At 38.2% G+C, this 288358-nt stretch overlaps 2 protein-coding genes and 1 long non-coding RNA gene across 3 annotated transcripts; 2 read left to right on the top strand and 1 right to left on the bottom strand.

Moving 5' to 3' along the window:
* The first annotated feature begins 6431 nt into the window (after positions 1–6431).
* LOC121902444 lies at positions 6432–10568 on the top strand. The gene is made up of 3 exons (XR_006097548.1): positions 6432–6730; positions 9316–9501; positions 10212–10568. It is a non-coding gene; the product is annotated as an uncharacterized LOC121902444 (long non-coding RNA).
* Positions 10569–43541: 32973 nt separating this feature from the next.
* On the bottom strand, positions 43542–220985 carry fstl5 (follistatin-like 5). The gene is made up of 16 exons (XM_042419078.1): positions 220640–220985; positions 196661–196802; positions 189117–189147; positions 163455–163703; positions 132787–132983; positions 126950–127070; positions 106928–107094; positions 99286–99406; positions 85064–85225; positions 81080–81214; positions 66076–66102; positions 65734–65852; positions 60153–60302; positions 55217–55324; positions 52191–52315; positions 43542–45933 (listed from the first exon to the last, which is right to left on the bottom strand). Exons 1-16 carry the CDS (start codon positions 220660–220662, stop codon positions 45231–45233), a joined length of 2580 nt encoding a protein of 859 aa, XP_042275012.1. The 5' UTR covers positions 220663–220985; the 3' UTR covers positions 43542–45230.
* Positions 220986–253617: 32632 nt separating this feature from the next.
* Positions 253618–269094, top strand: qdpra (quinoid dihydropteridine reductase a). The gene is made up of 7 exons (XM_042418852.1): positions 253618–253812; positions 253938–254030; positions 255842–255938; positions 256457–256597; positions 261182–261290; positions 263640–263723; positions 267939–269094. Exons 1-7 carry the CDS (start codon positions 253729–253731, stop codon positions 268039–268041), a joined length of 711 nt encoding a protein of 236 aa, XP_042274786.1. The 5' UTR covers positions 253618–253728; the 3' UTR covers positions 268042–269094.
* The last annotated feature ends 19264 nt before the right edge of the window (positions 269095–288358 follow it).

A 288358-nucleotide genomic window follows, 5' to 3' on the forward strand; every position in this document is an offset into this window, starting at 1 on the left:
TACTGGTTTATAAATAGTAACATTTTCTCATTTCCTCCTTGTATGGCTTTAAACTTAAACTTAAATTCTTCCTAACATGTAATCACAATTCTTTGTTAGACACATTTTTATTCCTGTTAAATGATGTCAGTAAAATCAACTCAACAGATAAAAATGATATCAAGAGACAAGGAAGAATGTAGAAATGATGTCAATGTTATCTTAGGAATATCCATGCCAGAGGCTTACAACAGTATAAACTGCAGATGCAAGCACCAAACTTCTTTGCTTGTGACCTCTTCATACAAAGCCATGTCTACTTGTGACCCCCCCATAACAGGCCGCATAGCTATGAGTTGTGACTATTCCTGTCCCAGAGAGATTTTCAGAGGCCTGGGCAAGTAAAATGCTTTAGTATTTCTCAAAATTTGATTTGAGAAATTAATAAAATAAATATGCTGTAATTTTGTGCAGCAGAATTTTGTTTTTTTTTTTATTAATTATTCATCTGTTACCATCTGGTGACCCCTGGGTTTTGGGAACCACTGATCCAAGAGGTAATGCTTGGATAAATCATTAAATATTTTCTGTGGATCTTTAACTTGCTCAAATATTTTTACTTGCTGTATGGAGGGTTTTTTTCAGAAGAGCATCCACTAAATGTAATGAGCAATTTTAGACCATTTCCTTTCTAGTTTTTGCTCTCTGCCAACAAGCTTGATTGTCTCTGTGGAGTAGTCATCATGTGAAGGAGCTGTATCCCAGAGTGAGAGTATTCAGCACAAAGTGTTGTATTAGAAATTACTACAATTAATCCAGCTCCCTGAGGGCAGATGACTTGCAAGGAAATGAAGACACTCTAGAATAGAAATCCCATCCGTCACTGTGGTGAGACTTAATGGTGACATTTGGGTGGTCCCATTATTTTGACCTTACCTTGTATGTAATTTATCATAAAAAGAGCCTGCTGATCAGATAAGCTGTCTGTTTCAGCTTTGAAACATACATATCAAAGTGCTTTTCTGAAATCACTGAAGCGAAAAATTACAGCCCCAGTTACCTGACAGAGTCCTATCAAGTTTGTGATTAGGTGTCCAACCTGAATGTGAACCAATATCCAGGCGCGATTGTTCTCTCGGCCACCAGGCAGACCTTGGTTGATGATGTGCCTCCTTGAAATACAGATGACTCATGTGTGTCACTAATCATCTGCAACATTTCCATTGAGCTCAGATTTGATTGAAGGGGCAGGGAAGCTGAAAACAAACCTGAATATTTAGAGGATAGTCTTTCATCCCCATGTGGAAATAATTTCTATTGATGTTTGAATATGTAATGTGTTGACTTTCAAAGATCTTGACATTAGAGAGATTTTTGTCTGTGTATGTGCTTTTCAAATCATTTTTCTCTCAGGTTAACATCTTTATCCATTACCCCGATGCTGCTATTATGTTGACACCCTGATAGAAAATTGACCAGAGAAGCAGAAAAAGAAAGACTACTTCTCTGACTTGCTCCTGCTAAAACGAATAGTCTTACATCTGAGTACGCTGTTCTGCTTGACTGGATTTGTCTGCCAGCTCGCTTTTGTCAGAGCCCGACAGAAACTAAGAGACAGAAAGAAAGAGAAATATGGAAGGGGAGACTGGGAAGCTTAGCACTGCCAGATGCTCACTTGCCACCTTGAACAGACAAAAGACAGAGCCAGAGGGTTCAGGTCAGCAAGATCATTCTTTCCTTTCTCTTCACCTCATCTTTATTCACTATACTGTTCACCTGCATGGCAGATGCTGTATATCGTCACGAGCTTCAAAGCTGGTGGAAAGTGAACTTACTGTGGCTTACAGATCCCCAGGCTCCCTGGAGATCAGCTAAATGAATAAAATCCAAAAAATCCCATTTGCCGAGGAGAACCAATACCAAGAATATACCCGGGCAACCAGTCTTTTACTGAAAGGAGGTGTCACAGTTTGTGGATGGTGGCTTTATTTTGTAATTAAGCACTGATTACCACATAGCCAGGCTTTTAACAAAACAGGCTTTCATTTATTTGTTTGAGGGAGTATACATATTAATTTAGCTGAAAGCTGTACCATCAACAGCGCATTGTGTGAAGTGTTAAAAGACTGCATTATTAGTTTTCCTTTTGCTTTCTAATGGCTTTCACTGAAAACAAAATGGGAAAACAAAATATTAAACTTGCTCCAAATAGTTAATTTAAAAAGCCACAGGAGTAGAAGAACATGCTCCAACTGCAGCATGAGCAACCATTCATCATTATCTGACCAACAAAGCAGTGGAAATCTGAATTTCTGTGGGCCAACAGCACAGCAGTAAAGAGACGTGGAGAGAAGCAGAAAAGGAAGAGAGATGAGTTCAGAGGACAGGAAATGTAATTAGAGCAGAAAAGAGGAGGAAAAGGAAATGGGATAGTGAGGGGAAACCAGACATGGAATTGGGAGGGAAAACAAGAAGAGGGGAGATGACTGGGGGTAAGAAGCGGAGTCGTGAACAAAGGAGAGAGTAGCAAAGACTCGGGAAGATGGAAGGAGGCAGATGGGGGGGAAATGAAGATGAGATGGGAGGAAAGGACAGTAGTATTAAAATGGAGGAAAGGAGGACCCTACAGGGGAGACTGAGAAATTTGGATGCCTGCCCTGCTATTGTAATGTTGCCAAATCCCCTCTTGGACCTGGGAGTTGCTCGAGCAGCTGAGCCAACTGTGGGAGGTTCTGAGATGCTGAGATCCATCTCAACTAAATATCTACAGCAATGATGAAAAGGCAGGTTATCATTTTCATCTGGATATTATTAGATTATTCTACATGATGCATTTTACACAACTCGTTGCTTGACTTTGTAGTCAGATTTCGTTGCACAGGCATGAAATTGAAATAATCTGTCAGAAAACCTCCAGTTCTATCGCCAATCTGTCAGTGAAATTGTCAAATCGACATTTCTTAATGACTACTGCATCATTGTCAACAGAGAAATGCACTATAAAAGCTTAAACTGACAACGTATGATGAATGGTTGGACTGCTGTGTGCTGGCTGAGTTTTCCTTTGAGGAAAGTGGTGTCACCCAACCAAATGCCCAGCTGGCACTACTCTTTATGATTCTTAGGGTGCCTTAAGGCATGGTCACACCAGAAAGAGGCAGAGTGAAATTCCTTTTTAAGTCGTACCAATTATGGGCAGTACCAGAAGACAGCTAGCTCACTAGCTACATGTATAGCTAGTCATAATGCTAGCCCACCAACTAAACACAAAGTGAATTGAAGACCATGCTTACAATATCTACTTGATTATAATCATGACTGAAAGCACACCAAACCACAAAGGTTTTGCACTGCATTTTTTATTTTATGAGAGTGCCTTAGCTAAAATGTGATATCACAAATGCGATAAATGCCCCTTCAAAAATCAAGATCTGTTAAAGTTGCCCAGAGAAGTACTTGACCAATAGTAGTGCTATGGAGGTAGATGTAAAAAAGTTGTAAAATATTCAAAAAAATGTTCTACGTAGAAAGAAATGCATTCAACATATTTAGGCCTCAAGGATACAGACAAGGCATTTAGCTGAGAAAACACTGAAGGTAAACATGAAACTGTATTTGTTTATTGGTGAACTTCATAGTGTAACGTTAGAGCATTTTACAATCGCCACAAGTTTGTGTGTTCACTAAAGTTGAGCTTCAATGAAATGATACATGCATATTATTATTATTAATATTATTATTATTATTATTTAACTTAAGTCAGATAGAATTGGTGTAAACTGTCCTAATGGTGCAAATGAGCACAAAGCAAATTTTGATTCCATCTTGTTTTATTTGGGCAAATTTGACCAGGGAATTGTTTTTTGCAGTCTGTATTTATTGGCTTCAAACAGCCCGTTGATGTTTTGGTAGATGTAGCTCTTGCTGATTTTCTCCTTTTGTAACGTAATGTATTGCAAATAGATTATCAGCACATTTTAGGGTGTTGCTAAAACATAAGCAAAAACAATGCAGTGACTGCAAAGCAAGTGGAGCCATAAAGAGGAATTCTGTCCCAAGCCTGCTCCTCAAAATGGATTATTTTCTGGGTCTTTCTCTAAGCTTTGCATTTTTTGTTATGAAATACTGTATAGTTTCACCTTTTCAGACCTATAAAATGTATTCTAAACAGCTTGAGAGGGGAAATCACTTTTCACAGACATGCACCCTCTGACAGGCAGTCAAAGGTAGATTTACTCTCCATTAAGGGGTCACAAGTAAAAACCTTCCACAGCAAAAACAACAAATAAAAAGTGAATATACTGTATGTCGTCAAAACAAAGCAACAATTGACAAATGTTGAAACCATTTAAAGTATACACAGCTATGGTTTTGTCATTTATTTCATGTTTTACGATATATTTGCATTAAACTGTGGATTAAAATTGTGGTTGATGGACCCAAATGTTTATATCTTACCCTGATTAACACCTTTTATCAGGTTTTCCAATGGAAACTTTTTGTGCATCACATGGTTTTAAACAGTAACCATTTAAAGGAGCTTTTACTAAATATGTTTGGCTCTCTCATTGATTCTGGTTTGGATTCTTGATTTTGGTTCTGTATGTTTTTAGCAACAAACACACAGAACCAAACATGGTACACAGACAAGAAAAAAAGAAATATATTTGTGAGAAATTAGTCTTTTTCACAGAGGAAAGAACTTTTTTTTAAATAAAAGAACAAGGTCATAGACACTGATGTTTCATGAATATCACAGTATCTTTACACATTAATTTAAAGTCCCTCAGACAAATGAATTTTTTAATTGAATATTCTTGCAGAATAGATGGACTCAGCGGAGCTTTATCATTCACCGTCTCCTCCACTCTGTGTAATGAGTTTTGGTGATAGAGTGGATTCCAGATCGGCCAATTGAAAAACAGATGTGCAGCCATCAGATTCACACTCTGCAGCTATCCCATCTGTCCAAAAAAGGTGATCATATCTCTAACATGGATGTATTATAACCTAAAATAAGCACACACTGGCTTTAGAGCAGCTGTTTAATGTCACAACACAACTAAGAATACATTCTCATTACCTGCTAAAACAAGAAAGTTAAAGGAACTCGGAAGAGGAAAGAAATTGTCTGTAGGGAAAAAAGGAAATGAAGCTCATTTTGTGTTTGATTGTTCTTTTCTATGATGAGTAATGTACTTTAAAGAAAAATGGCTTCATTTCTGCAGATTTATTTCGGTTAGATGATTATGATAATCCTCCAGAGTTACCTCAACAAAATGTCTTCCACAATTTCTGCAAATTTAACTAAATTGTTTTGTATACTGGAAAATATGTAAATGTGATTTGTTACAGCTCATTTATGTTTGCAATACAACATCATTACATGCATCTTTTGAGCTTTGTAGGACACAATGCTTTATTTTCTTTAATTCCACTGTGTAAAACAACCCTTCTTTAATTCAGTGAGGAGTGAGGAGGTGAATGAATCCCAGAGACATGGAGTGAATGACTCACCCAAGACCTACACCAACTGACCTCTATACGCAAGTGGGGACACTGACCAAAATCAAACACTGTGACAAAATGAAGGTTAAACAGACCTCTTGAGAGACCCTTTCTGACCAAATAACTAAAATTCTTTCCTGAACTAAAAGCATTGCCAGCAATGTCCTTTGGGGTCATTTAAACCAGAGAAAGAACCAGACCACTCCACCCAAACATAGACAGAAACCTTCTTTTTTGGTTTCCTTATCTCCACAGACCACTGTCATGAACTCTAGCTCGCATTCCTGAGTAATACCTTACTGCTCCTCTTGTATTTTAGCCAAATCTGAATTTCATGTGAATTAAATTCTCATCATTATGTAAATCATACCATGCTGTTTATTATAAAATTAAAATAAGAATGATATGACTTTGATAACTGTGCAGTAATCTATTGATGAGATATTAAAATTTGATTTTATTAAATTTATCAACATGTGACAACATTGCCCCATGTTGACTGGTATATCTGAATCTGCTAACACTGAAATGCGCATGATTTCTACTTGCATTTAATACGTGTGCATGTAATAAGTGTTGGTCAAATTATATTTGGATAGAGAAATTCGACAAGAAGTCATATTGAATGAATAAAGTTACTGAAGTGATTGTAATGTTAAAGATACAATGTTTCAAGAATTTCAGGTTGAATGTCTTCTTTTACTATGAAATAATAGTCATGTTGAATTCATATTTAAAATTATGTTTCTGAAAGATTAATCTATTCACATAATTGTTGCTTTAACATCGCTATTTTACTTTTGAAGTTAGATCCGATCCACATGAAGTCTTACCTGAGCCTGAAAAAACAGTGAGTGTAGTCAGATTGAACTTTATTTGGCATTAAACTAAGATTACAAGAAGCACTGAAAGCATGAATCCAAAACTGGCTCACTCTGAAGAAGACAGTGACGCCCAGCCGGACCTCTGCTTGTCTGCCAAAACTAGACAGACACACGGACTGAAATAACTCACTGTCAGGCTCACCAGCTCGGCAACAGACTTTTTTCATAGCATCGCCTGGGAGCTCAGCCGACAACAAAGACTTTTCAAGGCTTGTTCTGAAACAAGACTCATCCACAGCACGGCCCAAGCTGGGCTGCACCAAGTAAACCTTGCTGCACAACTACAACTAACTCCAGCTTAACCCAACGCATCCCCGGACCTGCTGAGATGACATCAACTACAATGAAACTCTTCAACAGTAAGGCATAACATGGCTTTGTGATCGAGGGTTGATGTTGAATAATGTAAAATTAAGAAGATAATTTCTTTAGAGAAGTCGAGTTAGCTTTCCTTAGCATTCCCCGTTGCTATACGTTAGCCTCAAGTCACACACTTCCAGCAACTATTTCTAAATGATGGTGTTATTTCTATTATCATTTAAAGGCTTTATTACTCTTTTGCCTTATTATCTTATGCTTTATCATGCATCATTAAGATGTTTAGCTATTAATAAATGTCTTAATTTATCTTAAGAAGTCTTTGTGGTTTCCCTTGAGCACAGCAGACAGAGGTCACTGTTTAAAATAACTTATGGGTTTATGAGACTGATTAATTGATCAAATAGAGAATTGAATTCAAGGTTTAATGTTTCCTCTAGACATTAAAGATTTCCCTTCAAGGAGGTGGTGCCCAAATGAGGATTTTATATTAATTGAAGCAGATTAAACTCCTCTCAATATGGGCTTTAATTGATAATGAAAGAGTAGAGCTATCATTTAGGAAAAGCTGATTTGAATGCAGCTTGGTGAAAACAGAAATGTACTTTCCTCTCAAACCAAACTTTTGTGAGGAAAAGGTGCTGTTGGTGCCAATTACAATATATCACAGTTGGTAGTCCTTCACAACTAAAACAACATGACACTGAAAATCAATCACACAGCTTTTTAGCACTTAAGTTTCAAGCAAAATAACAAAGGTAAATTGTCCTCTGGTTTAAATTGTCATTTATTCAGCCAAGAAGTTGCATGAGACCCACTGTTCTGACTGTGTCTTCCTCGTGGAACTGTAATAGTGCTACAGTTGATTAGGACCAACACTTTATGCAATTAAACCTTGACAGCACAGACTGTTAGGTACGCCTACAGTACTTTGTTTTTTTCTGGAGGTTCAACAAGACTATGATTAACTGAAACTTTCTTGATCTTAAGTAATATTGTGTTTGTGAGGAATGATATAAATTGCTTATATAGCTGGTAAACAATTTCAATTACCCAATCTCCTTGCAACAACTTTACCTATTCTGCCACTGTGTCAACAAATGTTTGTGCTGAAGATTGTGTTTAATGTTATCATCACCAGACTAATATGCAGTTATTTTCTGGCCTCATGAAACTACCTTCAATCTTGTGAGCTCAATTTTCACACAACATTTTAAACACAACATGGGAGCTGGAAGCTGGACCAATTATTCAAAAAGTCCTCAAACTTAGATGACAGAATAGGTAGTGTCTTCAAAAAAGGCCCATATGATCCAAAAAACTACTCATATGAGCAGTTTTTGATAAGCTGCCTCTGGGGTTAAGGTCAAGTTAAGTTTAGGAAAGTTTAGGTTTGGTTGAGGACAATGTCACTGATAGTTAAAGGACGATCCCATGAACGTGGGTATTGTGGCTCTATGGTTCATACTAACTTTGCACTCACCGGCTCTGTTATAGACATTCAGGGAAATGAGGCCTTGCACAAAACAATGTATATCAACTACATAGTCACAGACCCAGAACCATGTAAAAGACCCAACCCTCCACCCCAGTCCTGTCAAATTACATGTATATACTTGTAATCTGCAACAGTAAATACCTTTTGGAAGAAATGTAATTCTGGCTGGATTACGTTTTTTATCAACAGTTACAAAATTTTCAGCATGTCACATTTTTCATTTGTTGTCACTATAATATCCACTCATGGCAACTAAAGCGTTTTTATGGTTATGTTTAGGCAACTCAAAGCACTTGGTTAAGGTTAGAGATTGCCTTGGATAATTAACTACATTGGCTCTCAATGTAATTACACACAACAATGTTCAGGAAGATACACATGGACATAACAAGGACAACAAAGCCAAACAAAGATAATGAAACATAAACACATCACTATTATGTACAAGCGAGTAGGTGGAAAAAAATAGATATATACATGTAGAAACAAGAAATGGAAAACAACATACAATGTCTACATACAAGTAAAAGAGTTTCTGTAGATTGTAAACAAGGATACAAGTAGTGTAAAGGAGTGTAAGAGTGTGAGGAATGCTGAATGAATATTGAATGGATAGTGACATAGATTACTTAAGTGGTTATGACAGTTGGAGATGTTTACTGTTGTGATATTTTCAGTAGCCTAAACCTAACCACACTCAGGAGGCAGGATGCAGGATACAGTCCCCAGTCTCCAGTGTCAGAGTCCTGTGCTTTGCACGCCCACCATCTACCCAGACCTCATTCCAAAATGTCACCAGTGAACATAAACCAGTCAGCTGTTACTGTACATTTCCTCCAAAACATTTTTGGCACAACTATCAAGTAGTATAAAAGTGAATATTTTAGGAGACACTAGTATTAATGTTTGAATAGATGAGCAATGCTTTTGTTTTTTTTTCCAGTGAACACTGTCTCCAATTACTTTACTGCAGGAAAAGCTTGAAATTATTAATGACTAAGCCTCAAAGTTCCTGTTCACTACTTCAGTTTTAATCAATGCAGATGTGAAATAAAAAAAAAATCTGTAATTCCATGGCCTTTCTGGAAATCAGTTTGGTGTATAATTTAGATTTTTTTTTTTTTACAGTTTCCAATTAATCCAGCATGGATTTCCAGTTTGAAAATTGGATACAAAGACTAGTGACATCAAGTAGTGCATGCATCCAGTCAAGTTTAGGAAGGACTCATGGTGATGTCTCAGCAAAGGAAAAGCACCAAGCACTTACCTTTTGAGCATTGCAAGCTCAGGCTTGTTATTTTCATAAGAACAACGGTAAGTCATTGTCTAATTAATACAGAATCTCTGTGGAATGGAGGGCTTTGTTTGTGCATACCTCCACATCTGCGTACAGTGCAGTGTATCAGTTTGTGTTAGAATGAATTTGTGCAGTTATCTGTTAATGAATGAATCAGCTGTCTTTTGGCTTCCGCTCCACTCCATTTTATCTGCAGTCACATCCAGTTGCGGTAATGCACTGAGACATGATCAGGCGCCGCACTCAGAAATTAGAGTTAAAGAAAAAGATGAAAATAGATTTCATGCCCGAGTAGTCAAGTGAATTCAGGATTATAATTTACAAGGCTCCTCTTTAATTCATAAACCTCAAATTCAATTAATTTTGCAAATACCATTCAGTAAATGCAATGTAATATTCTCCCAACTCATTAATACGACTGCAACTGTTCTTGTCAGGCTAGAGGGTGTACTATTTTCTATGGTGATACATACTTGATTACCAGGCCACCTTTGTTCCTTGACAGAACTTTAAAAAAGGGACCCAGCAGCTGGAAGCCAGTAGATCTGTCATGGTTGCAACCTTTTTGTAACTCATTTTGTATTCTTAAATCATGCATAGTTCTCTCATGCCTTATTCATCTCTCTGGCATTCTTACTAGCCATTCTCACATATGAATAGGTACTGTATGAAGAGGAGGTATTGATGTCCAACTGAGTAAATGATTCAGTTTCCCTTTCCTTTATAGATGAGCGGAGTGAATTGCGAGGAAGGTGTGATACACATTCATTGTAATAGTCGACAGAATCATTTCCAGTGTTTTCAAAGGCTAAACACAAAGGGAAATAATACCTGAAATTGTTGGTATTATTTATCCTTCTAAAGCATGGTTTTAAGTGCCAAGAACAAATGGAAAAGTGTCTGAAAGGATGTACACTGACCTTCCTGTTTTATGGTCCTGTGTTAATTTTTCATGGTGTGAAATGGCTCTCGAAGACAAAACAACATTTTTGTATTTACTATGCATGAGTAATTAGGCATTTTCTAGATGGCTCAGTGCGTGACTCAGCATTACTTTGTATGGCTGGCACGTCTTACAAAACAATAAAAGAACAAAGAGGATAACCGAAATGTCTCTTTTTATGCTTTTGCAAAAATGATGTGCCATTTTCAGAGCAGTGTCATTTAGTGCAGCTTACACACATTTATTTTCTTTTTTTAAAAAACAAAACATTTTAACACATGTTATTTTTTTTGCAAGTGAGGAGGTTTGTGGTGTCACATTTGATTTCCACCAATACTGAAGTAGGAAATGATGCTCTTTCTTTGGGTCTTCAGCTACAGAATCACAAGCTGAGGAGATTAAAAAGTAATTAATGTGATGGTATGTGATTTCCAAATCTACAAGCCAGTTTTAATTATGCTTCTATTGTGGATCTAACTCTGCTGTGTTGCACAGTGGTCAAGGACCACACGTCCAGGGACTGTTATTCTGCACTTTATTGAAGGCACCAACAATGGCATCAGCGTAACTTTCCTGGAATTATGTTAAGAGTGAAAAAGCATTCACAAGGTATCTCGTGCAGAAATTCTCTCTCTGCCTCTGCAAGAGCAAAGCCACAATGTCAAAAACGCTAATATGCAATCAAGAGTACATACAAGCATTGCAAGCTGCATGGAAGCCCTATTGAACTTTATGTATGCATAAACATAAAATTAAAAAAAAAATCTCTCTAATTTGGAAAAACATTGATACATTCATGTTACATTTGTTTAAAGTAACTGATATAAGAAGTAAAAACACAAAAAGTAAAAAAAGCTTAGAATTTGCATACGCTCCCAGGGAGAAGTCCATAACAAAAAGAGAAAGTAAAGCTAAGTGTAATTGAAACATATTCAGTCATAAAATAAGACACTCACTAAACTTCAAAACGAAACACATTCTCCTGTATATGAAAGTATACAAATTCAATATTAAAACATATTTACTCCCATAATAACAAAAAAAGGAGAATTAGGAACTCTCTTCTTAAGCCACATATAATTTTACAGGGAGTTAAAATATCCTGTATATAATTTCGCACAATAACACACACACTACAATACTTCCAAAAGCTGCAGTCTGTAGCAGGATTCTAAAAATATGCAATGCAATTTGGTATGGCATTCATTATATTGTTCCTTTTTTCTCATTTGCTGCTTCTTTATCAGTCCAGAGGTTTAAGTCTCAGACAAATGTAGTCATACAATGCATGTCTGTTATACTATGTGACTAGTATAGATATGCATTATTTGAATGCAAATTCCCTGACACAGTGAATGAAATTGGCTGAGGAAATAGAAAGAGCCAACGTAGCAGCAGAATTCCATGCCTCAGTACACTGTAAGGTGTCAAGAGACTGAGTTGGCAAAGCCCTGCTTTACATTCAAGGCTGAGTGGGGCCATTTCAACCAATGGTTATACACTTCATATTAGTTCAATGAAGTGAACAAGTCGAGATAAATGCCAAAAAAAAGAGGAAACTGCTAAGACAAGTTTTTTAAGTCACTACAAGCTGGCAGGAGTTTTGCAGCACTGTGGTATTGATTGAGTTGGTGTCTACACTTCAGCAGCCTCACTCAACTAAGATTATATGAACGATGATGGTGTGTTGTCCATTCCAAGGAAATTCTTCAGGATCTCTTATGAATGTTCCACTAGGCTCATGGCGAAAAGAAAAATTAAACAAGCAACTTCTTTGGTGACCAGTAGTTGCCTACCATTCTCTTGTCAGACTGGAAGAAGGTGGCTTATGTTGCTCTTAAAAGGATTAAGTGCTCCTGTTAAATGCCACAAGGAATAAAAACAAAACCAAACTTAATCCTACCCCTAACCTTCCTCACACCTCAATGGTCCAAACTTGTATGAAAACGTTATTCTTAGTTATTGAAAGGGTCCTCTAGTGTGTTATTGCAGTTGGACCACGATTTCAACTTGTGGAAAAGTGATGTTTCTACACATATGGTAAACTTATTGAATAACTATATTTTGGCCAAGCAATCTGTGCAACACATTTTATATAACAAACAAGGAGCCAACCATGACTGCAATATATTTGGGCATTCGCCATCTCTTTCCCCTCTAAATTCCTGTCATCTCTCTATTGTCACTGTCCAATAAAGGCATCAACACCAAAATAACACCAAATAATAATAATAATTAGGGAAAAAATCTCAAAAAAAACAACTGGGCAGGGGTAGATCAACATTTTCAAAGCCTACCAATGACACACTTAAAGCAGTGTAAAGATGATTAACCACGGTGTCAACAAGCCTGAGCCATTAAAAGAAAGCCTCAAAAATAGATGTCCACATCAAAATGCACTTAATACAATTAAAAGGGGTTAATTTTCACCGCAGTATACAGAATAAATAGAATATGGCACAAATGTACAAGAATAACCTCAAAAATGTACAAAGCTTTGAAATACTGCACTGGAAAGAACACAAGAATGACAAATAGATCAATAATCCAGTGAACATAAGAATAGCAGCTAAAATGGAAAATACTCACAAAACCTTGAATAATAGTTTGTTACACAAAACGTATGTTAGGGCCAAATTCCTACCAAATAATAACATGGGATACAGGTAAATCTATAATCTAATCTCAATAAGTTAGAAAGTTTAAGTTTACATAAATGGAGTTACAAAACTTGTTTTCTTTACCTTCTTTATCCCTGCCTTTATTCATGTTTCTCTTTCAGACTTCAACCTTGAGCACAATAATTGAAATGAAAACACACAAGCAAATATGAATTCAAACCTTTTCTATTTGCTGTCGCACACCAATAAAACAGCGCTGAAAAAACACAATAAGGCTTCTGTAAGGCAACAGCGGTAGCACAATCACAGAATGATGTAGCCATTATAAAAAGTCACATATTGTGTTTTATACTTGCTGTATTTTGGCTATCTGCTGTGAATGATGCAGAAAATATGCTTGAAGAAGGAGTTTTACAACACACAGCCAATTGCCTGTGCCACGTACCTAAAGTGAAGACAGAGCTGAGGACATGTTCAGGCCAACAGCAATACTGTCATGTTGGAGGTATTTATTAGATCACTCCAAAACCCACCCAGCATCCAGCTAAACAATTTGTTCCGGCTTATAGACTGTAATTTCTGCCATGTTGCTGTCATGGATAGTTGAAGATTGTGCAAGCACCTTTAGTGGAATGAAATCTGCAGCTGTAGATGCACTTCTAGGATGTTTTTATTCCTTCAAGTTAGATGTTTCAAGAAATGGAGCTTGAAATATAAGTTTAATTCGGACAGATCTCTTTATATGCCCTCATTAATCCATGTCTCTGCCCTACAGTGACCAATTAAGGCTTCTAGTGCTGAAGTATAAGGGTGATATGCGACTGTTGAATTTTTATCTCTCTTAAAGAAGAACATATGGAGGAAAAACGAATGGGTGTAATGCAGGATTTGCCTTTCTTGTATATAGTGATTAACTGTATAATGGGGAGTTTTGCTTGCTTTTGGTCTCCCTCTCATTATCTCTGTAAATGGGCTCTCTGTGTGATAATTAAATGCAGTTCTGCAGCGGAAAAATGCAAATGAATAGGATGAACAGAGCAACAAGTCTTGGTGGTTCCCCACAGACATGCCAAGCCAGGAAGTGATTCAGAGGCAACAAAGGAAACAGCCCCCATTGTGATACCAGGAGAAGAGCATTTAATATTTTGTGTCTGCTCTGTTGTTGAAGAACATAATGAACTACTTCACTTTGTTTTGTACAGTACATGGTGTCAATATCCCTGCACTTGTTAAGAACAAAATTAAGCAATGTTTTTCTACTGATTGGCTGAGTCTGAGTGTAACAATTAAAATGTGTGATTCCAAGAATGCTATACGTTGTACAGAGAGTGTTTGATATGTATAAATGTAACTCAGTGTTTGGGCCTAAGAGTTTTTAATCAGACCCATTTCTAGTGAAATGCTCATGCTGGGCATAGTAATGTAGGTAACTACTGCACCAATTTATGTTTCATATTTCCATAATAGCCAAGGTCAAAGTAATAAAATAAAAATACAGATGCCACAATGTGCATACAAATAATGGCAACCCATCATAGCAAATGCTTTCTGCGTTACACAAGCCCCCTGGAGGATTGCAACAAATTCATCTAGACAGCACAGCATATGAAGTATAAGACGGGCAGATTTTGACAGGTGATGTTTATCAAGTGAACATGTCAGTTAAAAAATAAAGCAAAGAAAATCTGATGTAGCTTATTTTGCTCTCAACTTCAATAACATGAACCTGATAATAATCTTGCTTTTAATCTGACAAGCATACATCAGTCATTTCTAGTTGACATTGTGGGTGCATGTAATGTGCTATTGTGTGTAGCTTTGTACTGTTTGTTATCGTACTGTTATATGTGTTAATTGTGACCTGCTGAAGGGACTGCAGATGAAAATTAGGTATAAGCTAACTCTGCTACAGTACATCAAATGGTAACATCTATGTTTAACATTGTACATGGCCTCAATAAATAAATAAAAAGAGACAATATTCCATCCAAAGTCGTGTTATTTGTACACAGCTTGAAGAAATCAGGCTGGATATTCAGTCTCCTTTTAGCAATGTTTTGGACTCCATCAACTCCTGAGAGAAACATCTGACTCTTTAACTGCTTAATGCTCCATCATGTTTACCAGCTAGTTGCTAACTCCTGTTGCAAACTGCTGTTTGCTTTTGGACAGGTAGTGCATAGTGGGTTTATCAGAGCTTTTTGCTGTATACAGCTGCCTGCATGTGGCTGAAAACAAGACAGATGAAAGCGGTGAGAATGAAATGAACTGTAAAATTGTAGGCTGAAAAACCAAAACAATGAGATAAAGAAACAGACTCTAAAACTGGAGGGATGGGAGGTGGGGTGAGGGGAAGTGGTAGTGCACCTCCCGCTCACATGAATATCTTCACCCTCCCCCCGGCCCTGACCAACTTCATGCCCCAGGCAAGATTTTCGCTGGTGGCCAATTGCAACACCGGTGTTCATACACTCACACAGAAACTGCATTGCTTTATGTCTTTGAGATTTTCTTTATTTTAGAAACAAAAACAAACCCCACAAACTAAAAACAGTATTAAAGAACCTGATGCTGCATCTCTGGGCTTGTCTGAGGTGGAGGGGATGGCAGCGCTTGATGCTGCATCGCTGGAAGGTGTCTGCAGGTGGTCCAGGATTTGCAGGGGTGGGATTAAAATATTTCAAAAGTGCATCCGAAGAGAGAGGATGAGTATATGTGACCACCGGGTGTTACATAAATTAATAAAAAAGCTGCTGATGGTGAAACCCAGGCGATAATAGTAACTAAGCCCCATTATAGCCCATAATATTCTAAACACAAACAGCAAGAGTAGACTGGGGGCAACTGTAACATCCCAAATTGCACCAGTCAGAACGAGACAGAGCCATGAAACTCATTATGCACATGGTCTGTGATGATCCCTCTCTGCCTGCCAAAGGACAAACTGATGAAGGGAAACCCTGTTTTTTTGTCTGTGTGATGCTGTTTCTGTTGCTTATTCATTAGAAATTGTTTTTATATTCATATAATTATGATTATTTATACTGTTTTAGTTAAACTGGAATGAATTGTTCAATGGATATTAAATTGTTTTAACTATATCTATAGTCTTGGGAGTTTATTGTGGTCCTTCGCATCTGTATGAAGCTATTATGTGTGTTGTTAAAATGGCCGGCCTCCATATGCTGTTACAATCGCCCCTGCATGTGGGGGCAGATGTAACATTTGACTCCTGATGTTTCAATCAATATTACGACTCTAACATTCCTTGTAAAAGCATTTGATGACTTTTAACAAGTAGAACACAGATACAAATTATCTATGTAAAAATGACATCCAAATAGTTCAAGAGGTTTTTCAGTAATGATATCAAAATCAAAAATAGCTCCAATTAAACCCGGTCTCCCCTACACCTAAAACTCACGCATAAGACATGTATTCAATGAGCACTTCTCCCACATGATGCACGCTGTTTGCTATACAAATAAGACTAATCAATAATGAAAATGCAAAGGCTTACAACAATTATTAATTTCAAAATGGGATGGAAAAAGAAAAACATTTTAATTGACCATCACATGCAGGGCTAATGTTTTGCTAACAAGACTAAAATGTCAATAAAAATGTATGCCTGGTTTCTGGATGCTGCAGTCAACCCAGTAAATAGGGTCTATTTAATAGGCTATGCTATATAGTTATGTTGTTGTGGGCTTTTCTGTAATATTTTGAAATAATTGTATTAAAATAGTATTAGCACCCCTGTGAATAGATTGCATCATTAGCATTCGTCTATTCTGCCTATGCCACAGGCCGGTTCTGAGCCTGTTGCTAGATTTAATGACTTTTCAGACTCTTTTAGGAACTTTTTTTTTTCAATAAAGCACCTAGCGACAAATCTAGCGACTTTTTGGACAAACCTTAGCTACTTTCCATAGAAGAGAATCACCGGTAATGCCCCATAAACTAGAGGCACATTCAGTTCACACAGCAACTGACATTGACGTGAATGAACAGCACATGTGCAAACAATGTTGCCAAGGACCAATCACTAATCTGTATAGTTTCCTCCTCCTTTGTTGTAATTTAAACAATTTAATTTGATCATTTTGACAGTTATCTCTGTCTTATCACTCATTATCACCCAAGGGTTTAGTTCATTCTCGTTTCTGAACTCTCTGAATTCAGATCAGGAGGCTGTGCACTGTGTGAGAGAAAAAAACAAGAAAGATATACTGTTGAGTCTAACTTTCTCTCTGAGTGATCGTTTTACATGTAAATATAGCCGAAATCACAGAGCAGCCGTTGTCTTTAAATTGTGTGTATGGTGATTTTGTTGGATTACGTTGCAGTTATAAAATCAGAATTTTAGCAGTGCAGAGCAGCAGCTTGGAAATAGCTTGGAGGTGACTGCTGGTTAACATATAGTCTTAATGGGCTGCATTTCAGTCACTATTTCATACTTGTCCCCAACAGAAACAGAAAAATATGTAAATGAGAACAGCTTTTTTGGGAATTCGGCTGTATTAAAATACAGTATATGGGAGCACAGAGAATAGAAGAGAAGCAATCAGATGTAAAGGACTGACACCATCTGACACTAGGCAGAATACAAATATGGCATGATAACATCACAAATATGCTTATTAGCGCTTGACTTCATCTAGCGACATTTAGCGACTTTTCAAGCAGGCTCAAGCTGATGAGCTTGGAGAAAATGAAGGGAAACAAAACAATAAACACCCTCAGTTCTGTTTGTCCTATGCATGGACTCACGCATTCACAGTAAAGGCTCACACTAATTACCTACAGTATAACACACGCTGCATGCACACCTTTCTTTACATTTCATCCACAAAACTATGCAAATTGGTCCTCATTATTTCAGCACAGCTGTATAAAATTGCAAGGACCTTTAGAGCTGGATACCAGATTATTTCCTCAAGTCCACTGCAGGCATAAAAGAAATGTTGGCAATAATAAATGATGAACGTGCAGCCTTCTGAAAGGTTCTTCTCTCTTCAATATTTCCCAAGAAAAACTAAAATCCCAAGTGAGGGCAGTGCGGTGGGTCGCAGGTAGGCAGTCTGTTGAGAAATGCAGCAAGTATTGGCTGGCTCTATATTATTTTGGGAAATATAAGCTTGCTTGCTCCATTGCATTTAAATTGCCTCCAACTCACCTGCGAATAGCATTCTCCAGGAGGGAATAACTGTTTATACTCGTGCCATATGTGTTGTTTTCTTTCCCTAGCTGTAACAAAAACAAATTTATATTGAGCACCATATAGTAGCCGTATTCTCTTTCCAGTGGAAGAACTATTACTTTGGTCAGGGGACGTATGACAAAGAAGATTAAAACCTTGTCACAGTGTCAAACATCAGTGAAACATCTGAAGATGAAAATATAAATCAAACGTCCCTACGGATTTGAATACCAAACACTCTGATCTCGCTACATGTGCCAGTTCTAGCAATTCACCTAAGGAGTGAAAAAAAAGACAATGTCGTGTCAGTGAGAGCAAAATATCTAAAGCCATCACGATGTGTGTGTCATAGACAGGAAAAGAAAACTCAGGACAAAACATGCCTCCCATATTGTATGTGTGATATTAGACACACTCATTTGACAAGACTATTCTGGTGTACACAAGATAAGTGTGAACTGTCTGTCTTATTTCTCTTCTCTTGTCCAGTCAGACTGAAACAAATGAAATACAATATGTATCCATAAATAAAGGAAGATAGGAAGGAACGAATATCTTGACAGCTACATAGGTTGAAAGCAGTGTTGGTCTGACACATCACTAATATGGATTGCAGTAAATTAAATAAATAGTTGTCTTTATTTACCTCAGTGGCAGAGATTTGGAACAGCCTTATATTAGAGACAGGTTTTTATTATTCCTCATTTTGCTTGTCCTCCATGTTAACCTGTTGTTTTCATAAATTCAGTATAATGTACATTTCTATAGCACACAGTCTTCAGTTTCTCCTCTGTAACAGCGATACTGTTTTCATTCTCTAATTAATTCCTACATGTATCTCTCCACTTTGCCTTTTTTCTCCATCAATCTTGACCGAGCTGGTGAAAATGAACACTTCCTGTAGATTTATCACAGTTAAGGTCTTAAAGCCTTCCCTTCATTGGCAGACCTTTATATGAGAAATTACTGTGCTTAAATCAATTTGATTTTCCCACTAACAGAGTCCTAATCATGTCAACACGTTATAGTTTTAAAAAATAGTGAAAATGGTGCCTTGAAGTGTTTTGGTCACACAAGTCAAACAAAAGCTATTATTTTTTTAAAGATCCCCCCTAGTCATGTTTTAAGACATAGAAAATACTCTCCTTGAAATAATAAATCATGTCTGAAAAGTTGAATTACCTTGTTAAAATGGCTTAGATATAATTCTACACCTTTGCCTTCATTTAGTATGTGTAGATCTATGAATATGAGCCCTACCTGCAAGACTCTACACCCAGGTCTGGAGCCGGTGCGCCTGAATCCCCATGCCCTACAAAATGCCCTCAACATTTATTAGGTCCTCCATGGGGCTATGCAGTAAGTAAAATAAAAATGCACATCTAGAGGGGTGCCAGATACGTAGGACAAAGGACTAGGCAAAGCTTTTAAAAAAGGAAGTCACACACAAATCTATAATGCAGATTGTTCAGTGTACAAAAATGTATTTATTAAAACTATAAATGTTCACAATAAATGCATACAATGTAAATAGGGCCAAAATACAGGTATTAAAAACACAATAAACAAATGTTTTTGTGGGCTATTTGTATTATAAAATTGAGGACATCACTGTAAAACCCAAACATTATGTTTTATGAATACACCGGGGAGCACTAAGCATAAAAACGAAAAATCTGGGGCAAAACCTCCCCCAAAACTATTCACTTATTTTCCATACTATTTACACAACTGTATGTGAAAACATCCATTTCCAGGCGCAGCAGGTATCTGGCCTACCACAGCTTTGAGAGCTGTTCATGGGGATACTTGGACCACAGTAACAGGTGAGTGATTCCATCCTGTGTTGTGGTTTGGGTCTGCCAGGAGTTCCCTGATGCACAGGGACAGTATGTTGGCTTCAGACCTCCTCTGGCCAACTGAAGCAGGACACAAAGCCAGCAACTGCCTCATCCTTCTCAGGCCTCTCGAACTGGACACGCAGGGGTTCTGGGATGGTCAGCTGGTCCAGCTCAGCGGTGAATTGCCCGGGGTCATTGAGCACCTCATTGAAGAGGATCTGGAGCAGGTTGTCCATGTAGCCTATTATGTAGGAGCTGAAATTTATTATTTTGTTACTCGGCCAGTTCAGCCAGAACCAATATTGAATCAGTTTTTGAGACCGTCCTTGATATACTGCAGTTTCAAAGTGGAAATGCTCAGCCATGGTGTTGACTGCTTAATTCACTCCTGATATATCTTGCAGCAAATGAAAAACACCACATGGCATGTTAACAAGGTTAAAAACTTGATTTTCATTGGAGGGGGTCTTACTTGGCATTTTGCCACTATAAGATAATTGACAGTAATGATAGATAAACATGTGAGAACAAGAGCGACGACGTGCAACAAGGGTTGCAACGAATAAGACCAGGAACGTTGCGATCAAATGGTATACGCCTCAGAGCACTAGATCATGGGGATGCACTGATATTTTTCAAAATTTAATTTAATATTGAACATCAATACTCATTCTTGATCTTGGAAAAGGTAGAAAAATTGTACAATACACTGATTCGACTTTTTCTCTCTCAATACCAAATTCCAGTATGATATTGACAAAGAAACTGTATTTTATGTGGGTTGGTGATGTCTGCTTGATACCTGATCAGCTTAATAAGGTCAGTATCTGCCAGTGCAGTTTTCATGACATGTTCTGAGGGGGAACTCCACCAATTTTACACATCATTCTGTTTGCAGGTGTTGAGGAGTAGTGCATGTGAAAAAAGTTGTATAAAGCCTTTCATAGCTTAAGAGGGAGCCATGCAGAGTCTGATAAATTACCTCTAGTGATGTCATTTGCTGCATCAATGGTTGGCGCTGAAGACTATAAGTTTGAAAATGAAAAAAAAAAACTGGGGGTGTGGAGTTAGAAAGAACTGAGGTCATCACATCTCAGTAGCCCCAGTATGAAGACAATGTATCTGGTTCTGCTACATGCATAGTTTGTCTTTTTTTTCCTCTTTTTTTGTCTTTACTGTCCATTCTGAGTAACATCATGTTGGGAGTGTGATGCCAAATTGGTGGAGTACTCTGAAAGTGTGGAACATTGGTCACATGATGACAGGTGATTGTATTAAAGGATGTATTGGGAGGGAGGGGGTCATAACTGCCATCTCTGTTCACCAATGGTCACTGGCATCGATTGTGACAATGAGCTTTGACCCCTTCCTAGTCCATGCTGTGACTGGTTGTGATCTGGTGTTCACACACAGCTGGTGAGTTCATTCAGTCTCTCATCCAGGGTTCTTGTCATTTCACCGATGTAGTGTTCCTTATACCTGTCACATGATATCACACGCTGCTCCTGTTTTTAGTTTGTGGAGAACTTAAGGTATTAAATTGTTTTGATTTAATAGCCTATTAATGGACTGCTGAATATTGTTTACTTTATATAGTAATATTTATAATGTGGTGTCAACTGTTGCCTAGCAATGGCTGCTGTAAGCAGGAGATAACAGACAAGTGCTGGGAGGACTGACAAGTGAAGGATTTTTGAATAAAGTAATGAAGCGAAGACTGTCAGAAGAGACCGTCTGTTTCTGAACAGTGGAGATACTCTCATTATTTTGAATTACCCTCACAGAAAGATGAGAATATTAGTGAGATACAAACTCAGGTCCAGGTCAGACAGAACTGTCCACTGCTGTCAACTTGACAAGCAATCTGCTGACTAAATAAGCCAACGAGACACTTTTTCAGTGTCCATCCATGTACTTTACATTTCGGGACTGATTTGTATGGATTTACAAACAAAACCTAAAATAATTTTTTAATGTGATCACTTTTACCAGGTAGTAATTAGTAAAACAATCTCTCATTGTTTTTTTTCTGAGTAACTCTCATCCCGGATTTTAAGACCAGTTAATCATTATCATAATAGGGGGGAAAAAATTCTTATCACAAGCTTTTAATAGCTGTTCTGGAGCTTTTCATCATATCACATCATTTTTATTAGCAGAGAGAGTGGAGAATGAACTTTGAACTTCAGCATTTAAGCCAAAAGGGACAATCCAAACACTTGTATGAACAAGCCTCACAGAAAAAGTAGGAGATATTTTGGATAAAAATACAAAAATTGTCTTGCGTGAAGCCTTGTGATCAGTTTAACCAGGAAATTGAGTAGCATTGTGTGAGTCCTCATTGGCTAAAAAGAGAATGGTGGGTTGATGTTCTCATAGTGCTTAGAAAGCTATGGTCTAAGGCCTTCATCTTTTTTATTTTCACAAAGGCCTGATAGTAAAAAAGAGTCGGAGGCTTTCAGGATATTAACCTCCACAACATTTATTCTTTTCAGTAAACTGAAAAGGAGAGCCTTCAACTGAAAAGTGGAGATGATGAAAAGAGGGAGCCATAAAGTCTGGGCAAAGCGGAAATATTCTCTTTGCAAAAAGAGAGTTTATAAAATATGGTCTTGATTATCAGAAACACCAACTGTACTATTCACATGGGAAAGGGGCTCCTAATATAACTGAACATAGTTTCATCCATGGATCACAAGTAAAAATGGGTTGAAAATACAGAATATGTTTGAAATGCTGCATGTAGCTCAGACTTAATTTAGTTTCAACATCCTGGTCTGCTAAATGTGGCTGTATAAGGACATGGCTGAAATGGAGTTGAAAGGGATGCAACTAACAATTATTTTCATTATTGATTTATCTGCTGTCTATTTTCTCGATCAATCAGTTGGTCTAGTTGGTGGTATAGTTGTCTCTTATTTTGTTCTGCCATTCTGCCCCAGAGCCTGCAAATGCCCCGTCAGATTGTTGTGTGCATCAGCAACCACCAGGTGGCATGAAGCTGCGCTGTCATCCTGTTAAAATAGTGTGTCGATAGATTCTCTCTCTCTCTCGTCTCTCTTTTTTTTTGTTATCACACTCAGTGGTTGTGTGTTTACTTTGAATTTGTTTAAAATGGTTTCTGAAGCATTTTGGGATTACTGTCTTACAAGTCATATTTTGGCAACTCTACAAGTATTTGCTACCAAAAAAAGAAAAAAAAAGAATTAGCTGTGAGAGTCTGAATCTGAACCGAAAGGTCTAAAAAAATAACGTGATTCTCTTCTCTCACTTAATCTCATTGTACAAAACATCGCAAAGAAGAGAGCAAGATAAACACTAATCGGACTTAACGTGCCTGAATATTCACATCATTTCTCAGATTCTTTCACCTATGCAGCCTTTGTTCTCTCTCTTGTCAATGTTTGCACATGTTTAATAATTATTACAATATGATTAAAGGGAACATATCATATTTCCAGGTCTATTTTTTCATTCTGGGGCTCTGCTGGAATATCTTTTCACAGTTTTCAAACTCCTTATTTAATTTATACCTTCATGCAGCCCCTCAGTTCAACCTCCTTCTGAAACAGGCCATTTTAGCTCCTGTGTCTTTAAGGCCTCCCTCCCGATGAGCCCACTCTGTTCTGATTAGTTAGCTTCCAGAAGCTGTGTTTTGGCTAACTTTTGGTGGTTCTTGAGGCTACGTAAACAAACAATAGTAGTTGGATTCTACTTCTTTTTCTTGTTCTTTACTCGAAATGTCAACTTAACAAATACATCCGTACATGTTCAAGCCTGAATCCAATACTAAATATGTGAGTGGACAACATGAACAACCCATGGAACAACCTTAACAACAAAGTCTATGGAACAGACGGCCGTTTGTGGCCATTTGTGAACAATCTGATGTCATCCTGAGGAGGAAGGTAGAGGTAACTTTGCAAATGAAGCATTTAGAGCAGGCTGAAGCCCTTTCAACATGCAGGGAGCATTTTTACATATGCTCACTAAGGTTGGTTACTGTTCACATTTGAACCGATATTGGCACTTGTACCTGGAATTTGGTACTAGTGCCAAACGGTACCTTTTTTTCGTACTTTACCTTGTCTGTAATAACAAAAATGTAATATAAGTTGTAAAAAATGAGTCCAAACTTCTTACTTTCAACACTAACACTTATTTATTTAGAACAATTTGTTTTGTAAGGTAAAATAAACAATAATAATAATAAAGAAAGTAAAATAAGTTGTTCAGGCTACCTGTCGGAGATGTACTGTTTGCTGAAAATGGTGAAAAGAACCTGTTGTCTTCACTGAACATCTCACAGTGGCTGTTTCTGCTTATACTGTTTTGTTGCAGTATCTGCTGAACAAATAGCTCCAAATATCTCCAGATCTTGTTGTGTTGACTTGTTTTTATTACTTTTATTACTTGTTTTTAATAGCACCACTAATGAAGCTCTGCTAGCTCAGTGATAAATACATTTAATTTCCTATAAGTTCTTAAGTTCACAATAAAAGCCTTCTGTTAGTTTGTCATAGGGAAGCTTTTAACATGAAGCAGAAGCAGTAGGAAATGTTTTCATCAGTAGTAACTTAACATGGCTCAGGTACGGCTGAAAGCGATCAGGAAACAGTAAAATAAGGCTGATACCTGAAAATACAAACAGGAACACAGGAGAGAAATTTCAGGCGCACCGGTGTCAGTAAACTAGGAAGGATTCTTGGAAAGGCTCAAAAGGAATCTTATCAATATTTATTTGAATTCACAACACAACCCACCCACTAAGGTACCGAGATTTGGCACCAATTGATCTAACGTGAATAGGTACTTGGTAGTACTGATGTAATTCAGTTGGTACCGTTAAAAGTATCAAATTTGGTACCCAACCCTAACATTCACCTCAAGTTGTGGAACTTTGACCATGTTTAACATAGACATCCAACATCATAACAGAATAAAAATAAAAGGAAATCACAAAAAGCATGATATGTCCCCTTTAAGTGTCTCCCCTTGTAACACTTACTTTTCTGCATTCATGCAGCATGGTACAAAGTGCCTCATGGTGCCAAGATGGCAGAATAAAATGAAAGATGATTGTATTTCAGTAGAATGTGTTATGTGATAGGCAGTTATTTATCATTTATCATCTGAATGACACACATTAAAAGGTCAGTCCCGTAAACGTGTGTATGTGTGTGTGTGTGTGAGATGTAGTAATTGAATCATCCTGATTTTTTTTCTTTTGACAAACAGCAGCCCATGCAGCTGCAGGCAGAATCCCAGAGGGTAAACAGAGGCAAGCTTTGTATGTACAAGCTCAAGACACCAAATTATGACATGTTGTTTTAGTTACAGCATGATAGTGTCAGGCTAGCATTTTCTTATATGATTAATATTGATGTGACATTCATAATCTGGATGTTATTTCATCAGATGTCACTCACAGGTAAGACTGTGCAGTGGAGGCACATGCCCCTCGGGGCTACAGGTCAGATCTCTGAATCACTCTGAAGGTAGTTGGTGAGTATAATGTATTATTCAGTTATTATGTTTTTTTTAAAGACACAGCACAGCTCTCTCTAATATGTATGAGGTATGAGGAATAAATCCACTGTTTATGCATGAAGTGCACCTTGAACCAGGAAAGTAGAATTCACAAGGGTAACAAGCTTGATTTCCCCCTCCACTCAAAATGTTTTTGCTTATTGTTGCTTCACTTGGATGTTTGACACTGTTTCACTGTGCAGAATGATGTATGTGCAGAATTTGATAGTAGAAAGTTTCACATTCATCTGCTGAAAGTGGAAAGTTTCTCTGTGCTGAGTTTCAGGTATCTTTGTACGAGCATGATTTTGCAACATCACAACTAGTTCGGAGCCAATCATGGTCCGGTATGAAAAGCTGAAGTCATGATGTCACATCCAGGCTAGCCTCTGTTCCACCTGCTTCTGTAACACAATACAATCTCTCATTCAGTGTTTCTTTCACTGATCTTTCTGAAAAAATGAAGCTATTCTGGAGTTTACTTTCCATATTCTAAGACAACTCGGCTCCACTACAGCTACTTGCTATCAGAAGTTGAAACATTTGTGATTTTAACGAAGTTAAATGATTACTTTTTGAGCACTGACAAAACTACAGTCCCCATGAGAAAACTACAAGCATGAGTACATCCGTTATCATAATTTGGTTTTGTCCATATCCATAAAACTCCCCAACACTTTCTTCTGAAGTCATTTTTCTGTCTTCTGTCTTTCTAGTTGTGAACTCTGCTGCGTTAAGACTTGTATAGGGTTGGCTCCTCTCTGTCCTGCTGTTATTACAGAGATGTCTGAACTAACCACAGACACTCAACTCACTCATGGACATTCCTCCTCTGTTGAGCCTTGATGTCTGGGGCTTATGGGAAATGGGCTTTTTCAAAAAACTAACGTGAACATTTTAAGCAAAGAAAAGCTCTGTTCCAAGGCTGGAGTTTTTGTTATGCGTTACACATGTCAAAGAGATTTTGAAGTGTGTTTTCTAACTAACCCATAAGTTTCAGTTTCACTTTGGCTCTCTATGCAACTTACTACAGCTGCAGTGATTAACGGATTAATCGATTACTTGAATGAAAGAAAATCAGTAACTAGTTAGATAATGGATTAATTCTCATTTTTCAAGCAAAAATGCCAGCCTTGCTCTGTTTCCAGCTTTTGAAATATGACAATTTGTGTTTTTTCTTTGTCATATATGAAAGTAAATTGAATATCTTACTGTTAGTCAGACACAACAAGCAGAGTGAAAGCATTACCGTGCGCTTTGAGAAATTTTGAAGGCCATTTTTTTTATTATTTTGTAAGATTTCATTGATATATGATTCATTGATTAATTGCAATAATTGGCAGATTAATTGATAATTAAAATAGAGCTGCAACAATTAGTTGATTATTCAATTAGCTGATCAACAGAAAATTAATTGCCAACTATTTTGATAATCAATTAATTTTTAAGAAAAAATGCCTGAATTCTCCTCCTTCAGCTTCTAAAATGTGAATATTTCCTGGTTTCTTCTTCCTCTGTGATTGTAAGCTGAATATCTTTGGGTTGTTGACTGTTGGTCAAGACAAAACAAGACATTTTAGATTGCATTTTGGGTTTTGGCAAACTGTGATCAACATTTTTTGACATTTTAAACCCCTAATTGATTCATCGAGAAAAAAAATCAACAGATTAATCAATGATGAAAATAGTCGTTAGCTGCATAAGTGTAATGTGGAAGCTTGAAGCCTCCAGTGCATATATGCTTATCTGTGAAGTGGGAGACATCTTGAGTTCAGAAGTTTTAAACTTTTTAAATGAAAAATATTTCATTTCAAAGAAAAAAATCTATATTCATAGATTCTGGCTTTTTCAAAGAGGCCGAAGCAGTAGATATTATTTTAAATATTTTAATGAGGTGATTGAACTTTTTCTTGTGGAAAAACCATATAAGACACAAATTATTATTCAAAGCAGAGTATTTTTATATATCGTGTCCAGAGGGTGTCTTTAACATTACAGTAATTTACAAAGTTTGATGATTTATTGAACCTGTACGTGTTAGAACATACTGTATAATTAAAAAAACACACTTGGATGCCAGTGAGAGAATATGCATTCTTGTCTTCATTACATTGCTTCACTTCATTGCTGTGAAATATCCCTTCTGCTGCGGCTCAGTTTTTGCCCAGTAGCAGTACTATATTCCTCCTGGCATCTTGCCCAGAATAAGAGGTTGTTTACATGCAATCATGCCATTTCATAATGAAGCCTCACTGCATTTGATCCGGCTGAAGCTCTTGATGCTGTTGATGACTGGTTTTATGAGAAAATATCAATGAGAAGTGACCTCACCTGTCTCAACAGATTTGACTAGCTTACCTTGTCCATCAGCGAATAGACATAACAACATTTCTTTGCAAACTTTTCCAATACAAATAAAAGGAGTGGATGGACTTTGTATTCATAAGTCTTAGTATTGACCATTGGCTGTATATATATATATATATATATATAAGGACATCATGACAGCTCCCCAAAAGTGAAGCCCAAATATCTTGATGAACCCCTGGTGGCTGGCTGCAGTATTGGTCATAAGTCCCGCCCCCTCCATGTTAGCGGATGGAACATGAGCCAAACCAAAAAATTAAAATACACATTAAATACATTTTTCCCAGAGATGGCTTCTGTCAGTTCTTATCACACTGATGTTTGTCCAAGTGTTCTTATTTTTCTGATAAGTTTGTTTTTAATTCATTATTTGACGTTATAAGAAGGGGGTGTGACATCATGATTGACAGCTGGGACAGCCGCTCTCAAACCTCTGTCAGGCTGAGGGGGTATGTCCTGCGAGCTGTCCTCCGCCACATAACTCTACTGCTCATACTCTCCCAGAAAAGAGATATTTTGGCTTTACTTTTGCATAGCGGCAGGAAGTGGAGACACGTCATCCATATTTATAGACAGTCAATGGTATTGACCTTGATTATCCTCTAGTTTTTTCTAATTTCTTCTGGCTGAGATTGCCTTATGTCTGATTATAGGTGATTGCCTCATTAAAATCTTGAATGTTTTGATCCGTGGGCCACATGAAGACAGTTTTTATATCAAGATCACAACAAAATTATATTGTTTTGGGATAGAACAAAGATATATATAAACACCACAATAAATCATAAAGCATGCCTGTCACCAGTTCTCCAATTTCATCTCAGAACATGCTAAACATAGCAGCATAATTAACATGAACTCCCACTATCATGTAATAAACCCATGGCTGTTCATTAATTAGATACAACAGAATAAACTCATAACTGTATATATTAACACCTGGATCTTAATAGAATGTTTAAATAAAGTGTTCCAGGTATACAGACAACACAAAGTAAGAGGATCAATAACTCAAAGGTGGTAAAATACCACAAAGTATCAGTCATGTCCTGTACTTAAAGCCTCTGTGTGTAGGATTATAAGATGTAATTTCTTTTAGTGTTATTTGGCGGTAGTATCAATAATGAAACTGTGACTGACATCACATCAAACAAAAACATATTTTCTTACTTACCACCAAGCTATTCAGATAGTGTTGTTCATATTTGCCTCCTACATTTGAGGGGAATATATTGTAGTTTTTTGTATAGTTTAAAATACATTATCTGACAGCTAGTAACTCTTTTTACATACAACATACACTTACTGAGCACTTTATTAGGAACACCTGTGCAATCGAATGCAATCCAATACAACAGCTCTGCCATAAAACTGATAACTGAATAACTGATTTTCAATTGAATGAATAGAAAAGGGGTCACTATTTTTAGTCTCTTACTCCAGTTCACTGTGTGCCAAACCACTTTGTGTCTTTAGTCCACTGAAATGCAATATGAAACATAATTAGCATTTAAGGGTATATAATCTTGATTTCATTTGAAAAACTTAACTGCATTAATTTGAAAGCATCTTACAGTATTCTGCTCACCAACCTCACTGGTTAAATGTTTTTTGCAAAAACAGAAGTTGGTGTGTTCACTCTGGATAAGGGGAGGCTGATTGCTCTGCTGTGTTGTTATTAACGTTATGTTTACAGCAGTGGAGAGCAGCCTCCCTGCTGCACTGATAGCTCCAGGGAAAGCCATCATTGTCCAAGACGCTGAATGGGTGCAGGGTTTTTGTGGTGAAACAGACTGAGCACCAAGTTATTTTCTTCACCTCAAAGTTGATTTAAGTTGTGCTGCGGTGTGTGTCGGTCAGCCTGATGTGCCCAAATGCTTGCCCTCTTTAAATTAACTACCAGATAACTCTAGTGTGTATGTGGTGTAGAGGTGTCGACTGTCTGGGTGCTGCGTTGGGTTCGGCCTTTCTCTTTCTATCAATGTAACATTATTAACTAATGTTTAAAATAGATTTTTGACATTGTGAATCAATTCAGAATCATAGAAGATAAGAATTGCAATGTTAAGGTGAATTTTTTCATCCACCCCTAATATTGTGCCATACAAATAAACTTCAGCTTCAACTTTTTCCAACCAACACTTACCATTATCTGCATCAGCTGAATGCTCTTTGAGTGGTTGTTTGGTCCTGAAGCATTTTACCAAAGACCTATGGAGCCCTTGAAGTTCAAAAAAGGCCTTTTTTTACAAGAACTTGTTCACACAAGAAAAAAAAAAAAAAAAAAAAAAAAAAAATTATATTGGGAGCTTGGACTCAGTCAGTGCTTTTGGTATGATTACGGATAGACTACCAAGCTAACATAGCATCCTTAAAAGGGACTGGTACACTAATACAGGTTGCTATGTCTTTATCATTATGGGAAACATAAGCTACCAAGTAAGTCTTGTTTTCTTAGTATCACATCTCTTTAGCTTCATTCCTTCAACTGGAACAGAAGGAAATAATTCTGACAAATGTCCAGGCCACTTAAAGAACGGTGAATGTACAGACAGATGGATACAGTAAATAGTAACAAAGCCGAGTTCCAGTGAGTCTCCTCATTCAGTTCTGCAGTCTCACTCTTCAGTTGAGAGCTATACATGTCGGAAGAGTCCCTCTCGGGCTAAAACCACAGGACTTTTTCTTCTCTGTGCACTCAGACTTCCTCTCTTAACAGCTGGCTCTTTGGCTAAGAGCTGTCAAGCTGGAGAGAGCTGTGTGATGTTTCCTCCTGGCAGTGATAGAGCTGCTCTCTAGTATGGTTTCCCCTGGTGCAGGATGCGTCACGCTGTGTTTGGCAACCCAGGAGACGGGCATCACATCTGGTCCTCTGCTCGGCAGCGGCAGGCAGTGAGAAGTAAATTCTCCTAATGACGACTGGCTGGCCAACTGCCCGATCTGCCAGAGCCTGGATGTAAAGCTGGCCTCCTGCTCTAGTGGAGAGAGAAACCTTCCATGTTTTGTGAAACGGTGAACACATTTCAGGGTTTTTATATTCGGTGCCTGAATTGAAATGAAGAAGGCAAAACAGAATGTGTTGCTGCTCGTTTCACTGCATTGTCTTACATTTCACCCTTTGTGACTCCAAGGTCACAAAACTACTGTGATCTGAAAGCTGTTGTACCAGATGGACTGCCAGCCAGATAAATCATAGATGCTAAAAATCCATATTGGATTCTCTTAATGATTGATACAAGAAATTAGGGATTTTACAAAAGTATACAGATATTCTCTTTTAAGTCAAAGTAAAACTAAAATTCATTGAAGTTGGCAAGTCTCCTAATAACGCTGTCTCTTAAATGTCAGTCAAACACCCAGAGACACAAAATAGTTGCACTATCATTATAGTTTATATTTCTTTACACAAAAAGGGAGAATTTAAATTTCAGTTTGACTTTAAAGGGGACATATGCTTTTTGTGATTTTGTTATTTTTATACTGTTGCGATTTCAGATGTTAAACATGGTCAAAGGTCCAAAACTTGAGGTGAACGTACATAGAATGGTCCCTGAAAGTCAAAATCCAGGGCTTCAGCCTCCCCTGAACACTTTGTTTGAAAAGTTACCTCTATTTCCTCCTCATAATGATGTCAAATTTGCGCATGCCCACAAACTTCTGACCGTTCTGTAGCTTTTGTTGCTAAGGTTGTTGCTAAGGTTGCTCCATGGGTTATTCGTGTTGTCCACTGTAGGAGAACAGCCTGCTTGTTTTTGAATCCAACTCGATCAAAACCTCTCTGTAATTTCAAAGAAAGAGGTGAGTGCTGACAACAAGAAGGTGAGTGTCTCACTCAGATGAACTGACCTTTCTAACTCCCCCAGTGGGGACTAAATGACCTTTGGGTCACTTTGACCGGAGAAAAGACAAGACAACCCCAACAATTAATGGACAGAGACTTCCTTTTTGGGCCTTCTTTATCTCCAGAGACTGTCGTAAATCTGAAGTGCATTCCTTAGTGACTTCTCACTGGTAAAGCTATTTTAGCCAAATCTGAATTTAATGTGAATTACGTATCTAAAAATTATTTATACCAGATAATGTTGCTCAGTGTAAGTTTCCCTTAAGAATATTCTAACTTCGGTATCTGTGTAATATTAATTGACTGACTTAATAAGATCTAGTTTTATTTCATTTCCCACCACACAACAACACTGCCATCTAATGACTGGGATGGCAAAGGTTTTTAACACTACAGAGTATGAGTGGCATTCACATGATATGTTTCAAAATCACCTAAACTGTTGCTTTAACCTTTGAGCATTTTCTACATATTATATGTATATATTTATATTTTTGATAATGTTAGAGGCATGTTTGCAGAAATGTCCTGTTGAATTCATGTTTGAATTCTTTGAGAACTTTGGCATGAAACACTTTTCAACATGCCCCAAACTCTAGAAACTGATAAAAAAAAAGGAGCCTCAGGAGATCTCCCCAGTCTGGATCCTCACCTCTGAGCTCAGAAACTTTGTTCAAGTTTATCTTAAGTTTGTTCGATGTCTTCTTTATTATTCTTCTTCACCTAAAGTATGCGTGCATTTTATTTTAATTTAACTTTTTCAGTTTTCTTTTTGTCTTTATAGCTTTTAAACATTAAGCTTTAACGTTGAAGATTACTGTTTTGTTCATCTTTGTAGGTTTTTCTCCAGCCTAACTAAAGGAGTAATGTTAGAGTAGCCAGCATTCTATCTGACTGCAACCGAGAATCACTAGAAATCACAAGAAGCCAACAAAAGAACGCAATTAATTGCTGGTCACATCGCTCCAAAGAAGATGGCGATGCCTGAGCTACCCTCCTGCCCGTCTGCTGCCCTAGCAGGACGGCCAAACTAACTACCGGCTATCAGTTCATTCTGCTTGGAGGCTGTTTTCCTTATGTTGCCTGGGAGCTAAGCTGACAGCAAAGATCTTTCACAGCAGTCTGTCCGTCATCCACAAAGACTCATTCACAGCTTGGGCCTGCTCCGTGCTGCACCGCTGCCCACGCCTGCAGAACCGCAGCTAACTACAAACTCAAGCGAGACAACATCTCTGCCGCAACAAATCTTCAACACAGTAGCCATAACAAAGCTTTGCGATCAATGCTGATGTCGAGTAACTGTTAAATTAAGAAATCAGAAATTACTATCTTAGATAAGCTAAAGCCCTAGCATCCCTCCTATTGCTTTAACTTGAAGTACACTATCGCCAATGAGTTAGGATTTGATTACCATTTAGATCTTGTTATTAAGTTTGTTTTATTATTTCCTTTATTATGTATGCTTACGTCACTTAGTTGATAAATGTATCCTTGTATTATTAAGGAGCTATCCATTTGTGACCTTTGAATGGTGTCCCAATGAGTTGAAATAATAAATAGAGTAGATAATCCTACACCACTTGCATATTTCGGATAGCATTCAAGCTCAAACATGTACGAATGTATTTGAGAAGTTTCCCTTTCGAGTATAGGATGGGGAAAAGACGTGAAATACTATCGTTTGTTGACGCAGCCTTCTGAGCAGCTGTGACGCAGCTTCCTGAGGCTTTTTAGACAGAGGCTGAACTGAGGGGCTGCATAAAGGGTCATTATAAGATAAATGAGTTTTTAAAACTGTAAATCATGCAAAGATATTCCAGTAGAATGTAAATACATAAATACATCCCCGGAATATAAATACAGACCCGGAAATGTGCATAATACATCCCCTTTAAAATGATTTAAACCTACACTGCAGAACCTTTGTCTCCCCCTTCTGGCAGTGAGAGTAATTACACAAACACTGTCTACATCATCACCACAGACCCTGACATTTTTTTACGTGAGCCAGTCCCCGCCCTGGCAACGCAACACGGTTGGGGCGCACTTAGAACAGTCCATATCGGTCAACAGTCACAAACCAATCATTGCTGGTTGATGTAAAATGCATCACTACCAGTGCACCAGCGCGGGAATGTCACCCCAGATACCAGATTTAAAACTCTGGTATACTGCAAAATACAGAGAGATTAACCCGTTGGTGATAGGCTTAATCAGCATTGTGTGAACTTTTTTGACAAGGGCTTGAATGGAACGGACATTCATTTGTATGTAAAAGTCCTGCACTGCAGCTTTAAGAAAGGCTTTTCTGGAAAAATGTCTGTTGATTCGTAAAACATGATTTTTTTTTTTCCTGCAACAGCAGAAAAAAGTTTGATAATTTGCATGAACAATATTCCCCCATGGCTGAATAAACAAAGAGTTTCACTGAGATTTTCTGAGGTTAAATGTTTCTCAAACATCAAAGATGTTGCCTAAAAACATTCAAACAAATCCTTACTAGTATACTAACACACAGACAGCTAACATATATCAACCTTATTTTCCACAAACATCTCAGCTGGATATCACTAACAGTGAGCTGCTGTAGTCAGACATCTGCAGTGATGAGATACAGAAAAAAGTACAAAAGAAGCAGTCATGTATCTACAGAGACCTTGGATGATGCTGCAGAACTTGCTTAGAGAAATGTGATGGCCATTTCATGCCTTTTAAGGATTCAAGAACCACACCCCTGTTCCAGTTTAATTGCTTGGGGAAAAAAGTTGAGGTGGAACTGCAGGGACTAACTTACAGACTGTTCTGTTCAAAGGCTCCATGTTCAAAGGAGTCTGGACTGTTGTTAGGCAGAAGGAAATTACAGTTTTAATTTTAGGTTGTCGTGGTCCTTAAATGTCTCTAAACTCTGTGGTTAAACTCCAAAGATATATAGCGAGAAAACATACAGTGTTGTATAGAGACGTGATGAAACAGTCATGAAAGTAAAATGAGCTCCAACTTTATATTACTGCCCAATTAGTTCTTCTCAGCATTTGGCTTTGGGGGTTTAGGGCGCTTTTGTGAGATTGTCATAGACGTTTTGCATGAATATATACAACTCATGAAAGAATATATTGCATTATGGCTGAGGATCGTTTGAAATTCCTCGACATCAGTGCCAACACGATTCCTGAGTTTCTGAGCAGGAACCAAAACATTTTCTTTTGCGATAACCCCTCTTGAGGATTATAAACATGCTTTTCTATGCAAGTAAATATGTTCATTCTATTTAGCAACCATCAGGCTATAACAGCATACAGTAATACTATTTACAATTATCAAAATGAAAGTTTAAGTGCGTGTGAATGTTTGATAAAAGGAAAACCTGTGGGTTTAACTTCGAGTCCTTTTTCCTGCCTTCCCTCTGCTGCCCTTTCACCGCACACTGAACAGCAAAATGACAGACAAGGAGCATGTTAAGCGGAGGTGGTGGCTCCTGTCATGGTCAACCTGGGTGCTATCAGAACAGGATCAGTCAACTGTGTCTGGATGACAGGACTCTGCCTGTGTGCTCGTCACTGCTGAGTGTCCACAGGCGTCCTTCGGTCTCGGTGTCATGACAGCCAGCTCAGCAGGACAATAGGACAACTAAAGGGGAAGAGGTGTCTGCTGTCAGCATCTTAAACCACACATCTTGGTCAGCTGCCATCACCATATGTTCAAACCTTTTCATGTGAAAATCACTTCCAAAATTGATATAAATATGAGAACAATAAAAATCTGCATCTGAAGTTCATTGTTGAGCATAGTCTGCATCATCCAGCATGTTAAAATGCTATTGGATAAGATTTACCCAAATGACCTTTAAAAAGTTCTGTTATTTGCAAAGACTGACGCCCAGATCCCTGAGCTCCCTGAAAGACTGCTAAACACTGGCTTAATGACCAAAACCCCTAAAGCTCCCATCTGATAAAGGGAGCCAAAACAGAGAGGAAGTCCAGAGAAAGAGACAGAGATAGTTTAAAAATTTTACTCTGTACTAATGAGTAACTTTATTAACTTCATTTCTCCATTAAGAAATAAAGTAATATAGAAAAATAGTGCTGAATTTATTCTTTGAGTAATCAATTACTGTAGATGATCAATTGAAAATGAACTGACAACAACTGAGGTTAAAGTGCTGATGTTCACTTTCATGGTCTGCAGTGAGATCCATAATTCTGATTATTGAAAGGTGTTGTCTTAATGGGTTTGAAGGAAGTAAATGTTTGGATTTTTTGCTTGATAAATGACGTTTAAGTTATTTTCAAAATTCCAAACACTTGCTGGTTCTAACTTCTCAAATGTGAAGATTTTCTGCTTTTTAAAGCCACACTAGCAAAGAATTAGATATACTATTTATACACAATACTCCTAACTCTCTAATAGGCCACATTAATGAAATTGCAATATTTTAATTATTTCCACATGGCAGCCGTTATTTGTTGCATGCTTTGTGAATGTTCAGCAGGAGAAGTGTCTGTTTTAGCTGAGTTTTTAACCGTGCTATCGGCATGGCTCTAAGGATGGCAATGTCTGTCAGTCGGTTCACTACTTTTGTCTAAACTGATATATCTCTAGGGCTGCAACTAACCATTATTCATTATCCATTAATCTGCTGATTATTTTCTCATGTAGTTGTTTGGTCCATAAAATGATGAAAAAATGTTAATCACTGTTTCCCAAAACCCAAGATGACGTCCTAAAATGTCTTTTTTTGTCCCAACCAACAATCCACAACCCAAATATATTCAGTTTAATATCACAGAGGACTAAAGAAACCAGAAAATATTCACATTTATGTAGCTGGAATAAAAGAAAAGAAATGTTTTAATCGATTAATTGTAGCAGCTCTATATATCTCAACAACTATTGGATGCCATGAAATTTAGTACAGACATTCATGGTTCCCTGAGTATGAATCCTAATTACTTTTTGTCTTTTTATTTGTGCAATACTTTGAAATACCTGCAAAACTAATGACAATCCCATCTCCCTCAACTGAACTTTGTGTTAAGTGTTAATTATCAATTGTTAGCATGGTAACAGGCTGAACTAAGATAGTAACCTGGTAAACAGATCTGCTAAACATCAATATATTAGCATTGCACTCTAGAGCGTGTTAGCATGCTGATGTCAGCATTTAGTACAAACTCACAGAGCAGCTAGCATGGCTGTAGAGTCTTGTTATTACTAAACAGTTAATTGTTCATCTGATTGATCAGTAATGAAAATAATCACCCTACAGAAGAGCAACATTAAGGCATCCTGTGATGTATCCAGAGTGTATCTTTGTTAGTGTCATTAAACCCTTTCTATATTTACATTTTGCTTACTGCTCCACTGTGACAAGTTCATTTTGTAGTTTAGGAGGGCTTTTTTTCCCCGAGAGAAACTCTATTTTCTAACTGCTGCCATCTCCCGCCGCACAGAAGTACACTGATTATTCTGGATGCAGACAGAGTGAGAGAGAGAGAGCAGGCAGAAGAATGCAGGATGAGGACCTACAACTGGCACAAGGTGCAGCTACACCAGTGGCCTCAATCAGTCATCAGGAGGCTCGGTATGGATGGAGTAGAGAGGTTTTACTGTTGGCGGGCCCAGCAACATGATTAAGGAGCCAGCGGCATGATTATGCCGCTCGTCTTATGAACGGAGTAATAGAGAGAGGCAGAATCTGGTGCTAAATTCTCCTGATGGAGGCGAGACACGATTGTGTGGTGGGGAGGAGTCCGTAGCCCTCCCATGTGACCGGGAGAAGCTAAAGGACTGACAATAGATAATTAAGGAACTGCCAGGGCCTTTTTTTTCTATTCACATGGCTGTTTTATTGAAGGGGATTCAGTAAGGAAGAATATTAATATAAACTACCAGTCTGTGTGACTCAGAGATGAATATAAATTGGAACTGGTGGGGGAGGAATGCATTAGGGAGAGTTTATCAGGAGCGCGGGGGGCATGGTGATCATGAGAATGGGCTGCACACTGTTGTACTGAAACTTAATCTCTTGCGAATAACCATACACATGTCATCAGCAACAAAAGTGCCTTCAATGGCTTGCATGTACTCATATTTATACTGCTGTATGTACAGAGCTCTCTCTTCCACATGATGACCATGATGTCCATATAACTATCATAGTGTTCCCCTCAAGGCCCTGCCGCCAAATATATACATACATATGACCATACCTACTTAACTAATACATGGATTTTTCTATCACATGTGTACATGCAGTTCATACTGCTTATACAGCTTTACTAGTTAAGATTGTTATAAAGCTGATAAAATGAGCTCCTCCAATGACAACCGCAAGATTCTGCTTATATGTTAATGCATCAGTAATAATAATCCACTCACATGATATAAATCTTTGTAAGGGCCTTTTTGCATTATGAGTACTTTTTGTACTTTTGCTGAAACTTGCAATAACTGATTTTTTTGGCCACATGCAGGCAGTGGAAACAAGTTGTGAACACCCACATATCATTACCTTTTAAGTTGATATGTTGTTAACAGTTGCTTATTTAAACATCCAGCAGTTACAGAGAAACATTATCATTCATTTGGAGTCGTGTTTCTGGCCACCTGGTGAACGTAAAGCTGGTGCTATACTTCCTGCATCTGCATCCCTTGGGAACTCCAGAGAGTAGTATAAACAGGACTGCTACGCGTCCGTGGTGTCCACTTGGGAGCATATTCGAGGCTTAAGTCCAATATTCACTCCCCTTTAGCTCTGTTTTTGATCTCTACCAACTCCTAAGGGAAATATCTGGTTCTTTAGCTGTTAAATGCTCCATTATGTTCACCAGCTAGTTGGTAACTGTGTCTGTTTGCCGTTTGGTGCTGAGCAGGTAGTGTACTGTGGGTTTTTGGAGCTTTTATGCTGAAAATAGCTCTTTATACACAATACTCTAAGCTCTCTAAGGAGCCACATTGATGAAATTGCAGTATTTCTATTATTTCCATATGGAAGCCATCATTTGTTGCATGCTTTGTGAATGTTCAGCAGGAGAAGTGTCTGTTTTATCTCATGCTAAAAAGCTGTTACAATCCCCTTCTGTGTCATGAAGTTTATGATCTTTATCCCCCCTCTTTATCAGCCTCTACACTTCACATTGCTATATACAACAGCTGAAATGACTGATTGATAAATCCACTGAAAGAAAAATAATTGGCAACTAAAAATGCCAAATATTGTCTTGTTCCAGGTTGCTTAATGTGACAATCTGCTGCTTTTTTGTCCTATTCAATAGTAAACTATCACCACTATTTTTGGGTTTTGGGCTGTTGGTCAGGGAGAAAAAGCTGTTTGGTGATGTCACCACTGTCTCAGGTAATTGTGATTTTCATTTAAATTTTTAAAAATGTATTTGTGATATTTTCAGAGATTTTAAAGTTTAAATAATCTAATAAAAAAACTATGAATCACATTAAAATACTCGTTAGTTGCAGCCCTTATGTACTTTATAAATAATGACATTGTTACATGTGCAGACTAGTGACAGTAGCTACTGTAGTTTTGTTCATGTATGATTTGACTGTAGATTGTTGCATCCTGAACAAATAAAATTCAAGTTCTTGAGCAGAAACATATTGTGGGGGAAAAAATAAAACAACATCTTTCCCTTCTTCATTTATTCTCAAGTGTCTTACACCAGAAACTCTAGCTATATTATACAAATTTTAATACTCTCCGCAAGTGAAAAATGATCGACTATCCTCCATACTGTATACTGCAGAGCTCATATTGAATAGAGACACTGGATGTTTTATACTGTATGTCTCAGAATAGACACTGTGTCCCTGTATTATGAATGAACAAGAACTGTCAAAGAAACTGTCAGTGTGTCTGTGAACTTGTCAGACAAAACGCTTCACATTTATTGCACATCATGTTTGAAGTGATGTTTTCATTATTAGAAAAATAATGATTACTTTCATTATTAGTTCATTTCAAGCTTCTCTGATGTGAATATTTGCTCTTTTTTGTTGCCTGTGAAAGTTAATTAAATATGTTTGTTTTTGGGACATTTGAAAATTTCGATTCATCTAAAAAACAATCTTAAAAATGTTTCAATCTCAGTGTATACTTTATACTTGAAATGAATGATATAATAAATACAGGAAACAGGCAGAGAATGTGAGAGTCTGTTCCTCTTTGTCATAGACACGGGTGAATGTGGTAGGTTTTCATTATCAGTGGAAAGGCTTATCTGATGTAGAGGTTGTTCAGATGGAAGTACCTCTCCACATGGATTTCAAAGATAAGGGTGTAGCCTTATGCACTGTGGAGGATCCTTTTATCCAAAACACCTAACAGAACCTGGAGCCATATACATTTTAAAGATGAATAAGACACTGTCTGAGAGCGTTGCCTGTCGTGATATAGTGTACAAACATGATGTTTTTATGCAGTGAAGTTTGCCTGAACAGAAGAATGACATTTCATTGATGATTAGCCAAACCTCTTTATTCTTCAAGCATGAGAATTGATAGAAATTCAGGGAGTGAACTTCAAATGAATGGAAAACAGAGCTCTAAAACATCTCTCCTGATGATTTGATTCAATATATTTTGTGTTTATAACTGACCGGAAAGAAATTGAATAATTAGTGTTGCAACCAACCCCAGACTTATCAGAGGAAATTGTCTGAGTTTTGGGGCACAACAAACACTTGTTTTTATCACTGATAAAACCATCAGTTAATCAGTTAATCAATTACTCTATAAAATTTCAGAAAGTCCTGAAAAACATCTGTAACAGAGGCCGAGGTGAAGACTTCAAACTACTTGTTTTGTCAGACCATCAGTCTTTGTGTGAGCATAACATATTTGACAAAAAAAGAAATATGCCCAGTGAAATTAAGAGGTGTTTTGTTGAATAACTCCAAATAAACCAGGGAATTTTTGTTTTTTCAACATAAAAAGTTGTATTTTGTTGTTTTGGAGCTCCATGTGAAGTTTGGTGCAAATCCACCTTTTCTTCACATTTTGGTCAATATTTATATCATTGGAAAATAGACAAACTAATTTGTTGATATAGGGACGACTGCAGTCATTTACGTTTTGCACAGTGAGAGCACATGGTGATTCGAGTAAAGCCTGTAAGCCAGCAAGCTTCTGTTCCTCTGTCACGTGATTGTATGCTCCATAAATCGGACCTTGATGGTCACCTTGGAAAGCTCAGAATCTCACGATTCAGACAAAAAGAAAAAAAAAGCTTGTCGATATCATAAACGATTCCAAAGTTATTTACTGTTTTGTAGAACATGGTCTAGCGTAGCCTTGATTCTACATTCGGTACAGAGAAATTCTGAAAATCTTCACATTTGAGACACTGGAACCAGCAAATATTTGACATTTCTTCTGGCTAATTGACTTAAATGATTAATCAATTATCAAAATTGTTGCCAATTAATTTTCTGTCAAATGACTACAGGTGATTGATTAATCAATCAGCTTTTTTTGGAAACATAAGGTTTTTACTAGGTGGGATTTATTCAGGTCAGAAAAAAACAGAAAACAGGGACCCAAACACCAGCAGGATTATTTCTGCCAGGGAGCACCATTGTACATTAAAATCACACCTCAACAGTTTAAGCTCTGTTCAAAGTCAGTGCACAAGTTATGTTCATCTACTGATCACCATAGCAACAGTACTTCTGCTTGATGCTGCTACCAGATAATAGCTATGTGCTAAACTGAGTACAAGCAAATCTTGAAAAATACATTCAGACAATGTCTGTCTTATTTTTATTTCATAAGAGGCAATGGTACAGGCATAATAGATGTAATAGTCTGATGTCTTGATATGGATAATAGTAGGAAAGCTGCTGTGCTTTGCATCCGCCCTGTCCATCATATCTGGATATAGAACAACTTGTTGAATATCATAGCTGACAGGAAACATACTTTTGAAGTACTTGTACTTAACCTGATTATTTACATTTATGCTTCTTTATACTTTTATTCCATTACATGTATTCTGCAACGATTAGTAGTAGAAAATTAAATGCAAACTATATTTGAAAATCGATCAATGGTTTTGACTATTTTTTTTTTTTTTTTTTTAAATGCCAAATTCTCTGGTTCCACCATCTTAAATGTGAATAGTCTCTGGTTTCTTTAATCCTCTATGACAGTAAACGGAGTATCTTTGGGTTGTGGACTGTTGCTCAGGACAAAACAGGACATTTTAGGTTGCATCTTACGCTTTGGAAACCGGAATCAACATGTTTCACCATTTTCTGACATTTTATAGACCAGACCACTAATCAGTAATGACTGAGAAAGTAATGGACAGGTTCATCAATAATGAAAATAATCGTTAGTTGCAGCCCTAAAGTTTAATAAAAATATGATCCATTAATCTCAACCCAACCGGTCAAAGCAGATGGCCGCCCACCAAGAGCCGGGGTCTGCTTGAGGTTTCTACCCGTTAAAGGGGAGTTTTTCCTTACCGCTGTCGCCAAGTGCTTGCTCATGGGGGAATTGTTGGGTCTCTGTAAATTAAAGAGTACGGTCTTGACCTGCTCTATGTGAAAAGTGCCTTGAGATGACTTCTGTTGTGATATGGCGCTATATAAATAAAGATTGATTGATTGATTGATTGATATTACAGATTAAACTACAACCAACCAACCAACAGCACTCTATGTAAAGCAGTTAAATTAGCTGCATCTTGTCCAACCGAATCAGTAAAATGATGATGAGTCCAATAAATTAATAATACTCTGAGAGCCCATTCTGCATTTGGAGTGCTTTACTTTTGATTCTTTAAGTACATTTTGCTGATTACACTACATACTCTTACTTATACTATTAGTATTTTTACATCATGATATTGCTTCTTCCACTATTGTGCCTTGGATATTTGTATTACGTGATTAGTCGCCTTACATTAGATTTGCAATGATTAATCAATTAATTGCCAACTATGAAATTAATTGCCAACTATTTTGATAATCAATTAATCATTTTGAGTCATTTTTAAGAAGAATTTTAAAAAAAATTTCTCTGATTCCGGCTTCTCAATATGAATATTTTCTGGTTTCTTTAGTCCTCTGTGATAATAAACTACATATCTTTGAGTTGTGACTTTTGGTTGGGACAAAATAAGACATCTGGGGACATCATCTTGAGCTTTGGGAAACAGTGCTCGACATTTTTCACCATTTTCTGAGATTTAATGGACCAAACAACTAATCTATTGATTTTGTAAGGAGTATATCTTTTAATGGTGGTGGATATTTTTTTATTTAGCCTTCATAAGTTGACTTGTGTTTCTGTATTATGTCACATTTTCCAAAAAGTCCAGAATATCATCATTATTGTACTATATTTGACAAAAAGTGAATACAACACCCCTCCTTATATAAGGTTGTTCACTGCCTGCTTTTCTTTCTGTTAAGTCTCACAGTTGCTTTTTCTTTGTTTGCTAATTATAATTTTACAGTATATTGGATGCCTTGCTGAAATATAAATGTACCCAAAGGAATAACAGAGTCTTGACCTTGTTCTCGTAGCTCCTCTTGTAGCATCATAATTGGCAACAGGCTGCTTTAGCTCCTAAAGCAAACTTGTCAGTGCCTGATCGTCTATGTACAAGCATCTACAGAGGGTTGTTCCAATGAGAAAAGGAGCAGATATTGCATGTGTTTTTCATGGTATAGATTTTATTGTTTGGTAGAATGACAAGCGTGTTTTCTCTATATAAATAACAACCACATGAAGGAACATACAAGACATGGCTATATGGACGTGAAAGCGGTGTTTGTGACCACAATGTGCTTGGTACAGGATGTTTATAATGACAGCTGTGTTTGTTTAAAAAGGAGTGTGCTGATTATTTGCTCGGAAAATGAACCTGCGTTAATCTGTACAATAATGGGAACTTAATGGACTCACAGTCAGCTGCTATGTACAGGACATTAATAGAGAGAAAATTTTGAAAACAACATGTGACAGAGGGGAGAAATTGAGGATGAAATTAAAATAAAACCAAAATATATACGAGTAAGAGTTTAACAGGAAAGACAGGATGACTTTATATAATCTGTACACATCAAAAGTCCATACTAAATTTGAGATACAGTTGCCCATTGTGAGTCACAGAGTCAAAGAGTGCTAGGGTGAAAATGCATAGAAATGTGTCCAGCTAGGAAACGGTTTCATTGACTTGCCAGCTATGTATCTACTGCAGGAGCATTTAGAGAGAGTTGTTTCTCATTTTCAAAGCTTATCCTCAAAGACCCTCTACACAAAACACCAAAACTACCCACTCTGCTAGCTCATCATTACTTCACATTAAAACATCCACTTGAAACACGCTGTCAAACAGAGCAGACAATGCATGTTTTCATAGTCATTCTATTAAAATCTAAGATTTCTTTTCTTTTTTTTGGTTCAGGGATATTGAAGTTATGATCGATTTTCTTCACACACAAGTGCTCTATTGACTCATTGCTAAGGAACATTTTGAAATAATTAAGTTTCACAATGTGTAGTGTATAAAGCTGGTACAATTTCACTAACATCGCCACTGACTTTCATTTTTCTGCTTTGGACAAAAAAGGAAAAAAAAAAAAAATCATTCACCTTCCAACGCTGATTATAATTTCGGATTAAAAGGTTACAGAGCGCACAACCATAATGAACCACTCAGTCTCTCAGTCTCCACTTCAAACAGGATGGGATCACAGCAAGGGCTCGTTTTAATTAGACTGAGTCGGCTGCGTTGGACGGACGGATAGACGAGAGCAGTAGATTTGTGAGGAACCATGCTCACCACGAATGAAGGGGTCAAAGGAAGAGGTGTAGTCTGCAGTCACACTGGGAATAATTATGTTAATTCCTCTGATGGAGGGGAATTTTCCTTGAAGGCACAGGAAAAAGTTTGGAATGGATAAACTTAAATTACAAGAGTTAATCTGGACATATGCAGTATATATATCTATTTTTGCCAATTCTCTTAAATATTAGTTTTGTTTAGAGATTAGCTACAGCATTCCCACACACTGAATACAACCAATTGTGAATAATAATGCAAAGTTGCACATATCTACGGAACTTTTGCGGATTCATTCCAATTTTCCTGAAAAATTAAACCAGCAAGCAACTTTATGTTGACTTGGAGACAAACCACTTGGTGGAAAAAATATCTTAACTTGGCTTTAAGACAATATTAATTATATCATCACTTGTATTTTTTTGTTTTTTGGATGACAGTCTCTCATCCAATGGACTTACAAATTGTCAATTTGGTTTTTGATTCTGTGGTTTTCACTATAGCGCTCCCACAAAATTAAAAAATCTGCAACAGAATTCAGTGCAACAGTACCTTTGAGGAAAAGAAAGCTCATTGGGTCTTGATTTTATGACCTAAGAATCCCCAACCCACACCAACACGTTGCCTTTGAGGACATCAGTGATCTCACAGTTGAGCTTGTTGAGCCGTCCGTCCAGGATGAAGAGGGATTCTCTGGACGGGGTCATGAGGTACTGCCCGAACAGTCCGCTGCCCACCATTACCCTGTTCCTACTGCTCCACGGCCACTCGAATGACTTGGTGGCCTCTTTCAAGCTCTTAATCATCTTGACTTTGCCAGTGCTCAGCTCCACAAACAGAACGTCAGTTTGGCGGCCAGAACTGCCAAACACGTTGTACTGGTGGACCTCAGTGAATGAGCGCTGGAAGGCCAGATCAGACAAGTGAAGGTTGGTGTGGATGTCGAAGGGCTCCTGGATCTCCCCGTGCTCCGAGATCATCTGGATTCTCATCAGACCATCGCCGTCGTCGACAGTGACCAAGTAGTGGCCATCTGGAGACACATAGGGAGTGCCGGTAACATCGCGGTTCTGACCGATCACACTATCCGTCACACTGTCCAAGATGATTTGGGGCTGGGAGGCGCCGGTGGAGTCGGGCCTGCAGTTGACAAAGTAGTAGCCGCCAAGGTGGGTGTAGGCCACAGACTTGGGGATGCAGTTATACTCCCGAAGGCTGATGTTTTTCACGTATGACAAAGTCTCCAGGTCGATCTTGTGCAGGACAGGCTCATTTCGATGAAGGATGAGGCCAAATCTGTAAGCGATATAAAGAGAAAAAACAAATAAACAAGATTAAATCAATAACACATTTTGTCTTCTAGTAAACCGCAAATTATGACATTTGTTACTCGTGCTACTGCTGCTTGGTTCAGACTGAAATATCTTGACAACAATTGTATGTGTTACAATGAAATTTTGTACAGACATGCATGTTCCCCATAGGATAAATCTTACTGACATTGATCCTCTAACTTTCCTCTACCTCCACCATGAGATTGAGGTTTTGAGTGAAATGTCTCTACAACCATTAGATAAATTGCCATAAAATTTGGTTAACATATCCATGTCCCCTTCAGGATGAATTGTAATCACTTTGGTGACCCCTTAACTTTTCTTCTAGCACTATCATTAGGTCAAAATGCCTTTTTAAGCTTCAGCTGTACTTTGTGTTACGTGCTAATTAACTAATGTTAGCATGTTGATATTAGCATGGCTGTAGACTTTTAGTCATAATTATGACCTTATCCAGAGGAACAGGGCAGGCTCAACTTAATGGCCAAAATTATAAATTGGTAACAAGTACAGTTGGTTATAAATTTTAGGACTGTCTGCAGCAGCTTCCCACTCCTTTTAGATGATTAAAACAGTAGGAAATCTTGTAAATTCCAAGTAAAAGTAATTTAATAAGGTAATTTAATCATGCATTGTGTCTGAAAGTCCATTTTCTTCCTATTTTAAGAAAGGAATCTGCCAGGGTGGTGATTCCTTTTGTCTCCTAGGTTCATAAATTTTCAAGCAGCAAGTGGTAACATCTTAAAATAAAGCAGCACAATCCACATATCAAGGCAACATGAAAGAGGAAATATAAATTGATTTGTACTGGGTAATTATGGAAATTGTTGGACTGGCATCATTTAAAACAAATGTTCAGAAAAAAAAATGTTGCTGAGAGGCCCATTTAACCACTTCAACAGCCAAGTTCTGGTCCCTGACGATATTGGCAGTCTAGCATCATCTACACTCCCCCCTCCAATAGAACTGTAGCAGTTTTATATATGGCCATTGATCGATGAAAATGATACTCATTACAAAAACCCAAAGAATCTGTTAATGGCACATTACATTTTAGCAGCTGAACAGGGTAGTAGGGGAATATGCAAGAAGCTGACAGGCCTCAATTAAATGTGAATACCAGCTGATCGATGCTGACAGGCACTTCAATCTTGCAGTCATTCATCATCTTTTATGCCATTTGAACACCAAGCTGTCTGTACCTATGAACACAAAATGGCTGTTTGAAAGCCACGGAGCACATTATCATCCCTGTAGAAGGAATCATTGATCTAGAGATCATTCTGTCCACTGTGTCCAGCCAGCAGGCTGCACCAGGTCATAAAAGAGGAGATCTGAATCTTTTTTTTTTTTTTTAGCAGGCATCATCAGAAAAAAAAGAGCGTTAATTAATAGTACATAACGTTAAACAATATTTAATATATGTGGACTTTTGGGCAGATACTGTGCAAAAGAATCCTGACTTTAGCCCCACATTGGTCCTAATTTTAGACTACCAAAATTTCTGACAAATTTGAAGTTTGTCCCATCTGTCTTGAAGTTTAAACAGCAATTCGGTGAGGGTCAGGGGACACTGACTGACTACTGCTCAGTGTAGCATGAATAGTGATATAGAGCTGGTAGTCAGAGCTAACCAGCCATGAGCAGCTGCTGTCAGACTCTCCTTGTTCGTGCTGGAAACACACAGAGTCCGGTGGACTGTCACTAGAAGCACATTCGTAGCCCTTTGTAAAAGTTTCTGTGTGGTTCCTCTGCAGCTGAGCTAGCGGCTCTACTACGAGAGGCTCTAGTGTGTGTGTGTGTGTGTCTGTGGGGCAGTGTCAGTATGTAGCCATAGCCCTGCTGTTTATCATTTTATGTTAACATTGCCGCTGTCAGCCCTGAAAATCTTGTAAAGCTCTGAATATAGCACAGTTAGTTATCAGTGGGCCCATGTGTTGTGTTTACTGCTGCAGAGATGGAATAAATCTTTGGGTTATTTGTATAACCATGGTTCTTTGAATGGTACGACGTTGCCTCTCTGCCATCTCTTATCAGGCTCGCTACGCTACCAGCAGCTCTGTGTGAGAGGCACAAACTGAGGATTCAGTTAGCCAGTGTTCTGATATTTATACTTGGCGTGGCAGCCGATGTATGAAATAGACCTCGGAGTCTTGCCTAATATGTCACAATTAGGGAGAGGCCAGAGAATATGGCTGAATTGAATTTTTAAATCCAAGCAGACAAAAATAATTTAATTTTGAGCAGAAAAAGTAGTTTTTACACACAATATGTATATTGTTGGACAAATCACCTGTATTAACATCATCATATACCAGCATAGACCTATGTGATTATGTGTGCAGTGTGAAAAAATGATATAGTGTGTAGTTACTCTTTAAACTTCCATGATCAAATTTTCCACATAGCAAAGAGCCATTATAAGCTGTGGTGAGCTTGTTTTAATATTATTGGAGTAGTATTTTACATGTTGTGGTGCAAGCTGCGTTTGCGTGATATGAGATGGATGGGAGAGATGGCAAAGATTCCCATGTTAACGACTTGCGGGTGTTCAATGTAGCTATTGTTAAATTATCTTGAAACAATTGCAACAAAAATATTTTGTTACGATATTGTCATCTATCTCAAAACGTATTTTATCTCTACTGGAAACCGAAAAAATGAAATGACCTCAGGGAGGGTACATTTGGTTTTTTGAGTCATTCAAGAAATTAATCCTATTAAGACTCAAGAATGACTAACTGAAAAAATGATGGAAAAAACCTGTCTTCAAATTGAACCATTGGGAGATTGTAGGTCTTTAACTTGAAATGTCGACCCAACTGAATGGGTTTTATGTGACTTGGAAAGCTAAATTCGTTAGATTAAATTCAAAAGAAACCCTCTTACACTAAACAGGCTGGTACTTGATCCTTCTGTGTCCCACCTGTATTAAAAAATAAGCTCCAAGGCAGGTGAGTATTTCAGAGGAAGATATATTTTTTTTAAATGTACTGTGCAATTTTCCATTTTTTATCCTCTGGGAGATAGAGCTGATAAATTATGGACCAATATTATCACTGCCTGTCAAACACTGCTGAAATTGCTTTGCTATGTGTTGTATTCAATATTGTGGCTGTTGTGACAGATCAATTGGTAGTGCACACATACTGTGATATGTTGGCATGAGCTAAAGGTCAATGGTGCATTTATTCTGCAATGAAAAGATTATTTTCAACAACAGCTAGATTTTTTTTCATGTATGATAAATTAATAATCAGGCTTTGTTTGGCCTCACTCTGGTATGAACACAGCTGGGTTGCTTCATTGGCAGACCTAGATTGCTCTCAGCCAAACTGACAGCTGCAGTTTGTCGTTTGTACCAATGATTAATGCATTAAAGATTCCCCCTGGTTCTGTGCAACAGAGTTATGTTCAACTAAAGCTACTTCACATTTTATCATCTTATCTTCATGTCAATATTTCCAGTTCAGAAATGACTGCGTCAGAACACTTAACCCCAAAGTAATGTTTGCTTTGCAGTTTGAAGATCTTGAGGGCAAAACTCATGAACAGAAAACAGAACAATGGATGCTGCACTGTAAAAGATATCTATAACACAGCAATTCTTGTTCACTCATCCTCCAGAGCAAAAACATAGAATCAACATTTTGCTCGGCTTGTTTTGCCAAAAGGCAATCTGTGCAATGATTAGAAATTTGTGAAAAATAGGTGTGGGCAGCCTGAGCTGCAGGCAGCTGTAGACGTGGGTAAACTTAGGAAATAACATCTTTTTTTGCTGACATGCAGAATTGCCCGACTACAAGTCGATGGTTTTAATGATTGACAGCCCCCAGAAGTTCCTGCTCACATTCATAGTAGCTGCCGAGGGAATCCCCTGTCATTAAACAATCCCCGGAAGTTGCTGAATATATGTCGGGTGTTCACACACTGCTTATGTTGCTAAATCGACTAATCGATGCTGCCTTCCTGCCAACAGATAAATGGCTGTGTGGGTAGTAGATCAAAAAATCTGAGTCACAGTGCAGCCATTAATTTAAAATTTCCTAATATCTGCAATAAAAACAGCTGTCCAGATGAAAGAACAACATCCATACGCATGCATATATTTAAAGCTTTTTGTGTACTTCAAATGTATACTAATACAATCTCTTGGCAAATTTACAGAAGTTTACCTTTTAATGCCATTACAAGACTGAATTATGAGTTTATAATGAAACTACATGGACAGCCAAAATCACCTAAATGTGCTGCTTTCATCTGTTTTCCCTTAAACAGTGAGTCAAATAATGATTTTAAGCCAGACTTACTCAGCCTGGACAACCTCTAAATAACTGAGTAGGACATAAGGTAGACAATATGAGAAACACTTAAATATAACGCAACAGACAATGCAAAGCACAGCCTCATCATATACAATAAAGTTAGGGTTGGGCAATATGCTGATATGTACAGTAAAATAAATATAAATTTGTCAGTGATTTTGGTTTTCTGTTTATACTGTTGTGTTGAGAATGTCTCTGGGTGTATTAGACCACCATGGACAATGCGGCAAATCAACCAGCAGGACTGATTAATGGCTGTACTGGATTCTGGTTCGGTTTTTGCGTCAATGTGACAAATTGCCCTGATTGGTCAGGTATTTTAACCAGTTGAAAAAGAGACTTACATAACAATATATACAGATATTGCAATATACAAATACTTACGGTACACTGTGACAGAGGATTTTATCCATGTTGCTCTGTAACAGCCTGCCCACAGTTTTGCAGCTGTACAGTGATGGAACATTTTAAACTCGATGGATGGATTGATAAACTCTACTAGCACTCCTCATCAACCAGCCATTATTGGCCATTTAACTAGTAGGATGTCCAATATTTAGCAATAAAAAACATGCTTTTAGCTTTTCTGGCAACATCTCCTTGTAAAGGTAATTATGTTCCACATTTTATCTACATACACAGCACTCATAATAAGAGTACTTGGCCATAGCAGTAAAACACAGTAAGCTTATTTTTAAAGGGCATCACAAATAATAAGCAACTAGCTGGTAAAGACAGCAATATTCAAACACAACACAAAAACAAACAAATGCAGCCAATATTCCCTGCAGGTCTTGCTAGATCTAATTACAGCTGTGCTAGCAACTCCCCCCCCCCCCCCCCTTCCTCCCACAACCCCACCACACACAGTGGACTGCGTGCTCTGCCTCTCCGGGAGACCGTTAACATCTTGAAATCCTCCAGACCTCCTGCTTACTCTTGGCTTCTTCGTGACATTAGTCAAGCGTTTGGGACCAGCTTTCTCATAAAGCCAGTGTGTGACTCTGCATCCAGTAAGTCTGTGCTGTTCTGTTAAAGAACTAATGTTAAAGAGGAGATGCAGAGGGAACTATCCCCTCTGGCCTCTTTCTTCATAACTTTAAACATAATTGAATGTATTACTTTATCTCAGTGAGAGCACGCTGCTGCTACATACAGCGATAGCATCAGCACTGAGGGGGCACGTGTTGTCATCTAATTGTTTTCCATCCTTGTAAAAAAGGAAATGGCAGCGGCTATAAACGTAATAGATGATTCAGTTTTTTAAAGTTCATGTAAACCGTCTTCTTTAAAAGAAGCACACACAACCTGAATGGCATTTAAAATGAGGCTGAGCAGAGTTAAGGCTGCATCCCCTGCTAAGTCCAAATGATGGTCATCAGCATGTACTTACCATTCTGGATGCTTAGCAACATAATTATACTGCCTACCCTTGTTTCAGTGGCATAACAGGTAAAAGCAATGTACTCAAACACTGAGCAAATTGCTCAACACCACCTCAGGTTTCTGACCAGCTCACAGATGGACTGAGTTCAAGCCCGCTAGATAAAAAGACATACTAATTAAAAATTGTCAGTGGTTATTAATTGGCTTTTGGGTCCATAAAATTCACATAGCTAGTGTAATAAGGGTTTATTCTTAGAACTATTTCAGGTGAGCAGCCGCATACTCATTTGCAGCACAGATGACTGGAGCACCATTCTCCCGAAACTTCCATTGACACATTAACAGAGACACACACACTTGCTCTCACACAGTGCAGACATGCTCATCCAAATCATTATTGTAGTATTGAGGTGAGATTGCTTTAAAAAGTGAATAAAATGCCAATGGGGTGAATTTAATTTGCAAATCAATTTGCATTAAGAGTGTTCTTGGATCACACTGGACGTACCTGATGTGGTTAATGATGAGGCTGGATGCAGGAATGAAGAAGTCGTCCACCCTGTCGAAGCGCCTGCCGACCGGCTGAGTGTGAACGGTGTGATGAGACACTCTACCACTGGCCTGATTGATCACCTGGTGAACACAAAGGATAAGGAGGTGGGTGTTTAACATGAGCCTGATGAATACGCGCTGTGCTGCTCATTTAAGTCTATAACTCGTGCCCATTTGGAGCTTACAACCAGTAGGAGAGTATAATTATACAATTTACTTATTTTCAGCAAGACTTTTATTCCAAAAAGCAGTGTTATTGCAGGAGAAATCACTTAATATGTTGCTATCATATGTATATTTGCTTGTTCACCTGCCACACTGCTGAGATGTTGGTGCTTCACAGTGGGAGGTGATGTGCACTGTTGTCATTGGTGTCTAAATAATGCTTGTGCATGCATAGAAGTGTGTACACGTGTTTGTGTGTAGGCAGGGTTCGCTTTGATTGTGCCATAATGCACAAAGCAAATTGCCACAGACCAATCCCTATATTATGAATTTCTGTGCAGGCAATGACAAGCAGGATGTTCAAGTAAAACCACTTGACACTCGAGCTGAATCAAGATGACTCTCAAAAGAAACAAAGGAATGTATGATCTTTTTTTTTTTAATGACCATTTCATCAAATACGTGTTGATTCTATCTGCAGCATGATTTTCAAACATGCGTCATTGTGACATACAGTGTAATTAAGTAATTGTAAGTATTTGTACAGTGTTCTGGTTCTACAGTCCAGCATGTCAAAAAGAAACAGTGACGCTGGCATTAGCATTAGCGTCTTTCACTCCATTCAGGGGCTATAGCAGATTTAAAGTTACAGTGAAGATGCTGGTATCATATGAAACTAGATGACCTAAGGCATCCATTGGTACGAACCATGTCATGCTAGCTTGTCAGGAAGGGGGCTAAATAACGCTCCAAAGACAGGTTTTCAAAGGGGTCCCTTGACCTCTCACCTCAAGATATCTGAATGAAAATGTGCTCTATGGGTACCCATGAGTTTCCCCTTTAAAGACATGCCTACTTTATGCTAATCCCATGCCATTTTTGGCAAAAACCATGCAGTTTTTTTTTTTTACATGTAATATATATGTATTATTATCACCTATTCTAAAAATGGTGTATTTTAATATTTCTGTGTTTTTCTCCTAAACAGTATTGGAACTTCATGAATTGGGTATGATTGGAAAGCTGAGACTCTTGTGGATTCAGTTGTATTCATGTGTGATGATGTTAGTCCCCATAATAGCCATTTCATTGTAATGAGACCATTTTTTGAAACTTGACCTCACTCTATAAAATGACCTTTTGTGACCACTAGGATAATCACAGCCTCATGAAACTTTACAACCACAAACTAGAGACTGAGGACATTCAGAGGATGTATGGCTTGTCTAGGTATATTGACAATAAAGGGGTTTCTGAGCAATTTCCAGAACAGAAGTGCTTGCCATCCAATTGCAGAAAAAATGCAATTCTTACAGAAATCTCCAAATGTCAAAAAATTTTGATACCAAATCACAGCATGGATTTTTCTATGGTTTTCTTCAAGGTCTTGGTGTCTTAATGTGGTATTTTTGACCATTTTGATCAATTCTTGAGTGGTCAAAGATGGTTAAATTTTGCACCAATTCTGTGTGACAAATAGTGTCAACCCAAAAATTGCTGCAACGACTTATGAGACATAATTGAGCATGGGAATGGCCATCATATACTTCCATCATAATGTTCTAAGCCCTTATGCACTGTAAACTTTAAAAATTTGAGGCACCTAAGTTAAACACAATGTTTATTACAGATTTATTGCTAGAAAAACTTGACACACAGTGCTGAGCTGCATCTAAAATTAATCCCAATTTTCAGATGATGTGTACCATTTCTATGTGGCATATACTGTTGACCTGCTATCTCCCCCTAAGGATCCCCTGTCCCCCCCAAAAGTAGATGTATGATCGGAGGGCGGGTGTGGAAGAGGTTAAAAGTGCTGACTTTTAGCTTTCAATTCAGTTTACATGTCTTGTTCAAAAATCAGGGGACATATAAAAGAGGCTGTAATTCACCTTATAAGGATGTGACCACCCTTAAATTAAGCTGCAGGAAGTCAGCACTTTTCAAATCCAATAAGCTGGAATACAGGGCCAAAAAATAGTTTGAATTGTGTTAATGTGCAAAAACTTACACACTGAATATTAATTGCCTCTCATCAGTCAAGAAAAAACAAATGAAAACTAAAATCCCACAGAGAGTGTAGTGATTAATACTGCATTTATCTTCTGTTCCTTCCCCTTCCCTATTCTAATATGACAAGTTGGAGGAATTCACATTTAATATATTTTGATTTCCTGTCAAGACTGTTGGTTATTTACAATAAACTGTAGGTGTCATCAAAAAACCCACAAACATAACAAAACAAAACAAAAAAAACTGCTGCACAAGTTCTTTAATTTGTTGGAGGTACCGTATATATATTGTATAAATGACGATTAAATCCCAAATAAGGTGTTTATTTAATCAGCACTACTGACTGATGTGAAGTTGCTCTCAATCAACTCCTCATATTTACAGTTTCAGAGCTAAAATGATTAGTTGATCAATCACTTAGTCAACAGACAGAAAATTATATATATTTTGATAATCAATTATTTGAGTTGTTTTTCAAGCTATTTGAAGACATCACCTAGGACATCTTTTTTCACATTTTACAAACAAGACATTCATTGAGACCAAAAATATTGCACTGCTTAATTGTAAATGAAAATAATCATTAGTTACAGTTGACCTAATTTCACCAGACATTAACAGGATACATGTACAACGGACACATCTACCGCCCCCCTGCTGGCATTGGAACGAATCCTAACACTGCCTTAAATGTCTGTGTTTTAATGTCTCATTCTCTGCCTTTCTACAGTTTCACAAGAATAAAAGTCTGCACAAGAAGAAATAACATTTGAATTTGTGTCAAACAGTGATTTGTGTACTTACTTGAAGAGTAGGGAAGTTCTTCTCCATGTCTCCCCAGCTCAGCAGCCACACCTGGTCGTGGGATTTGTCGTAATGGAGCTTCACAGGATAAGGGTCGGTGCTGACCGTCTGGAGGGCGACACACAACCAAACCAAACCAAACTGAGCCTTCAAAGCCAGCAGGGCCACAGAATAACAACTCAAGGCAATCTAGGCTACACTTTTGAAGAGATACTTCTTCGATGTGCGGTGGTAATGTTTTTGAAAAGTTTTCCTGCAGACTAATGCATCAGGCATTGACAGGAACAGGTCTTCCTTTAACAAGGTGGACTGGAGGTGTACTTTTTATGTATAAGGTGTGTTTGGTGTTGAGCTGCATTTCAAATCAAGTGGTGACAGACACAATTGCTTTACCACACTGAAGTAATTGCTTTCAGTCTTTATCCATTCCTTGACACATGGCGGCAATATTCCAAGTCAGAACAATAGATGAGTCGCATCTGACAGAAAAGCGCTCCTCATGCATTATGTCCACCTGAGTGTAGATAGACAGCCCGCTCAAAGGGAGATGGAAAAGCACGTGGGGGAGGAATGCATGCAGTAGTTTTACCCTCAACGACAGCAAGAAAAAGCAATCATCTTTTTTCAAGAAAATTATTGCAACCTTGTATTCTCACAATCCCCTTTGTCTGTAGCTTTTTTTCTGTAATATTTGTTTTTTCTATGTAGCCCTAACAGTATTGTTTAGCTAGGCAAAACAGATATTGTATCACTGAAAGAATAAACAGCTCCTGAGAGGGTTATTGCAAATAAAATGAGAATATCTGTTGAATCCTAACTAATCTATGAGCGTGTAGTCATCTGAGAAAACAGGTGTTCGTGTTATTCTTTTTCTCTGGACTAACAACTTCTTTCTGGCTAAGGAGGATTATCAAGATCCGTAGCCAATATGCTCTTGTAACTTCAGTGCTGACTGTGGATGTGTCAGAAATGAAGCAGGAAAAACGTTACAGCCACTTCAAACTTTTATCCGTGTGCAATTGGCAATTAATTGGTTTTAACACGCAAAATACAATCTGCTCATTAAATAGTCTTCACCATGCATTTAATTGGTGACAAGTTTCAAGAACAAAATTAGTTCATTATTATTACTTTACACATGTCAATCATATTAATAATTCGATGAGAAAATGGAAAGGATGGAAACCAAAACCAGAGCTTGTGTCTCTTACTGTTCGAGACAAGAGACAGGTTCAGGTGGTTAATTAACAACTGCTAATATAATGCAATGAAGCTTAACCTCCAGGCGACTGAATAATGAGCTTGTGACAATCTCTGGGACACCAACCTGCTCACTGGCAGGTCCCTGAGAGGCCTGTGAGTTGTAAACAGCCATCATGGTGTCAGAAACATCTGCAGGGATCTGAGCAACCCTGGATTAACCTGACACACCCGAAAACCCACTGACACCGATGATTTAACTGAACGTTGCTCACTAGAGATGTGCTGAATGTTGTCAGGCAGGAACAGTGCTACTTTTTGAGCCAGACTCGCAAAATAAAATTCCCCCAGCAAAATAAATGGTGCTGCAAGGTGGCAGAGTCTTTGAGGGATTGCTTTTTATACCATCTGTGAGGAAAATTGCAGGGATTGCTGTGTTACAGTATCTGTGAGGGGTTGCCAGGTTACACTATCCATGAAGAGGTTGGTGCCAGGGTTACTTGGTCACCACATCAATGTGAAGGTAAAGTGTAGGTCTTGACAGTTGCAGTATGTATGAAATAGATCAGGGCTTAGGTCTTTGCAGCTGAACTAAAGGTGAGAAAGCTGATCTTAAACATCAAAAAGCAGCACTTTAGATTGCCTGTGGAACAGAACTGCCAAACTTTCAGACAAATGAGAAACCTAAAACAGTTTGTCATATAGATAAATTCAACACAAGAGGAACCAGATCATACAAAGTCCTATAATGTGTAATCAAACTAGGGTTAGTGTTCAGTAGCACTGAATCCAAATCCAGCATCAAATTATTGAATCTTTAATCAGCTTTTGTGTGCTGAGAAAGCAGAAACATTTTTGAATGGCAGCCTGATTGACGTTCACAACCTGTAGAAGTGAGACTAGCAGCAACAGATGATGAAATCTGATACACTGGAACAACAGATGTAGCCTACTTACTTTTAAACCTTATTTCTCACAAGCTAGTTGATCCAAATACTGGAGGTCCTGATTCAAATTATTAAGTTGATAAGATCAAAGTATTGAGATGATTTTTATAAAAGTTGAACCAACTCTCCTAAATTGACATGACGTCTTAAGTTCTCACCAAGTCAACAAGTTGGTCTTGTTGATCTATAAAAGCATACAGTTCACTCACAATCATAAAGTGTTACTGGGTTACTTTTTTTTCTCTCCTCACAAACCATCTTTGGTAAGTACAGACATTTGCTTGCAGAAGGCACTTTAAGCAGACAAGAACAAAGCTGCATTTTAAACATTATCGAATTAACATTTAAATATATCTGATATAATCTGCCACCAGTTATGTTTTTCCTAACCAGCAAAAGACATGGTCAGCACCGGCTAAAAATGAGAAGACTTCTACCTGAATGCTACATTGCTCTTTGCTAATAAAGAGGAATAAGGAGAAATAAAAGGTTTAATAAGAGATTTGTTAGCAAAACAACTTAAAGAATAAAATAGTTTTTTTTACTATTAGTCTTTTTTTGTTTTTTCAAAAACATCTCAGTACAGCATAATTTACGGTAGGTGATAGCGCACTATTAAGATTAACAACAAGCAAGCTAGTCTGGCATAAAATAGCATTGTCAATGAAAATGAATTAACTCTGGTAGGTTAGTTAGTTCCTTTGTCAGCAACTGAAACAAATAAATATGCATTACGCGGTTAATAGTCTATGCAATCATATTGGATGTCTCTCTTCTCCTCTCCTCTCCTCTCCTCTCCTCTCCTCCTGTGTCAGCAGCTCTTCTGTTAGCAGCAGTATTCAGGCTCCAAGGGCTTTTAGGGGAGACAGGCTTTAAGATGTCACCAGAGCAGTTCCCCCTCCTCCCCCTTCACACCCTGCACTTAAATCACGCTCTGCCAGCCATCTTTAAGGTTGTACGATTCCCTCTTCCTCCTCTTTCCGTCCCGTCTCTGTCTGCAGTCTCCTCTCTGGTCCGGCAGAAGCAGGACAACGAGACTGATTTAATTTTAATTTTTATTCTCTGAGGGGTCTCCACTGTGAGAAAGAGTCTGAATTTATTGGTGAACAAAGGTCAACCTGATGAACTTTTACTTCCTGAGTGTAAAAGTGTAGATTAGATCTAGTTCAGGATGATTTTATTCTTAAAAAACTGCAGAGTTTGTTCTGAGGAGACGCAGTTTGACAGTTTGATTTATTCCCTACTGATTGTAAAATTGATCAAAGTTGCTCCGGTTGATTTCTCCGCTCACTGTGTATGTGTATGTGTGTGTGTGTATGTGTGTGTGTGTGCGCGTTTGCATGTATGTTTGTGTGCATGTGCGTGTGCATGTGTGTTCCTACTGCAGCGGCATCGTCACTGCGCTGCCTGCTGATCAATGAGACGACCCAACAGACGTCTAATGTGAATTCATGTATATCAGTGCCCTTTTTTTTTTTTTTTTTTTTGCTTGAGCACCTGTCCCCCAAAATGTCTGTGAACGGCCCTGCCTCAGTGGCAGTTTAAAACAACATGAATGGGCTGTAATCGACACATACATAAACCTTGCGTTATGATTGGCTGACAAAGGCTGTAATGAATGCGTGGATGTCTCTTACTACTCAGCTGTGTTTTACAACTGTTACCGAGCAACCAACTGACTGATTCTAAGCACCTTAGTAACTGTTGCCAATAAAGAGGAAAAATATGCAGCATCTCAACTATTTAGCCAAATTTGAATTGTTTAACATTACTAACCACAGGCAAACTAATAACTATATTAAATGTTAGCTAACACCAGTTACTCTGAACAGAAAATAGGCCTCATAAGAACAGATGTTGGTCTTTAGTGATATTGAGCTGACTGTTATGTACAACTCCTTGCAGCTCAAAACATTTAAAATTTAACTTTTATAATGTTGCATATCCTCCAGGCACATCTTTTGACCATATTTAAAGTGTGTTTTAAGTGTGTAGACACTAAAAGCTTTAAAGCAGAAAGATGATCAAGGTTGTCCATGTTACAGTAGCTGTGATTTTTACGGTAAACAGCAGTTTATAGTTTATTACTGACATAATGAAGTGTCATTCACAGTCAACACATGTGTGGCATGTAGCCTCCTGCCTACCTCTGAAGCTCACCAGTGCCAGTATTAGCACACCACAACACGGCACTCACTCTTGTGTAGTGTTCCACTAAATTATTATTCAAGTAGAATATTTTAAGTCCAGGCATACCTAATGTGCTAGCTGTTTCCAAGAAGTTTGGAAAATGTTTAGATGGGTAAAACTCAGAGAATGTATGAGTCCAGTGCTCTCAAATAACTGGGTTTCTGGATGAAGGACAATGTATTGTGACGTAATGAATCCTGAGTCAAAGGGTGTCATTTGATGAGAGAAATGTGTCCTTCATTCAGCAAAATCAATCACAGAAAGTAACAACTTATCAAAGCTTCTTGTGAAATATGTTGTTCAACTGATGTGGGAACATTTAATTATTTTTAGTATAACTGTGTGACAAAATAAGTCAAGGAGAAGGGAAAAAGAAGTCTTGACTCTAGCAACCTTGAGGTCCGTTGGCAGAGATGAAGGCAGATTTTCATTTCTGTGAGAAAGAACCTTCACTTTTACGGTTGCACAAACAGGAAATATATTACATTTGTTCCTGCTCCGTGTTAAATTGTTAACTCTTCTCATATAATACATATGTTGCAGAGTTGCTGGCAAAACATGAACATGAACCTGGTTTCCCGGTTTAGTCTGAAAATTACCTGGACAGCCTTCTGAGACTGGATGTCAACAATGAGCACTCGATTCAAGGTTGGCTGTGTCACATAAATAAACTTGTCCTTGATGTTGACCGCTGATGACCACACGCACCTCTGGACTGTTTCTCCTGCTGCAGAGGGACACACCTCCTCCTGGAAAAGACAAAGCACACATACACGCTGTCAACTAATTGTTTTTCATATAGCAGGGAAATACGTCTCATTAAAAAACAATTATCTTTGTCTAGTCGTTATTCTGTGTTGTTTACTACTTGCAGTCTTATCACCTATGCTGATGCGAGTCATGTTATCTTGCCAACTTAGATAAATTAGCTTTGCGAGGTCCTGCAAAATCTCTGTAATCGCTCCCATTTGTCCACACGTAATCCACAGAACAAAGCCTGCAGACGATCTGTGGCTGTTCAGCTTCCAGTCCTGGCAGCTCTCGCCTTCCAGGCTAACTGTGAACCTTAACCGGCCTTCTGGCTCTGGAGATTTCCTCCCCTTCGTCTCCTCCCCAGCCCTCCAAGCCTCCAGTCTCTGCCCAGTCGCCTTTTCCAGACTCTGTGGGCCGATTTAGGGAGCTGCTGGCCAGCAAGGATGAATGAAGGGCTCTGGCATGCCAGGATGAACTCCTTTTCCCATATTTACAACCACACAGGCAGTCCAGTGACAGGTGCCGTCCCACAGGCCTACTTCTCTCAGTCAGAAGGGCACGAGGTAATGCAGGAACTTCATTGAACTCTATTGGGGATGAGGTGGAGCTACAGCAACACTGACAGAAATTTATTCTCATCTCTTGTGCAGCCCCCCACTCATTCTGTCCCCTATATTTTCTCTATAGAGGAAGGTTAAGATGGTTAATTTGGGCAGACATGCAACAATAACATCACGTTAAGGTCATTTCAAGATGCAAAATGCTAAAACAATGACAGTGCTTTGGCATTTTTTGCTTAATAACAAGGTTTTCAGTTCTTTGTATCTGTAATGTATGGAAGTGTCCAGCTGAAAGCACAATCTGTCAGCGTGCTTGATCTAAAACAGGTTGGGAAAGTCAGTCATAAAAGCCAGAAATCCCTGCACTTGCTGAACTTATTGTTGAGTCATTGGTATTGAACCTTATGAAACCCCTGCAGACCCACACTGTGGTCATTTTCTGCTCTGGGACTGTAAATATCGTACTTATTGCACCTTTAAGAGGTGAGAAATCGAGCATCTGATGCCCAGCTGAGGGTGTGAATGGAGGCGGCTGTAATCCTCCCTGTGTTTATGTGTGTTGCATATGTCTGTATGTGTGTGGGTGCATAGCATGTATGCGATTTATGTAGTAACTGACAGCTTCTGAAGACTGCAGATATGTTTTTTTCCCTTTATTATGGAAATGTCTACGCTCTTCAGATACAGAACAGTATTCATTTTTCATGGATTCATTAAAATCCTTAATGCATACGACATTAAGTACCAACAATACAATACTATATATCTTCACAGAGACCAAGAAATATTAGCATGAGATATTTTTTCAAATGATCTTCATACTTGTGAATGCGGATGATGACATTTAAAGAGCTGTGTTGAAAAATATGAGGGTTCTGATATTCCCCAGTTAAGTCACTGGATGATTGGTAGGGCTAATATATTTTGGAGATAACATCAGCCGTCTTTGGGGAGGAAAACTGAAGAAAACAGTGAAGCATCAACATCCAAAGTGTCAAAATAGGAACTTTACAAGCACTTTTATTTTCCTAAGGTGCATCTCTATGGTCTCAATCCAAACTGCTTTAAACGTAGCACGTAATGTTGATTTCAGTATATTTCAACAGATAACTCGGTTGGAAATAAACTTTTTACATATAATTACATCACACTGAAGCATGGCTTCATCAGACAAGAAATAAAGCACATCCCTTGAGGCTCATTTAACAGATTTTCACCTGGATGTCACAGTATGTCCTCATGCATTCACAAATTGTGTTTCCTTCTGTACCGAGATGTTAATCATCACAGTTTAGAGTAAACAAAGTCCTCTTGGAAAACTAAAAGCTCAGAAAATGCTTTTGGTCATAGAAAATTACAAGAAAAATTGAGAGGAAGTATAAATGCGCTGTTGATTACACGCAACTCCTTTGAAGTCTATAAAACAACAAAACATACAGTGTTTGGTCTTCAAGGGGGATTTTTTTCAATCCAGTTATTGTACATAATATTGATCTGTATCCATTTTTACCCGTTTTAAAAAGGAAAAAAAAAATCTTTTGAAATGAAAATAAAAGCTAAGCCCTACACATATATACCTATATATATACTGTATATCACATTGCCAGTACATAACTATAATACCTTCCTTTGTGTTTAACTTAAAAAGAATCACTAATAACCCACGCAACAATCTTGGCAGGGACAAAAACATTCATCTGTCTGTAGAGGAAAACAAAATAAAGATACTTCTTTGACTGATTTAACTACAATGGGACATCACAGTGTTTTGCCTGATACTGAATGTATCACAGTAAAACACTCTATATAGCAGTTAAGGATAATAGATTGGCTGTGCGATTACCATAAACAAATCAATCAATGCTCCTTTGCGATGGAGAAAACGTGAGCGCCATGCTGGGAACAGGCTCATGTTTTCTACACAGCAATCCCCAAGACAGCACTGGAACTGGCATCACAGCAATTGCAGTGATTGATATCCTAATACGAACACACATCTCAGAGGATCGCTCGGCTGATTGTTGTGCATTCATGGCATTGCTTTATGTATAACAGCCATCCAATCAGTGCAGGTTCCTGGATGAAAGGCAGCTTAGAGGAAAGTGTCCATTCAAGAACACATGTAAATCCAACAGGTATCTATCAGCGAGCTGCTTTGAAAGCTTCAGCAATAAACTGTGATTCAGCGGGGAGTCTGGGTATAAAGACTCTGCAGAGAGGTGTAACCCCCTCTGACTCCATGTGGTCTTTCAATGAATTGAATCAAACTGGCTGAAGAGTGAAAGGTGGCTCCAGATTCCGCAGGGTATCATTTTCTGTGAGCTAGCAATACTGAACAAAAGAGCACGTCTCACTATCAATTACAGCTGCACTAATCAATATTTTTTTATATTTACAATGAAAAAAATGACACGGTATACTATGAATGGAGTTGCTCTTAGTGATGAGCCCACAGAGAAATATCCCTTCAGCTCTATGGAGAATTTTGACATAGAGGTATTTTAACCCACTGTTGCAGCTGTTTTAGCAAAAAGCTCTGATAAACCAGCTGTCCACTACCTGCTCAGCATCCAACTAGCCGATGAACATAGTGAAGCATTTATATGATAAGAAGACAGATATTCCGTTATGTACAGTAAAGCCTTTTCTTCAGCTGGATGCAGAATCCTTACTTGCTCAGTGGTATTTGCATAATAATCTGGACTAAATCCCCGTGCAAACTATACTGACTGCTAATGATTGATTTCAGTAGCTGACACTTCAAGTGTTACTTGTCAAGACCAGCGAATAATAATTCTCATCATGAGTTACGGTGTACATTTTGTCATTCAAAAACACACCTTCCTATTTCCCCACAGGAATTCACTGTTAAAACCTATAAAAAAAAGTTTTTTATCTTTTCTTGATTCATGGTAAAATATCAAATGTTTATGTCACATCGGTACACATTTAATAATGTATGGAAATAACACAATATAACACTGAGGGAGAAATAAAACAAGACAAGTTCAGCCAGTTCAACTCGACTAGAGCTTGCAGACACACTATACTCTATGCACCTTTTGTAATAAGGCAGTCTATTTACACTCATGCTCATCTTCACTGCTCACTGCATTATCACTCCATTACTTACAGTGTTATAGTAATAGATAGGATAAGACATTTCACCTCTCATCCAAAAGACTTCCTCAGCCTTTTGGCTTTTTTTATGAGAGTAAGAATGTCTTTAATAATCTTAAGAAAGTCCAGTTGCTGTTGACTTGGCCTTTTCTGGATATACCATGACCTGGATGACTGGAAATCTTCAGACATTACACACAGCATTTAATCACCCCCATCTCCACTACAGCATCTACTTGTAGAATCTGCTTGTAGTTTATCCTGAAGGGGAGGGATGTTTATCAACACTCTCCAATCTCTCTCTGTGTGCTTATGTGATTGCTGCACCAAGTGATAAGGTCAGAACCTAGATGCCAAACATTAACTACTCTATAATCTCTTACACTAATGATATGAAATATTAAAGACCATGAGAGTTGGCTGACTGAACTTTGAGAATGCTTTAACCTTTTGAATGAGAGTGGAGCATGTGGAGCTGGAAAGCTGTACACTCTATACTCTGGGAGTTGCTGGTTGTTGTTTTATCCCAATTTCTCACCTGGTTGTTTCAAATGTTCTTAACCTTTGAGTGAAACATTCTGTTGGCTGCTGCCACAAGACCTCTAAGAAATGTAGTCTTCTACAAGAAGCCAGGCAGACTGGGCCTGATAAAATCTTTATAAAATATGTTGAAAAGAAATAATTTAGGTTGCCACCAACTCCTGGAAAAATAATGTTTGTCTCTCTAGCTAAGCTTGTATTTGTTCACTGGCTTGTCGCTAACTTTGTCTGTCTGACATTTGGTGCTGGGAAGGTAGTGCAGGGTGGTTTATCAGAGCTGTTTTGCTGAAAACAGGTTCTTTCTGACGCTGGAGACAAGGTTGATGAGAGCAAAGTTTTGAGCTGAAAAACCCAAGCAATGAACTGAAAGCAAATTAGCTTCGAGCTAACTCTGGTGCAGTGCATCTTCAATGTTTCAAACTGCACACTGTCCCATTCAATAAATAAACATATCAATAAACTCTGTGTAGAGCTGTGGGAAACTGAGTTTGTCACGATGTGCAATCCCTTTCACATGACACATTGATTCACTATTAAATAAAATATTTATGTGGATAAGTGCAGTTATAAGTTCAAAAGTCAACTCTGACTTCCAAGGCGTACTTTGGTTAAAACATTCAATCACAAAGCTTAAAACTCTGTTAAAAGCACCAGACCAGTAATGGAAAGCTAAAGTTAAACATTACACTTAAACATCCTGTAGTCAGTTCACTTTTTTAAGATTTAAGGTTGATGTGAAATAAATTCCGGTGCAGCATTTTGTTCCCAATTACAAAGACAAATTTTTCTGAATTTGCCACAGCTCTGATTCCCCTAGAGAGCGATGGCAGCTGAGGATCAAGGTATTGTAGGATACCGAAAAATCTGATTCCTTAGAAAAACAGTGGAACTAATTAAGACTGACTGCTATAACATCAACCTATGTCATCGTTATATTATCCAGGAGACTCCCATGTTTCTATGTTAAGGAACAGTGAGGATATTATTAAAAGAAAACGTTCAAATGGGGAATTGAGCTCCTTTTCGCTTTGCAGTTCTATAGTAGATAGAAAAGGATGACCCGTGCCAACAGAAAAGCCAAAGCACTCTTTCTCACAGCTCTTACTCTCACAGGTACCTGGTGGGTTCCAGTCCAGCTTAAAATGAATCACTGTTAAAATGAGTCACTTTAAAAACAGCTGAATGTGTCTCTTGTCCAACCACTCACCTGCAGAGCCAACAGCTTCTCACTGGGCTTAATATGCCGTTGTATCTCACATGCCACTGGCTGGATGACTTTTATGCCGTCTTCATAGAACACGTAGAACATGTTTCCGATGCCAAGACCTGTAGGAGAGAAGAAAACAGCTTTGGTACATACCTGAAATAGACTAGATGAGACTCCACAGTGTGAACATTTGCAACGGAAATAAGCCTACAACATTGTTATCTACTTTCAAAGCATCAAATCATTTAATCCCTCTCATCACAGTTCAGTAACCCTATTACAAAAATTCAATTAGCTCAGTTTAATGAATGCTATAGTGGAGCAGAAGCAGCCTAGACGTACCTTCTTCTCGCCATAAAATGTTTGCCACTGTGAGGGAGAAAAAGAGGAAAGCACGGGTGAAAATAAATGCAAGAATCAATAGGGTCCCTTTGTGAGCGCTAACACCCAAACACTAACTCCTGTTGAGGCAAAGAGGAAAGCAGACTGCATGAAAGTTTTATGGAAACTGTCTCTCTGACACCTAGTGCAACAAACAATCGATAGAGCCCTCTGCTTGGAAATAATTTGATACCAAACACTGGAAAATGGAGTGCAGTCAACAAACTACTGTAAAACACTTTATGATTTTTGGACACTGCAAGTCTAGTAAGCTTATGTGGAGAGAGGTGAAAAAACCCTCAAAAAAATCTTCAGCATCAGGTGATCATCCGTCAATATGAGTGTTATGGATAAGCCGCCTTAGACACCCCAGAGTAGTCCACAGGTTTCAGGCTCAGATGATTATCATAAGTCATTAGGAGGGATTAGTGTGCTCCTTCTTCAGTGGCAAAACCAGTTTTGGCTCCCATAACAGGTAATTTCTCATTAAATTCATTTAGAGGTGACATGCAGACATACAGAATGATATGAAATGAAAGCCACATAACACCCTGAGTGCTTTAATTGGCGACCTAAAACACACACCAGCTGTTGGCTCTCGAAGCAGTCACTGGGGACTCTGAGAGAAAAGATGCCATTACTTCAAATTATTTCACTAAAGAGTGATGTACCAAGAGGAGAATCTTGGGCCATTATAAAGTTATTTTTCATGCAAATATCAGAGCAAATTCTTCTACACTCTCTTTTTAACTGTGACCTTCTCTCTCATTGTTCATCTGTCCCCTGGTCTTCCCTCTGCTTCCATTCCATCTTCCATTTTCAGGCGTTTTCAGTCTACAAACCAATCTCCAGCCCAATTCACAACCGATTCTAATCTCACCTCTATTGCAATACTCATTCCCTCAGCCTCTTGCTTGGGTGGACCGATTCAGAGAAAGAAAAGGGGGAGACAAAGCCAACTAGGCACCACAGTGCCATTAGTCAACCTTAATCTTTCAAAAGTGCTTTGTCAAGTGCTTCCAGTGCACTCTTGCATACCTTTTAGCTCATTAAAAGTTACACAAAAGGAGTGGTTTATAGATAGAGGGACAAGGAAGTAAGGAAGGACGGCAAGGACAAAACAAAAAGAAAAACAATACAATTTATTTGAGATGTGCCAAAAATGGAAAATGGAGAAAATGGAAAAGAGGAGTTGAGATGAGATCTTGTGTGCCCGGGTCTTTTCCAATAGCCCACAGTATTGATGCTATTCATCACTTGGCAGAAAGACTGTGGCTGTTCTGCGCATACAAGGGACCCATACATCAACTTCATCATCCATATAACAAAACAAGCTGGCTGCCACTGTAGGCGGTGAGTTCACTCTTTCTGGCCATAATAACTGTGTTTCCACTAGGTTCCAAACACTGGGAACACCACGCTCACCAGCCAGCCTGGACTCTGCAGTTCCTTCCCGTCAGCAAGGTTACATAAATTCAATTTGTTTACAAGAGCACGCTGCTGCGACAGTGGGCCAAACAGCCTGTGGTGTTCACCATAGTGGCATGGCAGTAGACAGCGAATGCATAATATAGGTAGAGTAATTGGATCACAGTGGATGCAAATGCAAAATGTAACTCAGGATGACTGCCTTGGGTTTGCAGGCTTTTGCTGCTTTTTTCCAGGGATTATCCTAAAAGTTTCTTGGCAACACTGACCAAAGCAGTGTGTTTAGGTTATGATTTAATTATAAGCACAGCACAAATATTTTATCTGTGACAAGTGCCCACTCACTGCTGTAGCCAGTTCTAGTGAAGAAGCAGAGCTTAAATGCTACTAAAAAGGGAGAAAAATCTTTCTTCCTCTCTGTTTTTCTTTTGCTTTTTCTTCATCTCCATTGATACAAAGCAAAGCAAATATCCTGTCAGTGCAATGACTGATAACATGCAGGGTAGGTACACCACACAGTATATCCATCACTGCAGCTATGCCAGTAGGATTTTAGATGCACCTGCCAACACCCACTTAAAGTACACCCAGGCCTGGATTAAGATGCCTCAGGACCCCCCGCTTTGGCTCTTTGACAGATCCTGTAAACCTGAAGATCAGCAGAAATATATCCATATCAATGGTGTCTATAAAAGTAACTTCAGTTCAGCTCTCAAGTGTTCACTTTTTTAATATCTTTCATTTTTTCTCCAGTTCTGCTCTCTGAAATTATCTCTGAGGATAATTTTCTGTTTATTGATTCTCCTTCAAGGAAGTATGCAACAGTTCCTTTTTTTTTCAATTTCTATTCAGAATCGGGTAATTCTTTACTGATTTTCATAAAAAACAAAATGCTTAAAAAAAAACTTTAAAAGGGTTAATAGGCAACTAATGATCCCGTGTGACAGACCTTTTTTTTGCTTCAACACTAAAAAGTGAGTTTTTGAGAGTCTAATAGGTTGCTATGAAATTAAGTCTTAAAAGGTTAGTAGAATTACAAGGTATAATTTTCTTGCATGATTTGCAAAATATAAAAATTATGGTTTATACAGTGAAGGAGAAGTCGAGAAAGGTCATTTTAAACTGTAATATTTACATCTTATTCAAAGCAGCTGCCAACTGATAGTGGCTTGGCCTTTCTAATGTTAACCTGAACACTAATGAAAACATATCAGCAATCAGTGCTTTGTGCGAGAGGTGGAGCCAAATTCGAATATGGTATTCAGAAAAGTATACCTAGTGGGTGTTTACAAATATTTATTTCATACAAATATTTTTTAAGATATTTGTTTTCGGGAAGGAAAAAAAAAACATGTAAAATAACAGGATGCAGGTTGGGACTCATAACGTAGCAAGTTTAAATTGTTGTCTGTCTCTGTGTCATGAATGCATAACTAGCTGCAGATCTGTCTGCCTGGTGGAGCTGAGCTGTGGCTCACTGGTCAGTGCAGATGTTCATGGTCTGGGAAACTGGACTTCAAGACCTAGTATGGGAGCCCATTTTGTAAAAATGTTTATTGAAGGGCACTTCAATACTTCAACACTTTAATATCCTAAAACTAATGTAGTAAAAACAAAAACCTTATTTTTTTCTTTTATTCAAATACAAATACAAATAATTTTGCTGCCTCAACAAATACAGATACTACAAATACTGGCCTCTCTGCACATCCTTACTGTGCTCACCTATTGATCAAGTTTCTGACAGTGCAAGCAGTCTTTCAGGTTTTATATTTTACCCATACATTCTTCAACCAGCAAATTCTCTGGATTTTTAACAGCTTTTTTTGGTTGCATTTAGCAACTCCGTGCTGCATCTTTTGAAGTAGCTTGAAGACTGAAGGCTAACTTCAACAGAAAGTACCTGGCAGTACTATTTACAGTCAGGTAGAGTATACAGGAATGACTGCAGTAGAATTAGAGCTGGAAGCCTTTGGAGGACTGAAGTCTGTATCGTCTCTTTAAGGGGAAAAGTATTCAAAAGACTTAATCCTTGGAGAAAAATCCTTGAGAGTTTTGAGAAAATGTTGGAGTTACTAGACAGAGCTTAAAACATCCAAGCTTGAAAAATATATAAAAATAATAAAAAAGTGTTGTTTCTCATCACAAACAAAAACTGAAATTGGAGAGAAATATCCATCTGTGCAATTGATGTGGAAACACCTACAGCTCAGTTTTTATTATTTCATCCAATAAATAATGGCTTTTAAAATGATCAGATTAATAATGGTGTCTTTTGTTTGTTTTGCTCCATAATATGTACAATTTCATGATATTACATTTTTACAAGAGTTAGGGTGCCACTTGTGGTGACTGCATCTACATCACCCTTGACCTATATGTAACCTTTAAGTTTTATTTACTTGTTTTAAAAATATTATATGAATATTTAACAAATTGCTAACCCTATGTTTGTTTTTGTGTACATGCTTTGTTCACACTGCTCGTTATATTTTGATTTGATTACTTATTTAAAAATATCAGTAGTCTTATCACCGATATTAGTTCATCGCCCTTTTAGAGAACGCGTCGACAGAAAGATTCATATGCTGCCATGTTGTAACCAGGGCTTAAAGGCGGTAAAAACTTTCCACTGGATTTACAATATTCATCTCACAAAGCCTTCAGCATGAAACTCAGTCGACAGGCGGTGGGCTGCAGACAGTGTGGATAGCGTCACTGCCTGGTTAGAGCCCCTTGTTGCTGACAGCGTGTCCAACACTGTGTGAAAGCCCGCTGTGATGGGGAGGGACACCACTGATGGAAACATGGACGCTATTTTGGCACGAGCTGATCTTCTCTATTCAGAGGATATGGAGCAGACTGCATGGCGGACAGTGTAGAATAAAACGGTTTTGTGAAGACTTTTGGTGTGGAGCGGTGGTTCTCATCCGTGTGCCGTCGAGGCCCTGGAGATTGCAGGGCTTTGTTCCAACCAATTACCTCACCAGAGGATTTCACTGATTAGATCTTCCTCTCTGCCTGAATCTGTGAAATCAGCCAGTGCTGTGTTTGATTGGAACAAAACCCAATGAACTGCTAAATGTCAGAAAATGCTTGCGAAACACTATAAAAGAGTAAAGAATAAAGACAGTGGAGTATGCAGAAGATGGCATAGGATAGAGGAGGTGGTAGAAAGCACAGAAAGAAGCATATGGAGCATAGACAGCACAGTTATTAATTATAAAACAATAGATATTGATTAAAGAGGCAATGATGAAACACCCATAATTTATCTGCAAGGGAGCTGAGAGGGTTACTAATCAGTGACACCAATCCAACAATTATTTGCCAAGTTTGGAAATTTCTACATTTCAAAGTATCATTTTGTGTCATATGTAGACTTTCTTAACTAAAAGAAAAGAAAATTCTTCCAATGGGATGAGATAACCCCATGCAGCTTTCCTTGTTTCAGGAAATATGTTGAAATGAGTCGAGTTAGTTTGACACGCGACAGAGCAATTGGATGTTGGAACCAGAAAATGATGCCTGGTGAAATAATCTCAACTCGTCTGCAGATTTGTCACTTTTTCTTCAATAAATAAGATCTTTAGTCTCCATAATAAACTGACTGAGTGGAGATGTTTTACTGTGCAACACTCAAACTCACTCTCCAGCCCACTACAGTTTCTAGACTCCCTGTTCCTGCTGAGGTACATAAAGGTCATCTATTACTTAATGGACCTTCACTATGAGTCATAAAGCATAAAGTACAGTAAGGAGAATATACTGGAGTCGTGAGTGGAGACCAGAGTAGGATGCAAAGCAGGAATGTACACAGATATTTTGATGGGCAGTTCTGTCCCTATTTCTCACTCTGATGCTGTCTCACTCAACAAGTCCTCCAAACTAAACAAAGTAAACAATAAAGTCTGTGTGTGATTTCCTTCCACTATGAGCGATAGAAGTGTTTTGTCTGGTTCTGGATCTGGTTGGGATGGCGTTGCCTGCGACTCAGCTTGTCAAGTTGTTAGTGGCTGGTTTTAGAACGCAGGGCACATCGCCTGTTTCAACAGCCAATCAGCTCGTAGTGAAGTCAGCTGGTCATGTCAGCAATCTGTTGGCTGGTCGAAATAGGAGAGTTTTGGATGGGGGAAAAGAAAGCCTCGACTCTCTTTTTTCATTTTTTTTTCATGTTGTTGCCGTTTCATCAAGGCTAGAAATGCAATGGTAGCAAGTAAAGCTCACTATTACTATCCTCATTCATATTTTAAGATGATACAAATTATATCCAGCCACAAAAAAAAACCTGATAAGCCACCAGATAGAATGGAAGTACGAAGTTGTTGCTATGGAGACGATATAACATCTTGTCTAGTGGCATTGGTGTAAACTGGCAGGTTTTGCAGACCGCCACATTGCAAGTAGTTGTGAGTTTCAACTCATCTCGTCGTGAATCTTTGGTCTGAACTGGGCTTTACATCACAATGACCAAAAACCAGATGCCAGTGAAACCACCATGTTGTGTCCTCTATGCTAATTACCCCTTTAATGAGAACCACTTACGAAAAATGCATACAGTGCAACTTTAGTCTCAGGCAAACATGCAAACTAACCATAACTGCTGAGTTAATCGCCCACATAATGATAAAGACCACCTTATATTGAGATTATCTATGCACAAAGTCAAAAAGAAAGAAAGTTAGACATGGAAAAGTGCAAAGTTCTTCATCAATTCAGTCACTGAAAGAACAAGTGTCACTTAAAACAATAATGTCATCACTCTTTGAAATGGAGTTGGCAGACTTCCTCTAACAATAATAGCTCTACGAATAATTCTATAATTATAATTTCCTTATTTAGTCCAGAAGGATACTTCAGTAAAAGAGGGCAAGGGGGCAGCAGCATGAGCCAGTATACATAGTAATACAGTGCTCTGCAGGTCTCTGATATGAGGCATGAAGTGCAGCATAATGTAGAGTCATAACAAAGTGGGGAGACTAAAGCAACAAAGCCTTGCAGATCCTCTGACACTGCAGAAATAATTGGCACATTGTGAAGGGCAGATATTTATGCCAGTTTAGCGGCAGACTGTCAGAGATGGATGGTGCTCTGCCTGCTGGTGACAGACTTTGTTAAAGAGATCTCAGAATAGTGACTGCTCAGGTTTTCCCAAACAACAAAGTGCTTGGGTAAATTTGAGAGAAAAACAATTCACTTTAGTGCTACGCCTGTGAAGAAAAGGTTCTGGCCTTCATGCTCCTTGGTGGTGAATTCATCTAAAGACGATCATTCATGCCTTGCTCATCAAATCATGTTTTTCAGTTCATCTCCTTTAATAATACCTTATTCAGCCCTTTGTCAACTGGTTTAGTTAGTTATTTGGCTCTCTCTTATTTAGGTGCTTGAATGAGAAGCCTGAGGCAGGTCATAAACACAATGATTTCACAAAATGAGATCATTACTTTCCACAAAGTCAGATTTCTAAAACATTTCCAAGTATAATCACAATATGTCATTTGAATCTCTGTGTGTTTCAGATCAATGGTGTTAGATCAAGGGTAGTCTGGCGCCACAACATGCCCAACAGCATCAGAATTTCGATGGGATCAGAGTATGGAGCTCTTGGTTGAAAGCAGCCACAATTCGGCTATGCCACTCATTTTAATGATGTGCATATCTTTTTCATGAGCCCAAAGATAATTCATTTAATACTTGTGAACATCGCTGGTTTTCTTGCCAAAGCTAGAGAACCAACAGGACTACAGCTTGAATATGTGGGGAGACAAAACAGTAGCAAATGAAAATAATGAAAAATCTTCTGACTGGAAAAAGATGTTTTTAACTCTTACTATTAAATGTTTTTTGGGTCCTGCGGCATGATGATTATATAGCAAATTACTCATGATCACTGGATTAAGTCCTAATGAGTCAATTATTTTTTTAGAGAAATGCTCATGTCATTAAAGTGTCTAAACATGGTTACACATCTGTGTGTTAGCACGTGATTGTGTTGTGCTTGTGTCCTATTAAATGTATTTTGGAAGTTACATTAATTAGAGACAGAATAATTTTGTAAAATAGCTTTAAAATGGCTAAGGAAATGTATTATTTTAGACATGATAACGTTTATATATCATGGTTTGGTGTGTTTAGTTCAGATCTACATCAAAAACATTTTTCTCTCCATATTTCTCCCTGTAGCCTCTCAGGATGTCAAACCAGATGCTGTTCTGTAAATGGGTAATAACTGGAGCAATGACTTTACAGAGGCTCTCTGGCCAGAACATGATGCCATATGGAGCTAATGTGGATTTGATGTACTCAAGTCTGTGAGTTTGAATGAGGATTCTGACATGACTGTAATGCATGTGACATAAGTGGGGGACACGGATGCTCTTAACCTGACTATTGATTGATTTTTGGCGCTCTTGGTTGGTTAAGGCCTGCATGAGAACTGACACAGGTGTAAGTAAACAGCATGTTTTTTAGTATTGGCACCAGTATCAAAAATTGCCTGAACATTTCCTGTGATACTATTCTTTATCTTGACCTGGCTGAAGATGTGGATGAAGTGAGTTTGTGCAGTGTGACCTCTGCTATCAATTAACCCACAACCAGTCTTCCTCCAGTCTGAGAGTTATTGCCAGCGAAGGGATGGAGTTCACACGGGCTCTGCACTAATAGTCACTGCTGGTGAAAAACTGAAAGTTTGTGCTTTGCTTCATGTACTAGTGTACGAGTGTTGATGAATATGAACAGCGGAGGTCAGCGAGAGGCCACCAGTCACTGAGGTTCGGAGAGAAGTGAGACAGTGAAACAAGGTAAAAGATCGTTGAGGATGAGACATTATCCTGAAAAGGTAAAGCTACGCCAGCTGCTGTCTATGGTTGGCTAACTGCTTATGTTTCTCGCTCTGTCAGTGAAGGGTATTATTAAAACATAAGTAAATTCTAATGTGATCTCAAGTGTACTGGCTGCATTTGGCATCTGCCTGTGAATGTTTTACAAATGCAGGTTACCTCTGCCTCATCATTACTAGATGTCGTTTCTGGGAAGGTAGCTTATGCAAATGGGTGTACAAGTGTTGTGGCAGGAAAATGAACAGTGAAAAGAGAAGGACAAGCAGGAATAACAATAGTCTTTGAAGCTGGAAATGTTCATACAGTTGCTTTATGAAAAAATACACTAAAGCTATCTGTGAAGATTTTCCAATGCTGTGTGATCATACAAATGTTGTTCCTGAGTGCTGATTCTAACTTAACTGCATTCGGAAGTGCTTGTAGAGCACAGGCTGGGATTAATTGATGGGTGACCTGAAGCAGAATCAGTCTTCCTCGTTCTGTTCTTTGGTCAGGTTACCTTGACCAAGAAGTACTTGCATACAAGGAAACCTTTATTTGGTATTTCATCAAGGGAAAAATTATGAATTTCTGTGTTACCTGGCAACTTTTCTTGAAAATCCCAAAAACAGATAAAATGGACTGATAATGTATTTTTCATGATTTTTTTTTTCATTATTTCTTTCTTGCTTTATTTTTTTTTTCTCATGTTTATTTGTAATTCTAAACAGTCTACTGTGTGTTGTCTGCTTTTCTCTGTCTGGCAGCATTGTTTTTGTGGTGGGATGGGGGTAAGTAAAAACATAAAATGTTTATTTCATGTTATTCTGTTTGCTTGTGTGTTTATAAAAAAGATAAATTTGGACTTGAGAAAAGTCACACTAAAATGTGTGAACTAAATTTGCTTTAATTAATGGAGCTGTCAAAAGGTTTTCATTTTTGAATAAATGCTCAAAATATTTGGCCATTTTTGCCTTTATTAGACAATCATGGTGAAATTGCAAAGAGGAAACAAGGGAAGAGAGATGGGTATGACATGCGACAAAGCTCCCCAGCTAGAACCGATGGTTTTCAGAATTCAAATGTTTGTGAGAAAAAAATAAAAATGTGCTGATAATTTCAGTGTGAGATTTACAGAATATGAATGTCTGAATGTTTTGGGTGACAGCAGTGCCACCATTACTGAAGTGTGCCAGCATCCCAACTGAGCATGTGAGCATGGAGCAGCAGGGTGTGTGTAAACTGCAGATGGGTGTTGTTAAAGTTACACATCCAACAACTTTAGCTAAATGAAGAGCACTGCATGTTCTAAACATTCATTGGAAGATCATCTGTTTTGCACTAGTTATAATGTACCAAGTGCCAATCCACTGGTGTTATTTCTATTTTTTTGTCTGTATTAACAGCGGCTTGTTAAACATATTAATATCCACTAACAAGACAACAATCGCTCAAGTAAAAGCAGCAGCAGTGTACAATCGTTGTGCCTGATAAAGTTTGCTGTGTTAACACAGAACATCACAATACCCAGGAGCAGCTTAGATTCTCCTAGTCTCTCTGCTCTGGCCTAAACACTGATGTACTGACGGCAGCTGGCAGATTTCCCAGAACATATCACCCAGCCGCCCCCTTATTGGAGAGCCCAATATAAATATCTGTCCATCTCCAGTGGCTAATCAAATGCCAAGATAATGCAAATAACAAGAGAGGGTCAAAACTCAAACCTGTACCCTTCTCACAGATTTAATGAGTTTTGTGTTTGTTTGTTTCACCTTCTTACATGAGCAGTTGCTCAGCCATAAACAAAGCTGCACTCCAACATTAGTCTGTTTTTCTCCTATACACCAATATTGAAGTGATCTGCTCTCTTGCATTTGGAAAAAAAAAAAAAAAAGAATCAATTGTATTTGTTAGATATTTTGACACTTTAACAAATCTAAAATTAATTTTAGCAAATTTTATCATACCAAGTTTCTCCTAATTATCTATAAACTGATGTAAATTTATTTCACACATTGAAAAACAATAAAGTGATTATAAATGTGTAAACATCGACAGTCGTGAGTATTTTTCTGCGCATTGACAACCCCTTTAGACTGAGTAGACACAATTTGCTCAATAGTTTATGATCTACTTTCTTTCATACCTCACACTTTCCCTGTTACCTCACACACACACACACACACACACACACACACACACACACTCAACTGTAAAGTACTTTGTGATGGACCTGTTAAAAGCACTTTAGACTACTGTAGCACTTTAGAAATAAATTTGACTTGACTTGACCTTTTGTGACTATTAAACTAATTACACTTATAAAGCTGAGCAATCTGATAATCTGTCTCTTCTTTGTCCTATGCTTCTTTTGTGTGATTTTTATGTGACGTTGACAGAGCTAGTAGGGTGCTGTGAGTGCATGAAACATGTCTGGTTTGAATTTTACTGACTTATCTACTTATGGCTAATGTAGCAAGGAGATTCTCATATTACTCCTACTTATACCTGTCTAGACCCTTCCCAGCCACTTTTACCTGGCTGGTCACGGCCACATTTTGTCACTTCTTCCTTTCTGCTTAGCTGTCACTTTCCATCTTCACGACGCCATTCAACTGGCAGATAGGGGGTTTGAATTTCTATTTGAAGTATGTGTAGTGCGCTATCCTACTTTGTGTTAAACTACCAGTTGTATATTTGAATTTATAGTACCAATGCAAATGCCAAGTACACATAACCCCAGCAGTGAGCATCCAGAGTTGTGGAAAACAGGGTAGATCCCACCTGTAGAGGTAGACGCTGTTATTTTTGTATTGATCTTTACCAAAAATGACAAGTTTCTTTACGATATAGGTGTCCAGTGAGGGGGCATTTGAGCTGTGCCATATTTGGCAGGTGTGACCATAGTAGAGGTAAGATTAAACAATTTAGTATCTACTCTATTGAGGGCCACCCCAGGAAATTTGATTTTTTTTTTAATAACTTTTCTTTTCTTTATTTTTAGGGTAGTTTGCTACTATTTTGTCTACAGCTTGTTTTGCCCTTTGTTTTTTTTTTGTTTTTTTTGCTTAATTCTATCTTCTTCTATTTTGTGTCTTATGGTTTAGCATATTTTTAACTAATTTTTGGCATCGTTTATTTCTTTTTTGTGAGACAAACCCACCGTGCCCTTTCGATCCTTTTAAATGTACTAATGCCGTCTCTGCACTCCCTCATTTAGTGTTGGTATCCGGGCTGTACTGTTGGAGTGATGGCCGTTTGGTTAGCGGTGCACCTGCGTGCAGATAAGTATTGCACGACACTTAGAGGTGTTTGCTTGCAGTGATAGTGTATGTGTGTGTGTGTGTGTGTGTGTGTGTGTGTGTGTGGTGGTGTGTATAGCAAAATAGAATTGTATAAAGGCTGGTCCTGCAACAGCCAGCCTGTCTTGTTAATTGTATCCTTTTTTTTGTAGTGTGAGGAACCAGCATGGCGTTTTAGGATCTCCGTATTGTGCTATTTTAAATCTGAATACCTGCTTTGACCATTATAAAGTGGTCCTCCAGTTTTACTGCAACAGTCTTACTCTTTTTAAATACATTTTTATACAAATGCACTTGAAGCCTTGTTTCTGTCTAATTTTCTTGACAACATTATCTGTGTGTTGACCTGTATACAGAGGCTAGTCTTGGGTGGACCCAGTTTAAGGTGTGGTTAGTAGTGCCTTACCTTCCAGTTGGGCAGGTCACACTAAGGAGTTAACAAGTTCATTCTTTATCACATTGTCCTGATATTCTATATTCATCATAATTACAGGGGGTAGGCAAAGTGAAAGTTCCTGGAAATAACTCTGAAATAACTCAATTACAAAAGGTGAATTACATTAAATTCAATGCCAATTAGCAGCATTTTTCAGCTGTGAAAGAAGTCTGAAAATCTGCTCTTTGATATGCAATTTTCAAAGCCACATGAGATAACAAACGGATCTCCAAAGAGACTAAATCACCTGTGATCAAAACTGCAGGTGCATCAATCCAAAAAACCACAAAACTATTTAATATGTCAAGGAAACCATGACAGAAAATCACAGCAACATATGCTACACAAAGCAAACTGCAATGACAAAGAATAACAGCAGGGTAGATAAATTATGTAGGGGGTTGAAAAATACAGTTTAACTCCATATCAAACATGTATGAACCATCTTTGTAGTTTTCATGAGCTATTTACATACGTTATTTGATGATTCCATTTAGTTCACGAGGGAGTTTTTTGAAGGCTTGTGACTGTTAAACCTGTAAAGCTGGAAAATCTGATCTTAGTCCTCTTTCTGTTTCTCTCTTATCCCAAACACAGATTCTGAAGGTTCAGGATAAATCTGGCAAAAAATCACTGTTACTTATATTGTCAAAAAAATCCACTGAAAAAACCAAAACCATCAGTGATTTGATTCTATATAGTATGATATTGTTTATTAGTTACTGTATAGTTTATTCTCCTTTGCCATAGAGCTCCTTGTTAAATAAACTATTAAAAAACATTAATGAGCCACACCATGGCCACTGGGTGACATGTTCATTGCCATGAACACGGCCATTATAGTGTATTTTGAGTTGATCCCACATACTACATCTAAATAAATACATGCTCGCCAATCTGAGGCTTAAAAGAGTCCCAAATAAATGCACTATTTACTCATGTTTGAGTAACATTTGCTACAAACTGCAGTGACCATCTGTAGTAGGAAATTATTTAGTTTTTATTGAGGAAGTAAGTATATATTCATGACTTGTTTTGTAAGTCTTCAGTAGTAACAAATGGACTTGGGGCTGAGAGCCACAAAATATTGAAAAACTGAAAATGATTCAGCAACTATTTTGGCAATCAAAAATTAAGATGTCACATCAGACATTCATCAAGCACTAATGTGAAACATTTTTCTGATTCCAGCTTCTTCAATGTGATGATCAGCTGCTTTTTGGACTGCTCAGACAAAACAATACAACTTTACCAACATCACCTTAGGCTTTGGGAAATTAAACTGGGCATGTTTTGTTTTTTTTTGTTTGTTTTTTTTTAGCATTTTTTTTAGCATTTTTTTCTCCATTAATCAGTTAAAAAAACATTAGCTGATTTTGTCTTTTCATGTGATTTGTCGACAGACATAGGGATGATATTTTGAAATAAAAATCTTCTATGCTAAAAATCACTAATATCAAGATGTAATTTAATTCAACACGCCTTAATTGCCATTGGAATAAAGTTTGTAAACTCTACAAAACAACTAATCTCAAGACTCCCTCCTGAATGAAGTGACTTGTCAGGATGTTTATTTTTAGGAGCAGAGGTGGTGGTTTCAGTGTTTGAGGGCTGCTAATGGTATTTGCTGATGCCCCACATTAGCCTCAGGCTCAGCCAATCCAAGGAAGAAAAAAAGTCAGCTCCCATTTGCTTACTTAACTAGTTTCTGAATACAGGGTGGCATTCTTATGCTAAAACTAGAGTGGGTCAATTATGCAGTCAGTCCGATATTCAGGCCAGACAACAGTGCAGTAAAGTCTATTTTTTTCTCTCCTTTTTCGTAATGTATAGTGCAGCCACATCTGGCTGTCTGCTGACATCCCTTTGAACTGCCGTCCTGTGGGGTTGCTCACTATAAAAAGGGTCTACAATATCCAACTCCTAGCACCATTTTGGCCCACGTTAGAGCTTCAAAAGCTTCAAAGCACACAAGTGACTTCTGACCTTGCCGAGCATGATCCTCTGATGCGTGACAGGCTGGGTGGAGGAAGTGCCGTACCGCTGGGATGACATCTAAACATGTCAGGTCTGGCAGAGGTGTGGGACCGTGCACGGGGGATGTGTGATGAGACTGCAAAGTTGCTGCATGTGCTGTTTGGGAAGCCTAATTACCCACAGGAAAGTACAACGCACTAACAACTGGTCTTGAGCCCCAAAGACAGATTCTGACATTTCTGAAAAGGTGAAGTTAATTACTATAGGAGACTATATTCCTGGGGACAAGAGGAAATTGTTTGTGTCAAAAAGTGCTTTCAAACTTGAATATGAAGGTTACTTGTGTTAAACCTGATGTTACTGACCGCTGACTATGAATTCGAAATAACAACTTAATCATTAAATATTCTTCCAAATAATTGCTGCGCTGAGCATCATGTAGAGAAGAAATTTTGGAAGCAACAATTGATTTACTTAAATTTTAGTTGATAAATTGATTGAAGACAAAATTATCAACAATTGTGATAATAGACTAATCTTAAGTCATTTGTCCAGCAAAAATGCGTGAAAGTGACAAATGTGACAAATTTCTTTGTTTTATATAATTGAAAATTAAATTTTTCTAAGTTTGGACTGTTTGCAATTTTCCACAATGTTTTGACATTTTGTAGACTAAATTATGAATCAATTATTTGAAATAATTGATTATAAAGAAAATAATCATGAGTTGCAGCCCTAGTGTGCCAGAATAAAGACGATGAAATATGAAAGGCAAAAAATGTCTTCCTGAGTGGATGGAGGGGTGCATGAACATTTGGTTCTGCTTCCAAACCAGGAAACAAGGTGAATATAGATGGTATCACCATTACTTCCCTTGCAGAGGTTCTATCATTGCATTAAAGGATATAAACTATTAAGAACTAACAGGCTAAATTATTAAGAGCTCCATTTGCATCATCGCTTGAATAAAAGCAGAAACTGACATCATGACTTATACATACAAGTTTTGCGCGCAGAGTCTTCCACAAATAGCGAAGAGATGTCCTCGTCGACACCAGCATCATTTTTGGCGATGCAGGTATAGGCGCCGGTGTCCTCAAAGTGCACATTGCTGATGTGCACCTCGCTTCCATTAGCTTTGAGGAACAACAGAGGGAACAGACACAAAGACAGTTTGCCTTCCAGAAAGAGATAAAAGATGACTTCTGTGCTACCATCCTCTGCTACCATTACTCTGTTACATAACCATTCTCTAACATGTTGGGAAGGAGGCTGAGAGGTTTGTTTCAGGGAGAAATCAAAAAGGTAGGAGTTCAAAGTAAGAATGTGGCACAGGTCTGCCACATGCTGTGTTTTTGTGAGCACTGGGACAATTTCTGGTTTAGCGTTTTTGTGTACAAAAACTCCTACTATTTATTGTGAGAACTAGAAGGAACTTGAAAATGTTTACTTCACAATATTTTATGCTATGGCTTGACAAGTAATGAGATCTACAGAAGTTAAACAAACCAAACAGCCAACAGCCAATTATCTTTAACTGGTCATACTGTAATTCAACAGGATGCAAACATATCAGAAGCAAACCGACATGAGAAAGGAAATACATGCACTGATGTTAGAAAAAAATCATTGTCATATTTGTTGTAATCCAGGTGAATCTTTTAATATTGATAAGAATTTTAGGTCATAATCCATAGCCCTATTTTTACATATAAAATGATGAAAAAAGTAAATGAACAGACGGGTGACAAATTAAAGTAAAAACCAACATAAAGTGTCTTAGTCAGGTTGTTGACGCCAGAACAGCTTGAATGTGCCTTGGCATTGATTCTACAAGACTCTGAACTCTACTGGAGGGATGAACATCATTCTTCAAAAAGATATTCCCTCATTTGGTGTTTTGATGATGGTGGTGGAGAGCCCTGTCTAACACAGTCCAAAATCTCCCATAGATGTTCAATTGAGTTGAGATGTGGTGACTGCAAAGGCCATAGCATATGATTCACATCATTTTCATGCTCATCAAACCATTCAGAGACCCCCCGTGCCCCATGGATGGGGGCATTGTCATCCTGGAAGAGATCACTCCCATCAGGATAGAAATATTTCATCACTCAGAACTACTGTAAATTGAGTTTGCAGTGACCCTTTCCTCTAAGCGTACAAGTGGACCCAAACCAGCAAAATGCCCCCCACAGCATAACAGAGCCGCCATATCCCCTCACTGTAGGGGTCAAGCATTCAGACCTGTTTTGGTTTTTCCTTTAATTTGTCACCCATCTGTATTATTATCAGCTGTAGCAGTATTAGTAAATATTTGTAAAGGTAATATAAATATAAATGTCATAAAACATAGTTAAATTAACTCTAACTGCAACAGTAGCAGCAATTGTAGTAAGAGTAGTTGTAGCTGAGAAGAGAATGAAGAATGAAGGTTATGACATTGTAAGTTCTAAAAACGCAGGTGTAGCCGTCTACTGGATTCTATGGGTAATACTCTCCTCCAATCACATGCGGACAATCGCCTTCTGAAATTTGCATGTACATAGACAGCCAATCAGAAAGCATCTACTGATTCCATGTGTCTCACACAGTATGAAACGCAGCACCTTGCTGCAGTTCCCATCCACTTCAGTGGCAGGGTCCATAGGTAGAGGGGATTTGCCTGTGCTTACAGAACTAGGGTAACAATATCGTAACCTTAGTTTTATCTCACACAGTTTCCACCCTCTACTGGACTGTATGGGTACAATAGATGAAGCCTGATGAATGTTCACCCTGCTGCAACATGTCATTGGACTGCTTCATTGAGCCTGATCAGCTATAAGTTAGTCGCCAAAGTAGGGGGCCCAACCCAGACCAGTTAACATGGACATGAGGTGGGTGAAAATATGGCCTAACCTGGCAGGGGTCATAGGTCATACACCAGAGTGGGGGGTGCTGCCTGCCTGTAGGCTAGGGAGATGCACTCACACAGCCAACAAGCTAGGAGCTTCTTGGATAGGGCTTTACCAGCTACTCTATCTCCATAGCACACGAACAGCTGTTCAGTGCACTGGAAGGGGGCATGTGTTCAACATAATTGCAGAATTGCACATTCTGGGCATAAGACGTGCCATTTTGGCTCCCTGGCATCCCCATAGGATGGAGGACAAAATGCATCTAGCTGAATAGTTCTCAACCTAAATGAACTCCTTATGTTCTTAGAAACAAAGGAGGGGTTTGGCCTGAGAGAAGCACCACTGTGGTCACCACAAAGCAGACGTCAGGGAACACCATTCACTCACTCTCTTAGCCGAGATCAGTGCAAGCAGCAAAGCTGTCTTGAATGACAACGCCTTCAGAGAGGAGCACACCAGAGGCTCAGAGGGATCACTAACTAAGGCCTCGAGCACCAAGGGCAGTTCCCATTGAGACAAGGAGGGGAAAGAGGAGGAAAGGCATAAAGCAGCCTCCTTGGCCATCGAGCATGTGCAAACCTGTCCACCCCCAAGGGCCCCCAATAATGCAGGTCCTCTTGCACTGATGCAATTGAGAATGTTCACCCAGCAGTGCTTGAGCCTCTTGGGATCCAAGTGCAGGCTGGTGAACCACTGTTACAGGTGATGCATATACAGGAACCCCATTGGAACAACTGGATGGCCTGCCGCCACGAGCCCCAATACCTGCATGACAATCAAAACTGCTTGTACTTGTAGGCTATCCCCTGGAAGGTGAAATGCAGGAACTTCCTGTATTTTGGTGCCAAGATGGGTCTGAAACCTCCTGTCTTCTTGGGAACCAGGAAGTACACGGAGTAAAACCCCCTCTGTCTGTCATGAGTGGGAAAAATCAAGACAGCCTGTTTCAGTAAGAGGTCCTGGATCTCCTGAGCCGGATGCGTTTCTTTTTCACCACATCGTGCCTAAAATAGCGCTCATGGATGAGCTCAACCTTGATCTTTTTTTGGGTAGCACAGCCTGCAGCTGAATGAGGCCACCTGCCGTCTGCTTCTCTGACAGAGGGAAGAGAGGCAGACTATTAAAACATTTTCAACAAATTGCACACACAGCGAACATGAACATGAATAGTGGTGGGAGGGGGGGCGGGGGGGCTGTTGAACATAGCCCTTGCCGATATGACTCTCCCTTCCGCTGACAGTCATTTCAGCACCACTGACTTTCCTCATGCATATACTAGCTTCTGTGGGGGGTCTGTCAGCGCTCTTCACTCCAGCATAGGCCCACCATTGTGGGGGGTCGGTGCTGCAGTGTCTCAGGCAAGGTGGTCTGGGAGGTGGCTGAAGCAGCAAGCGCTGATGGTGCTCTGCCCTGCCTGCACACTCTCCTCTTTGCTGTGGCATTGCAGCAATGCACCTCATCTCCTCTTTTGCTAGAAGAAGGTGTGAGTGGCAGATGATAGCTAAGCTGCACCTTCTCCTCTTTCAGCTTCTTGAAGCACTGAGCAAAAGATGAAATGTACCCGAAAAGCCTGTCTGGAACTATGGGAGCTCCCAGGAGTTCTTCTCTGTAGAGTGGTGGGTCCCGACCCCACATAACATGAGCCCACTGTGCCAGTAACAACACCCAGAATCAGGTTATTAATCTGGCCGTTGGTGTCATCCTGTTCTGCTGGGGGGGTGGGGGTCTTGCTACTAGTGGCTCCCTTCAGGCACTTTGACACACTGCCAAATGTCTGGGAGAAGATGTCCAGGAAAAATGTCTCTTCAGTCGTCATTGAAGAGAAGAGGATGTGAACTGCAGTGAGGAGCTGCCTTTTATACTGTGTGGGACACACAGAATCAGTAGGCCCGGCTACGTACATGCAAATTTCAGTGGGTGATTGTGTGTGTGTGATTGAAGGAGAGTATTACCCATAGAGTCCAGTAGAGGGCGGGGCCTATGTGAGATAGGACAGTTGTAAAAAATAATAATAGCAGTAGTACTATTGGAGGAAAAATGTACAAGTGTAAATGCAATGAACAGTAAACTCTGACTCTTTTTTACCTTGAAGGGTGAGCTGTTTGGACAGCTTGGTTGTGATGTCCATGCCGTTCTTCAGCCAGGCCAGCTGGGGGCTGGGGATTCCCTCAGCATGGCAGCGCAGGCTGGCAGTGACGCCTGGCTCCCTCGCTTGGCTCTCTGGGTACACTCGGATAACAGGAGGGACTGGAACATGGTGAAAAAGAGGAGGAGACTGTTGAGATGGAGAACTGAATAAAAGCAGACCACTGTTGTTTACATAAATACCACTTGATAAGATAACTTTATTGTATCTCACAAAGCAACCAAAATTCTTTTTTTTACAAGGCTACTCAACAAAAAAAATAATGCACATTTAAAAACACATTTACACACACACACACACACACACACAGAATAGGACTCAAACTACAACTGACAAGAACAGTGTTAAACAGGTAGTATTTTTGGGGGATGAGAGGGATCCTGATTGATCAGAGTGGTTTTCCTGATCACTAACCAGGTGTACAGCTCAGATAGGGGAGTTTGGGGTGAACCAATTATTTTGCCGGCCTGATTAGTTATGTGGGAGAGCTCTGTTTTGTGTTTGGTGGTGAGGGCGTTGCACGAGGATGAAATGTTGAAGGTAAATATATCTCTATATGAAGCAAGGAATATCTGTCTCACTGTCTGTCTGTCTGTCTGTATGTTGGTCATTTGCATATCTTGAAAACTGAGCGGAAATATGTACAGCTTGACTCTACCATTGCAACCCACATTGTGGTGGGATTACATCCAAAGTGATAATGACCTGAAAAAGTTTAAGAGACTTAAGCTGTACTATTGAACTGTGTACGTTGACTGTGAATGAAACATGTACGTTCAAGACTTACTGCAGGATGTCTTAGACACGTTTTGAACAGGCACTGCAGTTCATCTAACTAAAAAGCAAAAAATCTCTGTCTATCTGTCTATCTGTCTGTCTGTATGTATGTATGTATGTTTGCATATCTCGAGAACTGTTCACCCGATCAACTTCACACTCGGCAGGTGTATTCCTGGGGACCCAAGAACATGCAGTGTCAAAAGCAGTTTGGACACATGACACATTATATATTAATAATCTTTGAACAAACAAGTGAACAGTGAGCTGCTCAGCTCCGTGTCTGAGAGCAGTGGGGGCTGTTTGATTAAACACCGTCACATCATAACGGGGCGGGGTTTCTGGGCTCTGACTTGATGAGCGAGACAAAGGTACACACCCTGCTCAGTTAAACTGTCCAAGAGAGAAGAATGAGCATACATAGGAGAAAAAACCAGAGGTGGAGGCAATAAAACTAGCCAATAGGAGCGCAGAAACATTTTGATTGGCAGCAGAATCAACCAGTGGAAGGCCATAAACCGATACGGTTCAAGCTCTGTTTAGTCTCAGTGGTGAAGTTTCTGTTTGGATTTAAACTGTTTAATTCATTCATTCATTATTGTTTTAATAGATAGGTTTGTCAGTTGATACATACATATGCGGTTCTCGAGAAATAATAATCAATTGGCCCATTCTGAACAGATACATTTTGAATGGGCAGTACACTAGTAGATTCAATTAGTGTCCTGTAAACCAGGGTTAAAATGTCCTTGCTGACATTAAAAGTCCGAAGGCAGGACTGAGGCAACCTTATTGAACGAGAAGTTTTAGAGAAGAGGCCAAGTCCTGTGAACTTGTGGTCTGGCATTAGCATACACTATCAATAGGATCAAGTATATTGCAGCATTGCTTTTAGATAAGGTTAACGTGCTCTGTGAAGCTAAACAAATCAGATAGATAAATAAGGGAGAGAACCTCTGTTCGGACGTTATCGATTTGGCTTTGTAGTCATTGATTTTATGTAACCTTTTGTCAGCAAGGAGATGAGAGGATAGAAGAAGAGAAAACAAAAACGTTTTAAGAGAGAAAAGACACAGACTAAATGTCGCTCCCTTTGGCAAACTGTTCCAAAAGCTGACTTTACACATTTCTTCACATTGTGCCACTGTCATGCTGGAGTTTCACTTCTTTACCCTACCCTGAAGCAAAAACAAACAAAAACACTCCTACATACTGTACTTCCAAGAACCATAAATCAACATAAATCAATAACACACACAAATACATTAATAATATGTATTTATGCATTGGCTGAGAATATGCCACAGTTTTGCTCTACACCCAGGGGCTAATTTGTTAGTCTTGCTCCACAAAACATGGAAAATATCAAAAGAATGAATTTGAATAATCCTTAAAAGGAAAGACACCTTCTGTCAAAAGCATAACAATGATAAAACCTTTCAAAAGGATAGTAACCTCTGTGAAGAGACTGACCTACGGAGATGGTGACTGAAACTCAGCCAGTGACAATGAAGTGTTTACAGGGGTACCATAAAAAGCAGCATGATTCATTCCACAACAGCTTGTCACATATAAGGATGTCAACTTGGCAGTGTTTTAAGTGAGAAGGAGTGAGGAGGTGAGGAGAGCTGGCTCTGTGATTGGAGCAGAGCTGGATTCCCTTATGTCAGTTACAGAGAGAAGGACCTTAAATAAACTTTTGTCCATCATGGACAATGCACACCACCCTCTGCATAGAACATTCACTGGGCAGAGGAGTATGTTCAGTGACAGACTGCTGTCTCAGTCCTGCTCAACAGACAGGAAGTCTTTTGTCCCCCAGGCCATATGGCTGTTCAACTCCTCCCAGCAATGGTGGGGCGAAATTGACTATTAGGCGTGATGTTGCCTCTCCGTTGCTACCCATGCTCACCTGCTGCTAGACTGTTGGTTACTGGCTATGAGTCTTACACACAATTTCTATTTATATTTGTTCACATATTTATCTCCAATTTGTATTTTATATCAGTTACAGTAATTATTATTCTTGCACTGTTAATCACCTTGCATTTGCACATATGCTATCATAGTGATCTATCTATCTATGTATGGACATCAAAACTCTCTATCCTGCCATCTTGTTTGAGCAATCGCTCATAGCCTCTGTGGCCCAAATCAGTGTCCTCTTTACTGAAACAGACTTCAGAGACATGAGTGCAGGATGGAAGCGAGAGTCTTGGCAGAAACAGAGTAGGCAGACGTGCTGTAGAGACCATTTCCTGTGGGCACTGGGTTAGAGGAAGTCTTTACTCAGCCAGGTGAGTGGAGGATTGAAGATTGCTGCCATGGCCATCTGGTAACCACGGCACTCCCGGGCATTGGAGCTCACGTCAACCTGACTGCCAAAACGCCATCCACAGTGGGCCACCAAGGACTCTTATGGCATCCAGGTTACTTTACCAATCACAGTCACAGAGACACTCCAGTTACACCAGTGCCCCTCAACAGTAACAAGGTTGACTGAATAGAACCCATGGAGACAATTATTCTGTACAATCATCTGAGTGAAGATTATTATTCACGTCTATGTCCTCACACATGCTCATACAAGCGTACAAAATCTCTGGTCTCATTTCTTGGAAGGTGCATCTCATGTTGTTTCTCTGGTTTTATTATCCTATCCTCCTCTTTATGTTTTTTTTCATGTTTTTACAGCAAATCACTTTGTGACAGTCTTGTTTGTTGAAATTGCTCTGTGAATAAAGACCATTTAAATAGGATACGTCAATGCAAAGTGGCATTTATCCATCAATCTGCCTGAATGCACATTGAAATAAAATCAATGCTGTAAATATTTCTGTAGGAATATACTTTTAGAGCAACATGCAAATTTTATGATTTGTACATCTTGTGTTCTCACAGAAAAAGAGACTTTGTTGCCTTCATAAAATGTGACTCAGCACACTATTATTAAGAAGTTCCTACAGCGATTTTGATTCAGTTTTGTTACATGTTCTGTTTATTGTTCCATTTCACTGTGTGTGTTCATCTGCATGCTAACATCTCAGTTATGATGAGGTTTTTGGAATATCCTGGTCATGTTTTGTGCATGTAGAATAAACATTATAGCTTGGCTGGAGAAATCTTATCTCGGTTTTAAGAAATAGGATACTAGTTGGAGCACTCTGATAAAAGCCGAGATACCGTGGTATGTAAGCACCTTATCCAGATTTCTAATATGTTCTCTGCCATGCTCAAAGGTGAGTCCTCAACATATGTTACAAAGTAGCTGTAGTAGTAGCACACAGTTTTTCAAGGTCATCTTGGAGAACTTGCCACAGTTCTTCTGTGGATTTAGGCTGTTTCATTATATTCTGTCTCATCATGTTATCCCAAATCAGGGCTCTGTGGGGCCCATATAATCTGTTGAGGGACCCCTCGCACTTCATATCACTAAAGATAGATCTTTGGCTGTATTTTTGGGGTTGTTGTCATACTGTAGAATGAATTTGGGACCGATCAGATACCTCCATGATGGTATTGCATTATGGATAAGAATCTAAAAAATCTAAAGTGCCTAAAACTTTTGCACAGTATATACATCCAGCAAAGTGGTGCAAAATCCATGCAGTTAAAAACCAGACTGATCTTGAACTGTTGAGGTAACTCAGTTGAATGACAGATTTGCTGTATGTGGAAGAGACAAATCTACACTTATGTAGACTATCAGAAACCTGAATAGTAGACAGAGAGTTGAACAGAGTTTGTCACATTCCACGTATGATCAAAACCAAGAGACTAGACTGCCTGTTATGAGAAGGTAAGAAATGCCCTGTATGGAACAAATTATCCTGGCATTTCAGATATATTATTATTTTTATCATTGTATTTTTTTATGAGCAGAGGCATTACATGAAGATGACATTACATACTGTATATCAGATGAAACTCAAATGAAACTCTAATGAAGAACAGCATGTAAGTGCATAAAATAGACAATCTACATATTGAACATATTGCAAAGTAGGGATATAATATTGAATCTCAGGATGTGTGTGGCAGTGGGGCCATTGCACACATGCCATGTACCTTCGTTGCTGACTTACAACCACAACAACCTATTAATCAACAGCCGTAGTGCAATTACAGTATGAATCGACCAGCTTCCCTTGAACACTTCAGTAATAAAACTTCTCAGGCAATCTCACAAAGTTGTGTTAATTAGTGTGTTGGAATTAAAACTAAGGATGCAACCACAAGCCTCTCTATTTTAGAAAAAACAGTATTGCTGCCACAGCAGTCAGTAATCGTCAAATTCAGGTTGGTTTGTCAGGGACAGACACTTCACTTGAGCAAAAGCCTCAGTACCCACACACAGTACAGTCACTGCTCTATACTTGGTAGTCTCGGCCCAAATCTAAGAGGATGTTTTTCCAGAAACTACAAATGAAAAAAGTGGGGTCATCTTATGTTCAAGGACATATATGTCAGTTTGTATTTAAAAGTTTTACTCTGTAGTGGAGAATATAGATGAATCATGTGAGAGAAAACATTATCAGGATGTTACTCTAATAGCTGCTTCCCAAAGGTTTGGTAATGGTTTAATACACTAATCCATCAGTTTATATTGATCCTGTTTGAAACGGTAAAATAAAATTAGAAATGTACAATATGTAGTGCACAATATGTCAGGTTTAATAATAAATTTACAAATGTGTTTATTTTATTTTTATTAATTGACTTTATTTATACATTGTATGTGATTTCAATTATTCTAAATATGCTTTATCTTCCTACATTCATGTATCCAGAAACAGGTGCTACAAAGGGGATTGGAAGAGACTTCTTATGATCAGGGTGGTCTTTTTTGTGGGCCAATGCAGCGTATAGAAATATCTTTTGAGGCTAGAGAGAGAAAATGTGTAGCATGAAATACAGCTCACATCTCATCTTATACACCTGTTTGAGTAAATTGCTTGTGTGATTTGAGAAGATGGAACTGGTTGGTATTTTCTGCTAAAGATCTCGGTCTATGATCCTATCAGAGCTGGTAACACCACCACAGGAGTCACATAGGTTACAGTAAAAGTGTAGGTGCAGCGTTTAGGGGTGTAATTACAGAGCAACCCTAATCAGTGATGAGAATGGGTTTAGAGGTTGGCTCAGGCTCAGCAGAAGTTGCAGTTAAGCCCTCTGTAGGCTCCATGGATCTAATTCAACCTAACATCTGTGATGGGAGGGGCCCGCTCCCTGCCAAAACTTTAATAACCCAGCCTAGTTTCCTCAACCCTCCAAGTGCAGGTATTCACCCTAGTTCAGCACAGAATAATTATATAACTATGTTAGTAAACATAAAAACATTGATAAAATATTTTTTTATGAAAATACTGAGTGAGCAGAGGGGTACCTGCATGGATTTTTCAAAAGATGCATTATATCTGAAAGTTTGGATTTGGGGATCGTATAGCACAAAATGACAAATGTGGGTGTTGCGTAGCTTTTGGATCCAGACTTCTGAATCACCACCTAATTTTCGGAGCTACTCAACAATTCAAAGAGGTCTGTGGTTTTGCCTATTGGTGGCCGTTTCCAACAGTTAGAGAAACAAATGACAGAGTAGAGAAAAAGGGAGGGAGGGACTATATGGGGACATCATCTTCTTAGTTAGCTACCGAGCGAGGTCCATGAAAAATAGGGGTAGAAAAATGGCAAAAAGCATGAACAAGATGGATGCAGCTGTAAAGTTTGTTATAAGTCAACTTACAGAAATAAGAACTCTTAAGACTACATATTCATTTGACCACTGTCCACTGCTCCTAGCAACCTAAGGTTTTGTGTCAATGGATCAGTCATTGCTACTGATTAATTAGGGCAAAACAAAACAATATATTCCCCTTCTACCCCCTCATTCAGGCCATTTGTGACCTCTGAAACCTTGACTTTGTTGTGATTGTAAATAGATTAGCGTTCAAATGGATTTTGAAATGAAAAGATTGTATTTTTAAAGCGAAAAAATGTGAACTTACAGAATTCAGCCTTCCATAACTACTGTTTAAAAACAGAGCACATCACTTCTCACCTCAGTCTTAAGTCAGAAAAGCTAATGAAAAAACACAGTTTGTATTGTATTATATATTTTCTGTCAGGTAATCCGCTCTGAATATCTAGCATACCTACCGCTGTTGTTAAAATGTGACTGCTGTCTATCAGTTACAGGCCACCGCTGTTACTCAAGGGGATCGGAGGGTTGGGGGGGCTGTGTCAGACATTTGTTTAGTAGGAGCCATGTTTTATCAATGTTGCTGCAGTTCCCACTGGTTTCCAATAGAGCTCAATAAAGGTCATTCCTTGGTTAAAGGCCCATTATTTGAGAAAAATCTCATGTCAGTGAGTTCTTTTGACTGTGAATGTGGCAGAGAAAGTACATCCTGCCCTGCTGTGGACGTCTGTTAATGTTCACTGCAATTCTAACTGGTCACTGATAGAGGTCAATAAAGTGTCATAAATTATTTAATTTCATCCTAAAGTAGCATGAAAGGATGAAAATGTGGCAAGCCAATGGTGAAAATCTATTTAATCAGCAGACAGTTTGAAAAAAGGGGAAGGCTGGGTGGGCTTTGAATGAGTGCAAATTAAAATGTTGCATTAAAAAAATGAAAGATATACTTTATTATATTATTATATTTATTATATTATTATTATACTTTATTTACAAATTCAGCTGATATTATCAGGAGAATTGGGATAATTGTTGTTAGTTTAGGATAAGCACTGTTTGCTACTGACAGCAATTAACTACACAGTAAGTGGTTTTTACATGAATAAAATTAATGCAGTAAACAATTAAACTAAAATAAATACAATTATAAATACACATACATACTGTATAATACATTATATCTAAAATGATTGATATTGATACGATGATATACATATGTGAAACCAGGAGATTCACTGATATTTAGAACATATACGTGTAGAGCTACTTCAAAAAACACAGGTGTATTTTCAATTTCAAGCTTTCAGTTTTACTTTAAAATAATCATCAGGAGCTGGCAGAGGTGTCAGGAAACAAGAGCTAATAAATGCACCGTTTGATAGCTCAGTTGCATAAATTAGGCTGATGATGTCAACAGCTTAAACTGTAGGATTAAACCTCACCACATATCCAACCCTAATGCTCTCAACTTAGTGTAAAAAAGTTTCTTTTAAACCACGTAACAAGTTCAAATGTATAACTTACATAAACTTCCTGATGAATTGAAATTCGACATGGAGCAAGGTTGGAGAACACTCCAATGGGTCTAATAAAGCGTTCATCTACCGACAGAAAACAAAAATAATGACGGTAATAATAATAAATATCAGTCAATACTGTAAATTTCTAGTTCTTAAAGAAGCATATAAACTCTCCTTGAACAGTACTTTAACAGCTTCTGAGGAACTGAAGTTGTTTATTTGATGTTGAGAGCATTGGGGGTTGAAATGTGTCAATCTTATAAACTATTTAGACCTGTGATCTCATCAACTGAGCAACAGAGCTTGGACACCTGGTATTTATCAGCTGTCGTTTTCCTTACGCCTCTACCAGGTGTGAATGATGATTTTACAGAAAGCTTCAACCTTCAAATATGCCTATATTTTGAGCAACTCTCAATGAGAAAGAAAGTCAAAAACCTTTGGTAGGATCAACTATTTTGCTTGGTGATATCAATAAATGTTCTGTCTTCTCTCTCATTAATTCTGCACCTTTCTCCAGATCCCCAAATGCCTTATAAAAAGGCACAAAGGAACCATGAAGCTCTCCATTTCCTGACTAAAAAGAAGAAGTGTGTACTCCGCCATTTTACAATACCTAACTTACATACTCCACCAGTGTGCATTTGTAAACTCAATTCCTGCATGCAAATCACCCTTTCCTTTGCGTGAACCGTAGTGAAAATGAAAGGAGCAAGCGGGTCGGTGGGATTTTTCAACTCAAAACTGGATTCATACAAGATGTGAGAGTAGTTGCATTCTGATGTGTTTCTGAGAGTGTCAGGAGAGCCACTGCCAGGAGAATGCGACACAGCAGGGCTGACAGCTCCATCATAAAGCTCCCCAGCCAGTCGTCAATCACTCAGCGAGGCTCCCGTCGGTCATGGTGCTCTAGAAGATGAGCAAGCGTGCAGACACGCACATACACACAAGAACACAGAAACATACAAACACCATGGCAAGAGACCATTTCGCCGTCACACTACTGGGAGATTTCCAACTAAGCCTGGCAGACTTGTTACAACTCTTCAATCAAATCGAGCTTGTGGCTGTTGCTAAAAAACATTGCGGTCACAACTCTTCAGTTGTGAGAACTGACCAGGCACCTGTGAACAACACACACACTCACACTCATGATCCTGTGCCCTCTTTATCACATGTGCAAAAACCCTCACTCATACACAAATCATGACAAATATGCACACACACAAGTTTCCTCTCTCAGATATGATTTCTCTCTCACCTGAGCTACATGCCTCCTGTGGAGATGTGAGACTAATAGCACAGACAACAGTTTTGTCCAGGGCCTGAATCCAATGCATTACATGTACACAGCTTAGATGGTGAAAAAGTACTTTTCAAGGTTAAACAGAAGTAAATAAAGTAAAACTGCTGGAGCGAAAAAGATCTGGGACAGAAATTAACAAGCATAATGGATCTCCAGGGATTACCGCTATTCCTTGTTTGTATGGTCTTTCTTTTCTACCTCAAAAGAGTGTCATCTTTTGTGTGTATGGGGTTTGGCTTTTCTTCCTTTTATTGTGTGTGTGTGTGTTTTTATTTGATTTATTATTCATTAATGTAATTAAAATGAAGGAAATTTATGCCATGGAGGATCTGTTGCCTAAGAAAATAGAGAGCAATGAAAAAGAAACAGCATTGTACACAATGTTATGAAATATTCATTATTTCTACGGGAGCCACTGTGACAGAATTTAGTGTTTAAATAACTGAAGTTATGATTATATTAATACTTTTTCAAGTATCTATCAATTTTAAAGGGTGATAGGGTGGTACAAGATATCAAAATATTAGACATGGTAGGATTTCTGATTTCTGCATTTGTATTGAATTGGGGAGGTCTATATACATATATATATAACTTGGTAAACAGTTTGAATGCAGCAACAACTGTTTTGATTGATGTTCCACCAAGTGTTGAGCACTTGAAAGCCCCACTCTTGTCTTCAAATGAATGTCCAACACATATGGCCACAGGTCAGATTATGATTAATTGAGCACTGGCTGAAGCCGCTCTGTACCAGGAACACGTATGAACGACCCTATGTTTAAGATGGTTTTCATTACAGACAGACCATGTCTGCACTAAAAAGAAAACAACACAATACTCAAGTTTGGATCATGATTATTTCTTTCCTGGTTTCTTCATCGTCACCCAAGCTCCCCTAACTAAAACTAAAACTATATGACATCCCAAAGTGGCACAGTCTCTTCGACCCCAACCAGACATCCCAACTCTGCAAGTCCATTTACTCTAAACTACTATTATGTGACCTGGCAAAGCAACAGTTAGTGCATTAGTCCTCACAACATGCAGTCACATGTAAGCAATCCTCTTGATCTCTCCAGAGAAAAACTCCAACACAGCAGTATTCAGCCTTGTGAGCTGAATGTCCACCCCTGATCAAGGATTCTGGTCCCAGAACTGCTGCTGTGCATCAACGTGAGCCCAATTTAGCTCCACCTCTAGCTCGGTTCCCTTTCCCTCTACAGACATGACATTCAAGGCCACAAGAGCCAGTTTTGCTACCAGAGATCAGTACACCAAGGCCGTCACCTACACCTAACCTTGCAGGTGGTGGGTCTGTGTGGCAGTGGTCCCGCGTTACTTCTTCAGGTTGATTCCAACAAGACCCCATGGGTATATCGCCCCAAATAGCTCCTTCCAGGATCAATAATAACCTCATAATGTGATGGCCACTCTCAGGGAGGCTTAATCAAATTATTCTCAGATACAGTATAGTCAAAGAGCAGTAATGAAATGACAATGACAAAGAACTGTGCATGTATAGTGAGTCTATGATGTATGTGTTATGTATCACTAATAACTGCAAACTGTTTGAAGTTACCTTTTGAAAAACAGTGCCGCCAGGCTGAAGTAAGCACAATATTACGACTCATATTTTTCTATTTTACCCATCAGAAATACTTAGATTTTAAATTATGTTTTCAAATTGAATGCAGCTTTTCAGGGTGGAAAATTAAATTTATTTTTCCAGCAGCAGAGTTGGTTTGTGTATTTGACAATTCAACCAAGACTTTCATTAATTTACCCCAAACAACTATTTATTTTCTGCTAAAGTGGCTGGGAGAGTGGACAAACTTTGCAGCCACAGTACAAATTAGATGCAACTTTATTGATTCCTGTGGGTGAAGTAGGGTCACTGCAACAAAGCGCAGGCTATAGATGAAAAACAGAGCAGAGACAACATAGTGAAGATAAATAATCACAACAAAATGAAGATCTTGTAGATACTGACTGACTGTCAGTAAAAGCAATACATAAAATGCATGTGTAAAAACCATGGAAAGTCTGTCTGTGTGCAGAAAGAGGGGATCAAGGCCAAACTCTTCCACACACACACACGCACATACTGTCGCTGACAAAACAGAGACATCTCTGCTCTCTGACTGCTTCACAGGGAAATGAAAACGTTCCCCCAAAAGTAATTCCAGCCTAAATTTCATCTGTTCCTCTGAATAAAACTCAAAATACTGTATACATATCTCTTGTGGCTGCAGAGTGATGGACAGCGTCCTGAATCAAGTTTCTCAGAATTACCCCCTTTTTCAGCTGTTTCTTAATTGAGTTATAGAGGATCTCAGTGGCCATGACAGGGTTATAGCAGGTCCATGGAGACTTAACCCAGACTAAGAATGTGAAATTCATAGTCTGCAGTAAAAAGGTCATCTGGAAGTTTCAGTAACAATTACAACCAAGAGTCACCAGTCTCACAAGCTTCACTCTGTTTTCATAAACAGAATATGTGGTATAATAAGACCAGCAGGCTTTGGGCACAATAAGTACTATATAGCATTGCAATTAACCTCAGAGTAATCTTTTCTTAGAAACATGATAATGAAGTAACTGTCTGTCAAATGTAATGAAGATGTTGAGCTTTCTACGTTGACACATTGTGTTTTATTCACATTCAGCTCATTAGGACCAGTAAGGGAGAAAATAAGTTCATTCACACAAGCTCAACCACTACACCTTTGCCCTCTTCATACTGTCTCTGTTTTGCATTCACACGGTGGGTTCATCATGCTGAAAGTTATTCCAAACCAATTAGGAAGAAGTAAAACTCTTCAACTCAATCGGTATCGATGCAGACTTAAGGTACAGTCACAATGGCCTGATCAGTTGAATTAAAAATGGAATGCTATCAGCACCCAAAAGGGATGTGATGGCATGGGACAGACAAGGGTTATAAATTAATATTACGTAAAAACTATACTCTAAACAATGTGTGAGCATGATGCTGCAATTTGTAGTATGGTAGGATTATAAAAAATGCACATGCGGTAAGATGGGGCCAAATTAAGTTCTATCTGGCTACTTGTCAAAATTTTCTATCATGTTACTATGCAATTCATTTATGTACGGGCAGATAAAAAGAAACTGTACGACACATCATGTGCTATTTTGCGCAGTAGGTGACGACTGCTTCACACAACTTACCCATTTATTTGCGGTGCCTCAACTAATAAGGATTGTCCTCCATAACTATTCAGAGACACTGTTTTGAAGTATGACTGTGGAGGAACCCTTTTGGAAAGGCCCATTATGTCCTAGGAGTATTATATGTACTTAAACTAATAACTCAGAATATTTTCCAGTAAGTGTATTTCCACTTTTCTAGTCTGTATTGTTGATTTTCTGCATTGCATTGATTTTTTTTTTCTGTTTCATATTGTTACCAGCAACTATGATTAATTTGGAGCAAACAGAATCAAAGTGGGTACTTAGCTTGAGCCATCAGACAAAGAAAACAATGCAGAAACTCCCACTTTAGTAAACAGAAACAGCACAGCACACACTGTGACTGAAAATGATAAGTGTGTATGGGCAAAAAATATGTGTCACTAGAAACTAAATTTGAATCATTTATATTTGAATTTTAAAAAACTGAATTTGAATCACACAATTTGAAATTGAATTTATTAGTTTGGAAATGAATGCCACCTAACTTAAATTTGAATGTAATATTATGAAATTGAATTAATTTGCTCTGAAACTGTGATGTACTGTTTATTATATCTTTAAACAAACCTGTGAATTGAGGCTTTGGTCACGCTTTGACATGCTGAAAACTGATGGCGTTCAGCTGGGAGTATCATGTCCAGAGAACTGAAGGGAAGTTTTGCGCAATTTCAGAACTTAACTGATCCATAAACAATTCACTCAGGCCAAAATGTTACCATGGCAACAGATCAGGCGCAAAACTCAAGCAAAGTATTTTTTCTCCAAAACGGCAAGATATAAAACTGCAGTTCTTACATAAATTAGAGAAAACACATCAGGCTCTCGAAATTTCTAGCTCTTAGTGGTTGTTGATATCGTTGAGAGAAAATAGTCGTTACAGTATATGAAAAAGAGTTCTGCAAATCTGCACTCGATTGCTCTTCCGCACTGACCGGATTTGTGTCTCAGTGAACTGAGTTTACATTGAATGTGGAAGTAGGCCTATATAGAGAGTTGAATTTTCAGTGAGGATCAAATACAGTTACAGAGCAAATGAATTCAATTTCATAATATTACATTCGGTTTCAAGATGATTAGAGTTCAGTTCAAAACCAATAAATTCAACTTCAAATATTGCTATTCAGATTCAGTTTTTCAATGCAATTATTCAAGTTGAGCAATTCAAATTCAAATATAATTGATTCAAATTCAGTTTCTGAACATATTTCTGTCCAAAAGTGTAATGCAGGAAAAAAAAAAAAGAAAAAACAGCAAGGATCGCTTACAACCACAGATGTTACCAAAATGTTTTGGATTACCACTTGAATGATTCTCTACAATCCGAGGTGGTTTGAAAAAATCCTTTTGAAGAATGACAAGAGACTATGATGATCACTTTGCCAGCAAAACAACAGTCTTTACAAATAAATCTTTACAACAAGAGCCAAAGAGAGTCTAAATCTCCAATCTGCTAGCCATAGTGTCTGATAGATTGAGATGAGACATACACCAATACTGTACTCAAGAAAGATAGTTTTCAGGATGGGAATAGACTGTGATAGTTAAGCACCTATCACAGCGCCTGGTACTGTGCAGCAGATGAGAGTTGAGGATTAAATCGTTTAAACAAAAGTGGGTTACGCGTATGTGCCAGCCTCTTACCATTCACTTGGAGAGTGTGGGTCTGAAACAGTTTCTCGTAACCATCGGCATGACAGGTATAGTTGCCCATGTGGGTCGTGGTCACCTTGGTGATGTACAACGAGCCATCATCTCCAAAGTCCTACCAGAGGGAGAGAGGCAGAGAGAGAGAGACTTTAATAACTCAGAGAAACTACTGATGCTCTTGCAGCAGCAGTGCAGCAGTACGGATTTGAAGACATGTGGAGCTGGAAATGAACTGTTTCGATGAAAATGCAACAAGCCTGCGGTGTGCAGATGAGGAGATAAATATGTTTCATGTTTTGTAAGCAGAGGAAATGAAAAATATAACAACCATCCAAAAAGGCATATTGTGGAGCAAACGTCCGTCAATCTGAGTCAAGAGTTGAAGCCATTTGGTGCCACAGAAAACAACTCAGGAAAATAACTGTCAGAGTCAGAATTAAGAAGAATTGTTTTCTGGTTCACGTTGTTTTTCTGAACAGAGGGAAGTGATCTGATGGAAAGGGACTAAGGCTATAATTGATTAGTGTAGAAATTACACAGTGTTGTTAAATATAATGCCGTATGTGCATAGTCCATCAGAATAACTTCTGCTCATTTCAAATGTCATGCTGAGTCATTGTCCCTGTCAGGACCAAAATGCATGTTCTTATCCTTTATTTAACATGCACACCACACAAATACACAAAACATGTTGCACTTTAATTTCTGAAGCAAAACAAATGCTGTATTTAAACCAAAAGCTGTCCATGATGTGAACTTGTGTGGAACCAACTGAAACATGATTAATTCATGCTGTGTTGTGATTATTAAGCCGGTAAACACAAAAAAATAGTGCCAGACAAGGATAAGAAAGCAAACAGAAGACTAAATTATTCAAGCTGTAGCACAGATAGAAGCCCCCAAAGCTAATGAGCCCATTGATGTTGTGCTGGTGTGATGAATCCGTCTCACAAAGAGCGAATGTCTGCCACCTTGTTAAGACCATGCTGCAATAAAAAGCTATCTTGACAAGTCATTGTACTGAGTCTTCTGCATTATATAGTCTTAAAGTAATATTATGTTCTTAAAAAGTGAAGAAACTGCATGAAAAGAGGGGATATTTATAGTTTCAGATGAAATTGAACTTATTTTTCTTTTCTAGGCTTATATTTATCAAGCAGCTAAGATATATTTTTGGACTATTCATCAAATTTCTTTTGACTCAAAAATACTAAATTCAAGACTGTGGAAGGTCTCTTATGACCTCTTAATGAGTAGCCTTCGGGGTCTTAAATGGCTGCAGGGTTGAGACAGGTGAGCATGCACCATATGAGACATGTTTTGGGATTTAAATTCATGATGAATAAGTTGTTCTCTGAAGCAATATGTGTAATTCAGAATAGTGTAGTTTACAGAATAAGGCAGAATTTATTTTGTTTGCAATCATCTACACTTGTCATTTTAGTTTTCAAGTCCCCTTATTATCTGTTTTATCTTGTCTACCAGGCTGCTCCAGTTAGTTTGCTTCTCTTTTTGTTTTCATTTTAGTTAATTTTCTATTATTCTTCTATTATTTATCCTTATTTGTAGATGTATATGTCATAAATATATTAGATTGTTGTCAATTCCAAGTGTTAGATGAAAATTTCATGTCCATTGCTACAGGAGATATTGAACATTTCACTTTAAAAATGCACTACTTCACTAAATTAAAATCATATATGCTTTTGTTGAATAACATATCACTGAGAAAATCTACAAGAAAAAAAACAATGGTGTATATTCAGGTTAGATGGTTGCGGCTGATTCTTTCTCTGAGAGTACATGCGATCAATGTATATGATTCACATGAGAGTTACTCTTCAAGGTTACTCCTACACTTTGCTGTAATTAGGAGAGAGAGGCTTCATGCGTGTCTCATTCTTCACCTATAGCAAATATTTTTTTTAACCTTCACTTGGCTCTTTGGAGCATTCTTTAATGTAAGTTTGATAGATACGAGCCCTCGTATAGTTATCTTTCTCATCTCATGTTACACTTACTTATCTAATAAAATTCAAAGCAGATAAAACTATATTGTAAAATCTATGTTAAAATTATTTTCTTCATGTGAGGAAAAAAAAGACTAAAATCTAGATTGAATTATGAGATAATTTTACTTCATTAATTAAATAAAGTGATTATGCTACAAATCTTCAGGGACCGTTTAGAAACAAAAGAACTGCTTTGACTCACAATAATAGGTTTCACCACTTTTTGATGCTCAGCAGCTTGTCAGAAATGAACGTGCTCAGGCACTCAGCCTTCATTAGAGCTTTCTTCAGTGCCCACTAACTTGATGAAGGCCAAGTGCCAAAACGTGTTCAGTCCTGATTGCTGCCATGCATTAAAAAATCATTCAGATGTCATTCAGTGGTGTGAACTTTTGCTCCTAAGAATGTCTGTGAGTCTGCCCCCGTGCTCCTTGTTTCTTATAACTCAACACAGCGTTCTTTCATTAAAAAAACAACAAAAACCCTCAGCCCTAATTATTTACCAGTCCTCTTTTTTTAAGTTCATAACATGAATGGTGCCTTTTCTCATTAAATAGCTTTTGACATTTCGATCACATCTTTGCTGGCTGTTTACATCTTGGCATTCAGCTTCCCCTTAAATGTCTACAGACAAGCGAGGAGAGTCAGCCATCGTGTTTACAGGCATACAGTGTGTTTATCAGTTCGTCCCGGTGTGCTCCGATCTAACCTACGAGCTCGGTAACGGCTCGGGCTGAGTGAAGCATCAGAGCTTCACAATATGAGGGGAAATCGATGGTGCGTTTTGGCCCCTTGGGCTGAGAGCATATTGTGTCACCTTCTTAAATGAAAAATGAATGGGGGGAGAAATGAAACTCAGAGGGGTGGAACGAGCCACAGCGGAGGCTGTCGACATGATTCCTCCACCTCACCTCACCACCCTCACCTCAGCTATCAGCAGCACCCAGCACCCAGCTCTCTGCAGACAAAGCAGGCCAGGGTATGTCTAACTCAGTGGGAAGGGAGACAAGGGCAGGTGGAGGTGGATTTACAAATAGGCCATAGCCCTCAAGAAACTATAATTAATAAAGCTGTCACTGCCAGGTCACCTCTGAAAGGACACTAAAGAGCCACCTCATTGGATGGCAAACCTCAGGTAGTGATGAGGCGTTTCAGAAAATGGCCTTTGAAGAAGTTTCAAGACTAGCCTTATGAAACTTTGTAAGAGGAACACAATAGGTTGAGTGCAAATAACCCTGAGGTGTGTTTTGAAATGTGAGAAACATGTTTCCTCACTATGAAATTATATTGAGGCAAAAAACAAAAAAAAAGAACAAACAAAAAAAAATAAAAATAGGGGTAGTTTGACACTAAAAGAGGCAGTTTGCCCAAATGACAAAAACATTTTTGTCATTTACCTAAAGTGGTATCCATGCAGTTTCAGTTTTATGTGCTAATGTTGAGAGATTTCTGCTATTGAAAAGTAATGGAGTTAAATTAATTTTGTTTGTGGTGCGCTGAAAAATGTTTTAAAAAATGTTTCAACAGCATGTGTTTTTCCAGAGACAATGTCCCTCATTACTCCACAGACCTCACTGTTTCTAACTAACTAAAGAAAGTTGTTGATTGTGTGTTTCAGATTATCTAGCATAACAGGGACATCGATTATTATGTGAGCATCACACAAAATATCACTCATTTGTTGTTTTTGGGTGGAGGCGGAAGTCTCAGAGATTATATCTCAAAACCTGGATGCATAAAACCAAGACCATTTGCAGATAGGGGCTAGATACCACTGCAGGTAGGTGAGAAAATATGTTTTTGTCTGTATTTGTATTATTTGAGTCAAACAACCCTTTAAAAGTCAGATTTTACAGAGAGTTTAAAAACTGATGGGCGTGAATATTTGCTTCCAACTCTCACAATCAAATTTCAATCCTCCATTCATGCAAATCATTTTTATATCTCCATGTAAAATTTTAACTACCTATTAACAAACAAACTAAACCTGATATTTGCCTCAATCAGATTACTTCTTTTATAATGTTGAATTTATTTGATGTCTTCAACCTTTCATCTGCATTTCATGATTTGGTGTTTGATTATAATGTCATGCATCTATTTGCAAGAAGGTCACTAGCTTTGTGGGCTTTTTGTGAATGGTACAAAAACAAGAGTGAAGCAATGTCAGTTTGTTGAGACAACAAAAAAACACCCTACCTGGGACGGGATCTGTTGGGGGAAAAAACAGAAGTGAAACATTCAGAGGTTGAGTTCAATCACAGCATTGAAGTATAAGAAGCGGTTTGTAGAGCAGACAGGTGAAACCACAACTGTTATACATCATAAACTCTGTTGTTTCTATTGTTGTATGATGTTATGTGTATGTCTAATATCAGGATAGTATCAGAAGAGCATAGGAAGAAAAGTGTAGATAAGTAAATGTGTGTGGTTCTGGGCTGCCAGAACAAATGATTAATTCAACAAAGAACCCATCTTGATAGAAATTGGAGATATGAAACAGACTACTATGATTCAGTAAGATTCATGTGTTATCTGCCATATAATCCTGCTCAATTTGATTTATTCATGCTTCGGAAACAGCACAGGAAGAACACGTATCGGGTCACATGAGGTGGCACAAACTGACCAACGCCTGATGTAGATATTATAAATAATCACTTCCATTTAACGTTACATATGGAACATTTTCATTACATAAAGATAATGGGAAACCCACCAGCATACGGCACTGAGCATTTTAAGAGATAAAAAATTCTATGGACACCAATAGACAAGATAAGGAAAAAGAAGAAGGATTTAGCTCAGATTGTGAAGCTTCCTGCATTATAACTATTCATAGCGAGGCAGCAGTCTCTGTCTTCAAAACACGTTTTATATTTCTAAAAGTTACATCTGTTTTTCTTGATTGAATTCAAACATTTTTTGTGCTAAATGTGATATATTTTTAAAGTGACCTGACAAGTTGACTAGTCCAACCAAGACATATTACTCCAAAAAGTTGCTCATGAATACTTTATACATACTTATTCACAATCTAATCCCAAAAATACAGATTTACACACTCTACATGAACTACAAAATATGAAATACATTTTCCACCTTCCTAACAATTTCCAGGGTCACCATCCCCAGACAAAACATAAATTATACACACAAACACATGCACAGTACACGACTGTGTCTTTAGCTCGGCCACTCAGGGAGGATTGAAATACTGACAGCCTTAGATGATGATGCAATAGCCAGCAACTGTCAACTTCATGGAATTACAGTAAGCTGCTTTGTCAAAATTCAGAGAGGCTCAATGAACTCCAGGATACAAGCGTATGACTGGGATTAATATGTGATTCACTAAGTCTGAATGTCGACAAAAAAATTCTAAAATAACGACGTTCTAAACTGGGAAGGCCTGCGAGATTACACTGCATAAACCTCCCATGTGTACTCATAGGAATATCACTCTAATTAAGGCTGGCAGTGGATGCTCACAAATATTAACAGCAAGCAATTAGAAATTGTCTGCAAGGCAAATTAGAATGGGTCTGTGCATGCCAGGTGCAGACAAAATCCATTCTCTTCTCTGGATGGAACAACAGTGATTGACTGGAAGTCTGAGAGCCAAAAATAAATCTGGATTAAGCCTGCGTTGGTGTGCCGCTCATGTTCCATCGGTAGTTTCTCTTGGTGCTGTGTGGTTTGCACAGTTTTCTGATGAGCCACAAGAGACTTTTAGCGCTGATGCTGATTCATTTGCTGGTGGTGTTCGATGTTAGTGGAGCTGCTCTGGAGGTAATCTGTGCACTTGACAGAGGCTGAAACTCAGGCTTTCTTAGGCACCAACAAAAAAATCTAACAAAATCTGACAATTGCAGACCCCAAGGGCCAAAGTACAGCCAGAGCTCTTAGTATAAAGAGACAGATTAGTCCCTGTAGTTGTTTAATCAGTCTATTCTCCTTTCTGCTGTCTCTTAACAAGGGATAATGAAGACAGTATAATTCCAAAAGCAAAAAAGTAGAAAAAAAGACATTTTTAAAAAATTCTGATGCAAAGTTATTGCAATATCCAACAATTTTAAAGGATAATCGGTCATTTCAAGGCCTTGGTCTATCTGCTGTCATTATTCCAGTCATTGATGAACTTCAGATAAACCTTTTTTGCTAAAATATATAGATATACTGCACAGAACATAGCAGCAGAGGCTTTTATCCCATAGCTGACATTTGAATTGAAAATACACCTGTGCAAGATCTGATATTAATCACTGGGGAAATTGATGACTGTGTGTGAAGTGCAGACAAAGACCACCCCTGGTCGGGACACTGAACTCTGCTATGTGTCTCCAGGCAATATCAGGAGATGAAACAAAAACTAGTTCTATTGAATCTGCAAAAAAAAAAAGAAACAGTTCTACGAAAAAAAATAAATGAAAGATAGATCAAAGCCTGCGCTGACCTTACAAGACCTCACACCGGTCTTTTTTTTCTCTCATAAATCCTCCAAAAGATATTCAGAGCTGTTGAAAGAAACAATCTGACTTGACATTTCTTTTTTTGTTACAGCCAGAGCTTGCAAATATCCTTTTGGCCATGAATTGCTTAAAAACAGTCATAATATATTATGACTATATATAGAAAATAATTAAAGAAGGCAAATGGTGGAAAAACTTCTCTGATATGCGTGGCCTGAAAATCACCCCGTGGCTTGGCACCACTCTCTATGGAAATCACACATCACCAACAACCAGAACCAGCGCACTAGTTTAGAGCCAGTTGATGGTGCCAAGGATGACTGGCGACAGCTGGGCGCCTCTTACTCATTTTAAGGGTCATCAACATTTAATGTTACATTAGTGGCTTCACTGGGTCTCCCTTTATCTACTGCGACAGTGTTGACTTAATTATGCACAACAGTATCACACTCATCTTGGTTAGCCCTGACACATGGAGAGGGAAAGGGTAAGGCGAGGGAAGTCTGCCTTTTCTGTAACTCGTCACATAAGTATCCTTCCTCCTTTTGATGTGGATGAAAGTGACACAGAGGGCTTTCTGGGGCCGTCCATGCAGATTAACACACACACACACACACAGAAACACACATACGTACACACAGTCTTTCACCGAGTTGTAAAAGTAGGTCCTTCCTCAAGGGCTGAACCCCTTTGGTATCCCCCTTCATCTTCTTTCTTTGTCTGAAATCCCTGTCCCTCCCAGCAGTCTCTAAACACAGACACCAGGAACACAAACTGACATCCTGGATTACTGTCAGACCTACAATACAAAGCCAGCGCCAACAGCCAAATAAAATGTGCTGACAATCTGAGCTACTGCCAAAAAACTAAGTTGAAATATGATGAGAAAGAAATACGGGATGAAATTATCTGAAATTTACAGCTCTTGCAAAAAAGGCGACGGCTCTGAAACAGTCGTTAAAAATTGATGATGCTTCACAACAATAATTAGACCTGTTGACTGCATGGGTTAGAGGCATTCAACTATAAATATCTTCATCTATCCATCTATCCATCTATCGTTCTATGTGTCTACTTCTCTACCATCTAATCCTACCTAGCTATCCATGTACTGCATCTATCTCATTATCCACCTAGAAACAATACACTTACATTGATGTCCTCCAGGTTCAAGGAGTTCAGATATTGATGGTTCCTCTTCCACAATATCGGAGGCCTCCGCTCCCCTGTGATTGCACAAGTCAACACGGCACTCTGCCCAACTGTTACTGTGGTGACGCTTACTTTCTCGTCATCTGGAAGGGTGAGCAGGTACACATCTGTAGACGAGAGGAAAAAAATGACACAATGTCAGACAGGATGTCTTAAAGAGATGACTCAATTTAAGTTTTGAGAGATAAGTAAAATTCATGTGTTTAAGTGACTACACTTCCAGTTCTTCATAAAACTTTTAATTTGAGTGAGGGAAGAAATCAAGCAAATCCACCTATACTGCATGTCTGAAATTTGACTGACTTCTCTTTCTTGTAAAAGCTCATAATTCAGAAGTATAAACCCACTGAGATACTTCACACTGTATGGATTCATGTTTTGCTCACATTTTTTCTCTTAATGAAGCCTGAAAAACAAGAATACGACATACAGACAGTGTCTCAATTAGCTGTTGTTGTGCTATAGAAGCAGATGTACTTTTTTTTTTTAGTTAAAGATGTACTGAGGCAGCACAATTATTGCAATTAGCAGAGTAATGGGAAGGAATTAAATGTAATGTTCTGTAAGTACTTTATGTGATGAATCCATAATGGAAGTTCGACTTTCTCTATCGGTCTCTCTGATGACCCTTTGTCCACCAACATGTACGTCTTTTTTAGCTAATAGAACAAAACAGACACTTCTGGGAGGCACCAGTGCTGCTGGTCTGCTGACTGTTGAAATCTCATCTGAAGCACGCTGTTTTGGAACTAGAAGTTGGAATATTTTTAACATGCTCAGAGTTCTCAGTGATCTGAGAGTTTAAAACAAGCCCAGCTCTCCACGTTCTTGTAAAAGCCCAAGAGTGCATCATTTCTGATGAAAGTAACAGGGAAAAAAAAAAAAAAAAAAAAGCCTGTGCTGTCAGGAGAGGTTCCCCATGGAAACATAGCCCTTCACCTCGACCAGAGTTAGTGCTTTGCTCGATTCAGTATTCATGAAAAATCCAAAGTTTTGAAACATGTTTTTGGTGATAATGAGATGTGGCTCTACTCTGTGCTGATAATTTTACCTAATACAGAGAGCTAATATATTGCCATTGTGGTTCAGTGAAAGGTCATCATGGCTGTGGTTGGTTAATACCTTTTGTGTGTCTAGTATTTTGATGAGACAATGAGTACAATGTACACTCATCCATTCTTTCTCTTCTTATGTAACGTGGCCTGTGAGAGAATGCTTTTTAATCTTTCTCTTGGGTAATGAGCAACAGAGCAAAAGGAAACAGAGACTCAATTTGTTCTGCTCCTAAGGGCATGAAATACAAAACCTAATGAAAGAGCAGGTCCAGCAGACAGTGTTCACTTGCCACAACCCAGAGAAGAAGGATGAGAGCACCTTCAATTACAGCATGACTCCAGTGGCCCTGTATCAATGGCTTCTGAATACTTTTTTTAACCTACTCACTCATTTGCTGTGTTTGGTCCATTGTTGTGTCTTTGAACTGTGAACTTGGCTAACCCATCCCGATCCAGGCCAATCAGACTAGAGCCATGAGACAACTCATACTTCTTTTTCAGTGGGAAGCTCAGAGTTAAGACTTCTAATCTCTCATTTGGCCCCATGAAACCCTGATCAAGCCCGGGCAAATCACTGCCAGGATTACATCGAAATTAGAGGATTAATAACAGCCGTTTCTTCTCAGTGGTGTATATCTCTAAGTTTAGATGATTATACTGTTAGCTGAGAGTTCATTCAATTTTGTGGTAATTTGCGAGGCTGTAGTTTGTGCTGTTGTTGTGTAAAATCAAAATGTATCTGTTTATTTAATTTATATATTTTTTAAATTACTATTTGCAGCACAAACACTGTAGTTCAGCTATTTTTTGTTCTTTGACTTGGGGAGAATTTTGACACATAATAAGCAGCTCATTGCATTTTCTAATTTTTGCATTTCACATTTTTCTCTTCACTTTCTATTAACAGAGACATTATTATCAACTGCGATTATCAAGTTGCTCTTCCAGCAGGAAAAAAAAAAAACAACTTCTGGCAGCATGGCAACCTAAAATACAAGTGAAAATAACACTTTGTTAAGCTTCTGTGAAAAATCTGCAAACTACATTTTACTGTAGCTGTTTCTGTTACACTCTGCTTACTGTTTTGTACAAACATTACAGTATAATGTAATTCAATGCAACACCATAAATGCTGACTGAAAAAAAAGAAAACAGAGTTGATCCAACACTTCTGTGACAGATTTGACAAAAATTGAACATTATCAGCTCTATGAAGCCAACATGTATTACCAGGCTATTGCATCAGATTGCATCATATTTTACAGGTGTTCAGGTGTTCCCCCTCCACCTCCTCTGTCCCCCTCTTTCTTTCTCTCTCTCAACCCAACCGGTCATGCAGATGGCCGCCCACCAAGAGCTGGGTTCTGCTTGAGGTTTCTACCTGTTAAAGGGGAGTTTTTCCTTACCGCCAAGTGTTTGCTCATGAGGGAATTGTTGGGTCTCTGTAAATTAAAGAGTACAGTCTAGACCCGCTCTATGTGAAAAGTGCCCTGAGATGACTTTTGTTGTGGTTTGGCTCTATATAAATAAAAATTGATTGATTGATTGATTGATTACCTGTAGTTACAGTAATCCATTCATTTTGACATGCAGAACAATAATTCTAGCACTTGAGTTCTGCCCAGAATGTTTTTGCTGTGCACCACTTAGCTGTAGCATCCTCATGGGTGTATGCTCGTATTAAAATATGCACCGTTATCCCCTTATTTAAATGATATTGCTTCTCCTCTGCCCCCTCCCTTCTCTGTGATGTTAACAGGCACCAGGAATTTATCAACCCTTGTTTTTTCCTTTATTTGTTTGTGTCGCCCATGGCCTCAGCCACTATCGGAGACCCGGCTTTTAATTGACTACTGGCCACTATTAGAGGAAATACAGTATATGTATGTGAACACTGGATTTTTAGCCATTTTAAAATCTATTGACAATAACTTCTGTGTTTGGATCATACACTTGTTTATTTTGTTTTTAACTGTAGCACTTTGAGATTGGTATTTTGAAAAGTGTGTAATAGATAAAATGTTTATCATTATGCATGACCAATCATCTTTCACACACTCACACGCACACACAAACACACACACACACGTGCACACAGTACATGAGAAAGAAGGTTCAAACATTCATTAGCGAGCCAATCCCTCTTTCATTTCGAAAAAGCAAACATGAACATCATTCATTAGTCAGTCTCTTTCATTGGTCGATGATGAAATGGCTTGTGATGGCCAGCACAGAGGGATATTCCCCTTGTCATGAACATAACCCATCACTTGTATTGAGAAAATGGAAGGGCTTAAATGGTACATGAAGTGCAATAACTAACTTCATGAAGCAAATGAAATGCTTCCCCTGCGGAAACCATAATGTGACAAATAATTTGACGGGACCTGTTTGATCAGTTAAGAGCTGTTTGTATGTAATAAAGACATGACAACAGCAGTCAAAAGAGATGATATGAGAGGAATCATGGCCAGAGAGAAAAGACTGGATAGAAATTTAAAATGCTGGGGAACAAAAACTTCATGGATTTACTGAGCCTAATTAAAAGTAAATTTTATCCAGTGAGACTACAGAGAAGCAACTTTAATTCTAGTCAAAGTTCAGCAGAACTTAACTGTGTTCAAAGATTCTCTCAAACAAAATGGTTGCTTCAGAGCTTACAGATACTGGACTGCTGTCTTTAGTTATGATTTTTTATGTAAAATCACACTCGTCCTTACTGCCTCAACAAAGTGGATGTACAGCAGAGAAGAACGACCTAATGCCTTAACTTGGACATTGTAAAGTCATTCAGCTTGTCAAATGTTAAATTCTGGTGGACATTTTTTATCTAGCAGAATGAAAAAAAATGTAACTTTAAAGCTACAGAACAAACTTTCCTAAACAGAGGTGTTCTTTCCAGACAAAGCCGAACTAAACAGCATTAGACCTGTCGACTCCGTTGCCTCTTTGGTATAAGATATCACTGTGACAAGTGTGCCGTGAAGAAGGTAAACTATTTCTACTACTTTTGGTTACTTGTTCTCTCAGTAATTGCTGAGATCTTGGAAAGTGGTGACATTGCGAAAAATAGGCTCAATGTGGCAACAAACAGACTATCAGGTTGTACAAGTTGTAAACAAACCAATAGTTTTGCCAGTTCAGCTACTACTTTATTTTGGGAGAGAGACTGCTGACCCAGTTTAGCTACCAGCAAGGCTAACCATAACCCTGACCAAAGGTGAATGCGCTCATAATGTCAGTAATAATCCCTCATTTCACAGGAAAACTCTGTAAGCTTCTATGGATGTTTACAACAGACATCATGGGAAGTAATTTTACCGTTCACCTTCAGTACAGTATCATGTTTGTTGGTATTGTTGTTGGAAAGTAAAATACATTAAAACTTCCCTGATGCAGAAAGTGAAGAATTAAGGAAAGTGGATCTTCAGTCACGCATGGCTAATCCATGATTCTCCTCCTCCTCTGACACTGATTCTCACTATAGCCAGCAGATCAACACACCATGCAGCCACTTGGCACTCTTCGTGGTGTTGAGGTGGTGGTGGGTGGATACGCTGACAAAAATCTCCTTCAATAATGTCCTCCCTAACCATTCAATTACAGCCCCCTTGTATCTTAATGCTTTTGGAATTCGCTGCAAGCAACAAACTCGATTTGCTGTTGATCCCCGGAGGGATAGAAATGTGTGAAGTTATAGGGAGAATTTAAAGAAGAAAGTGGGCAGACAGGCTCCATCATAGGTTTAGCTCTTGGAAGGAGGTAAGAGTGGAAGGAAGCAAAGGCTAGTGTCCGACCTGAATGAGAAAGTCCTCAGAGAGATGGGAGTCTAGGCTGTTGGAGCAGACTCAAACATTTTCAGTCCAGCACCTCCTCTGTGAGAGATTTATTAGAGGAGGAAGTGGCCTTGGCTCCTCTTTTTGGTCTGATTTGAGGCCTGAGGGACTCAGCCTCCTGAGAAGGATCAACCTTTACCGTCCAACCTGTAATTAGTGATTAACAGTGAGGTCCGGACTTTTGATTTACTCTGCTTTGCTCCTAGAATGGGATGTTGGTCAGTGCCATGGCCAGAGGTAAATCACCTATTGCACTGGAGGCAACAAGCTTGTCAGGGAAAATAGCCTGGGCCTCCAGGAACGTTGCAAGAGGCCAGCTGCATGAAGACAAATTGCACCAAGGTTGCTTAGCCAACCCCCTTACTCCATCCTCTATCATGCTCTGTCGCTCTTTCTCAAACACATGCTAGCTGGCTCTGTCTCTCTTCACAAATTCTCTCATTTCTCTCTAACACACTCCCTTCTCTCTCCCTCTCAATGATGTTCAATATTACTAAGGCTGAATGGTTGTGTACCCCCAATTGCTTTGAGTTTGACATTTTGAAGTGCAGATAAAAGTATTCTCCCTGATGCTGAGTATTCATAGCCCATACGCAAAGACTCAAAGGGGAAAAACAGCCCAAAAACAGAATACATACTCATGTGAACATTCTCTGATCTTGGATGGTTGAGTTGATTTGTGCAAACTCTGTTCCAAAACAAGAAGAATGGGGTTTCTGTTTTGTACACCACAGATGAGTGACTTGGTGGACTTAAATCTTTGACAGAGACAGAAAATAGCTGAAACACATCTACTGCCTTTGTTTTCCCAGGGAAAATACTTATTTTGGCTTTTAATGTTGAATTGCATCCACTAGTCCCACTACTAAACAAAGCCAGTCCCTGTACAATAAGAAAACAATAACAAAACACTCATCAGGTGATTTTCTAGTGTACTCATAAAGACTTGACACACATGTTGACAGGGGAGAGATCACTATTCCAGGTTGTATTTCCTCTCAAATTTTTAACAAAGATACAACTCAGTTTAGAAGAGCAGGAAATATAACCTGGTGGTGATGTTGAGAGGAAATGCAAAAGGAACCGTGTTTAAAGTAACCATGATGATTGTTTTGTATACAGAGGAGTAGTGAAGTAGTCCACAAACTGAAGATTACAAGCTCCAAGTCGAAAGAAAAGCAGGTTTTATAGACAAAAATGACAGCTTTGCCTATAATTGATATGATCAAATGCTACAAAAAAACTACAGTATGTCGATAAAAACACACAATTTTCCTAAAATAGGCCTAAAGGATATATAGTATATAATAGGTGACACATTTATTATTTATCATTATTATATAAACCAATAAAAGGATCTTGAAATTCATTCTGAAGCAGACAGTTCAGAGACTATAAAATTGGTGTAATGTGTGCTCTCTTTCTGGTCTTCGTCAACACACATGCAGCTGAGTTCTGAAGCAATTGTAGTTGCAATATATATTCTTCTTAGGGAGACCATAAAGCATAGCATTACAATAGTCAATGCTGCAGGTAATAAAAGCGTGCGGTAGTGCCTCTGTACTGGCTTGAGAGAGAAGCGGTTGCACTCTGGAAATGTTTTTCCAATGATAAAATGCATTCTTAGTTATATTTCTAATGTGGGGTTCAAAACTGAGATCTGACTCAAAGATGACTCCTAAGTTTTTTTACCTGTTGACAGGGCTTTAATGCCAGTGCTTGTAGTTTCACATGGAGTTTCTCTCTCAGAGCTTCAGTACTGATGACCAAGACTTGGCTGGCTGAGCTGTAAAAAATTCTCTGCCATCCATAATTTGACAGCTAAAATACAGTTAAAAAGGGCATCGATTGGCCCTGGGTCGTCAGGAGACACAGCAATGTAAAGCTGTGTTGCTGTGCTGTTATTTCACGTGGATGTTTGCCGTGCAAAGACCTTGAAGGTTGAGATGTTGCTTGTTAAACTTTTGGGAGCTTGAAATATTTAGAATGTGGTCTACCTCACAGCTTTCTTTGTATACAGTACCAGTCAAAGGTTTGGACACAGCTTCCCCAGACTTTTGACTGGTACTGTATATTCACCGTCTTTGTTTTGTATACAGACCACTATAAATGCATGCTATGTTAGCCTGCTTTGGATTGTCTACTTTTTTATCTACATTAATTTTTCTTGGCATTATTAATATCTTTACAGGCCTGTTAAATGAAAGGATGGGAGCTGCACTGAAATCTTGACTGTGATGATAATAATGAATAATACACTTTTCTAAAAATAAAGTGCTTTACATGAATAAGTCTACAGCTATGCTAGCAGCTGTACATATTTGAGAGCTTTGAATAAAAAACACAGAAAAAAAAACTATATAGTAAAAAATCTGCCTTTTTTGTGAGATGTCTTCATAAGAACAGATGGTTAGTTATATTAAATCCAACCAGCACTTTTCTTATTTATTTTGTGTTTCATTGCTTGTGAAAAACAAACTAAAAACTAAGAAAACAAGACAGGAAAATAATAAACAGATGTAAATGTTGGAGGCTTGTTATGTCAACATCACAGCCTTGTAATTAAGATCTTCTGAGCATCTTTGAAGGTAATAACTTTAGTCAAAATCATCAAGAGACCATCATACTCTACATCTACAGAAGTGGATGTATCAATGTAAATAATTCCATGTTTGTTTACATGGGAAAGTCTGCAGCTCATGGTTAGGTCTAAGAACTTTGGCATCATTTTGAGGGTGGAACTACCTTTGATGTGGATTCTGAGCTTTTCCACTTGAGAAAAGTGGAAATGAGATTTATTTTATAATTCTGCAAACAGTCCCAAACCAAGAAAAATACCCTGGGCATGGCTACAGTGACCAGCCTTTGAATATCTATTCAGCATCTACAGTCTCATCCTTCTGCATATAATACACCTGAAGATATGATTGTGTTTTTACTGCTACAACTCGCTTAAAAATGCAGAAATTACAGGTATTAGGTAAAGGGCAAGAAGATAATTATTACCCCTTCCTCTCTCCTCCCACAAACATTATAAACATCAGGATGGCTGTAAAACATTAACGAATGGCCTTAGTGAATGTATTACCTCTGGTTGATCAGCCTCAAGTCTGTTTCCAGAGCAGCTGTTGGGAGAGATCCTGAGGGATGATGCAGCATTAGTATGCAGAGCCTAAGAGGAGTTCTAATTGGACTAATTTTTTCACAGCTACCTTGTGGAAAACAACTAATGAAAAATTCCCCTATCTTACTGCAATAAGTAAATTATAGTGCACTTAAGCTAAAGAATAATAGAGGCTGTGATTGCATGGATTCCTCATGTTCATCCATCATATCATGACATCATGAGCACGCTGGTCATGTGGTGAAAATGGCACAGCAACGCCTCTTTCACCTCAGGCAGCTGAAGAAGTTTGACAGGGGTTTAAGATTCTACAGGATTTTTGCAGAGGAACCACTGAAAGCATCCTCACTGGATGTATCACCGCCTGGTGTGGTAACTGCACCACACTCCACCACAAAGCACTGCAGAGGTTTTTGCGGTCAAGCCCAGGACATCAGCAGATGTGAGCTTTTCTCCATCCAGGATATATAACAGGCGGTGTGCCAGGAAGGCCTGTAGAATTATTAAAGACCCCATCACCCCAACCATGGGCTGTTTCAGCTGATACCGTCTGGCAAACAGTAAAGCAGCCTCAAGGCCCAGACCAGCAGGCTTTTTCCACCACGCCACCAGGCTTATGATCAATTTTCACTAACGCCCTGCAGCCTGCTTGATGTCACACATGCATACACACATATTTGTACATACACACAATATATACATATAGATATTTATTCATATATTATAGATAGGACACATGCACACCACACTTTAAATACATACATACACTCCTATGTTTCATACTCTTCTTGTTGTTTATACTCTTATCTATTACTATTGCTTTTACTATTTTAAATGTTTCTTTTTTTCCCCTACGGCATTGTCGAGGAGCTGAAACCTAAGATTTTTACTCTCTTATACTTGTGTAATGAGATGTAACGATGAAGAACTTGAAACTTTCACCCACATAAGCCTGCATGGCTTTATACTATATTCTGAGTAGCATCAAAAACATTATGTATGTGTCTTTGTTAGGATAGTGTTAGGGTAGTATATTTGTTGCATTCATCAATCAGCTGTACCTGTTTTAAACTCAGAGAGAGTTACAGTAAATAACTCTACCAGTTTTACACCAGCATCAGCATCACAGCATACTTGAATAGCTGCATAACTGCAAACGGTGCATGCCAACACCTTCAACTGGATGACGGGAGATGTTAAATGTTGAGAGAAGAGGATGAATGCAGCAATCTGTTTACACCGAAATGCTAAACAATCCTGGCAGCCAGAAAAGCACTGAACCTCTCTCAGGCAGAGGGCACAAAAAAACATTCTGAGAGACGTTTTCTCCTCACCGGGAATTTAAACCAGACACATCAATGGTGCATGAATGCTACTGAAGCATTCATTCATTTCATCCACAAAGACTCCACCCTCTGTAACAGCATCACTGTCCTCAGAATGAGTTGCCTTATCAGTAGCTCAGAGAGGACAGTGGCCAGACAAACTGAGATGCAGTTTCAGAGATGCAATGGACAAAGATAGCTTTAAAGTAAGTGCAGACGAAAACTACCTATTTTAATGTTTTAAAATATATATTTTCAATTATGTATATTTTCAAAATAGTTATTTAATAATTACATTTATTTTATTCCCTCTGCCCATCTTGCCTCTATATGTCCATAGTGAAACCGCAGGGCTGATACTGAAGCAAGGGTGCTTGATTGATCATTAAATATATGGTTAAAATGTTTAGAACATATAGAAAGTGATATTGGGATTTGTGTGATTTGAATTATATAGATTACACTTGACAAAGCGCAGCACAGTGAAAAAAAAATCCCCAGATTTTTTAAAAAATGCAGGGGGCCAAGTAGTGACGCATGTCTCTCAAAGTTGATGTGGATTGTTATATTTGGAAAGGCTGCCAGTGTTTTTTCATTATTTAATCTTCTGTCACCCTTTTTTAATTCCGGTGTTTATATTTGTATTATTCATCTTGTTCTTTGATATGCAACACTCAAACAAATGGTGTTGCTGCTCCTAAAAATGAGAAAAACACATCAGTTCCTATGTGAATGAAGATTTTTCCAGAGACTATGAGACACTGGTGATCAAAGCAGTTTAACATAGTATAATCCATACTTTTTATTGTTAATTTTTCTGTGCAGAATTGCAAAGTTATCCAGTTTATCCGGCATAAATGAGGGTCTTACAGTTAGCTGAACCCAGTCAACAGGAAATGCTCAGCTGTCTCATGACCTTGATAAAATGATACAGTAATAATGGAATAATCTATTTAATTCCAAACAAAAACATAAAAAGCTCTGTGTGTTTTTAGTAGGTAAGTAATGTAAGAAATATACACTGGCTCCAATATTTGTCATCAACTCATATAGGAAAGAAAAATCCCCCTCATGAGAAAAAAAAGAAACAAGAAAATCTTGAGAAAAGTGTCCCCTCTACTTCAGTTGAGGATCACTTCAATTTAAAAAAAAAAAAAAAAAAAAAAAGTAATTCAACTTCTTTTAAATCTCTCTAATACATTCTAGAGATACAACAATCACATGTTGGAAAATGAGCCATGAATTATGAAACCATTTTAACACCATGTCTCACAGCCAGTGAATGAGATGCTCAGCAGGGGTTTTGACAAGTAAAAGCCTGAGTATCCATTAATTGAAGCTACACCATGGGTACTGAATAACAGCAAACTTGTCTTAATGGAAAAGGAGCATTCCTTTGAATTAGAGAGTGTGAGTCAACTCATTTTCAAGCGTAGAAAACTTTCTGCAAAAGCAGGGATTACACCAGACTTGGAAGCACACAGGATTAGAGCTTTCTTACAGTAAAACAAAATGCTCTCAAACAGACAATGAGAAGGAAGACAAAAAAATATTGAAAAAAGAAATTAAAAAAAGCAATGAATGTAAAAAAACAAGAGGAAAATTACAACTGGACAGGCATGTTCCCCCCAAATAGGAAATACAAAAAGGGCTGATATATTACACAGGCGCACTGCTTGGTTAAACAAACGTTAAAAAGTCTTAACTATAGTGGCTACATGATAGGGATTGGTCTTGTTTTGAAATCATGTAGAAACTATGATAAATGCTCATTTTCTTTACTTTGGTATCTTAACAAAGCAACGTGCCTGGAATTTTTGGGGAATTAATTCCCTTTCTTGTGCACAGTACTTGCCTACCCCTACAACAGGAGCACCTGCTTTGTGTTGCATTGCTGTCAAATCCAAGTATCACTCCCTCCCTTGTTTTGTATGCGTCGATATATTAGATTGCTTAGATGCACAATATTGGCAAGTGAACATCTTAATCCCTAAACCTAGCCATAAGCAGCAGGTTACCATGACAATATTTCAATCACCTTAACCTAGTAATTTTGATTACCTAAACTTTGTTGGTTGACCATCCATGCCCTTTTTACTTGAAGTGCCCAGGTGCCCTTTAAAAAAACAGATAAAACCACAGTCTACTTTTTGCAATAAAGTCACAGCCTAAGTGCCCAAACGGGCCAAATGTCATTGTGGTTAGTGCCACTTTGTTGTGATCTCAGGGTAAGATTAACCCTAAATGTAACTCTATGTTTGGTAGAAATGCCTCTTTGTTATCCCAGCCCCTTAGAGAGTCTACGTACTCAACTGGGAGCAGTAGTTGTGAAAACTTCATATAGGACATTTTGGAATGCACAGATAAACAATCTATTTTGTCAAAGTTACCAGAGCTCAGCCATATATTTGTCACCACAGGTAAATATGTGAATTAAATATTAAACATGATTGAGAGTCAATATTTTTAATGTATTTTATATAATATAATACTAAATGTTCAGTAGGTTTGTCCCTGATCCAAACATATAGTACATACGGATGTTGTCCATCTTTAACTCATACAACTGTGATGACCACATCAGCATTACAATATGATGGATCACATTACAGTCTCTCTTAGTTTACCACTAGTCCCTTGGGAATCTAACGGGAACTCCAAGTCTTCCAGCTTCAGCAGAAATCAAAGAGCTGTACTGTATCTCCTGGCTGTGTGTTCTGTCAGGAGGTGTCAGGGTTCAGATCGATATCTTGGCAACCAAGAAACAACAAGCAGGGGTGAGATATGTCCTACAGTGTAGCACAAATAGCATTACCAGTCTACTTGATAGATAGGTACAATTAAGGTCATTACTGTGAATCAGCTGCATAATGTGTACTGTAAAGATAAACTTTACATCTAAAACACTGTACAGTTGACAGTAGACTTGGGATACAAGTTTAGACGAAAAATGTAGTTATACTACACAAAGTAGGAATAATGCTGTTTCTTCTATTGAGGAATAAGGTATAAGGCCTTTTGCATGTTTTAAAAAGCAAGGTGCAGTGCAAAGCTGTGCATGGACCTAAGAGGAGGGTTTTTTTGGGAGGCAGGGATGAGATCCAAGCCAACACATTAACCAAAGGGATCATTCAGACAGAGGATTCCTTCCAAGCACTTGCACATTCATTTCCATTCTTGTCTGTGAAACAGCATGTCTTGACACTTGGAGAATGCATTTAGTCGGTGTATCCAAACTAATAATCTCAAAGAGTCACTCAGTGAGTGCGCATGCATCAGTGTTCAGTTGTGTCAGCGGGATCTCTGTTGTTGCTATTTTTGGATTTTACTCTTTTTGTGTGACTTTGAGGTTTATATCCTGCTGTTAGTTTCTTTTAAGTATAGTTTCAAGCACTTCAATTATTTCAATGGTCGGAGGATCCAAACTCCTGATTTTTACTTGGACTACCACAGCACCCTAGTCCTGGTCTGTGGTAGTCCCCTGATACCAATTTAAGCGAGATGAAAAGTTAATGGACTCCCTAGCAGTGGCAGCAGCTAATGTGGCTGATCTGGAGACCACCATTCCCTGGACAGGTCTTGCCACCGATGCCAATATGCCTGTCCCCCAGTTCAGTTTGACCACAGACACTGCATCTGATCCTTGACTAATTTCTGGGGTAAAATCGTCCTCCACTCCCCACAATCCAGAGCCTCGGTCTGTTGTTGTCAAAAGGAGTAAGAAGAAGACCAAACACCTGTCATTTGTCTCTGATCCAACACCAACTGCTTCTGTAGGTGATCCGTATATCTCAGCTGCCTTCCCCAGTCCAAAAACACAGACTGGCTTAGCCTTGGGGCCAGTCCAAGGGTCCCTGTCAGAGCAGCTCCTCACCAATGGGAATCTGGGAGTATTGCTGGCAAGCAAAACCTTGGGCGCAGCTGAGAGCATATCCTACACAAGCCAGCAGCCCATCACATTGAGCTAGTGAATAAATTCAACATCCTGGACTTTCCACATTTGGTCACAGTGCCCATGGAGCCTGGCTCTGCAGCAAGGCACCGGTCGGAGCCCCCCATGGCCTCTCTGCCACCCGCTGGGTTCATCACAGGTGGCCTCCCGCCCTGTCCTCCTGGTCTTCTGGGGGAATCATTGTCATTAGGCTCTGTTCAAAACCATTGCTGTGTCAAATCAGAATACACTCTCAGCAGCATATAGGCAACGACCTCACCTGAGCAGGGCTGAGCTGTGCTTCACTGGCTCACCTCGTGGCCCGCCACCACTTCAAATTTGCTCAGGGCCTACTGTACCAGAGAGACCTCCAGATCCTCTGGCTCCTTCTTTCCTAGTGGTCAGCAATTCCATCATCAGGACTGTCAGAAGAAAGTTTGCACAGACACACTACTTCCCTGGCGCGGTACGGTATGTGACTTTACGGAGAGGATTCCATCAATTCTGGCCAGCTGTCCTTCTGAACAGAGCCTCGTCCTAAATATTGGCTGCAACAACATCCCCAAGCAGACATCCAAAGTGCTCAAAAAGGACTTCATCAGGCTCTTCAACACCCTGAAGGACTGTGATAGGTCGATTTTTATCTCTGGCCCCATTCCACCCAATGGCAGAGGAGTCAGCCATTTTAGCCGGACCCTAAGTCACAACTCCTGGCTACTGTCAGCCTGCCCAACTTTTAAAATGTTATTTATGGATAAGCCCCCGTCCTTTTATAGTACTGGTGGGATTCATCCGAGTGCTCTGGGAGCATGTTGTTTAGCTAATAACACATTTTACTCAGTGCAAAATGTTTTTACTAACTAACTCAGTCTAACCCCGGAACATAAACACACCCTAAACTCTGTATGTGTTGAATCCTTACTATTGAGTACCACTATTGCCCCCTGCTGTCATGGAGTGAAAGTCATAGACACTTCCCCCAGGACATACATCAAGGGAAAGCCTATTGGACAACCCATGTTGAATACAAGGGAAGTAAAACCAGCAACAAAAACACAAGGGCATGAATATGATGTAATCCTTATCAAAACATTAGATCAAGCCAAAGTTATCTGAGATCCAAGATTAAACCCAAAGGTCTGTTAGGGGGTCATATCAATATTAGAAGTGTGTCCTCAAAAAAGGAACAGATTTTAGCAGATTCCAATTTTGATTTATGTTTATCAGAAACCTGGTTGAAATAAACATTACCACAAAGGACTTATGTGATACTGAGGTATAATATTTTGAGGAAAGATAGAAATGAAAAAAGGAAGGGGGTCTACTGTTGTACATAAAAAAACAGTTTCATTATTATCAAATTGACCTCCAATTCTGATGTAAGTCAGATCCAGAATGTCTTATAGTAATGATTACTTTATCTCCACAGATGTCTTTTGTAGTTGTGGGAATTTATCGACCGCCATCTTATGATGGAAGTTTTTATGGTGACTTTAAATCTATGCTCTAGGAACTGAATGACTTGGTAAAGAGGAAAAGAGGTGATTTTATTTTTAGGGGATTATAACTTAAACTGGGCTGACAAGAAAATTAAGAAAATCTAAAGGAAGTGTATTGATTTTAATCAAATGATAAATGGACCCATAAGAATCACCAGTATAACAAAATCACAGATTGACTTCTGCAATAAACCAGAAAGGATAATAAAATAATTTTATGTCATTTCAGGGATCACTGATCACAATCTAATACTCATTGGTCATAAAGTGACTACAAATATATTCCTTTTTAAGTAAAGTAAAAATAAGAACTAACCTAAACTGGATACTAAGTTGAGGCAGTTGGATTGGAGTTCTATATACAGTATCAATAAATGAAACAAAGGGATTATCCTCTAAAAACAGATATAAAGTAGGTCTTAATACTGATATGCTTATTTTTAAAAATCTTAGCAATAAAATTTTAACTGAACTCAGGAAGTACAAAGCAAACTTTTTTTTATTAATCTTATATTGCAAACTAAAGGAAATAGTCATTTGCTTTGGAAACATATTAATACCCTGACTGGAATGGAAAAGAGTCGTCCTCAGCATCTTGAACTGAGAATTAATAATGAAGTAACACAATTTTCAAAAGTAATTGCAACATCCTTCAATGACTTGTTGAAAAAAAAAATCGGTTGAAGCCCTGGTAACAACATTTGGAATAAGAGACACTGTGATTATACCACCAGATTCTTTATATCCTGTCCTCTCTTTGACTTAAGTTAGTGAACAGTACGTCATGAAAATAATAACAAATTCATAGAGCTCGAGAACTCCAGATGTCTATGGGACTGATATTTGTTTGATTAAAAGAAATTCAGCAACTTTATGCACTCCTATTACTAAGCTGGTTAACCAGTCGATAAAGGAATCATTTTTCCCTCACTGTCTAAAAGTTGCAGTGATTACCCCAGTATTTAAGGATGGTGTTCATCCCAGTTGAATAACGGTAGGCCTATCAGTGTCATGCCCATCTAATCTAAAGTCTTGAGGAAGGTGGTGGATTTTCAACTACTAGAGCATCTGAATTCTTATCATCATTGTTGTATCTTTTGGTCCACTGGTGGGTTGGGTGAAATTGGGAAAAGTATGTATATGTTGATAAATTGATGATTAAAGTGATAATACAAGTGTTTTATTTTAAAATATTAATACTGGCTTGTAACATTGAAGAAAGTATTTGATGCATCACCAAAGCAGAATGGATGAATATTACTAAATATAAAAGGCAGAGTGGTGATGGCTGTAAATCTCAGATACACAGCATAGCACATAGTAAACTCTAATCTAATGCAATATTTATAGTGCTGCTATACTGACTAACTAAGACACATCATAACTACTGTATTCATTACACCAAATCTCATACTGGTTTTAGGTAGACCATATAGGTTAAGTTCTGTATGGTATATGTAGTGTACTTTACAACAAACTTTTGCATATACTTGAGTTGAGTACATACAAAGTCACTGTTGTGTCAATAATACTGTAGGTTTCCTCATATACTTTGTCACAAAAGGGTGACAATGCTACAGATTTCTGTCTTGATACTGCATAAAGTTATTGTTAATATCTGACAGTCAATGCCACAGCGTATTGTGACACTTTCCAACCAAAAGTTAGTGACACTTTATGATAGATGACACCTTATCTGTTTACCCATGATGCACTGGGCCATCATTCACCAAATTATTCAACAATGACAACGGGCTGACTATCAGTAGCGTGGCAGACATCATTCATATCTGTAACATGATCTAATTAAAAGACATCACTTCTGCCAGACAGTTTCCTTACTGCTAGCTGAAGCAAATTGATTCTCAACCCCCTTCTAGTCTATGCAAAGGAGGAATGAATAATGCATGGACATTAAAGCCTTATCTTCTGTCCTGACAAACAATGTTGCCACACTTTGAATATTCCACAAAGGTGTGCAAAGGGTCCTTATTAGCAGAGTAAGGTATCAGACAGGTGCCATTTTCATGGGGAGCCACTCTATATTTACTGCTGTTCGTTTCCAAGCTGCACCATAATTCTGGACACACTGGATCAATGGATTTGCTTTATGATGACACTCAGTTTACGACAGCGCTTAAGGTATTTGCATAGATTTTTATAGCTGCCACTCAGAGATTATGTCGGCAATGAACTGAAAAACTATAACTATAACGCACTGCATTTTTGCCTCAGGCACTTTGACCAGGGTCTATAAGGCCAAATCATTCCCTGGATCTCTGTCCACGTTGGTCCATTGCACTGCTGGTTTCTTGGATACATCTGCAATTTATTTGTCATTGATATAGATGTTCAAGGCTATGACAGAAGTCATTATTGAAGATGTCTTACTGCATTATGTCAACAGCTGTACACTCAGCTGTACAAATTTTAAAAAAGATGTAATAAAATATATCTGATGTACTTGTGTTTTTTAGTCAATCCAATATACAACATAATAAACAGTAATGTTTTTTTTCCAATTAACATTTATTTCTTGATGGAAATCTTGCAGATGATGTTAGATAGATGATTGTGGGCATCGGGATTAGTTACATTATCATTGCAAAACTTTGATTGGGTGGTTGTGGAGGTGATTTTTCAACGAGAGAATCCTATGCATTCTATGTTGGTGAGCATCTACTTTCCTGAGTTAGGTGGTGTGTATCTTTAGGGAACTGACCTTCAGCTTACTCAGATTCTTTGTAAGGGAAGCAAATGCAGGTATGAACATTGAATTAAATTGTTACAAACAGTTCAATGGGCCACTTCTCAAAGACTACACCCAGAGTTTATCAGTCAGTTTTGACTCTGATGAAGACACAGAGCACGTGGAAACATTAGTTGTTTGCACCTTAATAAATTGCTAGAGCGAATTGTGTGCTCCAGTATCTTCTTTAGGTGCAGTCTTTGAGAAGTGGCCCATTGAACTGTTTGTGACAATTTGTCCTATTGTGAGAGCACCGACCTCAGCCTGTGGAAGGGCTGAAACACAAGAGATTCCTTCAATTCATTGAATTTAACGGCTTGCTAATGTAAAAGAGCCGCTAGTACTGCTGAGTCTATTGAGAATTGACACTTGACACTTTGTAGCTCTGTGCAGTTTTAACCGTTCTTTGATCATTTTTGTTGTTAGCATATTTGGCCCAGATGTATAATCTACCTGCATTTTTCTTTGGACCACACTAGTAGTAATAATGTTTTGACAAATCCAGATCTCTACATTTTTTAATGCTTAGCTCTTTTACACCATGACTGTGTTATCTCCCTGGGTTAGATGAATATAATTCTATTGAAATTAGGTGAATTTAAATATTCAATACAGTTGTTAGTCTCATGAGAAGGTGAATTTGTGACCTTATCAGCCTTTCTTTCTCAGCTGCCTCATGGGCGTACCAGGGGCCTATTCCTTGAAGCACCAAAGCATTTAGCAAAGTGAAGGAGGTCTAACAATGAATAAAGTAAAGAAGACATTATCTGAGAACTACAATGACCTCTAAATATATAAAATAGTAATCTAAATTCAGTATCTGGTGAACAGAGGTGAAATGGCTTCAAGCACTCCAGCAGTGTGCATGAAAATCTTGAGTCAAGCTATGTTGTTGACAAAGACATACCAAGCGTATTATTGCTTGACTGAATCCTAGAATCCTCACTCAAAAGAGTTCGTTAAACTTTACAAAATGTCTTATGCATTCGCAATATCGTTTATATATTAGGCCAGCTATCCATTGTTGCTAAATAACAACATTAAGTGTTGTATAACGATAAAGAATGGGGTATAAAATGTGTGAGAAAGTAAGACAGGTCAAAAGAAACTCTGCCTCAGAGGGGGAGATTTAGTCACATGAAATATCCTATTTCTCTGTGAGGAGTTAAGCTGGAAGCATGCAAAAAAGATCTGAAAACTGAAGAGGAAGTAGTTTTAGTTAGAGCAACTCAATTCTTCAAGGAAACCCAGCTCCCCTCAGATCGGCTGGAGCTTGTTTCTTTTTGTAATTTGCCAGAAGGGGTTTGCACCCACACATTCACGTACTGTACGATGTGGAGAATAGTAGACAAGATGAGACTCCTTAACTTTGCCAATTGCTCTCATGACTTTTTTTGCCTGTTCAAATTAAATGCTTCAGATACAAAGGGATGATGAGATGAGTGTTGATTATGAATTCTCTCCTGCTGCTAAATGTGTCAAGCCAGCCAAATGTCAGAGGATATTCTGTCAGAGGATATTGAGCTGACTGAAAATGTCAGACAGGGAGGAATCACCAAAGAGAGCATGAGGAGGAAACTAGTGCACATGTGTTGGTGTTACACAGATACAGCAGAGCACCTGTCATCATTATGTTGCCTAATGAGGGAGGTTTGGTTTGAACTACTGTATCACAGTAGTTGTGACCTGGTTCCTTTGGCACAAACTCCATTTTGAACTCCTTTATTGACCTATCCCCGTGGAACAAACATTTGAAGACCGATAACACAATTGGCAACAATCTGGAGTTCTCTGTGAGTAAACCTTTGGCAAGATATCAAACAATATTCAAGAGATGCAACAGACTGACAGTTTAAAAAGGAACAAGTAAACTACTTTCAAGATATCAAAGCAAAATGCAATCTAAACTTAATTAAATAACCTTTTCTTTTATGTAGCCCACAAGGTTCATACATTTTAAAACAGATGGCTTACATTTTAAGCTAATAAAAGAAAAACAAGGGGGAAGCATGAATAAAATAAAATGAAATTAATGAAAATGAATTATGTTATGAGCTTGAACAGATTTCAGTTGTTTCTATGATTTCAAGTTACCCTTTATGCTGCAGGTTGATCACAATTATTGCATCACTGTCCAAGTAAATTATGCTCAATTGGTGAAAAATTGTGTGGACACCTTTGTCACAATGTTAATGGGCTAAGATAATATGAACAATCCAGAAGTATTTAAAATATATTGATTGCAACTTGGTGGATGAGAGATTCAGTTCTGCCACATCTGATCCATGTTTTTACAGATAAATGGAAAATGTGGGACAGAAAATATCATATGCTGCCTAAGTTTTCATTCTTTTTCAGAGACAATGTTAAGCCTTTTTTTTTTACTTGGAATGAGTGTTTCAAGTTACACAAAAGACGTTTGACAACAAAATTTTGAACTTACCGAAAGCTGTGTAAAACTCCTCTTTTGTCAGGTGCTCATCATCATTGACATCATTGTACTTCAGCAGATCGAACAACGTGCACTCAGAGATGTCCTTGGAAAGACCCTCTTGCTTGATGACCTTCAATGAGAAAGCAATCATGTACAGTTGTACAGGGTGGGCATTGCTCTTACTGTAGGTGTAACTCTATTTACTTTTCATATGTAAATGATTGTTTTTAAGTTGAGGGTTTGCATAAGGCTTATTGCTGTGGACATTATTGTGGACAGACTTGAAAACATGATACCTCTTCACAGTGACCTCTTTTTCATGGCACCCCTTCATGCCCACCCACACAATCCACATTAACATGCAACCTTTTCAGCTATACATTGACACCATGAATATCTTTTATAAGACTTCAGGTTACCTAAGTAACAAAGTAAATAACATACATGAAAAATATGACATACTGTATATGAACTAACATCAATATCAAGTGAAATAATATAGATCTGTTGTCAATCACTCAGAAAAAAGGGAGTCCCCAGTTGCTGTGCACATTTGCAGATTAATATTGAACTCAAATAAATAATGAACAAAAATTAAGGAGGTTAATTAGTTAAATGTATTCATTTTGATCAAAAGTATGCCTGTAATGTCACCAGTCTTAGCTACAGCATAAGTGCATATTTAACGGGGTTTTTAATATGGTGATTTCAACGTTTACAGTTTATTTCTCCTATTTTGATATGTTTAAAAGTGTCATTTAACAATATAGTTGATGTGAATGTTGCCTCTGTTTTGTAGTGAAAAAAAAAAAACATTAAACCTTGGGTTCTTTAACTGACCCCACTTTGGGAACCACCTGTCTATGCTCATAATGTTTGCAGTGTAGTGTCTGGGTCCTGATAAAGAAAGCTTTTGTTGAAATGTTGCTAACAAATTGTAAAAAGTACATGGATGTGATCTTTTCTTCATCTTTTCTTTTCATCTGAAATGGATTGGAATAAAAGTATAAAGCAGCAGTGAATAAAAATACTCAAGTGCAAATTGCCCAAAGTTCTTAAGTACATGAGTATACTCCCAGCAACCTATTATTTATAGTCTGCTTTGAAAGGATATAAATGGATATAAATCTTTGTAATCAGTAAATGTTACATTCTCTATTTAAGCTCTTTGTTGACTGTCAAAGGCGATGAAACTAACACAGAACTAGCTGTCAGTTTATCCTAGCATAAACTGAGACTCACTGAGGTTTTGTCACAATAGACGGTGAAAGGGCCCCAAACACTGTGCAGGTTTTATCATCATCCTGCTAAAACATGATCCTGTTCAACACCCTCTACATGGCCGTGGCAGTACAACATCCATCATACTAGATCGACTGTCAAAATGCTGATCACAAGGGACAGCTTTATACATCATGCCTCGTCCATCGGATCAGTGCACTTCCCTTCCCAGATGACTTAGCTAAAATTTAGGAGTCACCTGTAATAGCATATTTTTAGCCTAACCCAGATACACTATAAGTAAAGACTAAGAATGATGTTCACCAACAGACGCGGCTTGTGTCCTTCTTTAATTATTTTATCTCATCATTTATAGTTGTGCATCTAAATCAAGCCAAAACTAACCTTACAAGAATTAAATATGTGCTCACTTTAATTGCTATACATTTTTCACAAAAGAAAAGGAATTGAAACTCAAAAATATTCTTGATTCTCTGGTATTTCCTTCTGGCTTGCTTTGACTCGACGTAACGTAGGTGGCTTTTGAAAGATTTTTAAGTGGTGTTTGAGTTACAGGCCTTGATGCTTCAACCATATTACTTAAATAATTCATGACATGGCCTTACTTCTCACACACATAACTTTGATTGCTGTGGATTCCTCAGATTTTTGCTGTCACTTCTTAGTAATGTCTGACCATTCAACCGTATTAAAAGAGGGCCAATGACATGCTCACTGGCTTTCAGCAGACCCCGTGAGCTAAATGAACTGAGACACATCATTGATGAGATGACCAGCTGTAATGTTTATTGCGAATGCAGCTTCTGCATGTTTGAAATCGAAGCTTAATTTACAGAGCCGATGGAACATTGGCTGGTTAGTCAGATAGAACACCTATCTTATAATTAGCAGTATTTACTACTTCATAACATTATAGACTAATTTCTATAATTATGCAGGACCTATTATGTGCCACCATGGCTACATGTAAACATATGTATATGACATAACCGTATTGTGCAGTGGCCTATTTGCAGAGGGCATTGGCAAGGTCACACCTGCATGTCCTTCACTAGCAGAACACCACTGTTCCCATGCAGTTCCTACAAAATCACATGCTTTGGATCAGGCAGTCTGCAAGACCATCATAGACATGTCTCATGCTTTTTCTTCCATATTCTTTGCCTTGACCATTACACAGTTTACGAATTAGTTTGCCTAACATCTTAGATATATTTATGTTATGTTTGTCTCCTTAGTCATCTTCATTTGTTTTCCTACAATCAAATTAAGGTACTGTATTATCCCTGTGTGTAACTTCTAAACACAGATTTGCCAAAATCTCATGCATTGATAAGTGAGATGCTGAAAAGTTTACTGTAAAGCAGTATAGTATTGTTCGTCTTTCATTTTCAAAGATGTGCACGCTCATTATCAGCTATTTCGGTCTTGATGAGGGCTTGATTTGTTCTGATGTCATAAGTGTGAGCATTAGGAGCAATAAGGAAAATACAAATCTTTTCTGTAATATTTCCAGATATGGATACTTCTGTGGAGGGACAAAAAGAGCAATCTTCTTAAAAGCTAAGACCTTGAAATTTGTTTTAATTGCAATGTTAAAAGTTCTTGAAATACCTTTAATGTGCAAAATAAGACAAAAAAAAAAAACAAAAAAAAACTTTTAACACAGGTCTCTGCTTGCAACAAAATGATATAACCTTTGCATGGCAAAATCACAGTTGGAAAACAGTCAAACCAGTTATATCTTTATATCCATGTTTTGTTGCATTTTTCCAAGTCAGACTTGCAATACTGGTAGACAGGACAGCTAGGGTGGACAAGGGTGGAACAAGGTCCATGGTTGACAGTTCACTATCCTCTCTCTTTTTGGGGAAATGGTATAATTTCACACATTCTGTCAATGGTCAAATGATAGATACAAGCAATGCATGAAGAGATGAGTTTTGATTTGCCATTTCAAAAGGGCACGCAAGACTAAAAGGGCAGGGACAATTGCTCCCTGTGCCCCTTCTGGTGCACACTAGCAAGTCAAGCAAGCTAGGGTGAGGAATTTCTATCCTAGAATTTCAAATTAGATCAGAGAATGCTCCAATTATAAAGGGCGCTTTAGGGCAGGGGTTTGACAGCCATGGTTTTGTACTTTGAACTGCTGATAAGAGTGCGATTTGATTGTGCAGTGCTCCTTTTGAGGGTTTGTTCACACCAAAATTTCATTTGTTTATATCTTGTCTTCTTTCACATTCATCTTTTGTCAATAAGGAAAAAACTCTGCAATCCTAGCTCATGCGACTGAGGTTAAGAAAACATGTAGATTGCCCTGACAATGCAATCAAAGCATATCTGAACCTTTATGTATTGTGTATAATATTTGAAACAAACATCCTTTGGAAGGAAAGGGAAACTGTATTTTCTGAGCTATTAATTACTCTGAAATTACATTCTGAAATGCAGCTGAGAGAATGTCTAATACACTGATATAAAAACTCATTAAAGACCCAATCTATAATTACATTCAGGCGCCTTTATGTTGATACACTGTCAAGCCACAACTGACTTTGTTTATTAAGTGATTTATCAGATTGATTAAGCTATTTTGCTCTGATATTTATCATTGAGTTATTTATTATGCTGTGACTTTGACATGAGGGAAAAGTATACAGAAACTCGAAAGTTTTCTCAATATTTTGAGGCTGTAAATATTTTGAGGATGTAAATATATGTATATAGTGACAGAAAACTTGATATTATAATCTTGTTTTTGTAGATCAGATGAATAGACAGATAAAAAGACAAAACACCGAAAACAAGTGTTCTCACAAAGACCATGAATGTATGCATGTATGCAAAAAAGACCTTTGAATTCAGTTGAAAACCTCGTGAGGGACACCTGCAGTCCACTGATATTATTCCTGACTATTCCTACTCCTCTTTACTCTGAGATTCTGTGTTGTATAGCTGACGCTGTATGAAATCTGCCAACATTCCCATATGTTTGAATGATAAAAACAGGAAGAAGGCTAAAAGCAGCCCTTGAGGAGCCGCCTGAAAAGAGCTTCTCCATTTGGATTTTACTTATTACTGACTAGCTTGTGTCATTCAAACACCTAAGTAGAGGTGGAGTGGTACAGCTTGGCCTGGAATAGAATAAATGGCATCACCAATAGGATTGAAAATCTGTCCAGAGAACTATTCAGTAGATAAAAAGGGCATATTCAAATTCACATTCAGGGCATACTGACAATATTATTCCATAAAACACAGCGCAACATGGTTTGTTGACTATGCATTTCACTCACTAAGCATTGATTTCTCCCATGCTGGCACAGGGCACCATGTAAATGTAAAAACATGTAAAAATATGTAAATAATATGAAAATATGGCGAAAATTTCATGATTTTCAGGAGTTATTTCGATGTGTTGAACTCAAAATATTAAAAAAAAAACATCAAATCAATCTAATGAGACCTCCCTATGAGGGAAAAGAGCACTGACAAAGCTAACCAAGGTGACCCCTGTACAGATGGGATATCCTATTTGATCAGCAAGAAACTGACCTTAGAACAGCAACTGGCTCTGTGGTTCTGAAAACCACCGGAGGTTGCTTACCCTTTCAATTATTCAAATACTTTCTATATTAAATCAGTCCTCAGGTACTGGGAGACTTTATTTGTTATGCACAGAATACCTTCCTTCCTCTTGGCAGCCACAAAAAAGCTCTTTTTTTTACAACCATCCCTCTTGGCAGTGCCGGTCAAAGGCTGCAGCCTCCCATGAGCACCAGGCTCCTTTGACCCATATTGCTTTTCAAAAGATTTACCTAGGGCCACACACAACAGCTACCAGAGGGAAGGGTAAGAGGAGTAAAATGGATACAATTACGGCAGACATCAAAGCAGCTGGTTTAAACACCTGAGCACATGGTTTCATTTGTAGTCTCCTTTTAGATGGATATTTAAATAAAATGAATCTACAGTTTTAACAGTTTTGGAGAGGTTTTGTGGAGTGTCTTGACAAAGGAAAGTGTCATAACAAATACTAGTAGGTTTTGGTAACACTGTATTTAAGTAAAGTCCTAATATTTTTCCAAAATGCTTCCTGGAAGGAGTCATGTAATTTGGGACTAATTATAGCTAAAATACTTGCAGTGCTCAGTTAGTAGACTTTCAACTAATGAGTTTTAATTTAATGACAAGCTAGTGTAACCTTTAGTCAGTGCACGGTGAACAGTTTCAAAATAATAAATTAATAATAACAGTTTCAAATAATAAATTAATGATGAATTTTGAATTTGCTTTGGTTGAAAGGAAGCAGTCCTTTTTAAGGAAATTGATCAAGACTCAACCCAACACAACTAACTAAAATGTCTGCCTCAGATTTGTCTGAATTTTACTTCGGACAAATTAATCATACCTCTGACCAGAAAATTTTAGAAAACATTCATAAAGAACAGATTGATGAACTAAAGCATTACTCAGATTTATTGGGGCGGACATCAATATTTATTAATAAATAAAAACTAATTCTAGCTCAGTGTGATCAAGACAAATTATTGTTACTGATTAAGTAAAGTAAAAATGGATTGTTTTTGGATGTTTGTCCTCACCTGTGAAAGTTCGCTGGCATCTATTTGACCATTGTTATCTGCATCAAAACGTTTGAACATCATATCAACCAGTTGCTTCCTGGCAGCCATGTTGTCCTCGTGGGCCCCGTGGATGGTAGACCTCATATATCTTTTATCATGCAGATCCAGAATCTTGGTCTTCAGGCGACGATAGTCACTCAATCTACAGTCATCGTCTGGGAAACAAATGAAAAAACAGAAGGAGAACAGTTATGAAAAAGACGAGAATACTTGTGTTTAACTTGCAACATCACAGTGCTCAACAGCCCTCCTGTAAGAGCTGAAAGGACAGTATGCTTTTGCCTTGTTTGAATTACAAAAAAATATCTAAATGTTAACAGGATGTCTAAAAAAAGGTATTTCATTAATACCTAAAAGCCTCGCGGGTGATGAAACCAGGACATGATTAAAAGCATTGGACTTATGATTTCTAAAACTGGATGCAATGTTTGAAATCTCAGCCAATTAGTACCTGTGAAAACAAAAAATCCCCCTGAAGACTCACATTATTAAACAATAAGCAGCTGTTTATATTCAGCAAAACCCAAATCTCTACATGTCTATGATTGTCTGCATCACAATAACAAATACTAAGGATTATTTTCCCAAGGGGACCACAAACAGTGACAGTCGGGCCGCATTGCACCGCCACAAACTAAGAAAGCAGCAGCCCCCCTCAACACAAAGAAACTGACGAACAAATCCATCACACATGTGTCAAGAGCTAACCCTGACAGCAACAGAAAACATGATGGTGTTGTATTTACAATCCACCATCAAAGGCTCTAGATCAAAGAAGTCAACTACATGAAAGGTTCAGCAGAGTAGAGTCGAGGCAAAGAGAAAATAATGACTAGAACTAGCGGTTGACACATGTCATATCAACTTCTCATTGTTAGATCTGGAAGTGTTTCTCCTCTAATAACAGTTATATTAGCTGATGTCAACCAACCCACAAGAAAAACTTTATTGTACGCCGAGATGATTTTCAAATCTCAGGGGATGAAGGTGACATCTCCACAAAGTCGTACAGTGTGATCACCTACTTGGGAAAAAATATGGAATAATAGCTGCTGCATGGAATCTTCTGCGAGACAAATGAACTTTGTATGGGATGATCAGGCGAGAATGATTTAACGAGTGCGATAATGAGATCTCCACTCAGTAGAATTGGGTACTTGCTGATAGCTTATGAGTAGTTAAGCAAAATCAGAGACACCTAAAAAACTAATGACATGTCATTAACGGATGCATAGGCTCTCATTTTTGTCTTATATATTTCTTCAGGCATTCCTTCAAAGAAACAACTTGAGCAATCAGCGAACATTTAAATAAGATGCTTGGTGTGTTCCCAATGCTAACCATCATTTGGATATAAGAGGCTGAAAGAAGTTCTCTGCCAGTGAAATAAGTAAGCTTCCACGGATGCCATCAAGTCATTTTCATTTTCATCTAATTTCTGTATGACCTTGTAAAGTCTTGAGATGTAGAAACTTTATTCCTGGCGTTGAAGTATTTATTTATTGTGAGTGAGAAAGGTGTGAGATGAAACAGTCGTAGGAGGCATTTGTGCAGCTTTTTATATTCGGTTCATATTCTACCAGGAATAGAAAAAGAATGATTGTAAGCAAGAGAATTAACTGTAAATTAAAATGATTAGAATTGATTTAGTGAGCTTTTTAGCTCTTAGTGATTAAGGAAAAACCTGAATAAATGAGTGGAGAAACATGATGAACGCAGATGGCTCCACACAGGACACAAGGGGTCACTGAATGGTTTGATCAGTACTGTATGAAAGAGATATGTATCATATACTATTATCATCACCAGTTGTACTACCTATGAGAGATTTTGGTCTGACATTGTGATACACAGCAATCTCAACATCATAAAAACACCTTAATCTATTCAGAGAATGGTCTTCATCTCTCAAATCTGCCAAGGAACATTGAAGCTGTTCTGGTAGGTCATGGTGGCCCAACACTTCAGATACTTCATGTAGGTTTTTCCGTTAACTTGTCACCCATCTGTAAACGTTGTATTTTTAAAAAAGATCTCAGTTTTTCTGGGCTACAGAAAATGGAAATCTCTTCTTGCAGTGCTTTGTTTTCTGACAACGAGTTGGAGAACTGAATAATTGAAACCTTATATAGCCAGTTGGAGAGAATTAAACATATAAGCAAGGTGCTCTGGAACAATGCCTCAGTTTGTTTTTAGCAGGAACACCTGTCAGTTAGATACAAACTGAGTTGCTGACAGATGTTAGAGCTGCATGCTCAGTCTGAAGCTTCTTGCAACTAGCAAGGTGTGAACAACAGCAGTGGTGGCTGTCTTTTCTATCCGCTACTGCAGGTAACAAACCAACCGGAGGATCTGTTTAGTTACAAAAATTGATTTGGCTGTTAAAACAGTGAGAGGAGCTGGTTAATTATTGGGAGTAAAACCAGCAAGTTTAATTATTGCCCTCGAAACTGCATCAGCTGTTATATTGCACGCTGCAGCATGCTGCATATCATGGGACAGGGTCTGTTTTGACAAGCGTCAGTTCCAGAGAAAATGCCTTGGTCACAAAAGGCAGAATGAATAAAATATAAATGGCTGCTGGCATACCCAGGGGATATGAAGGTCAGCGACGTCAAAGGAGCACACACTGGCACATGCATGCACACACACACACAAACACACTTACACATTTGAGCACACAAAGTCTTTTGCACACACACATTCTCTTACATACAGTATCCATACCCCGAAGTATCCAAACAATACATGTTACACAGGGGAGTGTCAGCTTTAATTAGACGCTACCATTATCGCTCTCAAATGAACTTAACCAACATGCCACAGTGAAAACATTCCTTTTTATTGTATTTTCGAGTCCAATCCATTTAGTGGCACTAAGATCCATTGATAAAACCCAGGATTGGATTCTGTAGGCAACTCATCCACCCAAATGGCTTTCACGCTGCTACTATGAGAGAGACACAGTGTGATGCAACCTGCCTACTTAGTCCATGTGATTGTCAGGGTAATCACTCCATTCACGGAGACAAATTCAATGATTTTATTCATGATGTTTTTGAGGGTTTTTTTGAACAAATATATTGCTGCCTGCTAAAGTTAAATGATTCCAATCATCCATCTAGATGCCCCTGAATCGAACCTCACGTTGTCTGTTTTTTTCTTTTTTACTGCAACAAAGCAATACAGGAAAAAAAGGATAGCAGGCTGTAAGCATTGGCAACCTCGTCTCTCTTTCTTAAAATCACCTGACTGTGATGAAAATACAGAACATGTCTGATCACTGTAGCTCTGGTGCTGAATGCTAGCAAAGTCAGCTAAACTACTCCTACTGCCATCCAGTGTGATTGCCCTTTGGCTGAGAGGCATCCCCCTAGGATGGGAGCACTTTAATTTTCATGTTTTCATGGATGAATAAATTGAACTTTCAACCTACCTACATGTTATTATTGAGGTATGACCAGAATGCCCACTTTTTATTTTTTTGATGGTGTGGCATTCTGAAGTTTTCACATAGCAGATAAAAGGAAACGGGAGTTTTTGCAGGTGAGCTTGAATGTAGAATAACTGAAGAGGCCATAATAAATAACACGGTATGTCTCATAATTTTAGTTTAAGGGTTATTATTATTGCTGAAAAAGCATCAGTAGAGTGTAGAATATTTTTAAAAACAAAAAAAAAAGATCCATTGGTAAACAGGAATGACAAGTAGATGACAAGTTGAAATAAACAAGCTGTTTCATGTCGACTGGAATCTCCCCTTCATTATAGTGTATTTTTTTATATTTTTAATCATGCTTATGCAATTAATGTTTATGCATGTTGGTTGTATCAACTGTTTCAAAAAGAAGTAGGGTATACTTAAGTTTAAATGTGTCCTCCAGAGTGAAAAAAAACAACCTTACATGTAAGTGTTTCCTGTATCTGTGAGTTTTCTTGCACATTCAACAGTACAAACAGTTTGACCTTCATGGAAGCTGCATTCAAAAGATTCCGAGTCCTTCTACAGGCAATAACAATCTCATGAAGAATGGCTAAAACTTGAATTTATGTTCGATGGTTCCTTCCCCCATGGTAAAAATAAGACAGGAGGCAGATTTTCATTCAACTGTGAACAGTCTCTTTTTTATGTGTTTTGAATTACTGCAGCTTAATTAGTAAATATGACCCAATCTTCCTTTTTCCCTGAGTGATCTTAAAACTTCCCTTTTAGAGTTGACAGGAAATCTGCTCATTTATAACACATACTAATGACAAGAGTCCTTTTTTGCAACATCCAATTACCAGCTGAGTAAACACCATTCGAGGGGGAGTTAACCGTGTTGTAAGAGAACCATAAACTGTAAAACTCCCACTGGAACTCTTTAGTATAATACAGCTATTGTCGACATTACTCATGGATGAAACACATGACATTTTCCAGGGCCAAAAGGTTCCTTTTTGACACAGTTTAGTAATACCACATGAAAAACACAGACCTGTCATAGTTTGCTTTACTGTTTAGCTTTGACTGCTCATTGACCTTGTTTGTGACAAATGTTTGGTCACATGGGCTCCATATGTGGCAAGTGGTTGGCCGGGTTCCACTGTGAAAAGCCATTGCCTCTTATTAATTGCCTTGAACTGTTCATATAATGTGTAGGTCAAGTCCCCACCTGCATGGAAATGCATGTCAGAGTGAGAGGACTCATATGCGCTGTATCGATTGAAGACAAATGATTTATTTAGTTGAAACCATTTGTCAAAAACAGCAACACAGTAGCAGAAGGCTGCTCTCATGTGGGTCAAAAGCTTTGATATTAAAATGCAAAGGAAAGAGTCGAAGAGGTTTACAGTTAAAGTCATTGTCAAACTCTCACTTTTAATGGTAAACTTGTTTAATTACTGCTACACTTTCGCTCGGAAGAATCTGGCTTTACCCTGTTTTTCAGCCTTTTGAAGTTACAAGGAATGGTAATTCATTAGGTGTAGTGTTGAGGGAGCTGTTTAGAAGCCTCTGATTAATAAATAGTGTTTGAAGAATACTTTAGAACTCCTTCCTTTGGCAAGGAATGGTCTTTCAAATAGCATGTTAATAGATTGGCATTTTATTTTAAGTGGTACTGATGTAGGATGAATACACAAGGGGCTCTATTTTCGTGGCAGCACCAAGTCTGGTGCAAGTGACGCTGGTATTTTCTTGACCTTGACATATGCTTTGCTCATATGTTTGGTATTCTCGTTTTGTGGCGAATCGGTGGGAGGCATAAACAAGTGGGACTTGAAATGACACAGCACGAGGAGCTGTTGATTTTCGGTGTCTACGCGGCCTGTTTCAGCTGTGCCTCACTAGTCTCACTACAATTAAATTATAATCGATGAAGCGGTCTACACCAGACTGGGTGTTTCACTCACTTTATGTGCATAACCGCTGAAACACTCCATTTTTTACACTGGTAGTGTAGACAAGGTGTTAAAAGTCAAACTGAGAGTAGATGTCTAAGAACCACACTTGTTTCTGGTACAACATCACAGCTGGTAATTTGATGATTCTTTCAAGAAGCTCCAACCTAAAAGCCCTGAGAAAAATGTGCAGCAAATATGAGAATAATGTTATAGATGTAAATAAACAGCATAAACAGCAACAAACTCAAAACTGTAGACATATTTGAGTCGGCATCAAAAATAGAGGTTTAATATGATTAAAGCAGGAACGTCAGTGCAGCAGTCTGCACTGATCTATAATTTAGCAGGTGATTCTTACAAGTATCTGTCATCCTGCTTTAAAATGCACAGAAGACTTCCCCTTCAGTTGATTAAATCCCTGCAGCCATTAAAACAGGGCCAGAATAGGGCTCGAAGGTGGACGTCAACACTGTTGTAGTACAACTATGAGATTGAGGGTGCATTTGTAGAGGACAGAGAGCAAACAGAGAGCTAAGAATTATCACAGAAGAAGCTATCAAGGTCAACATAAAAAGTCCAGATATTCAAGTAATTCAAAATTTAGCCTGTACATTCAAGATGCTATTTTTTAATTTCGATTCCCCTTGACACTGTCAATGGAAAGTACTGCTGTGTAGTCCATAAATCACTTGAGCAACACGGCCTATCTACCAATAGCATGATGTGAGAAAGCTTTAACTGCAAGCAGCATTTAAACAGTGAGCCTAATTCAATGTAATTTGTAATGAATACAGCTAATATGACTAAGAATGCTTCACTCTCTGCACATAACTATAGAACTCTAGACTCTTACCATTGTCAACCCACCATCTAATCCCAACTGACAGTCCAACATGATACTCTTGCCATGATGATACACACAAAAAAGGAATCAGAAATATAAAGGATATGCTGTAAAGTCACATTGGGAGGTGTATGTGAACATCTGCTTGTTTTTTTTGTTTTTTTTCTCTCTCTCTTACATGAAACTTTTAACACAGAAATGAGACCACAATACACTATTATATAAACGGGGTGGACAAAAATACTAGAAACACATAGTATAATGAAATATAGTTCTACAGCACATCAACTACAGCCTCCAGAATGAACAGAAAATGTAAATAACACCAAAAACAAAAAAACTGAAACAAACAAAAACTGCACATTATAACCTTCATGAAGGTAGGATTTGTTACAGCCCTGTTGTTGTATTAGACAAGACTTAGACTACACTTGTATTGTTTGTTTTCACTAAGGTGCATCCAACAAACTGGCAACTGAGTGTAAGAATAATGTAGTTTCAAAGCTGCCATGTCAGATAAAATAGCAAATCATAGTATGTTTATATAAAAAATGCAATTGTACCATTTATACAGTAATATTCCTAAATGTAACTTGAATGTATACACGATGTGATTTTAAGTTTTTTTTTTTTTTTTTTTTTAGCATTTCGCTTTTATTTTACAGTCAGTGGAGAGAAACAGGAAACACAGGGAGAGAGATGGGGTTTGACATGCAACAAGGGTCCCACGGCCAGGAGTCGAAGCATGGATGCTGCAATTATGAGGTATACGCCTCACCCATTAGGCTACTGGGGCTCCCTACACAATGTGATTTGTCAAGATGAACCTATGGGAATACTGTTTACTGCTTATGTATGTATGCCATTATAGAATCTGACTTTGTCTTTACATGGATCATGTTTAAGTTCACTGCTGCATCCATGTTTTTTTTTGTTTGTTTTTGTACTCAGTCTTCCATTATGAAGCAATGTCCACCATGCTGGCTACATGGCACTTAAATGAACCTGACAAATATGTAAATCTTCTTTGTCCTAAATAGGAACAACAAAACTCTGCATGAAGACCAGAAGATAATGACAGTCCTTTGGGTACGATAGCACCAATCCGCAGGGAGACCCTTGTACACTCTGTGAAAATGATGAACAAGCTAGATGAAGCATGAAGGCTAACAATGTTTGCTTTTAAGTATTTGTTGTTTTATAGAGCTATTTTAAAGATGTGAGTAATGGAATGGATCAGCGTGTAGTAGAAAATTTTGAATATCGTAAAAATAACAACTCCTGCTCTCCAAGCAGCTGAAAAGAGCACCACAGTGCACCAGGCATCTATATACACTGATGCAAATTGTGCCCAGCGGCATGCAGAAACAACTCTTGCATGAGCAATCACTGTAAATCCAGGTGGCACTCATGAGAATCACAAGGTACTTTGTGAGTCCAGAAACTGCACAGAAAAAACTCCCAAAAACTGTTTTTTAACGTGCAGATCTTTGCACGATAAAGTTATTTCACTGTCCTAGTCATTGTTTTGTTTTAATCCAAAGCTGAAAGTACACACTAATCCTTCCTAGAATACACAGTTAAGTCAGACAGAAAAAAGCAGACCTTGCATCCTGTCCCCTGTTCACTAAGGTCATAACGGTGGATGAACCCACCAACCTCCCCCCTCCCTCCTCCGCCTGCCTCTTTAAAAGCACTACTATTTTATTTAGATTAAGAAAAATGGTGGCTCAGCAGAATACCTGGAATCAACTCTTCTAAAACTGTCCCATCTTTGCCCTCCCTGAGCGCCCCCACCCCACCCCACCCAACTCCTCCAGCTTTTCCATCTCTGTCTCCAGGGCTCTGGGTACTGCCACGGCTCACAATACATCAAGACAGCACAGTGTGACAACTGGGTTACCCAAATCAGAGGTCACTGATTGCAATCTTTAACAGCAACTAGAGGTGTCACTGCCGCAACACCTGACTGAATCTGAAATGGATATCTGGGCAGTAGGGCTGCAACCTCTGAATAGCCGCTCTGCCCAGGATGACACAAATGCAAAAAACTCACAGCAGACCCCGGGCACAGAGAAGAGACCTCTACTAAAATTCCAGAGTTTAGAATAAATCTTTGACTCTCTGATCTGTGTATCTGTGTAAGAGAGTAAAGAGACACAAAATTGAGGTTTAAAAGTTCATTCCTAACCTTGGAAATGTCAAACGAGAAGGTTTATTTTGAAGTAGTTCTGGATCATTTGATCATATCATTTAATCATCAGAAGATGTGAAGTTTGTGGTTATTTTTAATTATTAAATTCATACATTATAATTAATGGTAACTAATGAGACCCAACAAGTCCTCTTTCCTAAACAACAAAAATGCCAAAATGAGCACTTTCTGATCTGCAACCTCTATTAGTTACAAGTTATAAGTACATGGTTACAGTTTGGTAGAATGTGTTCAAAGTTAGAAGATGCAAACCACTGTGTCCAATGTCAAAATTGGATGTACAACTACCCCAACTTCTTACTTAAGAGGTTTGTTTTTGTACTTGCTTTGTTACTTTCTGGGTGTGTGGTAACAGCTCAAGACAGATTCCCGCCCTTCATTCAGTCTCTGCCACTACTGTTTCCTCCCGGGATGCAGGTGTAATTCTTCCCCTCACATCTTTCATCAGGACCGCTTCTCTTCCTCATGTCTTAATCTTTGATGTATTACCCCACCCCCCCACCCCTCCTCTCTCACCTTGAAGGCGATCATTATCATCCAGGAGACTTTACTCGAACCTCTCCCCACCCATCCAACTCACCCCTCCCACCTTCATCTTCTTCACTGGGCTCTGACAGAAGCCTCCAGAGGTGTTCTGAGCCTCCAAATATCCTTCGTTAAAGAGTCTCAGCTTCCATGCCATCTGCTACTATACACTACAATACCCCCAACTTACACTTTACTGGTTTTTTGTTCTAAATCTGATTATGGTGGCTATGTTGTTAGCTGTGTGTTCTGATGCGTCATATCAATTCAATTGAGTTAATGGGAACCTATGACTTATCTTGACTTCTGTGTTGTATTTACAGAGTGGCATAGCAATATTATGAGCTGGAGCTCTAATTAAATTACAATGCAGTGAGGCTGTAACAGAAACAGATTTCTAAACTTTTTAAAGCCTTATTCATGAACCTCTTTTTTTTGTTTTTTCTGTTCTTTGGGGGAAAAAATACTCCAAATTTTTTAAAAAAAGTGCAGGTTTGTTAAATAAATTTTCTACCGAATTTTATGCCACCATACAACCAAAAGATAATAAGACAGAGCTAGACTGAGATAGAAACACAGCTGAAAGAAGGACGTGGAGAAGAGGAGGAGACAGCGAGAACAGTGACGCTTTGTTCACTACTTAAATCTGATCCCAATAGAGTTGATTACATAGATCTTTCTCCTTCAGAGGCAGGTCTTGTTGATGACATGATAAAGGACAGTGATCCAGGGGCTGAACACACCCTAGGTCGAGGTATCAAATCAACAACACAGTGCTGCAGGGCTATATTTGGATTTTAGCAGGGGAATATTGTTTTTTCCATGTTGTGCCAAATACATTGACAGACTCTGGTGTTACAGTAGGCATAAGCTGTTTTCTCATATGAACTCCGGATTATGTCCGGAGAATCATGTCCGGATATTGTCCGGAGTTACATGTAATACACAACAGGAGATTGTCCGTGTCAGACGCATTCTCACCTACTGGAAATACTCTGTTTGGTTTAGGTGAGGGATGGTGGACATATCTATATCAACGAAAGAGTGGAAAGCAATATACATATATTAATTAATTAATATATAAATTACCCTTCTTTTTCATCCTTGGATGTTTGTATTTTTCCGGTTTTGTACCACTCACATGATAGAAATGTCATCAACACGCCCGCTCACTCACCGTGAATTCTCCAGACAATGATCTGCTCTGATCACACAAGGACTCAATAGGACATTGCATGGATTTTTTGCTAGGGAGCTGGCAGGGTAAAGTCTGTTTAATGTCTGGCAGGGTAAAGTCTGTTTAATGTCTGGTCCAACTGATTCAGACATTGCATTGCATTTGTGAAAGCAGCTTATAGAAACATTTCTCAGATGTAGAGTTGGGTATAAATGACATCACTGGTTGATTTAAAGGACCAGTGTGTAAGATTTAGTGGCATCTGGCAGCCTCCATGGACCAGCTCCCTTTATAGATATAAGAGGCTCATTCTCAGGTAGCAAAAACACAACAATTCTTATTTTCTTATATTATACACTAATTAAAACATAATTATGAATATTATATCCCATTTCTGCCAAGTCCGTTCCGCTAGATGCCACTAAATCTTACACATTGGTCCTTTAAAGACTTAGCATCTTTAACGTTATCTAGTCTTCTAGGTCCTTTAAGCACTAGATAACATTAGACAGAAGCCCAGTGAAAAAAGCAAGAAAAATGCTTAAGAGTATCATAAATATTACAGTGCTACCCATAATATATTATCTAAATTAACCTGGGTGATGTTCCCAGTTCAAACTTGTCATAGGGGCTTACAGTATGAGGTTAGCTACCTAGCCTGACTGAGTGGATGGAAGACCTGGGATAAGCCTCCCAGTTGCTGACTACATTCTGTTTCACTCTGCTCTTCCTTCTGGCCTCTTTTCACACATTTCTATGAATTTATATTATAATATACTATATATTATATACTATAATTTGTTAATTAAAATAAATTCTGTTATTTTTCCAAATGCATTTCAATTAGCAACACAAAACACAAGTTTGTAGAGTACTAGTTATGGATCTGCTGACTATTCAAGACAGATGATAGATACTTGGTAATCTCACAATTCGATTGATTTGAGTCTTCTGCCTGTATAAAATCAATGAAAAACTACTTGTAAAAGGTAATTATTAAGTTATTAAAGTGGAAATAGACAACTTTTCAACTTCCACCCCCACACCCCCTAGTGCTTCCAAATGGTATTATTGCTTGTGCCGCTGTCACAAAAACAACCAGATTGCTTTCCATTTTCCTCAGAGTGTGGCTCCATGAAGAAATGATCAACACTGCTTAGAGAGAAGAAAGAAGCATGTTCACTGAAGAGGTAAATTGAAATTGTCACAATTTTATGTTGAATTTGGGAACAGGCAAAAGCTATTGTAACGATGTGCATTGCATAGTAATAACATAGTTTGAGTAAAGTTATTGCTTCACTCAAACAAGTAAGTTAACTACAGCAGGGGTTGGTGTCGGGGTGGAGAGGGGAGTAAAGTCAGAAGAAAACATTAGGAGAAAAGGTGTGAGTTTGTTCATTCATTTATTCTATAATGGAGACATGAAAGCTAACTGGGTTGGTAGCATGTTTATGTTCTTACAGAATGAAAGAAACTGCACAACAGAGATGGTGATAACATATTATCTGTTTGTTGATTTTCATATGAAAAATAGTGCATAAAGTGCTATCCTCTTCCTCTTTTGGTTGCTCAATGGTTGATGCACTTCCTTTGTGTTGTAAATCAAGCCTTCATTTTCCTGGGAGATCATACCCGGTGGCAGACAGAGTTGCATAGGGAAAGCGAGACTTTATAGCGAACCAAACTAAGCGCTGATGGTGTCATTATTCTATAGCCATTATACTGTACAATCAACATTTACTTCATATAATAAGTTAAAGCAAAAAAGTTGTCTATTTCCACTTTAAATCCAAAATGTGCCGTAACACATTCCATCTTTGAAGATGAACTACAAAATAATTCTAGTGTGTTACTGCACTTTGCCAAAGAGGTTTAGCTTTCATTCAATCAACATAGAATTATTAACAACATAGGAAAAATTGATTCAGAATTGTAGAAGGGGAGACTGCAACTCCCATGAGAACTGATTTCTTCCCCCACCCATACAGACCGAAGTTTCAATTTTATATTTTACCCTGATAGCACGTTCGTACTTGGACATTTGTTGCGTCTTTGACTCAACATATCAATGTTTAGTGCAGCTCAGTCACTCAGTAATGTTTGCAATGCATGAATACAATTCTAGTCTGCCATAAGTCTGTTTTGCAGTCCAAAGACAAGTACAAGACTCTATCCAGCTTTATGTTGTGGCTAGTATTATAGTAAGACATTAATGGACACAAACATACACCAACAGCCTCATTGCAGGTCCTTATACTGGCTGCTAGTAACAATCTGATTATCACAATGCTTCTTGATCCCTGTTTTTAATCCCACAGAGGGGTCACCATTAGGTTAAAGTACTCTATTATCATCTATCTAGCCACTCGACTCATAGCTGGGAACCATAAAGAGTTGAACTCATAGATCTACTGCCCCAGATATGGAATACTCTGGAGCCTTCATTGATCGGGTCATAAAACATTAAGGTTCACAAACAGGGATGAAAACAAGACTGTTTTGTCACAACATTCACTTGCCACTATTTCAGCATCCACACAGATCCTTTTTAGAGTTCTCCAAGTACTGTCTGGTTGAATGCCAGTGCAATTTATATAACTGCCTTAAATGACCAACTCCAGCCAAATATTAAGCAGCATTAAACGAGTATGCCTGTATTTTTTCAAAGATTTCCAGTAGTGTGCTCAAAAAAAGTTACAAATTTGGGATCTTCTGACCGTTGTGACCTTGTAAGATTATTTTCAGTCTCACAAGAAATATATAGAATTACTTTGACACATTTTCATCAATCATATGTGTTTCTTTCTTTGTTGAAGTGCACCCGAACCATCGGTAGGGAGGAATAACCAGGTCCAGGTCAGCTGGATTGTAAAGCATTTATTCTGTGTCCAGGACATGCATTTTTCTTGCTGATGGTTTGTCAGGAATCGAAATGTTTTCTGATGTATGGAGTAATCTGCCGTATTGGCAGCCAGCTCAGTCATTTCTGCTTTTGACAGATTCTCATTCAAACTGATAGAGCCATGAAGAAAAAAATTTCTCTAACTAAAATCAAAGAGGAGCTTTTACATGCACAGCAGTGTATGTGCTGAACATTGAACTGAATCAACTACAACATTCACTACTGTAATTTCCCAATTGAGAAAGGCAGAAAAGCTATAATATTTCATCAAACTGATGAAATATGATGATAGACTTTTAAAACTACATTTTAAAGGTTCTATCAATAATATCCTCTGTTGAATTATTTATGCTTTATATCATATGACAATCATAATATGGCATAATTAAGGTCATGTAATACCTTATGTAATACTTTAGATAGATTTATAGGTTCTGAAAGAGCTGAAGACAATCTCCACTAAAAGTTCACTTACTAATTTGTTCTGGACCTGTTAACCATGCAGTTTTTGCCAGCAGATGCAGTTTACTGAGAATAATGGAAAGACAAGTGCCATGACAATTGAACAAATGTGCTGATAAAGACCGTGTAATATTCTCGAAAGCTCCACAACAGGCAAGTAAGTGGACTTTCAGTGGACTTTCTTTGTAAACTGCTGTTTCCAAAGTCAAGAATGAACTGTCAAGCTCAACTCTAAAGCCAACATGGACAGGAAGTCCTTAAAGTGCTATGACAACTGTACAAATGTCATCCATTTATGGAGACTTCAGCTTTAATTACATAACTTTATATCTTGCCACTTTACAACACACAGTCTTAAAAATAAAAAAAGCAAATAATTCATAATACCGTCTCATCTAATACATCTCATGCATAAAAGATAACATAGGTTTTGGTTTTGATAATAACGTTCTGCTCTTGTGTACACTAATTGTTTGGAGCAGACTTTCTTCCTCAGGCCAATTAGAAAACATAACCTTCAACTTGTGTTTCTTCTAATGTCACCAAGTTTTTTTCCCCTCTATTTCTCCCCTTATTTCCTCAAAAGAGATCCATGGCTCACTTTACTGCACTGTCCACCACTTGAAAATCCAACACATTTGTCACGTCACTGGGTCAGATGGGTTGTGCTATACATAGAAGGAACAACGCTTTGATATTAGAAGACGCCCACAATGCTGTAACCGGTCAGCCCTCTCCCCACCCCACACTCTCTTCTCTCCATCTCTGTATCTGTGACTTACTCACAAGCACACAGCTTCGAGCAATGTTGGCAGCTATTGTTCGCTTTTATTTTACCAAATTGTTCAAAGGCTTGATATCCAGGATGGAGAAAGTGGGTGGAAACAAAAGAGATAGAGAGGGCACAGAGCAATAAAATGAAAAGTTTTCAGGATAATGGCTTGCACAGGAAAGGGGCTTTTAACCAATACTTTAATGGAAAGCCATCTTGTGCAGACTCCAAAAATGGTTTCAGAATCCATAAGTAAACACACTTGCAAAAGCATACAATTGGTCAATTCATCAAGAGTCTTAAGAGTTTTTCAGGGTTATATAAGCTTACGTACTTAATGTGAGGATTTAAAAGACAGAACAAAAGTTAAATAAAGTCCCAATCTAAACCCTGTATTCATTAAAAAGTCAGAATAGAGAAAAGAAAAAAAAAGTTGGGAAAGTCAGCCATCACTGTCAAGGTCCCCTCCAGTAAAGCACTCAAACTCTGACTGCTCCAAGTTGTCACAAAAACTGTGCACCTGTGTAGCAAAGTGTTACTGGAAAACTATTATGTACTTAATATATTTGCTCCTTACAATGTTCTGGTTAAATAAACTTTGAATTTTTTGTAATCTGTGGGTGTAGCTACTCTTATCTTTGTTAGAAATTCCTCTTGTGAACATCAATGAGATTATTCGGCACTGTCAACGTCTTATTCAGCACTACAGGGGGGAGGGACATCAAACATGTTTAATTGGCTAATTTGTCATATGATTGTTTGGGATCCGTGGCCCAGTCCTCTGCACAAGCCTTTGATTGAATAATTGGCCATTTCAGGCACATAATGAACATGCAAATTAATATAGGATGCCTTGAAGCTGAGCAAGCTATAAATAAACCCATTGATCAAAGACACCATTTCCTTGTCTTGAAGTGTACAAACCTGCAGGGGTTTTGGCGATGTCTACATAGGCTTGCACTCTACAAAAAATTGCCTTGGCCGTACCTATTATTTCCGCCATATAAATAGATTTGCTGTGTCTGTAAGGTTCAGTGTGCAATGTATTATAAAGATAATTAACAATATAATTTCATATTTTCTTCTAGCAGTATGAGGTACTGTCAGTCAACAATAACTAGTTCAAACATCTCTTTTCAAAAGGAACATGTTCATGTTTTGATATCAAAGCCAAATGTGTTGTCCTTCAAATCAATGTTGCACAAACTTTATATGTAATATTTATGATTTGCTTGTGGTAATCTTTAGAAACATCCCGAAAAAGAAGAAAAAAAACAACTTTTGACTAGTTGAACATAGTGTTTGGTTGAAAAGAATACAGTATATATTTTCTATTTTTACTTATTTTCACTATGAAAATAAAGTGAACTTAATTTGTTTTTGTCCTCTATGCTGCCACTGCCCATGCTACTGTTAATTTTACAGTTCTGATGCAGAAATCCCTCTTAAAGTTGGACCTCTTGGACTGTCCTTGGACTGTTTATAGAGCTATAATTTATAGGATTTTCTTTTGTGCTCTGAGGGTCTAAACAGAATAAGTAATGGATAAGAGATTAGAAAATCTACTTTTGTTACATATTTCTTACTTGCATTTGAAGGTAGGTATGATTATTTCTTTCTAATTCCTCTGAGACGTGTGTAATAAAGGCCTAAATAAATAATCAAAGTTAAACTTCAGCACTCATGCACTAGAAAGTGAGGCACAAATGCCCAAAGAACAGTGAAACAGTGAAAAGCAGATGGTGCTAATTGTTCTTATAAATAGTTTAAATCAAGCCCCAGGTGTCTAGACTGAGTACCATTGAGGACCACACACAGATAATAAAAAATAGGGAGGCACACCACCCATAAATGAACACTGTATAAATTACAAGCACTTTTGTGGGAAAATCCTCAAGGGTTCTTTTTTTTTGCTAAAAAAGAACTCCAATATATGCTTATTTATACATGCACACAGAGAGATGGGGCTACTGGGACAAATTTAATCAAAACTATATAATAATTTTGATAACATGGTGTGCATTCACCCCCAGCCTTTAGAGTCTCACCTTGTATTTTTGGGATCAATGAACCAAATGTAAACAGCTTCTTTTTTATTTCTGTTGGTTGGTCATCATATTGGCCAATATATTAAACATGGTTGTGACTGTTGTGAACACAAACTGGAGAGAATTGATAATACTGTAATGCTGACAGACACAAAGAGTGACCTGAAACATACTCTGCAAAGAATCAACAGAACACAAATTTAACAAATGAAACATATAGACACTTAAAATAATCACCTTGCGTCTAGCTTGCTGCATAATATATAATGTTGGTAATGTGGGTCAAGTAAGCAGCTTTTAACAAATAAGTGTAGTAGTGTGATTTTATCAACCTGGTTGTTGTTTGAAGTAGATGTCCTAATTAAGCACGAATTAATAACAAGCCCCAAAGTGATGGTTGTTAAGTTTCCTGAGTAGAAACTCCCACAATTCAACAATTGATGTAGGTGTTACCACCCAGAGATCAAGTCAACACTCCTCTATAAGACATCCATCAGTCCATCAGGAAATCTCTTTACGAAGAGGAAAACAAACTACACATTAGATTTTAAAAAAAAGAAAGAAAATATATGAAAAATGACAACAAAAGATCAAGACAGTGGCATTTAAGCCAGATTAGATTAAAATCATATCAGAAGTAGTGGTAGAAAACCTCATCATGTTTACAAGATTCAAGGGCACGCTGACAAAAAATGGATGAAATTAAAGTATGGGTTGACCTCACCAATGTCCGGTGTCCTACGCATCTCTTAGTAGTACTATGCCGTCATCATCATGATGACTATGCTGCAGATCATTGTTTTATGGATGATGGCCCGTTTACATGGCTGAGAGGAGGAAGAGGATAGTGACGAGTGCCAGACGTAAACAGCCTTGTACAAAAACTGGACAAGAAGTTACAAAATCTTTCCCTTCCCTATTTGCAATTATTAGACTAAAGTATGCGATGCTATTTATGGATTTTGTGTATGTTTAGAAACTTACAACTGAGCTTTTGTATTTCATGAAATGCCACTTTTATTGACCAAGAGTATCAGTGGTCATGATAAAAATATTAAAAATGGAAAGAAAACATGCATTTTTTTACTCTTTAGGTGTATGGGCTTCTTGAGAAGCTCTTAACCTTTCAGAAGGGGGCAGTTAATTTACAATATATCTAGTGTTTTTTGGAACTATCTCACAAACATGTAACAGGCCTCCAATTTACCTAAACTACATGTGTTTGGACTTTGGGAGGAAACCCACAAAATATATAATGGCAACATGCCTGACCAGCATCCCCACTTCCCTGCCTGACCAGTTGGGTTCAAACCCATGTTCTTCCAGATGGGAGGGGACAATGCTAAACACTTACAGCACGCCCCAATTCTGCATTTTGAATTTTTGGCAGTGGGGCTAGATTGTATTTTTGACTTTTAGTTGCTTTTGAGAAACATGTCTTCAAGATAAAGAAGGTGAGCTGCTCAGGAAGCTTACATAGCTTATAACAAACCTCACTTGTGATAGGAGCTGCCATATAAGTTTATAACCAATGACTTACCAGCTAATTTAGGTGACATGTTGGGGGTTCAGTGTTTTGTGACTTGACAGAAGTTAGGGTTGTGAATAAACAAACCGAACCAGCAGCCTTTAAAATTAGACCACTGTAGCTACACATCCTTGTCAAACAGCTCAAGCAATAGCTGCTCCAGGCCATGTCCTTCAGTAATATTAACTCTCCTCATCATCTACAGTGACTTTTCACCCTCACTTTCCCATTGAAACCATGTTACACAGTAGATCTCAATATATTTTGTGAAACATGATTGCAAGTTCCCATAACCTTGCTTTTTTGATCAAAAAGGAAGAAAAATACATCTGAAAGCTATTGACGACTTTAGATTCTAGGGCAGCTAAAGTGTGTTTATTCCTCAAGAAAACTGGACATTTTGTATAAGTGTGAAATGCACAGTAAGTGTCTTTACTCTGAAAACAATGAGACTACAGATTTTCGAAATTTTTAGGTGGGGAGTTTTGATTCACCTTGACATAACAATTCACACTCATCATATTTTCTATTTCTGAATCTAATTTCATGTGTATTAATACTAGTTATGCTCTTCCTTCTCCTATGCATCCTTCCTGCTGACTGTATGAGAAGAGCTATTCCTGCAAGCGGAGACACAAAGAATGATGAGACCATTGTGCTCTGAAATTTCCCTTACCATATCAGTTTTTAACAAATGGGCCAGTTCCACTCCCTACAGCTACTATGTCATACATCTACCCTGTTTTTCTAATGCATCTGTCTTCATTCAGCTATAATAAGGGAGGCAAATGGTGCCATGTATTTGGTGATATGACTATCATTAGCAGATGATGGTGTCACAAAGGAAAGCAGGAAAAATCAATGAAAAGAAAGGGACAACATCTTTGTTACACTGTAATGCCCCTGCACTGATTTAGGGAGGCTATGTTCCGTTACTCAAAGTTTTCCAATGATCAAATTTAGTCAAACTCGCTCAAACATTGATTTGTCCACTAAAAAGAGACAGATAAATGCTCATTGTCATTGCTCCAGACAATAGACCTTTTCAGTGTCACCTATTAAAATATGGCAAAGTGAGTCATGAAGGTACTATTCATTCTTCTTCTAAAAAGTAATTTATTGCATGCTTTCAAGTACTGTAGAGCCATCAACATGGCCTTGTATTTCTCCATTCTCTGCATCATGTCAAACTATAATTCTCTTACTGACCACTGAAAATGGCACAATGATGACTGGTATTGAGCTTATGCAAGGCTCAGCGTGTTGCTGTCTTAGCATTTTTTCTTTTATGTAATGGCTTGTTTGCCCTTATTTTGTCTCTTTCTTGACTGTGATAAGGCTGTTGTCATAAATATTCATTTTGAAAGTAAGAGACACTCAAAAATGTGTGATAACATGTAAGCTTGTTTTTATAGTCACACAGCTTGTGTAGTGTTTATGTGTGTGTGGTGTTCTTAGTTACAAAAAAACCCAATCTGATCCTGCATCAACTGATCTGATACACAGGAGATGAGCACATAATCTGGATAGATTGAACTGGAACGTTAATCTTCTCTGCCATGAGTGCAACAGAATTCAACAGGAACATTTACCAGTTGCTACAGCATTAAGATTCAAAATTCAGAATAATGTTTTCACAAAAAAAGGTTTACCTTTCAGTATCTCATAACACAAAAAGGTTATAGAGCTTGTAAAAGCCACCCGCCTTTTTAACCAAAACTACAAGTTGCAGCTAATATTCCTAAAAAAGTGGATTTATTTTAGTTTAAGTTTTGTTGAGTTGGTCTAAGAGCAATCAATGTGGTGATAAGAGCAAAACCTTTAATCCACAAAGCAGATCATGATGTTCATTGAATCTAACTTCAGAGTCGACTGGCACCAAGACCCTGCAGCTGACAATGGTTTGGACGTCCTTGCAAACTTAATGATCCACAGGTCTAGATTTTAATGAGGAGCTTGTTCTTTGGCACTGCTGTCTATGACAATGCCAGGTCTCGTACAGAGGTCACAGCTTTAATGGCGCCACAGAGTCATTAAAAGAAAGCAAGAACGCACAGGAGGTTCTGAAGCCCTTTACTGTACACAAGCTGATCTCACTGGAGTGCCTCTCTGGTGGGAAAGATGCAGACACATCGTTAAGGTAGAAGGTCTCTAGAGGCGGGAGGCTATGATGCTTCATGAGCATGTTTTTCTTGGCAGAGCCCAGGGGAGTCGTCCACAAAGAGTTTGCTCTACTGAGATACCAGGGACGCATCGAACAACAAAAGCACTGTAGTTCAACAAGGCCTACTTTTATACACACTGCCTAATTACAGATGTTAATTATTGCTGTGCCACATGTGTGCTTAGTTTGGTGCAAAATATAAAATGTAACTGTGCTATACAGTGGTAAAATAACACATTTCAAAAAAGGCTGTTTAATTTGTCTTTGCTTTGCAGAGATAAACACACCAAATTAAAACAATGACATCATCACATCATATACATCCATTGTGTCTGAGCAAATTTTAGATCATGAGCACAAACACAACATTTCACCATTAACTGATTACTAAATGAAAACAATACTTTATTTCAACATTATGTGAAAAAAACAAAGATTACACAGTTGACATTATGTAGGATACTGTTAATACTTCCAATTTACACTGACAATGATTCAGTCTTCATATTGTATCATTGTGTCTCCACCACATATGTTGTTGATTCTTGCATATAAAAATGTCAAATTGCTATTTTAAGAGGGTTATGTACCAGACTATGGTCAGGACCAGTAACTCTTTGGTTGTCGGGCAGCTGGCCAGCTTAGCCATTTTCCCTTGTTTCCTGTCTTTGTGCTAAGTTAAGTCAGCCAGCTGCTGGCAGCAGCATCATTTTTATTGAATAGACATGAGAGTGGTATCGATCTACTCATCTGACTCAACAAAATAAGCAAATACGCACATTTCCCAAAATAAACATAGTGAAATTTGAACATTTGAGAAACTGTGATGGGCGTGTTTTCACAATTTTTGCCATTTTTTACATGAAATAATTAATGGACGATTAATAATGAAAATAATCATTATTCGCAGCCCTACATGCTACACTGTTGCTCTGACATCAATTGTTTGTTAAGTCTATGCTGTCTTATTTCATTATTTACAAACATTTACTATATTAATAACTAGTATAGCAAATAGGTTTACTTAAGTAAGTCTAGTTCCTTCTAAAAAACATGAGGTGGCTTGTGCACCCGTATCATCAGGGATGCAAAGGGGTAAAGGGAGTGGCAGGTGCAGTGATACGATCTGACGGAGTAAGAGAGAGTTAACCCTTTGTGGATGAGAAATTGCTCAGGGAAAGGACATTTCTGATTTTGCATAATCACTGAGCGGGAAAAATCAATACGGGATGACATTGATGGGAACATGTCTCTCACAACCCCCTTGAAACCTACACCTGTGGTTGAAATATATTACGCATAGAGTTGGCCATCAACCATCCAGTGCATATTTATTTAGAAGTCAGTCAGTCACAGGGTCTAATCCATCTACTGCCTTGTGTAATTAAACTGGCTTGGATGGCACTTGGCTCCACTATTACGATCAAGAATAAATATTACCATCCAGGAACAATTCCTCTCCTGTATACAATCATATAGTTTAAGCCAAAAAGAGGACATTGTTTTATTTTTCAAGCCACAGTACATGGTAACTGTCAAACATGTATCCTTAAAAGTTATAAAATCATTACAGATATATACTGTTGAATCAAGTGTTGTTTCTCGTTTTACCCATTACACACTTTTTTTTGTGCGGATTACACAAACAATAAATAACGTGTTAATAAGTGAGCTTTACAGGTGCTAGTAGGCAGATTTGGCTCAGATAGGCCAGGCTAGCTGTTTCACCTGTATCCAGTCTTTGTGCTAAACTAGGTTAGCTTAGCTTATTAACTAAGTTAGCAGTTTTGTATTTAGTGTACAGACATGAGAGTGGTATCAATCTACTCATCTAACTCTTGACAAGAAAGCAAATAATTATATTTCCAAAAATGTCTAACTTTTAGTAGTGACTAAAGTTTATTGTTTGAACCCTGCCAGTGAATTAGACCTGAAACTATTAGTCGATTGACATATTTGAGATTTAAGTAATATATTAAGTAATTTGCAGTTGCCTTTCTCTGTTTTTATGACAATAAACTGAAAATGTTTGAGTTTGGGACTGTTGGTTGACCAAAACAAGCAATCTGTTGAACTTGCTAAGGTATACTGATATTTTATAGATCAAACTATGATTTGAAAAAATAATAGGCAGTTTAATCAGTGACTAAAATAATCGTTAGTTGCAGCCCTATTGTAAATAGCTGACTCATGATGATGATTCTCGTAAGCTTGGAAGGCCAAAGGCGCAGAGGCATAGCAACGAGGATGCAGGTGATATACAATACTTAAGCAGCTGCAATTAGATTGTAATTATGAAAGTGAAAGTGCTATTCTACGTTCTGAGACATAAGTCATTAATCACATTTTGGGTGTGATTCCCAAGCTATTCCTGATTGAAAGCATTATTGTAATAAAAAATAATGCATATACTGCACATTACAACAGACAGTACCTGTCCCACTCATTGACTGTATATAAAGATGGACATCATGACAGCTCCCCAAAAGTGAAGCCAAAACATTTCGATCACCCCCTGGTGGCTGGCTGCAGTATAGGTCATAAATCCCACCACTTCCACCACTTTCTGTCATTTTAGTTGCCATTAGTCTTATCATGCTGATGTTTGTCCAAGTGCTCATTTTTCTGATAAGTTGGTTTTATCTAGTTATTTGATGATATAAAAAGGGGGTGTGACGTCATGATTGACAGCTGTGACAATCGCTCTTAAAACTCTGTCAGGCAGTGGGATGGCTGAGGGGGCATGTCCTGCAAACTGTCATCCCGCTGCCCGACTCTACTGAGCAGACTCTGACTCCAAATGACATCACACAAGCAAGATGGCAGCTCCCCGAAAGGAGGAACTTTGTCTTCACTTTTGCATAACGGTAGGAAGTGGAGACACGTTGTCCATATTTATATACAGTCAATGGTCCCCTTACAGGCATATTAAGCATTGAACTACATCTTGTTGGAAACAGAATGCTCACTATATTTATTTCACATTTAAGTCATATGGCTATCTAAGGACTTGTTCAGTAAGACTGAAAAATTTTCTGACTCATAAACGTATGTTTGTTTTTCAAAACATATTTTCAGGCATTTTAATATATTGTATTTTTAGATTCAGTGTAACTGAAAGGCAAGGTCCCAGCTGGAAGTTATCTAATTGCACTAGATGATCTTTCATGTACCTAAGCATTTAGACAGAAGTTAAGAAGTAGTAAAACAAAGGATGTGTCCTCCCCTAAAATGTCCAAACCAGTGTATTCTGCGATTACATGAAGTCTGCAAAAGGCCTTTGTAATGCAACCATATCAACTCATGTCCATGTTGAAACAAAGCTCATGTAAAACTTTGATCCATATTCCCCAACAGCACGATGCAGTAGCTCCATAAATGATGCCGTGCAGTTGTACAGTGAGTTGTAAATAAAAAATTGAGAAGATCAGGCACAGAAGGTTTATTGGGAGCCAAATGTCTGAAGGTTTTCTAAATGTATGATCTCCCAGATAATTGGATGTGCTGAATGCACTGAAACCACTTGCTTGATGTGCCGCAACCTTATCCTTAATTGTCTCCGCTCGTGGCAATTGCCTGCTGCAGAAATGGCTCGCCTTCATGCACACATTGCCCTCCGTAGATTGGACAGGCTTTTGTGCACCACTTAATTTTCAATCAGATCCGATCCTGGCTAAGTTGCCATGCAGTGCGAGGGGAAAATGGGGGTCACATGCTCTCCCCAGTGCTAATGAGAAGCTTCAGTCAACACATGGCTGTCATTTTTTATCCAGTCTTCCATAGCAGATAAGAGGCACAGAGAAGGTCTGGCTGACAAGGCCTGTCCATTTCCAACATAGAATCATCCAACTGAGACCAGAACCAATAGTGGCTAAACTTCTTTGCATATGGGTGTCAGTTCAAAAATAATCATTTCCTACATTTCTAAGTTTAAGCTTACCCAGGGGACTAATTGTCTGTCTATCAAATTAATAAGCAGAATCTTTTCAGTGATCATGAGATGGCCTTGACTTGTTTGCTGATAATATGTGGTCTCATTAAGACATCACTATGACATTTGAATAAAGTACTGTAGATAATGGTGCAATCTCATAGCTTTTGTAAAAAAAAAAAAAAAAACACCACGATAATCTCACTTTCCAAATAGTATGTTAAATGCATATTTGCATGCATTTATGCATAAATTCTAAATTGCTAGCAATATCATACAGTGCCAAAGAAAACCCTGAATATAATAAATTAATTATGTAAATATACTAATAGAAATGTCTTGGCATATCTCTAACACATTGTTTTCAGAGTATTTGCATTTCAAGATATTCTGTTTTTGATCAGGGGTAGCATGGTAGAAGAATGGAGGATTTTGCTTGAAGTTTAGATCAGCTAAGCAGATGTGTGTCTAAAATAGGATGACAGGCACATCACTAATTAAAACTATGTTTACACTGATTGTTCACCACCAATTGCTATTGGTTGATAAATGATTGAAATAGACCATCGGTGACCGGCTGATAGCCATTTCATTAGCTTCTTTATATCTAAAAATACAGAGAGTATGAGCCAATTTGTGGCAGTCAGCAGAGCGTTAGTAGCACAGGCATGTCATCCATCTGGCATTGACAGTTCATTTATAGCACCGTGTTTTGAATTTAACAGCCTATTGTCATAGATTACAGCCAGTTTAAAATATTGGACAGAAGGAAGACCTTATGCTCTGCAATGACAAGCTTTTCATGCACTGCCAGTGGCAATAACTGAGTGAGTGCCACAGCATTAAAGGACGGGTTCACAAGTTTTAAGTCTTTCTTAAAACAATAGTTAGGAGCCCAAATGAAATATTGAAATAGGGTTTTTCTTTCCATAATCATTCCTCCTGTTCATACTGACCATTAGAAGATGCCTTCATTATGTACTTACAATGTAAGTGATGGGGGCCAAAATCCACAGTCCTCCTTCTGTGCAAAAATGCATTTAACAGTTTATCTGAAGCTAATATGAAGCTTTAGCCATATAAATGAGTCAAATCAAGAAGATATCTTTCATCCTTACAGTCTTTTTAGTGTCAAAGTCCCTCTTTTTGTTACGATACTTCCACCGCAGCTCAACAGGGAAACACTATCTGAGGAAACACAAAGAGGGAATATTATGCTAAAAAGACTGTAAATGTGTGATATGACTAACTCAGACTACTGAAGCCCCATATAAGCTTCAGGAAAATTTTTAAATGCATTTTTGCACAAAAAGACTGTGTGGACACACTGTGAATTTTGGCCCCCTTGAAAGTGCATTTGAGAACAGGAGGAATGATTAAAGCGAGGAAAACCTCTTTCAGTGTTCATATGGGCACCTTATTGTTGTTTTAAGACTTGAAAAATTGTGAACCTATCCTTTGAATTGAATGTTTGGATAAAACTTAACATTCTAGAGATCTTTACATTGCAAAATTGCTTTGGAAAGATAAACCTTGATCAGCCATATAAACCTAATAAAATACTTTTGAATATATTCCACCCAGTGTTGTGGTTAACAGATTGAGGACTCAACCTACTTGCAAAGAAATTACAATCTTTGTATTGACAGATTCAGATTAAAAAATCTTGCTCGAGCTCATGTGTCCGCAAGGGTTAGACAACCCTCTTAATTTTCTAAGGACAGAAAATGTTTAGAAAGTTTATTGTGCATCTGGTTTCAGATTGGCAACAACATGCACATAGTGATTTACTATCATGCTGATTGGCTGATGGCAGTCATATTTGAAAAAAAAAAACCTAAATCCTATATTTATATATATATTTCATGGAAGACAGACTTATGACCATTGCGACAGGAACATTCAAATTTATAATTTTGGTCCCACTATGTTCTGGGGACAGTGTTGTCATGCTGTTTTTGTAGTGTTTTCCTGTTTTATTAATATTTCAAAATTACAAATAGACTGTCAAAAATATATATATATTTTTGCTTTAGCACCACTTATAGGTGGAATGCGGTCAAATTTTTCAGGATCACACGGGCATGTATAATCTAAATTTGGTTAAATCTGTACAATGAATTCAAGAGCAATATCAATTTATGTGAAATAATTTACCAACCAGTTATGGTTCAACATATCAAAACACACACAATAAAAAAATATAACTGTAAAAATATTCCATCTACACAATTCATCCTATCTCCAAATTCTATGGAGATTGGATTGAAATGTGTAGAAGGGTTCATCCAAGTAATCTGGAAAAATAAACTGCTTCTAATCAGTGGTGTAACGGAGCGTAGTTGATCGGTGATCCGTACAGATCGCCTCCCGTGGTTTGGCATGTACATGAACTGCAAATTAACTGCAAAATTTAATGTCTCATTGGAGACAAAGTAAACAAACTGCTGTAAGTACAAGTCATGGACAGACAGCGTGTTGCTAAGAGGGATTTTGAAAAGTAATGACCAAACCAGCATCTAACAGGTCTGAAGTGACATCTGCAGGTATGTTTACATGCTGTTTAATGTGGTGCGGCTGAGCAGCTAATTAGCTATCTAGCTGCTAACTGACGTTAGCGGTTCACTTTTCCCTGGTTAATGTTTATTTGGTGGCTCATTCAGCAAGCTGCAGGACAAGACGTGTGTTCATGTTTGTAAGTTATCATCAAGTTTTGATGATATGGACACAAGTTATTGTTTCTTTCACTACCATGTTTAAGGGAAGAAGGTATCATGCCTCATATTGCACTTTAACTTAACAATTGAGTATTGAATATTTTGTATATTTTAAGATTTTATTTAAACACTGGATATCTTAAATGTTGTTTTCATTTAAACCCATGGGCAAAAGTTCCTTGCTTTAAGTGTTTTAAGAATAAATGGAAAGCAGAGTTATTTTTGTCTCCCTATTTTTTTTTTTTTGCTGGTTCGAAAAATGATCCGATCCATGACTCAAAACCGTGATATGATCCAAACCGTGAGATTTGTGATCCGTTGCACCCCTACTTCTAAGCATCACAGTTCACCAATTATGAGCCAGAACATAACTTGCCTGACAAAATGGCAGTATTGTTATTGTTCCAGATCCAAACTAAAAACTAATCTCTTGCTCCGTGGCCCATGGCCTGTTTTTTCATCAAATTTAATTGAAATATGTTCAGTAGATGTCCTAGTAACTAACTCAAGCAAACAGAGAGAAAATGGTACCGAAAACATTACTTCCTTGGCAGAGGTTACCAATATTAAACTGAAGGAAATTCATTATTATGCTGTGATAATGAGTATATATCTCCATATTGCTAGGTAAATGGAACCCATTACCTGGAGGACAAATAATCAAGTGACACATTTAACATACCATTGAGGGTACATTCCATTTTACCCACTAATAACCCTTGAATCATAATTACATCTGGATTAGGTTGTAAGCTCTATTACATTTGCTCAATTATCCATTTCCTCTGATTGCCACAGTGCCTTTTGTAGTTGCATCAAAGAACAAATTATCTGTAGCTGTGTGATATCCAGGTAGTCCCTCTGTTTTCCTATGTTAAGATTTAACTAAACTGTAAACAACATTTCAAAATGTGTGATTTTATTCTTGAATATTTGAAAGTGCTAAGAAGAAAACAATGCCTTCAGCAGAGATTACTAATCACTTCAACAGGTTCCCGTGTCCTTTCCCTAGAGCTCTCTTCCAATGAGAAATTGATTACATATCAGTCACAGTAAAAAGAAAAACTGTCTGGACTGTGCGAGGGATGAGATGAGAGAAAAAAGGTGGGCTGGTGTTTTTTTATTCCTTCTTTTGGCTCCTGTTGATCTGATATTGATTGTCTGACATTGGTCAAATATCCCACTCTGCATTGCAGATAGATGCTGATTGGGTGTAGATGGGGTGGGAAGGGGTAGTCTGACAGGACAGGGCACATGAGAGAGTGTGATTAGGACTGTTACCCACCAGGGATGTATCATTGATCTGAATGCCTTTTTCTGTGATTGGAATGAAACAGATGGTTTGATTGTCAACACTGGCCTACCTACACACAGGCTGCTCTTAACGTATGCCAAGTCGTGCGGCTGCTGTTATAAGATGGTTTGTATGTTGGCATTTGTGTGGTGTAGGGAATTGTTGTAAAAGCTTGTACATGTTTCCCTCCTGCAGCTTAGCTTTGTTCATCCCTGAATTGAGCATTTCAGTGGTGGAAGAACGCATACTCGGTAAGAGGGATGTGCTGTTTGTTTTTGTTTGTTTTGGCTTTACAATCTGAGGATGTTTCCCCCAAAACTCTCTGTAAGGAGGACCACAGAGAGTTTCTTATGCAACAGTATATAGATCCAAAGCCATTCTCAGTCTTCTATGAAGTTACTTTTCAAAGTTAACAAGTGAGCTGAGAAACCCTGTCGAATCAATGCAGAGACTCAGTCAATTGTTCATAATTGTTATGAATATGCTGTTCGTGAGCAGTTTGTAACTATTCCCCTTCGCCCTGAATGGATAGATGCAGTCAGGAGCTGGTACTCCACTGATGTCTAGCTTTAGACAAGGCTACTTTCCCTTTACAAAAGGGGAAGTAGCCTCGTTTCCATGGACTATATTGGTGTATTTATACAATCAGTGGGAGAGAGCAGTCAACCTTCTCTGGGGAAATATGAGCACTACGGCACTTCCACCTGCTCCTGCCTCTAAGCTGAACTGTGCATTTCAGAGAGAGCTATATGACTGGTTTCAGATTGTGTCCTTTGTTCTTTATGTTGCATTCACTCTGCAATGTTATACGTTACTGTATTTGTCAATATTTCATGCCATTAGTTCTTGTATATTCTCGGGAGTGTCTTGTGAAGCTACATGGTATCTAAGGTGTTCTGTTGCACAGGTATGTGCTCTCATTGGCTTGTATTTTGACATTAAATATTTAGATGTGCAGTACATGCACATGCGCAGGGTACATGTGCATCTAATTCAGAATGGTAATTGTTTTGCAGTGAACATTAGAGATACCCCACCTAATTACAACACCACTTTTCATGTTTTTCCCTGTATACTACTCCCACATGGATTCATCAACATCATTATTTTCTCTATGACAAGATAAAAATGCAGATGCCAAAACCCAGAGTGGATCCCCTATTACTATGAACAGTTTAACCAGCAAGAACCATGTGCTGTTCAACAAGGGTGAATTATAATGCATAGTCTTATGTCAGGAAAAAAAAAACTGTTATCTGATTTCTTAGAAATAGTTCGACATTCTGGGAAAATACTGAGAGGACTGATACCTCACTCTCATATTTGTCTGTTGGATATGAAACTACAGCCGGTATTCTGTTAGCTTAGCTTAGCATAAAGACTGGAAACAGGAGTAAACACCTAGCCCGGCTCAGTCCGAACAAAAACAAATACGCTTTTACCAACACCTTTAAAGCTCAGTCAACACAACAGTTAGCTATTTTACTGGGACTTATGTGCCAAACTATTCCTTGGCTATGAACAGCAACTTCCTGGAGTCTCTGCTGTTTGCCTGGCAACCACTTAATTACTGAGCTTTAGAGGTTCTCGTAACAGATTTTGTTTCCTACAGACAGAACAAGGCTTGCTGTTTCAGCTCCTTGTGCTAAACTAAACTAATCTGCTGTTGTTTGTAGCTTGATAGCCAGATACGTATGAGAGTGGTTTCAATCTTCTTGCCATTTTGTGAAATAACATATTTGCGTTTTGGTGGAGAACTATTTCTTTAAGCCCACAGTCCCTCAAGTAAAATCAACAAAAGCCACTGCCTCTCAGAGCCAATCCTATATTTTGGGTGTTGTTTCTGCCAAATCTGCAAAATACGACATAGTCAACAATTTATGTGTTTTTCTTTGTTTCTGTCAACAAGCCAAAATGGAGACCTTCACTACTTTACCAACCAAGTAGCAGAAGATTAGAAGAGAACTTCCAAATGATGTTTGTCATCTGCCACAGAGGATGGTGGAGTAGGCAGGCTTAGCAGGCAGCATTTAGCTGGTGGTAATTTTCCACCCTGCTCAAGTCTCTTGCTAACAGATATTTTTGTTATTTCACTTTTTCTAAGTTGAAAAAGTCTTCTTAATTTACTTTAATTTCCTCATTCCTGTAGGTCATAAGTAACCTAAATACAGTCCTATGTGGTTCAACGGGTCGGGCATAGCACCAACACTGCCCAGGGCTAAGCATTGTGTCCCATGGGGGTACCTATAGTAAAACTGCATAGATGAAAGCATCCCTGATATCATATTCAGTACATTATGTAGGTCATTTTCCTTCACTCCAGTAAAAATATACCACCAGAAAAGAGTGAACAGCTTATGGATAACCTTACATGTTGTCAAAATCGCAAACACTTTTTTAGCGAGCATCCTGGTGCAGAAATTACATTCAGACATAATTTTGCAGAAACTTGCTTCTAATGTACATACTGTGGGTGTATTAAATTACATTTTTATCTTAACATTTTTAGTGCCCATCACAGTGGGAATCACTCAATTAAATCAAATCCCACAGGGCACAGAGACCTCACTTAAAGTACATCACAAAGGGTACGATGCAAGACATACAACATCCAGTGGACCACACACATCTTTCATTAGAAAATGTTCATATGGGTTCTTACCTTTGTAGAAGCACTCCTCACTGTGCATGATGGTAATCCTGTGTCCTCTAAGACAAGAGGCCCGGTGGAGCTCACAATGGTTCTGGTACAGCTTCCCATCTGAACCACACACGGGTTTATAGTGCGGTTTACAGTGATCCAAGCACTTACACTCCCCTTGGCCAGTCTCATGGTTGACCACACAGTGACGCCCCAAGCCACAGTACTTATGTTCACATGGACCTGGATAGCCATTGTGCCCCATAAAACCTGAGCAAATGCACAGAAAAAAAGAAAAGACAGGTTACTTTTTTTGTCTGACCACAATCTCGATCTATATGTGTATCTGCCAAAACAGATGGTAAGCCTGGGTTTAAGCTCCTGTCAGAGCCTGGATCTCATTTAGGCTTATTTAATGTCAGCCCTCTCCACCCTCAGGAATTCACCATCAATACTGGATTTTCTTGGCTGGATCACAGAGGCCAGCACTATTAACGCGGAAATCTGTGAATGAGTGTTGAAGTCACACCACTGGTCGTCCAATGGTGTAACTTCATCAGTCACCGCGGCTGAGTGTCGCCTCTTCTTGTATCCGTTGTTTCAAATGAAAAGCCATCTAGCATTACATACACAGTCCAGCCATACACTAGGTTTTGACCTAGTCTTATTCTCAACTCACAAAGTGTCAGTCAAATCCATAAATTCACAACAAAGTTCACAGTAAAGTGCCTTGAGTGGGAGTGATTAAAAAAGTCAGTTAATTTCAACCCAAAATGAAACACAAAACAAAACATCCCCTGTTCTGTCATTTCATATCTGCATGTGCAGAGACAATGCTGTAAGTATATTTTAATCAAATTACTCTGAAATTAACTAAGCTGTTTTATTGTTACAATTTGCACTAGAGAGAAACTGTCACAAACATAACAGTGTAAGAAAGAGACGGACAGTAATTTACAAAGATTCTGTCTGTATGCTTGCATGTTGACATGATAAAAACTATGTTTATGCAAAAAAGCAGAATATAAATAGAAGTATAAATACCAATGTAAATATAAATATAAATTTGAGTGTAAATGAACTATGTGTGTGTATTAACAGGATATACTTATATGTGCAGTTAATAAAAAAAATAAAATCTATATACATCTACACAGTGCAGGATAAACAAAAACAGCGTACACAATATGAACTTGAATGAGATATGCAGGTGAAGTGGAGTTGGTATGTTTATATATATAAAATAATAATAATAATAATAATAGAAATAATATAACCTTGCCCTCTTTCACTGTGTTTTTCATGGTTTATGTCATATGAACAATAGATGCACTGCCTGACAAAAGCCTGATTTTATTTAAAGTATGCTAGTGGTTTTATTAATGTTATTCATTTGCAGAAAACAGCCATACAATCATAAAGTCTATAACACAACATAACAGCTGGGGAGCAAAGCATCTAGAGGATGATACATACAGAGTTAGCATTATTCGATGAGCAGAGCAGAGGTTCATAAGCAAAAAAAAAAATGATCAAAAGATAAGAATTAAAAAAAAATGCTACACAAAATTAAGCTTATATTTTTCAGATTTCTCTCCAATCCTTGATTTTTCCCTTGAGCAATATTGGATTATTTTAAGGCTGCAACAAATGATCTAATCTGGCAATATTTTTTTTCAATTTCTCGATTCATTTCTTTGTTAATGAAATGTCAGAAAATTACATTGCACCCTCAGAAAACAACAAGCAGTGGGCATGTATGTTAAGTTATAGTGTACTGAGCTCTCTCTTCCACAATAGAACAATATCCAGAACAATTTCCTAAAATCCAAGTTGACGTTAACAAATGTCTTTTTTTTGTCCAATCAATACTCCAGAATGCAGAAAGTCTCATTTACTATGATATATGACAAAGAAAAGGAGCAACTCCTCACAATTTAGAAGATGACACTAGTGAATAATTGGCTGGAAAAATGATTAGGAGATTAATAAAGTAGTTGCCGATTAATTTTCATTCAGTCAATAATTTTACCTCTTCAGACATCTAAAAATCATTCAATCAACACAATCTGAGAAAATCTTTAGCTCAAAGTCTTCGGTTGAATTGCTCACAGCTCATCAACAAGCTGTGAAAAGGGGTCACAACTAGCCATTACTTCATTTTAAATTCATTTTCAAATGCCAAAAAGGTTGGAAAACACTGTTAAAGAGTCCATTTATACCCTCCAATGCCCAGTGTGACTTCATGTGGCACAACACTCCACAGATGACTAGAGAAGAGGGAGGAGTTCAGGTTTTGCAGTACCCCATACTTTCTTACACAAAGTGACCCTCATAATGACCAAGGCTAAAACATCATTGAGTATTAATTTGATCCAAGCGCTGAGGAGTTGAGGGATTGAAATGAAATGAAAAGCAAATTAAATGTAGGGAAAATGTCCTTGAGCAAGACACTTATTCCCTGTAGGCTTCAGGGGTACAGTTCTACAGCAAAACCTGAACTCTGACCACTGTATGGAGGAGGCAAGCAAGAGGAGAATTTCCCTATAGGGATTAGAGGAAAAGCAGGAAAAAAGGCAATAACAAAGCCAAATATTACAGCTTGTATGGTGTTAATACAACATGAGAGGAGAGGTAGTGCACAAATTCTGGTATCTACTGCAGGACTGTGTGGATGATGGCTTCATTTACAAAAAGTTTCATAAGAACAATATTTTGCTTCAAGAAATGATTAGTGAAATTTCCTCGGGGGGGACAGGATTCTGTCGTGGTCTGCCATTTCAACCTGTATGAACACTAACAAGTCTTGACAGGCCACATATCAGTCTGTACAGTATTCCATGAACCACATCAAATATATCAGCTTTCTAATAGCAGCTTGCTCACTCTTAGATTGCCCTTTGGAATAGTCCTCAAGGGGTGGAGGAGTATGATGAGCAGTAAAAAAAGGGGAAAAAAAAAATTTCACAACCATCAGAGCGAATTCCTCTCAAGGCTGCACTGTTACACAAAGTTATAGACACAAGGGACGACTGGCAGTGACTACACAAAATGATTATAGGCTTGTCCACTGCTTACTCTATTTGTGAAAAGGTCACTGTATTTAGAAGTGTTAGTGTGCTGTTCTTTAGAAAGCTACCAAACTAATGAGATTACAATGAAAACATATCTTTTGTTTTTTAATTAAAAGACAAGCTGTACATTTTAATGGATACAATGAAAGCTAAAATGTACTGACCACAACCTCACTCCAGCACAGTGGTTAATGAATGAATGCTCTAACAGACTCTGCAGCGCCATAGCAAACATCCTCATGAACCAGTCTTGTGATAACACACTCTGTTCATATTATGTAAGCAACATACATTTTATTATAATGAAAGGAACACAGAAGACAGAAGTCTAGAAACAATCAACAACACTGTAAGAAATCAGGGTGACATTCGGCCTTTTGGCTTGGCTTAAATCCCACTGTTAAGTTTTCATTCAGCAATTTTTTATTTAACCATGTCCACAGCCTTAGCTTACATCTACATTAACCGACGTTTTTGATATTGTTAATATTAAATCATTAAATTCTCATGTGATTTGAGGGTAGTTTCTCATAGCCCCAAAACCATGGAGCATTATCATTTAACTTTACAGCTGAACTGAGCCTTTCAGACTCCTTTGGCTCACCTTTTTGGTTATACATTTTTGTGTACAACCTGCTCATTTAGTTTAAGCTGTTTCCAGCAAGAAAAGGTCTGAAAAACACACTATGCTCTTCTAACTACCCAGCTACCCAATAAATGGCAGGGTTACTTACCAACTACCTCAAGAATCTAAACGTTAATCAGTTGGTCAGAAACATGATGATAATGTTACTCCATGTCTGCTAAATGTGTAAGTAGGCAATGGTTTGCCTGCACTTCAGCCATATTACAACTTAGTAAGCTGGTGCTATGAAGGTGGCTATGTATACATCAGCTTGTTTTGATTTCTTTCTGTCACCTACTGCTCAAAAATTGGTTAATAGTAACTGAATTAATAATGCCATTTCCTAAACCACATTAGCAAAATTCTTCATATGATGAATATGAAAATGATGGCTTAAATCTGTGATCTTTTCATTCATATCATTCTTTCAGGAATTTAACCAGAAGGCTCAGAGGTCACTGTGTCATTGTAACTCATAACTTTAAGTTACCTTACTTCTAATATATAAGAAGGTAACATGGTCTGGGTTAAATATTTTATCCAGTCAATGTTGGCTTGAAGCGTGAGATAGGATGTGAACCCTTCTCTCTGGTGTTCAAATCATCTTCTTTGCACACTTGGCAATCCGCATCAAAGTCCTCCTTCACTGCCAAATAATGTCACAATACAGCACTTGCATTGGAACAAAACATTGCCACTGATCATATTCCATGTGGAATTGCAAAAACATTAGCAGAAACAAATTAGTTGCATGATCATAATCATTTGTAGAAGAACATCTTACATAGCATACAGACTGGGATCCCTTAACTTCACTCTCACACTGCACACAGTCTATGTTTCACTACTGACCAATAAATATTGACTAGAGGGTGGAACTTCACTGCATTAATTACAATCTATAATGCATTTGGCTTTGAGCGGCATGGTTTCTTGATATATAAACTTACACAAAAAGAAAGATGTACACCCAGTGTTCACAGATAGTCTAAGCAGATGGTTATATTAATTCACTGCTTCTGAGCTCAAATTTATTATGTCTGCATTCAAAACCAAATTCCAAACAATCAGCACTTGTTACTTTTGCACTGTCTCTTTCTGCAGAACCTTGTGTAATCCTGTTACCAGCTAAAAGCCACATAAATACAGGGTTTGGTTTTAGGTAAAAATCAATATGACTGCAAGTATTTAAAGACAATGACACTAAATACTTAAAATACAGTATAATTTGAAAGCTTCCTGGGCACCACTGAGAAATCATTAAATCCTGACAATTCACTTTTGACAGCTGTAGTTTTCTATTAAAATGTATTCAATAGTGTCTGAAGCTCAGTTTTGCAGTTGGGTGTCAGGGTAAACAAACAGACTTAAAGTGTTAAGCTGCATTCTCATCCCTAACATCTCCCCACACACAGTCCTGCATTATCCTCTAGCCGTCACAGAGGATTTAGACGAGATACAAGTGTGTACACTGTGACCTGATTGGAGACAGTCAATTTGCTAGTTTATTAATTCCCTGCGGTGCCCTGGCACAATGATTATTCAGTGAATTTGTGTCACACAGCCAGGCATCCTCTGCCACCAGCAGGGTCAGCGAAGGGCGCAGTCATTTGTTATCAGTATGCACACCCAACAGTCTGGTCATCAGCTGACATCAGAGACAAATGAGGAATTGCGCACAGCCATTCATTTATTGATGACCTGTTTCTTTTTCTGAGTGTGGACAGAAATACATGATGCTCTGTGTTCAGTGTGAACCTGAGGCTTGTTATGAGAATTTTTAACTGAATTCGTGCACCTAAAAACATGTACTGGGACACTAGATCATGGTAAGGGTGGAGGCGATGTTATTTTGTGTCTTGCTCAAGGACTGCAAAATAGAGGTATGCTGTGAATGTGGTTGGTGGGTTTGCAATCTACTGAGCTCATTTGCTGTTTATTTTATTACAAGAAGTGATAAAAAATGATATATTACAGTATGACATTTTCTGATTGTTTTTTCTGATACAATATGGTATGTGATATTATGGTGTGATGTTGTGTAATTCTGTTCTGTACAAGGGACAAGACTTTCCAAAGTAGATTAATAATATCCTTTAAAGAAATTGGAAATTGTTAGATACATTTTAAAAAGATAAACTTTTTTTCCCCAGGTTGGAGGAAGTCCAGGGCATTGCAGCAACACAAGGATTAAAAAATAATAATAATGAATAACCAGACTACTTGTATATGAAAAGGGTCGCTCATAGTGATGAACCCATAGAGAATTATCACCCGACTCTGCAGTTCCCCTCAGGTCTACAAAGCTTTATGTGTCTTTAAGCTGATAGTTCGGTTTTCTGGCTCAAAACTTTATTGTATTGGTTAACTGTCATTGCTCTCAGTGTTGTGTTCAGCCATAACAGGCAATGGTTTTCAGTGAAAAAGCTCTAAAAACTACACTAAACAGCAGACAAAGTTAGCGTCTATCTGGTGAAGATAATGGGACATTTACCAGCTAAAGAGCCAGATATTTCCCCCAGGAGTTAGTAAATACCAAAAACAGACCTAAAAAAAATTTGGATCTAGTAATTTATAAATGGCCTATTCTTCTTGAATAAAGTTATAATAAGACAAGATAAGAATATATAAATACAAATTATAATTTACATTACCGCTGCAAATTCTTCATTTTTAAGATCTATGATAATAATAAAAAAAAAAATCTTTATACTGGCTCAGTTTTGAAGTTGATAAAGCCGATCACTAAAGTATCTTAATCAGAAAAAAAAAAAAAATCAGAGAACAGCCTTAGATGCAAAGAAAATTCCTCAGAATTATCATTAAAAATGGAGTAGACAGAAAATGCGTCCTGTTCAGTTAAAATGTTAACCTTTAGTCAGAGCATGTAGGCAACACCAAGGTCCCGACATATGCAACTCCAGTGTGCATCATTTGAAGGGCATCATCCCTTGATGCATGCATAATGAGGTGAACACTGTAGGATAACAGATGTACTTGGACATGGCCGACATAATCAGATTGTCATTGCAGATGGATCAAAGCTTCACTATCACAGCAAAAGACAAGCCTGAAAAAAACCCAAAGTGGTATAATGGAAACTGCCTTCACAAATGGGTAACATCCTGATCTCTTTGTAAAGCATTTCGGCAGCCTTCTAACATCTCTAGTGCATCTCAAGTTGAATCTAAATGCTACTATCTATTTAAGCAATATGTCCCAATGTTTTGAAGCACATTCACTCTTGGACATGCAACTCTTTTTCAACAGTCTATACTGCATTTCCTATTTCTGGCATGCTTTTTTCTTCTCTTCCTAAACTAAGAGTTTCCGTCTTGTACCCATCTGATGTTTTCCATTACAGCAGCTCAGGGTCCTGAGGGAGAGAGCAGAGTGTGGTAAACAACAGTCAGAGGCTCTAAGCTCACTCGGTGCACTGAGTTAAACTGGCCCACTAGGCCCATGAACAAGAACAAGGGGATGCAAATCTGAATAAACAACTACTAAAACAATACTAAAACTTTACATGGCACATAAACAATGTCACATTCTCTAACACCAGCTGACACTTTGCTCAATTAAGTTCTTTGAAAGTCTTGGCAGATGTTGAGCAAGTACAAAAGACTTGGTGGAGAGCAGCAGATACTGGAACATACAAGAATCTACAGTAGCAGCAGCAGCTAAGAGTATTTTTAGCCAACCTGTTGTCATGCAAAAAGTAAAGGGAAAAAATAATGTATTTATGGATAAAGGTCTGACATCATTGAATTTGCCATTACCCAGAGTTTTCTCCCTGAGGACTGGCTGGCAGCAAGAAAGGCCGCACCAGGCGTGAAGGGGCTAGTTACCTATTCAACATGTCCTTAAAGCACCTGCTACATGGACTCCCTAAATCAACTACAAGCAGAACAGGAACGAAACAGCCTGGAATGAATGAAATACCAAGCAGAAACACACCAGAGGAACGCTAGAAAATCCAAAGCCAAGTGGCCAAAAGCCACAAGGATGCATGGAGACGCCTCAACCAAAGGTTGCACATCACCCTCCAGAACACACTAAGAGGGAGCACAACCTCCAAACTGAACATCTTCAGTCACATCATCTACAAGGAAGGCAAAGAGAGATTTGGAGACACTGCAGACCACCAAGTAGAAGCTGGAGGAATACATCAAAGACCAGCTCAGTGACAGCCAAAGGGAAAGGTCCCTCGGATCAGCAGGGCATGTACCTCACCCACCAGAGCCCTCCTCCCTGTTTGATACCACTCCCCCCAAATGGTCTGAAGTCAAACAGGTGGTAGAGTGAGAGCTGCATCAGCACCCAGACCAAACGGTGTACCCTATAGGGTATACAACTGCCTCAGGAAGCTTTTGTGGAAGCTGATGGGTGTTGCCTGGAAAACCCAGTCCATCCCATCAGCATTAAACTGAACTGTCACAACCTTCATCCCAAAGGAGAAAGTCTCCCACAACATCAGTCAATTCAGAGGCATCGCCATGCTAAATGTGGAAGGGAGGATATTCTTTTTGGTGGTGTCAAAGTGCACGACCAGCTACCTCCTGGCAAACAACTACATTGATACCAATTGTCAGAAGGCGGGCATTCCAGGAAATCCTGAGTGCGTGGAGCACTTGGCCATGATTTGGGAACAAATCCAGACAGCCAACTGCAACAAATCAGATCTCCATGTAATCTGGTTGGAACAAATGCCTACGAGTCTGTTCCCCACCAGCTCATCACTTTCACTCTCAACTTCCATATGAGCAAGATTGACCAAAGCTTCCTACCAGGGAAATTCAAGGTCTGGTGTTACCAGTTCACCTTAAACCAACATCTGATTTCACCCCTGAAGTTGTGTGACATCATCTCAACAACAACGCTGAAGATGCACTCAAAAGCAAACAGCTACATCCATAAATGGCTGGGCCTTTCTCGATGTCTTTCCAACACAGCACTGTTTGGGAGAAACACTCTGAAACTTCCATTGAAATCTATTAGCTTGGGCTACAAACAGAAGAAGGTGAGGCTTGTGTTCAAGCTGAGCGACTCAACTGACCTGTCTTTCCAAAACATAAAGGCCAAAGTTCATACAGGATACAAGTGGAATGTGATGCAGACAGTACAGCCAGATATCATGCTCCAGTCCACCTCTACTAGGACAGTCATTATAGCTGAATTGACTATTCCACAGTCAGAGAGAATAGAGGCTGCCTTCGAGAGAGAGAAGGTAAGTACACAGAGCAGGCAGCTGAATGCTCACAAGCAGGGTGGAGGGTGTTCACCTATCTAGTAGACGTTGGTTGCAGAGGCCACACTGGAACATCCACCCAGCAGTTCCTGAAGTCTCTTGGGATAACAGGCTCTGAGCTGAGGAAGGCTCTCAAAGACTTGGTGGAGGAGGCAGAACAAGGTAGCCTCTGGCTCTGGCTCTGGAGGAAGGACAAGGCTTAGGCAAAGACAGGATCCTAGGGCTGGCTGCAAGGGGCAGTAGGGAGACATCCCTGCCACTGCTCCACCATCTTGAGATGTTCTGAGATTAAAGGAGCAAACATCAGTGAAGGGTGGCTCCTGGCTGATGGCCCTGCAGTCGGCACCATGGCATCATTGGAGGTGTGACAGACAGAAATGCCTAGCAGGTGGACTGTGCTTACATCTGACCATCATAAGTGTCTCATGAACAGTGAGCTCCTGTATGTCACCAATTTGGTGACAATGAATTATCTTTTATGGAGGAACAAGTTTAATAGCCCAAAGTATGATTCATTTTCAGTCAGCTAGATTTATAGGCATGCACAGTCTTATGGATTGTATTTTATATTTTAGGTTCTTATACTTGCAATAGGTGAACAAATAGTGGTTCAGTTTTTCTTAGGGACACTTTGACAAACCTGTGACCATAGGACAGCTTTTTTAAATAAGTGGATATTCTACTATGAACGGCCTGTCATAAAAATACAGAAAATTTCAGTTCATAACTTAAAACTCTTTCTATAGGACATACTGTAGAGCAGTGGTTAGACTGTAGATGGTAAACAGAGCGCAAATAAATGCTCAAACATCTCAGCTCTCGACACAGAGACAAAGATACTCAGCTAATGGCTTAACGGACAGGTTTTGGATGTTTTTTGGAAGACAGATATCCATCAATGTCCATGTGCATTCACTGTGGTTTTACAGACCTGCAGGTTGTTCTCTCATTCAACAGCAGCAGCTTTTTTTCCTGTAGCCTTTTTTGGGTTTTATTTGTTTGTTTTTCCTTTTCGGCTACATCTTCAATATAAGCTCATTTTAGAAAATGAAAGAAATACATATAACATATTAACTTTTTTAATTGTATTCATTGTTTATTTTTAGCAAAATTATTTATCTATGCCATGACAGAAAATTTCCTTTGAAGGCGCGTTGTGGTCTAAAAAAGTTTGGGAACCATTGCTGTAGAGTTTGTTAACTGTCCCTTTCTCCCTTTAATTTATTTAAAAAAGACAAATAATTCATTCTGTTTTGTTTGACTCTGTGTAATTATCCTTGGGGTATCAATGCAAAGCTGTGCCCAAAAAAAACTGCTCTGCCAAAGGATGCACTCAACCAAAAATATTAAGCTTGAAGCAATTTCTCTGACTTCCACATTTTACTTTGTGAGGAAGGTTGGGAGTTTACTCAAATAGCTACTGCCACGTTTGAAACTATATAGTTCCTGTGTCTAATGGAAAATAAACTAAGATTAAGTGTTTTCCATGTATAGAAGTGTAAATGTACATAATTATCGCTGTTTTTCACACTTCAGTGTCAATTTCGAAAGTTTCTCTGTTTTGAGACATGGAAACGTAGGAAGAAGAGTATTCTTGGCAAAGCTCCTCATCTGCTTAAAAATTGTTGTCTAGTGATAATAAGTGTCAGAAAGGCAAGCAAGTTGTAGCTGTTATCTTCGACTTTTCACATATCAAGTCAAAGACTCATTCTATTTTCGCCCCCAAGGTTAGACTGGCTGAAAGACTGGTATCCATCATACAGAGGTGTTGTGTTATCACCTACTGAAATGCACTTCCTCTACTTCCTCACTGTATGATAATTGCAGCACTGTGACAACACTTTTACTCCTGGTGGCATAAACAACTCATGAACATTTTATGAGAAGCTATTTGAGGCATAAGAGCTTTTTCAACCCTTTGGAGCCTAGTAACGCACTATGTTTAAAACATTGATGACTTCCCTTCCACCTCAATGAGTCTGCTCCATAGTCCTTCCTCTGAAATGCAAAGCACCAGTGAAGTGAAGGTGGGGGTGTTCACACTTTCTTTTTAGTCAATCACAACTCAACATGTGACTACAGAAAAACATATGAAATTATTTTGAACTTGAAAGTTGTGGCATAATTGAACTGGATATTGTTTTGCTTGTAATTTGTGTTGCAATGTTTTTTCTTTTGCCATTTTAGTTTTGTTTGTATTCATTGTTCTGTTATCTCTTGTTATATGCCAAATAAGTACTTAATATTTATTTATTCATACTTACTATATCAAAATCCTTTTTCTTCTCTCCTCCTGTAAAAAGTTTGATGACTCACTTTGAACTCAGTGGCGTGTACAAAAATGTATCCAACCAAATGTGATTTTTGGTGACTAGCTATACACACCCATTATATAAATCCAAATTTGACTGCATGGGTGTAATAGTCATAGTGGTAGTAGCAAGCAGAGCAATACCTTAAGGGGATATCAGATATCAGAGGGCAAAAACTTTGTTCGTCTTATCCACAAGAATGTCTAATTTGGGTCTAATTTATTCATCTCCCACATCCTCCTCCTCCTTATCTAACAACATGGCTGATGGAGGTGTGTGTGGAGGCCAACAGTCCTCTGCTGCTCCATATCACATTGAATTTGCTTAACCTAGCCCACCTTTTAGCGGCCCAATCAAATCTGAGAGATTTGAGTTGACTGATTAATTTAAATGATTTAATTGTACACCATCCACATATTCTGATTCAATGGGAAATGTGTCACAGTACAGAAGCTAAAGACACTAACTTCTGTTTCACGGTGACTTTAATGAAATCAAATCTAGTCTGAATATACTTTAACAGAGGACAAATCCTTGGTATCACTAATAAAAGGAAGGTCCATCCCTTTGAAAGCTGAGCTCTGCAACCTGCTGTTCTGAAACCTTGCCAGCCTTACTCTGCATCTCTACTTTTCCAACTATAAAATATATAACACTCCCAGTGAAGAGAAAGTGTTGAACGTGTGCATTCACATTTTAGACACTTAACTGTTATATGGGATGACTGAACAGCAAAAATGCAATTTTTTCTTGATCAGTAAAAGCGGCTAGAGTAAAAAGTGTAAGGGTCAAAGGCACTACAGTATGTGCTGACAGGAGCAGCAGTAAAACATTTCAGTGTGCCTTAAATTATCATGCACAATGGAAAGGTGTCTGACAGTGATGCACAGAAAGCATATAAGTTTACAGCATGGCTTGTTAACTGGTATTCTAACAAAATGTATCACTCTGTTATTCACATTTTATATGATAGTTTACTGATATTTTTATGAGCTGGAAACACCATTAAATCCTCAATATACACAAGAGTGATACTGCCCCCATTTTGAGTGATACCCCTCCACCTTACCAAGTAGCCTATATGATAATTGTTCTAGGGAGGCCAGCTGACCAAGAGAAGTGTGCCACAAAGATGGTACTGGTGCAGATGAGGCTTTCCATTCTTTGACCAGAAGTTTCCGTCCTAACATAAGAGCAGTCTGGATCCAATCAGTGAGTAGTGGAGTCAAGCCACTTAATACAGAGGGGTCACCCAAAATGAACAGACTGAGGGAGAAAGGGATATCTATGCTGATAATTTTTTTCACAATGATATGTATAGCAGACCAAAGCATGTGTACTAAAGTACCATCTTTGTCGAGACACCTTCAGCACTATGAGCTGTCAACCAAACTCACTTTATGTATATCCACTTTTGAGTGTATTAAATTTTTAAACAAGACAGGAACATTTTCAGTACAGGTAAAGGAGAAAGATACGGGATAGGGGGTGTTGACTACTGAACATCCATCTTGTAGCTCCATTACAAACACAACTGACAGCACATGAATAGACTGTGGTGGTTGCAAAATCTTACAGAGCACCCAACTCAAGTCCCGTCCAATTTATACATAAATTGCTGTCTGACACATTCATCACAAACCACTTTGCAGAATACAAAGGGTATACTGTAAATACAAATTAAAACTATAGGAATAAACTGCATGATGGTGCCAGCTTGTCAGTGGTTCAGCATGATATTAATACCCAAATTATGGCTGTCCTCGCCAATGCCTATGAAAAACTCAGAAAAACCACTATGGACTTAATAGTTCATTATTTTACAACTTAACAATCATAGCGGATTAATAAGGCTTCTTTGACATTGAGTCACAGAAAAAAAGGCTCTTCACTGTAGATGTCAAAAAACATTGTTTCAAATAAAAACATCAAATCTTTGTTTTCACTTGACTCTAGGACATAAATTACACTCATTAATCTCTCAAGAGTGGATTCTGATGCTGTATAATGATTTATTTCTATTTATACTAATTGCTTTTGTGGTTCAAATACTGTACAGTGAAACATGTTAACTTGTGGAGATTATCCTGTAGAGCAAGATGTGTGCATATGTACTTTATACTACTAGAGGTGTGCCCAAATACAAATACATCATTCTGCGAAGCACAAATAGTGAGGTTTTTTATGAATATTTGTTTCATTAATTCAAATATTTTAAAAATTATTTGTTTTCGGGAAGAAAAAAAAACATGTCAAATACCAGCGCGCAGGTCAGTTACATCGCTATCTCAGTTCAGCAGGTCTCAACAAGGAGAGTCACATCCACCTGCTACATGATGCACATTTCCTAATTTGGACATCATTCCCGGAGTTGGGGGTGCTCGCCAGAGATAAAGCTGAGCTACAGGCATAAGCAAAGTGCTCCCAAGGGACTCTCTATAACCTGTTGTTCTCCCTCCCTAAGGTTGTAAAAAATAGGCAATAAATGTAAAGTGCAAAGCAATAATCTTCTTTGAAGTTCTTCCCTACATATTGCACAGTGTGCTGTCTCTGTGTTATGGGTGTATAAATAGATAGAGGTCTGTCTGCAATGAGGCGATGAGTTTTAGCTCAGTAGTCAGTGCAGTCATCTATGATCTGGGAGACTCCAGTTCAAGACCCAGTGTGGGGACCTCCTTCGTAAGGCAGTTTATTCATGAACACTTATTGCAACACCTTAATTTTCTAAAATCAAAAGTGTAATAAAAACAAAAACTGGATTTTTAAGCCTCTTTCCACTTTTTTCAAATACAAATACAAATAATTTTGCTGCCTCAACAAATACAGATACAAATACTGGGCCCCCTGCACATCCCTATATACTACAAAGATTATTGTTCAGTTTTCTTTCCACCAAAATCAAAGATAACTTCTAGTTTGGTCTACAAAAGAGGTAATCACCTGACTGAATTAAATTAACAAGTTACCAACAAGACAGAGAAAATAGCAACACAGCAACACAACAACCAAGCTGAAGCAAATTAGTAATACACCTGAATAGCATTTAGAGCAAGAAGACAGACAGAATTATCAAATCAAAAATGCCATAAATTACATTCTGCCTCTTACCTGCAACGTTAGTCAGTGTTGCTTTCTTTTTCAAGAACATGATCTTTCCCTAGCATTAATCGCGGGTCATGTGATGACAAAAAAAGACAACTCCATGACAACAGGGCCAACTTGAATTTGCTGATGAAGACAGTGAGATTTATTAAATTTATTTGTTTATTTATTTATAGGGGACAATGAACATACATCACCATTAACAACATGATGCAGCTGAGTTAAGATTACTTTGTCTAACATATATTTGTTGTTGCCTAAACTTTACAGGAAACAAGTCATATGGGTCATTTTGAAAGGCACTGGTTAGGGTTGTTTCCTTCTTGGCAAAATAACCAGTTAAAACTTTTTTATCTCTCCTTGCTCTTTTATATTAGCAAAGATTGTAGAAAACATTTCTGTAACATTAGCAGGCTTCTCATTTTTAGCCGACACTAACCGTCACTTTCAATGATTAATGTTGATTCTGTAAGTAACATGACAAACAGGCAAGATGAAAATGTATGGCTGTTGTCTGGCTTATGTGCTTACACAAGCTAGTGTCTGCTCTAGGCCAAAGAATGTTTTTTAGTGAAAGAAATTTCAATATGTACCAACACTCTACAAACTGTGGACTATGTTTTTGCAATTCAATAACACAAACAGAGTGGTGAGTCTTCTCTGGTCAAACCATCAGCTGATTTTGTCATGTCAATTTTAGGAGTTGGAATCAACCAGTTTATTCATATCATATCAATATTTTAAACTAACCAACTTAATAGTTCTACATCAACACCTCCAGTATGCTACAAGGCTGTGAAGGGCATTAGGCCGCCACTCAGACTTATAGTGTTTCTGCCTTCCCAGCCGATGTAATGTGATAACATGTCTTAATTAAATCTTTGACTTTTAGTTATTTCTAACTTCAGTTACTTACAAATATTGAAAGCTGAACCTTAGATTTCATAATCTATTTGACGTTAAAATAAAGTCTATCTGTCTACCCATTCCATTCTTAGTATGAAAAATACAATTTCCATTTTTGATTCAATAATTCTGTACACCCAGTTGCTGCGCTAGATGTTATTTCTTATTACTTTGAAGCTTGAGAAGGCAAAATGTGGCTGATACATTAGCTAATGGAATAAGATCTACACTGCATAGTCACTCTAATGCGCACCTGCTTACTGAGTTACTATACCTGTAACTTACTCCTTTCACGTTTTAAGGATAGTGAACTCAGCACTTACATGTGCCTCAGCATATGTTACACTATTTATATTTTTTCAATTTGCAATGCCTACCTAGACCTTACATAATGCACCCTGTAATGGATGTGAGGTAAAATGCATCCCGTGTATTACTTCTGCTATCATTACAAAAAAAAAAAAAAAAGAATACAAAAATATATTCAGCTGCAGTAACAAGACCAAAAGAAATGTGTTATTTCCACCTTATTAAAGTATGTGTGTGTTTGTTGGGCACTGGCTGAGTGCATGTGTGAGAGAGTGAATATGAGAGCACCTGGCAGCCACTTGGCAACTTTCCGTCCCATTTCATTCCCTCGCCTAATGACTGAACGTGAGCCTGGCTCCTCTCTCATTCTGTCCACATCAGGATGCAGCACTGAGAACGTTTCCACCAACAACCCCATTTATCAGAGATTGCCGACTAATTGTGAGCACCCCACGGTACTCCCATTACTACTTCACATTACAGGGAGCTGTCTGGTTGGTTGGCAGATAGCAGAAAGGTGTGTAGTTTGTCTTTCCATAACTGATATTTCGGAGTTTGCTTTCTGTGCTGTAATGGTTTTAAGATGATTGTGTGAATGTGTCATTTATCTATATCTAAGGACCAAATGTTAGAAAACAAAAATGAGGAATCTCCTACAAAGAGAAAAGACTTTAAAGAATAGATAAATACATGGTTATCTTTTGGTTAGTATGGAGGTTTAGGAGACTTGAAGCCTTTGGTTTTTAGTTAAATATAGTTTAAAAATAAGAGACAGAAGCTACTCTGTTGGGTATGCATAGCCTCAAGTTTTCTTTTTTACACAGATTAAGTTAGGGTAAGCATTGGTTCAAGTTTACAGCGAGGATGTGGAGTTTAGGACTAGAATAAGGATCACATTTGTTAAAGGAATAGACAGATATTGTAGGTACTGTGAAGAGAGGCTGAATGATAGTTGAATACCTTACTCATAGGAAATCAAAGCAAAAGCTCATTCTATAATAGGTTTAGTTCAAAGTTTCATCTGACCACTCAAAGTAATTGCAACATTCAATGCTAAGTGCTCTGTCGTTCAGAACATTAAAGGACCATTGTGTAAGTTTTAGTGGCATCTAGCGGAACGGACTTGGCAGAAATGCAATATAATATTCAGAAGTATGTTTTAATTAGTGTTTAATCACCTGAAAATAAGAATTGCTGTGTTTTCATTACCTTAGAATGAGCTCTTTATGTCTATATAAAGAGCAGGTCCTCTTCCAAGGAGGCCGCCATGTTGCACCACCATGTTTCTACAGTAGCCCAGAATGGACAAACCAAACACTGGCTGTAGAGAAGGCCGAGTTTTCACGGCCTCTGTAGGTTCTCCTACATTCTTGGAAGGGGAGGGGGAGGGGGAGGTGTATTCATTTGGTTGCAATCTGTAACCTCACCTCTAGATGCCACTAAATCCTACACACTGGTCTTTTAAGAGCTCCCTACTGGTTCAATGTGACATCTCAGTGTGTGAGATTTGAAAATGATAACAAGTAAACAAATACTTCTAGGAGAAGTACACAGAAAATGAATGGATGTTTTATTTTGTATTTTTGAAACTCTCATGCTTGTCTGTGTCTGCCCCAGGTGGAAAGGCTTAAGAGAAGGATGATGGCTTTTGTTATATAGACTTTTCAGGGTTATATTGTTTACACTCAAAAGGGGCCTTTTTCAAAGTGTAGAAAAAAATCTAGTGTCACCAAAAAATAGGACATGAACTGAATAGTGAAGAGATTAAAGCACATACTGCTCCTGTCTAACAAAAAACCACAGCGAAAGAGTTTTTTTAATGATGAAACACATAAAAGACCATCTAAGATTTCAGCTCAACAAAGAACAGAAGAAAAAAAAAAATCGCAGCTGCCCCCCCCAAAATTGTAGCAATAAGCTAAACCCCCACTGAGAACAACACCGTACAATAAGACAAGAGTGTACTGTCAGTCAAATCCACTTTTTAATATCGCTCTACATGCATACAGTGATATTAACAGTGCAGAAAAAAGGAGCTTTGAAAGACAATCTGGAATCTCAGTGTGTTAGAGACACCAAGACCTTAGCCATTCAAATTCATAATGCTTATTCATGTTTCTTAAATTTACCCCCAATGCTGTTTTTGATATTAAGTCTGTAGTCACTGCTGTGATGTGATTAATGTCAAGCTTGGGAAGAGTTAAAGAAAGACTTGAACAAGAAGCTGCAAAACATAAGAAGTTGCATTCATCTTGGACATTATATAAAATAGAACTCTTATGGAGTTATTTCATGTTAGGTACATTAAAGTTCATCTTGGCTGAGAGCAAGGACTGTCCTTTATGATAATGTTCCTTCCTGTGATTACTGTGTTGACCTTCAGTTGGAAAAAAAGCACTGCTATTGCCAAGCCTTCATCATTATCCACTGTAAGTATCACGGGTTCATGCAGATCACTAAGAATTATTGATGAATCTCAATTAGATTTGCCTCACTCCATTTAATTTTACATATTCAGGATATGGTTTGACAAAAATTATGGATATCAACATCCTGGGAGTCATTTCTACGCTAAGATCAGCGTTAATGGTAATATTGTTGATCTTGCTAAATGTGCAGCACGTTATGCTTCCTTAGGCAGTACTGATGATCTCTATGACACCTGTCACTCTCTTTTTTTAACATTCTGTGTGTTATTATTTTTAAGTAAGCAGTTTAACATCCTTTGCAAGTTCAAAGACCTAAAAAGAAATTGTATGCCATAACAGTATATTGCGGTATGACTCATAAATGTTATTCTTATGGCCTTGGACAGCCAATCATTCAGTGTTTAAGAGCATTAAGGACTATGATTTGAACCTGTTATGTAATCAGGATTCAAAATCTGTGGGGAAAAAAATCTGTTGAATCAAATGAAAATGATAGTAAGAGTAACTGGACTGCACCAGTGTTTTTTCTGGAGGTAACAACTAATTTCTTCCATCAGAAATGATAACAGGACTGGAGTGTGAGGCCTATTTGGTTTTAAAGAAATCAAATACTGCACAAGTCCACAAAATTAGTCTTCCATTAATTTTCAGTGGAGCAGTTACAAACTACTTGAGTAGATGCTCTCTTGCATTGCTGAAATGTGAAAAAAAGGTTTTGACTTTAAACTGGAGAGAAAAAGCAGTCAAACAGCTAACTTGGTGTTTAAAATGTGTATCGAGGGGTAAGAGTAGCAGAGCATGAACCGACATTTAAAGAAACACTATTTGAACAATACTTTCTCACAGAAATAGCTCATTAGAAGCCTTTACACAGGCAGGAAACATTTGAGTAGCTCAAATTATGGTTCAAAGGAAACTTGTCCTGCTGGTTTAATTAGGAGCTGACTTACACCTGGGACACCAGGTGAGTGCAGTTAACGAGCAGGTAGGATAAAAAACTACTGTGGACTTTATCACACTATTAAAAAAATCAAGTACATTTGAATACACGCTGACAGGACTTGGAGTTTACTTTTCAGCTTTTCCTGTGAGAAAGCACAGAGCCTGATAGTATGAAATTGGGGATGTTAATTGATCTAACATGTATATTTTTGACTTGTCATAGCAGAAAACACTGATGTGTATCTAATAATATTATTGATGGTTTCATTCCATTTAAGATGTGCAAGTAAGCCAAACTATGAACCAGCATGCACAACACTAGGGTCCTTGCATTGGCAAAACTAAGTTAAATAGGAGAATTATTAATGTTACTAGTTACAGCTGTGCTTGACAAGTCAAAATATCCACTGTGAGAGAAGTTTTTAGTTCTTAATTGTATCAGGTGTGCAAAGACAGCGTTGTAGCAAGCAACATAAGAAGAAGTGCATTAAAGCCAGATTACAACAATGTATTTTCTCACATTTCACTTGTGGTATAGCTTTACAGATGGCTTTGGTTTTATTTGCTTCTTTTTTCTGTAATATGGGTAAACCGACCTTTCAGAGGCTGCACTGAAAACACTTGTGCAGCAGCTTGTGTTTTTAAGCTTCCTGTGACATCTTCCTTTTTATAGTTACAACGCCGAGCGCTGTGGATCATTTGACATTTCGGGCTTACTCTGTAGTCAAACCGACAACATCTCTTCATCATTGCAGCAGTGCACCATTTTTTGGAAAGAAAATGTAAAAAGTAGCCAACTGTTGTAAACTCATGTAAAACATATAATCCATATGCATCAGAATAGCTGCTTTATCATCTGCTACTGTAGTCATTGCTATTTTGGGAAAAAACAGCATCCTTCAGAGAGAATAACACCATATTGCAGGGGTGTTTTTCATACTCAGTGAATGATTAGCTTAGGTAGAGAATTGGGGAAGGATGGATGGACAACCAAATGTAATTTTTTTCATTATTAATCTTTCGATGGGTGTGTTTTTGACACCGATGTCAGGTCATGTTGTTATCAGATGACTTACTAGCTGTAGCCAAGGATTTGGACACTCATCCAGAAATAAATAGATATGAGCAGGAATTTAAAACTGAGCATGAAGACCTGCCAAGCAAATGCAGCCTAATGCTCTTTCAAATGTAGTGTGACCATGAAAGGTATAGCCGGCTTTCTCCCCTGAGAAAGTGACAGAATTGTACCGTACAGTATTTAGATCAGACATAACTGTCTTCTTATGGCTTAGTGGGTCAATGAGCATAAATGGCCTGTAAAGCTAGCTTGAAAGTCCAGTGGGAATTCAAAAGGAAAATCCTATAGGCCTTTATTTTGAACTATAGGCAACTCATCTAAGCCTGTCAGTGGTGCTCATAAGCAGATGGTGCGGTGCAGTCCCACAGCCTCTCATTAAAAACTACTTCTCTCCATGCCCATAAAAAGACTACACACACCGTGATTCTACAGTAACTTGATTAAGACTTTCTGTATGAAAGCTATTACAAATTAAATTGTGGCAAAACATTTAGAGTCTAGATGGAACAACAGGTAGTCCCCAATAAATCTGAGAAAAGTGCAGTGCGCCGCAGCGTTCACCATTTCTCTGTACAGATGTGACGAGTTATTAAAAGTGTAACCCAGGCCCAGGGGGTGGTGTGTAATTTTAGAATTAATATACAGTTTAGAGCTTGGTGTTTGCACCCTCTGAATTATTCAAATGTACTTCTGCTATGCGCTTGGGTCTGGTGGGGCTAAGGCAGCTGCTATGCATACAAATTAATATATTATGTCAGTATATGAAAGAATGGGAGACGACAAAGATTAGGGAAACATAAACACTGGTGCCAGGCAACAAAACAAGATGTTTGCTCTTGTGCGAGTTCAAACCTGAAAGGCTATACCATACTAATGGGAATAGTCTAGGTTGTTCAACTTGTTATTTAAGGGTGATATTGCAGTCTATCTGTGGGGAAATCTTACTTCATTGGCCGTATTTACATGCATGAAGAAGTCTGCAGGTCACAAGGTTACCCAACAAACCTAAACAACACATGTCCTCCAGTTATTAGAATTCTGATTAAGCACTATATTAGCATTATAGGCATGTTAAAAAATATCAACAAAAACATGATAACAAGCAGTAAGAACTTTTTTTGATGAGATGTGAAATTGTCACCACAGGCAACATTTCAATGTCGTGGTACACATTAGATCTTGATTCTTTTTTTTTTTTTTTAAGTATGCAAATGTGTTACGCAAGCTCAAATACAATAACATGTAAACACATCTCTAGAGGGTTTTCAAAAAGAAAAAATAGATCAGAAAGGAAGAGTCTGGCTTTTTATCATGGACTTCAAACAGTTAAAAACATGGTAACTATCCATCTTGTTTTGAAATGGTTTCAGTCAACTTAAATTGATTGAAATATCTTGTACGAAAGACTAACACATAGGAAAACTTTTGACTATTTTACTCTCAGAACCAACAAAGTCAAACAACAAACTGAACCTCTTGAACAAAAGATGCTAAAAAGCTGTTTGTCAAGTCGTTGAAATGGGTTTTGCTTGCTGTGATCATTCCTCCTGTTCACGTTGGCTTAGAAAAACTGAATCTATCCTACTAGGGATGTTAATGAAATATAATTGGAATTCTATTTTAAAATATCAATTTTATCTTTTGTCATCTCCAGTGAGTGATATTCCTGTTAAAGTTGCATTCTGCAAATTCAGACTAAAACAAAGATCTTGGAGGATCAAGTGTCACATTTGTGTATTGGTTTCCCCTCATTGTTGTTAGTATGCAGTGAAAACATCATTGACCAACCAGGTAATGTGAACATAAATGCATTATTTACTGAAGTGATGAGGTAAGACGGTTGTTGGCACCGTCAACTGGGCAGGTGTGACCTGACAAACCTGATCAACGTCTCTTTCCAGGTACAGCAAATGTGCCATTTCTAGTGTTTCACCACACACAACCATACTTGTACAGATGGATATAATTATGTTAATTGTAAAAAAACATTACAGATTTCAGGTTAGAATAATTTTTAGATATTGACTGTATTTACAAATATTCAGAAAGTCTAATTACAAGAAACATATTTTAAAATACTGTTCTTGAACTCTGAACATATTTTTTTATCGTGTTTTAAGCAAAACATAAACAAACTCACCATTTTTTTTAAATTGGTGGTTTACAACAATGAACATAGTCTGTAAACAGCAGTAATAATGTTTTTATATGTAATGAGGATGGTAAGATTATTTCCAAAGGTTCCATCAGGTATTTCAGTCTATTTATTCCATAAAATTGCATTTCACCAGCACCCCAAGGTCTTGCTGCAGCCTGAATAACAAGCTCTGTTAGTGCTGTGTGTCACACGCTCGTACTGGGACTCCAATTACAGAACATCCTGGAAAACAGCTGGCATTTGTCTCTTTGTCTCTTCTGTGGTGACATTCAGTTAAAGTTTATAGGGTGCTGCATTCCCTCTGTTTATAATTATTATTTTTTTGTTTTCTCATCCACAGTAAATGTAGGAATATAATATCTATCCATCCATTTTCTAAACTGCTCATCTCGTTCAGGGTTGCGGCACATAGTAAGTGAAAGATTGGGTGAGGTAAACCCTGGACAGGTCTCCAGCCTATCACAGGGATGGAAATGGAACAGTCTCAGACAATTGAACACGTTATTAAGTATGTATGAATATAGATCACGCCTGAGAGGAAATTCACTACAGACTAACAGACTAAAAAATAAAAAAAAACTGACTAAATCCCTGCCTATTCTCCGCCAGGAATTAGTTTGCACTTTTTTGTAAATATGAACTGAATTGCTGTAGAGCTGCTCCTGTGTCTCCTCTCATTTGCACTTGCTAGATATCCCTTTAAAATGTAGGTGGTGACGTAGCTTGTAAAACTGAAGTTTTAATGCTAAATTGACCTCAGTTGTGTAATAATGAGAAGCCTCCAATGTAAGAAGTGATGCTTGAATTATTTATGATTTTCTCTACAGTTTGCTTGCCTACTCGTTATCGGGGCCGGAAATGAGTTTGCTGAAAACTGGCCAAAGTGAGATCTCCCCTCTCGGCTTACAGAACATGGCGCATTAAAGTGAATCACAGCAGACAGCTGGGGCCGCCCTTTATGGTAATGCACCCTCTACAATTACTGCTTCGACCTTCCCTGGTGAAGAAAAATGGGGAGACGTCCATTTAGCGGCCCTTTCAAACACTTAGTGGCAGACATGTTGTGCAGCAGGACCACCTTTTGCCTGACATTGACTCTTGTTTAGAGGAGACACAGAAGACATTAGAAAGGTGACAGGTTGACAGATGAGATGCATCTGTCAAACAGCAAGAGGACCATGGCGCATTAATGCATCGACACTGCCCTATACCGCAATGGTAGATGAAGCCGGTTGGAGACAATGGTGTCAACTGCAGATGGAACTAATGGTTATCTTCATCATAGGTGACTTTATCATTTACTTTGTTTAATTCATTGATTGAGCGTTTATAAAAAGGACAACAAACTGTTAAAAGAAAAAGAAAAGCAGGAAATGCTCACATTTAAGAGGCTGGAACCAGTGACTATAATTTTGCTGAAAAATGACTCCTCTCAATCAATCCATTGATTGTTTTAGCACTAGTGGGAGTGAAGATATTTACTCCATTTAAAAGTTGATGTGGATAAGAAGTGAACTGAGGCTGATTAATCCAGAGAAAATATAAATTAAGCAAAACTAAATTCTTAAGCAAAATATTTAGTCCTTAAATGGGAATATTTGCTGATTTTCTTAGATATTTTCTTATGATAGTAAACTGTATTTCTTTGACTTTTAGACTGTTGGCTGAACAAAAGACATTTAAATATGCCAAATTGGTCTCTGAGAAATAGTAATTTTCACTTCTTTTTTTCTGACATACATTCAATTATTCAAGAAAATAATTGGCAGATAAATCAACTATAAAAATAATTGTTAGTTGCAGCCCTAATGCAGATTCCCCCTTATAGTAAAAATGTTTTAGTCTTTAGTTTGGAATATGTAATTTTAGCAGAATAATGCTCATTCAGTCTAAAAAGCATTTTGACCTACATAAAGAAGCATTACAATAGTTCAGTGAGAAGTTGATTCATACACTGCTTACTTCCTAGTAATGCAACTCTCTTAAGCTCTGCAGCCTCCTCCTGTATTAGCATTTAGGACTTCTGTGAATTCATAATGTTTGTACATGTTGATATAAGTTTACAGTTCATTAATTGTTGTGTATTTCGGGCTCAACCCTTGGTCTTGTGTAAGCTTAGAGACAACCTGGGTCACATGACCACAGATTTATTTTTGGAGTATCACAGGAAAAGAGGCCCACCACCAAACTCAACTGCATATCATTGTTGCAATAAATGGTTAATACATAGAAGTGCCCTGACTGAATTTTATGAAGTTACGGTTAAAGATTAGGCTCATTTTTAAGTGGCTGAATCCTAACGGTACGAAATGTTTTTGTTAGAGTTGAGAGTTCATCCATCTCTCTTTGGCACTAAAGGAAAATGAACCATCCAAAACTGCAAACTCTACTTTTAACTTTTCACACAGCTTGTGGTAGGGAGATATGTTTCTTTTGGTTTTTTTATGCATTGAACACACTATGAGAATTTAAAGACATCTTGCCTCAAAACTTAATCAAACCAGCTGTAGAAATGATATGAAATCACAGTACCACAGTAACTACCAACCCCTACTGATGCTGATACAGCTTTCACATGATGCTCTAAAACATATTCAGATCTATATTTCTAGCTTTAAACTAAAACATACGTCTTGCAACAACGTTGTATCAAATATGAACAGTGAAATATGAAACCTACTTGAACAACAGATGGTGGATATATAGTATATTCTTTGAAGCTTCATGTAAAAATCATTGTTGAAGTCAGTTCTCTTCCCCATGCTCTTTCTCTGGCTTGTTTCAAACCCCTGTGGATCATTACCCACCATGAAGTTGAAGATACATTTCCTAATACTATTTTTCACACACATATACTGTACACACATGCACACACAGCTCTTGGTCAATGCATAATTGAGGATTCTCCTATACAATATGATATTGATGTTAAGGTGCTGGGTGGCATGAACCCCAGTTACTGTATATTTTGTCTTTACTAGTTTGGTCATGATTCACACATTACATCTGCCATGAAACAATGTGTCTCTCTACAATCTACACTTTGTCCACATGGGAGTTGATGGGCATGCTTTTTGGTTTTTTCCATTCACAGTTTTTAAAAGTAGCTGGTAAAAGGAAAAACATCTAAAACACTAGCCACAGCATCAGAACATGCTTGGTTGACTGTGTAAATACATGATTATCAAGTGAGATCTCCTTGTCTGAACAAACTAGTTGAAAGAGGAGATGATAGAGTGTTAGGTTTGGTAATGGCTTTCCTAGTGTGAAGTTTTGTTAAAAGTACTCTCTGTATCTGGTGTTTTCTGGTGCTTTCCATTAAAAATATCACAGGTAGTCAAAAAGATCACAACAAAGATATGGTTCAGCCATGCTGTGGCCTCCCCGTGAGAACAATCTTAAACCTAACCTTCATGATGTACAATACTGGTTGGTAACATTGCATGTTATTGGAAAGGAAGGGAAAGAACAGTTGAAAGAATGAACAAATGGAAACTTACCCTTTATCCTTAAGCTCTCAGGGATCCCATCCTGCTGGAACAAAAACAAGAAGAAAATAGGGAAGAGATCACAGTTATAATAAACCACACAAGCACAGCATCAGCAATATGACATGAAAGCTTTTTTCCATTTAGCTGAATAAGTGAGATCCTTGGGGCTACTGCAATAGAAATGGAGTTCTATAGACACCTTTAATACATTAGCCAATTCTCTCTGCGAAATGTTCAATTGAGTTCACATATCAACGAAGGCGTGATGTTAAGGTCCAAGGATTTCACTCTGACGGCAAAAAATTGTCTGAGGCAATGTAGTGTTGCCTGTTTGAATGGCGATTAATGATGCATTGATAAGTCAAACATTAATGTGCCATTACGTTAAGTGGTCATTTGCTTCACTCGCATGTACAATGATAAACCCTTCAACTCGTTACCATAGTCACTTCCCCATTGGTTTTATTTTATGCAGATATTGTGAGATTTTTTTTTTTTTTTTCCCTGTGCTTCTTTAGGGATCTCCTTGTTGCTATGCTGTTTTCCAACATGTGATTTATTACATCTAGATTATGCAATCTAATTTTTTTTTCTATATATTTCCCTCTTTCTTTCTTTCTTGTTAAGACTGGATGTCAACATATACTTTTAGTGGTGTCTTGCATCATTTAAACAAATTAGCAGGTCATATTTGTCCTCATTCATGTTTTATCATGGCAAACCAAAATATAACTGAACTGTATTTGACAGAAAACATAAATAGTGGAGTCACTCAGGGACGAAAATCACAGTGTAGAGACATATAAAGAAGAGCAAATAACCATGACCCCTTCAGTGGGTGCACTATAAAATCAGCTGCATTTAAAGCAAGCATAGTGATGATGAGTGTAGAAAATGCTGTTATCAGGACTACTATTCTGAGTAGCTGCTCTCCACAAACCATGAATATGAAAGAAAGAGGCATAAATATTTGATTTCTCTACAGTGAAATCTGCATAGCTCATCCTTCTCATTCTTGTACAGAAAATTCTGACTCTTTTTCTACCAGCTCGAGCAGGGTGATGTTATGGAAAAGATGCATTATGCAACAGGTCTACAGTCAATAATTAACAGTGGTACCTGACTACCTACTGAAAATAGCAGATACACGCTTACCCAATTCCTGGATGTGTGCTGAAAATCTGCATATTGTACATGTTCTTGTTAAAACATGCTCAATTGAATTTAAGTCAATTAATGTAGCATGTGAAACATTTAAAGCATTTTACACATACAAGGATAATTGTGTCCAATAAATCTCACTAGTAAAAAGGATTGTAACTGCAGGAAATCATTTATTTTACGTATCATAGTTCCATTTACTTTTTAAGTTAGTGTAATGTATAGTCATCCATGATATTAGTTATCATCTGTCCCATTATCTCCATATTGTCATTCCGATACTTTCACAAAGACTGTACTGACTCTGCACTCATAACTGCTGTTGCTAATGAGACCCTCATCAGAGGAAATAACACCCACATGAGCAATAACGCACTTTTAATAAGTCCTAAGTTGAATGTATGGTAGAGGCTTCCTGTGGTAACCACGCTGCTGTTAAATACAACCATAACAAATAAATACTACAACATCAATTGTAGCAGCTGTGGCTCAGATGGTAGAGCGGGTTGTCCCCTAATCGGAAGATCGGCGGTTTGATTCTCAGCTCCTCTAGTTAGCATGTTGAAGTGTCCTTGGGCAAGATACTGAACCCCAAATTGCTCCTTATGGCTGTGCCATCAGTTTGTGAATGATTAGATTCCCTCTGATGGGCAGGTTGGGACCTTGCATGGTAGCCCCTGCCATCAGCGTATGAGTGTGAATGGGTGAATGTGACTCGTAGTGTAAAAAGCACTTTGAGTGGTTGGAAGACTAGAAAGGCACTATACTAGTACAGACCATTTACCATTTACCATTCAATTATAGTAACATCTACTTTGACAAAATTGTAGGAAACAAGCAACACTAATAAAAGAATAACTGCCTGCTGTGAAGATTTACAATATTTACATTCTGTGTGATACTGTAATTAGATGCTAAGGTGACTTCCTCATATTGCAGCTCAAATTGCAGCAAATGTTTGGTGTGCACAGATCAATAATATAAATTATGGATGAACCATTTCATATGCAACCTTAGAACCAGTGACAACTTTTTAACATTTGTTGTCTGGCTATACTGTCATCTTACTCCATTTATTTTGATGTTAACATCAGTTGAAATGATGTTATGACACAATAAACTAAAAGGCAACCAAGTTAAACATCACGATCTGCTAAAAAGCTGTCCCTTTACATCATCTACCTGGATGTTTTACAAAACATTGTTGACTGGCGACCCAGTTGGCACAGAAACACCTGTGGCTCTCTGATATTCTTGGTATCTTCCCTACCCTCTAGAGGAGGTGACATTTAGAATTGCACTACAGGTAGGGAAGATATCAAATGGAGCTGATTTGCATATGGCAGACAGTGTTCACACTTCATTTGTTTGAAGAGAGTGATTTCCCCAGAGCCGCTGGCAGGCCTGTCTCTGCTGCCCTGAGACTCTGGGGACAGTGAAGCACCCAGCTGTACAACCCGTGGTTCATCTGCCCCTGTCACAGCTAGCTGGCTGATCGCCCACATCTCTCTCTCTCTCTCTCTGGCTTTATCTCCTAACCCACCTCACTCCACCAACACCACCCTCTTCCTTGTCCTCTCTTTCTCCTGCTTCAGATATCACATCCTCCACTCCTCCGCACCATCAAATTTCAAGTACACTTCAAGATTTAAAGTAAAGCTACAAATTGCAATATACCTGTGTGGCAAATGAGCAGAATACACAGTACAATACCCTAACTGGGAGGTTAGATCTATCTGTTTGGCCTTTTTCAGACCAATTTCACTGCTCCCTCATTGGTTTCAATATTACCACTGCCTTGGGACAACAGAGGTGCTGATGCAGTCAACTCAAGGGAGAAAAACTGGCTCTACTATTGCCACAGCACAATTCAACATCATCCAGCAACATACTGCTTTGAAAAATCAAATCACAAAGCATATTCCTGGTGGATCACTTTTTAATGTGAGTACTGTAATTCTACTTTGCAATCATTAACAAAGAGGATAAATTACTGATACCATGAAAACTTTTCAACCCCTTCCTCAAAGTATAATAAACAGGTGTGCAGTGTCTGATAAGTCTTCAAACTCACTGACTAAAAAGACCTTGTAGCATAAACGAAAACCTTTTCTGGGAGCCTGCAAATTTTAGTGTGGGGACAATGTCTCCTTTTGAATGTGCACACTATCCACCTTGACCTGTAGCAATACATTCACACCAACACAAACCCTTGCATTTTTTAACACTGGGCTATTTTCAGCCTGAACACCTGCCTAGATGCCTGAATTTCCCTGTTCCCTAGAAATTTGAGCATTTGCTGTGTGCTGTTTGTGGCTCATGAAACAAAAAACTGGATTGTGGCTACAACAGAAGCTGGTGAAGCTACACAGTAAGAGTCAACATATCAATAAACAACTAGTGTAAAGTGAGTAAAAAGCCAGTGAAGAGCAAAGATAGGCATGCTGCAGAAAAGACCTTCAAAAACACAGGTTAACACCAGCATGGGCATCGACATCTTGTTATTGTTACAGTAGATTGGCTCCATACAGTGTCTGTTTCTTCAGCCCCTGTGGAGACTTTACAGAAGCTGGTTCCCTCAGCCTCAGGCTGCCTGCCATTTGAAAGTAGACAGCTCATCAAGATGAGTGACAAGGGTTGGGGCTAAAACTGACCAGCTAAGGAGGGGGAGGGTATAAATAATACTGACATTAGTCACAGTTAAGCTAAACATTGCCTATTGCAGCTTTAACTGCAGTTACTGTACATCAAGCTGTTGCTTGTGAATTTTGCAATTTATTCTTGTTATTTCTGCCATTCCCTGTCTCTTTATCTCAATCTCATTTGCCCACCCCACCTCCTACTCTTTCTCTCTCTCTCTCTGCTTATCCCCTGTTAATCTAGATTTGCCATGTGGCCAAGCCAGTGCAGGATGGATGGGGCTTTGCACACGGTTGTCCTTGCCTCCATTTTGTTTGTCCTGACATAACAGCTTGATGTCAGAGCAACAAACATTCAGAAATTGCTTTTGTCCCTCATGTCGAGTAAGCCTGGCCACTTTTCCACAAATTTCACAAATTACAAAACATCAAGCCGCTGCATCAATCATACTGTGAAACTCATCTTGAAAGAGCCTGCATGAAATAAAACTGTGTAAAATAAGATCCCCACGTAATAGAGGCTTGAGAACAGTGAACCACAGTGAGTGGTTTTCCCATTAAAACCAATTACAAATAGGGCTGCATTCTGGTGGACCTGATCTGTGTCCCATACCTGACTCCATGTGGAGGATTTCACAGTGAATTTCTGAAACAATACCATGGGAATTATGGGTAGACCATGTGACCAGCTGTTTATGGCCGAATGCCTTCTGGTGATTGAAGTCTTTGTGAGGAAAGCTTATAAGGTCGTATCCGATCCTGTTACCCTTGTCAAACACTGTCCTTCAAAGCACAGGAAAAGGCATAGCATTAACACGGCCACTGGTGTGTCACAGTTTGTGGTGGTGAACTCAAAGGCCGTGCAGCACATGTCTCTGATCTTTACATGACAAAATGAATGTACTTATGTTGTTTAGAAATTATTTTTGTACTATCATGTTCTTCATTAATGATGAACATGAAAGGAATTTTATCAAAAATGCGAAGCAATCTAGATTTAACTTTACATTTAATAGCTGTCATTTTGTAACTAGGGACTTTTCCTTTAAAAGTACGAAAAGAATACATTTTTGAGCTGTCAACTATGTTCTAAAACTTGGTATTGCTTTTCTACAATATCTCATTTTGAAACAACTGTTCTTTAACGCTGCTCACTCAACTGTATTGACAGGTGCTGACCTGAGTCTCTCTGCAATCTAGCCAACAGCGGAGAAAATTCTCTAGACAACAAAAAGGCCTATGACATATTTTGGAAAAGGGCTTGCAATGTGGCTATTTTTCACCACGGGGCTGTAAATTTCCACAGCCTCGTTTGACAGGCGGATAGATGAGCAGAGTTTACTTCTGTCCTCTCACAAGACGAATTGTAATGGTATGCAGATGCTGTAATGACATTCCTCTGCGATGTAATCACTGGGCCTGGCACATTAATTTCATTGGAGTGGAAGAGCACATACATCATTTTTGTAGCCCCTCGTCAAATTCCTGCTACATGTGGACATACATTACTTTAATTATTAAAGTCACTCTGGTGCCAAACTAGAGCAATAAAAAGAGAAAATCAGAGCTAGTTAGTTTTAAAACGCAAAACTATATATACTCTGTTTCAAACAACAGAAGGTGAAGCACTATACAAACCATTTTCAAAAAGTGCTGTTGAAATAAAACTACTTTAAGAGGGTATGTTTGCTTCATTAAAATGCTATGAAATTACAATGAAGAGCGTTTACTACACTCTCAGCGCAGTGCAACAGAGAATAATGTGAAACCAGGGATTCTTGGGACTGTGTTGTCACAGTGTCTCTTAACATACCTCTGAAATGTCACAAGGTTAAAGAAAAAATTCTGCAAATGTATTTGTCAAGATGCTTTAGCTACTACAATAATGCAAAGAATAATGTTTAAGAGCACAGTATACCAACATGTATTCCATTAACAATTAAATGGTTAGTACAGCCAAATCACAGATTTTGAGATACAGTATACGCCTCTGAAAAGTGTTCCACTACAATTGAGAATGATTTTTGTCTTTTCAAAGAAAATGTCCCAGTCACTTAAGATAATCCCAATGATTTAATTGCCTACCACTCTTCAACAATTGAAGCAATATTCATTTTTTACTTGTTTTCCAAATTTCTAAACAAACCTAGTAATCCGATTTTAATCAGAGCGCTCCATCCTACCTAACTGAGACCCTGCAGAGTCACCATACTTTCCTGGATACAAATTATAGGTAGCACAACACTATTCTGCCAAGATCAGTTACACTTGGTGCAGAATCGCTCTATCTACCAACAAAATCCTACACCTAAGGGTGTGAATAAAGGCTAAGGAAAGCTACATTTCACCCTCGAGACTTCAAAGCATTTCCCGTACAAGATGAAACTGTGAGACACTGTAATCTGGAAAACTTCAGTTTTTCTTGCTTCTGCTCAGCCAAGGATGAGTAGGATCTGGAGAAAAGTCAACACAAGACAACGCTGCATAACCATGCCTCACTAGAGATAAGGTATAAAACAGTGATGTGTTCCTTTATGAACAAAATCCAAAACCAGGCACAGGTGGACGTTGGATCGTTTGCCTCTGTTCCCTTTGGTATAAAGCTTTGCAGCCTGGCAAAAGTGCTATCTTTGCAGTTTACTGGGATCATATTACAGGATTCTTGGGTATTGAAGTTTCTCTTTATTTCCTTAACACACACAACTTCCAGATAGCTATGACTAAAAAAGAAGCAGAACTCTTGTATAGTTGGTATCTGCAGTCCACATGTTTAGAAAGCATCTCTGAACAAATCCTCTGCAGAAGGTCAGAAACTGTTTGACCATTGTGTCGATTCAACAGCTTTGCATGACTACCAGCTCCTCGCTCAACTCTGACACAGTCCAATGACGTTCTTACCATCTGTTCCCTCTGTCTCTCTCTCCATCTCCCTCTCTTTCTAGCATCTCTCACCCCACCCACCCTTTTGTGCCAGCGTCTTTGCCATGCAGACGTGACTAAAGCTGACTAAAACAAATTTAAAATGCAGTATTTAGTCAAGATGACTGCTTTGATGTAAAAGGGAACATACAACCATTTATTCTTCATTGTCACTGTTAATTTTTATCTTGGATTGGATAGAGAGGAGAAGTGTTTCTTTGTGAACAGAACTACAAAAAGGGCTTATGGGAAATGTGTACTGAAAGACCACAATCCAATTAATGCCTCTTGACAAAACACTTTGCTTTCCCCAATTCCCTGTCTACCAAAACAATTTCTTTCCCTGTCTGGCTTTTATTGATCATTCTCTGCTACTCTGGCATTTTGCAACCATATTAGAGAAAAAAAAAAACTAGTAGACTACTAGTTTAGAAGAAACAAAATGTAAGTTGTTCCTTGAGATGCTGCAAGAGAGATTAATAAAAGCTGCAGATGTTGCTTGTGGGGCCTGCCCTGTATCACTGAGTCAATATGCATTCAATTACATCTTTTAATTTAAACGTTCATGCGAACATCCTCACTTCATTCAAAGCTTGTCTTTATCTTTGCTCAGCTGTGCCTTGCATTAATCCGATGTTGTCTTTGAAAAGACAGTCCCTTGGCACAGGGAGGGATAATGATTCATCAAGTATTTTTCGGTGAGCAGAAAAACAACAACCACAGGAGAGACATCTGATGCAGGAAGAAAGTGCCACTGTAAAAAGTTTCGTACTTGGCAAGAGCACATAGTCCTCTTGTTACGGAAAGCAAATGAAAAAAGGCGGCGATCAATACCTTGTGTCGGAATCTCACGACTGGTCGATAGGGCGGCGACCCAAATCCCTCCTTGTTGGGTCTCCCGTCGGCGCTGAGAACAGCGAGCCCCAACAGTAAAATTGCCGCCGACCACCATCTGGCTGTCTTCATTGGTCTTTTCCTGTCAAAAACCAAACAAGAATGGTGAGTGCTCCTCTCCAACACTCTGGAGGTTCAATGCCCGTTGGCTACAACAATACATCAAGTCTGCTGTAATTAGTGTAGACAATGGGAACCGCAAAACTGTCGCTGATTTAAACCAAAGCTATCAATACGTGCCCCACACTTAGAGGGGAGATTAGATCTGCTTTTGAATCAATTAAGGGGAAATAGACGTCATGAGAAAATCAAGATAGAGAAGACAAAGAGCCAATATATTAAGGCAATTAAAGTGAGGGCTTTGGATTAATTAGGCTGAGTGTCTAGGTCAAGCAACTGTGATGTAGCAGGAAGATTACATCTTAAACAGTTTCCTCACACCCTCGCAGAGATGCAGCCCAAATATATTTATTTAAAGGAGTGACAATATTCACTTTTCACCCCCAATATAATTGCATTTTCAATTATTCATTATGCTGTATAAAAGAACAAGTTTGACCTTTTGCATTGACATGAATTAAACAAAATAGCATTCGTAAGGAAAGAAAACATGCCCTGTGAAAATATCTGTGTCCCAGAAACAGCAATGTTTAAGGAAGTAAAAACGCAGGAGATACATAGAGAGGAGGATATGTGTTAGCCAAGGCTCTCATACTGCCTAACACAAGATGTAACACACACACAAACACAGTACACGAACACATGCACACAAGCTTATGTTAAAATCTGACACGCATTTCGTCCTTCTTATTTTTATCCCTTGTCTTTATCTGTATTTATGCTCTCGCTTCTTTGTGCAGCACGCCGCAAAAATCCCCTTTGTTAGAAGCGCTTTATAAATAAATTTGACTCGACTTGACTTGTTGATTTTCACAAGCAAACACTGAGCTTTACTTTATAAGCCGTCTCAAGCCACCAGTGCCTGTTCATCATCCTCCAGCAAAGGGAGATGACTGACAGCAGGATGGTGACCTTGCTTCCTTGTTCTTCTAGAGTGACACAGAGTCAGACAACAATGGCACTGTTGTGGCAGCTCTGCAGGCCCACATGCTATTCACTGGAGGTCAGGGGGTCATGTCAGCAGAGCAGCATGTCACTGTGATGTGCCAGGCGAAGAGAGAGTATTGAAACTTATTTCTGTGACTTTATATGACTTTTATTGAGCCTGACCTCCCAAGAAAAATGACACAATAGGTCATAATGTCAGTCGCCAAAAATGACCTATTATTATGTTTGAGTGTCAGACGCCATCTAACAGCACCTGGAGCAGTGGTGCAGTTCCAGTGACGTCATATAAGGTGACAAATTTCCATATTCGGAGGTGGGGGGTGAGACGGCTGGTTAGACCCTAACCTGCAAAAAGTGGATTTAGTGGACTTTGCTAGAGGAGACCACTGTTTGCTTCTCATTTCCAACCATGAGTGTCACGTTTACAACCGCAAGTCGGGACAGTTTTTTAAAACCATAAACCATGTTGCTATGACGACGAACGTTAGTAACTTTAACCCACACCACATTTCAAGTGATCGTTTTACCCTAAACCATGATCTTTCCCTAACCCTAACCAAGTGATTTTTGTGCCTAAACCTAACCAGACCTTAATCACAGCTTTGTTAAACTATAAAACTTAATTATTTTTAACAGTGATTTGAAAAATGATGTTGTCCTGCCTACTGATAGAGGTGCCTGACTAGAAAACGGTCCTATGGATCATAGTGAAAATGCTCCTATGGGTCTTCTAGAGTGCATGGTCAAACGACCTGTGGTCATTTAATAATTATATGTTTTATTTATATTATTATTATTTAATAATTAATTTGGAGGACTTGTTGCTTTTATTGCCTTCCTGAGCAGCCAACAGACACCTACAGATTTCCTTCACATTTTCAGCTTTCAAATTCTATCCTTTTTTATTTTTATTTTTTTTGAACAGATATGAAGTATCTGGTCTGTGCACTGTATGCAACGGATGCTGATGACAATATATCTTTTTGTTTAACCCTTAGAGAAATTGGGATTTCAAGATTATGTTCATCAAACAAGCCTATTTGCCTTCAAAACAAAGCTTTTAGCCTTTGTAGATGAAATGTCTTGTCATGCAAGTTGCATACTCCTGTCAGTGTCTGTGTAGTAGGGAGGGGGCATTGAAAGTGTCTTAATAAGCCAGTAGGCAGAGAATTTTTCTTTCATACCCAAGAGCAAGTCAAGAAATTCAGAAATCTCTGAACCTTGTGAAGCAATCATTAAAATGTTAGTAATGATCAACAGCCTTACCAACCCCCTGCAGACATATTACAGGCGTTTTGTGATATGGGGTACTAAAAATTGTACTTATTGCCCCTTTAATTTGATTATATTCATTTCTAAAGTCTCCGAATCCAGGTAGGAGCCTTGCTTGCAGCTGCTCCTGCTCCTCTGGTAACACAGTATTTTAGACACACTAGGTGGATTACCATATCTGCTAGCACAATCAATCAACTTCTTTGCTGCGTCCCAGTGTTAAATGGGTTATTAATGGACTAACTTTTGGTGGATGCTGTGTCAGAGACAGAGACATATGTGCAGTTTTAAGAAGTTTAACTGCGTCATACAGCACAGTTCCTCACAGACATTTAACTCATTAAAATCATTCACCGTAACACATACAAATAACTTTCCAGTTGTACTTCTACTGAATCATAAGCAATCAATCTGGAAGCTCAGAACAGTTTCTAAACTGCCAACTCTGCTGTTCTGTATTTCATTAAAGGTGCCTCATTTGCTTTTAAAATAGCAGAAATGGTCTTTATTGTTGACTGAACAATGCAAATTTAAATGGTTCCTGTACCAAATCAGAGTGCACAAAGAGATGGGTTTTTTTTCAGTTTTTGTGAGTTAATTTTCTTGTCACTGAGTCTATTTCTTTTCATCTTGTACCGTTACCGTTACCATTACCGTTAACAGAGCTTTGGCATGATGACAGTCTACACACAGCAATGAGATGGAAACAAAATTAAAGGTAAAAGTTGGATGAAAGCTAAACTGCTATTATAACTATTGACAGGATGTAATCTGTTTGTACTGCATTATAGCGAGAGGTGTGTCGAATATTTTGTCTATCCCATTTACATCAGTGAGTGTAGACTAAAGATTAGAAACACCTCTGAGTATAATACAAAACAAAACACCTCCAAAATGAGCATAAAGTTGATTCAACACCTCTCTAAAAAGTTTTTTTTTTTTTTTTTGCTTGACATTATTACATTCATGAAGGTAGGATTTATTGTAGACTACATTAGTTTTAGCTAAGTGTACCTAATAAACTGGCAACTGGGTTTATCATTTATTTATCCACACGTAAAAACAGCAAATGTTTCTCCTGTCCTCTTCTGTAAAGAAAAGCAGTGTACATGATGTCATACACCCTGAAATATCATTATTAAATAAGAAAAGCTAAATACAGAGCTTTGTATTAGAAAAACCTCAAATCGATACTGAGCATGTTGTATGCAGCTGTACAAGTCCTTGTCTGTGAAGAATGTGTGTTGAGTAAACACTGCAACTCATGAGTCCTCTTTATTTGCCTTGAAAGCACAGGAGACAGAAACTGTCCAGAAGTTTTTCCTGGACCCCCTGAGGGAGTGTCATCATAACTTTAGCTCATGGTTTTAAATCCCCCAGAGCATGTCTAAGCGTTGGCATTGACTTTCAAATGAAGTCTACCTATTTCCCACTATGTACACAATGCATCATGTCTTGACAAGCTCTCTTCCCCCAAACCCGTCTCATTCAGCAGATTTTTGCCATTCAGTGCACTGGGCGAGGATAACAACAGAAATGTCCATGCAGCCACACCTGCAGATATTATGTGTATGTGTATGCATTACCTGACTGCACCATACCGGGTATTAGTTGGGTTGAATTAATGCATGCATTGTAATTCACTATCAGCTGTCATGCATGTTTGGTAAGTCATAACTCTGGAAAATAGGAATACATAATAAAAACGTGCCATACATTTTCCCAACATTATGTTTGCTTTTCCCCCAAAAGGCCTAATTCAGGAATACTACTCTCCCACATGACTATTATATGTCAGCTTAGACTAATTCTGACTTACTGCTGATAACTCTACAATTTACAGCTTTCCAATTACAGTCAACTATAATTAAACAAAGCCCTTGAGAAATGAGGAATTCTGAATATGGCTGATGGTCCACAGGGAACATGTGAAAGTCTTTTTCTCTCACTGTAGTAGGAGCTACAGCGCAGTTTATATATTCTGAACAAGACTGAGAACATATAGCTTCAATAACCAGAACACCATCTGGCAGAAGTTTAAATATTTCAACCTTCAGCAAAAAGACAACAAACCGAACTCTGGCAGAGTGTTCAAAATGTTTTAGCAACAAAAGCCACAGCTTCTCTCAAGCATCTGTTTTGCAAGGCTACCGATCATTTCTTCCACAAAGTTTCTAACAACGTCTGAAGGGTTTTTGTATTTTTCTCTCAACAAAATTACAAGACAGGTCCTGATAAATAGTGTTTCAAATCTCAGAACTAGGAAGGGCAATTTCACTTTTCGCTTGACATCTATTTAGATGCACTTGAACAAAACATTATTGTTTTTAAGTTTAACTCACAGTGGTGCAGACAGAGAACAGTGTCCCATTTACACAAACAGAGTCCTATTAAAGTCAACAATTTTTTTCCAAAATGATATTCAGCTGTTTGATATCTTTAATCCTGTGCAAACATGAGATGGCAATACAAGAAGAAGAGAGAAACCCAAGCTATTGCCTACACCAGTGGTTTTGGGTTTTTGTGACCCCTTAAATTGAACACAATGACTATTTGTGACCCATCGTCACCAGTTTCATATTTCTACTGGTTGAGACTAGTTCAACTATAAAGGGATTTTTTTTCCCTTTTGTTTTATTTGAATAATTTTCAGCGCCATGAAGAAGTCAAATTAGCCAAGAAAAAAGCTGAAACAAAATTTGGAGGATGTCTGAAAAAGTAAGCACAACTTTGTGTTGCAGAAATACGATTATTTTACTTTCCTCTCCAGTTGATCATTTTACGACCCTTCAGATTTATCTTACGACCCTATGACGGGGTAGGTGGATCCAGAGAATCCAGAGAAAGCTGGATTCCAAAGTCCAAATGTTTCTCACTGTATTGTATTCACTTCCACATAAAGGTAACAACATGCAAGGCTGCCACCTTCCAACTCCCCATGTTCCCAATGAGCTGTTCAACTGGAAACAGTATATGGGCACTCTGGTTGTACCATGCAGCTCCCTGGTGTGTGCTAAGCATGTGTGAATAAGGACGAGGGCAAAAAACATGCATGCTCAGTCAACTGACCGTGGACAAACAGCCACTAAAACACTCTCAGTATAAGACTTTTCAAGGTCACTGTGCTGGTTGGGTTATTCACATTAGTTATTAACACAGCGTACCAGCCCTCCTGACATTTTAACACTAAATATAACAATTTTCCTTCAGATTAGACTTGATCATCCTGTTAATTAAACTAATGAACTATTCAGTAAATAAGTAAGCGAGTTGAATGTTACATTCCAAGCACAACATGTTTTGGAAATCCTCTATTCACTATCTTTAAAACGTACAGTATGTCATCCAGTTAATATCAGTTATTGTCTCTGAGTGTCACATCCTCTAAGACATAAATATTCCCTTTAGAAAAAACACAAGGTCACATTCCTGCCACATTAGTTTATCTTATTTTTATTCTTACGCTGCCTCAGAAACAAACTGATGTCAGGTACAACTGAGAAAAACATAGCACAAAAGGCTATGAGCATGCTTGCAATCATTTAAAAATCAAAGTGTGTTCTGCAGGGTAGACAATTTTCTTTATAACAACATTATTCTGAATAGTTTGCCATTTTTCAAACTGTGTTTGGAACCTGTCAAGTGTTGAAATGACATTTGAAGCTTCATTCATCATATTCCTGTGGCAGCAACTTTTCAGCACTTTGGCAGGTATATCCTTTTTTAATACAAAATGCAGAGAGTCCGAGGAGGAAAAATAATCACTTTTTTCATTTGTTTACTGTTATTTATCCACTTTGCTGAGCATGTACGAGATTTATCTGCGATTGCCCTGCTTCAAAGTCAGCCAGTCATGCAGATTTAGATCAAGAAGCAGTCTAGTACAATCAGGAGTGTCATATAGCTGAGCTGCTTATCAAAGCTTAAATGCCTTGCTCAACAGTCCCGCTGTTGTAGATTGAGCCACAGCAGTAATTTAGCTTAAACTAAACAAAAAGAGCAACATTAATCAAAGAATTACTGCCATGATTAAAAAATGCTTTTGAGTGTGTGTGTGTGTGTGTTTTGTTTTTAGCTATCAGCATGTTAATTATGTCAATCAGAGCATTTAGAAAATTCATTTTTAGAAAAACTTTTTAGTTTACATGAGTAAGAACACAACATCAGACATACAGACCTCAAGACTCTAAGCCGAGATGATAGTATAGCCAAAAGCATAAACACCTCTTACATGTAGTGAATTTTAACTTTAATATTAATGTTTTGGGAGGTTTGGCAAGATTTATGATCTGTGTGCTGGTGAGTGTACTTAGGCTGTTCATCACTCTTGTACTTACTGTATATTACTCTTATATAGCTTGACTGCTCTTAAGCATACAGTATCAAAGGTGATTAGCATTACTCTAAAAATTAGAAAGCAAGATTTTCAAGCAACTATGGCTATAGCTGGTAGGAAACATAAATCTAAACACCCAAGTTTCATACTGTGGAAAATGTTATATGCCAGACGACTTGTCTAGTGCAAAGTATGTTTTCACCGTGGATTTATAAATGAAATTTGCCAATGATGGTCATTTTGTTGACAGAAGTTACGAGTCTGCAGTCTATAGCCAAATGTCAACTTCAGACTAAGCAGTCTATCATACACTGGATACTAGTGATCTACAAACAACTTTATAACTTTTTTAAATTTTATGTTATGGCATATTTTATTGGGAAAACAATAAGCAATCAGCTAGCTGAGAGGTCTCCGCTCAGTCAATCAGAGGAGGCAACTCCGTGGTAGAGGCAGGGAGGGTGGGGCCTGGTTACCTAGTAACCGCTCAAACATTGTGTTGATAGGATGGCAATGCAGAAGGTTTGGATTTTAGCTGCTCTTCACGTTTCTTTTCATGCAGGACTTTCCCTTGTAATGGAGTGTTTTTACATTGCTGTAATGATAGGTCTAAGTAAAGGATCTGAATATCTCTTGCACTACTGCAACAACCATACATTACATAACACTAGCGTGTGAGCACGTGCAGCGCATCTCAAATCAGACAAGAGGGAAAACACAAACAAACAAAACCTAAGACAAACAAAGGGGGTAATACATTAGCACAGTATTGCCAACCTATTGTTAATTCAGAGATAATTAGCCAAATTATCATCATCCAGAGTAGCCTTTTCTCTCATTTAAAATAATGACACATAGCCTTAATAATTTAAGATGTTTTTTTTGTTCTTGCTTGTTACACATTTACGTGATTAAAAATAATTTACAAAATCAATCCTAATCAAAGTGAATGAGGCTTTGGTGCCTTTCCACTCTGATGTACGGATATGATATTTGCTCTTAATTACATCTACTGTACATTAAAATGTCAACAGAGTTAGCAAATAGCTACAGTGCACTCACCTAAAGACACTGATGCTATCACAGAGCCGTTAAAATATGCGAGTGAGGCACCAATTTTAGCCATTCGGTGATAATAAAGTTGGTTTTTGGAGGAATTTTAAAATTACAAATCCATAAAAAGGCAGGTGAATTTCCTAGCAATACTTCAGGACAATTCATGTCCAGGTCTGGCCAGCATGTGTAAGATTACACACACAAGTAAAGTTAAATTCAATCAAGGAACTCAAAGAAATCCCCCTTCTTCTTCTGCTATTTCTTTAGTTTTAATGGCAGGTTACAAACCAACATGAAAGGCCAAAATCTATTGTACCAGAGTGTGTAATAATTAATATTTTAGATGGTGCTTGTACTGTAGCACAAAGCAATACACCAAACTCAACAAACTTCTAAAGGAAGACATGTGTTTTATATAGAAAATTATCATTTTCACAACCCCAACTATCAGTGGAAGTTTTTTTTTATGCTTTTATCTTTAAAATCCATTCCCTTCAAGTTGGATGACAGTGTATTCATATATGGAAAAATATGGAATGTTTGTCAATAAAAATAAAGCCCGATTCACAGCAAACACCTCATTAAAGGGCAAGTTCACATTTTTCAAGTCTGTCTTAAAACAAGAGTCAGGCGCCAAACTTTTATTGCTGTAATCATTCCTCCTGTTCATAATGACCATTAGAAGATTGCTTCATGAAGCACTTATATAGTATGTAAGTGATGGGGCCAAAATCCATAAGCCTCCTTCTGTGCAAAAAGTATTTATCTGAAGCTAATCTGAAGCTTCAGTCATTTCAATGTTACAGTCTTCTTAGTGCCAAAGTACATCTTTTTGTTACTATACTTCCACTGCAGCTCAACAGGGAAACACTGTCCAATGAAACACAAAAAGGGAATATTATACTAAAAATACTGTAAATGTGTGATATAACTAACTCAGACTGTTGAAGCCTCATATAAGCTTCAGATGAACTTTTAAATGCAGTTTTGCACAAAATGACATGTGTGGACACACTGTGTGGATTTTGGCCTCCATCACTTGTGTGTGAACACATTTGAAGGGGATCTTTTAACAGCCAGTGTGAACAGGAGGAATGATTACAGCAATGAAAACCTCTGTCAGTGTTCATTTGGACACCAGACCGTTGTTTTAAGACAGACTTAAGACATACAGTATCACTCAAAAGTTTGCACTCACTTTCTCATTCAAGTGAGTGGGAAAGTGTGTCCAAACCTAAGACTGGTAAGGTTCACTCATTCAATATATTATATATATGTTTTATGCAATATTGTCAGATTTTCATTAAATATTGCCACTCCATATCATAAAGTTTCATCCCATATGCTCATGTTTAATTCAGTATTTATCCAGCAGGTGCATGTAGGTAAAACTGCCTAGAAAGTAGGAAGGGTGAGTTTCTTCAAAAATGCTGCAGCTTTGTAAGCATACAGCAAAAGCATAGGCGAAGGCTGCTGATTTAATGGAGTTTGCTAATGATACAGATATTTCCAGAAGTTATGAATCTGTATACTGTAGACTAAAAAACAATGTCAACTATACCCTAGACAAGCAGCCTTATCTAAGCTTATTCATGTTTCAAAGCTCTTCTGGTTGGCCTCTGTAGGAAAAAAATATTATCTTTACCAGGCCCATTTCCAGTCAAAATAAAGCCCACCTGAACAGCAGAGAAATTGGATTGCAGTAGGGGCACTTGAGCCTGTTTCAATGAGCAGCGATGAGCTGGTGCTTCCAGTTTGCTCGGTAAACCAATGATTTCCTAGAGAGGCTTGTTTGAAATTATTCAAATTGTCAGTGAGGTCACTGGAGGGGAACTTGAAGTCAGCAGATAAACTGCTCTGCTTTCTCCTCTCCCCCCTGTTCTTCCACCATATGCTTCAGCTGACACATCCCTGACCCCCTGTGGGCAGATCTCTTTAAGCACGCTCAGCGGTATTTCTATGTACAGATCAATTTGGTTGGAGTACTACAGTTTGTCTCTGAGATATCTGGAGAACACTGGAGCATCTGCTGTGTGTTTGCTGCCCAAGCACCCTGCCGCAGCATGTCTTATTTGGCAGAGTTATCGTGGCACTTCTCATACTCATACATCCCCGGCAGCACTGTATACTGATAAAGGACTCCTTCAAGTTCAAAGCACGTCCAAAACCACAGGCGACATTCTTCCCCCAAGGGTAGTGCTTCCGTTTGGTCCTTGTTCCTCCCCTACAAACGCTGAAAACGCTGTGCTGAAAACGCATCTCTCAGATAAAGCAGTTCCTTAGAACAAAGGAACAGAGGGAAGACTTTGAATGTCATACATGCCTAAATGAGTATCGCATATAGACCAGTATTCATGTTATGCCCCTGCATGGTGTTTGTATGAATCGTTTTCAAGTATTCCTTACAGCCTACTACTGCTTCATTATTATTTGGTGCATCAAGGAAACGTCAGCTGCCTCTGTAGTCCACACATTTATGATGTGCATGAAAATGAAACACTTGAGGTTTGAAAAGGACATGCTGAGAATATTTTGCATAAGGCGACAAAACCATTTCACTACAGTTTTGTGTGGGTTCTGAAGGAGTAAAAAGTCTAAAAGCTAGCAACTCAAACAGACCATTCTATATTTCTTCTCTTCTGCAAGACTTGCAGTCAGCAAGTCAGTGAATAAATGGCAAAGTGGGTTCATAAAAAGGGGCAGCACTTGCCTAGAGGTTAGAGAAGTTGGCTGGTGAATGTAAGGTTGGGAGCATATATTCTCAGTCCAGCTCAGAGAAACTGGGTGTTTGAAGTAAAGGGGCAACAATCTCCACTCTTTCAGAAAATACTGCTGAGATTCCCCCTGGGCAAAGCACTCAACCCCAAATATCTGCTGTGAAACTACACACTGGTCAACGGTATAAGCAAGGGAGTGTGTTCCCTCCGCATTTTTTTTAGAGAAGATGACAATCTGATATTTGACCCATACGTTATAGAGAGAAAGTAGACTTGCACTTGTATAGTAACGTTTTTTATTTCACAAATCTCATGTTTCAAAACACAGGCCTTATAACTTTATGCTATAGAATATGCAGGTATACAGGCTGTGAACCATAAATTAAAACTGAACGGTATATCGCCTGTAAAGCTTTTACAGGATCAGATTTTTTTTATTCACATTTTACGAATGAAGCCATTATCCAAAGCCTTGACAATTTCTCAGCTCACTTGCAGCAGTTTATCCAAAAGTCTTCGATCCACTTCCAGACCAATCAAAGATGTTAATTACATCACTGATAACAGGGCTGGTAGTTCATTAATGCTGCTATGTAGGTTAAATGTAAGATTGTTTATTGCTAATTTCCAGAGCAACTGCCAATCTGTTGCCAAGTGCATGACCCAATAGGCTCCAGAGAGCAACAAGAAGATAAAAAAGATGATTGACTATTTTCACAATACTATGTATCATTTATCATACACAGTCCTTACTAGACTTTAATTCCAAAACAGGTAGAGGGTTTAGTGTGACTCAATTTGTACTATTAATTTATAATGTATGAAAAGCAGTAACTCGTTTGAAATAGATTTTTTTTTTCTCCATTTTCATGTTATTCTTATGATCATTCACTTTTATTCATTTTGGAATAAAAGTCACATAGCCTGCAACTTTTTAGAGGATAGGCAGATATAGCTAATGGATGGATGGATGAAAAAGTCACATTTTACATATTTTTCAGCTTTTTCACATTTTTTCAAGTCTGTCTTAAAATTAGTAAAAATAGTCTAGTCAGGTGCCATTAAAACAGTTTTAGCTTGATGGTATCATTGCTCATGTTCATACTGGCAACTAAGAGATATTTTCCTAATGCGCTTGCAATGTAAGGCCGCATTCAGACCAACTTCTCCCCTTGTACTTCTGTTTATTCTCTGCAGCCCCCTTATTTTTGAATGGGGCTGTGCGTTGATGCAGTGGGGGTGCCAACACAGAGAGTGGAACCAGTCGTGACAAAAATTTGAAAAAGTTGCCGCAGCAATAACTCAGAGAGTTGAAAAATCCTGTCTGGTAGTGTTACAAATTGTTGTTATGGCATCTGATAAGCCTTTAAATTACTTCCTGGATTGTATTTCATTGTCTCACCAATACTTTAAGCAACAAGGGCTTGAACTGTTTTAATGCAGGACTGTTTTCGGTCTGAATGCAACCTAAGTGATGGGGGACAAAATCCACAGTCTTCATTCTGTGCAAAACATATACATTTATCTGAAGCTAATGTGAGGCTTCAGCGGTCTGAGTTAGACAAATCAAGTTACATTCTTTCTAAGACAAATTCCCTCTTAGTGTTTTTTATCCCACCGCTGCAGCTCATCATAGAAACACTGTTTGGGGAATCACAAAGAGGGAATAAAAAGACTAAGTATGGAAGACAACTACTTGATTTGATTAGCTCAGACTGTCAAAGCCTCACATTAAATTATGTTAAAGTTTGGACCAAGGACTGTGGATTTTGTGTCCCATCTCTTCCATTGGTCGCACACTAGATAGGGATCTCTTAACCCTAACCCTAACCCTATGAACAGGAAGAATGATTACATTCAAAAGATCCATGACATCTGAACAAAATCTACATGCTAAGAGGACCTTGATTTGGGATGGTATTGTCAAACTACTGTCTCCAAGGTCAAGCATGAACTTTGATGCTTAAGTTAACCTCTTGCAATAATATGGTGAAGAATCCTACCATACACCAAGTGCTTGGAATTGCTAAAGAGAAAGTGAGTCATGAACTGGATATTTCTGTGATATCAGTGGGCAATACAGAGTAGTAACATTTGGCCTTTGGTAAAATCCATAATGTCCAGTGGTTTTGCTTCCATGAAACCAGAAAAAGAGCTTTTCCTGCATTTCAACCACAGGAACCTTTTTCTTTTTGGGTCGTAGTTCCTGCCTCCTCATAAAAGTTGGTGCTCCCAAGGTCATACTATCTGATGGTTCAGGAACTACCGGGTGGAGTTTGTAAAACTAAAGGTCACTGACTGGTCAAACATAAGCCTTGAGACTGCTACAACTTGTGTACAGCATAAATGTATTAATTCAGGATGCAAGCAAGCAAGGACTGGTTGTTTCTAGCGATATGAGGAGTTTGGATAGGTGTGAAAGAAAGAAAAACAAAACTGAAATGTTGCTTTATTGGATGATTGTTTCAGTGCATATGCAAAAGCGGAACAGCAACCAGAAACAACTTCAACAACACTATCAAAAAGGTCCAATGAACACTCATTCACATCAAAATATCACAGATTATATTTTAACAAATTCAACCAGAACTAAACTTTGACTTTGTATTGATTTCATGTTCTGACTTGACATGTCTCATCACCACCTCTTTTTCTCTGAAGAATGTGGCAACATGAACGTTCTTGTCATCAACCCAGAATTAGGTGGTTCAAATCCACCTCCTGACAAAACCATCATTGTGTAATCACCGACCATTCATCTAAAATGACATGATGACAGATGTTTTGGTGAGAGGATGTACAATGTCTTTTTGCTATGAGAGCACTTCCTCTGCAGACATCCAGCTGTGCTGGCAGCTGTATCTGCTGACAGCTAACAGGGTTTCAATTTTGCATGCAGCCTTTAATTTTCTTGTGATCTCAACTTTTGTAAGGCACATTTACATGGGCCAAATTTAGCTCACGCTTCAACGCATACCAACTCATATGTGACCTTTAGGCTATGCTGCAGTCTGTCTAACAATTACGAGTCCCTGCTGATTGTAGGGGGAATATGGAATGACGGTGGCTTAAAGGGTGAAATGAACAAGGTCAATGACACCTGATGAGGCACAATCAGGTCCTTTTGATTTGCTTTGCTTTTTCAGAAAGAAAGAGATCAGTGTTTTCATGACAGATTAATTGACTCAAGCTCACCTTTAAGCCACCTCTTTAACTGTACTCTACTGTTCAAATGGGTAAAATGCTAATGGAAGAGTAAGACTTCATTATCCAAGTAAATGTACACCCTAGTAAAAGTAAACCCTATTCACAACAAGATAATGAGCAACAGTGGCTACAGTAAGAAAAAAGAGCCTTACTTACATACTTTTTAAAAAGTATGGCTGTACTTTTATTTCTTTCTTTTTATTTTAATTCTGGTAAATTAAGCATTTAAAGCTTGTTATGTAGCTATTTACCTTTTTAAAAACTGTCTGATAGATGATTTTGGACACAGCATAGCAGCATAGCAGTGAACACAGATTATTTTGACATCTCTTCCAATGTGGTTTGTTCAAGTGTTTGTAAAAAAGCTGTGACTTAAAGGAGATGATAATAAGCTGCAGAGCATCCTATTTAATTCAACGAAGTGACAAACTCAAGAAACTACCAAAATAACATAGGATAAATCAGGGTGTGGATGCCTGAGTGACTTGCTACTACCTCATTACCCACTGTTAAGGTGCACTTAACCCCCAATTGCTCCAGCGGGGCTGCTCAGTAGCCAGCAGATACAAACTGTGATTGTTCAGGGCGGCTCTCAGGTGTGATGTTGTGTTGTGAACCATGGTGTTGCAGAAAAAATTGCATTTGTGCTCAGTGAATTTCACGTGCATGAATGAAAGTAGTGGGCTGTGAAATCAGAGACTTGATAGTCAGCAAATGGTCAAATTCAAATTATAATATATTAATTTTCAGACATGGAAAATTGGGCATCAGGGTGGCACAGGGAAACAAAGTTAAGTGAGAAGTTAAAGTGCTCATAAAAAAATGGAAATTTGTACATCGACAGTTCCAAAACAACTGGCAAACTCCATCCACCTCCATGATGAGGATCATGAGATATGATCAAAATATAATAAACAGCAACTAAATGGACCTTGAGATGAGATTGTTTTTTTAGTTGATGTTTCATTCATTCATTCATTCACATTATGAAGGTCAAGAATGAACTCTGAATCTCAATAATGGGGTTTGGGTTTGCTGGTGGGAGGCCAGTGAGGGATGTCTGTCTAGTTGCACTAGCAGCAATATAATTTGTGAATGCTTTCTGTGTTGGCCAACTAACTCTCAAGTCTAGAATGTTGGTTCTTCTTCTTACAAGTGCATTATCACTCAAACATTGCAACTTTCAACACACTCAATAGTATTTCCATAGTAATGAAAGTATGATTTGTGGTTAATTGGCTAAAACATGCAAAAACACAGTATGGTTCTTGAACAATATTGAGTACCAGCACAAAAGAACTTCAGAGAAACTGGTCTCATCATTCAGACCCCCATCTCAATCAAATCACAGTCTCTGCAATATCAAACCTCTGAGTTCACTGCCTTAGTGAATAATTATTGCAGACTTCTTAGGATCTATGAAACTTCACTGTTACCAGACTTCAAAGAGGCAACTTGCCGTCTATAACCCTGCTTCTGAACCCTTTAGGTTACCGCTGCTCCGATATCCCCGACTCATTAGACATTAGAATATCAGAAGTGCATCCCTGTGCCACCAGATAACAGATAAAGAAGGAGATAGGCCCTTGAGTAAATTTGCTGGCTGAATGTTGTGATGACATAATTCATTATCCCATTCTTTTTATGAGGCTGTTATCTGTTTCATTCAGATGTCTATCCAAACGCATAAAATGTGATTACACTGAGCTTTGAACTTATGCTGGCGTATTGTGTCTCCCCACTAAATCCCCACAGTTACACCACAGTCAGTTAGGCCTACATGTACAGGAACGTCACAAATGCTTCCTGGGAATGTGTTCATTGTGTGTGTGTGTGTGTGTGTGTGTGTGTGTGTGTGTGTGTGTGTGTGTGTGTGTGTGTGTGTTCCTCTGTTTTTGTGCCTACATGACAGCCTTGACAGCCTCTCTTTTTATACTCAGACCTCTAATTAAATTACATTTTTATATGCTCTGCCCCTATTAGGGTTAATATAGAAATGTGGGAATATAGGAATGTGTGAGCCAGTAAAGATGGCGGTGGTGGATGAGAAAGAGTTATTTTTCTGCCCTGTGACTGCAGAACCCCAGAGCTAAATCATTTTCAAAGTTAATCTGCTATAAATCCTAGCAGGCAGTCCAAAAGGATAGGATGAGAAACTTTTTAAATCAAATGTTGAATTTCAATGATCTTTGTAATAAGAAAGTAGCTGCTTAACCTGAATTCAACAACAATATCAGCAACAAAACAAGGCAGGTATTTCCCTGCTTTATAACATCAGCATTTCATTTTAGTCCCCCCTGACTCTTACACTGTATATAGTGATGTCAATTGTGTGAGACTGGTGCATAGGCGAGGGAATTTAGAGCAGGGAAAACAATAAGAGGGTAATGAGAGTTCAGCTGGTCAATCACTGGAACGTTAATGAGCTTCTGATGTGTTTCTAACTTAGCAGCCTGCTTTGTTCTCAGCAGGACTATAGACATTTTGTGGTATGTACTGTGGGCTGTTGGTGATCACTAAGACTGGCTGGTCACATTTCTTTGTGATATTTCAAAGAGAATGTATCATTGTCAGTATCACATTTTTCTTTTTCAACTTCACAATTTGTCTGTCTAGTCTGAGAAAGACACATAAAGAAAATGTAGAGGAAATATATGTTTTGCAAGCTAGATATAGAGTTGTACTCCCAACATATCCCATGAGCAAAACCACTGTACATAATGGATTTTACTGAACTGAGTATTAGTTGCTTTTAAAATTATTATTATAATTACACATTAGTAAAAGTAAAAGTAATCAGCAACTCATTTGCAGTTGCATGTTTTTGAAGCCTTTTTATTAAATTAAGTTATTAAGTTATTACTTTGTGCTTATATTTAGATATATTTGAAGTTAATAAAGTAACTTTACCAAACACTACGATCTATTTAAACTTGCAGTGAAATTTTGGGACTGTATTCTTGGCTTCTAAAGATTTCCAGCACTTGTAAAAGGACTCCAGATTTTCTCAGAGTATATCATTTGTCTTTGATCCACCCAGGCAGTCCTCTAAGAAATGCCAGATAGCACACTGTGACCAGTCCCTGGCTGCCAGTTTGTACTGTATGAAAATTTGAACTAATTCATCCTCAAAGCCTGCACATTATTCATCACAGTTCTGAATAACCACCCAGTGAGAAAATGAAGTGATTCTAATATATCTTTTGTCATGCACAGGATTTCTGTCTGGCTTGGCACGACATCTGAGAATTATAAACAGCCTACTGTGTACTATCAGCTTCAATTGTACCCTCAGATTCATCCAAAAGCCACACTTATTAACAATTAAGAGCATGAGTGAGCACCACAACATCACAAAATATTTCCAATAGTCATTTTGCACAGCAAAGGTTTTAGGACCTTTCTGTGCAGGGACTCCAGAGTGCACCCATAAGTTCTGTTTGACAAAGATTTGACAGAGGGGACTTGGACATTATATGGTCCACATTACAATCATTTATGATCGGAAGAGTCTCTACATATGAGACGGTGGCAGGAAAGACCTTGACTTTTCTTTTATTGGCATTTAATTTATAGACCATTCCAAATGTCGTGAAATACAGGCTGTCGCTACAACTCTGGCAGGGGCACATGGCTCTCCCATTGTTAACAATTATTACATAATCTGACTGATTTGATCTACTGTACTGTGCACGGAACAATGCCGTCACACTTGGCTACAGTGGCGGTGAACAGTGAACCGTGACCTGTGATGCCATTAAAATGCAACGCATGGCCAGACCACCCTAACACTCACCTCCCCTAGTGTCAAGCGCTTCCAACATACAGCAAACAACAGTATTATTATCTCAGAGACAGACTGTTACTTCTCCTATCTACCCTTGGCCAGCACCACCAACACCCCCGCCCACTCAAACATCTTTTACAATGCCTCAAGCTTCACTTGCCATCAGCCTGCTCAGAGCACATTGACAGGATTAGCGCAGCAACCTAGAGCCTGTTGACCCTCAACCTTAAGGTTTGTGCTACTTCTATTATGGTCTGACCATCTGCCAAAGAGCACTGAGACAGAGAGAGAGTCATTTCAATATTCCACCCAGCCTTGGCTTAAAAAAAAACCCCCCACAAAAAGTGTCGTTCCGCCGTACTGTATGAAATGAGTTATGACAATAACAATTTAACCATCCACTTGGAGCTCAATCAAGACATGGAGTAGAGGAGGTCATGCTTCAGAGATCTAGAGCTGTTTGAAAAGTCAGAAGACAGAGCCTCAGACTGCTGCCTGAGATTGATCCTCGAAGCAAAGGAAAAAGAAATATGATCCAGCAGAAATGTTACCGGTTTGACTTCACTGCACAAGGAGTAGACATTCTCATACATCATTACAGCAATTTAAGCACATGCTAATAATATAAACCACATTATAACTGTTTACATCTTCATGTGATAAAAAAAGGTTTCATGTTTGTTTGTTCACTTTTAGCAACAGTGGACCCCAATAAAAGAGAAATGTAATGTGCACAACAGAGGAAAACTGGTTTTCACATCATCAAACAAACCCCCTTCTTGCCAGGAGACATAAGAATGTCAGGAGCTAGTGTTTCCTAACATGGCAGCGGGATAACATATCTCAATGTGTGTGGGTCTACTGCACAATAAAGATTCCACGTATTGAAGAGGAGAACAACAAAGACAGACACAGAGACACAGATGGGAGTTGGCAGCGGTTAAAGCTTAGCTAAGTGTGGGAAGAGGGGAGATGGAAAAAGAGAAGGCAATGTCAGATGTGTTATTGTTAAGGAGGGTTGGGGCTGAGTTATTGAGGGATGAAACATAGTACCTTAACAGTCGGATCAAAGGATGCACTGAAAACATTTGAGATTTTTACAGGAAGAACTGGGAATTTTAATTTTATTAAATCAATTTATTCTGATTATCTAAATTGTTTTATATGCACAAATATGACGTCACTACCTCTGTTACTTTTTTAAGTTTGACCCCTGCATTTCAAATGGCTATAGCCTGATAGTTACAGAAAGGGGACAGTGACCATCTGTGCCAAGAATTTCTGGCCAGAGAAAAAGTAGGCTACATGGGGAAAATTCAAGAAGTAAATACCACAAAAATACTACCAATGGTACCATTATAAAAGTACTTTACTCTCCAAATTGCTCCAGAAAAGTCACTGCAGCTGTAATGGGCAACTCCCAGGTGTGATGTAACTGTGAATGTGAAACCAGGCTTCTCTTAGAAAGAATAAGCATCAGCAAATCTTCTCTGAATAAATTCAGGGTCAATACAAGTGGGTTCTTTCAACAAAGACAGAATTCAATCTGAGAATTGTTTGAAATATTAAAGAGCAGCTTCACATTCAATTTCCAGGTTCAAATGACAAAAGAACATATTTTCTCACTTTCCTCTAGTGGTATCTAGTCATACAGATAACTTTGGTTAGTCAAGATTGAGATGAGTGCAAGCAGTATGAGATCATAATAGACTCCAGACGGGCTCAAAACCAAGTCAAGACCATGACCAAAACATATTATTCACTGTGTTGTTGTACTGTTGTTCATAGTAAGTTAAAGCTACAATATGCAAGTTCTGGAAATCAAGCTAAAGCTAGCATGTGACTCAAAGGCGGACCACTCTGCTCCTCCCTCCCCATCCAGCTCTTCACTTGCATCCTCATGATCACCCCCAACCGATGTATTGATTTCCCCCCCTGGGGACTGGAAGTAATGTAGCTCTTCAATTTGACTAATGTAGAGCTGCACCAATTAGTTGATTAGTTGCCAACTATTAAATTGATCGCCCACTATTTTGAATAATTGTTTTGATTTATTTCTTAAGAAACAAAATGTCAAATTTCTCTGATTCCTGCTTCTCAAATGTGAATATTTTCTGGTTTCTTCAGTCCTATATGACAGTAAACTGAACATCTTTGGGTTGTGGACTGTTGTGGAGAAAAAGAAGATATTTGAGGATGTCACCTTGGGCTCTGGGAAACACTGATCGACATTTGTCACAATTTTCTGACATTTTATGGACCAAACAACTAATTGATTAATTGAGAATTTAATCAACAGACTAAATGATAATGGAAATAGTAGTTAGTTGCAGCCCTGGACTAAGGCAGGTTTCAGGATCCTGTAAGTCAGCCATACTGACATCTTCTGGCAGCTAATGCTAGCTTGGAGCTTCAGTGCAAGAGAAGTAGTAGGCCAGAAGTGCATTTGCGTATTGATTGATAACTGGGCGCTCCCACCCCCAGTTAACATACATACTGTAGCTTTAACTGGGAAATCAGCCAATGAGAAGATGAAAGCAGCCAGCAACATTGAGTGGGGATGGTAAAAAAAAAAAAAAAAACGGCTAACAACTGTAATACATAAAACAGGAGGCCAAGACTGAGACAAGTCCAAAACACCCACTAGACCAAGACCAGTCCAAGAGAACAGAAAAAACGCCTCAAGACAGAGACTGAACACATTTTTATCACACCGGATACCAATGAAAATGATATATTTGTTGAATTTGGTTGAATTGACCCTTTAATTAAAGATAGCTTTCAAAATGCGTCCAACAATATGATATGATGATGAATTCAGACGGTTTTTCAATGTGATAGGATGTGTAAATCTCCATCTCCAAAGAACTCATGCTTTAATGCTGCCACATCGGCACCTGCACAGTATGGCTCCTTGTTCCATTAAATTTAGTTCTATATAGTGGTATGATGGTGCATGATGAAAAGGCACCTAAACATTATGGATTTCATAGATACCCACCTTCAAAGTATGCTGGCAGGGTTTCAGCATGGTTGTTTGATCTCCCACATTTGTTCAATATAATAATGGCCCAGTAGAGACGATTGGACGCTTATAATAGACGGTACAGTAGCCAGAAGGGGGCTAGTGTAGAATGGAAAAGCCACATGGATCTGACTTGAAAAGTGAGTTGCAACATTTGTGGATGGATCTGACATTTGCATGGAAAGCCCCAACCACTTTGCTCTCTAAAACAGTCCCATAAAGACATCTCAGAGGGATATTGGTAAAGAATTTTGAACCTGCTGCAATGCAAGGACACCTGAGATTATTGTAAAGACCCTAAAACACTGCCATTTTCAGTGGCAGCGCAATTTCCCAGAACCCACCCCCAACACTCTCTGTGAAGATGAGTGCCCACACCTTCACACATAGTGTTATTCCTTTCAGAATCAGAATCAAATTTATTGGCCAAGAATGTTGGCACACACAAGGAATTCGGTTCCAACCGCAGGTGTTTCTCAAGCAATATAGCCAATAAACAGACAATGTACATACTATATATAGACAATACACAATATACAAGCAATATACAGATTACATAAAAGACAAACAATATACATAAAGTGCAAGTGGGTGTGGTATTGTAAGCAACAATAATGTGCATCACGTATGGGAATAAAATTGTGATGTATGGGTATTTGTACAATACAGGTTTTATAGATATGAGGCAACTATCTGAAGAAATACGAGTAGCTATGGCATAGCAGATGATACTGGTCAGGGATTTATGAGGGCAATGGCGTGAGGAAAGAAACTGCTCTTGTGTCTGGTAGTTTTGGTATACATGGTTGAAAAAGGTTGTGTCCAGGGTGTGAGGAATCTGTATTGATTTTCCCTGCCCGTTTCCTGGTTCTTGAAAAGTACAAGTCCTGGAGGGTGGGCAGGGGAGCACCAATGATTTTTTCTGCTGTCCTTACTTTGCTGCAGTCTGTTCCTATCCTGTTCTGTGGCTGCTCCGAACCAGACCATGATGGATGTGCACAGGACGGATTCAATGACTGCGGTGTAGAACTGGCTCAACAGCTCCTGTAGCAAACCATACTTCCTCAGCTATCGCGGAAAGTACAGCCTCTGCTGGGCTTTTTGAGGATGGAGTTGATGTTGGTATCCCACTTCAGATCTTGAGAAATGGTAGTTCCCAGAAACTTGAAGGTTTCCAGAGTTGACAAAGGGCTGCTGGATATTGTGAGGAGGATCAGTGCTGAGGGGTCTCCTAAAGTCCACTATCATCTCCACAGTCTTGAGCATGTCCAGCTCCATGTTGTTCTGACTGCACCAGAGCACCAACCGTTCAACCATCCATCTATATGCAGACTTGTCACCATCTTTGATGAGTATGATGACCACAGTGTTGTCTGCAAACTTCAGGAGTTTAACAGATGGGTCCTTAGAGGTGCTGTTGTTGGTGTAGAGGGAGAAGAGCAGTGGGGAGAGGACACTCCTCCACTGCTTCCTCTCAAATATGAAATGTTTTGATCAGTTTCTCAGGATTTTTCTCTTTTTTTTTAGTAAAAAGAAATACTGAGTCAAAAGCTTTTGCCACCCCATGGTGCCCAAAGAATGTCATTGTAATGAAAAGCAAAGCAGCTCCATTAGCACCACTATCTTCTCTGCTGGCACCACCTACTACCTGTTGTTAAATGGCTTAATTGGATCTTGATGTGGCAAAAAAGGAGTAGAAAGTCTCTTTCTGGTCTTGGTGTACTGGAGCAAAATGTTTTCCCTGTGAGAATTTTCTGACATGGCAAACACTGCTGTTTGGCTTTGTCAGCATCCTAATGGGTTTGAACATAATTGTGAACTGAGAGTTTGGTATCATTTCAGTGTACAGTAGAGTCATTCTCAAAATGAGTATTGTCTTATCCCTTCCACATCCCTCTACAACAGAATCTGTTTATTCAATTCATTAAGAGTAGCACATTTATCAAATATCCTAAAATATTCTGAAAATATATATGATATATAGCCAATACACTGTAAATGACACATTACTTGATCCCTTGTTTGTATTCAAGTGGAGAATCAATTAGTAAGTGCAGCCTTGAAAAACAGATCCACTCGTTCATCTAATGCGCCACTGGAAATAGATTCTATCTTGTGGTTTCAAAGAGCTTTCACAGATAAAATGAATACATTGTGGGAATAAAGGGATTGAAGTTGGATTGTAAAAGGCCTACAGATGGCAAAACGTTCAAACTGAATGGTTTCTTTAGCATTCACACTTTCTCCACAAGAATTTCAATTACTGTTGCAATTAGTAGAGGAATGTGTTGGGATCAGTAGTTTCTCTGTGCCTCGTGAAGCACAAAGAATGTCAATACACAGGAATCAAAGTATAGTTCAATGCACACACACCTTTTTTTTGTCCCTCTCTGCCTTTCAGCACTTAATGTAAATTAATGAAGTTGTAACCAGACTAATCAGGATTCAGGCTTAATGACACCTTCATCACAAAAAGGTAAAAACATATATTACATTTACACAGTAATATGCAATATCCCTAGAATACAGATATAGTAGCAACATATGTGTCTTTCATTCTTGGGCTTTAAAAAATTCTAATGGATTGTTTTTTTATGATACCACCATAGTAACTGTGAAAACTATATTTAGTTGTATTCATTGTCCTGTATAGGTAATATTTTTCTAGCACTAACGCTTAGACTTCTATAATTCCCATTACAGAAAGCTCTTCAAAGGGCTTCAGGCTGTAACTCTGAGTCGTATCGATAGCAGAACTTAATCTGGTTTTAGGTTAGCTCCAACTCCATCTGCTGCACCGTCCAGGGGATAAAAAATGACCCGAAATTTCATTCGCAAACCATCAAACAACACAATTAATGGCCATCCCCGGCGCAAGAGCCTGTAATATACTGCCAAATGAGTCAGGCGCAAAGCTGAGGATGAAAAACAAAAGTATAATCCCTCTGCTGCTAACGGTGTCACTCAAGGATTAGCGTGCCAAGGAAAAAAATAACACACTAAGTACTACACTGATAAATTAAAAGCTCTGGGCAACGTGGCGTGCCTCCAATCGTTTCAAAAACATTGATTGTGTTACAATAAAAAGTGTTTGTGCCTCAGTGTGAGCGCCTTGACAGTAGAACAGCAACAAATCTCAACTTCAGATCTCCCCGATATCAGCTTATTTGAGCCTCGGGACCTGGCGACAAGTAGATTGAAATGGTAAAAGCTTAAGGCAGTAGATTGGAAGATATTTTCTGAGTCAAGGAGAGTGACCTGGTGGATTATTAGAAAAGAGTTGTGGCGCCTCACTGATGATGAGGGTTAAGCTCGCTGTCTGATAGCGAGTCAGACAGAGAGGGGGACTTTTCATGGATGGCGCTCTGGTCGAATAGGCTTTAACAATTAGTCCACAACAGCAAACAAAACACACAAACACACATGAAAATCACACGATTTTTTTTTTTACCTGTGTGGCCAGACGTAAACCATCCAGAAGGGTAATCCACACGAGGTTAGTGTTGAACGAAAGAGAGCCACACTTTTCAACAAACTATTAATGATAATCTCGAGCTCCGGTCAAATCCACTGCTGGTGTAGAGTAATTTCCGATGTTCAGAGAGAGAGAGATGTCCTCGCGGGGGAAGTTTGCACCTATAAGCAGCCAGAGGGGAGGTTGTAAATCCTTTCCCAAAATATCACCAATGTACAGTGGAGCCGACAAAGAAGGAAGAAAAAGAGGAGGGGGATGTGGAGTTCAGCACCACGGCAGAGTGGACAGCTCCGTCGGCGCAGCGATCTCACCTCGGCCGCTCTCGGGTCTCGTGTGCGCCACTGAGGCAGGAGCCACCAGCCCCAACCTCACCTACTGGCTCAGTCCCGACCGGATTTACATACAATCACGCGGGAGGGAGGGAGCAGAGCGAGGGATGAACCAATCCAAAATACCCCGTAGTAGGCAGTATAAGCACACAAAAAAAGAACCGAGGACAAACAGACAGAATGTGAGGCAGCTCAAACCATCCGTGCCAAGCGAAACTGTCCTTGACTAAGATGGGAGGAAAAGGAAAGAGGGAGAGAGAGTTGGGGTTCTTTATACTCACACACTCACATATATACTCGCACCCATGCACCAGCGCACCTTCAGTGATGAAGTGGTGATTAAAAATGAGCTGTATCCAACGGTTTATTCAGCACTACATCAAAACACTATACTGTTACCGTATGACCTCCAGGTGATCATCATGAGAAGAGAATGGCAGCTAAAAGTCAGAGGAGTATTTTATTTACAGTATATATTCATGCCCTTCAAAGATCTCATTGGACACACTATGAGCCTCTAATAAGAAGAGTAATCATTATTATTATCATTTTTAAGATAAAAACACAAATTTACTTATAACACTGAGGAGGCAAAAAAAGTGAGGTACAAAACATTTAAGTCAGCCAGTTAATTTTAGAAAGCCTGGAAGATCTTTATTTGTAGGGTTTCTTTTCTTTTAGCCATGCATGTCATGCCATTGCACATAAATATATGTTATGTGAAAGTATTAAGTAGTACAATGTCAAAACTTTCTCTTTTTTTCTTTTATTTTTTATTTTGTATATGTATTGATATATGTTTGACTTGTGACACATAGCAATGTCTTGAGGTAATGCTTTACTTCGAGTCCCCCTATTTAGCAAGCCGTACACAAGCAATTAATAAATGGTTTCAACACACTATAATGTAGTTGTTAAAGTGTTTATTAATATTCAGTATTTTTCAACAATTATTATTTCTCCTATGAAGACACATTTTATATTATTACAACTGTGTTTTAACATATTCACATTTCATTATCTGTTCTTAAACCAGCCTCCATTTTTGGGTGCCCACAGGAAGTTATAGTTTTTGACAAATACTGTATGTGTTAGTCTCACAATAAGGTTGTTCTTTATGCTACAAGTATTGCTGGAGTTTTGACCTCTTCAAAATGTTGACAAGGCATGTAACTAAAAAACTAACTAACTAACTAACTAACTAACTAACTAACTAACTAACTAACTAACTAACTGAGTAGTAGTAGTAGTTGTTGTTGCAGTGGTGCCTAGTCCACACAAACTTAAAAGACACCAAAATATGTTTCAGTGATGAAGCTCTATTTTTCATAAAAGGACATAACTTCTTACATAAAACATGAGATTGCAATCAAAGAACTTTGTCTCTTTTCCCAGGCTCTACAAATAAAATCTGCTACAAAATTATTTCCATCTAAAACACAACTCAAGCTATTTATAATCATCCAAGTAGCATTGATAAGGGACAGTTGACTAAAAGAAATATATGAGTAAATCATGATATAACTCATTTCCTGAAGAAAATGCATGTGAGAGCTGGAAGCTGTTAGCTGCTTCTGCTGCTGCTGTTACTGCTGCTGCTGCTGTTACTGCTGCCTCTGCAAGCTACTGCTCTAGCAACATTTTTTAAATCTTTTAGCACCACCTACAGGTGAAATTGTATCAAATGCTACAGACTTGTTCAGCAAGTTCAGCTGAATTTGGTTACCATGGAATATTAAAATAAAGATAGTTAATAAATAGTATGGTGGTGTTTTACTAATTGCCATAAGGTGGGGCTATTGGTGACATGCTTCAACATATCATGCACATGCTTCAAATCTGAAGGGTTGGGCGGAGGAGTGTGGGGGTGTGGGCGTGTTTATTTGTGCTCTAGAATGTAACCACTGTGAAATAATCAGAAAATAACAGTTTATTGTTCTGAGTCACCGGCTTTCACTACCACCGCTCCATCACTTCATTCACTCTCTAGCTCACTCAACCACAGCTGCTCTCTCTCTCTTGCTCGCTGGTGTTCTCAGCTCTCTCTTTCTTTCTCGTTCTCTTTCTCTCTCTCTCTCTCTCTTTTTCTCTCGTCTTTTTTAAAATGAGTTGGGAACCCAACAGCAAAGTCTAACTTTACTTTTAACGTTATCAAACGAAGAGAAATGTCCTCCCCTCCTAGTAATGCCTTTGTCTTCCCTCATGGCAGGGTTTTACAGCTCTGATCAGTCTGATAACCAGCCGTGATTGGCCACCACAGTATGACGTCAGGGTGCATCACTCCAGAAGACTCTGGATCAAGTTTCTTGCTGCAGGTCAGTGTGGCTCTGCTGTGGCCAAAACCCCTGCAGCCTAAACGCACCACCCCCATTGAAATGAATGGGAGGACTGGCGTTTTCACCAACACCTGATTTGGTCTTAATACAGCCTTTTACTAAAAAACAAACTCATAAGTTTTGTTTGGGGTCATCTAAATATGGTATGTATCAAGTTTGGTGAAGATTAGATGAAATATGTGCCAAAAGAAGCAAAAAAAATTTCAAAAATTTCCAGGTGCAAATATTGTTTTGCCATGCGTCATGGTTCATGAGTTATTAGCCAAAACATAAAACACATGATAACTGACCACATAGTGGCACAATAAGTGCCATGTTTTAATATGTTAAGCATTTCCACATGGGGCAGCTGTAGATGCAGAGTGGGGGCAGCTGTCCATAAAGTATGAATACTTTAGCACTTTTAGTTTTTGAGATATCAACTTTAAAACATCCCTCCCATAGACTTTCCATTATAAATTTTAATACTTAAAAAATATATAAAATCACTGAAACACGTTGCAATAAAAAAGTAATAGCATACATATCCTTAAGAAGATATATGTTTTGACATTTAAATAAAGTTTGTAGGACAAACAGTACAGAAGTAGACGCCAAAAAAACAGAAATACAGAAATAAAGAAAAATAAAGTATAAAGAGCAAAGAGAACACACAACAATGTCTTTCCTTCTCCATCAGTCTCTATACTTGCTATGCTAGAGTACCTGAACATACTGTAACTGAGTGCATGGTGATTTTTGACTATGACTAGTCCTATTAAAACTGCCTTCATCGGGTTGATACTACCGGTATTTATGATGTACGAATGTGCTTCATTTACAGTGCATCAAAAGTTATGTATTGTCCTATGTGCAAATGCAGTTATTTATGCTCTCATCATTACTTATTCATGTATTTATTTCTGTTTAGCTTTTTGTTTTGCCTAGTTTCTATTGGTATCAATTTCCCTTTTCTCCATTTACACTTCAAGACATCAGACTCTGCTCTGGGTGTATTATAATTCTGTTAACAATGTATCCCACCATGCACTTTGTTCTTTTCGCTCTTTATTGTGTGATTGTTGTAGCTGCAGCAATCACACTTTGTTCTTCCGATCTTTATTATTCTATATTCAGACCTCATTTCTTCAGTGCTTAACTACTCCCACACGCTTAAGCTCGAAACACGGTTCCAATTCTAACATGTTGAAAATGTTTCAACGATGTAGGCTATTTAATTTTTTTCTAGCATATTCCAGTGATTTTATATCATTTTTAAAAAATATTAAAACCTAGTTTGAGGTTTTGAGCAATTTAATTTATTTGGTCTTCAAAATAGATGTAAAACTGTAAATGTTGCCTTCAATAAATGAAGAACTGAAATCCTGAAAAAGTTTCAAGTTAAAGGCCAGTAGCCACTTCAGGTGAGGCAACCAGTTACTGGAGTAGTGCTGGAGGAACTCTCGGGTACACGGCTACTAAAATTAACATTCAAGCACCAAAACTATTTCAACATACATCATACTGAGATTACTATGAAGCTCAAGCAACCTCAGCACTCACGTTCAAACGACAACCGATATAAGTTAAAATATATGAAAGACTTACCATACAAACATATAGTATGTTCAATAGCAACACAGTTCAACACAGGGTAAAAAAAAGAGTTTTGACTATTCAAGTATCAACTATATAACATCTTAAGATTGGAAGAGAAGAGTAGTAGTATAGTTAAATAGTTTTTAGGGACTGTGAAAAAGTTGGTGAGACCACACCATTTTGGCCCGATTACACTTTATATTTCTTTCCATATTTCTCATTTGTTTGTTAAGCCAGTCACATTGCTTTCACATACTGTCCTAGGTTTTGTTTGTGTTTTGCATTGTTTTGTTAAATTTACATCTGCATGTTTTAGTTGAGACATGCTTTCCACAAGACAAAAGGGGGGGAGGCACTGAACCACTTCCTGCTTTTAAGCTCTTGCTGACATCAATTCAATTCAGTTCAAATCAGTTTTATTTATATAGTACCAAATCACAACAAAAGTCATCTCAGGGCACTTTTCACAGAGGTTTATGGTAAGGTCTATGCTGTAGTTGATGTGTGTGTATACAGTGTTAACTGATACAAGTGAAATTGTCATATACAGTTGTAATCATGCTTGTACAAATGATGTTGAACATTGTTAATGTCCACCTCCGCTCAAAAACTCAGAGAAACTGAAACTTTCTCTCAATGTGAAAACTCTGCACATACATCATTCTAAACAGTGAAGTAACAATAAGCAAAACATATTTATGAGTGGAGGCGGACTGTAAGGTTAGAGAGATATTGTCACAGTTGATAAAAATCAACCCTGACTGTCAGTAGACAGGATACAAACTGCAGTCTCCATTGTTAAAATCAGTCACATTGTATGCCCATCTACATTCTTCCTGAGATTTTTTTTTTTGTATGGCTATCATAATGTCACAGTCTTTCTGTTCCTGTTTGTGGATGAGAAAAGTCACTATTTGCCACAAGGTAGTAGTTCGTTTTGGGCATTTAAACAAGAAACTGATGCTGTTGTTTTTCTGATGAGGATGGTCTCCTTGGGTAACACAACCTGAGACAGATTCCCCTCACTATGTCCTTTCTTCTTCTCTGAACCTGACCAGCTTACCCCATTGACCTTCTCTCTCCATTCATCCTCAACACCCAGTACTACCTATTACTAAACCCTTTCAACAACATGTACTCAAAATTAAGCAACCAAATACGTTGTTTGACCATGCACTCCATAACAACACATAGGAGAGTTTTCTGATCTGGCGCCCCTATCGGCAGTAATCTGCAGGACAACATAATTTGTCTGTGCTTTCCATGGTTTCCATTGTTCAGGTCTGGTTAGGTTTAGGCACAAAAACCAATTGGTTAGGTTTAGGGAAACATCATGATTTGAGTGAAAATCATCTCTTTGTTTAGGTTAGAGAAGATTAAAGTTAAGCAACCTACATCATCATTGCTACAATAATAACCACGGGGTTAAGGTTAGGGGACAATCATAGTTACAATTTTTAAAAATCTATCATGACTCATAGTGGGAAATGTTACACTTGCGATTAGAAACAGGAAACGAACAGCGGTCTCCAGTGGCAAAGTCCACTGTTGTTATACCATCCATCCACCCCTCCACCTCCGAATGGAAATTTCCCTCTCCGAAGGAAAATTGTCTGCACCACTGCTCCCGGTGATAATTACTACGGTCGCTAGATGGCATCCATCATTCAAACGTAATGATAGGTCATTTTTGAGTGACTGACATTGAGACCTATTGTGTCATTTTTCTTAGGAGGACAGTCTCCCTTTTAACTACATATTGTTGTGTTATAATATATATAATATATATAATAATATATATATTATAATAAGAAATATTAATCTCTGAGCTATCCATAGTGTTTGATTGTAAACTAATCTCTGAAATAAAATGTAGCCAAAATTAAATGAAAACAAGAACTTCTTTGACTACCTCATAAACACTTTTTCATGTAAACCCTGAAAACTAGATACAAGCGTCATTCCACATAAGCTCAAATATGCTGCCAGGCTCACATCACCATAATCAAACATGATGTACATGCTGATGCTCATTCAGCACATATGCCAAATGTGTTGTTGCTCCTGCAAAATGAAGTTATAGCATGATTCATTAAGGCAAATAAGAAAGAGCTCTCTCTTGACATTCTCCCTGAGAATCCGGAGATTATGTTGCCACATCTGTGCTTATAAACAACCCGTGTGTATATGTCACATGGGTGTTGCTGGGATGGCTGTAATTCATCATACAGACAATTAATGCCCTGCATGTTAAATAAGGAAGATGGGGAAGGAATTGTCTTCATGGGTGAAATATAGCATGTTTTAGTATTTTATTATTCAAACTAGAGGTTCGTTTTGTGTGTGTGTGCATGACTGAGTCTCTCCACGTATGAAATAGTATATGTGTGTGTGTGTGTGTGTGTGTGTGTGTGTGTGTGTGTGTGTGTGTGTGTGTGTGTGTGTGTGTGTGTCTTAGTTTCCTTGTGGTATGTGTGTGCCAAGGCTGTTATGGTGGAAAATACAGTAGTTTGTGGGTGTGTGGTGTGTGCACCAGGCTCTAAAAAAGTCTGTATGCATACAGTAGAGTGGTAGAAAGTGCACTTCAGTGTGTGTGTGTGTGTGTGTGTGTGTGTGAGAAAAAGAGAGAGAGAGAGAGAGAGAGAGAGCTTGCTTTTTTGTGTATGTGCATCTACACAAAAGAATGGCACAGTGAATAAATCAGTGTGTGTGTTACTGTGTGTGTTGGTGTGTGGTGGAGACTGTAATAGATTGTGACATGTTCTATGGGGAGCGTCGGCAGGAGCGCTCTCACACAGATGTGATATGTGACCAGTTTCACATTCCTTTATCCATTAAACTGCACATTGTCGTGCACGGCTCCAGATTGCGATGTCAACTCGGTGTACATTCACTGCAACTGCTGCATTAGGACTAAGCATATGGCTCCCACTCTCCACTCACTGGGCCTCTGCTCGAACAGAGTGACATTAGTTTGGATCCATCCTCCCAAGCAGAGGCTTTCCATTTGACCTCTGTGAATTAATGCAGCAGTTGTGCTGAAGAATCACCCCAGCATGCACTCTCTAAGAGCTGAAAAAGGAGGTAGGACACAACAAACAGACATATGAGAGTAGATTTCTCTATGATGGGGTTAAGACCTCTAGACAGCACAGTATGTGAAGATGTTGAAGGGAAATACTGACTGAATTAGTGCGGAAACAAAAGGTGCTAAATATTGTCTGGTCCTAAATTATGGGTTTTGGGTTTTATACCATTTGGCAGACAAAAAAAGATACTGGAGGATGTCACCTTTTCATCAAATAAATGCAGCATTATCATTAATTTATAAGAGACTGCTGCTTTGTCACAGTGTGTGTCCTGTCTGTGCTGTTTTGATGCGCTCGACACTTAAAAAGCAAGGTTTTCATGAAAAAAAGACTTAACTTTTGCCACAATGCAATGCAAGTGCACACTCCTGGTAGAATACTTTGTAAAAGGAACAATGAAATTCCACACCTCCCTGATGCTGTATAAGCTTTGTAAAATTATCCCTTATAGTTGAATAAACTGCTGTGCTGTGTTTTGTATCTGATGAGCCTTCAATCTCATAGATGCATTTACTCTAAATGGACTTCCAAAATCACATTTCATCAACACACCCACACCATCGCAGCACTTTGCATTTCTGTTTTTGTTCACTTTTCATTTGGAACACCCTCCAAACAATTGAACAAAAAAATTATTAAGAAGTGATTTTCCAATGAATATAATCATTAGTTGCAGCCTATGAAGGTGCCTTGTGATTTTTTTTTGTAAGCAAAAAATATATATTTACGGTTAACATTCAGTGTTTCTCACCAAAATGCATTTTGTGTATTCAAGTCCAATCAAGTCAATGTTTATTTATATTTGCTTCAAGGGCCTTTACAATCTGTACAGTATGCAACATCCTCTATCCTTAGACCCTCAATTGAAATAAGGAAAACCTCCCCCAAAATCCTCTTTAACAGGGAAAAGGAAGAGAAACAGAGGAGGGATTCCTCCTCCAGGATGGACAGATACAGTAGATATAGAATGTATAAAGAATAGGTCAATGTAGCAAAATTACAGGATGGATAAACAAGATGACAGAATTATAGATAAACTGATGACATATATGACAAATATATTAGATGCAACAAGCATGAATACATTTCCCTCCCCATAAAACATTTACAGAGCCAGTTTTAAAAAGATTTTAAGTCCTACATTGTTTACATCCATGTTTATTTGATAACAGTCTTTTTTGGTGCGTTGCTATATTTGTTGGCATGTCACTGCCACCAATTGTCGACAAGCATAACTGCTTAAAACTGGCAGGATGTGAATCATGCCACCTGCTTGCTGGTGCTCATGTCCTCATGTGCATTCTCGACACACAAATTGGGGACCCACAAAGAAAAACATTGCTCCATAACACTACTAGTGGTCAAAAGGCTCTCCAGGGTCAAATCTTTGTGACAAAAAACAAACGAACAAACAAAAAACTTGGACAGTAACATTGGTACACATGGACATACAGCATACAGTATAACAATAAGACAAGCTCACTGAAAGTAAGTGAAAGCTTATAATAATAATAATAACAACTTTATTTATATAGCACTTTTCAAAAACAAGCTTCAAAGTGCTTTCCAATCATCTGTAGACTTTTATTTTCTGGAGTCTTCAGATGGTTCTCTAAAAACACATTCAGCTCTCTGTTTTCTGCTGTGGGCAGCTGATGTGTTTTAGTCTTCCTGAATGCTTTCAGCCAGGCCCACTCATGACTGTTTTGCTCTAGTCATTTATGCACAGGGTGATACTCTGAAAATAAGTGAAAGTCTTTGCTGAGCCATTCCTAATGGAACACTCCACCAGTACATTCATAATGCAACAGTCATGGCACTTTAAGTGAAAGCTTAAAGTCTCTAGTTCGAGGTCAGAGTCCAAACGTTGCTCTAATATCGGAGGCTAGAAACCCAAATAGCCCTCCAATTAGAACATGCCACCATGCTGGTTCAGGGCCACTTCAACTTTTATTTGTGGCCAGTAGTTTGTTTCACTCAAATTATTACATCTTGCCAAAGGCATTGGTCCAAAATTCATGCAAAAGGGTCTCTGTGTACAACAGACTGAATACTAAATATTCTACTTGAGACAAGAGTACTATAAAGGGAAAGAAGCAGACAGACACATGCCGCTTTGTAATTAAGATGATTATTTTTGCATATTTTATGACTTTGGACATCGTTATGTTTGCAAAAACATTTGAAAATGATTTCTCAACATGTCAGCACATACTACTGTAGCCAAACATTTTCCCTGAAGGATGAAGAGCAAAAAGTGGATCACCACTTTTAGTGCAACTAAAGAGTGTTGTAGCCTTTTGAAGTACTTGGGGTTTTTTGGGGTTTTTTAATATGATTTTTTTTTATTCAGCCCACATAATACAGAGAATATATAACTTGGAGGACCTCACTGTGATTTTTCTCCTTGATAAAGACTTTTTTTTTTCAACCAGTAAGCTGTTTTGTTGTTGTTGTTGTTGTTGTTGTTTTGCTATTAAAAGCAGAATTCTCAATAAAGAAGTCAAATCTCTATTTGCCATATTATCAGGAAGTATACACAGTATGAAAAGTGCTGGATCTAAAGTAAAGTTGATACCCCAAACCTGTTTAATCTCCTTTTGAACATTCTTTCAGAAATCCAGGAGCTTTGGGCAATCCCAAAATATATGTGTGAAATCCTCCACCAATCCACAATCCCTCCAACATAGTTCAGATGTACTTCTCTATTTTGAAGTGATAGATGGAGTGTTGAAATATCGCATTTTCACCTTCCAATCACATTACCTCCATGTTGGGCTGTTTGATAGTTTATGACCTGCTTTAAATGTTTCCTCCCATTTTTCATCTGTTATTATAATATTTTTTTCCAACTCCCCTCGATCTTTGACATCTACATTGTTATTGTTAGAGTCATTAGTATAACCCCTATTTTGTCTCTCCCTCTGTAAATGACATAAACAGTTCCTCTAGTTTGGATGGTGTTTTACAAATATTCTCCCATCCCTTATGTTTCTGAAGGTGATGTCTTAGTTGTAGGAATTTATAAAAATCATTGGCTGGCAGATTAAAGTCCATTATAAGTTGTTCAAATGACTTCATGGTTTGTCCATTGAACACTTGTGCAATATATATTAACCTCTTGTTTGTCCATTTGTTATATCTTGCGCCCATAATAGATATTGCTATTTTGGTGGCCCTACAAATGGAGTTTGACAGTTCTCATTTTTTTTCATACTACTAACCATATTTTCATTGTTCCCCTGAACCAGTTATTACCAGTCCCGAGTTTCTTCTGCAAAGTCAAGAATGGAAGTGATCCCAAAGGTATCTTTTGACATGAGTTTTGTTTCATTCCCACCCACACCACATCTGTCGCTTTAGTTATGCACATAATTATAGCTCTATGTTGTGCTGCCCAATAGTAATTTTTGAATTAGGTAAATTCAACCCTCCCTTCTCTTTCGGGTAAAGAAGTGTCTTATATTTAATTCTAGCTCATTTATTTTGCCATTGGAATTTTGATATGATTGTTTCTAATATTTTAAAAATAGAACTAGAAATCACAACAGACAATGAATGGAACAAAAACAACAATCTTGGTATTATAATCATTCTTACTGTTTCTATTCTCCCCATCAGATATAGAGGTAAAATCTCCCATCTGGCAAAATCCTTCTTTATCTCAGTTATCAATTTCCCATAGTTTTCTTGAAATAGCTGTGATGTGATGGGAGTAATAATAATACCCAGGTATCTAAACCCTTCATTAGTCAAACCTTTCCCTCTAGTTCTACTGTACATTCGCCTGAGAGTATCATAGCTACTGATTTAGCTTCATCGGTCAAACATCCAGATATTTCTCCATATTCACTCACTCAAGTTGTTCAACAGGGCTGGTATAGATGGGTCACTTATATATGTTAATATATCATCCGCGAATAAAGATATTTGTGTTCTACCTCCTTTATGTCTTTATTTTGTCTTATTAATACATCCAAAGGTTCAATACTTGCAGCAAATAATAACAGAGTCAGACAATCTCCTTGTCTGACTCCTCTTTTAAGGTAAAAAAAATCTGTGTAACAACCATTAACTCTGATACGCAATTTTAGGTTTTTATACACCATTTTCACCCAGTCTATCAAAGTTGAGAGAAACCCAAAACCGCCAATATGTGGTATAGGAACCTCCATTTTACCAATCAAATGCCTTTTGTGCATCTAAACTGAGCAACATGGTAGGTTGGGGATTGTCTTTTTAGCGCATGTTAGCACCTTGTCTGCCAGGAATAAAACCTGTTAGATCTGGTTTGATTAATTTGGTTATACAGTCTCTGCATTCTCTGTGCCAATATCTTTGTTGATATTTTTAAGTCATTACAGAGCAAGCTAACAGGTCTATATCCCTCACATGACGTTGGGTCTTTGCCCTCTTTATATAACACCGAGATGATGGCGTCTGACCAAGTTTTTGGAGGTTAACCTGATGATAGATCAAAGTTAAAGACTTTAGATAATACTGGTGTGATCTCTTCTGCAAAACATTTATAAATCTCTCCCGGGAACCCAACCGTACCAGGGGATTTATTGTTTTTAGAGTATCAGATATTTCCTGTAATGAAATTGGCTGTATCATTTCAGATACTTCTTCTGCCGATACTCATGGTAAATCTTTTAAGGAATACCTGTGTTTTATTCTCTATGAAATTAGACTCTGAATCATTGTGTAGATTTTTATAATATTCTGCAAAAGCTTCCGCTATCTCTGTTGGCTTTACCATAATTCCTCTGGAGTTAGGATGTCTTATTTTTGAAGTGATCCTATTTTTTTGGGCCTTTCAAAGTTGGAATGTTGTAAATGACTTGCCGATCTCATAATATATTTGACTTATAAAATGTAGAGCTTCACCTGCTTTATATGTTGAAAGTTAATTTAGTTATGCCTGATTTGTTTAAGTTCAAGGAGTGTGTAGTTGTCTGATGTTCTTTTATGGCCTAACTCCATTTCTCTGATTTTACTCTCTAACACTCTTTGCTGTTCTACACGTGCTTTCCTCAACCTGGATGTTATTTCTATGATTTTCCCTCTTATAATTGCTTTTTCCCCCTCCCATAAAATCGATGGTGATACCTCGCCATTGTCATTTATTTGAAAGTATTCATTTAAATTTTGTTTTAGTTCCTTTACCACCCTCTCATCTGATAGGATTAACATATTAAGTCTCCAGTATTTAAAAAAAGATTCTTTACCCATAGCTACAGTTAAAGTTATCACTTAAAGTTATGGTGTCTATGCCACAGTTCAAGACTTTGTGGTATTAATGGACTTTGAGTCCATTAATATCATCCCCTTCCCATTACTGGTAATTACGTTCGCAATGTTTTTAAAGAATGTCTCTTTCTCCTCATTTGGGCCATAGATATTTAGTACAGAGATAGTCATATCTCCCATGGAGCCAACAACCATAACATATCTTCCCATATTATCTTTTATCACTGTCTTTGCAGAGCATGGTAGAGATTTATTAATTAATATGGCTACGCCCCCTTTCTTGCCATATGAGGCATGAAATACTTGGTTTACCCACTCCCTTTTTAGTTTTTTATATTCACCCTCAACCAAATGTGTTTCTCATATTAAAGCAACTGAAATTTGTAGTTTCTTCAGTTGATTCAGTATCTTCTTCCTCTCGATGGGAGGAGATAAGACACAAGATATAACCTATTCATATTTGTTTAAGTTGGGAACCATCAGCTCTGCACCTCATATAACCAAAGCAACTGTGCAAAATGTCACACAGTAAAAATGGCAAACAATAAACATCTCATTTGGAACTAATAACAAGGGATTATGACTCCCAAAAGTCCCATGACCAGAGAGATGAGGTGAATACTCTCTGGGGAAATAGCACTATGTGCACCTGCAATTTCCTATCTGCCATGTAAAGTTGCTACTTACTCCAACTGAGCAGCAATTTCGCTCAATATAACCAATATTTCTGTTCATTTACACAGGTAGTATAGTACCTTCAACCACCTCTGTTTATACTCATTATGCATTATATTAGGCAGATACTCTGATTGCCTAAATATGTTTCAAGACCTCTGCTTATTTATGTGTTTATTTATTCAAGTCCTTTCTCTGGTCCTTACCATAATGATCATGTTAGTGAATTCACTCAATGAGGGCTTGTAAGTCCTCTGTGATGCGTGGCTGCCTCCTCCTCTCTCTCTGTCCTGTCACCGTGGTCTAGCTGCCTTGCATCATCACCCTCTGTAGTCTCTCCATCTCATCTTCCTCAACGTAAATCCCCATGTCCTTCAGCATGAGTGCAGCCTCCATTAGTGCAGCAAACTTCTTAGTCCCTGATTCCAGAAACACTTTCAACTGTGCATGATATGGGGACTGTGCCTCCACGTTCTTCTCCTTTAGTTTTTTTATGACTTCCTGTCCTTGTTTCCTCTTTTTTTGTATCTCAGTCAGTCAGTCTTGAAGTAGATGGTCCATCCCTCATATGTATTCTTTTGTTTCCATGCTTGCTATATTACTCAATCTTTCACCCGATAGTCTAGGAAATGGACAATGATTGCTCACGGGGGAGAAGTGTTCTTATCAGTTTGGCGATCAGCAAGTGGTGTGCTCTTTCAATATGGATGCTGCTTCTGTGTGCTCTTGTCTTAGTCTGTGTAACATTGCCAATATTACCGAGTCGCCGCCTACAGGTATTTTCCCCCGCCTTCGCTCTCTTCACTGTGTCGGTACATCCATTATTTGCATTGTCCTTCTTACTCTGCCTTTTTTTTCTCCATCCTTTTTTATTAACTTTCTTTGTCAAGTTTTTATGAGTTCAACTCACTTTCTGCCGTTAATGTTGTTTTAAGGAGCTAGCTATTGTTTTGAAGCGCTGATTTGATTTTGCATGAGCAAAATAGCAAACACCAGTGTAGAAAGGATCAGGAGTATGTGGAGTTTTCATTTTTTTCAAAAGAACCAGCATTTGTTTGTTGAGTACATCTCAAGACTTGCCCATTGAGCAAATCACTATCTTTCTGTGCATGATTTTATTGCGCTTTGATCTTTAAAACCATTTATGGAAGTGGTGAGACTTGGATTGTAACTGGACAAAAATTGTCAATAAATGGAGGGAAAGTAATGACAAATTTAAATATACTATATGTATACAGCCACAAATGGCACATAACAGAGTGTAGAAGCTAAATATGCTGCTGAAGTAATCAGAGGGTTAATGGTTATTCACTGTGCATACGTGGGGTGTTGCTGTGCCTGTCGCCATGACTCAGGTATATATGTGTCAACTTCACTGTTGTGGTCAGGTGTTTGACACTGGAAGGGCAAAGAGTTTTTGACTGCCGTGGCGCTAAACTTTGATGATCATGCTGTAAGTTGTGTGTTTGTTTATCACTGGAAACTACTTGGTAATGGACTTTACTCACCTTGATGTCCTGTGGGAAATAATGAACGGATCATTATTGTGCAACAGCCTTCAGATTCTTTCTTGAATGCAACAAACAGCAAATAACTGGTACAGTAACAGTGAAGTGAGCGATCACTCCTAGGTTAGGCATCTCAGTAGCTTAAAGTAATAGACATAGCTCCCGACAATTTCAGGACAAATAGATATAGGTTAAATCAGTCTCATAGATCCCTTCAACACTTGGCATAATCATGTGTCCCTAGTGAGTGGATTGTGTTTGGCTGGCACATACAGTAGGCTGTAATATAAAGCATACACATTACTCATAAAATCCAGAAGTAAATGCACCCTAGACACCACACAAACAATGTTAGAGAGAGGTCGTAAAATATTACAACATTAGTTAATATCAAAGTGTAAATGCAGCAAGTCTATAAAACCAACCTGTAAAACCAAAAAATGTGAACATAAATGTGGATCCTAAATAATTCAAAACAAACAGGTGACAGGCTGTCCAGATTGTTGCAAACTTGTCAAAAAAGGATGATTGTCAGGATGACTGTGAATGGTGAATCGAAGCAAGCTGTTAAATTTCATGGAGAAAGGAAGATTTATTTCACACTGAAGGTACTTTTTAAGCGTAAATGTCATCCAGCAAAATCATACTGTAGCAAGATGCAATCTAGATACTGGATGCATAGTAATGTCATGTGTAAAGGGAGCAAGAGAAGAAGGGGGAGGAGGTAAATGGAGGTTCAGGGAAGTGAAGAAGCAGATTTGGATCAGCACCAAGCTCTGACAGGAAGGGAAAGGGGTGAAAGTCTTCGTCGCGATAGACTAGAGAAGAAACCAACAAAACAGGAAGAAATCTCACATAAAATATACTAAAGTACATATAAAATATACTTTGACCGTAGTGCTTTCATAATTGTACTAATGTTAAATTGCAGCAAGATTTACCCCCCCACAGCACAAAGCATTATCACTGTGTTAAGAGGGGAACAACGCATGCAACAACACAAGCTCATCCAAGTAAACAGACACATACAAACAGAGACATTTCTGTCTGGTGCCAAAAATCACCAACAGAGATAAGAAGGAGGCATGTTTGAAATGGTTTCTGCTCTACAGTACATTTGACAAGCTTTAATTACACTCTTCACAGCAAGTGCAGACACCAGATTATCTTCAATTGTAACCAACTGTAGCATTTTTGGGTCATAGTGCATTTAAGGCATCGTGGATGTCTCTTAGACTCTTTTTAAAATGTGACTTTTTTTAATTAATTTGTGAATATCAATATATTTGGCATTAGATTATCTCCATGACCTTAAGACGTAATTTTATCACACAGTGCAATATATCTGGATATGCTATGTGACTAATGAACAATCCAATCACGCCCTCACCCTTACATCTATGATTTATATGCATGCCTGCATTCTGTCCATATTGTGATCAGATCTCATTATGCAAAGCAAGTGAACACGGCAGCTCTTGCTCTACAGCCTGGACTTACTTTTGCTTTTGCTGCAGAGGGGAGTCATCTTTCACAGCAAATGACTCCGTGGCAAAAAGCAGCAGAAGTGATGACAAGGCTGATCCAGTTTGGATTTGCTTATTGTGGGCCAGTGAGCAAGTAGAGGCCATGTTAATGTTGTTTCTAGATGTACTGATGACATTTAAACCTGTTATGAAGATGTTTATACGTCAGATGACATTTCTACCTGCTGTTATTGTACTTCAAGCAATGTTTCTATCCTCGGTGATGATGTTTCTTTATGCAATGATGACTTTTATACACAGGTTTGACACTATGTCATTTGTAGTTACACCAGTGCTGATTCATTATGAGGTAATGACGTTTCTCTTCATCGTGCCTGTCTTACTCTCTCAAAAATGCCAACTTGCTTTGTGGATTACAGATGTTTTTGGCTGTCTCTGGTCATGGCCGGATTAATTTTATATAGGGTTCCCTGAAGCAAAACTAGCTGCTGGGCCCCTCCATTCCCCTTGATCTATGTGCAGTGTGTGCAGTTTTTCTGTGTCGGAATATCACCTGACCCCAGATTTAATTTAAAGGATATGGCTGGCGATTTTGTATACTTTTTTATTGTCATCACATCTCATGTGCAGCACCAACAAAGACTTGATCCTACTTACCATTATTGTGTATGTATCCAAAGCCTGCTATATCTTATTCCTCTGTGCCGTAGACCTCCTTTGTTGTCCAAAAATACATCATTGAGATGCACCATTGCACTGGGTGACATGTTCCTTCACCCCAAAGACTACAGTCATGTTAGTTTGTTTATAAACAGCTTCAAAGATTAAATGACAGTGATTGCGTTTTCAGTATCTGGAGAGTAGTTCTGTGTAAGACAGATGCCACTGCACATGAACATGAACATGTTTCCATTTACAGTGCTTTGCTAGTTTGTTGTCCTACATATTACAACCTCTTGAGTTTGTACTACACTGTACATTGTAAACTTTAGTATGAAGTTAAGAAGTTGTGGTGTAGCAAAATAACTGTTAAAGGTCTTAAAATTATTTTTTACATGTTTGATGATGAAGCATGACCCACCTTAATGGAAAATCAGTTTATTTCAACTTGACATGCAAATGGCTCCATGGGTCATGATAACTTCATAGAGATTTGGGGAAACAAGGACTCACATGAAACAATGCATAGGTTAGCCAACAGGTTGCCCCAGATGTAGATCCCAATGCAGTTAGTCATAAAGGTCAATCCAGGTGGCTACTTTCTGTTTTTACTTTCAGTCAGACCCAGAGACAAGTGTTTGAAATGATTCATGTAAAAATGAGGTTCATCTGGAACGCTTTAGGAGGGTCATGCAGATTGCCCCGTTATATATGGCTTTTTGCAAGTCCTTGTTTCTCTGTAACCGAGCTGGCAAGTGCAAAGTTAGTATTACTCACAGAGTCCCAGTGGCCCCAAACATGACCTGATTAACTGATCTGTGCAGCTCTTTGGTGATTTACTGCTGGCTCTAATTTCTCCACAGCATTTTGATATCTTGACGTCACAAAAACATAGATTCACTGTAAACAGCAGATTTCTTCATGCTCTCATGTTAGACTGGACACTACAGAGACTCACTATCGCCTCTTGAGGTACCAAGTGGTACTACAAGAAAAGAAGGGCCGAGGCTATTCTTATTTACAGCACCTTTAAATATCTAAACAAATAAAATGTTTTTCTCAGTTTCCTCCCTGCCATGTCATGCTTCATTTTCTTGCTTCGGTCATCTTCACAAAGAAAAATCTAATTAAATGACGATTAAATGGTCAAACAGTAAATCCACCTGAGGAAAGTACAATTATTTTGACAAACATGAAACATACACTAATATGTTTGCTGAGAAAGTGTGACACCAGAAGAAAAATGTCTTGAGTTAATTAACTGCAGGAGGCAATTTTCAGTTTATACATAGACAGTAGTCTCGTACGCTGTAATTAACAACCAGATATGTGCTTTTTAAAGAGGTGAGTGATTAAAATAAACATGTACATGGACACTCTTTGGGGATTCGGCTCTGGCTGAGTTTCAGGTGTTGGTGAAAAATTACAGGAAAGATTAATAATGAAGCCATAATTTAATAATAATTTGACACAGAGGGAATAAAGTGCAAATGCAACATCTTTAATCATTAACTCCTCATGACTGGTGTTTCCCATCTGTTGTATCATTACTTTTTCACAGTAACAAGTATTGCAAAAAACTGTTAATGAATAGCTGTTTTTAAAATAACCTAATGATTTTGTTTTGACTACAATATCTTTGTCATATCAGTCATTGTCCTGTGATTTTTCCTTTTCTGTCCAATCAGCAGTACTTCAATTTCACTGAGGATCCTCAACGTATGATTTAACCAATTCAAAACAGATGAGCACAGGCAAAGCTACTGAGTTATCCTTCAAGGAAAGAAATGATGAAAGCAGTATTTACTATTTGTTTTGTTGGGTTTGGGGTTTTTTGGACAGCTGAGAGCTAGGCTTAGTTTTGGACATATAAAGTTGCTATGGCGGATGATTTAACGAAGCAACAACTACCACAGCTTAAGGCTGACGTCAGTGCGGAAGTATCTTAAAGTGCAATGCCACCGATGGCCACTAGATGCTGGCTCCAAAAAATCCCTGGCTCCGAATGACTCCAAAAAAGTGTCAACTTCTCTCTAGAAATACTAAGTCAATCATTTTTTTCAACCAGTCATTGCGGTGTCAATCACTAAATTCGGGCCCTCTAATAAGTGTGCTGGTGGTCATTTGGGAAATTATTGGTCCATTGATAAGATTTGAAGACTTATAGTAGGCTTGGTGCTGCAATTCTGGGCTTCAAACTGGCTCCAATGTTAACCAATGGGTGACGTCACACCTCGCTAACATCCATCTTTATATACAGTCTATGGTTTTAACAAACAGTTGCCTGTTTCCACATCCAGCAGACGCAGAGCAACATTAGCAATCATTTGAAGTTGTGAAAGGCATATATTCACTCTCCTTTTAGCTTTGTTTTTGTCTCCACTAACTTATATGGAAAAATAAGCTGTTTAGCTGCTAAATGCCCATATGTTCACCAGCTGGTCGTTAACTTTGTCTGTCTGCCATTTAGTGGTGTGCAGGTGGTATATAGGTTCATGAGAGGTTTTTTTTTGCTTCTGCCTGCTGTGACTGGAAACAAGCTGACGAGAGCGGTGAGACTAAATCAAAAAGGTAAAGTCGCAGTCCGTAAAACCAAAACAATGACCTGAAAGACGCTAAAAAGCTCCGTAGAACCAGTGGTGGAAGAAGTACTTAAAGAGAGCTTTTGCTTAAGTAAAAGTCACAATATCCAGCAATATCACAATGAAAAAATACTCCATGACAACTAAAAGTCCAGCATTAAAATCTTACTCAAGTAAAAGTATATAAAGATTGTCAGCAAAATGTACTTGAAGGTCCAGTGTGTAGAATTTAGTGGCATATAGCGGAACAGATCTATCAGAAATGGAATACAATATTCATAAGTATGTTTTAATTACTATATAATCACCTGAAACTAAGAATCATTGTGTTTTCGTTTCCTTAGAATGAGCCTTTATATTTACAGAGGGAGCAGGTCATCTTCCACAGAGCCCACCATGTTGCACCACCATGTTTCCACAGTAGTCCAGAACAGACAAACCAAACACTGGCTCTAGAGAGGGCCTTTCACATTTTTTGTGAGTTTTGTGGCCACCATAGGTACTCCTACATGCTTGGTAGGGGAGGGGAAGGGTGGGGGATATATATAGATGCCACTAAATCATTTAAAGTATCAAAAGTAAAAGTACTCATTATGCAAAATGGCCCCACTTAGTGTTATATTCATCATATATATATATACATATATATGCTATTGGAATACTAATACTGATTCTCTGATGTATACATGTAAGCAGCATTTTAATGTTGTGAAGGTGGATTTAATTATGACAACTGTAGTCTAATCTATAACAATGCATATTTTATAAACAATATTTATATAAAATATTTATCTGAAAGTAACTTGTAACTATAGGTGTCAAATAAATGAAATGGAGTAAAAAGTATATTTACCTCTGAAATGTACAAAATTGTACTTCTTAGTAAATGTACTTAATTACATGCAAACACTGCAGAGAGCTGAGTGGAACAGAAGAGTTAAGTGATGATTCTTTGTAAATGTGTCACTGTGAAGGAATCCTTTCACACTGCATGCAGTAATTTAACCTATGTTAAAAAAAATAATAATAATTAGTGCAGCTTTAAACCAAGAGCTGTGTTTTTTTTTACTAAACCTTCTGTCTACCTTACTGTTTTCTCTTTCTTTCTGCTATGTTTATGTAGATGACAGCCAACTTGTTCTTCATCGAAACTCTCATATTGTAATTGCAGTTGTTTTCATCACTGTCATCTTTAACTGACATGAAGGTAGCTTTTTTGAGTTTTCTGGAGCTTCCAAGAAGTCTGAAACTGCAGTATGCAGCACACCTGAATCATCAAAGCTGATTTCTGGTGATATTTGGCTGTAAATGTCAAACCTCAGTCAGAATCTACAAGGTGTTATCTTTTTACTGTTTCTGACTCTGAACAGAACATCAAAAATGAATATAAAACCTAAACTGACCCTTTGCAAGATAGGTCCCTTTTTATCTTTTGCTTGATAAAAAGTTTGGTTCAGTTTGTGACTTCTTGAAACAAACAAGGTCTTTATTTGTTTTTACATGAAAATTGTCCCTGAAGCAGCCATACGTGATGACATTTCTGTCTTTGAACGTTTCACAAAATGTCTAGCTCTGTGTGACTAACCTATGCCTCAAAAAATGCGTTTTTATCATATGTTTAAAAGTTAGGTCTCCTAAACACTTAAGAAAATAAGCATTTATCAGATTATCAGCTCAATGCCTCCTTTACAACTGATGTGTGAAATCACCATCCACTAACACATTTTAGGCAAGTCTGTCTAGGAACAGACTTTAATTAAAGTGATCATTTCTCATCGCCTAATCATTACAAATTAAATGAGCCATCAGTGTTGTAAATGGAAAAAAAACTGCTGGTTTTCTCTTGTGCAATGAAAACTATTTGTGTTTTACAAGTAAACAAGTCAATCAGAAGATTCAGGTGAGCAGAATAATAGACAATGATTTTTTTTTGTTTTAATTAATCTTACAGTGTAAACAACAGGGAACAGCTGCTGGCACTTTTACAGTACACTCTACTTCCACGTCCTCTTCCATCTTAAGCCCAAAGTCCCTGGCACAGATGTATCAATCCCATTCTTGATTCCTCCCCAACTCCATTTTGATTGTTTCCTCACACCCATGAAAGTAAGACTTCAATAAGCAACTGAACAGACGCAGGTGATTCCCTGGGATTTTACCTCCAATCTCTCTCTAATCACAGTTTCACCCTCCTGTGAAACCTCTCTTCCAGCTTTCCCTCCCACCAGCCACTACAGTATCACACTATCACTTTATTGCTTCTCCACACTGATCTTAAGTCTTACTCCAGGCAAGCTATACTTTTATCCTACATCAGCCACCGACGTCTCTTCCTCCTCTGTCTACCAACAGATTACCCCAGCTCCTCTTTTCCTCTATTTCTCGCCCTCCAGTAAACTTGTGACACCAATATCAGTTTCATAATCCACTTTAGGGCGAGCTGCTGTGAGATCTGAGACATTACACCCCTCAAGCTTCACTATCTAATCCTCTCTGTTTAGATCAACTGGCCCACAATACACAGGGTTTTGTTGTTGAAGCTCATAGTTTGTCTGCAGGCCACTGGAATGTATGATCACTTTGTAATGCTACGTGGTGCCCTGCTTTTAACCGGTGTGTTTAGTATTTTACCTCCCATTAGCCATGTCTGCACACTTGCTTCTCTGCATAATCTCTGCCTAATCTTGTCATTTGCATCAACATTATATGCTCTTGAAAGGAGGAGGCATAATAAGATACATGTTTATGACGGTCTAAACAGTGCTTTTGCACAGGCTTAATGAAATGCCAAGAGCTTAGGCTGAGTTTCATTTTTATCAAAGACTCATGGGGACATCTAGTGTTGACTGAGGAAAAGTAAAAGCATGTATATGATTATTTTCCCTGCTTAGATTAGATTTGTACACCATAATTAAAGCAGATGTGGAAGTGTTAAATCCTCATCTAAAGGAAAGAGTAGACACATAGACAGATTTTCCAGGGAAGCTGAAGAGGAAAGTTTCTGAGCAGCACAGAGACATTAACATAATTACCTCTCTCTGCTGGCTATACTCACAAGTATATCTCACTAGTGGAACCATCCAGCTCCCTCTCTATCATGCTCCTGTTATCTGTCTCTTTCCTACCCTGCCGCTCCCTGCTTCCCCCTGCTTTGATTAGCTCCCATTAAGAACCCACTCCAAGCCGCTAGGCTACCCAACACATTTACAAGTCATAAAGCATTGCAATCAACAAACTCGCACCAGGCCTAAACTCTCCAAGCAGGGAACTGGAGACTGCCACAATGAAACGGAGAATTGAAATGGCAACAAAGTGGCGCTTGACACAGCTTGGAGATGAATGAAAAAGCTGCCAAGGATTTATGTCTCCAAAGCATCAAAGTCCATGAGAGAGAGAGACCCTGGGGAGGGGATAGAGCTATGTCCTCTGTCAAGATTGAGGGAATCAGTCCAAACAATTTGGCTGGATGGAACTGGCTGCCACAGCTGGAGACCAAAACAACCAACAACATTTGTCAGTGGTAAGGAGGGAGACTGCAGCTAACTGATTTTTACAGTGTTTCATACACAGCTACAGGAAATGATAGGAAGCAAATGCAATAAACTGTGTATCAAAAATGTATTCACTTTGGATGTGATATTGTCTGATACAGGAAATAGTGTTGTTATTTTGGTACACTGGAACATTATTTCAGAGCAGAAAAAGATCGGTTTCAGCACAATGTGTTCTCATTGCAGAGTGAGCAAGGACTTTCAGTAAAAGGAGAAAAATGTGTCTCATTCTCAGGTATGTCACAAATATGTTTTAGATATCAGATGTAAAGATAAACAAGAATTGTGTGAAGGGATGTGATACAGACAAGTGACAAATTAAAGGAAAAACCAGAATAAATGAGTGTAGAAACATAAAAAATGCAGATCCTTCCATACAGGGTGTAGGCGGTCACTGAATGGTTTGATGAAAGTGGTGTGAAACATTTGCTATGGCCTTCACTGCCACCAGATCCAAACCCCACTTAACATCTACAGTAAGGCAGATTTGGGCGACGTGTTAGACAGCGCTCTCCATCACCACCAGCAAAACATCAAAACAGGGATTATATTTTGAATGAATGGTATTAACTCCTCCAGTGGAGTTCAGAGACTTGCAGCATCTATGCCAAGGGGTATTGACACTGTTCTGGAGGCTTGTGATGGCACAACTCCATATAAAAACACTTCTGTTTTTAACCTTAAATTGGGTACCTATCCGTGTTTTTATCTTTCTTTCTACTGTGTATACATATATTTTTACAGCCATCGGGTTGCTTTAAACCAAATCAACAGTAAGTGCACATGTTCTATCTGAGTTTGTCTACTAGTTGCATGCACAAACTCGTTATGCTTTACTTATCTTCCTCTTAGCAATGCACTGTTTATTGGCTGTTGAGTTAAATTTGTATATTACAATATAAAACATCTTTAAATCAAATGGTCCGTGGAACTTGTAAAACAGTTGCAAGGAGAATAATGTGATGTTTAGAAACACTACACTACCTTTAGTGGATGGTGACAAAGGGTAATGGTAGTTCAGCTGGTAATGTATGCATTAAAATGTAAAATGAGTAATGGCTTTATGCATAGATACAGAATTTATATACAGTATAAATCCCATCTGAGGGCAGTGTGCTCACACATGCAGAGAATACCTTTATAAAAGGTAACAGTCCTCAGCTACTTACAAATGGAACTATGATTATTTATTTTCATGGGTCATTTCTAAAATAAATTTTTACAAAGTGCTGCACAACTAAGATAAATGGGCACAGTCGAACAACATTCAACAAAACAAGTGGCCAACACAGCAATGACATAAAGTATTGGTGTAAAAGAGAGCTCATTATGGTTAAGGCTGAGGTGAGGAAGGCTGCAAGCCAGCAGAGTGGAATAATACTTGAAAATGAAAATTACTAACTACTTATTATTAAATAACTTTAGAAAAGTGAGTAAAATAAGACTTAACAAATTGTTTAAAAGCCTGAACTTCTTTGACAGCGCTCTCTAAAGGGATTTAGTCTCCTTCAGTTGTAAGTGAAGGTTTTTTTAATGGATTTATTTACTAGAAGGCTCCTGCTTTGGAAAAGCAGGTTGGCCATGAATTGCTAAGAGATACAACAAGGACCAACCCTGGGGTGGATACATGCCACATATGTTAGGAACAGTTTAGTACTTGTGGATTTACTGATTTTATGTTTTATTGCTTGGTCAGATGACTATAATGTCATTTAAATTCAAGTAACAGTAAAATAAAACAAAAAAAAAAACTGCACCTGGACATCTAAAATTGTGAGGCTCTGTCTGCAACATCAAAACACAAAGATCAAGCGTATACGAATAGGACAATCATTTACCTATGATTAGAAAGCATATTTACTAACATGAATCAAAGGCAAGTTTCAGTCTGCATTGATGCTTCATATTCATCTATTTCAACTATATCAACATCAGAGAAGTGACATCAGAGAAAATCATATTCCAAATTGGTCATCAGATTTCTTTTGGCTCTCTTTGCCAAAATCTGGATAGGATGACTTTCTCCAACAGTCGAGCTCCTGATGAGTCCAATTGTTGTATTTATAGCAGCTGCAATTACTATTTTTATATTAACAATGGATCACATGATTGCTTGTTGCTTGTAGTGATGAACCCTCAGAGAATTATCACCTGACTCCCCCCAGCTCTGCAGAGCTTTATCTTTTAGCTTGTTGTTTTGGTTTTTCCAACCCGAAACACAACTGTTTTGATTCACTCTCACTTCTTTTATAGTGTCGTTTTCAGCTGCAGCAGGCAGCTGTGATTGAAAAAGCTCTTATAAATCAACTGTAAGGTACCTGTCCAGCACCAAATGGCAGACAGACAAAGTTAGCAACTAGCTGGTGAGCATGTAGTGTAGTGTGTAGCTTTTATCAGCTAAAGAGCGAGATATTTTACTCTGGAGTTGGCAAAGATGAAAACAGAACAAAACAGAGCCAAACGACTATAATAAATTATAATACATACATGAATAAATAGATAAATACATTCTAATGTTGCTTGTTTATGCTGCGCCTAATTGGACAAAAATTTCAGTTATTGCAGGTATTACACTGTAAAGTAGTTATTTGCATGTAGCATGTAAACTTCACAAACCAAACATCAGTAATTGTTATCTCTGTAAGTTATATAATTTGCAGTTCTGGGTCATAATTGTCATTTAAATGACAATGAAAGAATGTTATATGTAACCTAGACATCTAAAAAAGTGTTTGAAATCCATATCACAAGTTGGTCCTTTCCATCATCTAAATCCTGCAGGATATATGTGTAGGAGGTATTGGAGTTTTTCGATTTGGGCAGTAATACAGACAGCTATTGTAGTCTATATATCACACCTTACATCTAAAATACTCATACTCAAGTCAAGAAGATTGAGGATAAAAGAGGGTGGGAGAGGTACTTATTTGCTGTCACATTTTCAAACCAAGATAAAAATGCCCGAATTCCTCACAGCAGGGACAGTAGCTGGACTCTCATATCCTCTCCTCAATCACTGCAGAGTGCATATGATGAGGAATCCAGTCTCACTCAGATATATTGCAACACTGCAGATCTGGAGGTGTAAAAGAAATGAATATATGGAAAAGAAAACAACTTTCCCAAAGAAATATTACATTTAAAAGAAATAAAACCCCACTTCTTATATGATGAAGGACTTGCTCGTTTGTGTATTATAGTAGTGTAGTCACTTGATTGGGTGGCAGGGATCAGCCAATCAGGGCCTTTGTTACTGGTCTGCCTGCAGATACTTGCATGTGCCGGCCACCATGTTTCATTGTAGTTTGTGGTGAAAGTGGATGAGAGAGGAAATGCATCAGGAGTAGTATATATTGTAAATAGTTTGCCATCCATAAGCCATCCATGCATGTGTGCGTTCCGAAGCTATACTGTAAGCAGAAAATGTGATGTATCTCTGTGCCTTGAGTTTATACTGGCGTTGCACCACAGTGGTCCCATACTCCCAATCAGCTACAGTTACAGTCTGAGTTATCAATCCTTCATTACATCTTATGTTTTCTAGTTGTTAGCAATAGAAAGTGTGATGGCCAACACTTTGCATCCCTGCTGTTGATGAAGTACCTTGTTCAAGAGCCCTTTCAGCTAGTCAGAAGAATTTGGCAAGTTGCCATGGTAATCAATTTTACTAAGGGGAGATTTATGCATCACTAAATTAAAACCGGTTGCACCACACAAATTACGTAGCGATGAGCCATTACTAAATATTTACACCCACTAACTGCCAGGTGTAGGCCTAATTGTCTTATAAGCTATGATGAACCAACTGACAAAGCTAATGTTAGCCTGCTAATATATGATATGTTTAGATTGAAGAGTAAAAGAGGTAATAAGGACACATCTTATCAGACACTTTAAATTTCACAGAAAAAAATACGCAAAACTTCCAGTTACAAAACTTTATGCCAATAATGTTAGACTAAATGACCAAATAACAGCAGTTAGCTCAGCATCTGATATTTCTCACTGTAAACTGCATGAATATTACTAATTCTAAAACACAAATATTTCTTAAGGTGTGCAGATATAAATAAAACTAAGTCATACATACATTTAAAAAACTTATTTTTGGAAGATATGTTACAGCTTGTTATATTACAGTGACTTCCTGTTTACATAGTTGGTTGCTTCTTATTGGATGGTGCTTGAGATGTTTCTTAGCAACCAATTTACATAGGACTGTTTACTAGCTAAGACATTTCTCAAGTTTTCATGGTGTAACCCGATTTAGTAAATCACTAGTTTGAAACTAAGTTGTAGTTATTAAGAACATGTATTTATGAACAGCTGGTGCAATGCAGCCCTGGTATCTTATTCATCTTTCCCATGTTCCTGGTTTTTACCAGTTTCCGGTTTTTCATTCCAATCAGTAACCTTTCACTCATCAGCTTACATCTATGGCTAACCATCACCACTCCAACAACTAATTCTAAACAGCTGCTGCCGTATTTATTATTGTGTTCACCTCACATGAGATCCTGAGCTGCTGACAGATACTCAACCTGGTACAGATTGCTACAGTGTACTTCTAATTTTGTGTTTGTCAACTGTCAGGAACCTGCAGGATGTCTCTTCCAGGTCTGAACCAGACAGCGGAACATAATTATTGTATGCTCCTTAGGACGTCACCCGGCTCTCTAGGAGAAGCAAGCTCAGTCAGCCTCACTGACACCATCACCCATACGGCTCCTCCTCATTTCACACTCACTGTGTGTGTGTGTGTGTGTGTTTCATAGTGTGTTTCTTATTTTCTGCTGGAGATAGGAAGATAGGCAGGAAGGGATGCCATAATACTTTTGTTTACAGCACTGGAAAAAGTGTGTACTTGTCTCTCACACTGTTTCTGTGTGTGTGGGAATGTGTGTGTGTGAGGATGTCAGACTAGACAAACCAAGCATTTATTCCCCGTTGCAGAAGTGCGTGTCATATCCAGGTGAGTGTGACAGATCGGGGCTTCACTACAGTGACAGCGGAGCCAAGGCCATCTTGCTTGTATTATTCATGAGAGCCGGGGATGTCTCGTTGGCACGCTGCTTTGGCACAGCACAGATACAGCAGCAAAATAATAGGATGCTGTAGCTCACTGCTGAGTCATCAGCATCACAGTCTTATAGCAGCACCTAGTGCTCACTGCATGAAAACTAAATAGCTGGGAGAAGTACAGCCACAGTTGTTTGTTTTTTTTTTTTTGCAAAAAAGGAAAAGAAATGGGTCCCCTTTTTTTGAGAAACTGCTCCATATGAATTTTATATACAATATTGAGATGGTGTTTCTTATTTCACCACTGTAATATGAGTTGCAAAGGCTTTCTAGTTAACACTGCTCATAAACACTAGCCTACAACACTACAGTGTCTATACTAACTTCTGGCTTTAGGTTAATGTCTGTGTCTGTATGGGTTCAGTCTTAAGCCAAACTTAAGTTTCTCAGATGCTGCACATTTTGTAATATGTTTGTCATATTGTTTTTGTAATACATCATTTATATGCTGCCTCAGGAGAACAGCATCAATAAAATAAACCCCTCCAATTTTAAAGCCACTTCAGTACCTGAGTTTGAACCCTTTTGCAATCTTATTCTGTGCATTCATATGCACCACATTTTAATCACATAGATAGAAGGTTGATATAGGGCCAGGTATGTCATATTGTTAATATGTATGGGGAAGAAAGGGGCCCTCTGACTTTGTACAATTTTTTGCTGGGTGTAAATAAAAGAAGCTACTGCAGCTGCAGTATTGATTCCTGTCCCCACAAACTATAAATATGAACTCAACTGTTCCAGACTGTCCCACATAAAAACAAGATTAGGTCAAACCCTAGTAACCTAATACGACTGATACAGGAAGTGGGGACACTCAGCCGACTGATGAAGTTATACCATTAGTCAGGGATATATAATAAGAACTGGATACAACATCAGAGGCAGTGCCCTGTCCATTATTGTGAGAGTTGCTCAATGGTGCATGAAGCCAAGAAAGCCACTTCTTTTATCTATTATCCTTTTATTTTTATTTATTTAGCCACTTTTAGATGTGAATAGCATTACTATTAATATAACAATAAGTCCATTGACAGACCATAGAGCTGTGTTACTCCAAGTCTCTTTTAGGTCTAACACTATTCATACATTTAGAGGCTCTTATTGGAAACTTAATAATTCTGTTTTGAAACATGATTTAGTGATTAAGAAAGATAACATGTTTTTGGAACAAGGTTTTCACTGATATATACTTTTTCTAGAAATTGGGAGCTGTTGGGAGTGACAAACTATTTAACAGAGTATTTTATCTGACTCTAGGGAAATTGAAGAAACAAAGGTAATTACCAGAATGACTGCTCTCACTCAAAGAGCAATTTTAGAATTTTATGCCTGAAAATTTATCAGAAAATGACATACAGGATTTAATTTTACAGCAAAATAAATTAAATTAAATATAAAGAATGAAAGCACAGGGAGTTTTTGTGAGGTCAAGGAGAAAATGGTTGGAGGAAGGGGAGCAAAACACTGCCTATTTCTTTCAATTATAATGGTCTCATAGTAAAACCAATTCTATTCAAAAACCCAATATCAGTGGAGTTATTAATGATTATCCCCATAAGATAGCTAATTACTGTTCCACATTTTATATAAAATTTAGAGTCACGGTAAAGTGAGGTAGCAGCTAACCATTTTTTAGGATATCTCACTTCAATTAAGAATGACCAAAAAGATTTTTGTGATAGCCAAGTAACTTCAGATTAAGTCCTGTTCATTCATCACCTAAAATTCAATAAATCTCCAGGGCTTGATGGCTTAATATCTGAATTTTATCACTTTTGCAGAGCAACAAGCCTCCGTCCTCCATGGTGTGTATAGAGAAAGCATTGAAAATCAAACTCTCCCTCCAACTTTATCTCAAGGGCTTTTAACCCTAATTCCAAAGCAAAAGATCAGCTTTCCATTGACAACTGGTGGCCAATTTGCCTTCTTATTAATGATTACAAAGTCCTCTGATTTTTGCCAAAAGAATAAAAGCTGTTTTGGAATGAAACCCATGAAACACAAATTGGTTTTATGATACATAGACATATAACATCAGGCTTGTGCTAGACCTTATTGACTATGCTGGTCTTTATTTTGTTTCTAGATTTCTGCAAGGTGTTAGATCGTCGAACACAACTTTATATTTCAGGCCTTGGGGAAATTTGGTTTTGGTCCTTACTTTTGTGCAGCTATTAAAACCATGTATAAGCATGCAAGTTGTTCAATTAAACTATATGCAGGCACCTCTCCTAGATTTCACTTAAATCATGGAGTCAGACAGGGCTGTCCTGTCTCACCATACTTGTTCCTGATTTGTGCTCAATTACTCTCTGACTTCATTAAGCTCAGCCTCTTGAAGGTATCACAATAGCTGAAAATTAGATACTTATTAGTTAGCTGGCTGATGAAACCACCTTATTCTTAAAGGATGCTTCACAGGTTTCGGTCGCCATTGATGCAATTAAGACATTTTCTAGTGCCTCTGGGCTTTGTTTAAACATCAGTAAGTGTGAGCTGCTCGGCCTCAAAAATTGTAATGTTCCCTCTTCAAACATTCCTGTGAAAGATTCAGTCACTAACCTTGGTATTGTCATTAACAAAAACAAGACATTGGATGTTCTTTGAATTTCAACCCCATCATAGGAAAGGTACAGAAAAAACGTGTATGGCTTCAAAGAGATTTATCCCATAGAGGAAGAATTTTGCTAACAAAGGCATATCCTGACTTACTAATGCAGCTTTATCTCTAGATGGGAACAAAAATACCTCTGTGGCCATTGAGAATCAGTCTTAATGAACTCCCATGAACATGGTGGCCATGGTGGTCAAGATAAATCGGATTGAACAGTTTCTTATAAACTTGACTTTAATTTGGAATTTTAATTATTTAATTATCTGTTCTCAAAACTTAGCCTAGGTAGGCTATATACATCTATGGTTGCTACCCCTTCAGCTCTGGCAAACCAATCATTGCTGGTTGACAGGAAACGCATCACTACCGTTGCACCAGCACAACAATGTCGCCACAGACGCCAGATTTAAAAACTCCAATAAGCTGTGAAATGCAGAGAGATTTACCTGGCGGTGACAGGCTTATTCAGCATTGTGTGAACTCATCTGGCAAGGACTTGAATGTAACGGACTTTCATTTTAATGTACTCCAGCTTTAACTACGGCTGCGTTCCATTTAGGTGAACCAGTTCCAGGCTCTGATGAGGTGCATGCTCACTCACTGACATGGCAAACTGGCACAGTTAATGGGACGGAGCCATTGTTAGTGTTATTATTGCATTAATAAACACTTGTATCTGCTGACAACTGCATTAATATGTGTTATGAACCATGTATTAAATGTTTGTAAGTGCTTTATATGATAAATAGAGGGACTTAAAAAAAAGTGTCATAATATACAATTACTAATACCTTGAAGGAGGATTTATGCATCATCATCATCAGCCACTGCATTTACTGTTCACTTTTTTATCTGGATGTAGATTTAATTGAATCTGGATTTATGGGTAGTTTTCCCCATTTTTATATCTTTATTCCTGCTTGTTCTATCCTTTTTGTACCTACTGTACATGGTCTGTTTGTTGTGCTGCTTTAGCACATAATTTCTCCCCTGGGGCTCAATAAAGTCTTATTTTATCTCATCATCAACTCTTGGTTCAGAATATGTTTGTTTAATGTAAAGTTTTACACCAAAGTTAAATGACTCCGAATCCTATTTGTAGACCTCAAGAACATAATAAGAACATGTTTGTATTATTTTGAAATGTTATAACAGTTAGTGTGATACTAGATATTAGATAGTAGAACTGCAACAACTAGTCAATTAATCAATTAGTCAATCGACCGAAAATGAATCACCATCTATTCTGACTATCAATTTAGTCATTCTTTGGGAAAAAATGTAAAAATTCTCTGATTCCAGCTTCTCAAAAGTGAATATTTTATGGTTTATTGACTCTTACATGATAGTAAACTGAATATCTTTGGGTTGTGGACTGTTGGTCTGGACAAAAGAAGACATTTAAGGACATTACCTTGTGCTTTGAGAAACAGCGATCGCCATTTTTCGCCATTTTTGGACATTTTACAGCCCAAATGACTAATTAATTTAAAGAATGATCAACAGATTGGTTGATAAATGAAAATATTCATTAGTTTGCAGCCCTACTCTTAAAGGACAGGTTCACAATTTTTCAAGTCTGTCTTAAAACAACAGTCAGGAGCCCAGATGAATATTGAAACATGTTTTTTCTTGCCGTAATCATTCCTCCTGTTCATACTGACCATTAGAAGATTCCTTCATAATGAAGCTAATATGAAGATTCAGTCAAATCAAGTAGATATCTTTCAACGTTACAGTTTTTTTTAGTGCCAAAGTCCCTTGTTTTGTGACTGTACTTTCTCTCCAGCTCAACAGGGAAACACTGTCTGATCAAACACAAAGAGGAAATTTGATGCTAAAAAGACTGTATATGTGGCAGATATTCACTTGATGTGACTAACTCAGACTGCTAAAGCTTCATATAAGCTTCAGATAAAAATTTAAACGCAATTTTGCACAACTTACAACGAACATGCATTTGAAAGGGATCTTTTAATAGCCGGTATGAACAGGAGGAATGATTACAGCAATTGAAACCTCTTTCAGTGTTCATCTGGGCTCCTAACTATTGTTTTAAGACAGACTTGAAAAACTGTGAACCCAATCTTTAACATAGTAAAGAAAAACAATGAAGCCAAATACACTTTAACATTGAGACCACTTAATTTCGGTATGTCCGACCGTCAGTGAAAGCACCATTAGTTCCGCCAACTTGTTGCCCCACTACAGAAACGCCTCCTTCTCCTTCTCCTCCTCCTCCTCCTCCTCGCGCCTGTCTGTATTTCAGCTGTCGCTCGGCCTCAGCTCGGTCACTGCTCACTGCCGATCAGAGCGTAAACATGGCTGCTAACCGGGTGATCGTGTATGGCGGAAGAGGCGCTCTGGGCTCAAAGTGCGTTCAACATTTCAAATCCAAAGGATGGGTGAGTGCAGAGAACACATTGCTAACAGGCTGCAGTGCTAAACCGTGAAGATGTTTAGCTCCGATGGTAAGCTGACTGCATCTCTTATTTCTCTCTCTCTCTCTCTCTCTCCCTGAAATAAACAGTGGGTCGCTAACATCGACATGGCTGCAAATGAGGAGGCAAATGAAAACGTGATTGTCAAGTTGACTGAATCTTTCTCCGAGCAGGCAGGACAGGTGAGCTGCACCGGGACTCACATGTTTGATGTTCCTGTCTGATAAATGTCAAACTGAAGAGCCAACAAGCCGCAGTAAAGCTGTTGTTTTGGTATATGTATATATATATATATAATATATAATATACTCATGCAGAGTCAAGCGCATATATATGATTTGTAAATTGTAATTTAATGAGGTAACACAGCTTTGCTAGAAAATGTTTAGGCTTCATGCGGCGTTCAAGTCACAATTAGAAAAGAAGGGAAAAGTAAAGGCGGTTTGCCCCAAGCTGAGCTGATAGTAGAGCTGCAACGATTCGTGGATTAATCAATGGAAAATGAATAGGCAACGATTCTGATTGTAGATTAATCAGTTTGGTCCTTTTTTACGCAATAATGCCAAAATTTGAGGGTTTCAGGTTCTCAAATTTTCTTATGTTAAAGAAAATTTGATATCGTGCTGGACTGTTCAGACAAATTAAGTTTGATAGGAATAATAATAATAGGCTTAATTAGTAAATAATAGGCACTTAAACAACAGACACGTCTACAAAGTGCTTCACATACATAAAATACACAGTGCAATTACAAAGTGGAAAAAATTCAATCCAATCAAGACGTAGAAGACAATGAATACAAATCTTAATAATTAAATGAATAAAACATAACATGACAAATAAAACACTAATGAAAAGCCATTTTAAAAAATAGTGAATTTGATGGTGTCACCGTGGACTCCAGGAAATTGATGTTTTATATACACCAAAAAAATTAATTGGAAAAATAATCGCAAGATTAATCAACAGTATATATAGTAATTGTTAGCTGCAGCCCTCTGCAACATTGGTAGTTTGGCTGCCTTTTTTCATGGCAGGCATCCACATTTTGTAATGTGTAAGTTGGACCAATTTTAGCCTTCAAACCCCCACGTTTAGATGAATTATATCATCCATGAGCCTTTCATTTTCTATTTTGCTTAACCAGTTCAAGCTGGATGAAAGACACGGTACAGGCAGGGACGAGTCAAATAAAAATGTAAAATATAACAGTTAATATAGTTGTTATATCTTTTTTTAGATACAGGATAATAGATTTTTTAAGTGCTTTGCATGAACTTCTGTATGTTTTTATTTCTGTCGCATTCCTCATGTATGCACAGTTATCTTTTTAATTCATCCAATCATATTAGCATACTATGATTGTTACTAACTAACTAACAAATGACTGTATTTGTTACTTGGATGCTACTGTGAATACTTTGTCCAAACATCCAACATTTTTTGTGATGACCTGAACGCAGCATAGAACTGCCCTAGCTTTTGGTCGTGTCGAGATGGTATCCCTAGATTTGCGAAACTCTCACACATGTGCACTTGATTCAGCATCTGCATTCGTATTAGGAGAATGATGTGACAGCGCTGTGGCTGAGGTCTGGTTAGGTTTAGGCACAAAAACCACTTGGTTAGGGTTGGGGAAAGATCATGGTTTGGGTTATGATCACTTGAAACGTGGCGTGGGTTAAAGTTACTACTTTAAAAGTTAGGAAACTTTCATTTTTATGGTAACAGTAAACACCATGACAACTGTAGCGACACTCGCAGTTGGAAGCAAACAGCGATGTCCTGCAGCAAAATCCACTAAGTCCACTTTTTTTCAAATTAGTCACAAATCTCGTGAGAGTTACGCAAATCTAGGCTGACTGTCTAGACACGACCCTCGCTGCTGCGTGAGCTGAAACTGTAATCGCCATTTAAACGCCTTTCATCTCCTGTGTGTGTGCCCTTTGGCATTAATGAAAAGGCGTCAGTACTTATCTCTCATTTTGTGCAGGTGACAGCAGATGTGGCCCGGTTGCTAGGGGAACAGAAAGTGGACGCCATCTTGTGTGTGGCAGGAGGATGGGCAGGAGGAAACTGTAGTTCCAAAGGTCAGAGTTCATACTTTGTGTTTGCTCAACATTAATCAACAGCCAGTTTTCTCCCTGCTTGCTTAAATTTGAAACAAACCAAAATAATTCAGATAATTTCGAGTATTATTTTTGAATTTCTGTATTTTATGTTGCACGAGTTCTTAGAAAAACAATCAAAAAGGCAATTAAGATGACTTTGAAGTTTTCTGTTTAACCCTGTGACACAATAGCTTTTATATCTGGTTCTAAGAGACTTGCCCTTTCTTATCCTGCCAGTTTTTTTTGCATTTATCTACAGCCAGCATGAAAAACTGCAACTGGCGGTAAAGGAAACAAGCTGTTCTCTGAATAATAAGGACAAGACTTGATATCCACTGTGCCGCTAATTAGCATTTGAGGGATGTTATTCCCAAATCCTGCCTTATCACACATGTTGTTCCTGGCTGTAGGGACTTTTAAAAGGTCAACACATAATAATCTGGTGCATCTATTGAACATACAACAAAAATTGTTCTTTATAAACACATGTCTTCCAGATTTATACAAAAACACAGATCTGATGTGGAAGCAAAGTGTGTGGACCTCCACTATTTCCAGCCACCTCGCCGCTCTGCACCTAAAAGCAGGCGGACTGTTGACTTTGTCTGGAGCCAAAGCAGCCCTGTCAGGCACTGGAGGTAAGGCACACATTTGTGTTTACTGTTCTCATCATGATAATCTGGTTAGGCCGCGTGTCACGTCAGGGTAACAGGCAGACTTTGACATATCGGAGACTACATTGCGCATACGTCTTTGTTGTCCAACTTGCCAATTTGAATTATGTTGGTAATAGAAATCGCCGTGGGGCTTTGACAAGTGGATTGACACACTGATCAGAGCCGTGGGGAATCTCACACAGTGAACAATAGCGAGAGGAAAAGGTGTCGATAAAATGGATCCAAGAAACAAAACAAGAGAAAAAAAAGATGGAATAGCCTAAGAGCTCCGTGGCAGCAGTGTGGTTCAGTGGTTAGAGAGTCTGCTTCAGACGAAAAGTCAATGGTTTGGTTTGCCTGTTTGTCCATCAGCAGCGCTGTGCTCCGTCAGTGTCCTTGATCAGTTGACTCTACCCTGACCTGCTCACTTATTATAAGATATCCTGAACAAGGCAAATATTTAAAACGTAATTGACTGGTGTTCATCAAAGAAGCTAAAGATGACAAAAGCAAAAGATGGCAAATGAATCAAATGCAACAAAAATTGGTCGAATAAATGTATTTATTATTACTAATATTAGTATCTTCTATCAAATAACAAATCAGGATGTTCCCTAAACAAATGTTCATTCCTTTGAAATGCATGATAATAAAAGTATAATACATTTCATGTTAAAATAAATTATCCTTTTTTTTCAGATTTTGTTTTGTGACACATTCTTCTGGTACTTTTCACTTCTACAGTAAACACAAGTATCACTATAACTTTATTAACATTGATTAACATTGATTTTGTTTGGTTTTATTCACAATATACAGTATCTAGTGTGTATATATATATATATATATAGTAATATAAAAACTGCATAAGTGCACAGTTCAGATGATCGGTATTGAATAATATGTTGGATTATTGTTTAGCTCCAGAACCAAATTAGAAACATTGTACTTTTAGTGTGCAGGATTTTATTCTTACTATGAGTGACTGTTGTTACCATGTAGAGCTGAGACGGAATTGATTGACAGCAACAGTCAGCCTTGTCTTAAAGTGTCTTTTGTCCCAACCAACGGTTCACCACCCAAAAGTAACCCAGAAAATATTCATATTTAAGAAGCTGGAACCAGAGATTTTTTGCATTTATTATTCATATTTATTTATGTTTTTAAAAAAATAACTCAAAACGATGAATCAATTAACAGAATAGTCAATCTACTAATCATTGCAGCTCTTGTGACAGGAATTTTTCATTATTTTATGACGCTTTATACACTAAACAGTTAATCAGTTAATCAAATAAATATTCAATAGATCAATCCATATCATTGTTAGTTGCAGCCAAAGTATCATGTGACAGCAGCCTAACTCATGTTGGCCTCTGTGGCACCCAGAAAGGATTTGGCGTGATGCCATGTGATGTCCAGCTCTGCCTGTGTCTGAGCTAACCATGTGATGGGCTGAGATCCAACTCCACAGCAAACAAAGCCCTGGCTCAGCACAGGGCCGACAAGCTCATTGGCTGCTGGCTTAGGAAGAGAATGACTCAGCAGTTGTGGCAGCACACATTATGCACATGGACAGTGTGTGTTAACGCTCACCTAATATCTATTGTTCTCTTTTGACTAAGCTTGTATTTATGTAGGATGCTGCTCCTGTGAAGGACCGACTCCTTTTTGGAATTGTAAATGAAATGTTAAAGAACTGAAAGTTATCGTCTTGTTTTCCAAAAATCCAATTTCTGTGAGTTCTAATTAAATGTTAGGCTATATTAAGAGCCAGATGGTAGGAAATATAACAAACAGTGTTGAGAGGTGCTCATGCTCATCCTTTTCTTCTGTGTGCTTTGATCAAACAAAGTGAGTGAAAAGTTAATAAGCATCCGCCAAATCCAGATCATCTGTGCAATGGAAACAGGAAAGCAGATTAGGATGACTAATTGTATTGGCTTCAACTGTTGTTGTTAATAAAAGTTTTATGAATGAATACCCAGTTAAATGTTGGAAACGATAAGCAGATGTGTAAGATAATTAATCAAACTCGTTTTCTTTTTTTTTTTCTTTCTGTTTTGGGATTGACCAAATGTTCCTGAACAAAAACAAGCTCCCTCATCTAAATGTTTTAGTGTTGCGTTCGATGGTGTCCACCAGAATTGTAATCCAACTTTACTAGAAATTCCAGAGCAAATTTGAAAGGTGATAGACTAAGAAAGGGTTGGCAAACCACGTGAATGCTTTTTTTTAAAAATAATCTTAACCTCCAACATCGGCTTTGAAACAGAGGTTGAACCCCAGAGGTGGAGGAGGAGGGGACTCCATGTGACTTGTATTTTGTTTCATAATCCCCAATCTGATTATCCTCCAAAGATGACGATTTGAAGATGCAAAATATAGCTTTCAGTGTTTGGATGCACAGAAAACCAGCCTAAAGCCTCAGTCCAGTCCTCATTTTAACACACAGTAGATGTGGATTAGCCTGTGAAAAGTCAATAGTGCAAGATTTTAATCTGAATAGTAGTGGATATGAAGTGATGGAGTGACAATCTGGGACTCTATAAGTCTTTTGTTTAGGCTCGCCAAATGTAGCTTCTCATCATCCAGTGTCCAATTGCATATTTTTCCCTGGAGCTGGTTGCATCACAAGTTAGTAAATTCTAAGTTAACATAGTTTTAATGTAAGTGTTTTTAAGTAGAGATTTATGCATCACTAAAATAAGAAGTGTTGAGCCACACGAAAGTTATTCCATAGAGATGAGTTGTTACTAAGTATTTACAGATACTGACTAACTTGTGTAACTGCTACGTAGCTAACTGAACCAACTGTAAACTGACAAATGACCCGTTTAGAGTGAGCTTTTAGAATTTAAAAGGTAATAGGAAATGGTTGACACATCTGACACAGCACCTCATCAAAATTATGTAAACTGGGAAGATTTTAAATTACATATCACAAAAATAACATAGCATACTGCAAATTAGAGAATGTAATGCCAGTGACATTAGACTAAATGACCAAATAATATGATTATCATAATCAGTATTTTCCAGCCATGAGCACACCGTCAGTAGAGTCAGTCAGTCTGATTGGACGAGATGCATGCAATGCATTCTGGTTGTTGTAGGATTCCCCCTTAAGAGCGGTATGGGGAATGACCAGCTAGTCTCCTCTAGTCATAGGGCACACATTTCCAGCATAATTGCACATTTCTACTTGATAAGTGACCTAGTTTTAAGAAATCCTCATATTCATAGCAAAGAATTTTTCCTTTAAGCTTGTATGTAGCATTGACACGCAGACTGCAGCCTGCATTATTTCAGCTAATTATGACTTAATAAGCACAGACAAGACTACTTCATTTTCTGCAAGCTTTTGCACTAAGTGAGTACAACCTTAATTAGTCTGAGCTTCCCCTCTTCACATTTATATGTTGGACTTAAGCTGTCGCTCCTAAAAGGCGTACAGTGACAGCAGAGTGGGTTTCAAGGACAAACTGAATAATTAGGAGATTTAATTGTTGATGGACGCAGAGAATGAACGTGTGGCCTGTCAGGTACAGGATGTCTAAACCTGCAGGCTAACCTGGAGGGTATATAATGTACAGTTGCATATATGCAACAAATCAATGCAGTGTTTATTTCAGTGTTCTTAGACTACTGCATGACTGGTATCCCTGACCCTGGTATCCCTTAGATTTAGTCTCCATTTTGCTCTTGGAGAAAAACAAAAGCTTTGAAGAAAAGTCGTGTCACTACCCCTTGTTCCCATTGGTCAGTTCTTTGTAAGGTATCACAGCAAGCCTGTCATAAGATTGGTTGAGGGGGGTGGAGCAGATGCTTAGCATTCTTTGGAAAGCCAATTTAGAGGGGGGACTTACTGAATCCAGATGCTGAAGCTACAAAACATCGCTCCAAGTTATCCAAGGCTGGTTTAATGTGAAAACAACACACTAAGTAGAGGGAAGAGAACAAGCAGTAACAGATGTGTTGCATGTAGTCAGTGAATCTATGTGATTTTGTTTATGCATTTACTTTTGTAGAGCTGTAACAGAAAATTAATCTGCAACTATTTTTCTAAATCAAATAATCCTTTCACTAATATTTTAAGCAAAAATGCAAAATTTAGCTGATTCGACGATGTCAAATTTGATGATTTAATGCTTTTCTTTGTCATACATGATGGTTTTGGACAAAACATTTGAAGACATCACATTGGGCTGAGGGGCAACTATAACTGATATTTTTCACTATATTCTGACATTTTATAGACAAAATGACTAACCATTCAGATCAATCATTAGATTCATTGATAATGAAATAATCGTTAGTCGCAACCCTATATCACAGTGTGAAGAACTGGGTTGCATTTTACCTGGTTACTACTTCAGTTTTAAGTCTCAAGATGTTCCTTCCATAGATTTACTGATGTCTTTCCACTTGACCTCTCTCTGCTAAATCAGTGTCATCCACTCCTGCACAAGGTGTGTTTTGCATTTGATGTGGTTTGTGGTCTAACCTTTGCAAACTGAATGTTTTCCAAGACACTAAAAAGAATATCCTCTCTTTAACCCCCAGGCATGGTAGGGTATGGCATGGCCAAAGCTGCTGTCCACCAGCTGTGTCAGAGTCTAGCAGCAAAGAACAGTGGGATGCCATCAGGAGCTGCTGCTGTGGCTATACTACCGTAAGTACTGCATTGAAATGCTGTGTACACATTTGGTCATAACGCACATTTAGTCCTGACGTTGGTGAATTGTATACAGCGCTCCAGTGGCTCACCTAAACCATGGTGTGTGACAGGTAGGACAATGGAGAGCTCTAAAGGATAGTCAACCAAAAACCTATATTTTGAGTTTCAATATACCTCCTGTAGGCTCAAAAGTGGATCTGTAAAAGTAACAGCTTTGTCTAACAGATGGCCACTGTAGTCTGCTTGGCTTCACAGCAGTTACAATGGATTCTAATGGCAAACCATTGTCATAGGAAAAACGTCCATGGAAATGTCTCAAACCGCATCTGCAGCATAATTAACTTGCTGACGATCCATATGATTATTTAATCCTCAGAAGATAGATTTTCAGTGAAGAAGTTCCTTTTTAAAGGTCAAGAGAATTCCTCACACAGAAATAAACACTTTGCACAAACCGATGTCTGACTAATTTTGCCTTTTGGTTGGTAAGGCAGTCTACTCCGTCTCCGTCTCAAAGTGGCTGTTCATCTTTAAATTCTGCTTGCTTCTGTAGACCGTGGAAGGAAAACATATGAAACGGTTTATTTCTCTGGCAGTTTAACTTAAAAAAATCGGTCCTTTAAGGGCCAGTGTGTAGAATTTAATTCCACACCTTCAGTTTGTATTGCAGGCTTTTTGTTAGAAAGAGGTCTCAAGTTGAGTTAACCCTGATTACATCATTTGGTTTTTGGGTTTTTTTTTTTCAAACTTTTAAAAGCTCCCTCTAGAGCTACAGAAGACATTATACAACTGTTTTCACAGGCTGTTTTAGGACTCCTCTTGATGAGTCAACTTAACTTCATGTGTAAAATCACTGGAGTGCCCTTTTTATGCAAAAAGCAACAAAAGAAAACTAGTACATGACCTTGAACTTCCATAGCCGCTAGTAAACTGCACACAACACACTCATGCTTACTGACCCAGATGGTCCATGATGCTTCATAACAAACAGATGAGAGTGATATATTTTAATTCCCTTGCATGATTGTTAGATGTTGTATTTTCGCTCTGAAGTTTTATTACTTATTGCTAGTACGAAACAGATTTGTATCAACAATAAGTCATATCCACATCCAGCATCAGAATTTGCAAAACAGGACACATGATCAGTGTCTTTGTTAGTGTGGAGGGGATTCTCTTTTCTGTTACAGCCTCATATTGTGCTTTAGGTTAAAAGAGAAGTTGTGTATATTCAACATAAAGATCTTGCACATAGCAGCTTTAAATTCAGCCAACATTGCAAGCCGCCAGTAAAACGAGTGAAGATGAAAGCTATTGTGCTGTAAAATTAGCTGTGCCACATACTCCTTTATGTTAGATGGATAAGAATGTAGGTGAAGATAAGCCGCAGGAGAAAAGGAAAAAAAGATGAATAAGGCTGCCAATTTTACCCAGTAAATCTCTCGTCATGCACATGATCTGTTTTAAATGAATGACGCACACAATAGCCTTTGCATCACCGCCTCCTCTGTGCACATATTGAATTTAAAACCAGTGTTTTTTGCATTGTCATCGTGAGAAGCTAGAAATGCATTTTCAGGGGTGTATCCGGCTCCTGCACCCTCTTTGGTTGCATTTTCCACCAACAAGAGGCTGGACTGAGTCTGCCTCTCCAGCATGCTGTCACATCTGTTTAGCATTAGCCTCATGACTTGCATTTCTGCTTTAGTCTGCATGCCCCAACCCCCCTAGTTCTGCTGTACCAACATATAGCGACACTATATAATATATATGAAAGTCACAGTATACACTGTTTTCCTTCAAAACCCAGGTTCTAGTTGAATGACACCTTCTTTTAATTGAAATATTTCAAAACTATTGACTTTTCCTCAGTTAGTTTTTCAAAAAGCAACAAAGAAATAAGGATTTGTATTTGTGCACCCTCTTCCGTCTTTATGAGAATTTTTTTCATGCTTTTAAATATATGTATAGGACTTGTACACCATGATGATTCCCTCCTAAAATACTACAGTACAATGAGCAGCTAGGTCAGGATGTTTTATTGTTTAAAGGCAAATTACACTGGGACAATGCATGTTAATATTATTTGCTTGTAACAAAGGTGATATGAACAACATGCTGTGTTGAATTGCTAAGTGATATTTCAAGTCATGAATATGATAATAAAATGGAAACACGATGCAAATGACTTGAACTTTTTTCTTTTAAAAAGAAAAAAATCCACACAACCCCTGTATGCAGCGCTTTGTTTGTGTGGAGATAATTCAGACTGCCAGCTCTGCTCTCTCTCCATTGTCCAGACGCTGCTACTCACCCTGATTGTCATCTGGTTTAATTTGGCAGGGTTACCTTGGATACGCCAATGAACAGGAAGTTCATGCCTGACGCAGATTTCAGTTCCTGGACGTCACTGGAGTTCATTGCAGAGTGAGTGCCGGAGCGAATGATAGTGCCTTTTCTGTCTTACTTAGTGGCTGTTTGAAGAATTTTTTTAAAAATTATGAGGGAACAAAATTGTGTTTTCATTAAACAGACCACAAAATGACAGATTTGTCTCTTCTGCCTTTGCATCCAATAATCTACCACCCAGGACATTTGCATCATCAATCTGTGATGTCTAGTGTTGTAACTTACCTTTTTTTTGTATTCTCATTTACGCTTAACCCGTCAGATCTCCTTTATTTTAAAAAATGCTTTCAACACTTACCTTTTACTCTCAATGAAAGATGGTTGTCTGGAATATACACCCAGATAGCATACGGAAGTGGGCCACTTCAGGCAATGATGTGCTGGCCTTCTTCTGGCCCTGACAAAATGGATGTGAGCCTGAAGTGGCCTAGATGTAAAATAACAGATAATGTCCGAATATTCCAAAACAAATGTGGGCCATTTTGGGCAAAGATGCGGTGCTCTCGGCGATGTGTAATCTGGATGTGACCCTAAAGTCGCCCATGTGATACATAGTGAATATGGCGCAAATATCACAAAACAAATGTGGGCCACCTTTGGCAAAGATCTGGCACAGTCAACAATGGTTAATGTGGGTGTAAACCAAAAGTGGCCCACATATGGTGCAGCAAATGTGGCCAAGTTATCTTAAAACATACCTAGGCCAGTTCTGACAAAGATACTGCACAGTTAGCACTGGCTTGACTTGATGTGAACCTAAAGTGGTCGACATATGATATGGCAAATATGGCCTAAATACTATACAACAAATTGGCCCACTTTTGGCAATTGTATGGCACAGTTAGCACTGGCTGTCATAGTGTGAGCCTAATGTGGCCCACATTTGAAATAGTAAATATGGCCCATATATTGCTTAACATTATGGGGCTACTTTAGGTAAAGATGTGGCACAATTGATACTGGCTTATCTGAATGTGAGCCTGAAGTGGCCCCGCATATGATGCAGCAAATGTGGCCTGTTTATCTTAAAACATATCTGGGCCAGTTCTGGCAAATATACAACATAGTAAGCACTGGCTAATCAGGGTGTAAGCCTGGAATGGCCTGTATTTGAAATGGTGAATATGGCCCAAATATGGTTGAACAGTATTGGGCCACTATAGGTAAAGATGCGGCACAATTAGTACTGGCTAATCTGGAAGTGAGCCTGAGGTGGCCAACATATGATGCAGCCAATGTGGCCTGGTCATCTTAAAATATATCTGGACCAGTTTTGGCCAAGATACGGTATACTCAGAACTGGCTAATCTGGATGTGATATGATATGATATGAGATATGATTTACTGTGGTTCTAAATGAATCATAAAATTTTAGAGGTGAATGTGCATACACACCGATAATGTCTACAACTGTTAAGGTAAGATTCTCTGGAAATGCTCCTAGAAGATTATTTTTCTACAGCAAAGTGTGCCCTGGCCTCCTCCTCTTATAAACATGGAGTTTATAAGCAATTGCCTTGTTTGGTGCAATTAGGGTTGAGCCCCACACATACCCAATTGAACTCATTAACTGATAGCACCTTGTTGAGGGCTGCACAGCTTAAGGCAGCTGTCTTTCCAGTGACACACAAATGCTTTATCCACAGGCCCTGGAATTAGCAAACCACTTGCTTGTTGACTGTGACTGCGAAAACAATGTTGCTAGGCCTGTTGCTGGCAAACAGGAGTACATTGCCAAAATGCCAAAATTCCATGCAGGATGTGGGCCATATGAACATTAGGATTATTTGGTTCGTTCTTGGTTGACATGCAGTAATGCTGTGCTTGTGGCCCTGAACTGGCAAACAGGAGCGGACCGCCCAAGTGCTATCATTCCACGCGGTATGTGGGCCCGATCAGGGCCAGAATAAAAATGAACTGTGGTCCAGATGTAGGCCAGATCTGGTTTATTTGTTTAGTTTTTGGTTTACATGTGGCATTGCTATGGTTTGCTTGTGGCCCGGATCTGGCAAACAGGAGCAGACTGTCCAAGTGCCATCATTCCATGCGGTATGTGGGCAATGTCGGGTGTGGGCCGGATATGGGCCACAGCAGTTTTGCTATCTGGGCAGTAAGTGGTGTGAGAGTGTAGTAATTTACATGTCTCTGATCACAGCCATGTCCCTTATTGACACTGAAACATGTCTTCATGTGTCTGATGAGAAGAGAATTTCTCTTTGATTGTTCAGTGTCGCAGCAAAACGGCCTCACTCTTTGATTCTGACGGACTGACGCCCCATAGATGCTTTAGATCACAGAGTCATTTTCAGTTATCAAACTCGATTAAAGCTGCTGGAAATAGCTGACAAAACATTTGGCCAGTTGTGCAACAAGAATAAGAACACAGTGACAAACAACAGATCAGCCTGTAATACAAAGTACATTGCTGATAACCTGCTGCAAGCCTGCATATGTTGTATCAACGATTCAGTCAAACTCTGTAGTATTTACAGTTTACATGACAGTTTAATTACATTGCACTTAACAGTTTGCTTGATACAAAATATTGTAATATCGTTGTTTGACATGTCAGTGAACTACAAAGACTAATTAAGCAGTGTTATTACATTTTCTTAACGAAGATGTACAATATGAAAATGAATAAGACGTGTAGACGGTCCTACTCAATTCATGAAATTTTTTGAAACAGGTTGATGAGAATTGCGAATTTGAATAACAGGTTGAATTAATTAGATTGAAAATATAAACTCAGCCATTTCTAAGAGTACACTAGGAACTTGCCTTGCCTTTGAGAGAGCTCCACATCAGTATAAATGCTGGCTGCATTTAGACAGAAGTTTGTGTTGATTACCACAGTGTTTACACTCTGTGTAGGGCTGGAGAGATTAGATGGGATTTGATCCAGTTTGATAATCCCCGAGGAAACAGATGAGGGTCTGAGGACAGAGATAGAAACTATCTGGATGGTGGAAAATTAAAAGAGGTGCCAATCCGCTGTCCCTTTTATCATTGTCCCTCTCCCTTACATCTACTTACCTATCTGGCTTTCTAAATGACAAATGTCAGTCATGAAACCTAAAACCTGATCCTCCAGTACATATCATCATTACTTTTCAAAAAAATAGGTTTTGAAGTTTATTATTCAAGGCAAGGCAAACTTATTTATGTAGCACATTCAAAAGATATGAAGTATCCCCTCTCTACATGTGTCATCACTCGACAGTTAAAGACTACAAAGTTAAATCCTTTATGAGATGGGATTCTAGTTCTAGTTAAGGCTGAGTATAGTATGAAATTCTTAGTTTTGATTTGATATCTGTCTAACACTAGAAGCTGTACAGGAACTTTGCTTAAACAAATAAAATACTGTCTAAAAGTTGCAAAATTGTGATTGAAGTGGACTAATACTAACTGTATCTGACCCAGAATTTGATGCCAGCTTTGGGTAGTTTTCAGTTTTTGATACTTGATGCTATGGGTGGACACTTTTTATTTGGTACCAGGTACTACTGAGGTTCAACAACCAGTTCTAGTGTTAGTCTCGGTAAATTGTACATCCTCATTTTTACCATGCGCACTTGTTTCTGATTTGTAGGCAGATTTCCGTTATTTGTACACCTGAAACATGGTCCCAATCAACATTTTAACCACTTTTCTATATAAGTTTGCAGGGTGTATTCAGCTGCAGGTAACTATAGCAACAATCTAGCTGTTATGCCTCGTTACCAATTATCACTCTCACTGGTGAAAGTAGCTTGGGTTTAACTGACCAAAATCCATGCTTATTTAAACACAGACTGCCATTTTATAGAACTGCAATCCCAAATAAATCCTACATTAATAATTCAGCATAAATACTGTAGGTGCTAATTAAAAATGGGTATATAAAAGCAGCTACTGTGCATTTTATTGATTTAAGTCCACAGGCAATTGAGATTTTACACTTAATGTTTATTAATGCACAGAAAAAACGTTACCATATAAATTAGAACTAGGACAGTGTTCAAAATTAAAATATATTCTCTTTCTTAAGATTATTTTTCGGGCAGTTTGCCTTTTATGCGAAAGTGACAGTTGAGATACAGGCAGGAAACACCGGAGAGAAAGGGGGGGTTTGACTTTCATCAAACGTCCCAGGCTGGAATTGAATCGGGGATGTTGCAGGTTTTTTTTGCAAGTTGACAGCCGCAATATATTTACAAATACTACTTCTGTTTCTTCATGTTGCTGCAGGATGTTCTTCAACTGGTCCACTGGGGTGAACCGGCCGGCTTCAGGAAACCTGATGCAGCTGCTGACCTCTGGAGGCGAAACCCAGGTTGTAGCTGCACAGTAGAGGACAGAGTGGAGCTGTGGAGACAGTGATGGGGGTTGGGGAGGAGAGAGGAAGAGATAAAGATGGATTGAAGCAGAGGGAGAGATGAGGAGAGAGGGGATGATATGGGGCAGGAGAGTTGGTGAGATGGGGGGAGTGATGAAGAGGGTTGCAGGGTATAGAGGTGAAGAAGAGAGATGGTGACAGAGAGGAACTGAATGAAATAGGGAGGTGGAGAGATGACGGCTAGATGGGTTTGTTCTGGTGGGGTGAAGAGAAGGGGGGGCTCTCAGTGCAAATGCAGGCTCACAGCGCCATCTAGCTGTAGGTCACTGCAATTATCCCACTGTTGCAGTCAATCAGACCGTGTTAAATCTGCAGAAATGGAAATACACCATTGGCCAGTTTGGGGTACACAGACTGAAGGGTGCTCTCCGACAATTTTGAGAATTTCTTCAAAGTATTCAGACTTTATTTAAAAGTGAAGTGAAATTGTGCTAAATGAAAAACATTTCATATCAAAATGTGTATTTAGATCTTATTCGGTCCGGCCTGTGTGCTAGCAGCCACTGATTAAGATCCATATATAATTTGTGATATGATACTATAGTAATTCTGTCAAAGCAGTGTTATTACAATCATTAGAATGTGGGAAAACTGCAGAAAAAGAATGATCCATGTCCTCAATCTACTTATAAGGACCCTTCTCTCTCCAAAATGCTTACTAGGAACTTCATACCTACAATACATACAGTCATATTGTACCTAGAGATATTCAACACAAGACAATGTCATTCCTCTGTGACGTCTGTAGACCTCTTTAGTTTGTACTGTTTGTAGTCCTTGAAGGTCCTCTGCCACTGCGGAACCTCAAAGTTGAAGAAAGCCGCTGTCTTCTCGCATACGGACAATACGCTTTGGAGTGGAGTGGCCTTATTTTATGTTGGTGACTATCAAGTCCAAGTGTCCTTGGTGTCCTAGGTATGAAAAAGGTGCTCTGTCCTGTTGTGAGTTTTCTAAGTCATGTATTGTAACTGTGTCAAATTCACAATAAAATAAATCAAAATAAAGGAACTATGTGAAGTTCAAAGTTCTTTTCTATTTTGCCTTGTAAACAGTAGTTAAAAAAACAATTTCACCTCAAGGTCCATTTAGTAGCTTGTTTTGAAGCTTTCAATTATATATCCCAAGAGCTCTGTGTTTGCAATTTGCATGCCCTCAGAAATTCCAACAATGGAACAAGTAGTGTCCATGGCATGTACACTACTTTCTGCTTACAATCCCAAAATACTGTGTGTTGCATTGAATAAAAAATGACAGTCATGACACTACACCTGTCCGTGATGACACAAGATGAAGATTATTCATTCTGTAATGTCCAAAACCTAAACTTACTGTTAAATATAGAGATAGCTACTAAGTAATGTCGGAACCAATCGGCTATCTATCTGAAGACGATATAGCCTCTGGGAGCAAAAGCCAATATTTTGGGGATTCTGGTGTAGCAAACAGATAAATGGATAACAGATATCCGGGCCAAGACTATCTCTCCCGTTTGCCAGTCGTTGTTTACAGTCCAATTACCAATTTGAGATGGTCCGGATGACATTTCAGCTAATCTCTATAAAAGGTATATGCATATGAATGCATATATATATATATATATATATATATATATATATATATATATATATAATTTTATTTTTTTATTTTTATTTATTTATTTATTTATTTTTTTATTTTTTTAAAGCTAAATTGTCATCAGACAATAGTCGATGGGTTCCAAGATTGCATTTTGGCCAATGCATTCTGCCTCTTTTGCTCTCCACAAGGACTGTTTACCTGCATGTGACCAAAACCTGCTCAAACGTGATTGGTCAATACTACTCGGACTACAAAAGGAAACCAGAATGCTTCCGGTACCAAAATCTTGCTCTGTTGCCTACAGATTCTGCATTCATATGCAGATATCTGTTTATAGAGATTAGCATCTATTATTATAATTCAATCAAAAGATCAATTGTTGTAAAACCTACTCAAGGTGAACATTTGATTGTCATTTGAAAAAAAAAAGTCGACACAATACTGTATCACACAATTCAACATGAGTCAAGTAATAATTTACAACTGCATCAGAGTTAAATGTGCTGATATTTGACCTTTAAAAAATAGACATTAGATATTCAGGGAAACTTAAAGTAGACGGCAGGTGACATTTTATTTTTTGTTATTGTCAACAAATCTCATGAAAGAACCAAAACCAACAATGTCTCAGTTCATCTCCCAGTGCTTTCTGACTTCCATGCCCTGTCTGTGGCACTCAACTCCAAGTCTATGACAAACTGTACATTTTTAAAAAGGGCTCTCAAACATCTGGTTTCATTTTTAAAATGTCCAAATAATTTCCTAAAACTGGGGGGTACTGTAATTTTTAGCAAATGTAGTTGCAAATGGAGAGGAATAAAGAATGTCAGGTTTTGGATACACAGACAATACTTGTTAAGATCAATTCATATGTGATTTTGGTCTTTTGATAGGATTTGTTGACAGTAAGAAAAACAGAATATCACCAGATTTATCCTTTAAACACGTCAGTATATTAACAACCACTAGATGGTGGTGTTCAATAAGAGTCATGCTGCTGCGTGGCCACTGTGTGTTTTTAGTGGAAGTGGCATTAATCAAATGGATGAGTTAACACTCGGAGCTGAATATGCACTGCTATGCATACATTGTATAAAAATAACTTACAGAAGGACCCTTTAGCATTCACTCTCCTGCACAGAACTGATTGCTGAGCATCCAGCCCTTTCACCTTGGCAAATGCAAATCTCTACAGCAGTGGCATCTGGGAAGACATCAATTTAAAAGTTGGATTATGACAAATAGATTATTTTACAGCCCCATTCCTCTTTGCACAAAATGTTGTTGTTGTTCAACCAACCCATATATTCACCCTCAGCGTGGACCAGAATGCACATAAATAGACTACAGGGCAGCTGCTAGGCCTTAGTCTTAAACTCTACTATTTCTCCCGGCTGGCCACAGTTCCAGGGGACTATATGGCTGTTGACAAGCACACTGCAATAAATCACCATGCTGAGGATTAATAGGAAAGAGCAAAGCACCCCAGCCCACTGTAGCTGATATGTATTTATTCTAGGTGGCGTAGCAATTCATCTCACCGTGTGTACGATCATGTGTGTGTGTTTGCATGTGTGTGTGAGGGCCTGAGGCAAATTCAACACGTCTATGCATACATTACCTCCCATGATGCCAGCACTATAGAGTGATTGCCCATGGGGATCGAGTCAATGTTTATCACAGAAAGCATTTCAGCTGATCAAAGATTACCGCTGAGACAGAGCATGTTGTTCCTGTTTCAGCTGGGGCAGATAAGTTGTCACCCAGTGCCACAGATGCTATTGTTTTGTGCAATGTAAACCTATGAGAAGCAAATTATTTGTATGTCACAGGTGCAGTGGTGTGCTAAAGAGAATTTATCCGGGTACTCTCTTTCAAGCTGCAGCAGTACGTTTTTCACATCTGATCTTTAGTCTGATGTTGAATATGTAAATACATGATGACTGATCTGATTTAAGAATGTCTGTCGTGTCTCATTTTCAATAGTTAACAAGGAACAGAGTCAAATAGGGCCAACAGGACTTGATAATGGGACGGTGCAAACAAACATATATGGTGATATGGTAAATATTCTGGAAACTCATTGAGAAAAGGTTAAAATAGCTGCATGGGAATGTTTGTTTTTAGCTTTAGTGTAACAGTTCTCAATCACACTGATGCAACAATCTTCTAAATTCACTATAACTAAAGCAGTCCTGCTCAGTGGTTTGCAATATTGCCTCCAACAGCATAATGTAACCAAAGATATTAAAGGGACAGCTACGTGTATAAATGGTATTGCAAAATCTCTGACATTTGATACATTTCTTTTGTCTATAATACATTCATCACCTGTCACTACACACATATACTGTACATTAAAGCAGGGGTAAAAGGCAAAAAAAAAATAAATAAAAAACCCGCCAGAATTTGAAAATCAATCCCTCCTCTTGCAGCTCTCCCCCCTCCGCTCTCTGTTCTAAGCCCCTCCCACCAGACGAGCATGGGCATATGCATGTGCTTCATACACGCACGCAACACAAGAGTGTTTACTACTGCACTCACACACACACACACACAATTCTCTCTCAAGGCACAAGTAAATAGTAAACAGGACCACCTCTCACATGTTTGAAGTCCACCACAAAAGTAATGAGCGTCCCATCTCCCTGCTTGAATTCGAGTGATATCGCGTTTCACTTCTGGGAGCCGAGTTCACTTTCATTGAAAGTCTCTCGCTCCGGTGTTGTTGATAAGATTATGTGCTGTTTAGTTTCCCCCGCACAACAGGCAATAGTCTGATGACCGCACGTTGCTTTTCATTCTGCTTTCTGTTGATGTTCCTGTCTTTTTCTTCTCTCCTTCTGCAATTCATGCAGTCCTGTCACTTCTTATCTGTCGGTATCCCACCGCTCGCCTGGCCTCCAAACTTTCTGTGTCATGCGCAATGAATGCACAGGCAGAGTGTGTGCAGATAGGCAGGTGGGTAGGTTGACAGACAGGTAGCCCATCTGGACTTATTACAGGCCTGCACCAGCCACAGATCCTGGATTTTTTTCTTTTTATGGTCAGAGCATTTGATTTATTGATTTCTGTACCTACCCTAGCTTTAAAGTAATAATCCATGATGTTGTCATATAAACACATTTCTCCTTTTACTTCTTTTTCCTCCAAACTGATTACAAAACAATGATGATTCAACCAAAATTGTTGAAAGTTTTTATATATAGTAGTATGTTTTATGTTTCCAGCAGTTCTACTAAATGCAAACTGTGCAAATAATCTACATTCAAGTTATCCTGTTCCTCACTTCAGTCAAATGATCATCTTTTAGCTGGAAAAAAGGCTACCACTGGTTTTATCATTGTGAACCTTATGATCTATGCTACCTTTTTGGCCGTGTTACTCGATAGGTCAAAAAATAGGTTAATACATCCATCAAATTAAATAAAGGTCAAATAAATTTGAAAAAAAGAGTTTACAATGAGTCATAATGAGTTGAATGACCCGTAGCAGGCCTGGCTTGATGTATTACCTCACTCAAGTGCTTGTTTTGATATTTACTTTCAGATTACAGTATCCGTTACTTACGTCTATTTTGGGTTAAACTGGCTCCTTGTCTGTGTTTATCACCTTTTAAAATAAGCCAGTCATTCTTATAACTAAGTGTCTGTGATGTTTAAATTTCACTGTTCAACCCATTATTATATTAAATGAAGTAAGGAACTGTATTTTTCTTCAGGTTGAGTTGTCGAATGTGCCTCTAATGACACAATAGCTGTGCTGCCCCTTTAGGTTTTTAATTTACTGACAACTCTTACTATAACAGGGTAGTTACAACATGAGCAGAGACTGACAGCATATTTTAGCCCACAAAGATGAGAGCGCCATCTACAGAAAATTCAAATAAATCACCAGAACACTGAAACTACGCTGATTTCTGGAAAGTGCGCTGCAAACAGAAGTGAGCGCTTAGCAGCAGAGATGTCTCAAAAATCAAAAAAATATAATTCTGATTGCAGGCATCATGGCTTACAGTGAGGTTCCTCTTTATGTGATGATTTTATTTGGGGTTTTGATGTCTGTAAACCACCATGTTTAGTATAAAATGAAGGGAATGAAGCTAATTTGAAGTCAAGGTAGCCTATGACCTCTTGCAGATCAACCTCTCCTCTTAACACTCTCCCTTGCAATTTCTCCTTTCATCTAGATTAAATCATCCGCAGCTTCAGAATAAATATAACATGGTAGCTAATGACTTATTTACATTTACCCTGTAAAATCAGTGATGCTTGTTTTCATCTCAAACCAAGTTGGATTTTTCTCCACATGATACATATAATAGATTACATTGCACATAGAGAACCTGTGATAGCATTAGCTTTATTGACAGTGGATTGAAGCTTTCAAGCACAGCTCTCTCAGTGATTCATTGTGTGAAGCAAGGAGAAGAGCAACGTCCAGTCCTGCTTACATGAAACCCCTGGAGGCGAATTTCCTGATTAAAGCCCCTCACTCCCCATCCTCCCCTGCAAGCCCCTGCAGTTGTGTGAGCAGACGTGTCTGTGTGCATGCCCAGGTATACGTGTGTGTGTGTACATGCCTGTTTGCAGTTCCTCTTTTGCATAGTGTGTGCATATGTGAATTAAACCGTATTTTTGTGCAGTTTGTGTGTACAAATGCGAGTTGTGTGTGTTGTGGGTGCATACTTGCTTGTGTGCAATGTGCATGTACAGTATATATTTGTGTTTTTATGTGTTTAATGTATTTATGAAGCCAAATTGATGCACTTTTTTACAAAGCATCTTAGAACTCAGTTATTTTTGGCTTTCTTACAACTTCCCATTTTGTGCTGTGTTCATGTTTTTATTTCACCGCCAATCTCCTATATATTTTTTTCTCTTTTCAGTAAAGCACTTTGTAATTACAGATTAAAAGAGTGCTATATATAAATTAAGTTTACCTCATTTTTACTATTATATATTTATGTGTGTTGTGCACATAGGTATCCTACGCTTGCATTTTTATTTATTCATATGTGCATAGATATGTGCAAAATGTATGTATGATATGTGCATAGTATGTGTATGTGCATGGGTTTGTGTAGTTGTACATGTATTTGTGAGCACATTGTGTGTGCATCAGCTTTATGAATGTGTATCTGTGTGTTTTGTGTGATGTAGAGTTTATGTCTGAGATGGCGGGGCGCCATGTGGAAGCCATTGAGACCTGGAGCAGCAGTGAACATGGAAGGTGAGGCCAGATGGTAGTGGTTAGCCCTTGGCTGCTCTGGGTAACCTGACCTGCAGGGGAGGACCCCTCTGCCTCCCGAGGACCAGCCGCCACATGTGTTGCGTGAGAGTAAGTCACCCAAAACCCAGGAACCGCCTCTCTGCTTCCTGACTGCCTGTTCTCATAGCCGGGGCTGTTTTTTTAACCGAGGATCTAAAACAACAATCCAGAAAGGGGATCAGACAGGAACAGTTCAGAGACAGGATCAAGGTGTTATTAAGAGTCTGATTCATGCATTTGTCCTGCATGCAGTGTATCTCTGTTAGCATTTCATACAGTGGTCAGCATCTAAGAATGTCCTTGTCATGCATTAGTACTGCAGACCTTGAACACAGTACAGTGGAGACTACAGGTGGAATGTACCTAAATGCATTTACTCAAGTACTGTACTTAAGTACCATTATGAGGTACTTGTACTTCCATTTTATGTTACTTTATACTTCGATTCCCCTACATTTCAGAGAGAAATGTTGTGTTCTTTAACCCACTAAATTTATTTGAGAGCTGTATTCACTATAGTAGTTACTTTGCTGATTAAGATTTTACAAATAAAACATTTGATGAGCTTATAAAACATGATGTCAATTGTAACAGATTAAACTGCTCAACTGTATTAGCTCCAGGTCAACCAGCTAAATGCTACTACAACATGAACATGTCAGTAACAATCATCCAGTAATATGATATATAACAATGTAACAATGACCTGTGTTGTTTGTTTGTACAATCAATGCTTTTGATACTTGAATACAATTTTCTGATAATACTAGTAGTCAAAGTAAATTTTTGAATGTAAGACTTTTGCATTTAATGGAGTATTTTACACTGATGTATTCTACAGTACTTTTATTCAAGTAAAAGGTCTGAATACTTGAGACCATACTGCAACACACAAATCTGTTGTCTTCAAAGAAACACGTGACCAAGCAATTTCATGCACTTTTTGATGGCTAAAAAGACAACATTTATTGAAATTATTCAAAAAAGTAAAACTGAATTGGAATGCAGTAGAAAAAACTGAGACTTCTGCAATACCTGCACCCTTTCAAAGCAGCATTTCTAACATGAAGTCATAACATCAGGTGACAATGAAGTTCATGTTTGCATTAATATATTTGTATTTACCCTTTTAACTATCAATCTCTTTCTCCAGTGTATTCAAACACTCATAATAAGCTATACTGTACACAGTGAAGACTAATGGATCCTTCCTTTTGTTAAATCTGTGTTTTAAGTTGCACCCTACTTGGCCTCTAGATGGCACTAAGTCATAAGTGAACCTGAGGTATATGGCAGCATAATTAAAATTTGAGTGATAAGTTTTTGATTTAATTAAATGGCCCTCAAGCCAGTAACTCACAGCGCAGGGTCGACGTGAATAGAGAATTTATTTTTTTAAACAGGCAACATAGGGTCCAGTGTCTCTTAAGATCAAGGCAGCTCGAGATGGTACTCAACATCTCCTCAGTGAGAGGTGCGCCACTGCTTCAAAATCCATGTCAATGAATAAATGATGGGCTGATGAAGACCTGCTCCAGATATTCTTTCAATGCACACAATAATGAAACCCCTGAAAATTGCTCAACATAAAAGAAAATCTGCAAGAAAAATGCAAAAAAAAGTAACAAATCCTGTAGCTGAAACACAAAATGTAATCACTCAGATACAGGCAGGAACAACAGAGGCGTCGATGCCTTTGGAGTGTTTTGATTTGTGATTACACTGAAGTTATGTGGAAACATGTTTTCCTGGCCTGTCACAGACGTCACTTTTACAGCGATGACAGGCTGACAGCAATGGCTCGTTTTGCACATAGTTTCTGTCAAACCCAAACCATATATACTGCATTACTGTTTTCTGTATAAGCTGATTCATAGTATATTCAGAAGAGTATTCTCACATTTGTAGTTTTCAACATCATTTTCTGTCCATTCAGAGTAACATAGTGAGACTTTTAATTAAAGCAATTTATGAAAAAAGGACAACCTGCTGCTCTGTACAGATTTAAAATAATAAATGTGTTCATGTTTCTGTTTTAGTGTTTTTACAGGTCCCTGTTCACGTCCTTTCATTCTATACTATATCTCCATGCTGCTGCAACATAACTGCAAAGTTTTATCTCTAAAAATATAGTCTTAAAAATTACATTTCTAAATCATGGTTAGAAATGGTAAATTAACTGTAGTTATATAGAACTTTTACCCAAAGCACTTTACAATGTGCCCATCATTCAGCCATTCACACACACACACACACACACATACAGACACACACACACAGCATTAGCGGTGGAGCTGCAAGGTGCTGGACTGTCCATCTGCAGCAATTTGGGGTTCAGTGTCTTGGTCAAGGACACACTGACATGTTGATCCGCTCTACCTCCTGAGCCACAGGCGCCCCACAATATATCAAATATATCATCTAAAATGTTTTTATTTCAGAGTAGCTTGAATATGTTTTGTAAAATGGATGCAAAGCTGAAATGATAATTCAGTTACTGTTATAGGACTGACAGAAAGTATAGTAATTGATTAATTAGGCAAAATCTATCTATTAATCAAAACTACAATGTAGAGCTGCAATAATAAGTCAATTAATCGATTAGTCAATTGACAGAAAATGAATTGGCAACTATTCTGATAATCAATTAATTACAAAAGTCATTTTTAAAGCAAGAAATTCCAAACATTTGATGGCTCCTGGTTGTTCAATGTGAGAATTTGCTGCTATACCTTCTCTTGCATTACAGTAAATTGATCCTTTTTTGATGTCATCTGTAGCTCTAGGAAATTGTGCTGTTCATTTTTCATTATTTCTTTTTTTTCTGATGGTTTATAGCCCAAACGGTTAATTTAGAAAATAGCCAGATGAATCAATAATGAAAATAACTGTTAGCTGCAGCCCTAATAAACTGACAGATTAATTGGCTACAAGAACAATCTTTTGTTCTATCTACAAGTGGATATAGGCTGTTATTTTGAAACTCGGTTACCCTTCCCCACTCTCACCCTGACCCCACTGTGCCATCAGGAGAGGCGGTGACCGAGGAGGAGCAGGTCTGGAGTCTGGGACCCGGGGCCTCGGGGTATTGAAGCTAACACTGCCAACACCATTTTTTCTGTGTTTTTCTTCTCAGTTCTTACTCCCAAACAAGCATTTCTTTGTCACACATGTAGGTGACTTGGGAGTATTTGATACAACAGTTCGTCAGGATGCTGTGGCTCTGATCAATGAACTCTCTGTTTGTCACTTGAATGTCTTGTATTGTTGCTCTTAGTTTGACTGTCTCTGGATAAACGCCCAAAATGTAAATACAATGTAAATGCCTCTGGCCAAACTGGGCTAAGTGACAACCAGTAACATCAGAGGGGATGAAGGCAGGCATAATAGCCTCGTTATTAGCCCGGCAGCGGGGGCAGGGTGGGGGTGTGGAGGGCCAGCATCACATACGACCCACCTAATCACATCTGTCACTTTTGGGTACCAGAAATATCTGACAGGTTCTTGTCCCTGGTTGTTTTCACCTCATTACAAAGCAGGTCTACCATTTTTTTTTTAAACTGGGGATCGACACAAGTCTGAGATGACGGGAGGAAATCATTAGATGACAGGTAGAATGTGGTGGTTTATGATATTTTGAATATAGTCATATTTAATGACATCCTAAATGTACATTGAATAGGAAAACACCTTTTTGATGTCTACAAGGTCTCCCCTGAGATGCTGGTGGTAACATGCACCCCCCAGTCCCACCTTACACACAAACACACACACCTTGAATAAACTCAATATAAAGTACATATCGTTACTACAGAGTGAAATGTCACCCAGCTGTAGATTATTACACTTGAATTTAAAGTTTTTTATTTATGCACTGTGAGAAAGTTTTAAGACCTTTGGTGCTCTCAGCATGTTTATAACTTATGTTCAGTAATCAAAAAGCACATGTATGCCAACTGGAAAATAAGCATCTCATTTCTGAACAGCGTAGCATACATTATCTACAAAACAATGCATATATGCAATATGCAGGTCAATCTGCACTCATCAGGTAGATATTTACATACTGTATGATAGAAGGTTTCAAGTTCTCAGATTTGAGTATATGCTACTTTTCCTGGTGTAAAATTACAGAAAACACAAACACTTATATTAATCTTTGGGTTTTGGACTGTTGTTTGGACAAAATAAGACATTTGATGATGTAACTATGGACTCAATGAAACTGCGATGGACATTTTTTTACTTTTTCAATGTTTTATAGACCAAACTGATTAATCAGTTAATCAGAAAAATAACCTGAAGATTAATTGATAATGAAAATAATTGTTACTTGCAGCCCTATCACCAATCATTAGAAAGTACCTCTACACCTCTAGGCAATGGGTGGTGTGACTATTGTTATTTGTGATTTGATGGTAATTAGACATCTGGATAAAACTGGGATACATTTGGTTGAAAAGTAAAAGTGTTTTAGACACCTTGGTTTCACATAACTGTTGTTTCAACAGCATTTTAGTGATGTTTGAGCCAAGTACTCAAGTACATTTTGAAATATTGTTATTGAAATGTTGTTTAAACAACAGTTATACTGTATGTAACCTACTTGTCCAAATACTTTTAAACCAAACTTAACCCACAAAGATTTCAAGATGTATTTTGACTTGCAAATCATCAAATCAGTGCTGACTGGTCTCTACTGCTCCTATGACTGCTAATAAAAATAATACTATTACTATTAGTATTAACCTAACCTCACTACTGCATCCGCTGTCACTGCTCTTACTTCCAATCTGAGTACTACTATGACTGTTACAGTATTACTGCTTGCTGCTCCTTTTACTTTTACCTCTCATAACACAAATACTGCTGCTAATAACAATAGTTTTTCCTCTTTTACTGAAACAATATTTATGAAAGCATATGAGTGTAACAGTTATTTCCCTCTCAGCTAAAACATCCAACAGCCAGAGGGCCCGTCAGAGTGGATGTGGGCGGATACTGCAGGCAGCAGCCAGTCAAATCCAGGTCAGTGGTGGTGGTGGGGGTGGGGGTGGGAGTTTGTGTGTGTATGTGTGCGTGTGTGTGTGTTTGTGTTTGTGGGTGGGGGGGTTGTACTATAAACTGGACGAACAATGTGACCAAATGGAGAGTTTCCATACAGGCAACAGGATCTGACCAAGATAAGCCTCTTGGGTGTCGTGCAGTCCTCTCTCTCAGGACGGATTACGCAGACACACACTTCTCTCTCTCTGTCTACTGTACACACATCTGTCCACATGCCTGTCTGTCAGTTTCTCTGTCTGTCTGTCTGTCTGTCTGTCTGTCTCTGTTTTCCCTTGTTTCCTCACCAGGATGGCGCCTCATGCAGAGAAACAGGTCCAAAAGATCCAAGTTTGGGGATTTTCTGGTTCTTCTAAGCCTAAGGTCTTTGTGGAAACATAGGCTCCCCAGTGCCCCCCACCCTCCTACACATGTGTTTCTCATTTACATCCTAGGTCTAAGTTCAGTAAAAGAAAGGGGGAGCATTGGAAGGGGTTGGGTGGGTGTTGGGGGGAAGGAGGGGGGATCAAAAACATCTTAGCCTCCCATGTAGCTTTTTTTTTCTTTTTATAAATAAAGACTTTGTTTTCAATGTGTGAGATTCCCCTTTTTTTTTTTTTTAATGAACAACTCCTTTTACTGAATGATGAAGAGCATAGATTTGCAAGAAATGAATGTGCTTTATAAAAGGTGACAGCTAATGTGAGACCTTTGTTGGCAAAGTAATTACACATCTGCAGTCTGGGGCCTTGATATTTTCAAAAAATGATTGGATAATAAACATCAGTGTTGACACTAGTTGTGACTCAAATTTAAGTTATTTCCATTTTAGCTCTTACTACTAATCATGATTTCAATCAAATATATATATATATATATATAATAAATGACACATAGGCCTACAGTTTACAATGATAACAGTGGAGGATCTAGTATCAGTCGAAATTCATCATCATCATTTTTGAAACAACTGTTGCTTGAAACAGAGAAAGGCAAAAGCAAGTTTCTCATTTCTAGCTTTCAACCGCTGATTTTGCTGGCTGAAATGAAACAAACATCATTGGCAGCTGTGGCTAGCTAACTCATTAAGCTAATGTTAGCTCCATGAGTTGGTTGAAAATACGTTTTGATATGTTTCCAGCTGACTGAGAATGTATGAATAATGTAAAAGGGGTCCTATGCGCTTGATAGCTTCATACATGATATTGTGCAGCCTTAACCTCTAAATTACGGTTTTGACTAGAAATATGCAATGATATTGAGGATGTTTTGACTCTTGTCAAGTTAATATATTAATATATGCAGCAAATGACATGATGAAATCTGTGGAATAGTTGAAGATATCTTGTTAAAGGTGTTTTGTAAAGATGTATAGCTGAAACTACCATGGTTTGAGGCTGAAACCAATTCAGAAATATCTTAAAGTGCAATGTCACTGACGACCACTAGATGCTGGCTCCAAAATCCCAGCTGCATATGACTCACATTCAAAAAATGTCAATTTCTCTGTGGAAATACTAAGTCAATCTTTTTTTTCAACGAGTCATCATGGTCCCAATCACTAAATTTGGGCTCTCTAATAAGTGTACTGGTGGTCATTTTAGAAATATTGCTCCATTAATGAGATTTGAAGACAGTTTGCTCGCCTACTGCTCGCCCCGGCTCTGGGACTCACACTGAGTTGGATTTTCGGAGCTTCTGTTTAAAGGCTAAACAGTAATTTTTCTCTAAACATGCAGTTCTACTTTGTTTGTGGTTAAGAAATTACACTAACAAGACTTTGGTGCATGGTAGCTGGGCGTGTTTCCAGAGCATGAAAGGTAACGCCCCGCACTCAAAAAAATGATGGCACAGACATAAGCTGCAACTCTGGGTTTCAAATTGGCTCCAATGCAAACCAGTAGGTGAAATCACCCCTCGCTACATCCATCCTCATACACAGTTTATGATATGGATGTAGCTTGAATTATCAGGTTTTAAAGTCACTGCCATAAACTACTACTTTTTGCAACATTTCTTTAAACACCTTGAGTCATAGGAACACAACACAATACATTACTTACACAATACAAAGGACAGGTATACAACAATTAAGTGATAATAATTCAAATCTTGATGAAATATGTACAATCCTCAATAAAATGGGTCTTAATTTATGTTATTGTTATATTAAGACATAGAGAATCAGTTCAGGTGGACGCAAACATAATACCATCTATGATGAAAATGTCTTTGTTTCTTCATTAAAAACATCAACTAACACTGAAGCACTCTAAAACCTTTTAGAACATAACAACAATGCAATACAATGACTATGTAGACATAAAATCAATGATGTGCATTGAATGTATTTTTAGTCTAAGTTACGGTAATTGCATATAAACAATTCAGTTGTTAAGAACACCGTGGCCTATTTGACCACATAAAGACATTCATGTTCTTAAATGAGGGACTTCTTTGAATCACAACTTTAAAGGAGCCTTGTCCTTCATTATTCATGTTAATTTATGCAACAGAGTACCCAACTAATAAAATTTTGGAATATATAAGTGTGTCTTGGTCCGGAGTAATGAGATATGCCAATAATAATATGTAAATTTGCTGAATTATTGAATAGGGATGACTGAGGATTTCTTATTAGTTTGCATGTTTATTTCAAAAAATCCATCAATTTTTCAGAGTGCTTCTCGTGCCCCATCCGATAAGTAAATCTAATCAAACATTGAAATCAATAATTCAGGTGTTTATGTGCCACTGTGTGTATCTGCATGTATCTGTGTGTGCGTGTGTGTGTAGTACAGTAGATTTGACCAGTCTTCATTTACAGTTACAGAATACAGTCTCCAAACTTTGTGAGTGGCAGCCTTATTGTTGACTTGGCACATATTCCACTGTAATAAACTCAAGACTGATCTGAAATCAATACAGTTTATCAACCACTCACTGTCGATTATTGCTAAGTGCTTATCTTAATTACTCGGCCCCCGTCATCAGCTGTTGCAGAAATACACCAAGCTACTAAGCTGCTAGTAGCAGCAGTAAACGTATATTGGTAGATGTATGTGATATATTACAGCCTGTGGTGATCTGGTAAAAGCTGTGCCAAATGTGTTTTTTTTTTCTTCTTCTTCTTCTTCTTTTTCTTCTTCTTCTTCTCCATTCCCCTGCCTCATTTGCAATGATTATGTTATCAGGGCAGCCAGGCAAAAGGGTGGAGCAACCATAATTTCAGTGCGGGATTAGGCAGAAATAACGAGGTCACCAAGTTACAGTTGCCATGGCAACGACACATCCAAGAACACGGGATGCCATTGCTTAAAAAAAAATAGAAGAAACAGGACCCAGGATTTTTCCTCTCCCTCTCTCTGCTTCTTGTTTTTCATACCCCTCCTTCTCTCTCTCTCTCCCTCTCTCTCTCTCTCTCTCTCTCTCTCGCTCTCTCTCTCTCTCTCTCTCTCTCTCTCCCATCCTCTCCTTCTCCCTGTCTCCGGGTTTTTTTGGGGTTTTTTTTTTCTTTTTTTTTTTTAGGCAGTGAGGAGAGCAGTTCACTTTTCCTCCCTCTGTTTTCCAGAGCCTTTTGTTTCTGAGCATATTCAGAATAATAAATTCACTGTTGAGTACATTTGCATCTTTCTGGTATTCATATTTGGTAGGAGGTCTGTTTCCTCTCATTTTAACGTGGCTGTACCCGTTTTATAAAGCTCATTAGAGAACCTCATCCTCCTTCCCTTCAACCCCTCAACCCCCTCCCACCTCCCGCAGTCTTAAAAAAAGACACTCAATGTATTTTTTTGGAGTGGGGGGGCTGATTTCTGTTCTAGGGGAAAAGTATATGAGGTGATCGAAGTCAGGAAAACTTGAGAAATAAGAAAGAACTGCCTCTTTTGAGGGGGAACAATTTATTAGGTGCCCTGGCCTGAGCATTGATTTGGATTGAAGTTGCCAGGAGCTTTTGGGCTTCGATTCAAACAGACATCCATTCCCATGTTACACCTGGCTGCTAGTAAGACCAGAGCCCAGCAAACCGACTCTACACTATGCAAAGTCCAATAATCAGCAGGCCTGGAGATAGCACCCAGTCAAGCACTGTAATTTTGAAGCACTTTTGATCGCCTTTGGCATGATGCCGATTACACAAAGTCTGGAAAAAAAAAGCATTGTGGGGGACTGTAGATGATACAAGGACACTGGCTGGACCTGACAAAGTAAACACCAGGGATAAATTAAGCAGTAAACTATGATGTGTGTGTCCTGTTGGCTGTAGACAGTTTAAAAGTCTGGAGGAAAATGCTAGCGAACCTCAGCAGACGTCTGACAAGACAGCAACGACTTCAGGAACAATTTACAGTTTATTCTTACATGTTACATGTTATATGTAATATATAATATATACAGTATCATATACAGTACCAGTCAGAAGTGTTGGTTTTGGACTTTTGACTGGTACTGTACATACAGACTGTACATGTATATACTGTACATTACAATATATATACATACAGAGGTACAATAAGTATTCAGAATTATACTACAACAATAATAAACACTACATTAAAAGTAAAAGCCCTGTTTTCAAAATCTTACAGAGGTAGAAGTATTATCAGAAAAATGTACTTTAAGTTATTTTATCACATATTTTATATTATTGGATTATTATTACAAATCCATTTACTTTCTAATGGTGTGTCTGGTTGTGGAGGAGCACATTTTGGCTATTTTATATACTACTGGATAATTTCATCTATAGCAATGAATCATATTTTACCAGCCGACCATATGCTTTGTAAGTAAAGAAATGGTAACTACACCTGTGAAATAAACGTAGTGAAGTAAAAAGTGTATTTTCGTCTACAAGTGGTGGAACAGCATAGAAAACTCAAGTAAAGTACATGTACCTCAAAATTGTAAATGTACTCCAATGGCATACTGTATACCATATTATTTATTGATTTATTTATTGACTTGATTGAAATATCCCAATTTGTCATAAATATGTGAGAAATGTATAAATGGTAAATTGGTAACACTTCACCTCAACCCCCCATTTAGCATTCATAATTTAACACTATATAAACATTTAATTAATGGTTTATAACATTATAAGAACATTTTAAGTGTTTATTAATGTACAGTATCTCTCAACAATTATAGCCTCTCTTATGCAGACGTACTTTATATTATTACAACTGCTGTCATTCATTATCTGTTTATACACCTGTTGCCACTTATGGGTGCCAACACGACAACACATAAATAAACATATCTGCTTAAATGAGTGTGTTATAAAGCATTATTTATTTTGTATATGCTGCCTGTACAGTTTTACCTGTACCATACTACATTTGTACACACCTACCTATGCCAATATAGAGACTTTTTAAAATTAGAGTTCATCTGACCTGCATGTCTTTGGACTGTGGGAGGAATCTAAAGCACCTGAAGGAAACCCACGCGAGCTCAGAGAGAAAATGCAAACTGTACACAGAACTCAGCAGAGCAGAGATGTGTTGATTTCAAATGATACTTTTAAATGAGACTTCCTGGTATATTAATTACTGTAACTCATCATATAATGTGTTAATATGATTTCTGCTCCTTGCAATAAAAGTTACTGGAATACACCTGACAATAATACTAGTTTATATGGCAATAGTAGTGAAAAGCAGGACTAGAAATAACACTTGAAGTTCTCATGATAGTAATTGTGGTATACAGTACCAGTCAAAAGTTTGGACACATTTTCTCATTCCACAGACTGGGAAGGTGTGTCCAAACTTTTGACTGGTATTGTATGTTGTGTCATTACTAGCACTAACACTTATATCTGTTGTACTGTTGCAGTAATAGAAGCTGTAGCACCAACACAAACCCTTTAAAGGCACATAGTCAGCAATTTCATGGCCACTTAAATTTGAAGTATGTTCACATTGATGATTGAAGAGTTTTAATTGTAAATTGAACATCTGCATTTATTTCGTTTCTCAACTCATCATAATTCAGCATATGATCCTGTTTTACTCCTGCCACTATGATAAATTACTAATGTACATAAACATTCAACAGCATGAAAGCGTGGATAATTTAGATTTAATTTGTATATGATATCGGTCCTTACATTAGAGGACTTAAATCAATTTGGGAGTGACAAATTTTGTTAGTGGAGCTGCCTTTTTGTTAACATTTGGATCCCGCATCGTGCCTTTAACTGAGATGAAGTATCTCTTGTTCACGAAAGCTGCATCATGACAAACAAAACTTACAAAAACATACAATTATAAATAAATGCAAAATACATAAAAAAAAACAAATTAAAGGCATGTGCAAATTTGAAATTCAGTGTATAACCCAGTGTAGACACTCCAGTAGTAGATCTGGCCACACCTAAACACACTGGCGAAACAAAGCATACACTAGACCGACCCTTACTGAATCATTACAGCTGCATTATATTGAAAAGAACTATATCTCTGGGAATAAATGTTCATTTACTTCAAACATCTTTGAATTTATAAATCTCAACAAATTTCCAAAAAAAACATTACCTTGTGCAACCAAATGAAGCATCCCTGACCCGCTGTGTGTGTTGTATGAAGGAGGGCAGCAGGACCACCACCACCACAGCTGCTCTCTTCCTTCAAACACTTTATTTATTCAGCACCGAAGCTATATCATAAACTTTTTCAGCCCCCCCACACACTTTTCTTTTTTTTGTTCAGCGGTTTAAAATTGTTCTTTGAGACTAAATAGAGCAGCTTTAAATACATGCGTGGATTTAATTTGAATTAGGACCATCGCGGCGTGATTTTCTGTTTTGTATGAATAGCAGAGGAACATTCATTGTGTTTGGTTTCTGGAATATTCTCTCTGCCTCACATCAGGTAGCAGAGAGAGATGGGCTGTGTGTGTACGTGTGTGTGTGTGTGTGTGTGTGTGTGTGTTTGTGAGTGTGTGTGTGTGTGTGTACGTTTATGTATGTGTGCTTTGTATGCATGTGTATTTGTGTGTATGTGTGTGTATGTGTGTCCATGAGCAAGCGTGTGTGTGTGTGTGTGTGTGTGTGCAGGCGCATGTGTGCGATGCTGCTGCCATGCCTACGAGATGGGGGATGGTAGCAGCACAGCCAGCTATTTTTCTTTCTTTCTCTCCTGAACATCAAGTTTGGTCTCCCATCAGCCTCGTCCTCTACAGAAAATGGTTGTTGGTTAAAGATGTGGTGCAGACATCTACTGATAAACCAAAACAATATTATACATGATTATTGGTTAACTTGGGTATGGTACAGATGTTTATTGATCCACGAAAATATAATGCATGTTGATTAAGCTAAATATTGTAGATTAAAAGTAGCATAGATACAGATGTTACTGATGATATAAAGATGTTTATATACTAACTAATACATATATGAATGTTAGATTATTAAGATATTAAAGGTGCAGATGTTTCTTAACAAAAATACACTAGATTTCAGCAGATTTTAATTGACAAATATGTTGATAAGTTCACATATGAAGGACACTGATGTTTCATACTTAAAAAATAAAAATGCAGGTGTTTAATGACTCAGTAAAATATCAGATATACGGGTTTTTATCGGCCAAGATGATAGACACTAATTGCCCGTTCACCTCTTTCCCATTCTCATCCTTGTCACTGTACTTACATGTTCTTAGTCTGTTGAAATGCTGCATAGTGAGTTTCTCAAGCGAGCTGATTTACAGAATGAAGGAAAACAGTGAAACACATCTCTCAGATTTGATTTTGTTTAGGCTGGTGAGCTAATGTTTCTTAATGAATCGTTACTTTTTTGATAGTTAGCTGGATGGACACTGTAGCTGATTGATTTTTATGACAGAACTGTCTCTGGACAAATGTTCACTGTGCAGATAGAACAGTGCAAAAAATATACCAGTGAATGCTATTTAGAAGGCAATAAGGCAAACAGGAATTTAGAGTCTAACTGGCTGCTGCCATTGTTGAAATGAATACATGAAAACAGCAACATTGTCCATATTAACACTCATCACTGTACCAGTATTTGTGTAATTCCACCACCATCAGAGCTCATTTAACACTTTTAGATAGTTTTGAACAGCCTCCAAGCCATATCCGCTCTATGAGTGCATAATCAGCACTCAGAATAATTGTCACTGAACAATCAACACTCACAAAAACTGGGAAATACGCTGAACACTGGAAGGTGTATCCCCCTATTTTGTGCACAGCAATTTTCTCATTTTTTTGTCTGACAAAAGTTGTGCACCTGAGTTGTTGTGATGCCATGCCATAGAGTAGGAAAGCTAATGAGCTGGCCAGTCCAGCCAAAACACAAACTGAACCTGAAATCCCTTCAGCAAATGTTTGCCAGATTGTGGAGCAA

The sequence above is a fragment of the Thunnus maccoyii genome, chromosome 8 (assembly GCF_910596095.1).
Source record: "Thunnus maccoyii chromosome 8, fThuMac1.1, whole genome shotgun sequence".
NCBI classification, from domain to species: domain Eukaryota; kingdom Metazoa; phylum Chordata; class Actinopteri; order Scombriformes; family Scombridae; genus Thunnus; species Thunnus maccoyii.

Excerpts from the sequence above, each read along its gene's own strand:
- fstl5 (XM_042419078.1), bottom strand. The coding sequence starts at position 220,662 with ATGGTTTACGTCTGGCCACACAG. Across the intron at positions 55,325-60,152 it reads AGTCTCAGAAGGCTGTCCAG|ACGGTCAGCACCGACCCTTA; the intron begins GTAATTTTCAGA and ends GTCGCCCTCCAG. Across the intron at positions 52,316-55,216 it reads AGAACTTCCCTACTCTTCAA|GTGATCAATCAGGCCAGTGG; the intron begins GTAAGTACACAA and ends TGTGTTCACCAG.
- qdpra (XM_042418852.1), top strand. The coding sequence starts at position 253,729 with ATGGCTGCTAACCGGGTGATCGTGTATGGCGGAAGAGGCGCTCTGGGC. Across the intron at positions 255,939-256,456 it reads AGGAAACTGTAGTTCCAAAG|ATTTATACAAAAACACAGAT; the intron begins GTCAGAGTTCAT and ends CATGTCTTCCAG. Across the intron at positions 256,598-261,181 it reads AGCCCTGTCAGGCACTGGAG|GCATGGTAGGGTATGGCATG; the intron begins GTAAGGCACACA and ends TTTAACCCCCAG.